This window comes from Nannobrachium achirus, assembly GCF_963921795.1.
Source record: "Nannobrachium achirus genome assembly, chromosome: 14".
NCBI classification, from domain to species: Eukaryota; Metazoa; Chordata; class Actinopteri; order Myctophiformes; family Myctophidae; genus Nannobrachium; species Nannobrachium achirus.
Window position 1 is genome coordinate 59,648,099 of NC_137821.1, and position 288,358 is coordinate 59,936,456.

Genomic DNA, 288,358 nt, shown 5'->3' on the forward strand with positions numbered 1-288,358 from the left:
GAATTGGATAACAAGGACCCCAACGGTGTTCCTTTTAGACTAAGTAAGTGGATGTGATCGTTCCCTAGCAGCCATGATGGATCACATACTGTAGTCACTGTACTTTATCATTATTTTAGTCAGTGTGGGTTACCATGATGACAACCTTAATCACACTCTTCAAATAAAGTCTCACCACAGTATTCATGTAATCACATAATAAATAGTCAAACTAAACTAATACAAATAATGGTGGTAAATTAGTCTGACCTTAGGACCTGCAGTCTACAATGTGGACTCTTTAGTCCAGCAAAGATCAGCTCCATGGATGAATGGTCCAGTTTGGTCCCACTGAGGTCCAGTTCTGTTAGATGTGAAGGATTAGAGCAGAGAGCTGAAGCCACACCTTCACAGTCTGTCTTGTTGAGGTCACAGCCAGCAAGTCTGTAAAGATGAAATGTAAAATCAAACAGATCATTCACATCCACTGTCAATGAAGTTAACTAAGAGATCAGTTAGACATTGTTTAAGGTGGAGTGCCACCATAAGGCCTATGACCCTATCCAGCGCTGAACATTCAGCCAAACTAGCAGATCTACAAGCTCACAATATGTCGCACATTGAGAGCTTACATAAACATCATAAACAACAACTTATGTTGAAAAGAATAATATAAATAAAAACTGTGAACCATCATGATTGGGATGACCCCAACTGATTTTAGTGTTCAAATAGTCTTTCTTCCAACGCCACCTTAGGTCTAAATGTTCACTGTCACAACATTTCTAAATGTACTGGTCAGATTGTCATGAAACTTGTTGATCACATTTATTCTCCCCACAGGATTAAACTTACTGCTTTACTGACCTCATGACCTCCACTTTAGCACCACCTTTAGGCTAAAATGTCCACTTGCACACATGATGTGTGAAAATCTAATGCGAGTCCTGCAACGGGCCGGGTAGTGGGTACCCATGAATACCCGGTGGGGGTCTGTGTTTGACAGGCAAAAACAGTCGGAAAACACACTTTTATAAGTTTGCGGGTTCGGGAACAGGTGGTACGGGACTAAACACGGGGGGTGACATTTTATTGTGAAAAGAGAGGACTGTTTCATCCCAAATAACATCACCTCACAGTAGCGCACACAGTGAGCAGCAGACACACACACACACACACACACACACACACACACACACACACACACACACACACACACACACACACACACACACACACACACACACACACACACACACACACGCATGCATATAAACAAAGTATAACAGATGTTCTTCACTGCTGCATGAATTGCATTTGCCCATGTTCTGGTGGAGGTAGTTATCACTTTTTCCTGAGACAGGCAAGAATTTCGAATATTTTTACTTCTACTCCACTACATCTTGGATCCAAATACTGTACTTTTACTCCACTGCATTTATTTGAACACTTTAGTTACTTGTTACTTTGCAGATATACATTATAATATTATAAAACATACATTGTAAACCACTTTAGCCCTATTTTATAACTTGGATAATTGCTCACAACGCATCGCAACACGTTGTGAGCTTGTAGATCTGCTATGTTCAAACACTTTTTACTTTTACTTTTGGTACTTTAAGTACATTTTGATGCCAATACTTTCGTACTTTTACTCAAGTAAATTTTGAATTCCAGACGATCCCCAGTTCACTTCCTTACTAGGGACAAGGTATTTAATGAAGAAGGTATAGTTAGCTTAGTGGCCAGGCAGACGCCACTCAGACACCATTGACTATAATGAACAGATGTCAGTCATTTTGTGCATTGTGAATTGTGTCCCAAATACAGAAGAAAAGCCTGCTGTTGTTTCTATTGCTGAACATTTCACTGTATTTATTCAATGTGAGTTCACTGGGAAAAACTGGGTCTCGACATCAGTGAGTGACTGACTGCAGGGGCCAAAGTTATGATAACAGGACTAACATGAAAGCCAAGAATCAGGGAGTGCAAAAATGATTCTGGGCTGACTGTAAAAGCCCTCTCAGACACCCGCTGGGAATCACATATAGAGAGCGTAAAGGTGTTGCGTTACCACCTAGAAGAGGTTGGTAAAATCGCGCTCTTTCGAACGACCATCATTTCGACCGGAGGGTTAGCGACGGAGGTTAGGTGAGGGTTAGAGTCGGGTGTCGAAAAGATGACATGTAGTAACAGCGACACGCTCCCGAAGAGGTTCACATAGCACTGGGAGCGCTGGAGGACTATGCACTCCAGCACAAAGATGGTGTAACGGCAACAGAGGCCAAAAGCCTATCAAAATAAATAATAACGGGGCCATTTATCGTGAGCGTTGTGGTGTGTCATGACATTTTGTTTCAAATAAATAAAGTGAGCAAACAACTACAAAGTCCCACAGTCAGCATGGAAGCCCTTCTAAACAAAATCCATGCTGTCATACTATTTCTCCAGGACTTCAGAGAGAACGGGTTCATGGATGCGCGCACAGATGATTGCTGAAAAGGCCACAGTGGGGAAAAAAGGGCTCTATTTGATTATTAGGGTAAAGATGATCGCCCACCAATTACACCTGAAGAAAAGTACAAGCTTGATATATTTCTCCCCCTGATTGAAAAGGCTCTCTCCAGCATCAGAGAGCGATTTTCAGAGCTAGATAGTTTCAATGATTTATATGGATTCCTCTTCAGCACCGCGGACATGTGGACAGCGATTGAAGACGGTACACTACCTGAGAGGTGTAAACATTTTGCTGAGGAAATGGGGGACATCGATGCTCAGGACATGTGCCTTGAGATAAGACTAATTGTCAACAGCTATCCCCAAAACAAGCCTAAATCTCCATTTGGCATGTTGCGTTACATTTACGAGAAAAGCGTCTTGGACATGTATCCAAACCTTAGTGTTGTCCTGCGCATACTGTTGACTGTGCCAGTAACCGTGGCCTCTGCTGAGAGAAACCTTTCCAAATTGAAGCTCCTGAAGAACTACATGAGATCAAGCATGTCTCAAGACCATCTCAGTTGACTAGGAGAAATAGCTATCGAGCACGAAATAGCTCGCGATTTGGAATGTGTGTGTGTGTGTGTGTGTGTGTGTGTGTGTGTGTGTGTGTGTGTGTGTGTGTGTGTGTGTGTGTGGCGGGGTGCTGTCCCCGGTGCTGAATGGAGCAGAGGAGAAATAGTCACTGCCTTGCTTGCTTTTTGTGGTCCATGGTCCATTCACCAAATGGACCATGACCGCTATTCTGGCCTGAACATTCAGGCCAGATCCGCCCGCCCATCAAAAAATGGACCTGTCACCCACCCCGCTACCCGTGTTTACATGCAGTTAAGTAAATAGCCTACAGTCGTGTGTGCTTCCAAATTGCATCGCACTCGATCGTCCCTGCACGCCATCCTCAGTGTTTGCGACGCAATATACAGTGTATTTACATAAACGCCAGGTCGGCTGTCACTCTTAATTCTTTTAGATAGCCTTTTAAACAACCTGTATGATGAGAACTTGGGCTATGGTGCTAGTGCATGCTGTGGGTGTGTCTCTGTGTGTTGTGTGTGTCCTGACTCCTGCTGCCCACTGACTGTGTGCTCCACGTTGTTTAGGCAGAAACAGTGCTGTATGCATGCCGTGGTTCTGTCCTGCTGCTCAATGTGTGCGCTCCAGTGACGCTGTTTAGGCAGAAACAGTTGTCTGATTTTCACAATAAAATGTCACCCGCCCGTGTTTAGTCGTTCACAGCCCGTCCCTGCGAATTTATAATATTATATATTCCGCCCGTTTTCACCCGTCAATACCAGGCCCGTTGCAGGACTCTGCCGCCTAGTGGTGGACAGACGCCACTGACACCAAAACTGGAAACGGAAGTTCTGTGAAATACATTGGAGTCTATGGTGCAGATACAGAGACTCCAGTGTTGCCAGATTCTAGAAGTGAAACAAGCCATCAAACACTAAACACTGAAAAGGAAAATCACATCTCATCTTGATTCAAGGTGTACGTGTTATGAGGGCTGTTAACAACAACCCAGTAACAATTTTGTCCTGTCAACAAACATCACACATACACGTCTTATGTTTTAATCAGATAATAAATAATCAAACTAAACTAATACAAATAATGGTGGTACATTAGTCTGACCTTAGGATCTGCAGTCTACAATGTGGACTCTTTAATCCAGCAGAGATCAGCTCCATGGATGAATGGTCCAATTTGGTCCCACTGAGGTCCAGCTCTGTTAGGTGTGAAGGATTAGAGCTGAGAGCTGAAGCCACACCTTGACAGTCTGCCTTTTCGAGGTCACAGCCAGCAAGTCTGTAAAGATTAAATGTACAATCAAACAGATTAGACCACATTCACTGTCAGTGAAGTTAACTAAAAGATATTTTATCTAGTTAGAAATGTTGTAAGGTAGAGCACCACCAAATGGACAATGAACCTATTCTGGGCTGAACATGTCAAAAACTGTAATTTCGGGTGCTTTAAGAACTCCCATTACTTGTCAGGTGGAAACCTATACAACAATTAGTTTTTGAGAAGATGTTTTTTTTTAAACAGCAAAATGTGTTAATTAATTAAGAAATATTTTCATTTTCCTTGAACATCACTGAAAAAAATCTATTATTCATTGATTCCTTCTTCTAACATAAAACGTCTGTATCTCTGAATACGGTGAAAATAACGCCAAGGAGGGCGAAATACGCTCTTTTTCAACCATACACTGGGCCGGGATGGTCGGCCGCGGTTAGGATTTTAGTTTTGCGACCGTTTGTAAACAAACTGAACTCCTTCCTGAAATCGTCAGGGTACACACACGTGCACACGCACGAAGCTTCCGGTGCTCTTCAAAATAAAGTGTAAATGAATGGTGACACTGCATATCCATAATAATTTGAGTTAGATGGTGTCCAATGTGTTAACAATGACCAGGCTTGTTGTTAATGCGAGGCGTTGTGAGCTTGTAGATCAGCCAGTTTTGGCACGGAACACACTGTGACAACAAAGTATAAACAGATTTACTTCGGTGATGTGTGTGTGTGCGTGTGCGTGTGAAGCTTGTCAAGCACACTAAACCTGCACACAACCGCCACGAAATAAACTTCCAATCCAAGGGACAGTAGTGGGGAACGCGGCACCAACAAAATGTTAAATGGTGCATTTACAGTATATAGCGCCTTCATCCAAGGCGCTTTACAGAGATTGCGCATTACATTCAGACACACACCCATGTGTCAGTAGTGTCAGGAGGGAAGACAAGTAGACAACAACAAAAGAAAATGAACAGAAAGAAAGCAAGTGGGGCGCAAAACAAGAGGAAGAAAGGGCAAAAAAATGGAATCATATCCAAAATTGACATCTTGTTTTACGGGTATCGCGGCCATGCGCGCCAGCCCCGAGTCTTCTAATGTTACCGGTACCAGTGACGGTCTGCGATCCGGGGATGTTGATTCAGATCATGGGGAAATGGAGCAGGATCCACAGCCACCTGCCGAGCCTGCCCAGGACAACGTGGTGGTGGCTGGCTCTTCTGGTGCGCAAGCTGCTGTAACGCAGCCCAACGCCGTGAGTGAAAATGATGATGATGATGATGATGATGATGATGATGAAGATGATGAAGATATTGAGCCCATGGAGGGCGAGGGTGAAAAAGAGAGTGACAGTGAGACAGAGACTGCAGCAGCAGCACTGGGTGGGTCAGAGTCAGACTCTGATGACCCTGTCATTTTATCTCTATCTGATGACCCCGCATTGTGGCCAAAACAAATCACTGACTCTGTCAGGACAGAGCTCGTTAAAAGAGGCCCAGTGCAAATTATTATGGACTGTAGTTTCCCACAAAATACTGAGTCCCCTCCTCGCTGCAGAAAGAGCCAATACACTTTCCGGCACCTGCACCTGCCGCGGCGCCGCCAGAAGTGTAATTATTCTTAATCCGTGGCATCTGCCGCTGTTGCGGAGGCGTCTGCCACCGTTGTGGAACCTACCCCCCCCCCCAACACCACGACCACCAGACCACCGAACACATCACATTTGCTTCCTCTCTGCCGGCACCTATGTGGGATATCTTGCTCTTTCGAATGACCGTCATTTCGACAAAGGAGCGTCGGGAGGGTTAGCGACTCACCCCACGGAGGTTAGGTTTAGGGTAAGGGTTAGAGTTAGAGTTGGGTGTCGAACAGATGACACGTAGTAACGGCAGGTGCCGGCGGATCCGGAAGATGCCGGCAGGTGCCGACGGATCCGGCAGGTGCCGGTGGTCCCCGGCGGCTCCGGCAGTAACGCGGCTATGCCACGGATTAGGTATAATTGCCGGAAAGTGTATTCGCTGTCCCTCCCTTGCTGATTTAACAAAAGTTAAATCAGTTTCATTACAATCAAGAATGGAGAAAAAATAAAGAGAACATGGCTAATGTACTCAAAATCTGAGGATAGGGTTTTCTGTTTTTGTTGCTTGCTCTTCGGGAAACGTGACATCAGTCAAATGAGGGATATGATGGATGGAAACATGTTGGGGATATTCTAAAAGCTCACAAGCAATCAAAAGCACACACCCGTTGTATGGAAGCGTGGCACACGCTCATGATTGGCATGGCTTCTATGAAGACTGTGGACTGGCAACACATGGATCAAAGAGAGAGAAAAGAAAAATACTGGAGAGAAGTGCTGTGCAGAATTATCTCCATGATCTGCCATTTAGCTGAACGCAACATGGCCTTCCGTGGGACAAACTGAGACAAACTGTACAAGCACTCCAATGGTCATTCTTTAGGACAGGTGGAGCTGATGGCTAAACACGACCCAGTAATGAGCGAGCATTGAGAGACGTGACATAACCACTCATTACCTCAGCAAGCACATACAGAATGAGCTGATTGTGAGGATAGGAGCGATGGTTCTCCAGTCTATCTGTGAAAAGGTGCACAACGCTAAATATTATTCACCCGACACCAGCCATATTGTACAGATGCCAGTCATTTTGTGCATTGTGAATTGTGTCCCAAATACAGAAGAAAAGCCTGCTGTTGATTCTATTGCTGAACATTTCACTGTATTTATTCAATGTGAGTTCACTGGGAAAAACTGGGTCTCGACATCAGTGAGTGACTGCAGGGGCCAAAGTTATGATAACGGGAGTAACATGAAAGCCACGAATCAGTGAGTGCAAAAATGATTCTGGGCTGACTGTAAAAGCCCTCTCAGACACCCGCTGGGAATCACATATAGAGAGCGTAAAGGTGTTGAGTTACCACCTAGAAGATGTTCACATAGCACTGGGAGCGCTGGAGGACTATGCACTCCAGCACAAAGATGGTGTAACGGCAACAGAGGCCAAAAGCCTATCAAAATAAATAATAACGGGGCCATTTATCGTGAGCGTTGTGGTGTGTCATGACATTTTGTTTCAAATAAATAAAGTGAGCAAACAACTACAAAGTCCCACAAGTGGCGTTTCCATAAAGCCACTTTTTGCGCATTAATGGCTTAATCGCTAAATGTTTTTATGGAAACACTTCAAAATGCGAATAAACTTTCTTTATCCGCAAAAAAAGTTATCCGCTTGGAGGAGGAGGATTTTGAGCCTTTATCGAATAAACTAAATGCGCGAAAGTGAATAGAAACGGGTCAGACAATAAATGCGAATAGATTATGACGTTCTAGGTCCATTTCCCCTGCTGCTTTACGTCCATGGTATAGTGTTAGCCCACAAACAAACCGGTTGTTTGTTACACACGGAGTGACACAGACTGTGTAAATTCCTCCCGTTTTCACCTCCCGGAGTCAAGCCATCGGTGGCGAACCCTTCCTCATCACACGGTGTTGCGTGCCTGAAGTGCCCAATCTACAAGCTCACAGCAGCTCGCATCCACGTCTCCGCGCCGCGTTGTGAGCTTGCAGATTGGCCACCTGACTTTCCAGAGGACGCTGAAACTGGATGAGCACTGTGCAACGACGCGACCGCGGTTTTCCCGGTGAACCGGTAGCTTTATGTATTGAGAGGAACTCTTGCCAATTTCGTAAGAGACTAGTCGCCAATTGTAATATATTTAAAAGTTATTTGGGGCCATGATGATGACTGATAATCCCTTCTTCCCACTACTAGACAGCGACCAAGTCACAGCAGTCAGATGTGCAGACGGTGCAGTGCTCAGGTTCGGTCTGAAAAAGATCAGCCCGATCAACTCATGCGACCGTCGCTAATTCGAATGACACCCGCAAATGGAAACATGCTAAATTCGCTTTGTCTTAATGCGTATTTCTGATAATTCGCTTCCCTAATGCGCTTAAGTTTATGGAAACGCCACTACAGTCAGCGTGGAAGCCCTTCTAAACGAAATCCGTGCTGTCATACTATTTCTCCAGGACTTCAGAGAGAACGGGTTCATGGATGCGCGCACAGACGCACAAACGATTGCGGAAAAGGCCACAGTGGGAAAAAAGGGCTCTATTTGATTATTAGGGTAAAGATGATCGCCCACCAATTACACCTGAAGAAAACTACAAGCTTGATATATTTCTCCCCCTGATTGACAATGCTCTCTCCAGCATCAGAGAGCGATTTTCTAACCTGTGTGTGTGTGTGTGCGTGCGTGCGTGCGTGCGTGCGTGCGTGCGTGGCTGGGCGCTGTCCCCGGTGCTAAATGGAGCAGAGAGAGATAGTCACTGCTTTGCTTGCTTGTTTTAATACTGTAAATAGAACTGTAGCCAGCCTTGTTTAGCCTTTCAGAGGCATCATAGGTACATTGCCCAGGGCTTCAGATGTCCTTCAACCGGGCCTGGTCCCGAGCCCAAACCCACGGGTACCGATCAGTCCCACAGGTTTTTGGTCAGGTATCCCAGCTCTAATACACATCAAATTCAGGGTGAGCTTGTAGATCTGCTATTTAAAAATATATAATTATATATCTTGCAAAAATGTAAAAATATTTGAATATTTTTTTTTAAACATTTGAATACAAATAGGCCTGGTACAAATAGTGGAAATGGCAGATCTACAAGCTCACAAAATACGTCCTCATGACTTGTGCATCAGCAGAGAAGCAATTATTAACTCCCAACATATGGCAAAATGAACAGTCAGTCTAGAAAAGTAGCACCTGTTTTGCACTTGTTTAACATAGGTAAAAAATAAACCATAGAAACACATTAAAACAACAGGTGCATGAGGAATCCAGCCTGTCTTGCAGCCCCTGCTAACATCTTATCTTACCTTATCATTATTCTGGTCAGTGTGGGTTACTATGATGTCAACCTTATTCACACTCTTCAAATAAAGTCTCACCACAGTATTCATGTTATAATCACATAATAAATAGTAAAACTAAACTAATACAAATAATGGTGGTAAATTAGTCTGACCTTAAGACCTGCAGTCTACAATGTGGACTCTTTAGTCCAGCAGAGATCATCTCCATGGATGAATGGTCCAGTTTTGTCCCACTGAGGTCCAGTTCTCTTAGATGCGAAGAATTAGAGCTGAGAGCTGAAGCCACAACTTTACAGTGTGTCTGTTTGAGGTCACAGCCAGTAAGTCTGTAAAGATTAAATGTAAAACAGATTAGACCACATTTACTGTCAATGAAGTTAACTAAGAGATCTTCTAGCTAGCTAGAAATGGTGTTTACTGACCATATGGCCAATGACCCTATTCTGGGCTGAACATTCAAACAAAATAGAAGATCTACTGCCCACATTTTTGTGACTTGAGATCTACTTTTAAAATGACCAACTCAACATGATCTAGCCACCCAAAAAACTTTACCTGAGCGGGCTTTGGAATAGAAGCACTGGCGTAACATATAAGTCAAACGAATTTAAATAGCAGGGTAAAAAATATGGAAATAGTGGGGGAAAAAATTATTCTACCCATTCTGTATGGAAGTGGTAGTTTTTCGACTTCTTTGTAATGCTATTGACTCTCGAAAACAAAGCATTGCATTGGGGGTTTGCCTATTTTAGAAGCCACAGGCCCTTCTTGATGTCAATAAATCAAGTTGAATTATAGCCTATATAGTTTTAGGGCATATCATGTGGTCTACCTGCATAGCCTTTGTGATCTACTGGTAGATCACAATCTACCTTTTGGTCACCCCTGATCTACCGGTACAAGCTCAGAATATGTCGCACTTTGATAGCTTACATAAACATCATAAACATCAACATATATTGAAAAGAATAATATAAATAAACAATGTGAACCTTCATGCTCCCCAGAGGATGACCCCTACTGATTTTAGTGTTCAAATAGCAACACCATTAGGTCAAAATGTTCACTGTCACAACATCTCTAAATGTACTGGTCAGATTGTCATAAAACTTGTTGATCACATTTATTCTCCCTACAGGATTAAACCTACTGCTTTTACTGACCTCATGACCTCTTCTCTTGTGCCACCTTTAGGCCAAAATGTCCACTTGCACACATGATGTGTGAAAATCTAATGTGAGGATTGTCATGAAACTTACGGAGCACATTGATGCTCCCTGGAGAATTAACCCTACTGATGAAGTGACCCCACAATCTTCTTTCATCTAACGCCACCCTTAAGCCCCGAAAATATTTTTTTGCTATTGTCCCACATAATAGAAGATAATATGTTGTTAAACATGTCAAAGTTATTCAAGAAGATATCCAGATATACAAGCTCACAACTCGAGCTTGTAGATCAGCCATTTTAATAACTGTCAATGAAAATCACACATGTTAATGTATTGTTATATTTTAGTCATCAAAGAGCTGTGTTTAGCGTAAATTAGTCTGACCTTAGGACCTGCAGTCGACAATGTGGACTCTTTAGTCCAGCAGAAATCAGCTCCATGGATGAATGGTCCAGTTTGGTCCCACTGAGGTCCAGTTCTGTTAAATGTGAAGGATTAGAGCTGAGAGCTGAAGCCACAACTTCACAGTGTGTCTGTTGGAGGTCACAGCCAGTAAATCTGTAAAGATTACATGTAAAATCAAACAGATTAGACCACATTCACTGTCAATGAAGTTAACTAAGAGATCTTCTGGCTAGCTAGAAATGGTTTACGGTAAAATGTGCCACCATATGGCCACCCTATTCTGGGCTGAACATTCAGCCAAAATAGAAGATCTACCGCAGGGGTGCCCTTATTTCTTTTGACTTGAGATCTACTTTTAAAATGACCAGCTCATCATGATCTACCCACCCAAAAAAACGTTACCTGAGGGGGCTTTGGAATAGAGGCACTGGCGTTACATAACGGTATAAGTCAAACACATTTAAATAGCAGGGGGAAAAATATGGAAATAGTGGGGAAAAAATGTATTCTACCCGTTCTGTATGGAAGTGGCAGGTTTTCGGGTTCTTTGTAATGCTACTGACTCTCGAAAACAAAGCATTGCATTGGGGGTTTGCCTATTTTAGAAGCCACGAAGGGAGTTGACAGGCCCTTCTTGATGTCAATAAATCAAGTTCCATTATAGCCTATATATATTTTAGGGCATATCATGTGGTCTACCTGCATAGCCTTTGTGATCTACTGGTAGATCACAATCTACCTTTTGGGCACCCCTGATCTACCGGTACAAGCTCACAATATGTCGTACATTGAGAGCTTACATAAACAACAACATATATTGAAAAGAATGATATAAATAAAGAATGTGAACCTTCATGCTCCCCGGAGGATGACCCCTACTGACTTTAGTGTTCAAATAGCACCACCATTAGGTCTAAATGTTCACTGTCACAACATTTCTAAATGTACTGGTCAGATTCTCATGAAACTTGTCGATCACATTTATTCCCCCTACACGATTAAAACTACTGCTTTTACTGACCTCATGACCTCTACTCTAGTGCCACCTTTAGGCCAAAATGTCCACTTGCTCACATGATGTGTGAAAGTCTGATTGTCATGAAACTTATGGAGCACATTGATGCTCCCTAGAGAATTAACCCTACCCTAAGATACCATTGTTCCCTATTGAGATTGGCACATTTCCTGGGGAAAGCTGCCCAGATCACACATGGCACACGTGTCTTCTTATTTTTCCACTCTCAAAAAGGGCCTGCAATGTAGTGCATTTGAAACTACATTGCAGTGCACATCATGGGGTGATCACTGCTTGCCTCCTGTGAATTGTTTTATTTTTGTTTATCTTCTGTTTATTTTGTTGCTGAGTGAGGTCAGCAGACAAAGTGACGTGAGTGAGATGAAAAAACCTGGGTGAAATGTGCCAATCTCAACAGGAAACACCGGTAATATGTTGTTAAACACGTCAAAGTTATTCAAGAAAAACATCCAGATATACAAGCTCACAACACAAGCTTGTAGATCAGCTGTTTTAACTGTCAATGAAAATCACACATAGGCCTATACATGTATCATTATATTTTAGTCATCAAAGAGCTTTGTTTAGCGTAAATTAGTCTGACCTTAGGACCTGCAGTCTACAATGTGGACTCTTTATTCCAGCAGAGATCAGCTCCATGGATGAATGGTCCAGTTTGGTCCCACTGAGGTCCAGTTCTGTTAGATGTGAAGGATTAGAGCTGAGAGCTGAAGCCAAACCTTCACAGTCTGTCTTTTTGAGGTCACAGCCAGCAAGTCTGTAAAGATTAAATGTAAAATCAAAGCAATTAGACCACAATCACTGTCATTGAAGTTAACTAAGAGATCTTCTATCCAATTTGAAATGGTGTACGGTAGAGCGCCACCATATGGCTGATGAACCTATTCTGGGACATTTATTCTTGCCACCGGATTAAACCTACTGACACATGGGGCAACGGCGTCCCCTCTCTTCTAAAACTAGGATTTGGGTTTTGGTCAATTGATTTAGTTTGTTTTCATATTACATTGACACAAAGCTGTCAGCGGATGAGGCTAGACAGCTTCGTCCACGGATTGGTTGTAATATCGCCCTGACAACCAACAACAACCAATAAAACGCGGACTCTGCTCACTGTCCCTTCGGGCTATAGCATCTAGCTCTAAAACTCGAGTGAGGCTGTTTACCTCCATGCTGTGCGCACTATAAAACTACAAAACATGTCCATTTACAAAGTTGTACGAGGAATCCTCTCATTTGACTACTTGACGATCTTGTCAGCATCATAGCCTAGGGCAAGTAAATTATATTTGCTCTGGTAAAACCCTGTTCAGCAATGAATTCATTCTGCAGTGTAAAATATAGCCAACAGAATAAACATGCTATATTCTGTCTTACCGTTAGTTAGTACTAGAGTTGCTGCTTAATTCCATACACTAATTGCATTTATTAGATACATAGTAACACAACCACAGAACATGTTTTCATATTGTCTAGTTATAGTGTTGCCACTCTGTGCGTGTCCATGCGTTTTGCGCACACGCATGTGAATGCGCATGCACATGGATGTGCGTGCTTGTGCGCATGCACGTGTATTATGAGGCGTCCCCCACTTCTAAAAGTAGCACTACAACACTGGACAGACAGACAGATGGATAAATAAATGTACAATACTAAAACTAATGGTTTACATGAAGAAAATGTAATGTTAATTCATTCATCAAATTAAAAATATGTTTTTCTAAATCAAATATGTAGCAGTTTTACTTTTCATGAATTTTACTAAATACATGTGGAAGATCTGTATTGTTATAATATGAAATAAATAACTCATAGGAAACAGACAGGAGACAGTTTTATCAGAAACATTTCAGAGTAATGGACTGTTTTACTCTGAAACTCTTAGAGACACAACAATTACAATTACAGATCATAGTTGATCAGACTTCTAGTGCTGGTGGGCTGAGGAACCAGCAAACCTTCCAGCCAGTTTGACAGTCAAATGATTACATAACTGGATGTGATCATTCCCAAGCAGCCATGATGGATCACATACTGTAGTCACTGTACCTTATCATTATTCTAGTCACTGTGGGTTACCATGATGATGTCAACCTTATTCACTCTATTCAAATACAGTCTTGTATTCTTTTTATAATCCCATAATAAATAGTAAAACAAAAGTAATACAATATAATGATGGTCTGACCTTAGGGTCTTCAGTCTACAATGTGGACACTTTAGTCCAGCAGAGATCAGCTCCATGGATGAATGGTCCAGTTTGGTCCCACTGAGGTCCAGTTCTGTTAGATGTGAAGGATTAGAGCTGAGAGCTGAAGCCACACCTTCACAGTGTGTCTGTTTGAGGATACGGCCAGCAAGTCTGTAAAGATTACATGTAAAATCAGAAATGACCAACAGATTAAACCACATTCACTTTCATTGAAGTTAAAGACGTAGTGAAATAAAAATATGTTTTTCACACTTTTAGAGCATATCTGTAGTGATAATATGCAGGGGTTAACATAACTGGTGCGCAAGTGCGCATATGGTCAAAATAAATGTTGCGTCGCAAATCAGACAAAATGAAGCACTCTTGCGCGCACTACCTCCTGTACCCTTTCTCCTTTTTAATAGCATCAGTTTACCAACTCTGGTGTCCTGTACTGCACGAACTGCATGTACTTCCTGTAAGTAGACTTAAGAAATAAAACTAGCGTTCACTAATCATTATGAGTGGATCTTATTTTCCGCCGGGTTTAGAGGATGTCCGTATAACCCAGCTGCCATGACGCATGTTTACTGACGGCATCTCGCCAAGCATGACAAGTTGTAATGATGACGAAAACGCTTGTCTAACTAAAGAACCCACATGGATTAAACACAAGCTTTTAGCCAACACCATGCATCTGTGACTTGAAAACAACGTGCAGCATAATGTGAGTAGCCTAGTTCAATTAATCTCTCTGTCTAACTCTCATGCTTGCTGGAGTAACGTTGTGGGATCAGAGCTGTAGCTCCAACAAAACGCTTAGTGTGCAATAATCAGGCCATTGCCGGAGACTTTTCTCTATTCTCTAAACTGTTATTTATTTATTGTTTCTTGCTGCCACGAGCGACTGCTGGATATTTTACTATATCTATTTTGATGCAGTAGCGCTGGTCTCAGTCTCAGAACAGTCTGATGGGGAAAAAAAACAATCATAGTTCTTCATCTATTCATTGTGTTTAAATGTGCCAAAGTGCACATCAGCACTGAAACGCTTGCATTGTAGCCTTCTATTAGGTCATGACCTATATATTTGTATAGAGACACATAGCGCCTACACATTCACGCCACAATTGAGACAGCGGACCCACTTCGGCTAAGGGAGAGCGGTGTACTGCAAGCCAACCCATAGAAAGTCATAGCAATTCAACTGTGGTTAGCCTAATATTAAAATAATCCTACATGAACTGAAGACTATATTGATTTAAATAAAAATATATAAAAATATGTTGTATGGACTGACTCTGACAACATATCTTCTAGTTTTCTAAATAAATTATGTGTGTCTCGTTTAATATGCCACTTGAATGGATTACCCCATAATGTTAACAGAGCAGAGGGGAGACGGCAGACAAAGAACCTGTCGCTTTTCAGTGACATCACTGGCTTTCCTGCTATGCATTTATGAGCGCCGACTTTAAAGATCCCGACATTTTCAACTACAGAGTGAATTCTCCAGGTTAGTATTAATCAAAAAATAACTTGCAAGACTCCGTTTGGAAGAAGCAAGATGCGATAATTTCCCAAAATAAATAGCCTAAATATACATGAGAGACAAGTGTATCTGGGTATTGAAAACCATAAGGGATGCGTCCATGACGTGTGGACCATTCGGCCACTTAAACGTAACATTTCCAATACTAGCACTTTTGATTCACTGATGAAGTATATTAAAGTATATTATAGGTAGTGTATCAAGATGACAGATATTCCACATTAAAAAGGCCAAATTAAACACATGGGACACTTTATTAGAACACAAAGGAAATCGCTACGGCCTCAGTAGTAAACCACTGAAAAAAAAAGAAAAAAACACTCAACTCACGATACGATTCAAATCACGATTCAGGGTTCATGATTCACGATGTCAAGATTTTTTCAACACACATTTTCCAGAAAAAATCCCCCCCAAAAAATCCACAATTCTTACAATTCCAGTATTTTCTTTTCTTTTAACAATATTGTTTTCTCTTATGCCCTTTTCAATAAATTAGAACTATCAAATGACAAAAAAACAACAATTAAATTTCAGTTCTCTTGTCTTCTCTTACAAGGAATCCTGAGATTTTTGAGATGTTCTCTTATCCTCTATACAGTAGCAAATAGCAAATGACGGAAAAGTGTAAACTTATCAATTCTTAAAGCTATACTGTGTAAGTTGCTCAACTAGTGGTCAGTAGCAGTAGAGCAAACCGCGGTCGCGTCTGCTTTTTTCGGCCGTTTTTCGCCGTGGACCGGGCATTCAGACCACCGCGTCCGCCTCGCCGAGCCGAGACCTATCCATAGAGGTCTTTCGTGTCCCTCCCCGGTTGGGGAGTTACATGCTAGACTCCTAGCCCAGTGTAAACACTGCAGTGAACTTCCTGAAGAGCTCAGCAGTGTATGATCTGGGCTTTGATTGGCCGGTAGGGAGACACGTGTACAGAATGATGCATATGACATCATTTTGCCGGGAAAAACAGCCCCGGTCACGGCCACCAGGGCTCAGTAGAACACATATAAAGAAAAGGCTTTGGGAGCTGAAATTAACAGAGTGGGGGTTCTAAAACTTTAGCGATTTAATAGTTAGGACAATTTTAAGATATGTTTTATAAAAAAAGTTACATAGTATAACTTTAAATGTCAAATCCTGTTCTTTTTTTTAAACAATATTCTTACCCTCTTTTCAATACTGTATCAAAGAATGCCTTTTTCCTGTCGTACATAGCAAGCCAAGATAAGTTGGCCAACTGTAAATCAGGCATATTTATGTTCCTTTATCTTAACACTAGACCTTACCTGTTTGAATATATATGCTCCAAAATATGGAGCATATAAGTGTGGGTTATGGGGAAAGTAACTGTAACTGGTGCGTGCATGACAATATATAGGAGCATAATAATGTAAAGAGCAGCCCATTGAGGAGTGCATATTATTGAGACAGACAAACAATGTGTAGAAGGATTGCTTTGCTATAATTGTGAATATAGTTGATCAGTAAAAAAATGAAAAATGAAATAACAATAGACCCATACTTTGAAATGAAAGTAGTAGCCTATATTTATGATGAATGAAAATAATTTAACATCAAAATTAGGTGAATAGAAGTATGGGGAATGGGATTATGTATGTGATAATCTGTATTTGTGTACAACATTTGGGTGCGTTTGGTGTTGAACTCTTTCTCTCTGGGGGTCTCAACACACATGTTGACAACAACAACCCGTGCAAGAGGGAGATGCCTTACCAACAGTAACTGGGGGGAAAACAAATTACCTTACGACCACAGCCAGGAAGTTTGTCATGACACAAGCTTTCTTTTTACAGAATTACTCTGTATTTTACAATGCAGTTATCATCCTATTCGATAGTTTAGACGCGAAATAGACAACGATTTCACCCCCACGCACACACACACACACACACACACACACACACACACACACACACACACACACACACACACACAGAGCCGAGAGCCCTGCTGCAGCAGCAGCCAACAAGCCCAACAACAACAGAGACAGACAACACACTGAACTCAGTCCACTCTCCTTCCCTCCTACCTAGGATATCCTCTTGTTCCAAATAAATAAGTCCTTAAGGTAGTAAACAACTTCCAAACACAAGGCGTTGTGATCATGTTTAATCCACCCGCACCACTGGATTAAGAATTGACGTTTTGTTGTCTTCTCAGCTGTAGCCTATAACTCGTTAAGCAAGCCTTGTCCTAAAGTTTAACAAATGCACTGATCAACAGTTAGAGAGAAGGTGACATTTAAAGTCCATAAAGAGAGGTTAAAAGAACCAAAACAACTGAAGCCTGAAGCAGTGACATAGGGTATTTTTTGTTGTTGTATATAATTGAAAGGCATGAGACTATAATGACATACATTTCTCACCTTGAACATTCAAATTCAGACAGGCATGTACTGCTATGTGTTTGAATGGGGAAACCTTATTTATTTATTTTAGCTTTTAGTCAAAATAAAATGTTTCTTCATTAAAATAAGACTTTGATAAGATACGTTTTGCTATAATCATGCAGCTCTATTACAATGACACAGCTATAACAGCAATGTTTAAACATTTTATAGACTACAGTAGGCCTAGTATAATTCTTTTTAAATTAATATTATTTTTGTAATCACTTTGTCTTTCGGTGCATGGGCATCAATATTATATCCATATCATGATATTAGACTGGATAATTATCGTCTGTGATTTGGGATATTGTACTACAGTATGGCATACGTCTTATTTGTACTTATTTGTCTTAAATGTGTATGTGTATACATTCTTAGATAGAAAAGTGGTATGGGGAAAAAACAGTACTGGGACACTTAATTAAAATAATAATAATAATAATAATATATATATATATATATATATATATATATATATATATTTGCTTAAAAGTAATCCAAAAGTAACTGAAAGTAACTAGTAGTTAATACTTTTAAGTAAGGAATACTTTTTAAAAGTAACCTTCCCAACCCTGGTGCTAATTTAGAGAGAGACTGAACAAAAATGAATCCATTGTTCACCTTATGTGACTGCTTGATGTCATGAGCAGACATTTACAATTGCATTTTGGTTTACAACATCATATTCAGCAATGGAGTAGCCTACTACTACTGATTTATGTAGTGTAAAACTCCCTCAAACCTAAACCACAGCAACCAAAGGTAATTTGGGGAGACCTATTGTTTTAATTTGAAGACGAGCCATTAATTTGGCCTAAAAAAAAAAAGAAGAAAAAAGACTCTGCTCAGTCTCGACCCCCTTTCATCTCGGACTCGACTCGGTCTCGATCCCCGTTGGTCTCGGACTCGACTCTGACTCGACCCCCTCCCAAGGGCTCTTGACTCGGACTCAACTCGGACTCGTACCCCATATGACTTGGACTTGACTTGGACTCGCTTTAGGTGGACTCGACTACAACACTAATAACTAGTGTATCACCCGCGTTTGGTTAAAAGTTATATCGAGTGGCGTTCGAACAAACATTGCAAACTTTGCAAATAACTTGAGTTTCATCGTGTCGGTTTTGACATATTCCATAGACCAAGGGAGAATACGCAGCCCCTCTGTGTGTGTCTGTCAGTCGCTCGAAGCCTGCCTATCCCTGAATATTACATGACGGTCATGTCAGGGCTAGTAGCCTGCCTAGTGACTGCATGCTTCCCAAAGCAAGGGGGAGGGACCGTGGAAGCAAGGGGACAGAAGATCCTCAAGCTATTGATACGTTGAGACGTGACACGTCGTTAGCTTGTAGATCTGTTCTTTTTGGCGAATTACACCACCGTACTATAGAAGTATAAATTAAGCAATAGAGCTGCTCTGTTGGTCGAATCGTCGAAGCCCTGAGTACTATCCCCAAAAGGTTATGTGCACCCCTGATAATAAGATGGCAAAGAAGTGAAAATGAATCCTGTATTGTGTATTATAACAAGAGAATTACAGTCCTAAGTACAGCGCCTAAAAAAAAACGTAATGCAATGCGTAGTCTATGTTAACTCTACTTAATAATTTGTGGTCAGAATGATTGACAGGTGCCTGTGTCAACTTCAACTACTTCTACTACTACCTTCCCCCACCTCCCTGTTCGTCTTCCCCGCACAGTGGAGCCAGTGTGTTGCGCTTGCTTGCCTATGGTTCAGCCAATCACAAGTCATGGCCGACTTCTTATCTCCTATGAACACAAAATTGATTCCGTATCCGCTGCCTTGTTAGTCTATGGGAGCGACGCTGTGAGACTCGATTTTGAAACTCGCCTTGAGCACACAAATCGGCCACCCATCATATGCGTTATTGCTATTATAAAATGCGCGCTGAATGTAATCAGCGTGCTGAACGTTACGTTTTAGTGTCATATTTATCGGAGATTATGTAAATCGGGGGGCGAAGTGCAGCACAATGCGTCAATATGCTGTTAAGAAGCTTGCCTTTATAAAAATTAAAGCATAGCGTTTAGACGTGGTTGAACCTGCTTTTATGCGCTAAAAGCCATTTTGGCCAAATGAGAAGGCGCTGCCGCACCGCAATAGGCCTGCTGTCGGCCTATAAAGAACAAACAGCTAGATTAATTCACATCTCTGTCAGTTATGGTCAAATTTTACAAATGTAAATGTCTAAATAATCCTTGGGATGTGTGCATTATTATTGTTATCCGTATCAAACAAAATCAGGGGGGATATGTTTTATTTTATTTATTTAATTATGCTGGTTCCATCAGAAGATCTTTATTTTCTGCATGCTGTCTTTTGAGTGATGTCGGCATGGTAAGCACATTCACAGAAGCATGGATGGATCCCTTAAAATTGTTAAAATCATTCATAATTGACCGATCTATGAGGAATCAATCTGCTGTGTTTTTCTTTGCTTTTAGTCCGAGGTATATAGATGCGTGATCGCGATGTGTCGTGCAAAAAGAAAGCTCTCAAAGCACTGACTACATCATGGCATGTTGACAACTTTTAGGTCTAAATATGTTTTTTAGGTCTAACATTGTTAGGTCTAATAGGCCTATGTGCATGTGGAGCGCACGGCCGAGGACAGCAGCTACAGACGGTTTTACTTCATGCGTGCATACATTCTGTATACAGGAATCTCCAGCGCTGCTCCATAAATTTGTCCAAAAAAACAGATGTATACACACACACACACACACACACACACACACACACACACACACACACACACACACACACACACACACACACACACACACACACACACACACACACACACACCAGAGTGACTTTCAAGTGATATCACTGATATGTGAATAAGCAAAGAAAACACGGACTACACTTAATAAGGTGCTAGAGAGAATAATAAGCCTACATTGCTGTCTGTGACTGTCCATTTGTCTATGCAAAGATGAGAGCACCGTCGCCCCTTCATCCATTTCAAAGCTGTTCAAGAAGGCTTATGCAGAGTTTTATGCCAGTTCTGACGCTCTTAAAGGTGATGACAGCTGCAAACTTGATTGGTGAATTAAAGTACCGGCCGAAACACGCCCATGAATAATTCTTCAACCGCTGAGTGGACATTGGTATGCGTTGTTTTCTTTAGCCGGTGGTTCTGCTACAGGCGGCTCGTTTGCGTTTGCTCAGCAACAGATGGCTACGCCTACGCAGCACCGTTGCCTCCTGCCCAGAAAAAAGTCTGCAGTGTGCGTGTTTGCGTGCACACTGCATGCGCATGCTCAAAGCGGCCGCAGCGCAGTGCATTATGGGGCGGTAGGGCTTGAATAGCGACCATTGAATGCACCCTACAAATCCAGACGCATTGTGGGATATTTGAGTCCACTATATTAGGGTACAAAAAAGCTCACTATACATTCGGACACTACTTCAAAATGGTGGAACGCCCCTTTAGTACACTAAAGTAGGGAATAGGGTGGATTTCGGACGCAGCCACGGTGTCTACAAAACGCAACCTTATGGTTGGCGCTAGAAGAGGGGCATTTGAGAAATCAGGGGCGGAGGATGTGGTTTGGGAGTCAAGGAGTGTGTGTGCAAAGTTTGGCAAGGATAGGTAGCCTGATCTCAGACTCAGCTCACGCAGTATGCTGAAACTGTCCCTGAAACTATTCTGAGCGATTTACGGGGGAGGGACTTTTTTGCGAGCGTGCGCGCGTGAGTGATTGCAACTCACGGTGATCAAGACCCACGGTGGACGCGACGCACGGTCGCGGAGTGTGTGTGTGATTGTGTGGTCTCTGTCTGTGCCAGTGACTGCTTCCACACAGAACTGCGACCAGAAACATGTAATCAACATTAACAGCTTGGTGAAATCAGCGCGCGCGCGTGTGTGTGTGCCTTCCTCAGCCTGCGTGTGTGTGTGTGAACTTCGTTTGAATCGTTTCAACTGCTGCGCGGATTGGATATTCGTTAGACCCACCCCCACCCCCACCCCCATTGGAGGAGCCGAAAATAAATGCCGATTCATGTACTCAGCTCCAGACCAGAGAAAGAGTCCACTCTGAGAGTGGGCGGGGTAAATGGTCTGGAAGCAGGCTAAAGGATAGGGGCAACGGTGCCGGAGATAAGAGTAGAGCCAAAAGTGTGATGTGATGGACAGACAGCCGGTGGAGCTTTTCATAGTAACTTGTGAACTGACAGTCGCAACTAATGATTTATATGAAGAAAATTAATTGAATATTAATTATTTTATCAAATAAAAAATACATTTCACTACATCACATATATAGCAGTTTTTATTTACATTACTTTTACTAAATAATGTGGAAGATCTGTGTTGTTATAACTATAACTATAACTAATACAAATAATGGTGGTAAATTATTACCTTAGGGTCTGCAGTCCACAACGTGGACTCTTTAGAACAGCAGAGATCAGCTCCATGGTTGAATCGTCCAGTTTTGTCCCACTGAGGTCCATAAAAGAACAAATAATAATAATACCAATGAAGAAAGTGAAACAAATCACAGAATTGTGTAGCAGTTTTGCTTTCCATTACCTTTACAAAATACATGTGAAATATCTGTGTTGTTATAATTATGAAATAAATAACTCATAGGAAACAGACAGGACACAGTTTTATCAGCAACATTTCAGAATAATGGACTGTTTTACTCTGAAACTCTTAAAAACACACCAGTGATCATAATTGATCAAACTGCTGGTGCTGGTAGGCTGAGGAACCAGCAAACCTTCCAGTCTGTGTTTACACCAGTTTGACAGTCAAATGATTACATAACTGGATGTGATCATTCCCTAGCAGCCATGATGGATCACATACTGTAGTCACTGTACCTTATCATTATTCTAGTCAGTGTGGGTAACATGATGTCAATCTTATTCACACTCTTCAAATACACTCTCACCACTGTATTAATGTTATAATCACATAATAAATAGTAAAACTAAACTAATACAAATAATGGTGGTAAATTAGTCTGACCTTAGGATCTGCAGTCTACAATGTGGACTCTTTAGTCCAGCAAAGATCAGCTCCACAGATGAAAGGTCCAGTTTGGTCCCACTGAGGTCCAGTTCTGTTAGATGTGAAGGATTAGAGCTGAGAGCTGAAGCCACACCGTCACAGTCTGTCTTTTTGAGATCACAGCCAGCAAGTCTGTAAAGATTAAATGTAAAATTAAACCGATTAAACCACATTCACTGCCAGTGAAGTCAACTAAGAGATCTTCTATCTAGTTAGAAATTGTTTAAGGTAGAGTGCCACCATATGGCCTATGACCCTATTCTGGGCTGAACATTCAGCCAAAATAGCAGATCTAGAAGCTCACAATAAGTCGCTCATTGAGAGCTTACATAAACATCATAAACAACAACCTATGTTGAAAAGAATAATATAAATAAAGACTGTGAACCTTCATGCTCCCCAGAGGATGACCCCAACTGATTTCAGTGTTCAAATAGTCTTTCTTCTAGCACCACCATTAGGTCAAAATGTTCACTGTCACAACATTTCTAAATGTACAGTAGTGGTCAGATTGTCATGAAACTTGTTGATCACATTTATTCTCCCCACAGGATTAAATTTACTGCTTCACTGACCTCATGACCTCCACTTTAGCACCACATTTAGGCTAAATTGTCCACTTGCACACATGATGTGTGAACATCTTATTTGAGTCCTGCAACGGGCCGGGTAGTGGGTACCCCTGAATACCCGGCGGGGGTCCGTGTTTGACAGGCAGGCAAAAACTGATGGAAAACATACTTGTATAAGTTTGCGGGTTCGGGAACGGGCAGTACGGGACTAAACACGGGCGGGTGACATTTTATTGTGAAAAGAGAGCACCGTTTCAGCCCAAACAACATCACCTCACAGTAGCGCACACAGTGAGCAGCAGGACACACAAACACACACACACACACACACACACACACACACACACACACACACACACACACACACACACACACACACACACACACACACACACACACACACACACACACACACACACACACACACACACACAACCACAGCATGCATATAAACAAAGTATAATAGATGTTCTTCACTGCTGCATGAATTGCATTAGCCCATGTTCTGGTGGAGGTAGTTATCACTTTTTCCCGAGACAGGCCAGAATTTCTAATATTTTTACTTCTACTCCACTACATCTTGGATCCAAATACTGTACTTTTACTCCACTGCATTTATTTGAACACGTTAGTTACTTGTTACTTTGCAGATATACATTATAATATTATAAAACATACATTGTAAACCACTTTAGCCCTATTTTATACCTTCGATAATTGCTCACAGCGCATCGCAACACGTTGTGAGCTTGTAGATCTGCTATGTTCAAACACTTTGTACTTTTACTTTTGGTACTTTAAGTACATTTTGATGCCAATACTTTTCGTACTTTTTTTGAATTCCAGACTTTTACTTGTAACAGAGTATTTCTATAATTCAGTAACTATTGATACTTTTACTTAAGTAAAAAAGTCTACTTGTTCCACCACATTTTTCTGTGAAAGAAAATACCCATTACATTTACTCCAAAAATATGTATTTGTCGCAGACCCCCATTTGGAAATATGTGGTGCCAGGGACCCCCATACAAGATCAGGTCAAGATTAGGTTTTAAAATATTTAAAAAATATTGTACTTTTTTACCCAATATTTTTGAAAATAGCATATCTACAAGCTCACAACGTATTGTGATGTCACACATTGTGAGCTTGCTGATCTGCTATTTTCAAATAGCCAATGTAAAGTATTAACACTGAGCCTAGTTGCTTCTTTTGGGCTTATTTTTCATAGACCTGGCTGCTTGTTTCTTTGAAAAAATCTGGCAACACAACAATCCCCAGTTCACTTACTTACTAGGGACAAGGTTAATGAAGAAGGTATAGTCAGTCTAGTGGCCAGGCAGACGCCACTGTCAATAATGAAGAAGGTTAAGTCAGACACCATTGACTATAAGGAAAAAGGTATAGTCAGACACCATTGACTATAATGAAGAAGGTATAGTCAGACACCATTGACTATAATGAAGAAGGTATAGTCAGACACCATTGATTATAAATTTGAGGATAGGGTTTTCTGTTTTTGTTCGGGAAACGTGGCATCAGTCTGTCAAATGAGGGATATGATGGATGGAAACATGTTGGAGATATTCTAAAAGCTCACAAGCAATCAAAAGCACACACCCATTGTATGGAAGCGTGGCACACGCTCATGGCATGGCTACTATGAAGACTGTGGACTGGCAACACATGGATCAAAGAGAAAAACAAATATTGGAGAGAAGTGCTGTGCAGAATTATCTCCATCATCTGCCCTTTAGCTGAATGTAACATGGCCTTTCGTGGTACATCAGACAAACTGTACAAGCACTCCAATGGTCATTCTTTAGGACAGGTGGAGCCGATGGCTAAACACGACCCAGTAATGAGCGAGCACTTGCGAAGAATCGAGAGACGTGACATAACCACTCATTACCTCAGCAAGCACATACAGAATGAGCTGATTGTGAGGATAGGAGCGATGGTTCTCCAGTCCATCTGTGAAAAGGTGCACAACGCTAAATATTATTCACCCGACGCCAGCCATATTGAACAGATGGCAGTCATTTTGTGCATTGTGAATTGTGTCCCAAAAACAGAAGAAAAGCCTGCTGTTGTTTCTATTGCTGAACATTTCACTGTATTTATTCAATGTGAGTTCACTGGAAAAAACTGGGTCTCGACATCAGTGAGTGACTGACTGCAGGGGCCAAAGTTATGATAACGGGAGTAACATGAAAGCCAAGAATCAGGGAGTGCAAAAATGATTCTGGGCTGACTGTAAAAGCCCTCTCAGACACCCGCTGGTAATCACATATAGAGAGCGTAAAGGTGTTGCGTTACCACCTAGAAGAGGTTCACATAGCACTGGGAGCGCTGGAGGACTCCAGCACAAAGATGGTGTAACGGCAACAGAGGCCAAAAGCCACGGTTAGGATTTTAGTTTTGCGACCGTTTGTAAACAAACTAAACTCCTTCCTGAAATCGTAAGGGTACACACACGTGCACACGCACGAAGCTTCCGGGGCTCTTCAAAATAAAGTTTAAATGAGTGGTGACACTGCATATCCATAATAATTTGAGTTAGATGGTGTCCAATGTGTTAACAATGACCAGGCTTGTTGTTAATGCGAGGCGCTGTGAGCTTGTAGATCAGCCAGTTTTGGCACGGAACACACCGTGACAACAAAGTATAAACAGATTTACTTCGGTGATGTGTGTGTGTGTGTGCGTGTGAAGCTTGCCCAGCACACTAAACCTGCACACAACCGCCGCGAAATAAACTTCCAATCCAAGGGACAGTAGTGGGGAACACGGCACCAACAAAATGTTAAATGGTGCATTTACAGTATATAGCGCCTTCATCCAAGGCGCTTTACAGAGATTGTGCATTACATTCACACACACACACACACACACACACATTCATTTCATTCAGCCAATTTCACACACACATTCATTACATTCACCCATTCACACACACATATTCATTACATTCACCCATTCACACACACATTCATTACATTCACGCATTCACACACATTCATACACCGATGGCAGAGGAAACAATGCAAGGCACCAACTTGCTCATCAGGAGCAACTATGGGTTCAGAGTCTTGCTCAAGGACTCTTCAACACTAACTCTGGTGGAGCCCTGGATCGAACTGGGAACCCTTCGAGAACTACAAGCTATGAGCTCGCTTCAGCACAACAACATGTTTACCTCAGCGTTTGGGACATGCTCCGTGCTTAGAGTTATGTCTCCGTGCCAGCAGAATTAACACAATGTGAGCCAAGGTTTCTAACATTTCTGTCGGTGGTCCACTGGTAGTCGTCGTGTGTGTGTGTGTGGGGGGGTGATAGGTTCCGAAACAGCGGCAGACGCAAGCTCCATGCCGGCTCTGTCCGGCTATGCCACGGACATAGGCGCAAATGGCGGGGGGGACAAGGTGTTTTTGTCACCTTCCAGGTTCAATTTCGTCCCCTCCATTCACTTCCAGAAGTCCCCCCCGTCACCCCCAGTCAGGGACCCCCAAGCCAAACTTTTAGGGGTCTGAATTCTGAAAATCACGCACTAAACGTGAGCGATTATTTTTAAGCCCCCCCCACCCCATCTAAAATCCCCAAATGGTTTGGTCCAGACCGTCCAGTGCCCTCAGTATAGCAACGCCCATTTCTCTCAAGTCAGAAGTTAACTCCACACAGCTGTAGCCTGTTAAGGAAGCCAGTTACAGCCAGTTCTTAATGTCCACACAGCTCCGGACACCACTCGACTCGAGCGGTTACACCCCGCCATTCCGAAACACCGCCATTCCGAACATTGACTTCTAACCCTAACCCTAACCCTAACCCTTACCCTAACCCTAACCCTAACTAACCCTAACCCTACCCCTAACCCTACCCCTAACCCTAACCCTAACCCTAGTCAATGTTCGGAATGGCGGTGTTTCGGAATGGCGGTCTGACACCGACTCGAGCACGGCCTGGGAAATGCTTTCATTGCTTTCTAAGTACTAATAAAGAATTAATTGTGGTCATTATGTGGACAAAAGCTACTGTAAAGCCCTCTGTGTGTGTTAATTTAATTTGGTGTGTTTCTGTCTGTCTGACTGTCTCTGAGGCAACGGTATGTATGTAACAGTAACATACATTGGTTAGCATTTAGCTAAGCATGCTACAAACACAATTAATGGTAGACTAGTGTTCTTCCAAAGCAGCTCAATTTAGCTTAGTTTACCAATTCTGTTCACTATAACCTATAGGCTATGTGTACTACTCAATCTCATAGATAGCTCATCATCGTAGCATCGATTGATTGATTGATTGATTGAAGACTTTATTAGAAGTTTGCATAGGAAAAGGTACAGTTTCATGACGGTACAGTTCACTGGTACAAGGTCTACTAAAAGGAGATCCATGAAAAGACTAAGCTTATTTCCACTGGAAACCATTGAAGTATCTCATATAACATTGAATGACAGACAAATAGAACACAGTACTATGCAGTAGATATGTAAAGAAAAAGAAAACAGTAAGACTAGCAGTAGCGTGTATTTTTGTAGTAGGCCTATATTGAGTCAGTCTCACTTTCCCTCTATCTCTCTCAATTCAATTCAAAGGGCTTTATTGGCATGAGTATATATGTTTACCTCTCTCTCTCTCTCTCTCTCTCTCTCTCTCTCTCAGACGTTCACACGTTCACAAACAGTCAGAAACATGAAAAAGCGGAATAATATGGACATACGTTTTTTTTTTATTGCCCCCAAAAAACTCTGTGTAAGTAGGAATATATATAAATAATATCCCAAATATCATTTTTTAATGTATCATGTTTTAATGTCTGCATAGAAAATGAATAGAGCGTGATGTTAATGTAGATAATCTTGTGTCATATAGACAACAACAACAGCAGCTGTGGAAAGTGGCAGCCATGGTGGTGGGGAGTCTCTGGTATTTTTTTATTTTTTCAGTTGTAGAAATGCTTAAATAAAATAAGTACATTTTAAATGTCACTGTTTTGAGTGTTTTGGTTACTTACAAACTGTAGCCTATTTCTTAGGAGACAGAAAGCCAGTCAGGGGGACCGGTGAGGAGAGCCACTGCTCAAGATGCTACTGATGCAAGTAGGGATAATTTGAATTATCTGCAATATAATTATTGTGAGCATTTGTATTGCTATAAACAATAATGTTGTACTTGTCCCATTCCTAGATGAAAACCCTGTCGAGGACATGCCTGATGCCACTGCAGGTCCTAACAGGAGAAGCACAGACTCCATGGAGTCAGAAGCTAGAGATGAAAGTAGGGATAATTTTTATTCTCTGTAATACCATTTTTCATTTTTATAGCTAACAAAAAATGCATTGTCCCATCCATGGATGCAAATACCATCTACACTTCAGGTCCAGAGGAGGCAAGTCCCAGCTGGAGCAGAGACTCCACAGAGAGTTCAGAAGCTACAGATGAGAGTAGGGATAATGTTTATTCTGACTAATATAAATGTTGAGCATTTTTATAGCTACAACAACCAATAATCCTATACGTTGTCCCATCCTTAGATGCAAATATTATCTACATTAAGGATGACGAGAGACCAGCAGACAGCAGTGGGGAGACAGCAGAGGTCCAAGACACCAGCGTTCCCATTGCTTTGCAGACCAGCAGGGGAGCTCGGAGTCGAGTCATGCAGGTAGTCAGATATCAATGTAATTGTGTATTGATGTTGGAGGTTATTTTTTTTCTATTGATCTGCTTTACCATTCAACCATGCAGCAGATGCCAGTGAGAGGGCAGAGATCAGAGGTCTCCAGCCCCAAACACCGTGGAAAGACCAGCCAAAGGAGAGCCGATGAAAGGCCACGTCATCGTACTACAAATACAGGTAAGCATAATTATTTGCACTACTCATCTGCCGTCTGTGAATGTAATGCACAATCTCTGTACAGTGCGCCTTGGAGAACGGCCCCATATATAAATGCACCATTTACTTTATATCACAAAAAATACTTTGCATTATCTGTTTATATACTGTTGCACCAGACACGACCAGAGATTCACCGGAGTCCTCAGAGACCAGCTGCAATCCCTCGTCTTTGCAGACCAGCAACAGGGGAGCTGAGAGTCGTCAACCCATTCAGGTAGGTATCGATGCAATTGTGTATTGATTTTGAAGGTTATTTTTTCTATTTTTTTCTATTGATTATAGACAATATGTTTATGTCCCTTTCATCCATGCAGCAGATGCCAGTGAGAGAGCAGAGATCACAGATCCCCAGCCCCCGATACCGTGGAAAGGCCAGCCAAAGGAGAGCAGCCGATGAACGGCCACATCGTACTACAGGTAAACAGCATTATTTGCATTACTCATCTGCGGTCTGTGAATACAGTGCCTTGGAGAACGGCCCCATATATAAATGCACAATTTACTTTATATCACTAAAAATACTTTTTTATCTGTTTATACTATACGACCAGACACGACCAGAGATTCACCGGAGTCCCCAGAGACCAGCTGCAGTCCCTCGTCTTTGCAGACCAGCAGCATGGGAGCTCAGAGTTGTCGACCCATTCAGGTAGGTATCAATGCAATTGTGTATTGTTTTTGGAGGTTATTTTTTCGTTCTATTGATGATAGACAATATGTGTGTCCCTTTCATCCATGCAGCAGATGCCAGTGAGAGAGCAGAGATCACAGATCCCCAGCCCCAGATATCGTGGAAGGACCAGCCATAGGAGAGCAGCCGATGAACGGCCACATCGTACTACAGGTAAGCATCATTATTTGCGTTATGATCTGCTGTCTGTGAATGTAATGTCTGTGAATGTAATGCACAATCTCTGTACAGTGCCTTGGAGAACGGCCCTATATATAAATGCACCATTTACTTTATATCACTAAAAATATTAAAAACATGTTATCTGTTTATGCTGTATGACCAGACACGACCAGCAGAGATTCACCGGAGTCCTCAGAGACCAGCTGCAGTCCCTCGTCTTTGCAGACCAGCAGCATGGGAGCTGAGAGTCGTACCATTCAGGTAGGTGTCAGTGCAATTGTGTATTGATTTTGGAGGTTCTTTTTCATTTTTTTTCCCTATTTATTCTATTTATGATAGACTATGCTTTTGTCCCTTTAATCCATGCAGCAGACCCCAGTGAGAGACCAGATCCTCCCAAGATCCAGAATCCCTGTGCTGGCCAGACCCCATCGAGAGACCGGATTCCAGAGGAGGTCCCAGGTCCCAGATATGACTGATACTGATATCAATGATGGCACTGAGCCATATCATCCACATCCCAAATACATAGAAAAACAAACTCTGTCTAACAAGGTGTTATCATTCCAGCAGAGGTGGTTTAATGATTTCAAATGGTTACATTACCGACCATCTGTTAAAGGTGTTGTTTGTTTTTATTGCAGTAAATTGTATTCTGGGAACAGGTCATCTGCTGTCAAAAAAACAGAACCTGCCTTTGTAACAACAGGTTTTAGAAATTGGAGAAAAGCCACTGAAAAATGTAGATGTCACGAGAAAACCCAGAGTCATACTCATGCTGTATTAGCACACAAGTCTAATCCTGTAACTGTCCAATTATCCAGTGCTTGGGCACGACAACAATCTGAGGCAAGGCATTGCTTACAGAAAATTATTACCTCAGTACAGCTATATGCCAGGCAAGGTCAAGCCTTAAGAGGCCACACTTCTGACTCTGGGAATCTCTTTCAGCTGTTAAAGCTCAGAGGAGACGATGATCCGTTGTTAAAAACGTGGCTGACGCGTACCACTAACTACATCAGTGGTCCTGCCCAGAATGAATTTTTAAATATAATGGGAAATACTGTAATTAGGAAGATAAGGGACACGATTAGGGGTCTACCTATTCTGCAGTTCTCAGTTATAGTAGATGGAACACAAGATATTTCTGGTGCAGAACAAGAATCGCTCTGCCTGCGTTACATAGATGAGAACTTGGTCCCTCATGAAGACTTCATTGGGCTTTATAAGGTGTCTGAGACGACTGGGGAGGCAATTGCTGACATGATTACCGATGTTCTGCTAAGGCTCAATCTACCTATCTCTGGTTTACGTGGCCAAAGTTACGATGGTGCTTCCAATATGGCTGGGAAATACAATGGTACACAGGCCATCTTAATGAGGCAACAGCCTTTAGCTCTCTTCGTCCACTGTGGAGCACATTGTGTGAACTTGATTGCACAGGCTGCCTGCTCTGAATCACCACTTATTCGGGATGCCCTTTCTTGGGTCCACCAGTTAGGAGTTCTCTTTAGCCAGTCTGGCAAGTTTAAGGCCATATTTGAGAAAATTGCCACATCAGATTCAGATCAGCCAGTGACCACCCTGAAACCCCTTTGCCCTACTAGATGGACAGTGAGGCATTCAGCAGTTAAGGCTGTGTTTCGTCAATATGCCAGTGTACTCAGCAGCTTGGAGGAAATGGGTCAAAGTAAATCAAACTCGGCATCAACTGCTAGTGGGTTATTTCAACATTTCAATAGGGGCAAAACTGTTTTAGGTCTTAAACTTGCTGCATCTGTAATAGGTGAATTGGAAACCCTCAACAAATCTCTGCAGAGCAGAAATGCAACTGTGTCTGGCATGAGCGATTCTGTTCGCATATTGATTGATTGATTGAAGAATTTATTAGAAGTTTGCAATAGAAAAAAGTACAGTTTCATGACAGTACAAATCACTGGTACAAGGTCAACTAAAAGGAGATCCTAGAAAGCCGAGGCTTATTTCCACAGGAACCACACTTTAAGTATCTCATATAACATTGAAAGACAGAGGGATAGAACATAGTACTTTATCTAGGATAATATCAGTTTCAAAAGCATAACATCAAATACAAAAGGCAGAATACAAAGAAAAAGGGGGGGGGGGAGCATGGGGGCTTAGTCTATTTACAAGTCACTGGTAGCTGCTGTCTGAAGGTGACTTTTCATACCAATTTTGAAGGAGGCTAGGGATTTGCTCTCCTTTAGGGCTTGTGGAAGGGCGTTCCACATGTTGATGGTATAGCAGGAGAACGAGTTAGCGCCTTGTTTAGTGTTAAATCTACGCTGATGATGATTAGTGGAGCTGCCTCTGGTGTTATGATCGTGAACATCCTTGACCTTTAAGAAGTAGTTTGTCAGGTACATGGGAATCTTGGAGGTGTAGTGTATCTTGTACACCAGGCCCATTGCAAGATGCTGTACTCTGTCAGCTACTTTGAGCCACCCCACGCTTTCGTGGTGATGCTCGGTAAGGTGGGTCAGAGGAGGGAGACCAAGCACAACCCTAATTAGTTTGTTTTGGGCTGTTTGGAGCTTTAGCTTTAAGGCAGCTGGGGCGTCGCGTAGTGCGTTCTGCTTTTCAACAGAAACGAAGCGACCAATCCTATGCTTCCCTGTTTGTAGAGGCAACTGAACTCGTTAAAAGTCTAGATTTGCAAGCCATTGAGGTGCCAAACACCGATGTGGTAGATCAGTACCCTGAGCTGAATAGGGAGGCTCTTGCTGTTCAGTTGCCTTTATTTTGCCATCAATATGTGTTCAAGAGCAGTGGGGAGGCAGCTGAGTTGCTCGCTGGGCTGAAACCAGCGGTACGGGACCTATTTAAGCAAGTGGAGGCTGTGGTTAGACTGTTGTTTGTGGTGCCAGCCTCCAGCTGTGAGGCAGAGAGGAGTTTTAGTGCCTTGAGAAGACTCAAAACTTGGCTGAGATCCACCATGAATCAGGACAGACTGAACAATGTGGTTGTGTGTCATGTGCATAAAGACAAACTTGATAAGCTGCAACCAAACGAAATCGCCCAACAATTTATTGCAAACAACGACACCCGTAAACACACCTTTGGCTCATTTTCAGCTACTCGAGTGTGAACCGCTCAATTTTTTAAGGCATTTGACAAGTGCATTTGCTGCTAGGTTACATTTTCTGCTACTAGAGTGTGAGCCGCTCAATTTTTAAGGCATTTGCCAAGTGCATTTGCTGCTAGGTTGGTTTACTTGGGGAGTGTGAAACGCTCAATTTTTAAGGCATTTGCAATTGCGTTTGCTGCTATACGAGGACAATTTACATTTTACATACTTGAAGAGTGTGAACACTCAATTTTTTTTAGCTGGTTAAGAAGTACTTTAATCAGTGGATTTGCCTAAGTTGTACATAGTTTTATAATGCATTATGTAAGAGTAAACATAAGTAAAGTTATGACTTTTGTTTTCAAATGCATTTTGTTTTTTTTTCTGTTTTTTGACTATCAAAGGATTGTTGCAGTTGCTGCTGAGTGTAACTCACATTCTGCTTATCAAATGTACTAAGTAATTGCTGCCTCTGCCTGTATTTGTTTTCACTGTGTAACATTACATGGTGTGCTGCTGGTCGCAGTGCAGTGCAGTCTTATTACACTGACTACCTCAGTCTCTAGACTGTAAAAGGCTTTGGAAAGTCAATAAATGTGTTCAAGTAGCTTAATATTTTGGTTTGACTTTTCTTTGTGCTCATTATACTGACCCACCTCAAGAATTGTTGATGTACTAACATTATCTTGCTTATTATAGTGATATATAATTAACCTGCTTATTGTAAGTCACATTGGATTAAAAGCATCTGCTAAATAATGCCTTTTATGCATAAACTCTAAGAATCATTAACCAAAACAACCACCGGTCGGCGCCAAAGACCTTATTTTTTCCTAGTGCCTTTCTAGCCATAGAATAGCTTTCAGTTGACTCAGTGATGACGTCATAATATGGCGACTTGTTATGGCTGTGTGTCCTTATTATAACTCTGTGTGTCTGTGACTAGAGTCTAGAGCACTGACTGGTTCACTGGTTTCAATGGATGACTAGCGGTAGCTCCGCCCCACCTTTCCCTCGACGGTAGTTTTGATATGTCCGACACGCTTTGCAGCACCTGTCGTCAGTCATTCATTCACTGTCAGTATGGAGGAAAATGTCAACACGCTGCCCGTCGCTGTTAGCCAAAGTTTTTGGAACAACAGTTCCTTAATATCATCTAGGTCGAGGGAAAAGGGGCTACAGTATGCCTTTGAAGCATATATCCATAATATTAAAATTAAAAAAGAAGGAAACACAACAGTCATAGAAGGAAATGCATACCGTTCTCAAGCCAAAAATGAGAAGCCCCACAATCTCTTTCTCAAATTTGACCAAGAGAGACTTTTGGACCAGTCATGTTCTTGTACTGCTGGGTAAGTTTTATATTTAAGTATCTTATGTCAATAATCTCAATGTGCAATATCTTCCCATCAACTTCCAAATGGATTTGTCCAGGTATAGTGACTATAGTCTAGCCATAAATTATAACTACCAGGAGAGAGTGCTAATATGCGGAGGTTAACCTCCGCATATTAGCACCCTCTCCTGGTAGTTATAATTTATGGCTAACTATAGTCAGTGGTGCAATGTTGATTCATGTTTGGGGGTCGCAATATGTCCCGTGATCGCCACTCAACACATACCATACATGTCTATTGATATGCACATAGACTCATTTCTTAGTTAAAACAGTTGTCGAGGTGTGAACTTGTGGGGGTGCGAGACCCCGGTTCTGAAAAGGGGGTCGTCGGGGGCTCACGGCTGAGCTTCGCCAAGTATGATGTAGAAAGTGTTGGCAGCGAAATCAACTCTAACTACCAAAAGTAAAAGTAGCCAACAAATGAAAATAGCCGACCTACAAGCTCATGTGTCATTCACATATACTTTATGATGGACAATGCATTATCTCAGTCAGACCATGCCCAGGGTTAGACTAGTATACTTATAGTAAATACTGAATGTACTGTATACTCACCTAATAGCAAAGTGGTTAAAACAAACATAGCCCAGCTCTACCCTCCCCTGACCCTTCTTTGTATTGTCCTACTGCATTAAAAAAAATATATATATATATCTACTGCATAGTAGGCCTACTGTGTTCTATCCATCTGTCATTCAATGTTATGAGATACTTCAATGGTTTCCTATTGAAATAAGCTTAGTCTTTTCTAGGATCTCCTTTCAGTAGACCTTGTACCAGTGAACTGTACCGTCATGAAACTGTACCCTTTCCTATGCAAACTTCTTCAGTCTTCAATCAATCAAACCTATCCTGTTTCATGCTTATTGCTATTAACACCAATCCACAAAGGAATCAAAAAGGCTTATCCTTCTATATCAATGAATAGTGGTCATCTTAGCACAAATAATGTCAACCCTACAAAATGTTATTGTCCAAGGAATAGGCATACTGATGTATCAATGTTGACAAAAATATGTTTCAACCCAAGATACTGTAAGTCATTGTGGTAATGATGCTGTTTTTCTTCTTTCTTTTATCAGGGCACCAGGCTATTGTTCTCATGTTGTGGGCCTGATGTTTACTCTAGACTATGGCCGGGCAACAAAAGAGAACATCCCCATCCCTTTTCATGGAAATGAAGAACCCATCTCATGCACAAGCTTACCTCAACAGTGGCACAAACCCAGGGGTAAAAAAATCTTAAATGAACCAGTGATTAATCTGGTGGTAGCGAAAGCCTTAGTCAACCGGAAGCGGAAACCGATTATGTCCAGTTACACCCACAACAAGTAAGTTTTTGCTTTCTGTGTACGGTGTAATAAATTACCTGCCATCCATCAGTATTGTAATGTTCTTAGGAATGTACTCTATGTGCTTTTTTTTAGGAAAGTGCTGGGATCTGAAACCTTCAATCTATTGAGAGAGATGACTGACTCCCCAATAAGTTACATCTCAACAGAAACACATCATCATGTAGATGTTGGAGGCACAAAGTATCCTCTGGGATGTGGTCTAAGCCACCAGGTAAGTTAGACACGAGAATAAGATGAGAACAAATTAAAAAACATTCCCCACTGGTTTATTAACATGTTTCAAAAAACATAATGCAAGACTCAAAACATGAAGGGACTAATGTGTGTGGCTGTGTAGATGTTTTTTTGTCTGCATTCTGAAATCCATATTTATTTTCACTCTACATTTTATTCACATGCTTAATGTAGTAATCAAAGTACAATACACCAAATTTGTTCTTCATCTGTTCCAATTTTACTGCATCAAAGTATATCCTCTCTAGGTGATGGTCTTCAGCACATTTAAGAAATAAAATCACACCATGACATACCAGTGAGCCCAAGCCATCTGATAGTAATATTCGTGACTCTTAGCTTATAGCAGCGGTCTGCCTGATTGAAAAAAGGTATAGGGACACAGTGGATACACTGGAATAGCAGTGAACTTCTTTAACCCCTGCCTTAATTTTTAAGAATGTGAGGCTGGAAGTTTGACAACATACTCACAACATACCAGATTTGATTTATGTTACCCATCCTAGTATTGGGAATTCTTTGTGACACAATTTTGAACCTCTTTATTTTACCAATGGCCCGCTCTACATGCACCCGGTGCTTTGCGATGCGTTTTGTTTTGAGCACATCTCCAGCTGGCATTTGCCTCTTAGATCTTGCAAAGGGTGGGATATTTAAGTGCAGTCCTAATGCGGTCAGTTCTTCCTCGATTAGAAACCCCTTATCAGTCATTATGCCATCCCCTCTTTGCAAATAACCAGCCTCAATCAAATTCTTGAGGAGTGGGATGATACCACACTGTCTGAATATCTCCTTGTCGGACAAACTGCCGGTAAAAAGTGAGGATGAAAAAATCACAGCACCACGGGGATCACAAGCAACAAGAGATTTGGCTGTGTTGGTGTTTTTGTAATTTGAGTAAGTTTTGCTCTGAATCGCCAATGAGGTTGGTCTTTCATGTTTCAGTTCTGTGCAATCTAATATCGCAAACGTTGTTGGGTAGTCTTTTTTGTATTCTGGGGGCATGTTTTCTGCAATGACATCTCTGTGAGGCCAAACTGGTAATTCACCTAATATGTCAAACATATAGTCAATCCAGGAATTGAAAATATTACCAGCGATGTGTTCGCTGATATTAAAACTAAAGGCAAGTTTTTTCAGATCTTCGTTGTTGCGAAGTTTGATTAAAACTAATAGCAACTGCCGACGGAGGGGCATATCCAATATTTTCCAATCATGGCGCTTGTATTTAATTGGGACATTCAGTTGAGTAGTGTCTGGATCATTTGGAATTCCAAATAGTGTGCACAGTTCGTTAAATCGTTTATAAGTGAACCCAGTACTGTATTCAATCATATGGGGGAGTTCACTAAGAACTTCAGGTGTAAGCGTCTTATCTCTAAGTGTATTAATAGTTGTTTTCAGCCTTTCTACCTCTGTTTCTTTTAAAGCCAATTTCAATTTCAAGTTCTTGTTTTCTTCCTTTAATTTCTTCACTTTTTCTGTGTCGTGACCCTCTGTGTCATGATCCTCTCCTGCATGTATCGTCTCCCCCCGATCCAGCTCCTCTGGTTCCTTCTCCATCTGATCCAGGTCTTCCACAGGTGGACTCTCTGAAAAGAGAAATTATTACATATTAATGATTTTAATATATATTATTTTGTCTTGTTTTTCTTTTACAGCTTCCCCTTATTACTGTACCTACTGCTGATGGAGGAGCGCCTCAACACCGTGACGAAGAAGACTTCCCCAAATTTACATTGACTCCCCAACCCACAAATGTGTGCACCGTTCTCAATGAAAACGCCATGCAGATCTACACCAAAATGACAATTTCATTACAAGATTCAATAAAACTTGAACAGAACACTAGAAAACAGAACTCAACTAATTTGTGGTTTGATGAAAGGTCTAACCGACTAACTTCCAGCACTTTTAAGAGAATATGTTGTAGGAAAGCTGACCATGACATCCTTGCTGTACAATTAAAATCTAAAGAATCTGTGAAAACCAAAGCAATGACAAGAGGAATAGAACAAGAGCCTGTAGCAGCAGCAGAGTACACTACGTTAACTGGTAATCCAGTGTATCCATGTGGCTTGGTTGTCAATCCCCATGCCCCACACCTGGGAACGTCACCTGACCGCAAAGTCAAAGAGATAAAGGGTGAAAGCACCAGCTATGGGCTTCTAGAAATTAAATGTCCATCTAAGGATAGCATCACACTGTGTCCCTATCTTCTCAAGAAGGCAGATGGCAGCTATAAGCTGAAAGAGTCTCACGAATATTATTATCAGATAATGGGACAGCTTGGGCTGACTGGTATGTTTTGGTGTGATTTATTTGTTAAAAGTCTTGAAGACCATCACCTAGAGAGGATATACTTTGATGCAGTAAAATGGGAACAGATGAAGAACAAACTTGATGCGTTTTATTTTGATTACTACATTAACCAACCATGTCAATAAATATAGAGCATTTTTGGACTGGGAAAGAAAATGCCCCAAATACTGTATGTATGGTTGCAGAATGCAGACAGAAAAAACACATCTATATCGCACACATCACAAACAGGCATGGATTGAAAATCAGCTTTGATCTGAAATCATTTTAATGTGCAAAAGATTAGGGGAAAGAACTGAATTTGAATTAAAATGTGAACACTAGGGGGTGCCATACACAGACCCAAGGTCATGTTAAAAACATGTGTTTTCAACCAGTGGTGGTTCTAGGTGGTCTAAATGTTGGATAGTTGGGAAACAAATGGACCGTTAAAGATCTAACTCTTGAGAGTGTAAAATGAAACCAAATGGATCCATATGGGTCCATTTGATTTAAAGAGTTATTGTAAACAACTGCATTACCTAATTTACCAGAAGTGTACACATTTTGAGAATGTAGAAGAATTGTTATTTTGATCAAATGGGACAAGATCATATCCAACGATAACAAAACAGATCTAGGTTTTGGGTCTCAGAGGATACAGTAAATGCTGACTAAATAGTGGTCCTTAATATGAAAGCGTTTGAAAACTGACGTCATAAAAAGGTCAACATTTTGGCAAAGATAGCCAAGTCCATGTTCATACACCCTGAGGACTAGCTGGAGCTCAACCAGGGTTATATTGACTATATTGTTACATACTGTCTTTTCAAAAAATGTTAATAAACTATCAAAACAAACAATAATGCATTGTGATTGTGACAATTTGTGAGCTAGTAGATCACCAATTTTTTGCTATCAACAGTCATCGCTCACCTGTGCATGTGGCAACAATACTAGCCTGTTGGTTGTCTTCTGGGGTTTTCTCCAGGTTACTAGACGTGGAGCCCTCATTGCATGCATCTGCCTCAAAGTCACATCTGCGTCTGTAAAAGCATAATTTATGTTATTTTAATTTGTTTATGAATAATAGTACCTGCTGGGGCAAAAATGCATGTTACATCACAAAGGTATATTTAGAGATCACAAAATATATTTAGGGATGAATGAAATATTACTGTTCCTTGTGTACCGTTTCTTTGGAGCCTTTCGACAGCCACCTTGCTGTTCCCTTGTAGGATTAGACGCCTGCACAGCAGCTACTGGGTTGGGATACTCATCTGTAGGCTTTCCATTCACAAAATGCTGTAGCAAAATAAGTTTGCATTAGCTTGATATCACTACAAAACATTATAATACATATATTCAAGATTCATGTGGTTTTATTTGTCCCACATGCTCATGTTTTGCATATATTATTGGTGTGACAGACTAGACTGTGCTAACAATAAACACCATATAAGACAAGTTCTATTTGTTTTGAAATATATAATAGGCCTACTCCAGCACTGAAGTAAATGTATACACAGGACCACAATGGCAGTGGTGTAAAGTAACAGTACGTTTACCTGTACTTAAGTACATGTTTTAGGTATCAGTACTTGAGTATTTACAATTTCCAATACTTTTATCTCTATTCCACTACAGTTCTGAGATCCAAATATTGTACTTTTACTCCACTACATTTATTTGAAAACTTGAGGTACTAGTTACTACAGATATAAATTATATTATAAAGCATAAATGAACCATTATACATTGTGTACCTTCTGTAGTAGATATTTTGTATGTAGATAAACCTTACAGCTAGTAATGATAACATTTAAAAACAGTTTTGCGATTACCTCTCAGGTACTTTATGCCTACCTTGGAGCAGACGTATTTGTGTTTGTTTATTGTGGTGGGGTTTAGCTGGTCATGCAGTCTCCCACATTGTTTTATCCACTGCCTGCATTTGTCTGGCTGGGTTTTGGGTTTTGGAAAGGGATAAAAGAGGACTCCCCCCTCCAAACGATCAGGGTACCGGGTGTCCGAGTTACACGTCCCAAAGGCACACCGTTTCACCATTGTTGTTGTTCCTCCACCCCAAAATATTCTGAAACAAAGACAAGCTCGTTTTAACTAAATATACCCATTGCCAAGCTTGATGACATTGGTTAACGTGCTGGCTAGAAGCTACGTAAATGATCACATTAGTCAAACTTTACATTACTCTCAAACTGGCCATGTTAGCTACGTTAGCGTAGCCGTAGGCTAGCTGTCCTGTCTAGCCACCATTAGCTAATAACCACCTAACATCTGCTAGTAAAAATATAACATGGGCATGGCAGTCATCATTTTACGTTTAGATAATGTAATGCCTTGCCTTGTGGATCTTTAAGAAGATTAGAAAGCCAGCCGGCCGGGTGACCACACATTAACAGCAAGCCAGTAACTTTACGTCTATTTTCTGTTTAAAAAGGGTATCAATAAACACAAATATATTAGCAGTCTATCCCATAACAACTACAGTAACCACACAAAGAACAGTAACAACGAAATCAATGAAACGTGTAAGAAAATACCTTTTGAGTTAATGCGACTCCATGTAGTCCCACCGAGTCCCACTGTAGGCATGTGAGGAATGCGGAAATAATGTCGGACGCAGCTTCTGGAGGGGGCGGAGCCGCTAGTCGTCCATTAAATTACTTTCTGGATCTGGACAATGACATTTGACGCTTGTACGTTTATTGGAATTAAATGGATACCAACCTCACGACCTGGCTGTCCCAAGTTGCTACAGAACTAGAAGTTAGAACTATGTACATTTCGGAAGGACCAAGTTGACCACAACAAGCAACAATGGTAAGTTTCTGATGAAGTGTGTGTGTTTTCGTGTAAGCTTTGGTTGTGTTGGTTATTGCAGTACTAGTGATAACTTCATAAGTAAATAAATAATACATCATAAAACCGTTAATGCCCGTATCTGAAGGAAAATGGGGGGGGGGAAACCGCCCGAAAACCGATCTTTGCACGCAAAAAAAACGACTTCGCTTCGCGCGCGCAGGTCCCCCCCTATGCATTTATTGGATCTGCGCTGCTGGCCACGGATTAGGTATAATTGCCGCGGCAAAGGAATCATTGCCACGGCTGTTGTCGGCACTTTTGGCGATGCCGCGGCAGGTGCCGGTGCCGGAAAGTGTATTCGCTGTCCCTCCCTCGCTGATTTAACAAAAGTTACTATTTCATTACACTCAAGAATGGAGAAAAAATAAAGAGAACATAGCTAATGTACTCAAAATTTGAGGATAGGGTTTTCTGTTTTTGTTGCTTGCTCTTCGGGAAACGTGACATCAGTCTGTCAAATGAGGGATATGATGGATGGAAACATGTTGGGGATATTCTGATATCAATGGAAGTTGTCTATGAGGCATCCATGTCAGACCATGTTCCTGTCATGATGGTGCTTGATGTGGACAGTCTTCCTGAGATGTCCCAAGAGGTGAATAGTGCCTGCAAGGCAAAATTAGATTGGTCCAAACTCCCAAAGGATGACATTCTGACTTATTATGGGAGAACTGACGATCTTCTGAGTGATGTATATCTGCCATATGACGCTGTCCTATGTTCTGATGTGAATTGTAATGTACATTCTCACAGCAAAGACCTATGTACTTTCTATGATTGTATTGTGGGGGCTATGTGTGAGGCCAGTAGACCTTTTTATATTTATTCTACTAAGATAAAGAAAGTAAAGCCAGGGTGGAATAAGCATGTGGCAGCTCACCATGCAGAGGCTAAGCTGGTCCATAAGGCTTGGATTCTAGCAGGTCGGCCCAGACAGGGACCTGTCTTGGAACATAAAAAGCTCACTAACAGTAGATATAAATATGCTGTACGATACGTTAGTAAGCAAGAAGCAACAATGAGAGCAGACTCTATGGCTGATAAGCTCCTTAACCATAATGTTACTGGGTTCTGGAAGGAGGTGAGAGCAATGAGCAGGAGCAGGAATTCTACATTACCCTGCAACATAGATGGTGTCTCTGGGGAGGGCAATATAGCAGAGCTGTGGAGGGAGCATTACTCTACTACATTTAACTGTGTGAAGAGTGACCCCTGTAATATGGGCAACATTAGTTGTGATGCTGTTGGTGTTACAGCTAGTGAGGTCCACAAAGCAATAGAACAGCTAGCTGGTAACAAGGCTAGCGGCTCTGATAAAATCACTGCGGAGCACCTTAAACATGCCAGTCCTAAGGTTGCTGTTCTGCTTGCCATATGTTTTACTGGGCTCATGACCCATGGCCTGCTGCCACACTCCATGTTGTCTGTCACTCTGATACCTGTCATTAAAGACAAAGCGGGCAAGGTGGGGAGCTTGGACAACTATAGACCAATAGTTCTAGCCAGTGTTATGTCCAAGGTACTAGAAAGAGTCCTATTAGATCGACTGGGTTCATACTTTGGCTCCACAGATAATCAGTTTGGGTTTAAGGCCAAGCATGGGACTGATTTATGTATTTATGCTCTGAAAGAAGCTGTTGAAAAATATAGAAGCCAGAATTCCTCTGTTCTAGTGGGTTTTATAGATGCTTCCCGGGCCTTTGACCGGGTGAATCATCAGAAACTGTTTTTAAAGTTAAGAGAAAGGGGTGTGCCTAGCAGCATTATCCGCATCCTGGCATATTGGTATGCTAACCAGAGTATGCAGGTCAGATGGGGAAATGGGGTCTCGGCTCCCTTTTCTGTTGGCAATGGGGTTCGCCAGGGGGGGCTATTATCACCAGCCCTATTTAATTTATATATGAATGACCTCTCTGTTCAGTTAAATAACTGCAAGACTGGCTGTATGATTGGGAACACCCTAGTGAACCATCTCATGTATGCAGATGATCTAGCGATACTTTCTCCCAGCAGTGCTGGGTTTCAGCAGCTACTAAATGTTTGTTCTGAATATGGAGTAGCTTTTGATGTAAAGTATAATGCCAAAAAGAGTGTTGTAATGACCTGCAGAACGAGGGGGGATAAGGACCTTTCCTTTCCTTCTTTTTATCTATCAGGGCAAGTGCTATCGGTGTGTAGCAAAGCAAAGTACTTGGGACATGTCATAACAGACCAATTGACTGATGATGACGATCTATATAGACAACGTCGTATCTTATATGCTCAAGCTAACATGCTGGGGAGGAAATTTCACTCTTGTTCAAATGAAGTGAAGGCAAACCTATTCAGGGCATACTGTACACCTCTGTATACTGCACCCCTGTGGGTCAAGTTCAGGAAGGCTAGCATGTATAAACTGCAGGTTGCTTATAATGACTGCATGCGAATATTAATGAGAAAACCTAGGTGGAGCAGTGCAAGTGAGCTGTTCTGTAATATGGGTGTCAATACGTTTCATGCACTTCTGAGAAACCTGATGTACAAATTTATGGTCCGTCTGGATGAGTCTCAAAACTCTATTATCATGCTGCTGACTAACCCTTGCCTCAGTGCTACCAGGTATCAGTCTCCGTTTTGGAAACACTGGTATGAGTGCCTTTTGTTATAGCTGTGTTGTTTATGTACTAGGGGTGTTATTTTTGCACTTTGTGTATGTATTTTGTTTTTATGTGGTTGTTTGTTTTTAATGGACCTTGAAGTCTGTACATAAAAGTTGATTGATTGATTGATTCTAAAAGCTCACAAGCAATCAAAAGCACACACCCGTTGTATGATTGGCATGGCTACTATGAAGACTGTGGACTGGCAACACATGGATCTTATAGAGAGAGAAAAAAATACTGGAGAGAAGTGCTGTGCAGAATTATCTCCATCATCTGCCATTTAGCTGAACGCAACATGGCCTTTCGTGGGACATCAGACAAACTGTACGAGCCCTCCAATGGTCATTCTTTAGGACAGGTGGAGCTGATGGCTAAACACGATCCAGTAATGAGCAAGCCAGTAAAAGAGACGTGACATAACCACTCATTACCTCAGCAAGCACATACAGAATGAGATGATTGTGAGGATAGGAGGGATGGTTCTCCAGTCCATCTGTGAAAAGGTGCACAACGCTAAATATTATTCAGTGATTCTGGAATGTACACCCGACACCAGCCATATTGAACAGATGTCAGTCATTTTGCATATTGTGAATTGTGTCTCGACATCAGTGACTGCAGGGGCCAAAGTTATGACAGTAACATGAAAGGCAAGAATCAGGGAGTGCAAAAACGAATCCTCAATCTCAACAAAAAAACACACTACATGCCTTGTGGCAGCCACACATTAAACTTAGTTGTTTGTGATGCTGCCAAGTCCTCTGTGCAGTCTGTTACTTTTTTTCGAATCCTTCAAAGAATATACAACCTCTTTATCTTTTCCCCACCTCGCTGTGCAATACTGAAGGAAAACGTGACTGATTCTGGCCTGACTGTAAAACCCCTCTCAGACACCCGCTGGGAATCAAATTAGAGAGCGTAAAGGTGTTGCGTTAACACCTAGAAGAGTGACAGAGAAGAAAAAAAACTGCTCTATTTGATTATGAGGGTAAAGATGATCGCCCACCAATTACACCTGAAGAAAACTACAAGCTTGATATATTTCTCCCCCTGATTGACAGCATCAGCGAGCGATTTTCACAGCTAGACAGATTCAATGATTTATATGGATTCCTCTTCAGCACCGCAGACATTTGGACAGCGACGGCACACTGCCTGAGAGGTGTAAATGTTTTGCTGAGGAAATGGGGGACATCGATGCTCAGGACATGTGCCTTAAGATAAGACTAATTGCCAACAGCTATCCCCAAAACACGCCTAAATCTCCATTTGGCATGTTGTGTTACATTTACGAGAAAAGCGACTTGGACATGTATCCAAACCTTAGTGTTGCCCTGCGCATACTGTTGACTGTGCCAGTAACCGTGGCCTCTGCCGAGAGAAGCTATTCCAAATTGAAGCTCCTGAAGAACTATATGAGGTCAAGCATGTCTCAAGACCATCTCAATGGACTTGCAGAAAGACAGTATAGTCTCTCTGTGTTGTTATTTAGCCTTTCAGAGGCATCATAGGTACATTGCCCAGGGCTTCAGATGTCCTTCAACCGGGCCCAAACCCACGGGTACCGATCAGTCCCACGGGTTTTTGGTCAGGTATCCCAGCTCTAATACACATCAAATTCAGGGTGAGCTTGTAGATCTGCTATTTACAACAAATCTTTAATATCTTTATAATTTAAAAATATTTGAATATATTTTTTAAACATTTGAATACAAATAGGCCTGGTACAAATAGTGGAAATGGCAGATCTACAAGCTCACAAAATAAGTCCTCATGGCTCGTGCGTCAGCAGAGAAGCAATTATTAACTCCCAACATATGGCAAAATTAACAGTCAGTCTAGAAAAGCAGCACCTGTTTTGCACTTGTTTAACATTTAGGTAAAACATAAACCGTAGAAACCCATTAAAACAACAGGACTGCACACGTGCATGAGGAATCCAGCCTGTCTTGCAGTCCCTGCTAACATCTTATCTTACTTTATCATTATTCTGGTCAGTGTGGGTTACTATGATGTCAACCTTATTCACACTCTTCAAATAAAGTCTCACCACAGTATTCGTGTTATATAATAAATAGTAAAACTAAACTAATACAAATAATGGTGGTAAATTAGGCTTCTTTGTAATGCTACTGACTCTCGAAAACAATGCATTGCATTGGGGGTTTGCCTATTTTAGAAGCCACAAAGGGAGTTGACAGGCCCTTCTTGATGTCAATAAATCAAGTTTAATTATAGCCTATATATTTTTAGGGCATATCATGTGTCTACCTGCATAGCCTTTGTGATGTACTGGTAGATCCCAATCTACTTTTTAGGCACCCCTGATCTACCGGTACAAGCTCAGAATATGTCGCACATTGAGAGCTTACATAAAAATCATAAACAACAACATATATTGAAAAGAATAATATAAATAAAGAATGTGAACCTTCATGCTCCCCAGAGGATGACCCCTACTGAACAATGAAACTTATTGATCACATTTATTCTCCCTACAGGATTAAACCTACTACTTTTACTGACCTCATGGCCTCTACTCTAGTGCCACCTTTAGGCCAAAATGTCCACTTGCTCAGATGATGTGTGAAAATCTAATGTGAGCATTGTCATGAAACTTATGGAGCACATTGATGCTCCATAAGATGAAGTGACCCCACAAACTTCTGTATAGCGCCACCCTTTAGACCCCACATAATTGGCTGTGGACCTCCATCTGAAAATATGTTTTGCCATTGTCCCACATAAGAGAAGACAATATGTTGTTAAACATGTCAAAGTTATTCAAGAACAAATCCAGATATACAAGCTCACAACACAAGCTTGTAGATCAGCTGTGAAGGATTAGAGCTGAGAGCTGAAGCCAAAACGTCACAGTCTGTCTTTTTGAGGTCACAGCCAGCAAGTCTTTAAAGATAAAATGTAAAATCAAAGTGATTAGCTACATTCACTGTCATTGAAGTTAACTAAGAGGTATTCTATCTAATTTGAAATGGTGTACGGTAGAGCGCCACCATATGGTTGATGACCCTATTCTGGGCTATTCTGGGACATTTATTCTCGCCACCGGAATAAACCTACTGCTTTTACTGACCTCATGACCTCTACTCTAGCGCCACCTTTAGGCCAAAATGTCCACTTGCACACATGATGTTTGAAAATCTAATGTGAGGATTTTCATGAAACTTATGGAGAACATTGATGCTCACTGGAGAATTAACCCTACTGATGAAGTGACCCCACCACATTTCATATAGCGCCACCCTTTGGACGCCACATAATTGGCTGCGGACCTCCAACAGTTTTATTTTATTTTTTTTTATTTTTTTGCCATTGTCCCACAAGAGAGAAGATAATAAATCATTAAAAAAAAAACTTGCAGATCTACAAGTTAAGGCTGGGCAATATATCAAAAATATATCGATATCGAGGTATCAACATGCAAGGTTATGTGTGAAATTAATGAATAGACACTGCATGCACGTAGCACGTGCAAAGAAGCAGTCCATCTGTACCAGTTGTTGTTATTTCAATAAAACCATTGTTGGAAAATGGAAATAAGGCATTTAATTTTAATTATCATGAGTAATATCGATATTGAAGGTTTTCCTAATATCGCCCAGCCTTACTACAAGCTCACAACACGTCCCAACACATTATGAGCTTGTAGAGCACCCGTTTTAATAGCTGTCTTTGCCATGAAAAAATGGACGTCAACAAAAACAACACAAACAGACAAACAGACAGACAGAGGGACAGACAGACAGCCACAGGGGTGTAGTGGGGGGGGGGGGGGTCCCCTCACTTCTAAAACTAGGCTTTGGGTTTTGGTCAATTGATATAGTTTTTTGTCATATTACATCATCGTATGAGGCCAGACAGCTCCCGTCCACAGATTGGTTGTGATATCGCCCTGACAACCAACAACAACCAATAAAATGCAGACTCTGCTCATTGTCCCTTCGGGCTATAGGATCCATCTCTAAAATGTGTTTACCTCTGTCATCCATGCTGTGTGCACTATAAAACGATATGTCCATGTACAAAGTTGTAAGAGGAATCCTCTCATTTGACTACTTGACGATCTTGTCAGCATCATAGCCTAGGGTAAGTAAATGATATTTGCTCTGGTCAAACCCGTGTAGTGTAAAATAAAGCCAACAGAATAAACATGCTACATAGCTTAACTACATTTCTCAGTAGCGTCACGGTAGCACAGCTCCTTTTGAACCAGCGTAGCTGTAGCATAGCGCAGCTATTTTCAGACCCCAGTAGTGACGTAGCGTCCAACAAACGCTACACGTTACTATCCCGGCGAAATTTGACTGCTAAATAAAGTTTGTGAGGAAAATAATTCCCAACAGATCCCCAAACATGTTGTTCTGCACAGCGCTGCTTTCAATTTATTCAACGAACGCTTCTCCTCTGTGTAGAGCGAGCGAGTCACTTCACCCCGCAACAACGCGGAAGTGTACAGAGAACGTCTGAGCGAGAACAACTGACATACAAGCTCACATCGCGTTGCAAATGCCAACATTGTGAGCTTGTAGATCTCCGGGGGCGGAGCATAAATCAGGCTTCAGCCAGAGATGGACAGTAATCGACCCGAGTACTTGAGTAAGAGTACAGAGTACTCCTGGTCATATTTACTCCAATCCACAGTAAACTCAGTCAAAATGTTACAAGTAAGAGTAAACAAAGTACTTGCTTTTAAATAAACGTATGTATTCAAGAGTGCATACCGGTACATGCTTTTAAAAATAAGCTACTTGAAGTACAAATAAAAGTAAAAGTACTCAAGTACATTTACTCAGTTACTGTCCAACGCTGGCTGCAGCTTATCAGCTGTTTCGACAGCACACAAGTCAGTGCACTCTTTGGTCCACAGCTAACTAATGACAGTGAAGTGGCAATTTAAGGACCTTTTAGACATTTTTAATACCTAAAAATATATAAATAAAAGACCAAAACTGCATCAAAAGTTATCAACTATAAAAACTGGTCAAACATTGGCCAAATTGACAATAGGCCTATAGTAAAAGAGGCACAACTTGTGAAAATGGCAGATCTACAAGCTCGAAACGCCTTGTGTAATGTAATGCCTCAACTCCTAATTCCCAATTGCTTGTCAGGGTGGGGTCCCCGGTTCAAATAGGATTTTTCTTTTTTTTTTGGGGGGGGGGGGGGGTCACAGCCTGAAAAGGTACAGATTTAATTTAAAAAGTAAATGAAAGGATGACACAAAAAGCCAGACATGAGGGCTTGTTTACAGTTTTATAATAATCAATCGAACTGAGCATTTTTTGCCTGCCTATTTGTTTGGTGGAAAGTTGTACTTGATCATGAAGTTGACCAAAAAAAAAGTAGCTTTGTTGTAGTAAGCTACTTTTGCCGTGTAGCTTGTAGCTTGCTTTGCTAAATTTTCTGTGGGTAGCTTCGTTGTAGCTTAAGCTATATTTCATCAAGAGTAGCTTGTAGCTTAGCTTACTACATTTTCCAAGTAGCTTGCCCATCACTGCATGCTATATTCTGTCTTACCGTTAGTTAGTAGAGTTACTGCTTAATTCCATAAACTAATTGCATTTATTAGATACATAGTAACACAAGCACAGAAAATATTTTCATATCGTCTCGTTATAGTGTGTGCCACTGTGTGTGCGTGTCCATGCCTTTTGCGCACACGCATGTGAATGCACATTCAGGTGGATGCGCATGCTTGTGCGCATGCACGTGCATTATGAGGCGTCCCCCCACTTCTAAAAGTAGCACTACAACACTGGACAGACAACCAGACAGATGGATAAATAAATGTACAATACTAAAAATAATGATTTACATGAAGAAAATGTAATATTAATTAATTTATCAAATTAAAAATATATAAATATGTGTTGCTTTTCATGAATTTTACTAAATACATGGGGAAGATCTGTGTTGTTATAATTATGAAATAAATAACTCATAGGAAACAGACAGGAGAGTTTTATCAGCAACATTTCAGAACAATGGACTGTTTTACTCTGAAACTCTTACAGACACAACAGTGACCATAATTGATCAGACTGCTGGAGCTGGTGGGCTGAGGAACCAGCAAAGCTTCCAGTCTGTGTGATCATTCCATAGCAGCCATGATGGATCACATACAGTAGTCACTGTACCTTATCATTATTCTAGTCAGTGTGGGTTACCATGATGTCAACCTTATTTACACTCTTCAAATACAGTCTCACCACAGTATTCATGTTATAATCATATAATAAATAGTCAAACTAAACTAATACAAATAATGGTGGTAAATTAGTCTGACCTTAGGACCTGGAGTCTACAATGTGGACTCTTTAGTCCAGCAGAGATCAGCTCCATGGATGAATCGTCTAGTTTGGTTCCACTGAGGTCCAGTTCTGTTAGATGCGAAGGATTAGAGCTGAGAGCTGAAGCCACACCTTCCCAGTCTGTCTTTTTGAGGTCACAGCCAGCAAGTCTGTAAAGATTAAATGTAAAATCAAACAGATTAGACCAAATTCACTGTCAATGAAGTTAACTAGGGGATCTTCTATCTAGTTAGAAATACTGTAAGGTAGAACGCCACCATATGGTCAATGACCCTATTCTGGGCTGAACATTCAGCCAAAATAGCAGATCTACAAGCTGAGAATATGTCCCACATTGAGAGCTTACATAAACATCATAAACAACATATATTGAAAAGAACCTTTATGCTCCCCAGACGAGCATTAAGCCCAAATAATCTTTCTTCTAGCACCACTATTAGGCCAAAATGTCCACTTGCATACATAATGTGAAGATTCTCATGAAACTTATGGAGCACATTGATAATCACTGGAAATGTAACCCTACTGATAAATTGACCCCACGACCGTTCATATACCATACGCCACCCTTTGGACATAAAACACACTGTTTTATGATGTTGCTGTTAGGTACACTACAGTGAATATTTCGCTGAATATACAATATAAAATCTAGTGCTAAAACATAACATTTATTTATATCTTATTTTCCATAGAGAGCTGGGTTGTAAAGACTGATTTATAATTGTTTGCAAGGCAGCAATGAACATCTCTCAACTGTGAGCTTGGAGATCAGCTACCTTACATAATGCTACTTATTTTACTTGGAACTGGACCTCGGACCACACTTTGAGAACCAATGTTTTATGTTAACCATCATTTCTAGTTACAGTGCAGTGGTGTGAAGGTGGATTGACTATTCTAGTATGTTTTCTATACACATGAATACTAACCGAGCCTTTCTGCAGTTCCTCACAGCTGGGATCAGTCTCCGTCGCCCCTCCTCTGATGTGTTGTATGTGTCCAGGCACAACTCATCCTGAACCTCCTCTGACATCTGCAGCATGAAGGCCAGAGCTGAACACTGGGATGGAGACAGTTGGGTCTTTGATTTGTCCCCTGACTTCAGGTACCGTTGGATTTCCTGAAATACTGAGTGGTCGTTCATCTCCATCAAACAGTGGAAGATGTTGACCATTCTCTCAGGAGAGTGATTTTCATCAGTCATCTTCTTCAGGTTGTTGATGACTCTCTTTATGGTCTTTGGACTGTTCTCTGTCTGACCCAGCAGGCCTCCTAACAGACTCTGGTTGGACTCCAGTAAGAGGCCATGAAGGAAGCGGACAAAGAGGTCCAGGTGGCCATTTTTACTCTCCTGGGATTTTTTCATGACTTTCTTCAGGAAGAGTATGAGGGTCATTTCTTTTACTCTTCCTCCCAGGAATGTCTTCAGTACCTTTATGTTCTTCTGTGTGAAACAGTGGAACAGGTAGACTGCAGCCAGGAACTCCTGGATGCTCAGATGAACAAAGCTGTAGACTGTTCTCTGGAAGCTCACACTCTCTCTCTTGAAGATCTCTGTGCACAGTCCTGAGTACAGCGAGGCGTCTTTCACATCAAGGCCACACTCTTCCAGGTCTTCTTGGTAGAACATGATGCTGCCTTTCTCCAGATGTTCAAACGCCAGCCTGCCCAGCTTCAGAAGAACCTCCCTGTCCTTCTCCATGAGCTGCTTCTCTCTCTGCTGTTGTTTCTTTCTCTGTCTCTTGTTTGGCTTCTCCATGGGCTGCTGTTGATTCACATCATGACTCTCAGCATACTTCAGATTCTTCCTCTTTGTCTGGACCGACAGGAAGTGGCTGTACATCTGAGTCTGGGTCTTGGGCAGCTGTTCTGTCTCGTCTGTCAACATGTCCTCCAGAACGGTAGCGGTGATTGAACAGAAGACAGGGACATGACACATGATGTGTAGGCTCCTTGATGTCTTCATGTGTGAGATGATTTTGCTGGCCAGCTTCTCATCACTGAATCTCTTCCTGAAGAACTCCTCCTTCTGGGGGTCTGTGAACCCTCGTACTTCTGTCATCAGGTCAACACAATCAGGAGGGATCTGATTGGCTGCTGCAGGTCTGGTAGTTATCCAGAGGAGGGCGTTGGGGAGCAGATTCCCCTTGATGAGGTTTGTCAACAGGAAGTCCACTGATGATGTCACTGTGACATCATAAACAATGGCATTCTCTTGGAAGACATGAGAACCAATGCAAATTTTCTCGAATTTCAGCGGAAATCTGCTTTCATCCAGACCATCAAAGATTAAGCCAACCTTCCAGACAGCGAGCTGCTCTGCTGTGACCTTCTTTAATTCTGGGTGGAAACGATGGATCAGTGAGAGAAGACTGTGCTGCTCATCTCTGACCAGGTTCAGCTCCCGGAATGAGAATGGAACCAGGAGAATGACATCTTGATTTTCCAAACCCCTTGCCCAGTCCAGAGTTAACTTACGCACAGAGAATGTTTTTCCAATGCCAGCGATGCCCTTGGTCAGGACTCTTCTGATTGGTTTCTCTCTGCCAAGGAGGAGGGGCTTAAATATGTCACTGCATTTGATTGGGTCATCATGGAGGGTCTTCTTCTTGGAAGCTGTCTCCAGCTGCCAGACCTCATGTTGGGTATTAACCCCTTCACTCTCTCCCGCTGAGATGTGGATCTCTGTGTAGATGCTGGTGAGCGAGGGCACTTCAGTGACGTATGTCACACGATCAAGACGGTTCAAAGCAACCTTATAAACCTTTAAATCCTCCTGCGGACTGACACCTGCTATGAGAAGACAATGAAGACATTTTAAACATTCAGCTTCATTAATAACTTTACATTCTTACAGCTGTGTATGAACATTATTAATGAAATGCCCAGCAGACTATGTCTTCTGTCATTTAAGCATTAAGAAGTCAAAATAATATTTTTTTAAAAACGCTGTACAAAGTCTTACTTTGTCCACTTGTGGTTTGACGGGACGTCTTCAGTCCAGGTGTGATCAGAACACAAGTCCTCTCTCTGTGGACGAGAAGGATATATGACTATCATACACTTATATGATGTAAGTGCAGTGTTGGGTTAGAAGGAGACTATATCATACACTTATATGATGTATGTGCAGTGTTGGGTTAGAAGATATGACTATATCATACACTTATATGATGTATGTGCACATTGTGCAGTGTTAGGTTAAAAGAGATATGACTATATCATACACTTATATGATGTAGGTGCAGTGTTGGGCAGCAACAAGTTACTTAATAATGTTATTTATTACTTTACCCAGTAACGAGTAGTGTAACTTTTTACTCTGCCAATACATATTAATATTATTACATATCGATGGCCAAAACAAAAAGCTCCTATCGGCAAATGTGATGATTTCTGGATTTCACTTGAAATGAGGACAACAGGCTATGCTGCACATGGTCAGTCTGTCTGCAAGATCGTTCGAACATGACATTTGACAGGTTTGCAAAAGTGGCAAAATGATGAAGCTCAAAACCTCCTATCTGCATTGCCTTGTTGATTGCTAATGATTGGTGTCAGGTGGTGAAACTTTTGATTAAAAATGTTTTTAATGGTAATGTCTTGTAACAGACCTGTAGAATGTCTTGATCTCAATTAAGTGCTGTAAAAAGTGTTATTTAACAAAAACATTGCCTAACTATTTCTAGGTAAAAAACCTATCTGCATGTTGTTGACTGCAGACTTTTACCTAGAAATAGTAAAAATAGTAGATAGTAGATGTGTCTGTGTCTCTTCACTGTATGGGTCTATGAGCCTGCACTGTGGTGTGTCTGTGTCCAGCAGACATGCTACAGATCTTTGGAGCAGCGCATTTTAACCCTTAAGTTCTGTTCAGATTCACTACACCTTCGTTCTGTTCGGGTCATTTTGACCCGGGGGCAGAGTTCGAGTTATGTGGGAGCCAGTGGGGTCTTAGCTCCCATAGTTAAAGTCTGGGACCCCATAGTCAACAACCCCCTTTGGGGTCTCTTTTTTTCTAAGTGTGTTTTTTTTTTTTTTTTTTTCGTTTTTTTTTTTTTTTTATGTTCCATTCGAAGAATTTATATTATTTATGTTAACTAGATATACTAAATAAACATGTTAGACAGTAAGACTGAACAATGACATCACACCGTTTAATCCTACTATTAATTTTATTATTATAAATCAGGCGCATTTAATGTGGGGTGTGAGTCTTCCTTTACCGTCCGGGTTATAACACACTCGCTGCAATGGTTCCTACCTTTCTGGATGCAGACCTACCCAGCTGCGTGGTCTCGCCATGGCCTGGGCATAGGCTAAGCTAGGAACCACTGCATCGAGTCTTTGCACTTCTAGCCACGGCCCGGACGGCAAAGGAAGGCGGACACGCCGGAGAGCAACAAAACAACCAAACAAAACAACGCTGTCTTAGCAAGACCATACCCGAGGGAAGTAGGGGTGCTGGGGGTGCGGCCGCACCCCCTCCCCCACGTCCCACCGCACCCCCTAAAGGGGGGTTGGGGGGAAAATATTGCCGATCGGCAAGTAGAGGCTCTGACATCAGTGGCGTGAAGTAGGAGCTATTGGCTACTTCTATTTCCAGTACAATTTCAAAATAAACATGTGTTGAATGATCGATTGTATAGACAAAAAAAAAAAAGAAAGGCTCTTGTTTTGAAATGTGCTTCTGGGCACTGTTCAGAGAGGAAATGGCTTTCAAAGGACTTCCCTTTTAACTTGTCTGAACGTCTGTCTCTCCGTGCGTAACTGATGCGTCATGGACTCGGTGGATTATAACAATACGGCCATAAAGGAATATACAGAACACCAAGACAACACAACCTAGGCTATGAAGGCCCTGGCGTCCTCACTGGTGAGTCGTGGGCTCGTGGCTATAGACTTGTAATGATGAATGAATGCTATGTTATGCTGCTGTGCTGCCTGGCTAGGCTAACGTTTGGGCTAGCTAGTGGCTAATGGCTATGGTGTACCAGAACCATCGCCAATGAAGCCTGGGTTTCCGAGGCTAGCTGTTTCCTAACACTGGGGTCTGGACCGATGTGGCGGACACGTTGTATGGGTCACAACGCACTGAACACAGTGCGAAGCAACTCGTTGTGAGCTTGTACATCTGCTATTTTCACTACTTGTTTGGTACAAGGTAGTAATGTCTCTTGGTTCACGGGCTAAAAAGTTTGGGAACCATCATACTTGCTGTTGTAGACAGGTTCACGGGCTAAAATGTTTGCTTGCTGTTGTAGACAGTGGTGTAAAGTAACTAAGTAGATTAACTGAAAAGCTCTGGGAACTGAATGATTTTATGAAACTGGCACTTGTTGTCTGACTGTTGGTACCAAGAAATCCAGACTATATACCGAAAAATACCTGATTTAATATGATTTAATATAGGAAAATACTCGTTTTAGCCGACTTTATACCCGAAAAATAGGGCCCCCATAACTATGGGGGCCACCCCCATAACTATGGGGGCCCTATTTTTCGGCGGCACCTTCGGCGCCGCTAGAGGGACCCCATAGCTCTCGGAGTATAACTCGAACTCTGCCCGGGGGATATTTGGTTTAAAAAAAAACAACACTAATATAAATTTTAACTTAACAAATCATCATGATACATTGACTTTGACTCAATACCAAACAATTCATATGATATATATGGTAAATGTTTGCATTTCTGCTTTGCTATATCACATTAAACACTGAAAGAGCTAGGCGTTTTTACTGATTTAGCTGAAATTCATGTAAAAAAACTACTTTATTTAATACTGGGAAATATATCTCATGCTTATAGGAAAAAATGAAAATCAGACAATGTTTTTATGAACTTTTTTTTCTTTCTCCCCAACATGCCCATTAATTGAATACTTGCGGTTCAAGAACAGGACATCATTCTCACATAGAGCTGAACACACATGTGAACACACATGAACTTCACATATGAATATACACTTGAACGTATACACTAGGACAGAGGTTTTCAAACACTTTGGTCTCAGGGCACCCCTGTAAACATCATTTTCATCCACAGCACCCCTGAATTACAGTGTTACTTTACAGCACCTTGTGTTTATGTAAAATAATGTAAAACTTCCCCTAAGATACAGTACAGTCACAAGGAAAACTTCAGATAAGTGAGTGGTGAGGAGGGGAGGGGTGAGGAGGAGAGGGGGTGAAGGGTGTGGGGGGAGGGCGATAGGAGGGGGGAGGGGGAGGTGACTGTGTGTCTGTGTTAGTATACATGCTTTATTTTAATTTTAGTGCATCTGGGGTGCTGTGTATTTCTGTGCATCTGTGCATCTGTGCTTCCGGGTCAAAATGACCCGAACAGCACTAAAGGTTCAAAAAATATGAGGGGGGTGTAGCATGGGTGTAGTGCAAAAATATTTGTTTTACATGTTCATCTCAGAAGAATCTTTAAGGCCAGTGAGTTTCAGGTGGAAAAAATGTAAACTTCTACCTTTTTTTTTCCAAATGAAAATGTAAAACGGGTCAAAATGACCCGAACAGCACTTAACTCTCCTACTGCCAGATTATTTATTTATTTATTGGGTCTGGCGCCATCAAAAAGCGGCTTACCTTTGCGACGTTATAGTAGATAGACAGACAGACATTTATTTATTTATTTTTATTTGTTTTGGTTGTGCAATAGTGCACTTTGGTCTGCCAGGCAGCAGAGGGCGGCGTCATGCGAGAATGAATGTGAATTGTCCTGCTATGTGTTGCCGTACATTCAGAGCAGTCACTGGCTACAGAGCCTCCGGGCCAGAGGAAATCAACAAGGAAGTGAATTGTTCTCCGTTGATCTAACGCATAATGGATTTTTTACACCATCACAGCGGAAAATGTGTTTACAGTAAACGGCCGCGCGACCCCTCATCAGCTTACAGTCATCAGACGAACGAACCGAACGAGCGCCGTATTGGCATCGAGGTTCTGTAAAAAATGGGGCGAGCGTTATCGTTCAAAGCGTGGGGAGAGTTAAGGGTTAACCAGTAGAGAAGGTTCTCACATGCGCAAAAAGAACAGATTTACAACCTATCAACACTGTGCAATGGCTCATCACGTAAAGTTATGATGTACGTGCAAGTCTGGGGTCTGACGCAGATTTGTGTTCCTCTGTGCGGGGGCGGGGCTCACAAACAAAGCCATGCACATAGTTTCAACTGTGTGGTCACGTGATCATAATCTATCTGTCACCTCTTTCACAGTCCCTTCTGATCGGCAACGTTTGGCTTTCAAAGTTTGTGGGAGGGGAAATTTTTGCCCAAAATGCCACAATTCGTGAATGCAGCGTCTGATTGCCATGCAACTTGGCTACAACAGCCTCATGGTGGCGATACAACAGCCAGCTTCATGTTTTAATTGGCCTATAACTCTTGAACCATGGGTCATAAAATAAACCTTTTTATGTTATGCTGACTCTACATTCGATTATGTTTTCCACAATTTAGAAGGATTGACATACTGTGTGTGTGAAGGTCCAGGTTCATTAGTGTCTGAAGGAGGTGCATCTTTAGAGCAGTCAATCTTCACTGTTGGAGACTCTGGTCTGTGGTGAAGACTTCTGGAATCATACAAATGTTTAAATCATTTTCATGTTATTGAAAGTTTGTTGACCATTAGGCTATTTATTGTTAAATCTCATTATGAAAGTATAACATACTTTTATATATAGCATAAATATGTTTGGAGGTTTCAACTCCTGGACGTTGCAGCAACAACAAAAAAACAGTCAGTCAGCCTGTATAGTGCAGCTTCACCACTGAACAGTACATAGTGATTTATAATCTATACATAAACATTGAACAGCACATAGTGATTTGCAGCACTTCATTCACAAACTACCCATATCTTAACTTATACTCTATAGATAAACATTGGACAGGGAGGACACACTGTTATTAGACTATGTATAGCTTTGTTTTTACTATACAATATACACAAAACATGACAAAGTGATCTCATGCTAAGTTAAATGTGCAAATTAAAGTCCATATTGTTTTGTGTAATACTTTGTGTGTGGAGGTCCAAGTTCATTACTGAAGGTAGGAGGGTTAGGGTAAGTTGTAAGACAAACTGTTCAAAGGTTATGGCAAAATATATAAATTATGAGATATCAAGAATCAGAATAAAGGCATTAGGGGCGTGGCATTAGGGTTCTGTCAGCATCCCTGTGTTAGCTGATCTGAGTGAATGGGTGGGGTTGTAGGGGTCGATCAGGTTTTGGAGGTATGAGGTTCCATACCTTTGGCTGCTTTGAATACCAGCATCAGTGTTTTGTGCGGGCAGCAATCGGGTGCCAGTGGAGAATAGTCGCCCAAGTTGGACCAGTGAATTATGAGGTAGTATTGGAGGATTCAGGAGAGGACAGGAAAATCATGCATGCCTGTTGGCTGGGAGTAATTTCAATACATGGCATTGAATGGATATTTTCTGTGCTTGTGTGTTTTCTTGGTTCTTGAGTTGAAGGTTGTTTTTTGTTGGGTAATCTGTCCCTGGCTATTGGTTTGTATGGGTCATATGGTTATTTATGTGTTCTTTAAAAACCCTCTGTAAGGTTGACTATAAAATGTAAAGAAAAAAGTGGTTGCGGTTCCATTTGGACACAATCGTGATAGGCTCAGTCCTAACTGGCACCCCAAAACGTCAAACCGTTACAGCCTTTACTGTGCAGCAACCCATCTCAGATGCCTTCGAGTTCCAGAGCTTTGGGTGAGAACAGAGCAAAATGCATACCTTCCTGTCCATCAAATGGTATCAGCACTGGGGCTTGCACAGTGTCGTGCCCTGCCCTTTATCCATAGTTTAAGTGGCAGAGATACCACCAGCTATCAAGGTCAGCATATGTCTGGATCTCCCTGCACTTAAGGAGTTTGGTAAAAACTATTTTGATTCCTTCTCAGATGACATCATCAATCAGGCACAAGACCGCACAATTGCTGTATATACATCCAAAGATGACCACCCAGATGATTTTGACCTGGGTAAGCTTATAGGCCAGGGGTCGGCAATAGGCGGCCCGCGGGCCAAAACTGGCCCCTCGGAAATTATTTCTGGCCCCTCAGATTATTTTGAGATTTATTCTTTTTTATTTTACTTTTTATTTAAACAATACTGACAGTCCCACTAGATTGGTAGCACTACGAGCGAGCGAACGCTGCTGCGGATCGTCTCTCTCTCTCTCTCACTCACTCACTCACTCACTCACTCACTCACTCACTCACTCACTCACTCACTCACTCACTCACTCACACACACACACACACACACACACACACACACACACACACACACACACACACACACACACACACACACACACACACACACACACACACACACACACACACACACACACTCCGCAGAGGCACACGCAGCAGTGGAGTGGTGCTGCTGCTGAGAGCTTGTACCGTTGTAGGCTACCTGTGGTCAAACTGCTTCTGTCTTGGGTGAAAACTAACTGGTGCCATATCCATGCTTCATCTTTGGTGCTGTGTCTAAAATCCTTGCAAGCAACCAAAACTGTCACAGCAAAGCTGTGGTGCTTCTCAAATGGCTTTGCGTAGATGAGACCAGTTAGGTAGGATAAACACAAAGTTTGCTGTCCATATTCCTCTTTAAACGCCCCTTTTCACTGTTTACTCCTCTTTCTTAATGCCTTTTGATTGTGTCCATTTGTCATATCTCTTGACAACTAGAAGCAGATAAGGCTGAATGTTTCACGTTGTCTAGCTGTATGTCTTTCTGCACAAGCTTGCAGCTGCACTCAATTCACACTAACGACCAATGTTTGATCCAACGTGCAGCGGTGTCGCGCAGAATGCGCACATTATTCAATCTACAAATTCACAAGGCGTCGTGCTGCACAGCGTTGTGAGATGTGCAAAGTGATTTATTATGAATCATGCATATGTGTATGTAATGTTGTAGCCTACTGGCAGCAGAGAAGAGCGGAATAATAGTTATGAACATGAATAAAAGTATGTAATCATTATAATTATTATAGGTTCCACTAATCAGTCCTATTTGCAAATAGAAAGAGGGAAAAACAGCTTGCTTTTCCACATATAGGTCTATATATTTTTATTTTTATTTTTTAATCACAGATGCCTATGTCTTGTAAGGCAGTCTGTCTTGGAGTTACAGTATTGTTTAACTATGACTTTCTTAAAATAGCCTTTCATTTCTGGCCCACCATCTTATTGGCCCGAAAAAAATTGGCCAAATCTAATTGCCGACCCCTGTTATAGGCCTTTCTCACCCAAAATCTGCTTAGAAGGTCCGGATCAGGGACCAAATGTTTACATTGTTGCATTTTGAATTTGGTCCGGTTAGCGTTCACATGGGACTTTTGTTAAAAGAAACAAATACGTAAACAAATGACAAGTGGTCATAAAGGCGGCTGTTGATCTATTGACAGAATAGGCGATTCCTGTGAAAAATTACTTCACTGCCTAACTATCCCAATTCATTTTGTGATATTAACCACAGCCGCTTCCTATATATATATATATATATATATATATATATATTTTTTTTTAAAGAAACTCACATTTCAGGCAGCAATTAGCGATGGATGGATGGAGGAATCTCTCTCTCTCTTTCTCTTTCTCAAAAAATATAGGCTAGTAAGCCTATTGATTCATTTAACAATAAATAGCCCAAGAACGCGTGGCCAAATAAAAACATAATAAGCGTCACCGTTTCCACATCAAATCTGTCTCTTTCTTTCTTTACAAGCAACGGGTCCATAAGGATATTTCTTATCCCTATCAGGTTGGAAATGAAGGAACAGTATAGTTGGAAATGTGAAGCTAACTGACCGGTGTGAACGGAGCCGGACTTTATAGAGGACCAAACGTAGGTCTGATCAGCCTACAGTACATTCCTCATTGTGTTTGTGTGTTCATTGAAAAACAATATGGAAAAAAGAATAAACGACTACTACTCGTGAAAGCAATTCTAACTTCGGCTGCAAGAGACTAGGCCTACACTCATCCCAGCCAACCCAGCCAGCCTGGTCCGTGTCAATGAACAGGGCAATATCATGCAGCTGTACAAACGGCTGACAGAAGAACTGTTCCTGTACAAAGAAGGCAATTCCATGCTACTTAGGATGCCATTGCCAGGGACTAGAGACACAATGCAGCAGGATCAGCACAACAAATGGCAACAGTGACAGTGAATAGTATCGTACCATAGTATCATTGGCTTTAGAAGCAGGCAAGACATCACCATAGAGGTCAAAATGAACTGAATAGTAGGCCACCCTAACTCCGCTTCACTCTGTCACTAAGTAGTCTATCTTTTCTTCTTGAATGCATACCACTATGTTAATTGTTATAGACCTAAAGCTGAAATTGTTGGCAAGGCTGGGTGTGTTTGTATTGTAGTTTGTTTATTAAAATGTCATCTTTAAGATACATTGTGGGCATTTTCTCAGATGTTTCTCTACAATCATCCCCACAACTCTAGATAGAATCTGAGGGAAAATGTAATACCCTACATTATTTATGCCCACAGCTATATTGACAACATAGAAATTAAAGCTCAAACTGACCAAATTAGTTCATAATGTTTAAAAAGCAGATTTTTTTTGCCAGCTGTCAAAACTCATTTTCGGGTGGCATCCATCTTGGAAATACTGGGTCATAGATAATATTTCTGATGGCCTACCTTTTACAACAGGGCAAATGCAGGTCACTTCCCTTTGCCCCCTGGCTAACTGTGATAACGGAGTCAAGTCCATTCTCACTGTGATAACTGAGTCGCTGAAGGGGACAATATACAGTATAGTGGTTGTAGACCAGACTCACCCTCTGGAGGGAACAGTATAGCCTGGTTGTAGACCAGACTCACCCTCTGGAGGGAACAGTATAGACTGGTTGTAGACCAGACTCACCCTCTGGAGGGAACAGTATAGACTGGTTGTATACCAGACTCACCCTCTCAAGGGAACAGTATAGACTGGTTGTACACCATGTAGACTCACCCTCTGAAGGGAACAGAGGCTAGTGTATAGAAGGATTGACATACTGTGTGTGTGAAGGTCCAGGTTCATTCGTGTCTGAAGGAGGATCATCTTTAGAGCGGTCACTCTTCACCTCCAGCTCTGTCTCCATGTTGATCTTTATTCAACCTGTCAGGATTCATAAAATACATCAGAAAACAGTAAATACTGAATGCATGTACACACACACACACACACACACACACACTAGGGTGACCATATTCTGAAAATCCAAAAAGAGGACACTCTACCCGGCATGCATATATATATATATATATATATATATATATATATATATATATATATATATATATATATATATATATATATAATTATTTGTTTCCCAAAAAAAATATTTATATTACTAGTTTACAGCTCAATTATGTTATTAGTTATGTATTCATTTTTGAGGGGGTTCCAATTGGACCCTTTACAAATCTATTAATAGGCTAGATAGATCCACTGATAAAGTATGCCTTTTGACTCCTGAATGAATGTTCAGCTTTGTAACGAAATAAAAGAGAGGTAGCCCATTATTCAAACCGCCGTTCTGCTTTACAAGGTTGTACAAAAGATTCTGTCAATTGAGTTAGCAGAAGAGCTCTCACCTCGCACAGACTGTCTTGTAGGTTACTTTGCAGTGTTGTTATGGGCTTGAAGCAGAATAACTTTTATTTGTAAATGCCTAAATAGACACAGAAGAGTACCAGCTTTGCTGACAGAACGCTCTGCTTCTCATTGTTGGTCACTGGCACTTTTTGTGCATTTCATCAGTGAAACAGCATTAATTGCGTTTGCAGTTTGTTCGTTTGGCTTGAGCAGCGCGAGCTGCTGCCGGCTCTGCTCTGCCTCAGATCTGAAAGCGAGACAGGCTGAGGGAGGGAGGGATCGCAGCGCAGGCAGAGAGTAGTATGAATAATACACGTTCCGGGGTTAGGGGTGGAAACCCGCCTCTCACAGTGTGATTCCAAACGAACCATTGAACGTGCATTGTAAATGCCCGTGCTTTAACTGTGATATGCGCGAAACCCCGGACATTTGAAGGAATTTATAAAACCATGTAGCATGATGGAGGACCTGAAGATGGAAGGGATATATTTTGATATCAAATCCACTATTCTGTCATGCCTACTTATGTAGAATGCCCTGTACACATGCCACCCATTTAAGATGTGGGGCATGGTTTCAACTATTTGTTCGTGACCGTGATGTACACAGTAAGTAGAATGATTGCCTGGAAACCAGATGGAAAGATTAAGTTTAGATGGTAAAACGGCAACCTCCCTTTCAGAGTAAAGACAACAATGCATTCGTCTTCGTCTATGGCATTTTTTTTTTAACACAGAGTGAGATATAGAATGGTCCACAGCAAGGAGACATGCAGTCTTCCCTTGCAGTCTCAGCTCAGTCCAATGCTGCCACTGCCTTTGCTGTTGTGCCCATAGGAGACAACCTCAGGCATTAGTCACTGGAAGTTGGTGTTCTGTTCCACACACTGTCATAGTTGCTCTGACAGAGATACTGGGGTCAGATATAAAGTCCTCTCAGACAGCCATCAACTCAGAGTTAGGCCCTACCCACTCCAAGGTAACATCAGCCCAGCAGCACAGATCGTTAAGTCTGGCCAATCTGACCACACACTAGGGCACTCACAAATAGTGATTTTTAGTATTCAAATTATTCGACCTCAAAGTATTCGAGTAGCCGAATATTCGATAAAAACGAGCTATTCTCTGCCTCTCATTGACACGCTGTTGCAAGTCTTGATCAAAACAGGCGAGTGAAGGGTTAACCACTGACAGACCTGAGTGAAATACGATTGGCTCTTGACCGTGGCATTTACAAATGAGCCGCGACCTGATTGGACTAAGCGACCAGCATGTTTATGTGCGCTCAGTGCGTCATTGGGATTTCCCCTGGAACGGTGAATTTGACAGCTGTATAGTTTGCCTGAAACACAGCGCAACAGTTTCTTGTCAGTTTCTCTTTCATGCTCTAAAATGGTGGTTCCCATTCCCAAACATTTTAGCCTGTGACCCAAAAGAGAAATTAGACAATCGTCGAGGACTCAAACTAGTGAAAACAGCTGATCTACAAGTCAGTAAACCAGTCAGTCAGCCACCATCATAGACTGTCTGTCAATAGTCTGTGTAGGTGATTACTGGTCGACTTTCTGTCAATTCATTCCATGCAGGTGATTATGTTGGTGTTTGGAAGCGCTGGTTATAAATCACTCAACGGACCTGTGTACCACCTGGTTCTAAATATCACATAATGCTGGAGGCAGCAGGACACTGTGTTGTTGAGGACCAGCGCTTCCAAACTCAACACTTAATAGTGTTGAGTTTGTTGACAGTAAGCATAAAATGTCTATGATGGATTTTAATGAAACAAACATTTTGCATTTTCCGTACAGCTGCAATGTTGATGAGTTTGACATTGTTCAATTCAATCAGAGACTTTTCTGTTTTAGTCTAGCGGAAAGTTGACATGATAGTTCAGTTGGTGATAGAAGCATGACATTTGGCACAGATGACCTTCATATGACCCTAATTGATAATCAACCTCTGGCCACGCAAAATTCCAACATTTTTCAAGATGGCCGCCAGTCTTCTTCAGAATGGCTGCAACTGGACCTACGTTTTGGACTATATAACTTTGCTGGGGCTGTAAATCTTTGATTCTCAGCTCATTTTGATCTAGTTATAATGTTCTAGAGGTATTTCAATCAAACAAGATAAAAAATTACATTAGGTTTCAATATGGCGGCATATTTTCCAATATGGCAGCAGATACATTACAGAAATGTACATCTGCTCATGGTTAATCCACAGTTGGTGATCACCTTTAGACTACCCTAATTGATAATCAACCTCTGGCCACACGTAATTCCTCCATTTTCAAGATGGCCACCAGTTTGTATAATGGCTGCATTGCAACTGGGCCTACGCTTTGGACTAGATCACTTTGCTGGTGCTGTAAATCTTTGATTTCCCCCTCATTTTGATATAAGACAATATGTTCTGGAGGTATTTCTACCAAAAGAATACTTCTATAAAAATACCATTAGGTTCCAATATGGCGGCACATTTTCTAATATGGTTGCCAATAAATTGCAGAATGTACATTTACTGCTTATGGTTAATCCATATGAGCTTGTGACACATATTTGTATAAATTACCATTCACAGAATCCCTTTATGGCACATTTTAAAGTGAGCTTTAGAATGATCTATAGGTTCAAATAGGTTGACATGTTTTTAAATATGGTCACCATACACAAACTTAGATCTTATAAAATGTAGCATTCATTTTGTTTTTTTATTGTATTAATTATTTATTTATTTATTTTTGCTTTTTTATCAGGCAAATCATTATAAACACATTCTCATTTATAATGGTGGCTGGGAAAGTGAAAGGCCTGTGTGCTAGCAACTGCAACCACAGAGGGGTGTGTAGATTAGTCCAGAAGTTTTTGTAGCGTCCAGAACATTCCTTTTTACATTGACATCACGTCAGCTCCTGGCATGATTTGGCCATTGCTGGAAGATCCATCCATTGTGGAAGCCAGGTTCTGTCCCTCTGGTGCTATCCCAAGTGAATTGGACTTGGCAAAACAGGACTACATAAGTGTGACAGGCCCCATATATGTCCTGCTTGGAATGCCAGATCAGAGCTGATTCGCTGCCCACAAGGAGCGCGTGAGCAATTAGGGGTTAAGAGTCTTGTTCAGGGACACAGATCGACATTGTTGGCCTGGCCTGGAATCGAACCTGGGACAACCAGGGACTCTGGTTCCCCAGGCGGGCTCCCTAACCATTCAGCTATGGCTGAAACTGAACATTAGTATCTGAGCTTCAGATGATGGCAGCTGACACTCCATGATTCGCAGCATAGGCTGCATAAAGGTACATCCTTGTGTCAGCTTCCTTGTGAGTGCAACCTAGAAAATGTATTCACTAATAGCTAACATCGTACCTAAACCTGTCGAATTTAGCGCGCTATTATCTAGTTAACTAGAAATCCTTTTAATGCCGAGAATTTTTTTAACGTGCGATTAACGCAGCTGATGTTTGAGCCTCGGTGCGCTCCGTAGTATAGAGTGAGGAAGCGAATGCGCTGACAACAGTCAGTCAGTGTGTGATGCGGCTAGCAGCAGGGCTAGTCATGGTATGAGACCCCATAACTCTATGTATGAGACAGACAAAACGGCGGAGATTTTTGCAGCAGACAACCACAATATCACCGCTCACGGCGTCGCGCGCATCAAATACCGAAGAGTTGAAACGGCACATCTGCAGACAGGGCGAGCCCCAGACACACACACGCTCCCAAGAACAGGAGCGCTCCAACTTGTACACGAGCACATAGTAGCCTACGACGTCCTTTATTATACAGTGCTCTGCCTCCCCAGACCCCCGCACCAACATGCTAACAGTGACCACCAAATGCTTGCAACAACGGCCAGAGAACCCACATACAGTGGTTAGCAGTTAAGATTGTCACCAGTTGGCTGCCTCAGTGGCAAACAGGTTTGGGCCCTGTTATGGCCCAAATCCGGCTGAAATCCGGCAAGTCTGGCTGACTATGGCTTGTGTGCCACACATCTCCAAGCCATCAGTGTCTCTAGTACACTCTACATCATAACAGCTGGGTTTCTCATAGTGAACTAGGGTGCCCAATAATACCAGTCCAGGGTGCCTCAGAATACTTTGATAATATTTAGAATGTATCAATATTACTTCAGTTAAAACAATTCAGACCCTCTAATGCCTCATGCTTGCTTTGTAAAACACCCCTGAGTTTCACTGTACTTGAGTTATATTTATAAACCAACTCTCTTCACCAAAAATAGCCGATCTACAAGCTCTTGTAGCATCTTGTAATGAGCTTTTAAATCTGCTACTTTTGGTGAATATCCCCTTAGAATAGGGATGCTGAGGTTTAGTGATTGAATGCCAAGTTTATTTTAAATCTGTCCTAATGAAAGATTTAAGGGAGCCTCCGCACTGCAAAATCATGTTCTTTATTTTCAGTTAATAAAGTGCAAGCTTTTGGTCATAGACCTTCAGGCATGTAGCACCTCGATGAGCAGTGGTCCTTTCACTATTAATCTGTCCTAATGGAAGCAGATATTTTCTCAAGTTGTTATATGTTTGTTAGGCCTATTATGGACAGTATTTGTTATTATTCCAAATAATAATAAATATGCTGTATTTGCATAAAGCAAGTAGGCTATTTGTCTACTCCCATGTTGATATGAGTATTAATATCTGTTTAAGGTAGATTTAAAACAAGTACAAAATATGCGATTAATTGCGATTAATCGTGCGATTAACTATGGACAATCATGCGATTAATGGGATTAAAATTTTTAATCGACTGACAGCCCTAATCGTACCCCATGCGACTAGTGTGCTATAGTGTCAACCAGTGTGCCCTGGTAGTGCAGTGACACTACACAATATAAAAATCAATTAGGCTGGGCAGCGATTTTGAAAACTGGTGGCCATCTTGAAAATTATGGAATTTTGCGTGGCCAGAGGTTGGTTATCAATTAGGGTAGTATAAAGGTGAGCTGTGCCAAATTTCATGGTTTTATCACCAACTGTGGACTAACTATGAGCAGATGTACATTTATGCAATTTATCGGCAGCCATATTGGAAAATATGCCGCCATATTGGAACCTAATATTATTTCTGAACTTGCCTGGATGTAATACCTCCAGAACATATTCTCTTATATCAAAATGAGAGGAAAATCAAAGATTTACAGCCCAAGCAAAGTGATATTGTCCAAAACCTACGTCCAGTTGCAGCAAACTGTCTGGCCATCTTGGCAAATGTTAACATTTTGCGTGGCCAGAGGTTGATTATCAATTAGGGTAGTATAAACGTGATCTGTGCCAGATTTAATGGTTGTATCACCAACTGTGGATTAACCATGAGCAGATGTACATTTATGCAATTTATAGGCAGCCATATTGGAAAATATGCCGCCATATTGGAACCTAATATTATTTCTGAACTTGCCTGGTTGTAATACCTCCAGAACATTCTCTTATATCAAAATGAGAGGAAAATCAAAGATTTACAGCCCAAGCAAAGTGATATTGTCCAAAACGTAGGTCCAGTTGCAGCCATTTTTCAAACTGGCTGGCCATCTTGAAAATGTTGGAATTTTGCGTGGCCAGAGGTTGATTATCAATTAGGGTCATATGAAGGTCATTTGTGCCAAATTTCATGCTTCTATCACCAACTGAACTATCATGCATTGAAATCAGTATCTTTCCGCTAGACTATTTGGATATGGGCTGTTAATAGTTGATGTTACCAACCAACTACACAGGATAAAACATTAGTTATCCAGAGTGCTGATAAGGGGGGGGCCATAGTGATTCTAAAGAGGGATGACTATGAGGGGGAAATACTGAGACAACTGGCTAATAATAAATTCTATAAGAAATTGGAGAATAACCCGATTACAGACACTAAGAAATATATCCATGATGGTCTGAATAACTTATTAGAACAAGGGATCATCACCAAAGCAGAACATGAATTCATGAAGGTGGATTTTCCCATTACGCCGGTTTTCTATACCCTTCCCAAGGTACATAAACAATTCACAGAGATTCCTCCAGGCAGACCCATCATTTCGGCCATAGGCTCCCTGACTGAAAATATGTCAGCATTTGTGGACTTTTTCCTCCAACCGTTAGTAACAACTTTGCCCTTGTATACCGGACTCCCCATGGATTTTATCAATATGATTAAATCAATCCAACAGGTGGAGGAAACAGAAATTTTGGTAACGATGGACATTGAGTCCCTTTATACAAATGTACCCTTTGAATGGGACCTACAGGCTACAAAGACTTTTTTAGATCTGAGAGCTGACTGCAACCCAAGCACGGACTGCTTAGTGGGTCTCATTAAAGATGTCCTAATATCCAACTATGTCTTATTTGGCTATTCCTTTTATTTGCAGACGTCAGGCGTGGCTATGGGATCCAGGATGTCCCCAAGCTTTGCCTCCCTATGGGACTCTATGAGCAGGACATCATCTTTAATCACCAGGTAAATCCATATTTAAGATACATCTCCAACTGGAGGAGATACCTGGACGATATATTCTTTATTTGGTCAGGAACAGAGCCCCTGCTAAAGGAATTCCATGAATTTATGAACGCTCAAAACAGACATCTACATATGCAAGTATCAAGGAAATGAATTTTTCTGACATTCTAATAATCAAGGAAAATAATGGCCTCAAAACTGATTTATACAGTAATCCCACAGACAGGAACTCTCTTTTACATGGTGACTCATATCATCCTCTCCCTCTCAAAAGGAATCTCCCCATCTCCCAGTTCAACCGCATCAGACGGATCTGCAGTTCCAACGAAGACTACAATATCCAGGCCAAGGATTTGGAAGAACGTTTCTGGAAGAGAGGTTACAAAGAAGCCTGGATAAAGAATGCAACATCACGGTTCTCGGGCACTACACAAGCTGAGTGTCTCATCAGTAAGCGGCCCAAGCAGACCGAACCCAGAGTGTTCTGTGCGCTTGACTATTCACCTGTATCCAACAATATAGAAAAAGCCATAAAAAAAACATTGGCATATTATCGACACAGATCCCGTGCTAAAAAAATGTTTACCCCAACCCCCCCGGGTGGTACATAAGAGGGCCCCCAATCTGCGTAACAGCACCTTCACATTTTCTTAGTGACATCCCATCTGGAAATTACCCGTGGCCGATGTCAACAGTGTAACTTTCCACGCAAATCTAACTTGTTTAATCATCCCCATACAGGGAAGAAATTCAAAATCAAAGGCATAATTACATGCTCCACAGCCAATGTGATACATATGTTGAAGTGTCCATGCGGGCTGGCGTATATTGGGAAGACCTCACGACCATTGAAAACCCGCATCGCAGAACACCGTAGTACAATCAGAAACAATGTTATCACTAGCCCTGTGGCTGTTCACTTCTCTAAAGCAGGACACAATTGTCTCTATGCTTAGATACACAGGTATCGAATCAGTACAACTTCCACGCAGAGGGGGAAACATTAAAAATATGCTGTTAAAAAGGGAACTTTTTTGGATACACACATTGCAGACTCTGGCTCCTAAGGGCCTTAATGAGGACTATGATATTAGACCCTTCCTATAGGGTATCTCTGCTACCAGTCTGGGTACTGACAGACACATGGGTTGTGTGTATGTTGTCTGTATCAGATGTTGATATACATTTGGTGTTTCCTTTTCTTTTTCAATTGAGGTACTGCCCTGTTTCTCTCCTCTTATAACAGTCTCTCCTCTGTATATTTTGATATATCAAGGTGTTTTTGTCCCATATTTACTATCTCTACAATAGACAAGGCGCCTCTTTTTAGGTAGCATTATGATGGCCTAAGGGCCTGAGTCCTGTTGTATTTGTATATGTGTAATTATTGGGAACAGAATTGATTATGTGTATGTATATAATGTATACTACTGTATGTATGAGGTACAAATACAGACATGTAATATGTATTGGTGACATGGAACATGTGACACGAATTGGGGACTGATTGGTCTATGGCCCACAGGTGTGGGATGACACACTGACTATATAAATGCATGTCTATACTGCTATTGTGAAGGTCTGGTGAAGAGCCGTTAGGCTCGAAACGTTACCACAAGTAAAACTTTATCATTGGGAGCATAAATCGGTGTGCAGACTTTTATTCTTCTACCTGTATGCACTGTTTTAGTCTAGCACCCAGCCAACTGTGGCTTTAGATGTGCGTGCCTTTTGGCTGCTTTGCGGTCACCTTGCTTACCAACCAACTACACAACATCAACACAACAAAGCAGCGGTTCTACAAGCTCACTACGTGTCTGCAGACTCAGAGTGACATGTTGTGAGCTTGTAGATCTGCTTCCCTCCCCATAAATATATTAAACTAGTGTAAACTCACCCTACACATGTTGTGTGTTGTTTGTAAAATATTCCGAACGAACTGTAACTTCCTGTTCCTCTCTCTGACTCACTCCTGTTTCTGCCTGACCGCAACTATGAATCAGACGTCTTGTTGCAACAGCAGCAAAGGCAGTGATCAAGCCAGGAAGTGGTGTGCCAAGCCTCGCTGACATAAGTATAACTATTCTCACCTAGCTAGATAAAACCAATCCACTGTCACAAGTAGGACCACGAGTGCACCTTGACAAAGTTGGCACCTCGACAGAGTGCAGTCTAGTTTTGGTCAAAGTTGATTCCATGCCAAAACGTCAGCACTCGCCTGCCACCCAGCTGGCTGCATGCGCCCATGTGTAGGAGGACACCTCCAAAGAGCGTGCCAGGGACTGACTGACTGGCAGTGCCAGCACGAGAGTCTAATGCAGTGATACTAAACTCCGGCCTGTGTCCTCAAAGTCACGCATCCAACAAGCAGAGTGGACCTTCCGTTCCAGAGATAATGGCCCCATTTACCACCTAAACCTAACCTTAACCCTAACCCTAACCTCAGTAAAACTATGCCTAAACCTAACCCTAACCCTAAACCTAACCTTACCCCTAACCCAAACCCCAGTAAAACTAACGCTGGTGAATGCTAACCTGGTGCATTTTAACCTGTGGGGATTTTCACATTTATTTCTTTTTTTGTGGCTCTTCCCATCTAATTAGCATACCCAAAAAGGCATTGTAGGCCTAATGCAAATCAAACGAAAGAGAGATGGTTTACCATAGCTCTGTGTACAACTGCATCATTAGCCATTTGCTAGCTAAACAGTCTGGTAATTAAAGTAGATTGTTTGATTTGATTTGATTTGATTTTCCTTAACCATAACTATCTATTTTCACAACCTTATTTTTTTTTTTTCTGTAAAAAGACATTTGTGTTGAATGTGGGCCAGGTCATAAATAACATTGTGAAGCAATTGACAGAGAGATGTGCTCATGTTAATGTTATCCCACTTGATAGCAGGGAGACAAATAGACAACAACCCAGACAAATAGCAGACAAATGTACGTTAGTTTGTTTTAGTGTTTGTGTGGAATTAAGCAATATTACACAAGAGGGTGTGGGATAACTGAATTATTTGCACGACTGTGATGCGGTCAGGAACGAGCCGTAGGCGAGTTCCGCCGAGCATCACAGGAGTACAACCACCAACAAACAAAACGCATCAAAGTATAGGCTATTCACACTGTGGGGCAATTCACAATTTAAACAATCGCTAATCTGATTCCTTGGAAGAGTTTGACTGACATTAAATAGTCCCTGTTGTTGATTAAAGAGCTGCGCTCTGAGCGCAGTCACCGAGGCAGCAATCACCACAGCTGAGCTATCAGTTCCAATAGGCTATGCTCCGCCGTACGACCGTATCGCGCAGCGAAAATAGCCGATCTACAACAACGCGCTGTGTCGCGCCGCGTTGTTACTTGTAGATCGGCTATTTTCGCTGCACGATACCATTGTATGACAACAACAAGTCCCGGAAACATTTCACAGCCCAAGTAGTTGTCCTGGCTGTATTGAGTTCAAACCTTGACTTCTCTAACTTGTCAAGCTCTTCCTTTGACAAAGCACAATGTCTGGTTGGTTTCGCGTTCTCCTTATCATCCTCATCTAACCATTCATCTAAAGTAAGTCCACCAAATATATCGAAATTAACAGTGAAATCCATTTCCAACGGGATAGTAGTGTAACAAGTTGTTCTCCAGTCCGAGTGGCTAGTTTGCACTGCAAGCTGCTACTGTGTTTTCCCTCCAGAGGGCGCAGCTGTGCCATATATGGGATAATCAGCCAATAGAGTGCAGTGGCGGAGTGATACATTCTTCATGTGATTAGGCCCAGGTCGAGCAGTGCATCTGTGCTCGTTTGATGCACGGTTGGAGAGCCTGTTTTCCATTGAGAGCCGGACTACTTGTTGTATAATATTCCTTTGATTACAAATTGTATCATTGATAATATAAATGGAATTCCAAGCCATAAAATAATGCACATTGCAATTGTCTTTTCATATGTTATGTGGAGATAAAGCAAATAAAATAAAGAAGTTATCAAGTAATGTCTTTTTATCAACTGGCTCGTGGCCCCTTGACATTTTTCGAATGTGGCCCACAAGTTCAGAAGTTTGAGTATCCCTGCTCTAATGGAGGACATCGCCACCAAGCAGCGCCGTGTGAACACAGAGCAGCACCAGCGCACGCCCAGTGGCGGCGGGGAGACCCCCGCAACCCCCGCAGCCCACTGGGCTGCCACTGGGCAGCCCCCTAGCCTAGCGGCCCACTGCAACAGTTGTTTAGAATGGACATATCAAACACAATGTCCAACAGATTGCTTTGTGTTTACAGCTGTGTTTCTAGTGTCAAGCTCCCTCTGGTAGAGTTGGCACTAATCATGTTCATACTCCGCTTGTTGGTGGTGTAAAAGTTGTGGTATTAAAAGCTTAATTGTGTATTTATATGTGCTCCCCTCGACCCGACGAGTCGGTAGAGTATCTGCGCATCATTTGCAAAAGGGCCCCCACCCACCTCCTCGCAGGGGGGCCCCACAATTTTCAGAAACGCCACTGCGCACGCCAGCGCCACCCACGCCCATGTCTGCACGGCCCATGTGCCCAGAGGAGACTGACGACGAGTGGCACCGCAGTCTTACTAGTTTAGATGGTGCATCAGGACTTACCTGGGAAGGAGAGAAGGTTCAGCTGGAGGTGATGAGAAGACATTCAGTGTCAGATGTCATCCAGACATGAAGTGATGAACTCTTCTACCTGAGTGACAGAGGAGGGGGGGGGGGGGGGGGGGGGGTCATATTATTAACCCTTTACCACACACATCATACTGAGATTCATTAAAGGAAGTTTGTCTCGTCTTCAGTTGTGTTGAAACAGGCACACACGCACACATCCATCATAGACATGTTCTGATCTACTTTCTGTCAATCAATTCTGTGCAGGTGATTATTTTTCTAAGTGTTGGAGTTTGGAAGCGCTGGTTATAAATCACTCAACGGTCCTGTGTAGCACCTGGATCTAAATGTCACATAATGTAGGAGGCAGCAGGACCCTGTGTTGTTGAAAACCAGCGCTTCCAAACTCAATCAACACAAGCTTTCCGTACAGCTGTAATGTTGATGAGTTTAACGTTGTTTAATACAATCAGAGACTTTTCTGTTTGGATGTATGGGCTGTCAATGGTTGGTGTTACCAACCAACTACACAACATCAACACAACTACACAACAACGCAGCAGATCTGCAAGCTCATGAAGCGTCTGCAGAGTGACATGTTGTGAGCTTGTAGATCTGCTTCCCTCCCCATAAACATATGAAACTAGTGTAAACTCAGCCTACATGTTGTTCTGTGTTGTTGGTAAAATACAGCCTCAACAATCTGTGTTACTTCCTGTTCTGCTCCCTGACACTGGTGTGTGTGTGTGTGTGTGTGTGTGTGTGTGTGTGTGTGTGTGTGTGTGTGCGTGTGCGTGTGCGTGTGCGTGTGCGTGCACACACACACACACACACACACACACACACACACACACACTCGCCAGTTTGGCCTGTCTTGTCCCGCAACAAAGTTCAATACCTGACACTCTTTTTTTTTTTAACCAGCACCAAGAATGAAAGCCATTTTACACCTTAAAATGATCATTCTCAAGGTTTCAAATCATTCTTGTAATCTGCAACATTCCATGAGACAATGACAAATAGTTTGTGTCTCATCACAGAAAGGGCACTTAATGGACACTGAGGGGTTAATCCTGGAAACAGAACTGTTAACATCCAGCCAGGGACGCGCAAAGGATGTTTGAGGGGCAGGGGCTGAAATGTCCTAAAAGGGCTCTTTTGGCAAAGAATGCAAAAATAGCAGATCTACAAGCTCTCAATGTGTTGTGCTTTCTAGACGGAGGACACATGCTGTCAACATAAAATGTTGCATTCAAGTTCAGGAGAGTCGGAAAAGACAAGTCTCCTGAATGCTGTAGGACAGGGGTCTTCAACAGGGGGTCCAGGACCCCTAGGGGGTCCTCAGAGTTACTTCAAGGGGGCCACCAAATCTTTGTGTGATAGGATCATTATTTTCAATGAACAACTTGAACCATTGCATCCCTATTCTAAGGAGAACTTTAGCCAACAAATAGGTTTGGTGTAGAGTGAAAAGGTCAAATGTATTAAGTATAGCCATTTAAGTGGTTAAATGGCATAGACTGATGACAGTGCTTTCATAAAATCGATGAAAATTTGCAACACAATTTTATACAGTATGTAGTGGGGGGTCCCTGCATTATCTCCCTCTCAGTTAAATAGGCCTGTGACTCTGGGTCCAGAAAATTTAGATACCCCTACCGGAGGTAGAACCAGACACAAGATAGTTTTTCCTCATCTCTAAGGTCTCCCATACATTTGTTCCTCATCTCTAAGGTCTCCCATACATGAAATGGATTCTTGTATAAAAATACTTTACTGCAAAAGTGGTGAAATTGATATATAAAGTTATACACCCCAAACAAAAAATAATGAATGTCCGTCTGGGGGTTGAGGCATATAAAGTCATGTAGATTCACAATGGAAGCTATGAGAGGTTTAAAACTTACTTGAAGCCAGGACATCCCTCTACATCCTAGAAAAGACCAAATGTGAATATCTGAATTGAAATGGAATATATAGTCATTTGAACACATACCTACAATAGGCGGAAATGTAAATCTATGTAGAACACTTTCTTTACTTTCTAGTGAGTTATATCACTAAACGTATATGATGTCCCAAATGAGGGGTAAATGAAATTGTCCATATACAATGTACAATATCACACTGATTAGTTTTATTTTCAATTCACTTATCAAGGGTAGAAAATGTTTACAAATTACCTTGAGTAGAAATGTATCAAATGTCCCAAAGTTGAGAAAAGTTGACATTTTATGCAACAATAGTGCAGGGAGAAATGGAGTTCTACTCAAACTATTTAGCAAACCTGGCTGAAGGAAACCAAGCTCCATCCATTTGATGCTCAAGATTATCTTCATTAAAGCAAGTAATTCACTTCTGGAGAGTTTATATCATTTAACTTATTTGGTTAGAGTCGAGTTATACTGCAGCATTTGTCTCCTTCTGTTCTATCTGAATATTATTGCCTATGTGGGCTTTTTCATAAACTGTAAAAAAGTAAATCATTGCAAATATTTTGGAATGTGAAAAGATGAGAAGGACCTCACCAAATCTGTTGAAAAGCTGAAGAGTGACCTAGCAAATAAAGTTAAATTTGGTCAAATCACTTTTTATCACTTTTTTTATTTGGAAAAAGGAAAGAAACTAGATCCATAATGTCAGAAAGCCCATAGCAGAAGGCCTTCAGATGATGAAAATACAAACAGTAAGATGCCCTAAGGGCGAGAAGTGACCTCACCCTAAAGGGCAAGGTCACGCATATGGGTGCGTGCACATGGGCGCGTGTGCATGGCTGCTTTGGCATGTATACCCTTCTGCTGAGCTGGTCAAGTCATCACTGTGATGTCAGCACAAGTCAGCTATATCCATGGAGTCCGTAATGTCAGATGTAGAGGTATTGACCAGCTCCATATATGGAGATCTAGTTGATGATCCAGTCGTCTCCATGTATGGATATCCAGAGTTTGATGAGGTCAGTGTCGTGATCTTCTTAATGTATATGGAGATCCAGGTGATGATAGTCAGCAGTCTTGATCTGCAAATGAATTCTGTCTTGGCCATATACTGTATGGGCATTGCCAGATATGGGCTTTCCCAGATATGCGCTTAATATTGATGACATCAGGGACAGGGAACTCCATATATGGGCATAAAAGGGACAAGGACGGAATTAATGAGCAAGTGTGACTCGTGTCGCATCAACCACACTAGTTAGACTGACACAATAAGTCCAATGGGCATTCCCAGATATGGGTTTAATATTGATGGGCATAAAAGGGATTCTATTGTACTGTATGGGTATTCCCAGATATTTGGCATCATCTGGGATTCAGATGTAGAGGCTCCATACATGGAGATCTAAGTGATGATCCAGTCGTCTCCATGTATGGATATCCAGAGTTTGATGAGGTCAGTGTCGTGATCTTCTTACTGTATATGGAGATCCAGCTGATGGGTCTTGATTTGCAAATGAATTCTGTCTTGGCCATATATGGAGTGTCCATATACTGTCATTGCCATATCTGGCATTGCCAGATATGGGCATTCCCAGATATGCGCTTAATATTGATGACATCAGGACAGGGATCTCCAATTCTCCATATATGGGCATAAAAGGGACAAGGAGTCAAAGACGGAATTAATTTGCAAGTGTGACTTGTGTTGCATCAATCACACTAGTTAGACTGACACAATGGGCCTCATTCATCAATCTGGTCGTAAATAGAGTGTATTTTTTTCCTTAAATTTCATCTTAAATTTCAGTAAGTCCAAACGTCAGTCAAATTCATCAAGCAGTGTGTATATCCCATTTTGTGCTTATCCACAGGTGTATGTCATGATGAATTTGGACGTAAATTTAAGTGCAAAAACAAGGGTAAAAACGAGAGAGCAGCTTCCATAGTACTTATGGCAGGACCATATATGGTAGAGAGCATGACTAAGCACTTTATGATCTGGGAACCTATTCACACCATAGGCTACTAGAAATGAATCACAACTTAAACTTGGCTATGCTGTTGAACTTAATTGTCTTGTCAAAAAAATAATAAAATTAAATAATTTTGGATTAATATTTCAACACTGTCCTGCAAAGCCACATGTATCCTTATCAGACCGAAGGTAAGACTTATTTTGCTTTTGTGTGTAGCGTTATGTGTTGATGTGATCAATAGGCCTACAGTAGCCTATAGTCTATTATAAATTGAAGCCTAATCAGTGGAGGGTCGCGACGCCCCCCACCTTCTCGCCGGCAGAACTTGGCTGCATATAAAAACTTGTCTCGTCAAAAAACAGAGGAAAAAAAGGAAAGAAAAACATATCGGCGACACATTGACAACATAGGATATGAAATACAACTGTTCTGATCCCGCAGATTGCAAAATGGATGCTGAACGTAATGCTCTAATGTATAGAATGTAACAGAATAAAGTGGTTTACAAGGTTCAATCCATCACGGAATAATACACAAAACAATTATGTGGAAATATCCACGAAGTGAAACGTTGCTTCATCAGAGGTAAGAATATAGGCTAGTGGCAAATACAGTAGGCCTAGGTAGTGCAGTGGGTCTCAACCAGTGGTCCAGGGACCACAGTGATGTGCTGGGGTTTTCTGGTGGTCTCTTGCCAAACAGACCCTTGGGCCTTTATAGATCCTTAACTCTTTAAAATGAAACCAAATGGACGAGTGCGGGCAGTCATCATGCCATGCGGTGCGTGAGTGGTCCCCCATCGGCGGGTCAATATGGATATCCAGGTGATGATAGTCAGCAGTCTTGATTTGCAAATGTCTTGGCCATATGGAGCATCCATATATGGGCATTGCCAAATATGGGCTTAATATTGATGACATCAGGGATCTCCATATACTGTATGGTTGCCAGAACAGGCTGTCTTGGTCATTGAGTCAACAATGTGATGTCAAAACAACGGCAGATCAGTATCTATGGCAAAGCTTCTAGGTTCATTGAAGTCATTGACAAAACTTTTTTCTCTAAAGAAATTGAAGTGAAGTCTTCCGTCTCTTCTGTCTTTTCTTGGAGATGTGCAGATTCTTTCATTGCATATCCCAAGTGCACACTTTGGACTTTCCGTGTCATTCTACAAATTGTAATGCTGCATGAGCTTTTCCAGGACTTTATTTAGTGTGTTGGAATTTCCTCAGACCTCAGTGTCTTCAGTATGTCACCATAACTCTTAGTTTATTGTCATCGCTTTAATTTATATAGAGAATTATCTTTGCCAATATTCTCTTACCTATACCAGTCATAATGGCTGTCAATGTTCTGGTCTTGTACTGGCCTTCCCACAAATGAAACTATCGTTTGTATGTTAAACAATGTTGTATAAACCCTACCCAGTCTTCTTGTGACTGGTGAATTTACAGTATACTCTCTCTATCAGCATTTGCAACTTGTTTCTCACTATTGCTGTTCTTAGTGGAATAGTTTTCTCAATGGTACATGAAACATTATAAGATACACTTAATTTTGAAAGAAAGTATATCATCTGTATTAAGGCTTAAGGCTCTGTTCCATTCTGGTTAAACAGAGTCAGGGTGCTGCTAATGTCAAGCCAAGTGAAGTCAAGTCAAGCCAATTTTATTTCTAGAGCACATTTAAAAACCACAAGGGTCGACCAAAGTGCTGCACAACATACAAAATACAATGTCAATGTAGGCCACTGGAAAGGCTCTATTACACTAAATGGAAATTTAATCTAGGTAATTCTTTGATTTGGCTGGTACCTTCTTTTTTCACTTTCCAAAATATTTGCAATGATTGACCTGTTTATGAAGAAGCCCATGTAGTGTAGGCAATACGATACAGAGAGAATAGGTGCAGCTTCAAATGGATGGAGCTTGGTTTCCCTCAGCCAGGTTTGCTAAATAATTGTTAGTATTTCTACTCTTTGCCTACACGTCAATTTGGGGCATTTCATACATTTCAGTGACTTCTACTCAAGGTAATTTGTTTAAAAATGTCAACCCTTGATAAGTGAATTGAAAATAAAATTAATCAGTGTGATATTGTACTTTGTATTAGGACAGTTTTGTTTACCATTCATTTGGGACACCATATACGTTTAGTGATATAACTCCATGAGTATACAAGCTACCTTTACACAATTGGTACTGTTGAATTTGGTAGAGCCACACCTTTCCAACAAGCCATCATGTGTGTTGATATGGCAATCCATGTCAGAGTCACTAGAAAGTATAGAGAGTATTCTACATTGATTTACATTTCCGCCTATTGTAGGTATGTGTTCAAATGACTATATCTCCCATTTCATTTCAGATATTGACATTTGGTCTTTTCTAGGATGTAGAGGGATGTCCTGGCCTAAAGTATGGCAGTATTTAAACCTCTCAGAGCTTCCATTGTGAATCTAAATGACTTTATATGCCTCAACCCCCAGACGGACAGGCCTTATTTTTTGTTTGGGGTGTATAACTTTAAATATCAATTTCACCACTTTAGCAGTCAAATATTTGTATACAAGAATCCATTTCATGTATGGGAGACCTTAGAGATGAGGAAAAACTATCTTGTGTCTGGTTCTACCTCCGGTAGGGGTATCTCGAAAACTAAAGCACTTTTTCACTAATTGACACAGGCCTAAAAGGGTCCTTGGCCTGAAAACATTGAAGACCCCTGCTGTAGGACCTGGAAAGGGGGTAATTTGCATTTATTTCTCCATAGTAAAAGCATGCATTCACGGTCTGGAGGGGGCACTTTTTTTACAGCAAGGTAAAAGGGCAGGGGCTCAAGCCCCCTTTGATGTATATGTGTACACGTGCCTGCAGCCAGTGCTCCCTTCAATATCCTCCACTGTAGATTTGGCACAAAACATGTTCAAATGTGTTCTCCTGTTATGCTGCTACAATGTGGAACGCCCTACCGAGGGCCTTAAAGGAATGTAAATCCCTTTCCTTTAAAACAGCACTGAAAAGCCACCGTTCTAGTGTAAATGCCATTTATTTTGCATTGTGTTTTTACAACTATTTTTCTGATGATGTCTTTCTTAGTAATGTGTTCTATATCTGTCTGTCATTCAATGTTATGAGTTAAATATCTATCATAGTACTGTGTTCTATCTGTCTGTCATTCAATGTTATATGAGTTAAATCATAGTACTGTGTTCTGTCTGTGTCAGGGCCAGATCTAAGCATAGGCAAGGGGAGCAATGCCCCCCTAAATGCCCCGTCTTCCCCACAAAACATGATGGCATGCAAAAACTAAAATTTCAAAAATATTAAACTATTTGAAATGTTATGCTACGACTAGGTGGATGGATAGATAAACTGATAAGATATTAGAGAGAGAGAGAGATAGATAGATATATAGCAGGGGTGGGTGGACTGGGCATCTGGCATACCGACTACACTATGGGCCAATGGGCCGCCCAAAACAAGAGAGGAAAAAAAGGATGGGGGTTGATGCTGTAGCCTGATGCAGGTGTAAGACATGTTGTTTACATTGTGTGTTATAGGTATAAGTGTGCCAAAATGCTTAGTTTTCTATGCAATTCGGGTGTTTTAGGGGGTTTGTCCCCCCCAATTCTTTTCCGCCCGCGCCACAAAGCAGCATGGGCTGGAGGTAACCCCCTTATATGAGTTAAATATCTATCATATTATTGTGCTCTGTCATTCTGTCATTCGATGTTATGAGGTACAAAATATCTGCTCTGCAAATAGTAACAGTATCAATCACATCTGACACTCTCTACTACTCTCTGTGCAAAACCAACAAGATAAATGCCTACATTCTCAAATGTAAAGATAAAATATGTATTTGGGTTTAATTCCTTTTAGTCTTAGACTTAACTTTAGTCTTAGACTTTTTAATAACACACATTTTGTCTTAGTCTTCTGAAATTGTTTTAGTCTAGTCTAGTCTTAGTCGGCAAGGGGGTAATTCAAGGGGCTTGAAAATATAATGGTCACATGACCACAAATGTGTTCCATTGCCTAGATACACGGGGTGTCTCAGTTTACCCCACTCTCCCCCTATGTTTTTTTTTCTGTGTGGGTGAGGACAAGCAGCAAAGCGCTTGTGGTCCACATCCCCAAATAGTGCAGGGCCTTGAGGGGAGACAATGCTCATTTTGTGCAAATCAGTCTAAAAGCGCCACATTTTGCACAGATCTAATGATTTAGCTAGGGCGCCCGAGCCGACGACCTTCGTGGTCGCCACAGCAGCCAAATCAACTTGGGCTCCCATCGACTTTCTATACAGGAGGAAAATACCCAGAAAAAATCTGCTTTATGTTGGATGTGAGGGGTCTAACTAGGGGTTTGTCATGATTCTGAATCCATTGCAAGCATTTGTTTTGCACAAAAGACTTTCCTTGGGCTATAAATGGCCCCAGAAAACAATGGTTTAGTGATGAAAAGCGATGAGTCATCACTTTTCACAGTTTTGTGGGCTAGCTAAATCATTAGAGCAAGCCCTGGGCTACATCTGTGCAAAATGTGGCGCTTTTAGACTGATTTGCACGAAATGAGCATTTTCTCCCCTTAAGGCCCCACACTAAAACTCAAGCACTTCATATTGCCAGGGCTAGCATACACTGTGTAGTAGCCATCTCCAATTCTCCATGCTTAACTTTGAAAGACACCTCTAGTGTTTGTGACGGCCGACGGGCAATCGAGGAACATGAAACCCTGTCTCCAGTGGCGAAACTAGCGCGATGCAGCCAACGCATGCGCATTGGGGCCCGTGGCGTTCAGGGGCACACGCAAGTCAGAGGAGAAAAGAAAAAAAAAAACTAATTCTAACAATGTATACAGACGGAGCCGCTGTGCTATCCAATGTGACAGTGAGTGTCTGCTGCTTCTATTTCCTGTTGTAGGCTGCTATCATTTCAAAATAAAACATGTGGTGAATGATCACATTACAAATATCCAATACAATGACTCTTGTTTTGAAATGCCCGCTGGTATGACAGGAAGCAGCTTCCTGGAAGCTCTATAGGGCCCCTTAGTGCTGCTGACGGAACACAGGCTGAAGAGACGTTCTGACTTCTGAGTAAAAACAACACTCGGGCATTATGGAATATAAAGTTTCAACAAGACTTTGAGGCAACAGTTAATACTTGCCATGCTCTCTGAAACCAAGACACTGTGGAATATGGAACAAAACGTGCCCAACTGCTCTTGTTGTTGTCATCCTCCTATTCTCTCCTTACTTTAGCAGGTGAGTTAAGTAATTAATATAAATAATGCTGGTTTTGCAGTGATGCTTCGCTGTCAGTTAAACTGTGCTGTCATTAATGTAGGCCTAGTTTTCTTAATGGATGATATTTATAATGCTGTTTTGGAAAAACGGCGTGGTGATGTTTGTAGTGTGTAGAATAGACTAATGTCAGGAGTTGTGATCTTCGAGTGCCTCAATTTCAAAGCTGGGGAAGAGGAGTTCATGAGCAACCTCTTCCAGAGAGAGATGGAGACACTAGAAACCTGGTTGGGCTACATTTTGTAATGAAAACATTAGACGGCGAGCGTGTAGATTCAGATGTCTTGTTTTGTAGTCCCGCATTTGCGCAAATTAATTGGCCGTGCGGGGCGGGGGGGGGGGGGGGGGGGGGGGTTGTTGTTGTTGAGGGGCACTTTGTGAAAATCTCGCATCGGGGCACACCGGGGGCTAGTTTCGCCACTGCCTGTCTCCCAAGAGACTGTACATGGACTAAATTGGGATTTCTGCATCCCAGCTTCAGTGTTCTAAACAGACTTGCACATTTCCCAAACAGTGGGAGCTCTTGCTCTAACGCAGCGTTAGGGATAAACGGTATGGTACATACACCCAGGGACAGATCCAACTGTAGATGGACCTTGTGCGACAACATCGCAAAGCACCCGCTGCCGCAACCCGCCGTCATTAAATACACATGCCGATCCCGACGGCGCAAAAACAGAATCGCATCGGCAGCTACAATTCCAAGTGTTTCAGAAACTTTCAGTTTTGATTTCCCAAACAGTGGGTCGGGACCCATTTGTGGGTCGCAGACACATTTCTATGGGTCCCTTCATTTTCAGTTTCCTACATTTCGTTTTTAGTTATTCAGCCAGCCAGCCAGCCAGTCAGTAAACCAGTCAGTCAGTCAGTCAGTCAGTCAGTCAGTCAGATACAAATCCATCATAGACATGTTCTGATCTACGTTCTGTCAATACATACTGTGCAGGTGATTATTTGGAGTTGGAGTTGGAGTTTGTTAGCGCTGGTGAAACAAACACTTTGCAGATAGAAAGCGGATAATTCAAGTTTAACGTTGTTTAATACAATCAGAGACTTTTCTGTTTGGATATATGGGCTGTCAATGGTTGGTGTTACCAACCAAGTACACAACATCAACACAACTACACAACAAAGCAGCAGATCTACAAGCTCACAACACGTCTGCAGAGTGACATGCTGTGAGCTTGTAGATCTGATTCCCTCCCCATAAACATATGAAACTAGTGTAAACTCACCCTACACATGTTGTTCTGTGTTGTCGGTAAAATACAGCCTCAACAAACTGTGTTACTTCCTGTTCTACTCCCTGACACTGGTGTGTGTGTGTGTGTGTGTGTGTGTGTGTGTGTGTGTGTGTGTGTGTGTGTGTGTGTGTGTGCGTGCGTGCGTGCGTGTGTGTGTGTGTTTGTGGTGTGTCATTACTAAGCCCCTCCCCTCATCCCACAGCCACACCTTAGTACTTTTCCTCCACCTCTCCTTCAGGCACAAGCACGCACACACACACATACACGCACGGAGGACACATGCTGTCAACATAAAATGTTGCATTCAAGTTCAGGAGAGTTCAGAAAAGACAAGTCTCCTGAATGCTGTAGGACAGGGGTCTTCAACAGGGGGTCCGGGACCCCTAGGGGGTCCTCAGAGTTACTTCAAGGGGGCCACCAAATCTTTGTGTGATAGGATCATTATTTTCAATAAACAACTTGAACCATTCCATCCCTATTCTAAGGAGAACTTTAGCCAACAACAGCTAAGGCGTTGAGTGCTTGTAGCACGAGGCGTTGAGAGCTTGTAGAGCTGCTATTGTTGGCAAATAGGTTTGGTGTAGAGTGAAAAGGTCAAATGTATTAACACATGGGCTGCTCAGGTTTATAACATTTCTAGCTGTTGCTGCTGCCGCCGTTCACTCACGCTTTATTTTGAAGAGCCTCGGAAGCTTCGTGCGTGTGCACGTGGGTGTCCACTGACGATTGAGGAAGATAATCCTTTTGTTTACAAAAGCTCGCGAAACTAAAATCCAAACGGGAGCCGACCATCGCATTATAGTGTCGCCGTGAAAACAATCAGATCTCTGCTTCCCTGGCGTTCTTTTCACCTCATTCAGAGATAAAGCCCTTTTTATGTTTCAGAGTAGAATGGAAATCAATGTAACCAGCCTCCGCTATTTTCTCTCTCTCCCTCTCTCTCTCTCTGCTACGGGGTGACGTATGGACTCGGGTCATTCAGAGGGCAGGCAGCAGCACGTACAGTTAACCGTTCGTTGTCTCGTTCAGGGACGAGTTTGGCGTGGTGACACCTAGTGGCCTTAACTCGTCCCTGAATGAGTTTGGCCTCCCAAGTGTTAAGTATCCCTGATTTAAGTGGTTAAATGGCATAGACTGATGACAGTGCTTTCATAAAATCGATGAAAATCTGCAACACAATTTTATATAGTAGTGGGGGGTCCCTGCATTATCTCCCTCTCAGTTAAAGGGTCCTTGGCCTGAAAACGCTGAAGACCCCTGCTGTAGGACCTGGAAAGGGGGGCATTTATTTCTCCATAGTAAAAGCATGCATTCATGCGGTCTGGAGAGGGCACTTTTTTACAGCAAGGTAAAAGTGCAGGGCCTCAAGCCCCCTTTGATGTCTATGTGTGCACGTGCCTGCAGCCACCGCTCCCTTCAATATCCTCCCCTGTAGATTTGGCAAAAAAAATTGTCAAATGTGTTCTCCTGCTATGCTGCTAAAATGTGGAACATCCTACCGAAGGCCTTAAAGGAATGTAAATCCTTTTTTCTTTTTACAACTGTTTTTCTGATGATATCTTAGTAATGTGTTCTATATCTGTCTGTCATTCAATGTTATGAGTTAAATATCTATCATAGTACTGTGTTCTGTCTGTGTCAGGGCCAGATCTAAGCATAGGCAAGGGGAGCAATGCCCCCCTAAATACCCTGTCTTCCCCACCAAACATGATGGCATGCAAAAACTAAAAATTCAAAAATGTTAAACTATTTGAAATGTTATGCTACGAGTAGGTAGATGGATATAGATTAACTGATAAGAAATTAGAGAGAGAGAGAGAGAGAGAGAGAGAGAGAGAGAGAGAGAGAGAGAGAGAGAGAGAGAGAGAGAGATACAGTATAGCAGGGGTGGGTGGACTGGGCATCTGGCATACCGACTACACTAGTGGGCCAATGGGCCGCCCAAAAAAAGAGAGTGCCAAAATGCTTAGTTTACTATGCATTTTGGTTTACTATTTGGTTTACTATCCAATTATTTTCCGCCCGCGCCACAAAGCAGCATGGGCTGGAGGTAACCCCCTGTCATGTCGTCCTGCCCCACCTAGGCTAAATCCGGCCCTGCTGTCATGCAATGTTATATGAGTTAAATATCTATCATAGTATTGTGTTCTGTCTGTCTGTCATGCAATGTTATGAGTTAAATATCTATCATAGTAATGTGTTCTGTCTGTCATTCAATGTTATGTGAGTTAAATATCTATCATAGTACTGTGTTCTGTCTGTCATTAAATGTTATATGAGTTAAATATCTATCATAGTACTGTGTTCTGTCTGTCATTCAATGTTATATGAGTTAAATAGTACTGTGTTCTGTCTGTCTGTCATGCAATGTTAGATGAGTTAAATATCTATCATAGTACTGTGTTCTGTCTGTCTGTCATGCAATGTTAGATGAGTTAAATATCTATCATAGTACTGTGTTCTGTCTGTCATTAAATGTTATATGAGTTAAATATCTATCATAGTACTGTGTTCTGTCTGTCATGCAATGTTATATGAGTTAAATATCTATCATAGTACTGTGTTCTGTCTGTCATTCAATGTTATATGAGTTAAATATCTATCATAGTACTGTGTTCTGTCTGTCATTCAATGTTATATGAGTTAAATATCTATCATAGTACTGTGTTCTGTCTGTCATTCAATGTTATATGAGTTAAATATCTATCATATTACTGTGTTCTGTCTGTCATTCAATGTTATATGAGTTAAATATCTATCATAGTACTGTGTTCTGTCTGTCTGTCATGCAATGTTATATGAGTTAAATATCTATCATAGTACTGTGTTCTGTCTGTCTGTCATGCAATGTTATGAGTTAAATATCTATCATAGTACTGTGTTCTGTCTGCCATTCAATGTTATATGAGTTAAATATCTATCATATTACTGTGTTCTGTCTGTCATGCAATGTTATATGAGTTACATATCTATCATAGTCGTGTGTTCTGTCTGTCATTCAATGTTATAAGAGTTAAATATCTATCATAGTACTGTGTTCTGTCTGTCATGCAATGTTATATGAGTTAAATATCTATCATAGTATTGTGTTCTGTCTGTCATGCAATGTTATATGAGTTAAATATCTATCATAGTATTGTGTTCTGTCTGTCTGTCATGCAATGTTATGAGTTAAATATCTATCATAGTACTGTGTTCTGTCTGTCATTCAATGTTATGTGAGTTAAATATCTATCATAGTACTGTGTTCTGTCTGTCATTAAATGTTATATGAGTTAAATATCTATCATAGTACTGTGTTCTGTCTGTCATTCAATGTTATATGAGTTAAATATCTATCATAGTACTGTGTTCTGTCTGTCTGTCATGCAATGTTAGATGAGTTAAATATCTATCATAGTACTGTGTTCTGTCTGTCTGTCATGCAATGTTAGATGAGTTAAATATCTATCATAGTACTGTGTTCTGTCTGTCATTCAATGTTATATGAGTTAAATATCTATCATAGTACTGTGTTCTGTCTGTCATTCAATGTTATATGAGTTAAATATCTATCATAGTACTGTGTTCTGTCTGTCATGCAATGTTATATGAGTTAAATATCTATCATAGTACTGTGTTCTGTCTGTCATTCAATGTTATATGAGTTAAATATCTATCATAGTACTGTGTTCTGTCTGTCATTCAATGTTATATGAGTTAAATATCTATCATAGTACTGTGTTCTGTCTGCCATTCAATGTTATATGAGTTAAATATCTATCATATTACTGTGTTCTGTCTGTCATTCAATGTTATATGAGTTAAATATCTATCATAGTACTGTGTTCTGTCTGTCATGCAATGTTATATGAGTTAAATATCTATCATAGTACTGTGTTCTGTCTGTCATTCAATGTTATATGAGTTAAATATCTATCATAGTACTGTGTTCTGTCTGTCTGCCATGCAATGTTATATGAGTTAAATATCTATCATAGTACTGTGTTCTGTCTGTCTGTCATGCAATGTTATGAGTTAAATATCTATCATAGTACTGTGTTCTGTCTGCCATTCAATGTTATATGAGTTAAATATCTATCATATTACTGTGTTCTGTCTGTCATGCAATGTTATATGAGTTACATATCTATCATAGTCGTGTGTTCTGTCTGTCATTCAATGTTATAAGAGTTAAATATCTATCATAGTACTGTGTTCTGTCTGTCATGCAATGTTATATGAGTTAAATATCTATCATAGTATTGTGTTCTGTCTGTCATGCAATGTTATATGAGTTAAATATCTATCATAGTATTGTGTTCTGTCTGTCTGTCATTCGATGTTATATGATGTACAAAATCTCTGCTCTGCAAATAGTAACAGTATCAATCACATCTGACACTGTCTACTACTCTCTGTGCAAAACCAACGAGATTTGAAAAGAACAGATAAGTGCCTACATTCTCAAATGTAAAGATAGAATTTGTATTTGGGTTTAATTCCTTTTAGTCTTAGACATTTTAATAACACACATGTAGTCTTAGTCTTCTGAAATTGTTTTAGTCTAGTCTAGTCTTAGTCGACTAAATATCAAAATCTAATCCGACTTAGTCTTTAGTCTTAGTCTTGGTCAACAAAAATTAACACTGCACTTTACCCCACAGCCACATTTTGGGAAAAAGGACATCTCTTATCAATTCAGGGTAATCTTCATCTATCGCATGGATTTATATGTTGGTAGTTCATCAACATGTATGATACAAAATGTTCTCCCTGAATCAATTTCCTTTGACACAAGCTGATTATGTTGACAGCAAGAACATTTACTTTTACACGCAAGAACAAACGTGTTTTCCACAGCATTATCAGGTCCTCTCCTTCATGGCAAGGGGACAATTCAAGAGGCTTGAAAATATAATGGTCACATGCCCACAAATGTGTTCAATTGCCTAGATACAGGGGGTGTCTCAGTTTACCCCACTCTCCCCCTATGTTTTTTCTGTGTGGGTGAGGACAAGCAGCAAAGCGCTTGTGGCCCACATCTCCAAATAGTGCGGGGCCTTAAGGGGAGACAATGCTCATTTCGTGCAAATCAGTCTAGGCCATGGCTACACAGAGCTGGATTTTTCATATATCCCGGTTTTTCAGATACCCACATAGAAAAATATCTAGGTCCACACGACAAAGATATCTAGGTCTAAAATAATCTGATTCCCCAGACCTCCACTAGGGGGTTTATTCCCCCCCCCCCCAACCTGCCGTCATTAAATACACATGCCGATCCCGATGGTGCCAAAAACAGAATCGCATTGGCGGCTACAATTCCAAGTGTTTCAGAAACTCAGTGTTGATTTAGAGCACTGTTTCCCAAACAGTGGGTCGGGACCCATTTTTGGGTCGCAGACACATTTCTGTGTCCCTTCATTTTCGGTTTCCTACATTTAGTTTTATTCAAAAAACATTCCCCCAAAAAACTAAATGTTTCATGAATTAAAAGACAAATTCAAGAAACACAGTAGGCTACACAGTTTATAAATATTATGATGCAATTATGCCAGCATAAACTCCTAGCCTTGGATCAAGAATATCATAGATGTATTTTATTTAAATTTCATCTATAAAATACAGCTTTGATAGTCTTGATCATAGGCTGGGAAGGCAGACTGGGCTGGGGCCCTCGCCAGTTAAACAGGCTACAGCTGGTGTTAGGAGTAGGCCTACATTTTATTGAATCAAGTGAGTTATTTTTATGGGGAATGATACGTGACCTTGTCCTGGGCCAGTGGTTACAGTGGTGGGGGCCATGGTGGTCATTTGCAAAAGGGGACAGGACAGTACAGTTCACTGATACAACTTCTACTGAAAGGATTTAAACCACAGAAAAGTCAATGGCTGGTTTGCATTGGGGTCCTTTTGTATTAAAAAATATGTAAAAAAGACGCTGGTATCGTGGATGAACGAGGACGAGGGCGCGTGCACATGGGTGTCGTGGCCAGTGATCATCAAAATCCACTGGCACAGAGTGCCAGGAGTAAATTTCGCCTTGTCTACCCCTGCCTAAAATCACGCAAAGCGGTACACAGTATGTCTAGACTCATGTCATCAACATGGATCTGTCCCATTTAGTGCCACCATCAGGCCCTTTTTACAAACACATTTTTGGACACTGCTCCTACAGATTTTGCTCTAAAATCACACAATGCGGTACACGATGGCCCTCATTTATCAATGGAGTGTAAAAAATGGTCTATTTTTTTCACCAAATTTTGCGTAGGGCAAAAATGCACGGCATTTATCAATGCTTCCTAAACAGACACACCTGGCGTACATTTGATCCCAGCGTTGATAAATTCGCAGGCTGAAATTTAAATATCACGCCCTTAATTATTCTCGAAACGCCCCGATTTTGCGACCAGAACAACCCGAATACGACCTAACAACCAAAGAAAAGCCATGTCCGCGTCCCACACAGACCACGCACACATGCACGCACGTCGCACGCACACATCTACACACGCAACTAGGCTACTTGGAACAGCAGCATTTTGGTTTACACAGCAGTCTTTGACAGTGGAAACGTGGGATTAACCAACGGTACAATCTTTGACAAGGAGGCTATAGCACCGCAGCCGACATGAATGACACAAGTCACTGGTCACTGCCATGAATACTTTTGGTTATTAATTTAAGCCATTGCCTACCCGTGCCGTGCGCAGACAGAGCGCGCTCATTTGGTTACAAGCAATCCCCATGGCCATGATCTCAAGGCTCGCCACGTCGGGTTTCATCATTAACTCCAGCATAGTATACAGTATCTAGCCTACTGTATAAATTGAGAGACCCCACGGTTACGTTTTGGATATTCATTTAACCCAATTTCGGCGGCGAGCGCAATGCACGTTTGAGTGCGAACTGATCATGTACCGTTCCTGCACGGGCTGGTCTTTTCCCAGGTGGGCCGTGGACCCCCAAATAAATCATCCGCAGCGTGCGTGCGCGGGGCTGGGCACAGCCAGGTTTGGAGCTTCGGGTTTTATCCATATTTAAAAGGACTCGCGTCACTGTATAAATTGGAGGCTCACGCCTCACGGTAGATCACAGCGGCGCCGCGCTGGTCCCGAAAATGCTCTCGCATGCGTTCGTAGGCTATAATGTGCTTGTTCTGAGCCAGATCTGCAATCTTAAAATATAGACTGTTAAAGCACTTAACAGTAGATTGCTTCCATGTTGCTAGATTTTGATTGCTTGTCATTGTAACTTGGAAATAAAATCGGCGTGCATGTCCATGATGTAGCTGGCTATAATATACTTTTATAAAATGTTATATTTTCACAGGATTATTTATTATTGTGTTGGATATACATTTTCGAGTGGATACATGTGTCCATTGCCTGTCAAGTAGTTACACAATGCTGCTCCGCACGTCTACAAAGGAACAAAGTGGTGTAAGATGAATCCTACACCACCTCTGGACTTGACGTGAGATTTGATCCTACCCTACGCCAACGTCAAAGTCAAGTTGAAATGATACATGTCGAGACTTCCCTAAATTTCGGTGTACACCCAAATTTTGATCTGCACCACGTTGATAAATGAGGGCCAGTATGTCTAGAGTCATGGCAGCAACATGGATCTGTCCTATTTAGCGCCACCATCAGGCCCTTTTTTCAAACACATTTTTGGACACTGCTCCTACAGATTTTGCCCTAAAATCAAGCAAAGTGGTACGCCTCCTGCTATGTTGCTAAAATGTGGAACGCCATACTGAAGGCCTTAAAGGAATGTAAATCCCTTTCCTTTAAAACGGCACTGAAAAGCCACCTTTCTATTGCAAATACAATTTATTTTGCACTGTGTTTTTTCTGATGATATCTTCTACATAGTACTGTGTTCTGTCTGTCTATAATTCAATGTTATATGAGTTAAATATCTATCATAGTACAGTACATCCCCACACCTCTAGTGTTTGTTTCAGGCAATCGAGGAACATGAAACCCTGTCACCGAAGAGACTGCATTTACATGGACTAAATTGGGATTTTTGCATCCCAGCTTTATTGTTCTAAATGGACTTGCAAATTTCCCAAAGCGTGGGAGCTCTTGCTCTAACGCAGCGTTAGGGATAAACGGTGGTACACCTGAACCAGTGGTGAGATGCCGCGGGAGCGCACAGGAATAACGTTCCCATTCTTTTCAAGCTGCACACAAATCCACTATTCTGTCATGCCTACTTATGTAGAGTCCCCTGTATACATGGCACCCATTTAAGATGTGGGACATGGTTTCAGCTATTTGTTCGTGACCATGATGTATACAGTAAGGAGAATGATTGCCTGGAAACCAGATGTAACGCCGGCTTTCAATTCTAAGTTCCCTCTCCCTTTTATTTTTGAATGCCTTTTCCCCTTTTCTTATTGATGATATCCTATGCAAAGTACTGCGTTCTATCCGTCTGTCTTTCAATGTTTTATGAGATACATGAAGTGGTTCCTGTGTAAACTAGTAAGACGCCTAAGGGCGACAAGCGACCTCATCCTAAAGGGCGAGGTTGCGCCATGTCTTGGCCATCTAGCCAGTGATGTATATCGGACCAGTTACCCATATATGGAGACCCCTGGTACCCATATAAGGAGATCCATGTTCTGTATATGGATATATGCTTTGAGATCCCAAACATGCTTACTCGTTAATTGTTATGTGAAAGTCCTATGACATATATGACATCTGACATCATACATGCAATCCCTTTTATGCTCATATATGGAGATCCCTGTCTGTAGAACTAGCCACACAGATATGGGCTGTCTTCCTTCATATATGGGAATTCCCATGAAGTCCATGAAGTTAGATATGGGCTTACTATTACTCCATATATGGGCATGAAACGGATTATGTTAGTGTGGTTCCCCTGACATCACAGTGATGTCAGAGCGTCATGTCAGAGCAGCAAACCCATAGACCGTAAAAAAGCGTACATGGACAGACGTCCTTCCGGACGGACAGAGACATGATGTGCCGTTTCTCATCCTAAACTGCGACCTTCGGTCGCAATATTTTATTAGACAAAAATGTAGTACAGTAGGCTACAGTTAAACACCACTTATTTGAGCATCCCAAATAAGTCCTTTTACGGTCTTGTTAAGTTGGAAGTCCTTGGTATTTAATTCATGGACTTAACAAATAGCAAGCAAAAAAAGATTCAAAAATCATCGCAGATATAAAAACACTATATGTACAGGATAGGGGAAACAAGGGGGTGGGCTAATGTAAGGGGGGGGGGGTGCTCACTTCTGGCCTGTCTATGGGAGAAGTGATAACTACCTCCTACTCTGGCCTCCTGAAAGGTGAGTTTTCGGGGCAGTTTTGAAGGATTCCAGCGAGCTAAATGTTTTAAGGGAAGTAGTCAAGGAATTCCACACCTGGGTGACAGTGTTGGAAAGGGAGAATTTACCCATATTTGTCTTATGGGTTTGTGTTATCAGATCGTTGTGTGCACTCCCTCTGGTGTTGCGGCTGTGGGTGTCGCTAAGTTGACCTTGTACCAGTGATTTGTACTGTCATGAAACTTCTAATAAATTATTCAATCAATCAATCAATCAATCAATCAATCAATCAGGACTTACCTGGGAAGAAGAGAAGGTTCAGCTGGAGGTGATGAGAAGACATTCATCCAGACATGTAGTGGTGAGCTCTTCTACCTGGGGGGGGGGGGCATATTATTATTAACCCTTTACCACACACATCATACTGGGGTATGGGTATCTTTGAGGTGTAGTGTATCTTGTAGACCAGTATTTAGTCAGGTACATGGGTATCTTAGTGGTGTAGTGTATCTTGTAGATCAATATTTAGTCAGGTACATGGGTATCTTAGTGGTGTAGTGTATCTTGTAGACCAGTATTTAGTCAGGTACATGGGTATCTTAGTGGTGTAGTGTATCTTGTAGACCAGTATTTAGTCAGGTACATGGGTATCTTAGTGGTGTAGTGTATCTTGTAGACCAGTATTTAGTCAGGTACATGGGTATCTTAGTGGTGTAGTGTATCTTGTACACCAGGCCCATTGCAACATGCTGTACTCTGCCACCCCACACTTATGTGGTGATAATCGGTAAGGTGGGCCCCGAGGAGGAAGACCAAGCACAACGCGAATCAGTTTGTTCTGGGCTGTTTGGAGCTTTAACTTTAAAGCAATTGGGGTATCGTCTGCCCAGAGTACTTGATTGGATGCCGGATCTGTCAGTCAGCTCCTTGACACCTCCCCATCTGTCAGCGTCATTAACTTGCAAACCCAAAACAGCAGATCTACAAGCTCACAACGTGATGCAGAGTGACATGTAATTCTAGGATTTTTACGAGATATCTAGTTATGTTTAACTAGATCTAAGCTTCAATGACATGAGATTACCAAAAAGGTGAACTCATCATACTAGTAAGACGCCTAAGCGACCTCACCCTAAAGGGCAAAGTCAATCAATCAATCAATCAATCAATCAATCAATCAATCAATCAATCAATCAAGACTTACCTGGGAAGAAGTGAATGTTCAGCTGGAGCTGTTGACAAGACATTCATCCAGACATGTAGTGATGAGCTCTTCTACCTGAGTGGCAGAGGGGGGAGGGTTGGGGGGGGGGGGGGGGGGGGGGGGGGGTCATATTATTAACCCTTTACCACACACATCATACTGAGATTCATCAAAGGAAGTTTGTCTAATCTTTACTTCCGTTGTGTTGAAACAGACACACACACACACACACACACACACACACACACACACACACACACACACACACACACACACACACACACGTTACTTCTTGCTGTCAGGGAAACCTTTTGAAAAAGTTAAAAATAGCAGATCTACAAGATCACAACATGTTGAACTTGTAGATCTGCTATTTTCACGCCTGTTTCTGCCTGATTTGTTGCAACAGGTCCTAGTGCCCCCGCCTTCACCACATCCCCAGGCAGAAACGGAGTGAGACAGAGAAACAGCCAGCCAGCCAGCCAGCCAGATACAAATCCATTAGGGATGCGGAGATATACCGATACGGATCGTAATCGCGATACAAACGTGCGCGACACGAGTGAATCGTTCATTCAGGGTGGATCGGTACAATTGACGGCTGGAATCGTGATTGTATCGTATCGTGAGTGTCTGGATCGGTACACTCCACGGTTGGATCGTTTTTTGCATAATAGTATTTCATTCTATCCTGTGTTTCCGAGGCGCATTGAATACCCCATCAGCCCTCCCCCAAAAAGCACTTGTAGCGACTCTACAGACATGCGTCTTTTACAGCAGCACTGAGCTGCTCAGCGGAGCACAGGGAACACCCGACCCGACCGAATGCAGACAGACAGCACTCGTGAGCCCACTGGTTAAACATGCAAGATTAGTACCACGTTTAGCTTTATAACATCCCTGTCCAATGTTCGCTGATGTGATCCGTTGTTGTGTCACTGGACTGGAGCACGCTGCGTGATATTATGATCCACATTCCACACCCGTTTGTTCTTCATGTCGAGTCTGCGACGGAATTGATTTAAACAAAGCAGAAGCTTCCACGCTTTAACTACACACACGTATGAACTACAACAACGATACTGGGCGTGCAACTAGCGATTAAAACAAAGTATTTTACACTGTTTCACAACTTGTTACTGTAGCTGCAGGCTGCACAGCACACTCTTCTGCTGCTGCTGTTCCCTCTGCAAAGATTGGCTCAGGCTGGAGCCTGATTTATACTTGGCAGCTCGACGGTGTCGCACACGCACCTAAATAGCAGACCTACAAGCACCTAAATAGCAGACCTTACCACACACATCATACTGGGGTATGGGTATCTTTGAGGTGTAGTGTATCTTGTAGACCAGTATTTAGTCAGGTACATGGGTATCTTAGTGGTGTAGTGTATCTTGTAGACCAGTATTTAGTCAGGTACATGGGTATCTTAGTGGTGTAGTGTATCTTGTAGACCAGTATTTAGTCAGGTACATGGGTATCTTAGTGGTGTAGTGTATCTTGTAGACCAGTATTTAGTCAGGTACATGGGTATCTTAGTGGTGTAGTGTATCTTGTACACCAGGCCCATTGCAACATGCTGTACTCTGCCACCCCACACTTATGTGGTGATAATCGGTAAGGTGGGCCCCGAGGAGGAAGACCAAGCACAACGCTAATCAGTTTGTTCTGGGCTGTTTGAAGCTTTAACTTTAAGGCAATTGGGGTATCGTCTGCCCAGAGTACTTGATTGGATGTCGGATCTGTCAGTCAGCTCCTTGACACCTCCCCATCTGTCAGCGTCATTAACTTGCAAACCCAAAACAGCAGATCTACAAGCTCACAACGTGATGCAGAGTGACATGTAATTCTAGGATTTTTACGAGATATCTAGTTATGTTTAACTAGATCTAAGCTTCAATGACATGAGATTACCAAAAAGGTGAACTCATCATACTAGTAAGACGCCTAAGCGACCTCACCCTAAAGGGCAAAGTCAATCAATCAATCAATCAATCAATCAATCAATCAATCAATCAATCAATCAAGACTTACCTGGGAAGAAGTGAATGTTCAGCTGGAGCTGTTGACAAGACATTCATCCAGACATGTAGTGATGAGCTCTTCTACCTGAGTGGCAGAGGGGGGGAGGGGGGGGGGGGGGTCATATTATTAACCCTTTACCACACACATCATACTGAGATTCATCAAAGGAAGTTTGTCTAATCTTTACTTCCGTTGTGTTGAAACAGACACACACACACACACACACACACACACACACACACACACACACACACACACACACACACACACACACACACACACACACACACACACACACACACACACACACACACACACACACACACACGTTACTTCTTGCTGTCAGGGAAACCTTTTGAAAAAGTTAAAAATAGCAGATCTACAAGATCACAACATGTTGAACTTGTAGATCTGCTATTTTCACGCCTGTTTCTGCCTGATTTGTTGCAACAGGTCCTAGTGCCCCCGCCTTCACCACATCCCCAGGCAGAAACGGAGTGAGACAGAGAGACAGCCAGTCAGTCAGTCAGTCAGCCAGCCAGATACAAATCCATCATAGACATGTTCTGAGCTACTTTCTGTCAATACATTGTGTGCAGGAGATTATTTGGCAGCTGGAGTTGGGAGTTTGTAAGCGCTGGTGAAACAAACACTTTGCAGATGGAAAGAGGATAATTCAAGCTTTCCATACAGCTGTAATGTTGATGAGTTTAACATTGTTTAATACAATCAGAGACTTTTCTGTTTGGATGAATGGGCTGTCAATGGTTGGTGTTACCAACCAACTACACAACATCAACACAACTATACAACAAAGCAGCAGATCTACAAACTCACAACGCGTCTGCAGAGTGACATGTTGTGAGCTTGTAGATCTGCTTCCCTCCCCATAAACATATTAAACTAGTGTAAACTCACCCTACACATGTTGTTCTGTGTTGTTTGTAAAATACAGCCTCAACAAACTGTGTTACTTCCTGTTCTGCTCCCTGACACTGGTGTGTGTGTGTGTGTGTGTGTGTGTGTGTGTGTGTGTGTGTGTGTGTGTGTGTGTGTGTGTGTGTGTGTGTGTGTGTGTGTGTGTGTGGTGTGTCATTACTAAGCCCCTCCCCTCATCCCACGGCCAAACCTTAGTACTTTTCCTCCACCTCTCCCCTCAGGCACAAGCACACACACACACACACACACACACACACACACACACACACACACACACACACACACACACACACACACACACACACACACACACACACACACACACACACACACACCTGAGTACATTTTCTAAACTCCCCTCAGGCAGACATTTAAACATTACACCATATAATAAATAACTCCTCATTTAAAACCTAGAACAACATCATTAAAAACCAGCTGTCCTCAACAGAACACGGAGCCTCAATGAAGCACAGCTGAAACATAGAAATAAACCATCATCATTCATGAGTGAATGAACCACCAATAAAAGTCTGATTAAGGCTTTTACTAATGACTGAGAAACCCACCAATACAAGTCTAATTCTGGCTTTTACCAAAGCCTTAAACATGGGCACAAGCCCCTCCCCTGAAACATCCAACCAGTTTGGCCTGTCTTGTCCTGCAACAAAGTTCAATACCTGACACTCTTTTTTTTTTTTTTTTTTTGTAACCAGCACCAAGAATGAAAGCCATTTTACACCATTAAAACTTAAAATGATCATTCTCAAGGTTTCAAATCATTCTTGTAACCTGCAACATTCCATGAGACAATGACAAATAGTTTGTGTCTCATCACAGAAAGGGCACTTAATGGACACTGAGGGGTTAATCCTGGAAACAGAACTGTTAACAGCCATCCAGGGATGCGCAGAGGATGTTTGAGGGGCAGGGGCTGAAATTTCCTAAAAGGGCTCTTTTGGCAAAGAATGCAAAAATAGCAGATCTACAAGCTCTCAATGTGTTGTGCTTTCTAGACGGAGGACACATGCTGTCAACATAAAATGTTGCATTCAAGTTCAGGAGAAACGGAAAAGACAAGTCTCCTGAATGCTGTAGGACAGGGGTCTTCAACAGGGGGTCCGGGTCCCCTAGGGGTCCTCAGAGTTACTTCAAGGGGGCCACCAAATCTTTGTGTGATAGGATCATTATTTTCAATGAACAACTTGAACCATCGCATCCCTATTCTAAGGAGAACTTTAGCCAACAACAGCTAAGGCGTTGAGAGCTTGTAGCACGAGGCATTGAGAGCTTGTAGAGCTGCTATTGTTGGCAAATAGGTTTGGTGTAGAGTGAAAAGGTCAAATGTATTAAGTATCCATGATTTAAGTGGTTAAATGTCATAGAATGATGACAGTGCTTTCATAAAATCGATGAAAATCTGCAATACGATTTTATACAATATGTAGTGGGGGTCCCTGCATTATCTCCCTCTCAGTTAAGGGGTCTTTGGCCTGAAAACGTTGAAGACCCCTGCTGTAGGACCTGGAAAGGGGGGCATTTGCATTTATTTCTCCATAGTAAAAGCATGCATTCACGGTCTGGAGAGGGCACTTTTTTTCAGCAGGGTAAAAGGGCAGGGCATCAAGCCCCCTTTGATGTCTATGTGTACACGTGCCTGCAGCCAGCGCTCCCTTCAATATCCTCCACTGTAGATTTGGCACAAAAAATTGTCAAATGTGTTCACCTGCTATGCTGATACAATGTGGAACGCCCTAACGAAGGCCTTAAAGGAATGTAAATCCTTTTTTATTTTTACAACTGTTTTTCTGATGATATCTTAGTAATGTGTTCTATATCATCGTCATTCAATGTTATGAGTTAAATATCTATCATAGTACTGTGTTCTGTCTGTCTGTCATTCAATGTTATATGAGTTAAATATCTATCATATTACTGTGTTCTATCTGTCTGTCATTCAATGTTATATGAGTTAAATATCTATCATAGTACTGTGTTCTATCTGTTTGTCATTCAATGTTATATGAGTTAAATATCTATCATAGTACTGTGTTCTGTCTGTCTGTCATTCAATGCTGAGTTAAATATCTATCATATTACTGTGTTCTATCTGTCTGTCATTCAATGTTAGATGAGTTAAATCATAGTACTGTGTTCTGTCTGTGTCAGGGCCAGATCTAAGCATAGGCAAGGGGAGCAATGCCCCCCTAAATGCCCTGTCTTCCCCACCAAACATAATGGCATGCAAAAACTAAAAATTCAAAAATGTTAAACTATTTGAAATGTTATGCTACGACTAGGTGGATGGATAGATACACTGATAAGATATTAGAGAGAGAGAGAGAGATATATAGATATATAGCAGGGGTGGGTGGACTGTCTGGCATACCGACTACACTAGTGGGCCAATGGGCCGCCCAAAAAAAGAGAGGAAAAAAAGGATGGGGGTTGATGCTGTAGCCTGAGGCAGGTGTAAGACCTGTTGTTTACATTGTGTGTTATAGGTATAAGTGTGCCAAAATGCTTAGTTTTCTATGCATTTCGGGTGTTTCAGGGGGTTTGTCCCACCCAATTATTTTCCGCCCGCGCCACAAAGCAGCATGGGCTGGAGGTAACCCCCTGTCATGTCGTCCTGCCCCACCTAGTGCTGAAGGCTAAATCCGGCCCTGCTGTCATTCAATGTTATATGAGTTAAATATCTATCATAGTACTGTGTTCTGTCTGTCATTCAATGTTATATGAGTTAAATATCTATCATAGTACTGTGTTCTGTCTGGCATTCAATGTTATATGAGTTAAATATCTATCATAGTACTGTGTTCTGTCTGTCATTCAATGTTATATGAGTTAAATATCTATCATAGTACTGTGTTCTGTCTGGCATTCAATGTTATATGAGTTAAATATCTATCATAGTACTGTGTTCTGTCTGTCATGCAATGTTATATGAGTTAAATATCTATCATATTACTGTGTTCTGTCTGTCATTAAATGTTATACGAGTTAAATATCTATCATAGTACTGTGTTCTGTCTGTCATTCAATGTTATATGAGTTAAATATCTATCATAGTACTGTGTTCTGTCTGTCATGCAATGTTATATGAGTTAAATATCTATCATAGTACTGTGTTCTGTCTGTCTGTCATTCAATGTTATATGAGTTAAATATCTATCATGGTACTGTGTTCTGTCTGTCATTCAATGTTATATGAGTTAAATATCTATCATAGTACTGTGTTCTGTCTGTCATTCATTCGATGTTATATGAGTTAAATATCTATCATAGTACTGTGTTCTGTCTGCCATTCAATGTTTTTTGAGTTAAATATCTATCGTAGTATTGTGTTCTGTCTGTCTGTCATTCGATGTTATATGAGGTACAAAATCTCTGCTCTGCAAATAGTAACAGTATCAATCACAGCTGACACTGTCTACTACTCTCTGTGCAAAACCAACGAGATTTGAAAAGAACAGATAAGTGCCTACATTCTCAAATGTAAAGATAGAATTTGTATTTGGGTTTAATTCCTTTTAGTCTTAGACATTTTAATAACACACATTTAGTCTTAGTCTTCTGAAATTGTTTTAGTCTAGTCTAGTCTTAGTCGACTAAATATCAAAATCTAAGCCGACTTAGTCTTTAGTCTTAGTTTTGGTCAACAAAAATTAACACTGCACTTTACCCCACAGCCACATTTTGGGAAAAAGGACATCTCTTATCAATTCAGGGTAATCTTCATCTATCACATGGATTTGTATGTTGGTAGTTCATCAACATATATGATACAAAATGTTCTCCCTGAATCAATTTCCTTTGACACAAGCTGATTATGTTGACAGCAAGAACATTTACTTTTACACGCAAACAAATGTGTTTTCCACAGCATTATCAGGTCCTCTCCTTCATGGCAAGGGGACAATTCAAGGATCTTGAAAATATAATGGTCACATGACCACAAATGTGTTCAATTGCCTAGATACAGGGGGTGTCTCAGTTTACCCCACTCTCCCCTATGTTTTTTTCTGTGTGGGTGAGGACAAGCAGCAAAGCACTTGTGGCCCACATCTCCAAATAGTGCGGGGCCTTAAGAGGAGACAATGCTCATTTCGTGCAAATCAGTCTAGGCCATGGCTACACAGAGCTGGATTTTTCATATATCCCGGTTTTTCAAATATCCACATAGAAAAATATCTAGGTCCACACGACAAAGATATCTAGGTCTAAAATAATCTGATTCCCCAGACCTCTACTAGGGGGTTTATCCCCCCCCCCCCCCCCCCCCCAACCTGCCGTCATTAAATACACATGCCGATCCCGACGGTGCAGAAACAGAATCGCCCACAGAAAACAGTGGGTCAGGACCCATTTTTGGGTCGCAGACACATTTCTATGGGTCCCTTCATTTTCGGTTTCCTACATTTAGTTTTTAGTTATTCAAAAAACATTCCCCCAAAAAACTAAATGTTTCATGAATTAAAAGACAAATTCAAGAAACACAGTAGGCTACACAGTTTATATATATTATGATGCAATTATGCCAGCATAAACTCCTAGCCTTGGATCAAGAATATCATAGATGTATTTTATTTAAATTTCATCTATAAAATACAGCTTTGATAGTCTTGATCATAGGCTAATTAACCCCTGGGAAGGCAGACAGACAGCTGTCAATCTGGGCTGGGGCCCTCGCCAGTTAAACAGGCTACAGCTGGTGTTAGGAGTAGGTCTACATTTTATTGAATAAAGTGAGTTATTTTTATGGGGAATGATACGTGACATTGTCCTGGGCCAGTGGTTACAGTGGTGCCAATCATGGTCATTTTCAAAAGGGGACAGGACAGTACAGTTCACTGATACAACTTCTACTGAAAGGATTTAAACCACAGAAAAGTCAATGGCTGGTTTGCATTGGGGTCCTTTTGTAAAAAAAAAAAAATGTAAAAAAGACGCTGGTATCGAGGATGAACGAGGACGAGGACGCGTGCACATGGGTGTCGGGGCCAGTGATCATCAAAATCACTGGCCCAGCGTGCCAGGAGTAAATTTCCCCTTCTACCACTTTTTCGAGTCACGTGTTCAAATACTGGATTCTGATTGGCTAAATTCCGGAGGTTATGAGAGAACTACTGCCGCAAAGTTGTGTGAGGACTTGTCCGAGATCAATGAGCCTCAGTGTACATCCGGGGACTTCAGGAGGTAGTCGGAACACCTTTCCCCCAACCAACAAATGACCGTGGCAACGGTCCTATGTTCACTAACGTGCATGCTATAGTCGCCGATTTATTTGGATCCAATGCAATCCGCCAACTTTAAAGCCCCTTTTCTCTGAACCTATGCCTTTCTGGAAGCGAACAGCCTCTATTTACGGCCGGAACGGTACTTCTAACTGACGTTAGCTTAGCTGTAAGCTAGACGCATGGATTAGTATGGAGTTGGCGCCATCTGTTGGTGAGTAGAAGATGTTGTTGGTGGAACTATCTGCTGTCTCGCGGAAGTTTCATAGGCAATAATGATTGTAACTTAAGATCCTTGCAAGTTACAACTATGTGTTTTCTTTCATGTATAAGGGAAAAAGTGGTAGAAAAGCTATTTACCACTCGGGGTCGGACATTATGCTCTGATAATGTCCTGTGTTAGGGTGTTATCGGACTCGGCTTCGCCTCGTCCGATAACACCCTAACACAGGACATTATCAGAGCATAATGTCCTCTCACTCGGGGTAAATTGCTTACTTGTCTACCCCTGCCTAAAATCACACAAAGCGGTACACAGTATGTCTAGACTCATGTCATCAACATAGATCTGTCCCATTTAGTGCCACCATCAGGCCCTTTTTACAAACACATTTTTGGACACTGCTCCTACAGATTTTGCTCTAAAATCACACAAAGCGGTACACAGTATGTCTAGAGTCATGGCAGCAACATGGATCTGTCCTATTTAGCGCCACCATCAGGCCCTTTTTTCAAACACATTTTTGGACACTGCTCCTACAGATTTTGCTCTAAAATCACACAAAGCGGTACACAGTATGTCTAGAGTCATGGCAGCAACATGGATCTGTCCTATTTAGCGCCACCATCAGGCCCTTTTTTCAAACACATTTTTGGACACTGCTCCTACAGATTTTGCCCTAAAATCAAGCAAAGTGGTACGCCTCCTGCTATGTTGCTAAAATGTGGGACGCCCTACCGAAGGCCTTAAAGGAATGTAAATCCCTTTCCTTTAAAACGGCACTGAAAAGCCACCTTTTTATTGCAAATACAATTTATTTTGCACTGTGTTTTTTCTGATGATATCTTCTACATAGTACTGTGTTCTGTCTGTCTATAATTCAATGTTATATGAGTTAAATATCTATCATAGTACAGTACATCCCCACACCTCTAGTGTTTGTTTCAGGCAATCGAGGAACATGAAACCCTGTCACCGAAGAGACTGCATTTACATGGACTAAATTGGGATTTTTGCATCCCAGCTTTAGTGTTCTAAATGGACTTGCAAATTTCCCAAAGCGTGTGAGCTCTTGCTCTAACGCAGCGTTAGGGATAAACGGTGGTACACCTGAACCAGTGGTGAGATGCCGCGGGAGCGCACAGGAATAACGTTCCCATTCTTTTCAAGCTGCACACAAATCCACTATTCTGTCATGCCTACTTATGTAGAGTCCCCTGTATACATGGCACCCATTTAAGATGTGGGACATGGTTTCAGCTATTTGTTCGTGACCATGATGTATACAGTAAGGAGAATGATTGCCTGGAAACCAGATGTAACGCCGGCTTTCAATTCTAAGTTCCCTCTCCCTTTTATTTTTGAATGCCTTTTCCCCTTTTCTTATTGATGATATCCTATGCAAAGTACTGCGTTCTATCCGTCTGTCTTTCAATGTTTTATGAGATACATGAAGTGGTTCCTGTGTAAACTAGTAAGACGCCTAAGGGCGACAAGCGACCTCATCCCAAAGGGCGAGGTTGCGCCATGTCTTGGCCATCTGGCCAGTGATGTATATCGGACCAGTTACCCATATATGGAGACCCCTGGTACCCATATAAGGAGATCCATGTTCTGTATATGGATATATGCTTTGAGATCCCAAACATGCTTACTCGTTAATTGTTATGTGAAAGTCCTATGACATATATGACATCTGACATCATACATGCAATCCCTTTTATGCTCATATATGGAGATCCCTGTCTGTAGAACTAGCCACACAGATATGGGCTGTCTTCCTTCATATATGGGAATTCCCATATGAAGTCCATGAAGTTAGATATGGGCTTACTATTACTCCATATATGGGCATGAAACGGATTATGTTAGTGTGGTTCCCCTGACATCACAGTGATGTCAGAGCGTCATGTCAGAGCAGCAAACCCATAGACCGTAAAAAAGCGTACATGGACAGACGTCCTTCCGGACGGACAGAGACATGATGTGCCGTTTCTCATCCTAAACTGCGACCTTCGGTCGCAATATTTTATTAGACAAAAATGTAGTACAGTAGGCTACAGTTAAACACCACTTATTTGAGCATCCCAAATAAGTCCTTTTACGGTCTTGTTAAGTTGGAAGTCCTTGGTATTTAATTCATGGACTTAACAAATAGCAAGCAAAAAAAGATTCAAAAATCATCGCAGATATAAAAACACTATATGTACAGGATAGGGGAAACAAGGGGGTGGGCTAATGTAAGGGGGGGGGGGGGGGGGGGTGCTCACTTCTGGCCTGTCTATGGGAGAAGTGATAACTACCTCCTACTCTGGCCTCCTGAAAGGTGAGTTTTCGGGGCAGTTTTGAAGGATTCCAGCGAGCTAAATGTTTTAAGGGAAGTAGTCAAGGAATTCCACACCTGGGTGACAGTGTTGGAAAGGGAGCATTTACCCATATTTGTCTTATGGGTTTGTGTTATCAGATCGTTGTGTGCACTCCCTCTGGTGTTGCGGCTGTGGGTGTCGCTAAGTTGACCTTGTACCAGTGATTTGTACTGTCATGAAACTTCTAATAAATTATTCAATCAATCAATCAATCAATCAATCAATCAATCAGGACTTACCTGGGAAGAAGAGAAGGTTCAGCTGGAGGTGATGAGAAGACATTCATCCAGACATGTAGTGGTAAGCTCTTCTACCTGGGGGGGGGGGGGCATATTATTATTAACCCTTTACCACACACATAATACTGGGGTATGGGTATCTTTGAGGTGTAGTGTATCTTGTAGACCAGTATTTAGTCAGGTACATGGGTATCTTAGTGGTGGTGTAGTGTATCTTGTAGACCAGTATTTAGTCAGGTACATGGGTATCTTAGTGGTGTAGTGTATCTTGTAGACCAGTATTTAGTCAGGTACAAGGGTATCTTAGTGGTGTAGTGTATCTTGTAGACCAGTATTTAGTCAGGTACATGGGTATCTTAGTGGTGTAGTGTATCTTGTAGACCAGTATTTAGTCAGGTACATGGGTATCTTAGTGGTGTAGTGTATCTTGTAGACCAGTATTTAGTCAGGTACATGGGTATCTTAGTGGTGTAGTGTATCTTGTACACCAGGCCCATTGCAACATGCTGTACTCTGCCACCCCACACTTATGTGGTGATAATCGGTAAGGTGGGCCCCGAGGAGGAAGACCAAGCACAACGCTAATCAGTTTGTTCTGGGCTGTTTGGAGCTTTAACTTTAAGGCAATTGGGGTATCGTCTGCCCAGAGTACCTGATTGGATGTCGGATCTGTCAGTCAGCTCCTTGACACCTCCCCATCTGTCAGCGTCATTAACTTGCAAACCCAAAACAGCAGATCTACAAGCTCACAACGTGATGCAGAGTGACATGTAATTCTAGGATTTTTACGAGATATCTAGTTATGTTTAACTAGATCTAAGCTTCAATGACATGAGATTACCAAAAAGGTGAACTCATCATACTAGTAAGACGCCTAAGCGACCTCACCCTAAAGGGCAAAGTCAATCAATCAATCAATCAATCAATCAATCAAGACTTACCTGGGAAGAAGTGAATGTTCAGCTGGAGCTGTTGACAAGACATTCATCCAGACATGTAGTGATGAGCTCTTCTACCTGAGTGGCAGAGGGGGGAGGGGGGGGGGGGGGGGGGTCATATTATTAACCCTTTACCACACACATCATACTGAGATTCATCAAAGGAAGTTTGTCAAATTTTTACTTCCGTTGTGTTGAAACAGACACACACACACACACACACACACACACACACACACACACACACACACACACACACACACACACACACACACACACACACACACACACACACACACACACACACACACACATACACACACACACACACACACACACACACACACACACACACACACACACGTACGTTACTTCTTGCTGTCAGGGAAACCTTTTGAAAAAGTTAAAAATAGCAGATCTACAAGATCACAACATGTTGAACTTGTAGATCTGCTATTTTCACGCCTGTTTCTGCCTGATTTGTTGCAACAGGTCCTAGTGCCCCCGCCTTCACCACATCCCCAGGCAGAAACGGAGTGAGACAGAGAAACAGCCAGCCAGCCAGCCAGCCAGCCAGCCAGATACAAATCCATTAGGGATGCGGAGATATACCGATACGGATCGTAATCGCGATACAAACGTGCGCGACACGAGTGAATCGTTCATTCAGGGTGGATCGGTACAATTGACGGCTGGAATCGTGATTGTATCGTATCGTGAGTGTCTGGATCGGTACACTCCACGGTTGGATCGTTTTTTGCATAATAGTATTTCATTCTATCCTGTGTTTCCGAGGCGCATTGAATACCCCATCAGCCCTCCCCAAAAAGCACTTGTAGCGACTCTACAGACATGCGTCTTTTACAGCAGCACTGAGCTGCTCAGCGGAGCACAGGGAACACCCGACCCGACCGAATGCAGACAGACAGCACTCGTGAGTCGTGAGCCCACTGGTTAAACATGCAAGATTAGTACCACGTTTAGCTTTATAACATCCCTGTCCAATGTTCGCTGATGTGATCCGTTGTTGTGTCACTGGACTGGAGCACGCTGCGTGATATTATGATCCACATTCCACACCCGTTTGTTCTTCATGTCGAGTCTGCGACGGAATTGATTTAAACAAAGCAGAAGCTTCCACGCTTTAACTACACACACGTATGAACTACAACAACGATACTGGGCGTGCAACTAGCGATTAAAACAAAGTATTTTACACTGTTTCACAACTTGTTACTGTAGCTGCAGGCTGCACAGCACACTCTTCTGCTGCTGCTGTTCCCTCTGCAAAGATTGGCTCAGGCTGGAGCCTGATTTATACTTGGCAGCTCGACGGTGTCGCGCACGCACCTAAATAGCAGACCTACAAGCACCTAAATAGCAGACCTTACCACACACATCATACTGGGGTATGGGTATCTTTGAGGTGTAGTGTATCTTGTAGACCAGTATTTAGTCAGGTACATGGGTATCTTAGTGGTGTAGTGTATCTTGTAGACCAGTATTTAGTCAGGTACATGGGTATCTTAGTGGTGTAGTGTATCTTGTAGACCAGTATTTAGTCAGGTACATGGGTATCTTAGTGGTGTAGTGTATCTTGTACACCAGGCCCATTGCAACATGCTGTACTCTGCCACCCCACACTTATGTGGTGATAATCGGTAAGGTGGGCCCCGAGGAGGAAGACCAAGCACAACGCTAATCAGTTTGTTCTGGGCTGTTTGAAGCTTTAACTTTAAGGCAATTGGGGTATCGTCTGCCCAGAGTACTTGATTGGATGCCGGATCTGTCAGTCAGCTCCTTGACACCTCCCCATCTGTCAGCGTCATTAACTTGCAAACCCAAAACAGCAGATCTACAAGCTCACAACGTGATGCAGAGTGACATGTAATTCTAGGATTTTTACTAGATATCTAGTTATGTTTAACTAGATCTAAGCTTCAATGACATGAGATTACCAAAAAGGTGAACTCATCATACTAGTAAGACACCTAAGCGACCTCACCCTAAAGGGCAAAGTCAATCAATCAATCAATCAATCAATCAATCAATCAATCAATCAATCAATCAATCAATCAATCAATCAACCAATCAATCAATCAATCAAGACTTACCTGGGAAGAAGTGAATGTTCAGCTGGAGCTGTTGACAAGACATTCATCCAGACATGTAGTGATGAGCTCTTCTACCTGAGTGGCAGAGGGGGGAGGGTGGGGGGGGGGGGGGTCATATTATTAACCCTTTACCACACACATCATACTGAGATTCATCAAAGGAAGTTTGTCTAATCTTTACTTCCGTTGTGTTGAAACACACACACACACACACACACACACACACACACACACACACACACACACACACACACACACACACACACACACACACACACACACACACACACACACACACACACACACACACGTTACTTCTTGCTGTCAGGGAAACCTTTTGAAAAAGTTAAAAATAGCAGATCTACAAGATCACAACATGTTGAACTTGTAGATCTGCTATTTTCACGCCTGTTTCTGCCTGATTTGTTGCAACAGGTCCTAGTGCCCCCTTCTTCACCACATCCCCAGGCAGAAACGGAGTGAGACAGAGAAACAGCCAGCCAGTCAGTCAGCCAGTCAGCCAGCCAGCCAGATACAAATCCATCATAGACATGTTCTGATCTACTTTCTGTCAATAAATTGTGTGCAGAGATTATTTGGCAGTTGGAGTTGGGAGTTTGTAAGCGCTGGTGAAACAAACACTTTGCAGATGGAAAGAGGATAATTCAAGCTTTCCGTACAGCTGTAATGTTGATGAGTTTAACATTGTTTAATACAATCAGAGACTTTTCTGTTTGGATGTATGGGCTGTCAATGGTTGGTTTTACCAACCAACTACACAACATCAACACAACTACACAACAAAGCAGCAGATCTACAAGCTCACAACGCGTCTGCAGAGTGACATGTTGTGAGCTTGTAGATCTGCTTCCCTCCCCATAAACATATGAAACTAGTGTAAACTCACCCTACACATGTTGTTCTGTGTTGGTAAAATACAGCCTCAACAAACTGTGTTACTTCCTGTTCTGCTCCCTGACACTGGTGTGTGTGTGTGTGTGTGTGTGTGTGTGTGTGTGTGTGTGTGTGTGTGTGTGTGTGTGTGTGTGTTTGTGTGTGTGTGTGTGTGTGTGTGTGTGTGTGTGTGTGGTGTGTCATTACTAAGCCCCTCCCCTCATCCCACGGCCAAACCTTAGTACTTTTCCTCCACCTCTCCCCTCAGGCACAAGCACACAAGCACACACACACACACACACACACACACACACACACACACACACACACACACACACACACACACACACACACACACACAGAGTGAAAAGGTCAAATGTATTAACTATCCGTGATTTAAGTGGTTAAATGTCATAGAATGATGCTTTCATAAAAAGGATGAAAATCTGCAACACAATTTTATACATGTAGTGGGGGTCCTTGCATTACCTCCATCTCAGTTAAGGGGTCCTTGGCCTGAAAACGTTGAAGACCCCTGCTGTAGGACCTGGAAAGGGGGCATTTGCATTTATTTCTCCATAGTAAAAGCATGCATTCATGGTCTGGAGAGGGCACTTTTTTACAGCAGGGTAAAAAGGGCAGGGGCTCAAGCCCCCTTTGATGTCTATGTGCGAACGTGCCTGCAGCCAGCGTAGATTTGGCTCAAAAAAAGGGTCAAATGTGTTCTCCTGTTATGCTGCTACAATGTGGAACGCCCTACCGAGGGCCTTAAAGGAATGTAAATCCCTTTCCTTTAAAACAGCACTGAAAAGCCACCGTTCTAGTGTAAATGCCATTTATTTTGCATTGTGGTTTTTTTCTGATGATATCTTCTGCATAGTACTGTGTTCTGTCTGGACGGATTCACTAACAGAACGGATTCTGTTAGTGTGGTTCCCCTGACATCACAGTGATGTCAGAGCGTCATGTCAGAGCAGCAAACCCATAGACCGTAAAAAAGCGTACATGGACAGACGTCCTTCCGGACGGACAGAGACATGATGTGCCGTTTCTCATCCTAAACTGCGACCTTCGGTCGCAATATTTTATTAGACAAAAATGTAGTACAGTAGGCTACAGTTAAACACCACTTATTTGAGCATCCCAAATAAGTCCTTTTACGGTCTTGTTAAGTTGGAAGTCCTTGGTATTTAATTCATGGACTTAACAAATAGCAAGCAAAAAAAGATTCAAAAATCATCGCAGATATAAAAACACTATATGTACAGGATAGGGGAAACAAGGGGGTGGGCTAATGTAAGTGGGGGGGGTGCTCACTTCTGGCCTGTCTATGGGAGAAGTGATAACTACCTCCTACTCTGGCCTCCTGAAAGGTGAGTTTTCGGGGCAGTTTTGAAGGATTCCAGCGAGGTAAATGTTTTAAGGGAAGTAGTCAAGGAATTCCACACCTGGGTGACAGTGTTGGAAAGGGAGCATTTACCCATATTTGTCTTATGGGTTTGTGTTATCAGATCGTTGTGTGCACTCCCTCTGGTGTTGCGGCTGTGGGTGTCGCTAAGTTGACCTTGTACCAGTGATTTGTACTGTCATGAAACTTCTAATAAATTATTCAATCAATCAATCAATCAATCAATCAATCAATCAATCAATCAATCAATCAATCAATCAGGACTTACCTGGGAAGAAGAGAAGGTTCAGCTGGAGGTGATGAGAAGACATTCATCCAGACATGTAGTGGTGAGCTCTTCTACCTGGGGGGGGGGGGGGGGGGGGGGGGCATATTATTATTAACCCTTTACCACACACATCATACTGGGGTATGGGTATCTTTGAGGTGTAGTGTATCTTGTAGACCAGTATTTAGTCAGGTACATGGGTATCTTAGTGGTGTAGTGTATCTTGTAGACCAGTATTTAGTCAGGTACATGGGTATCTTAGTGGTGTAGTGTATCTTGTACACCAGTATTTAGTCAGGTACATGGGTATCTTTGAGGTGTAGTGTATCTTGTAGACCAGTATTTAGTCAGGTACATGGGTATCTTAGTGGTGTAGTGTATCTTGTAGACCAGTATTTAGTCAGGTACATGGGTATCTTAGTGGTGTAGTGTATCTTGTAGACCAGTATTTAGTCAGGTACATGGGTATCTTTGAGGTGTAGTGTATCTTGTAGACCAGTATTTAGTCAGGTACATGGGTATCTTAGTGGTGTAGTGTATCTTGTAGACCAGTATTTAGTCAGGTACATGGGTATCTTTGAGGTGTAGTGTATCTTGTAGACCAGTATTTAGTCAGGTACATGGGTATCTTAGTGGTGTAGTGTATCTTGTAGACCAGTATTTAGTCAGGTACATGGGTATCTTTGAGGTGTAGTGTATCTTGTAGACCAGTATTTAGTCAGGTACATGGGTATCTTAGTGGTGTAGTGTATCTTGTACACCAGGCCCATTGCAACATGCTGTACTCTGCCACCCCACACTTATGTGGTGATAATCGGTAAGGTGGGCCCCGAGGAGGAAGACCAAGCACAACGCTAATCAGTTTGTTCTGGGCTGTTTGGAGCTTTAACTTTAAGGCAATTGGGTTGTCTGCCCAGAGTACCTGATTGGATGCCGGATCTGTCAGTCAGCTCCTTGACACCTCCCCATCTGTCAGTGTCATTAACTTGCAAACCCAAAACAGCAGATCTACAAGCTCACAACGTGATGCAGAGTGACATGTAATTCTAGGATTTTTACTAGATATCTAGTTATATTTAACTAGATCTAAGCTTCAATGACATGAGATTACCAAAAAGGTGAACTCATCATACTAGTAAGACGCCTAAGCGACCTCACCCTAAAGGGCAAAGTCAATCAATGAATCAATCAATCAATCAAGACTTACCTGGGAAGAAGTGAATGTTCAGCTGGAGCTGTTGACAAGACATTCATCCAGACATGTAGTGATGAGCTCTTCTACCTGAGTGGCAGAGGGGGGGAGGGGGGAGGGGGGGTCATATTATTAACCCTTTACCAAACACATCATACTGAGATTCATCAAAGGAAGTTTGTCTAATCTTTACTTCCGTTGTGTTGAAACAGACCATCTACAAGATCACAACATGTTGAACTTGTAGATCTGCGCCTGTTTCTGCCTGATTTGTTGCAACAGGTCCTAGTGCCCCCGCCTTCACCACATCCCCAGGCAGAAACGGAGTGAGACAGAGAAACAGCCAGCCAGTCAGTCAGCCAGTCAGCCAGCCAGATACAAATCCATCATAGACATGTTCTGATCTACTTTCTGTCAATAAATTGTGTGCAGGCCAAACCTTAGTACTTTTCCTCCACCTCTCCCCTCAGGCACAAGCACGCACACACACACACACACACACACACACACACACACACACACACACACACACGCACGCACGCACGCACGCACGCACGCACGCACGCACGCACGCACGCACGCACGCACACACACACACACACACACACACACACACACACCTGAGTACATTTTCTAAACTCCCCTAAGGCAGACATTTAAACATTACACCATATAATAAATAACTCCTCATTTAAAACCTAGAACAACATCATTAAAAACCAGCTGTCCTCAACAGAACACGGAGCCTCAATGAAGCACAGCTGAAACATAGAAATAAACCATCATCATTCATGAGTGAATGAACCACCAATAAAAGTCTGATTAAGGCTTTTACTAATGACTGAGAAACCCACCAATACAAGTCTAATTCTGGCTTTTACCAAAGCCTTAAACATGGGCACAAGCCCCTCCCCTGAAACATCCAACCAGTTTGGCCTGTCTTGTCCTGCAACAAAGTTCAATACCTGACACTCTTTTTTTTTTTTTTTTTTTTTGTAACCAGCACCAAGAATGAAAGCCATTTTACACCATTAAAACTTAAAATGATCATTCTCAAGGTTTCAAATCATTCTTGTAATCTGCAACATTCCATGAGACAATGACAAATAGTTTGTGTCTCATCACAGAAAGGGCACTTAATGGACACTGAGGGGTTAATCCTGGAAACAGAACTGTTAACAGCCATCCAGGGATGCGCAGAGGATGTTTGAGGGGCAGGGGCTGAAATTTCCTAAAAGGGATCTTTTGGCAAAGAATGCAAAAATAGCAGATCTACAAGCTCTCAATGTGTTGTGCTTTCTAGGCAGAGGACACATGCTGTCAACATAAAATGTTGCATTCAAGTTCAGGAGAGTCGGAAAAGACAAGTCTCCTGAATGCTGTAGGACAGAGGTCTTCAACAGGGGGTCCGGGTCCCCTAGGGGTCCTCAGAGTTACTTCAAGGGGGCCACCAAATCTTTGTGTGATAGGATCATTATTTTCAATGAACAACTTGAACCATCGCATCCCTATTCTAAGGAGAACTTTAGCCAACAACAGCTAAGGCGTTGAGTGCTTGTAGCACGAGGCGTTGAGAGCTTGTAGAGCTGCTATTGTTGGCAAATAGGTTTGGTGTAGAGTGAAAAGGTCAAATGTATTAAGTATCCGTGATTTAAGTGGTTAAATGGCATAGACTGATGACAGTGCTTTCATAAAATCTATGAAAATTTGCAACACAATTTTATACATGTAGTGGGGGTCCCTGCATTATCTCCCTCTCAGTTAAAGGGTCCTTGGCCTGAAAACGTTGAAGACCCCTGCTGTAGGACCTGGAAAGGGGGGCATTTGCATTTATTTCTCCATAGTAAAAGCATGCATTCATGGTCTGGAGAGGGCACTTTTTTACAGCAAGGTAAAAGGGCAGGGGCTCAAGCCCCCTTTGATGTCTATATTTGCACGTGCCTGCAGCCACCGCTCCCTTCAATATCCTCCACTGTAGATTTGGCACAAAAAATCGTCAAATGTGTTCTCCTGCTATGCTGCTAAAATGTGGAACATCCTACCGAAGGAATGTAAATCCTTTTTTCTTTTTACAACTGTTTTTCTGATGATATCTTAGTAATGTGTTCTATATCTGTCTGTCATTCAATGTTATGAGTTAAATATCTATCATAGTACTGTGTTCTATATCTGTCTGTCATTCAATGTGATATGAGTTAAATATCTATCATAGTACTGTGTTCTGTCTGTGTCAGGGCCAGATCTAAGCATAGGCAAGGGGAGCAATGCCCCCCTAAATGCCCTGTCTTCCCCACCAAACATGATGGCATGCAAAAACTAAAAATTCAAAAATGTTAAACTATTTGAAATGTTATGCTACGACTAGGTAGATGGATAGATTAACTGATAAGAAATTAAAGAGACAGAGAGAGAGAGAGAGAGAGAGAGAGAGAGAGAGAGAGAGAGAGAGAGAGAGAGAGAGAGATACAGTATAGCAGGGGTGGGTGGACTGGGCATCTGGCATACCGACTACACTAGTGGGCCAATGGGCCGCCCAAAAAAAGAGAGGAAAAAAAGGATGGGGGTTGATGCTGTAGACTGATGCAGGTGTAAGACCTGTTGTTTACATTGTGTGTTATAGGAATAAGTGTGCCAAAATGCTCAGTTTTCTATGCATTTTGGGTGTTTTAGGGGGTTTGTCCCCCCCAATTCCGCGCCACAAAGCAGCATGGGCTGGAGGTAACCCCCTGTCATGTCGTCCTGCCCCACCTAGTGCTGAAGGCTAAATCCGGCCCTGCTGTCATGCAATGTTATATGAGTTAAATATCTATCATAGTACTTTGTTCTGTCTGTCATTCAATGTTATATGAGTTAAATATCTATCATAGTACTGTGTTCTGTCTGTCATGCAATGTTATACGAGTTAAATATCTATCATAGTACTGTGTTCTGTCTGTCATTCAATGTTATATGAGTTAAATATCTATCATAGTACTGTGTTCTGTCTGCCATTCAATGTTATATGAGTTAAATATCTATCATAGTACTGTGTTCTGTCTGTCATTCAATGTTATATGAGTTAAATATCTATCATAGTACTGTGTTCTGTATGTCATTCAATGTTATATGAGTTAAATATCTATCATAGTACTGTGTTCTGTCTGTCATGCAATGTTATACGAGTTAAATATCAATCATAGTACTGTGTTCTGTCTGTCATTCAATGTTATATGAGTTAAATATCTATCATAGTACTGTGTTCTGTCTGTCATTCAATGTTATATGAGTTAAATATCTATCATAGTATTGTGTTCTGTCTGCCATTCAATGTTAGATGAGTTAAATATCTATCATAGTACTGTGTTCTGTCTGTCATTCAATGTTATATGAGTTAAATATCTATCATAGTACTGTGTTCTGTCTGTCTGCCATCCAATGTTATATGAGTTAAATATCTATCATAGTACTGTGTTCGGTCTGCCATTCAATGTTAGATGAGTTAAATATCCATCATAGTACTGTGTTCTGTCTGCCATTCAATGTTATATGAGTTAAATATCTATCATAGTACTGTGTTCTGTCTGGCATTCAATGTTATATGAGTTAAATATCTATCATAGTACTGTGTTCTGTCTGTCATTCAATGTTATATTCAATGTTACAGTATATGAGGTACAACATCTCTGCTCTGCAAATAGTAACAGTATCAATCACATCTGACACTGTCTACAACTCTCTGAGCAAAACCAACAAGATTTGAAAACAACAGATAAGTGCCTACATTCTCAAATGAAAGATAAAATATGTATTTGGGTTTAATTCCTTTTAGTCTTAGACTTAGCTTTAGTCTTAGTCTTAGACGTTTTAATAACACACATTTAGTCTTAGTCTTCTGAAATTGTTTTGGTCTAGTCTAGTCTTAGTTGACTAAATATCAAAATCTTAGCCGACTTAGTCTTTAGTCTTAGTCTTGGTCAACAAAATGACAAAATAACACTGCACTTTACCTACTACTTTTACATACAAAAAAAAAAAAAGGTTTTCCACAGCACTATCAGGTCCTCCCATTCATGGCAAGGGGACAATTCAAGGGGCTTGAAAATATAATGGTCACATGACCACAAATGTGTTCCATTGCCTAGATACACGGGGTGGCTCAGTTTACCCCACTCTCCCCTATGATTTTTTCTGTGTGGGTGAGGACAAGCAGCAAAGCGCTTGTGGCCCACATCCCAGGCCTTAAGCGGAGACAATGCTCATTTCGTGCAAATCCGTCTAAAAGCGCCACATTTTGCACAGATGTAGCCCAGGCCTTGCTCTAATGATTTAGCTAGGGCGCCCGAGCCGACGATCTTCGTGGTCGCCACAGCGGCCAAATCAAGTTGGGCTCCCATCGACTTTCTATACAGGAGGAAAATACCCAGAAGAAAATCTGCTTTAAGTTGGATGTGAGAAGTCTAACTAGGGGTTTGTCAAGGGTTTGTCATGATTCTGAATCCATTGCAAGCATTTGTTTTGCCTTTGGATTGCCTGTTTAGACTTGGATCAAGAATATTATAGATGTATTTTATTTACATTTCATCTATTAAAATACAGCTTTGATAGCAGCATGGTGGCAATCATGGTAATTTGCAAAAGGGGACAGGACAGTACAGTTCACTGATACAACTTCTACTGAAAGGATTTAAACCACAGAAAGCTTTTTACAAACACATTTTTGGACACTGCTCCTACAGATTTTGCTCTAAGATCACACAAAGCAGTACACAGTATGTCTAGAGTCATGGCAGCAACATGGATCTGTCCTATTTAGCGCCACCATCAGGCCCTGTTTTCAAACACATTTTTGGACACTGCTCCTACAGATTTTGCCCTAAAATCAAGCAAAGCGGTACACAGTATGTCTAGAGTCATGGCAGCAACATGGATCTGTCCTATTTAGCGCCACCATCTCTCACCATCAGGCCCATTTTTTCAAACACATTTGTTGACACGTACTGCTCCTGGTTTGGAGCTTCGGGTTTTATCCATATTTAAAAGGACTCGCGTCACTGTATAAATTGGAGGCTCACGCCTCACGGTAGATCACAGCGGCGCCGCGCTGGTCCCGAAAATGCTCTCGCATGCGTTCGTAGGCTATAATGTGCTTGTTCTGAGCCAGATCTGCAATCTTAAAATATAGACTGTTAAAGCACTTAACAGTAGATTGCTTCCATGTTGCTAGATTTTGATTGCTTGTCATTGTAACTTGGAAATAAAATCGGCGTGCATGTCCATGATGTAGCTGGCTATAATATACTTTTATAAAATGTTATATTTTCACAGGATTATTTATTATTGTGTTGGATATACATTTTCGAGTGGATACATGTGTCCATTGCCTGTCAAGTAGTTACACAATGCTGCTCCGCACGTCTACAAAGGAACAAAGTGGTGTAAGATGAATCCTACACCACCTCTGGACTTGACGTGAGATTTGATCCTACCCTACGCCAACGTCAAAGTCAAGTTGAAATGATACATGTCGAGACTTCCCTAAATTTCGGTGTACACCCAAATTTTGATCTGCACCACGTTGATAAATGAGGGCCAGTATGTCTAGAGTCATGGCAGCAACATGGATCTGTCCTATTTAGCGCCACCATCAGGCCCTTTTTTCAAACACATTTTTGGACACTGCTCCTACAGATTTTGCCCTAAAATCAAGCAAAGTGGTACGCCTCCTGCTATGTTACTAAAATGTGGAACGCCCTAAAGGCCTTAAAGGAATGTAAATCCCTTTCCTTAAAAACGGCACTGAAAAGCCACCTTTCTATTGTAAATACAATTTTTTTTGCACTGTGTTTTTACAACTGTTTTTCTGATGATATCTTCTACATAGTACCGTCTGTCTGGAATGCAATGTTATATGAGTTGAATATCTATCATAGTACATCTCCATGCTTAACTTTGAAAGACACCTCTAGTGTTTGTTTCGGGCAATCGAGGAACATGAAACCCTGTCAACGAAGAGACTGTACATGGACTAGATTGGGAGTTCTGCATCCCAGAACATGTCTCCATTCAGACATATCTCCATTCCGACAGTGACTTCTTATTGTCGGAGTGGCGACACTCCCATGGGCCTAAGGTTTAGGGTTAGGGTTAGTGTCTGAATGGAGACATGTCGGAAAGGAGACAAACCCAGCTTTAGTGTTCTAAATGGACTTGCAAATTTCCCAAAGCGTCTGAGCTCTAGTTTGCTCTAACGCAGGGTTAGGGATAAACGGTACACCTGAACCAGCGGTGAGATGCCGTGGGAGTGCACAGGAACGACGTTCCCATTCTTTTCAAGCTGCATGCGCGCGTGCCACATATGCACACGCGTGCACAGTGCACACACGCCGTCAAGATGTGTGATGGCGTGGTCAATGTTTCAATTCCCCTACCTGGCCGCTTTGCATAAGAATACTCTGCCAAAGCAGGCCTCGCTGATGTCCTCATTTACACTGTATAAACTTTGTAGCCTGATTTCAGACTCAGCTCACGCTTTAGTCTGAAACTGTGCCCTATTTTGAGCGATTTACTTTTTGGCGAGCGTGCACGCGTGGAGTGATCGCGACGCACGGTGAACGCGACGCTCGGTGAAATCAGTGTGTGTGCGCGTGTGTGTGTGTGTGTGTGTGTGTGTGCCTCCCTCAGCCTGCCTGTGTGTGTGAACTTTGTTTGAATCGTTTCAACTGCTGCACGGATTGGATATTTGTTAAACCCACCCCCACCCCCTGCGCTCATTGGATCAGATGCAGTTTTTGGCTGCTAAACTGCCGATTCATGTACTCAGCTCCAGACCAGAAAAACAGTCCACTCTGAGAGTGGGCGGGGTCTATGGTCTGGAACCAGGCAATAAACTTTGCACAACAATCCTCGGGCAACGCAGGCCTCACCTACGTCCCCATTTACACTGTATAAACGGTCAGCAGGACGTTCGTCCATCATTCTTTACAGTCTACTGCCTGCCTGGTATCTACTGTCTTGCCCGTGGGACATACACCGAAGAAGAAGACCAAGAAGCCCGCTAAGCGTCCAGTACATCCACAGCACTGGGGTCCAAAGGAAACTCTGTTTTACGTCTACCGCCACCTGCCTGCCTGCCGTGCCTGTGGATTCCAGCTGTTGGGAAAGAAAGCAGCTGCTGTTGTAGAAGAAGAGCCTAAAACAGCATCACAGTCAGTTATTTAGGCCTATTATCAGATGGGCTACTATTTTTAGGCATAATCTTTATTAATGCGAGTTTACGTTTAAGTCCATATCTATATGAGTCCTACAAAGATGCATATTATATTCTGATTCTACTTCTATTATATTTATTATTATTTATAAATATCAGCTCCTCATGGCTATCATTTAAACTAGTGTTGCGTGTCTGTGAATTCTAAAACAATTAAGTGAAATAAACGTTGAATGAATTGTTTGTTTTTGCTTTTCATTTAACCTAGTCCTAGTGTGTTCATGTTCTAAGTAGACTATTTGGCTCAAAACCTGTTCCCCCCATATTAACATAAGCCATGGAATGTGGTGGAATGTGTAGGCTACATGATAGCTCCCAAGGGGAACTTTTGTCAGACCATTGGGGTAGCTACAACATTGCACCATACGGAAAGGACAAACAACAAATGCTGACTTATCTTAAGAAGAAAATATGAATACACATAAATTCACATGTTCACAAGGCGGCAGAACAGATCCAAGCAACTGCAAAAACCCAGCCAATTGAGAAAGCCAAATAGCCAATGACAAACGTCATGTATCATCCCTGAAGGCTACTACTGCTGTTTTCACCGCTGCATACCACATGGCACAAAACAACAGGCCTTTCACAGATCATTACCAAGGTCTGAGGTTACTGAAAAAGAATGGGTTTGATATTGGCCTTAACCTGCACTCAAGATTCAGCGCAGGAAATATGAAGCATCTGTTGCAATGCTTCTCTGGACATGGCTTTAATCATGCATATTTGAAGAACTACTTAGTTGCATTTGCAAGCGATGGTGCCAGTGTCATGTTGGGGCGCATCTGGAGTAGCTAAACAGTTGTCTGATCTTATCGTACTATATTGACCTGGCATTGTTTAAACCACCGTCTGGAGCTGGCTGCGGGTGACACTGCAAAAGTGTGTCAAGGTATTTTATGGATAAATTGTATTCTGTTTACAGTAAATCACCTCAAAACCAAATTGAACTGAGAGAGTGTGCTGCCAATCTTGACACCAAAGTGCGAAAAATTGACCGGGTCTTGAGCACAAGATGGGTAGAAAGTTCTTTTCGCACAGTGTCTGCTGTGTGGAATAATTTGGAGTCACTATGTGCTCTGCTCACTTCAGTAAAGCAAAAAAAGATGCAACCAAATCAGACTTGGATATGCAGGTGTGTTAAGGCAACTAACTTCAAAGCAGTTGTTGTTAGACATAGCACTCATGCATGACACACAATCACTGTTAACTCATTCTGAGCCCAGGACATTAACGGATTAGGGGGTCCAGAGTGCCCCCTCCCGGCCCCATTAACGGCCGCTGTCTTATTTTGAAGGCCAGAAGTCTAGACCGGAAGTACTTCCGGTCTGACGTCATCGGATCGTGCGCCGGAACCGATGCGTGTCCACGTGGAGTTGTGTAATGGCCGACCGGGAGCTTTTATAACTGTGTAAAATAAGCGAGCATCTGCCTCCATCCTAGCTTCTAAAGTGTAGTTTTGAGATAATGGACATTAAAGATGAGATCGGCCGTCCACCTCAATGTTATGGGATGACTATTGTGTGCTCGTGGAGCCGTGATGATGACAAATCAGCGCGGATTTCGTCTCCGGAGCGTCGGCCATTGTACTAGGTATTTTTACTCGCCGTTACAGTAATATATTACTTTTCCCGCGACATCGCGTGGATGGCACTATAGATACTCTATTACTTTTCCCGCGACATCGCGGGGTTGGCTTTTAATGAGTTAAAAACACTATCAGAATCTTTACAGAATCACAAAACTACTAGCCCTCGCAGACAGATTTATCAAGGAGAATGTGGACCTCCTTGAGGAAATGCTAGAACATCCAGGTGCTAAAGTACGCAATGCCAATATTGCAATATCAGCAGGCAGATTTAAAACAGTTGAGCTGAGTGACCACCCAAAGATTGTGTCTATGAACCACAAACAATTCATCAGAGGTCTTTGTGATAATCTAAGCAATGGTATGTTGGCTCTGCATTACAGGATCAGTGTGCAACACAGTATGCTGACTTGGTTAGACTGCTCCAAGTTCTGGAACCTAGCAGCTGGCCCCCAGCAGAGTATAGTCTCCTCAGATTTGGAGAGGAGGAAATAATTGAACTGTGCGAAAGATTCAGGCTACCAGCATTTAGTTAAATTATTGCATTCAGGGCCTTCAAACATAGCAACGGAGAACCTATACCTGGTGGCCTAATGTCTTTGTTAAATTGTGCAAAAATCATTCCATGCAGCACTGCAGAGTGCGAAAGGGTATTCAGCCAGATGAATTTAATCATTACTCAAATCCGTACAAAGTTAATGGTTGAACGGGTATCAGCTTTGATGTTCATCAAGTTACATGGGCCATCTTTAGATGACTGGGACCCTACAAACTGTGTAATTTCTTGGAATAGACACCATCGCTTAGCAGAGGACCAAAGAACGAGAGCCCTACCAGAAACTCACAAGGTTATCCCTGACCGTTGTGGGTCAAGTCATTCAAGTAAAGACAAATTGAGTGATCTTAGCCAGCCAAATCGCCAAAAATCGCCATTTTGGGGGGGGGGCTGAGGCAGCCAGATCGCCAAACGTCGCCTTGCTGATGATTTTCTGATTTTTTTGGTATTTTTTTGTCATTTTTATTGCAAAAACTGACCTTTCTAGCTTCATTTCATTCTAAAGAATGATTCTGCGATGGAAATGACATCATCGATGACGTAACCCGGAAATCGTTTGCCCATAACATAGCATAGGCCTTTTTTTAGCATGGAAAGCTAACGTTTCTTTATCAAACTTTACCATATTTAGACGGATTTTCATTCGGAAAAAAGTGGCTGGGCTGACAGAGTGGTCACCCAGGAGCAAAAACGATTGTACACGGCGTGCGCAGGACGCGCACGGCGTCCAGGATCGCTCCCTTTCGTCCGGACCGGCCCCTAATGGCGGCGCCCATAGGCGGCCATTATGGTCCCGGCTCGTCCAGCCCATGGTCCAGCCTGGAAGACCTAATCGTTGGGCACTCTCTAGTGGTATAGTACGTGTACTACAGTCTGCAATCATACTTATGCCTGCTGGGTTTCTGTACTCATAACTTGGAAATTAATAATATTCCTGGCAGTATAGGCGCACAAGCATATTGTAAATGGCTGTGTATGTGTTAAAGGGCAAGTTCACCTCAGACTCAGAGTTATTTTTTGTGTTCAATCTGTGTTTTGAGATATTTTAGAATTTCAGCATGAATGATGATGCATTTTGCATCATGTGAGTCATCATGCTGAAATACTAAAATATCTCAAAACACAGACTGAACACAAAAAATTACTCTGGATTGTGTTGATCTTGTCCCAAACAACAATAAAATAAGATCTGGTTGTCCCAGAGGTGAACTTGCCCTTTAAGTAAGCTACTTATGTGTGTGGGTGATTCTATGTAAAGTTATAAGTTATATGTTTATATAAAACTTAAATGGAAAATAAAGGAATTGAAACTAAAATAAAAACAAATTAACAATGTAACTAAATAATAAGAAATATAATTACATAAAAAAATAGAAAAAATCCATCACGTGTGTTGAATACATATTTCAACTAGCACCGAGTGGCATGCCGCGTGCACGTGAAGTGCACGTGACGTCATGAATTTAGAGTTCCTATATAGAGCATCGCAGTGGGCGTGGTTTACTGGTCCCTCATAGACTTTCACGAAAATATTTATAACAATTATGTTAAGCCTAGAACCAAGCCATCCAGGATTGCAGTGAATCATGAACATGAAACCTTTGTTTCTATTAAAAGAACATTTTGAACATGGCTAAACAAAGGGAAGTTATTAAATGTAGTATATAAAATAATTTAATATTAAAATATGTTATAAATATTTGTGTAAAAGTCTATGGGGAAAATGAATGGGAGATTTTTTAGTGGAACCAGTAAACCACTTCTACTCTATACTTCCATATCACACCATTGACCTGAACCTACATTCACACCAAAGAAACATGCACGTAGTCTAAGCGCATACGAACACAACACATTCTGTGCGCCTCCAGTCCGCAACAGCCGTGATTGACAGTCACTCTGTCGGATCACGCCCCTGTCATTCCCCACAGCCACACCTACACACAGAGCAGCACTGCTTTCATTGGCTTCAAGAGCTCACACACGCACAAGATTTTAATAAAGTCGGTTGAGATGAACGTCAATCAAATTAGATCTGTCCTTGTCAGCGTGCGTTCAGCAGACGGACTGCACGCAAGCCTCCATTGGAAATTAATAGGATGCGTGTGCTCTCCCACACAACACACGAACGGTCTGAATGAAGCTTGACACACAGTCACTCTGGTTCACGGAACAGCCAAGGGTGAAACTTGTACAAATTGGATTATAAACACTCCGTTTTCCACCAGCTGACTGACTAAAGCCACGTCTTTCAAAAAAAGACAACCACAGTTTATTCATTCGGGAGGCATGAGAGATATATAGCTCTGCAGCAGCTGTCACAACCTGCTCTACAGTAATACCTGGTAATAGGCCTACCTACAGCGGTAGCACTGAATACATGACGGTCCTGTCATGTCATATAATTTATATACATGACAGTCCTGTATTCAGGCAGGGCTAGTGTTGTAAGGACAACGGTAGTCCTGTTTACATGACCGTCATGTCTCATGTATTCAGGGCTAGGACAACGGGGGTGATAGCGTCTCGGCGGACGCCATCCCCGCTCCTAACGTGACCAACTCTTAAACTGGCCGTTTACACCTTTACATGAAAACAAAAACGGTAGCCTTACCTGGTCGTGGAGAAAACAAGGGAAACAAAGCAGCAGTAAAGTTTGATAGAAAATCCACCGAACACCGAACTCAAACGCTCCGTGCGCTCACACCAGAGAGAGCGAGAGAGAGAGAGAGAGAGAGAGAGAGAGAGAGAGAGAGAGATTGAGATTCATGTTTTTACCAAAGCCTTAAACATGGTCACAAGCCGCTCCCCTGAAACATCCAAAACTTGTTTGTCCAGTTTGGCCTGTCTTGTCCTACAACAAAGTTCAATCCCTGACACTCTCGTAGATCAGCTATTTTCAGTGTGCGGCCTATGACGTGGATTTCTAAACAGAGGACAAATTCTTTCAACATAAAATGTTGCATTCAAGTTCAGGAGAGTTCGGAATGCTGTAGGACAGAGGTCTTCAACAGGAGGTCCGGGACCCCTAGGGGGTCCTCAGAGTTATTATAGGGGCCACCAAATCTTTGTGTGATAGGATCATTATTTTCAATGAACAACTTGAACCATTGCATCCCTAATCTAAGGAGAACTTTAGCCAACAATAGCAGCTCTACAAAATCTCAACGCCTCGCAGCACGAGAGCTTGTAGAGCTGCTATTGTTGGCAAATAGGTTTGGTGTAGAGTGAAAAGGTCAAATTTATTAAGTATCCGTGATTTTGAAACACAATTTGATACAGTATATGTAGTGGGGGTCCCTGCATTATCTCTGTCTCAGTTAAAGGGTCCTTGGCCTCAAAACGTTGAAGACCCCTGCTGTAGGACCTGGAAAGGGGGGCTTTTGCATTTCTTTCTCCATAGTAAAAGCATGCATTCATTGTCTGGAGAGGGCACCTTTTTACAGCAGGGTAAAAGGGCAGGGGCTCAAGCCCCCTTTGATGTCAATGTGTGCACGTGCCAGCAGCCAGCGCTCCCTTCAATATCCTCCAGACCCGTGGCCAGCCTAATCAGTGCCAACAAAATTGCCACAGTTCTCAATACTGTTGAGTCCTACCAGATTCAAAGAATGGGAAGCACATGATTGATTATTTTTTAGGTGCGCCTGCAATCCATTGTATTTACCAGACATATTACTGGCATTGCTAACAACCGTTCCAGGCTGCCATATCCAGCCCAAGAAACCATAGAAACCTGGGGAAAAAACGGACAAAACCTGCGGGCATGCGCATGAGGACTCCATGTCCCATATTTGCCATACCCTAGCTTTTGCTGAACTGACGCCACTGGTCCATAGTCTCAAGTTTCAGTCTACTGTCATCCCAAACGGGCTGATAGCAAACCCTTATGGTCCAGTTGGTAAGCATACATAACCATTCATGTTCTCAGTATATTTACATATTCACATATTTACAGTTGGCTATAGGCCAATATGGATAGCCTGGCCAGCCAGCCCCTCCTAAGTCACCAAATTTGAATCTCATACACAGTCACATACCACAATTCACAAATAGGTATTATGTAACCTAGGCACTGAATAGGTCACTATAATGCAGGGTTCTTCAACGTTTTCAGGCCAAGGACCCCTTAGCTAAGAAAGAGAGGAAGCAGGGACCCCCTCTACATGTTGTATAAAACTGTGTTACAGATTTCCATAGATTCATAGTGTTGTTTGACAGCGTCGTCAGTCTATGTTTGATACATGTTGATGTGTTTTTAATGTGACATTTAACCACTTAAATCATCAATACTTAAATTTGACCTTTCACATTGTACTTTTTTTTTTTACCTCTACACCAAACCTATTTGCCCAAAATAGCCGATCTACAAGCTCTCAACGCCTCGCAGTTGAGAGCTTATACTGTAGATATGCTATTGTTGGCTATAAAGTTCTCCTCAGAATAGAGATGCGAGGGTTCAAGTTGTTAATTTAAAATAATGTTCCAATCACACAAAGATTTGGCAGCCCCATGTAGTAACTCTGAGGACCCCCTTGGGGTCCCAGACCCCCTGTTGAAGACCCCTGCTATAATGTGATATAGGACATTTCTGTTAAGGACAATAGGCTAACTGTAACCTTTGAGTTCCATTCAGCAGGTCAGAGGATGTGCATTTACGGGGACGCGGCCTACCCTCTGCGCACCAATCTCCAAGGCCCTTTCCGCATCGTGAATCTCACTCATGAGTGAAGTCAGAGTGGCGGTGGAGTGGATGTTCGGGGACATCTCTGACTATTTTAAGTTCATCGATTATAAAAAGGACATGAACATTGGAATGAGTAGCGTAGGGAAGCAGTGCTGTGCATGCTCTCCTGAGGAAGGCACACATCCAAGTATGGGAACCAGACCTCCCAGGTTTTTTGACCTGCAACCCCCATGTGTTCAGGATTAGTTTGCATAAGCTATAGGCTGTTATTTCTTTTAATTACACTGAACAATTCTGCTCAGTAAACACTCAAAAGTATTGATTTCATATTTACAAAATGTCTCAGATGGTAGAACAAAAACAAGACTTGGCTTCTATGACTGTTTTTTTTATTGGCCATATGCCACAGAATAAATAAAACATTTAAATAAGACATTACACATCTTGAAGAAAAAAAGAATGTCCACAATTACGTCATAATGGTAAAATAAAGATAAATCAAACCTAGGAACCTTCTGTAGTAAAAGTAACATAAATAAGGTTAATTCTAACTAAAATCACACAGTCATGGGAAAACAAAAACATAACAATATAACAGCTGTCTCTTTTGGAGGAGCTGACCCCTGAGGGCAAGCATAGCCTGCTGCTGCTGCTGGACGACCAGGCTGAGCATCTCCTGCTGCTGTTGGCAGGGGCATCACAAGGGGGGGGGGGTCATTATTTTATACTATTGAAGCTTGTAGATCTTCTATTTTTGAAAAGTCGTGAAAATGTGTGGAAATCTTTGAATATATGTATTTTTTAAGCGAACATTTGTAACAAAAATTTGCTTGGGGGGGGGGGGGGGGGGGGGGGTCCGTGGCCAAATACATATAATTTTGGGGGTCCTTCACATGAAAAAGTTATAAACCGTATAAGAATTTGAAATATTCAAAGACTTGGACAAATGTTCACGATTTTTCAAGAATAGCAGATCTACAAGCTCGCAGCGCTGTGATGGGTTAAACGGTTACCCCCTACCCCTATTAAGAACATTCATGGGGGGCCCGAAGTGAATCCTTATACCCAGGGCCCAGAATTTGGTGCAACACCCCTGGCTGTTGGACAGTCAGGCTGAGCATCTCCTGCTGCATCCAGGGACGTGCTGGCCATTGGGAAAAGCAGGACAACTCCCGAAAGGACGGTTCATTACCGGCCGGTCCAGGCCTGCCATTAAAAAAATGGCCGGCCCACAAAGTAAATATAACTCATGTAATTGGCCCACTGTCTTGTCTCTCATGATCTGAAATGGCCATCTCTCTATAGTGCTGAGTAGCAGCAGCCCACAGAGCCTCACATTGGCCCCACTGGCTTGTCTATCATCTGAATACCGGCCCACTACTCCCTAGCTTCCTTGACTACTCCTGGATGGTCTACATACAACACCACTAGACTCTCTTTATACCAGAAATTTGACCTTTCACATTGTACTCTTTTTTTTTACCTCTACACCAAACCTATTCGCCTAAAATAGCCGATCTACAAGCTCTCAACGCCTCGCAGTTGAGAGCTTATACTGTAGATCTGCTATTTTTGGCTATAAAGTTCTCCTCAGAATAGAGATGCGAGGGTTCAAGTTGTTAATTTAAAATAATGTTCCTATCACACAAAGATTTGGCAGCCCCATGTAGTAACTCTGAGGACCCCCTTGGGGTCCCAGACCCCCTGTTGAAGACCCCTGCTATAATGTGATATAGGACATTTCTGTTAAGGACAATAGGCTAACTGTAACCTTTGAGTTCCATTCAGCAGGTCAGAGGATGTACATTTACGGGGACGCGGCCTACCCTCTGCGCACCAATCTCCAAGGCCCTTTCCGCATCGTGAATCTCACTCATGAGTGAAGTCAGAGTGGCGGTGGAGTGGATGTTCGGGGACATCTCTGACTATTTTAAGTTCATCGATTGTAAAAAGGACATGAAAATTGGAATGAGTAGCGTAAGGAAGCAGTACTGTGCATGCTCTCCTGAGGAAGGCACACATCCAAGTATGGGAACCAGACCTCCCAGTTTTTTGACCTGCAACCCCCATGTGTTCAGGATTATTTTCATAAGCTATAGGCTGTTATTTATTTTAATTACACTGAACAATTCTGCTCAGTAAACACTCAAAAGTATTAATTTCATATTTACAAAATGTCTCAGATGGTAGAACAAAAACAAGACTTGGCTTCTATGACTGTTTTTTTTATTGGCCATATGCCACAGACTAAATAAAACATTTAAATAAGACATTACACATCTTGAAGAAGAAAAAGAATGTCCACAATTACGTGATAATGGTAAAATAAAGATAAATCAAACCTAGGAACCTTCTGTAGTAAAAGTAACATAAATAAGGTTAATTCTAACTAAAATCACACAGTCATGGGAAAACAAAAACATAACAATATAACAGCTGTCTCTTTTGGAGGAGCTGACCCCTGAGGGCAAGCATAGCCTGCTGCTGCTGCTGGACGACCAGGCTGAGCATCTGCTGCTGCTGTTGGCAGGGGCATCACAAGGGGGGTCATTATTTTATACTATTGAAGCTTGTAGATCTTCTATTTTTGAAAAGTCGTGAAAATGTGTGGAAATCTTTGAATATATGTATTTTTTAAGCGAACATTTGTAACAAAAATGTGCTTGGGGGGGGGGTGGGTTAAATATTTTGAGATGGGGGTCCGTGGCCAAATACATATAATTTTGGGGGTCCTTCACATGAAAAAGTTATAAACCGTATAAGAATTTGAAATATTCAAAGACTTGGACAAATGTTCACGATTTTTCAAGAATAGCAGATCTACAAGCTCGCAGCGCTGTGAGCTTGTATACTGTATCTGATATAGTTAAAGCACAAAATAATGCGTAATAATGTGTTTCCAATCTAAATGGGTTAAACGGTTACCCCCATACGGCCCCATAACATTCATGGGGGGCCCGAAGTGAATCCTTATACCCAGGGCCCAGAATTTGGTGCAACACCCCTGGCTGTTGGACAGTCAGGCTGAGCATCTCCTGCTGCTGCTGCATCCAGGGACGTGCTGGCCATTGGGAAAAGCAGGACAACTCCCGAAAGGACGGTTCATTACCGGCCGGTCCAGGCCTGCCATTAAAAAAATGGCCGTCCCACAAAGTAAATATAACTCATGTAATTGGCCCACTGTCTTGTCTCTCTATAGTGCTGAGTAGCAGCAGCCCACAGAGCCTCACTTTGGCCCCACTGGCTTGTCTTTCATCTGATTACCGGCCCACTACTCCCTAGCTTCCTTGACTACTCCTGGATGGTCTACATACAACACCACTAGACTCTCTTTATACCAGAAAAAACAATGAGACCTAAAATCACAATAACCGTTCATCGGTTAGTATTTGGGGCCTTACGGCGCATCCGGAATGCAAAATGTCCGCGCGCAATGAGGGCCTCTCTAACTCCTTTTTCCGGGCTGAATCAGGGGCCCAGCACATCCCTCGCTGCATCCCTCTCATCATTTCTGCCATCTGGCCCTGCTCCACCCTCTTTAACTCAACCTCTGCCCTCTTCAGCTCAATCTCCTGCCTTTTTAACTTTTTTCACCCCCTCATTTTGTCATCTCAAATATTCTATGGTGTCATTCCCATTCCTTCTTCTTTTCATACCCTCACCCTCACTCTCCTCATCTGAACCTGCCCTTTTCTCTGTCTGCCCCATTCTTTCCCATGGCCCTCTTCCGCTGTGGAATAATAAGATGTAAAGGGACATTATTTAATACATAAATATTGTACATGCTATTTTAGTGTTTGTTTGTGTGTGTGTGTGTGTGTGTGTGTGTGTGTGTGTGTGTGTGTGTGTGTGTGTGTGTGTATGCTGTGTACACATTCTGGAGTACAATGTGTAAACCAGTCTACTAGCAGTGATGCAGCGTCCCCCCCCTAGCAGTGATGCAGCGTTTGGTATGAATCGACCCTAATTGCGTGCGTGCGTGCGTGCGTGCGTGCATGCGTGCGTGCGTGTGTGTGCGCGCGCTCTATGAGATGACATAATGAGCAACGTAGTCAATTCAAACTATGCTGGGAACAAACCAGAGCTAACAGTTGATGGACTGATGTCGACGAATGAGTGGCTACTGGAAAGGCAAAAGCTTGCGACAAGTTCTGCTTCTCTGAAGGGGCACAGCTCGCGGCAGAGCTTATTCAACCTGCTGTGTGGAAGAGTGCAGCCTATCTTACTTTGGCACAGTTTGTGAGCCCCAGATGAGGCCTCATCTGTGGGAAGAACAACAGAGGGGACTCAGTGTTTGGTTCTGGAGGTCCCCCAGCAGTGGATCCTGGGACAATGATGAGAAAATAAGATAAATATGGGGCAGGAAGCCTATTTGTGAGGGAAAGTTGATAATAATTAGAAGATAGAGTTCAAATAAAACTGGAATGATTCAAGACAAGATAATGAACCAGGATTTGATGGGAAAATCGCACTCTTTCGAACGACCATAATTTCGGCCGGAGGGTTAGCGACTCACTCCACGGAGGTTGCGGTTAGGGTGAGGTTTAGAATCGGGTGTCGAAAAGATGACATGTAGTAACAGCAACACGCTCCCGATTTGATTCATTTAGAGAGTTACATAAATCAGTAGGCTAATTGTTTAATAAAAACATGTAGGCATGTATAGATATATAAATTATTTCTTTTTTGCAGCAAACGCAAAAAGCTGAGATTGTCGGCGTGTGTCAGTGCGCATTGAAGTGAATGAAATATATTATTTCTTGTTGATTGCTATTTGCTGACCCTGAGACCAAGCTGCGAGACTAGGGAAGAGGGGAGGATAGGTAGAGGAGGTCAGGGTGCCACATAGTGGGTCTTTGTTTTATGACTGTGAAAGAGATAAGGTTCTTGGCGTTTTAATGAGCTAGGGAAAGAGAGAAGGAATAGATGTTTTTGTTTTAGGAGATGAAAATAATGAACTGTGAGAGGGAGGGGGCAGTCCATCTTTTTGCCTCGCTGAAGCAACATGTCTAATGTGTGAATGTTACAGCGCTGTAAATAAACCTTTTTGTATCATTTTATATTGCATCTGAGTCAAAGTGAACTGATTCTTTTGAGAGTCTTCAATTCCGCTGGGCTTTAATCATAAGGCCATGAATTAAGTAAGATTTCCACGTCAGCATTTATTTGCCATAATCTATGAGGCTATTTCTCTGTGTCTTATAAACCTTCAGGGGTTGTGTTTTAATAATACAAATTGTAAGAAGGCAGCTCAGTCTGTCTGAATGGTTGTCCATGTTTCTGTCTGTGTCCACAATAAAACTTTCATTAGCTGCCAGCTACCAGTGTGCCGCTATAGTATGTAGTATTAGTAGCCTATTTATTTAACAAAACTGCTGGTGTGTCCGATGGGACATGAAATACATTGAAAGATGGTGTTATTTGTCAATAGATATAGTGTTCTTTCAAATGTATGTGAATAATCCCGTAATGGGCTGTATGGAAAATAAAAAGATTGGTTCATTCAGCATTCATATTTGGTATAAAAGCATTGTGCCACCGTGTACACAATATTATCATGTGAAGCACATCCTTACTCACCAACAAGATGTTTTCCACTTTAATTACATATCCAGATGTACGTTCCTGATACAAGTTCCTTCAAGCTGACTGGATCAATGGGCCATGCATCTATTCTAATATGAATTCAATCAAGGTTTCTTCCATAGGCAACTGTTGACAATGAATAACCAGTCACAGTCTGTGCATATTCTGCAGTTTCCTTGCTGATTCAAATCTTATAGGTGACCATTTTCAGCTTCCAACAATTTTTTTTCACACGTTTGAACAGCTAAAATGTTTAATTAGGCCTATGCCAAATAGGTTATGTCAATGTATATTATTCAGAATAGGCCTACTATAGGCCTAACTGTAGTCTACTCTCATCATAATACTTTGAATGATAGATTGCCACTATTGTCATTCCAGCTGCAGCAATAGGTTCCCAGTTTTACGCACACTGATATACAAGCTGGTAAGCTTACAGATTTGATATTTTCGGTAAGTGTCACAACTGAGCGACCGCGATAACTACCTGTAGCTGTAGGTAGAAAGTCAGGTGACGCGAGGTTAACCTGTACATTAACAGTTTGAACAAGTCGGACAGTGAGAGCGATCATAGTGTGGAGGCTGCCTCTGCAGGTTCAAATTAGGACGATGACGATGATGTGGAGATTGCGTCTGCTTCAGCCTTACAACCGTTTAAGTTTGAACCTGTTGCATCTCAGCGTCAGCCATCAGGAGCAGGACCTCCCCTTCCACAGTCATCTCCACGAGTGGGCAACACCAAATGTTAAAAAAAAAAAAAAATTGATTGTCTTAAACTTTAAGATCGATTAAGTTGGCCTAATAGTACAGAGGACCCCATTGGAAACAAGCCAAAGTGTTCTCTTGGGTTTAAATAATCTTAGAAGACCTTGTATTGAACTGTACTTTGATGTGCTTTTTCATCCTGCAAACTGCTAATGAAGTATTCAATCAATCAAAACTATATTTCTGCTGTACAGTAGGTTTTAAGGTCATTGCACACTGCTGCGTTTTTCGGGCCAAATATCGGAGTGAATTTCGGAGCGCATAAAAAAAATCAACCTCACGTTATGTCTCATTTGCACACTGCCGCCCGTTTCGTATTTATTTTCAGACCAGGGTTGATTTTTTCCGATTTTCGCAACTGTCACCACTGGGTCCCTTGCTCTCTCTCTCTTCTCTCTGATTTCAGATTTCCAAAACGCAACAAAAAAACGCAGTGCAGTGTGCAACCAGCTTAACTGTGGGAAGTGTGTTCCGATGCCAACCCATGTAGAGAGTATCTGCTGTCATAGTTACACAGGCTCCACAGCAGTGCAGATGCATCACAGACCACCCTGGTTTCCCATCTGTCTGTCTGGATGTCCATGTTCTGAGGACAGCATACCATCAATGGTTTGAGGAGTACAGAGATGATGCTGATGACCTTTCCACTCAGCAACAGCATGAGTGAGTATTATAATATACACAAGCAAACTTTACCGCATGGAGAGCTCAACCTCCTATACTTATTTTGCTAGCAAATGTGTAGTATAAGTTTATAACTCAGCATGTATACCTTGTAAAAGTGATGATACATCTCTCAAGTAGGCCTACCCCACTAACCTAATCATAATGGCAGTTACTGTACACTTTAATTTAACAAAATGTAAGGCACAAATTGACACCTAGTGCAGTATTGCTACCAACAAATTACTTTTTATTAGTGCTACAACATAACAGTATGTCAAAAACAAAATATTTCACCAAAAACATACAAGCTTTAATTCTCGTATTTCTTCCTCTGTTACATTGCCTACCAACAGTTTGTATGGTGGAACTGACTTGGCAGGTAGAACAGGATTCCTCTTCCAGCGCGTTCTGTAAATGTTGCTCGACAGACTTTTCCAAATACTCCTGGAATTCCTTAAACTGGTTTCAAGCTACCATAAAATCAATGTAACCTGTACAAAAGCCCTCATGGATTTGTGTTATCCTTTAAGGAATAATGTCAAACTGTACCTCTGTACCTTTGGCAAACTGTTAATAAAGTATTCAATCAAAGCTTATGGATTTGCCATATATTTATGTTTCTGTACCATGTTCCATAAGACAGTGTTTCTCAAATGGGGTTAAGTGTATCCCTAAGGGTACGTGAGAAAAAAAGTAGAAAATGGGATTTGACTGTTAATGATAGAACAGAGTTTGTGTGAACCTGCTCATCTGTACATTTCTAAACCAATTTACATCAATTACTTGATTAGTAACTGTTATTGAATAGAAATGTTCAATAATGTTTATTTGCCATTATGCTGTTTTATTTTGAACCTATCGGCATTGGAACTGGACTTTTGATGGGAGCTTTGCTGAAGTCAGTCGAAGAGGGTACTTGGCTTCGGAAATCAGTGTAAGGTGGTACTGCAGTATAGATTGAGAACCACTGCCATGAGAGAGCTCACACCAATGCACAGTAGCTCTCCTCATTTTCACTTGGTTACTGGTTCACAGGGTTTGATTGATTGATTGAAGAATTTTGTATTAGAAGTTTGCAATAGAAAAAGTACAGTTTCATGACAGTACAAATCACTGGTACAAGGTCAACTAAAAGGAGATCCTAGAAAGCCGAGGCTTACCGGTATTTCCACAGGAACCACACTTTAAGTATCTCATATAACATTGAAAGACAGACGGATAGAACAGTACTTTATCCAGGATAATATCAATTTCAAAAGCAGAAAAAAAGCATAACATCAAATACAAAGGCAGAAAAAAAGGGTGGGGGGAGCATGGGGCTTTGTCTATTTACAAGTCACGGGTAGCACCCGCCTGAAGGTGACTTTTCATACCGATTTTGAAGGGTAGCAGCCTCCCGACCATCACCACCATATTCTGTTACAAACAAACCAAATAAAAGATGCAGTATTACAACTTTGACAAAGTGTGCAATTATAAAGGACCTTTATCCAAGCTACCGTACACTTTGAATTCACCCATAAACATAGTCATGCTGAAGGAATCCAAGAAAGGCTCAGTGTCTTGTTCAACAACTTTTTAAAACTAAGCCAGAGGAGCCAGGAATAGAATCACTAACCTCCTGAGCCGCTGCTGACCCACTATCAACTGAGGGACACTTGTCTCCAATCCCATAACCCTCATGAACAAAGGCTTCCAACAGAGCAAAACTCACAGATCTACAAGGTCACAGCGCAACATGTTTTAAGCTTGTAGATCGGTCATTTTCGAGTAAAATATTTTATGTTGATGGAATAATGCACAGGGCTTAGTAATATTGTATGTAGATGGAATAATGCACAGGGCCTAGTAAAGACCGCTGGCGAACTCTTGTCAACTAGGGCCTTGTGTCCACCAATATCTTTCCTTGGTGAAAAACGTAATGCGCACATGTGTGTGCAAGGTGCATAAATACATGTTTACATTGAGCAAATTCCAAACTTACACTGTGCTCAGCAAAGAATACTGAGACAACAACTTAGTGAGACAGCAAGAAACTCACCCAAGATGTTCTTGAAGCGACTGACATGGGCCGCTGCTGCATGGCTCAGCTCAGGGCGATTTGCCTTGTTGCACAACGGTGCAAACGGGCATCACAATCGCGGTGCTGTCTCTGTCTCCCGACAACCAGACAACCGTCTCCAACATTTTTTTTCTGTATAGCTGCTTGTGACTGCAATCTGTTTCTGTTCGCGGATGACTCGGCTCTCCTAGTCTCAGGCAGAGACATATTGCAGGTTGAAAAGGCCCTTAACTGTGAACTTAACAAGATCTGCACCTGGCTCAATGACAACAGACTCTCAATTCACCTAGGCAAAACTGAATGTATCCTCTTTGGATCTAGTCAGAAACTTAGCCTAGTTGAGAACTTCACAATTAAAGTAGGTGACACTGTGATAGAAAGAAAAAAACACATCTGCTACCTGGGTTGCATCCTGGAGGCTAACCTATCCAGTGAAAAAATGACCACCAAGGTAATCAATAAAGTCAATCACCGAATTCGCTTCTTGCAAGGAGTTGCCCCGCTGATCAATATTAAATCCCGAAAGACACTAGGAGGTGCTCTTATTGGGCCCCTCATTGATTACGGAGTCCTTGTCTGGTATCGCGACGCCCCAGCTGCCTTAAAGCTAAAGCTCCAAACAGCCCAAAACAAACTAATTAGGGTTGTGCTTGGTCTCCCTCCTCTGACCCACCTTACCGAGCATCACCACGAAAGCGTGGGGTGGCTCAAAGTAGCTGACAGAGTACAGCATCTTGCAATGGGCCTGGTGTACAAGATACACTACACCTCCAAGATTCCCATGTACCTGACAAACTACTTCTTAAAGGTCAAGGATGGTCACAATCATAACACCAGAGGCAGCTCCACTAATCATCATCAGCGTAGATTTAACACTAAACAAGGCGCTAACTCGTTCTCCTGCTATACCATCAACATGTGGAACGCCCTTCCACAAGCCCTAAAGGAGAGCAAATCCCTAGCCTCCTTCAAAATTGGTATGAAAAGTCACCTTCAGACAGCAGCTACCCGTGACTTGTAAATAGACTAAGCCCCCATGCTCCCCCCCCCCCTTTTCTTTGTATTCTGCCTTTTGTATTTGATGTTATGCTTTTGAAACTGATATTATCCTAGATAAAGTACTTTGTTCTATCCGTCTGTCTTTCAATGTTATATGAGATACTTAAAGTGTGGTTCCTGTGGAAATAAGCCTCGGCTTTCTAGGATCTCCTTTTAGTTGACCTTGTACCATGAAACTGTACTTTTTTCTATTGCAAACTTCTAATAAATTCTTCAATCAATCAATCAAAGCCTATTCTGTAAACAAATGGCAAGATGTTGTATTACTGTTATATCTTGTTTACATTTATACAAGATTACAATTATTGCGGGCTTGTCTGAAAGGCGAGAACACTACGTTATCTCCATTATTTATAGAGTTCCGTCGCGTGAGCTCCGTCGCAGAAAGTACAGCCAATGAGGTGCGGAAAACCTGGGAGTGGTGTTAGCTGGAGTATTGGTTAGCACGCTGCAGAATATAGTCACGAGCGAGCCCACACTGTTTCGTAGGAACAGTATTTCTAGTTTGTTATTAGTAACTCAACTCAGCCTTGCGACTAATAGTTGTTACAAGGCTATATATACTGTAGGTACAACATACTACTACATACTGTCTGTACAGTGTACAATACGACTGATTCTCACCATAAGTGGTTGAGTTTTCACTGGGCGAAGTGAATAGTCCCCCTTCTTTGCCTTCGGGAACACAATTGCCCATCTCAGCATACCATCTTTACTCACTGCCTGCATGCGTCCACTGTTCTCACTGTAGTGCATGGCAACAAGATATGTTATAATGCAAACATAGAGCATGTCTCTGAATAGTAATGCAACACCTTTCATAGGCCCCTTGTCCACTGACATGTCCCAACACCACACCACTCCATACCGCCCACTTGTGCCAGGTTTTCCACTACAAGGACCTGGGTAGTGAAAGTGGTACTAAACGTGGTACTAAAAAGTATCCACTCACTCCAGAGTAGGTCTGAGCACTCAGTCACTTCATAATGACTGATCACTCACTGACTTTTCATTTAGACCACCAGGATATAGTTTGAAATACATGATAATAGATTCTATTGTGTAACAACCACTATTATAATCTAAATTATTATTGTGTATTATAGTTATCATAGTAATACATTAATCTTTATAGTGTATTATAATCACAGTTATAATCCAGTATAATGTATTATACTTAAGATAGGTGTAATACAAATGTATATTGTATTATAATCACAGTTAAAAGGGTCAATTTGTTTCTTAGATACATTTCTTCGTACTTTTGTGTAATGGAAAATGTAGATATTTTTATGTGGTGTGGAGTGGTGTGGTGTGGTGTGGTGTGGTGTGGTGTAGTGTTGTGTACAGCTAAAGCTGCAGTCAAACATGGGCCTAATATACTAATCTTTTTACCATACCATGTTCTAAATGTACTGCCTACCTGGCATGCAGTCCTGTGTAAAAGAAGCATGAGTGTTTTGGAAGGAAGTGCAGGATCAGTGAATGATACGCCCAGGGAAGTGCTGGCCATTGGGAAAAGCGGGACAACTCCCGAACGGCCGGTTCATTCCCGGCCGGTCCAGGCCGGCCATTAGGAAAACATTAAACTGCACAAAAGTAAAAATTAAACTGTTTACACAAAAGTAGTGAAAACAGCTGATCTACAAGCACACAATGCCTCGCACCGCGAGGCGTTGTGTGCTTGTAGATCTGCTGTTTTTTTTAGTTTAAATCATTTTTAAAATGATAAATACAAAACAAACGGTTTTGGACATACAAGGTTTCCACCCGACAACGACAAAATATAAATAGTGCGACGATTCGTAAGGATCAAAGCGAGTTCAGGAGGCGGTCCCAAGGGAGCGCACGCGCGGAGGGGGGTGGGTCACTAGGTCCTGCCCCCCCCCTTACCCATAGTTCTTAGGGAAGTCAGATGGTGGGACTCAGTCTTGTTGCATAGCACTGCTGCTGCTACCACGCTGCAGTACACACACAAGTGCCACACTTGTTGCTTGCAGGTAGCTGTGCTGCTGCCCACCGCTTGGACAGGGTGTCTAACTTGGCTGAGTATTTCTGGCTGTTTCTGCTATTTTACTATCGCTCAATTCATGTTCTTAGCTGCCAAACTAAGAAGCTGTGTTCTTGGCCAGGTGTATGGGAAGTTTGAGATTGTTATTCTGGTAATCGCTGAATTCTAAACTGCTGTTTCAAGGTTCAGATTTCTTGCTATCGTTGCTGGTGCCTAGCTGATTTCTGTACTTTCAGTTGTTTGTTGCTAAAGCTATTTCAAAGGTGCTACAGGCTTGCTAAAGTTGCAAAGGTAAACTCAGTATCATAGAAGTTGGCTGTGGCTACGGGCTAAATGCTAACTTATTTCGTGCCCTGGTGGGCCTTTACTGGGCTACCATGAGTTAAAGTAATCTCAGTCGTTGGGTTTGTCGATAACAATGTCAGTACTTTGCAACGGCGCGGGCCGTATCGGCTAGCGCGGAACAACAGGTTTAATGTACAGTCAGCTAGGAGCTAGCTGGTGGCTATTGCTAGCCGGCTATTTCGGTAAGGATGCTGTTAGCTGGTAAATCAGTAGCAGGTAATGAATCACGCTAGGAGGATTCAGTTTGTAGGTTGCAGGTGTCTGTAAACGGCAGCGTTCACCTAGCTCCTGAGCTAGCCGAGTCACGTCAAGCGGTGATTTACGGCATGACGTTCGGCAGCAAATACTAAGCGCTGCGTGTGGGAAATGTAGTTCTCTATCATGCCAAGCCTCGGCGTCGTGCTAGTAGCAAGCTTCGCCCGCAGCGTGCTTAATCTAGTTAGTATGGGGCCTATATATTGCTTCTGCCTCGCCTCGGGTTATGTGTATGTTTTCCTCTTTTTGCACTGTCTGGCCGTCTTAACAGCTGCTGCTTATGAGGTGCTAGTTGCTATAACATAGCAGCTAAATGGTTTCTGTCGCTTCTTGGACCACAGTAGGGCTGCTGCCAGTTACCGTGGCGTAGAAGCCCTCGCGGGATGAATTATTAAATACAGTAATCGCCTCTTTTTGAGAAGCCTATAAGGATGTCTGTCTGCATGGGCTCCTGAGAGGAGGAAACCAGCAAGCTCATAGGTGCCACAGTTTACGTGCAAACAATGTTTTGCTTCCGCTAACGCAGGTCGTGCCTGTCTGTCCTGACGTCACCAGTTGAACTCGCTAGTGCATGCAGGGAATCGTAGTCTTCTCTAAATGCTCGGTAGCTCCAGCTAAATATTCTCTTCAGTTTCAGCATCCATCAGCTGCAGCTCATCAGCTTTCTTCGCACCGCAAGCTTTTAAGTTAGGGTTTGATAAGTTCTAAGTTGTCAGTTGTTCTGCTTATTAAATGCTAAGTAAAATAGGCAAATTGTTGCCGCTGCCGCAGTTGGATAATGTCATGTCTCCGTGGTTTCGTCTGAGGCTAGCTCTACCCAAGCTGCTAATGCTGCGGTAATTGCTGCTCATAAATTAAAACTGATGCTACCGCTTGTAGGATGCTGACACCATGCTTATCTGGGCAGTGCATGCTCAGCTCCCACGCGTCTGTTACTAAACTAGAAATGTGCAATTTGGGAAATTGCGAGTGTGCTGCTACACCATCAAGCTATCGGTACTGCTGTATGTTAAAGCTGCTACCAGTGTATCAGAAGTAAAAGGGATGGTTATAGTATTGGGTCACATAGCACACTGTATTTCTAGTAGTGTTTCCTTAGCCGCCGCACTTGGCTTCAGTGCTGGTTACAGCTCACGCTTAAGCTGCTACATGTCCGTTTGTAACATCATGTTCATATCCAGGATTTCTCCTTATCCGTTGTGCTGCTATCTTGGAGGCAAAAATGGTCACATTATGGTGCTAGTGGCTCTTGTTGCCGCTGCTACAGTCAGATACCACAATGTCTCCTATAGTTTCAGCTATTGTTAGCTCCACTCAACCTGCGGCTGCGTGCTAGCATAACTGCTAATAATTACAGCTAAGGCTGATGCTTGTAAAAATGCTGCATCATGTTTTCTTTCAGCTCATGCTAAAACTAATACTTGTTGGTTGCTAACATCTGTTTATTATTTCAGCTCCAGGCCGGAGTGGCTGCAGGCCCACATGCTCCACTAATCGTGTTTTACCCTATAGCTTCTTGCTGCGGCTGCTACATGTCTAACTGCTAACACAATTTCTATCCTTTCAGCTCGTGCTGGAGATGCTGCATAGCTGCTACCAGACTGCTACTACAGCAGGTCGCCATAGCAGCATGGCGCTGCAGCTGCTGAGGTTTTCTGCTAACATATTTATCATTACAGCTCCAGGCCGGAGCTGCGGCATGCCCCCTGCCACGGCATCAGGTTAGCACTGCAGCTTCATGATAAAGCTGCTTCATGTTCCACTACATCGCGTTTTTCTTTATAGCTCGGGCCACGGCTGCTACATGTTGCTGCTAACATCATGTTTGTCCTTTCAGCTTCTTGCCGGAGCCGCTGCATAGCGGCTGCTACAGCATGCCATCATTGCAGCGTCGCGCTGCAGCGGCTGAGTGTTTTCTGCTAACATGTTTCTCTTTATAGTTTCGTCCACTACTGCATAATTCCATGAGACCAGTCAGGAGTCGGTTAGCACTGGAGAGGGCATTGCTACTACAGCTTCCGCTACCTCTGCCGCTACCATGAGCTGCCAGCCTGCCAGCCTGCCCGCCCGCCCTCCCGCCCGCCTGCACGCGCCATATTCAGCAGACGGAAGTGGCCTACCGCCAGCCCGCCGCCTGCCTTCCCGCCCGCCTGCCTTCCCACCTGCCTGTCGGCCCTCCCGTCCGGCTGCCCGCCCGCCCGCTACAGCATCAGTTAATGCTATTACTGCTGCTACCATGAGCATGAACCAGCGCTGCGTCGTGCTGGAAGCCTGTGGTGCCGGCCCATCTTCCGGAGGCGCTGTCAGGCTGCGACCGTCGTCGCCACCGCCAGGTCGCAAGGGAACATGGGAAGCTGCAGTTCCAGCACCAGCGGTGGGAACTCCATTCCTCGCGCCAGCTGCAGCTTTCCCAGATGCCCTGAGGAGCCTCACTCTAGCAGGTAAATAGCAACGCATTTGCTTGTTCGATTCTGTGAGCGTTCAGCCGCTCTCTAAGCTTGCTAATAATAGGCAACCATAGTTACATAGCAGCGACTTACTTGTACCGAATGTTGGGCTTAGCCGCTCTCTAGGCTTGCATAGCTTGCCTTTAAAGGTCAAGACGGGTATCTCGTGGAGATTCTCATATGTGCAGCAGCAGACTCTGCAGCAGAGCGCTCCGTGGGCTGCGAAAATTTCTCTGTGATCTTAAAAGTCAGCGACCTTAGGCGTGGTTTCATTGTTATGGTCAGCTAAAGCTAAGATTGTAATTTCTGCGGCAAGCACATGCGGTCACCAAGGCCAGGCTTAAGATGCGACTAGCACATGGCCTCTGAAGATTGCAGCTCGCAGTTTAAGCAGGGAAGGTACACCAGTGTCAGTCGCAGAACTAACTCTCCCTTCTGTCCTTTCATGTCCATGCTGAACACCGGGCTGTCTGCCCGACGTCCTCGTCACACGACCCCCGGAGAGAGCTGCCAGATTTGCGGCCCGCCCCTCTTCACTCTGCATTCTCTCCGGATCGGAGCAGCCACACCACCAGCACTTCTGGTGCCCTCAGCTAACTCAAGATCCTGCACGCCAAGCTATCAAGCACACACAACACAGGACTGACCGAAGCGTAATGGTTCCAAGCTGGAGTTGGACGCGTTTCAGTTAACGCTCTGCTGCTGATGCTAATAGTGCTGCAGGCACTATTAACAGGGTTGTTCCATAGGGTTCATTTTGCTGCTTCTGCTGCGTTACTCGGGGCACGCGCCCCTGATAGGTTGCATGTTTTATTTGCTGCTTCTGTTGCGTTACTCGGGGCACGCGCCCCTATCATGCAAAAGCTAGGTGGTTGCTGGGGTGTTAGTTAGGTAGGATGTGAAGCTGTATGGCGCTGTAGTTATATGAATTAAAGGTTTCATCGCTGCTTCTGGTTCTGCTGTCTATATATATATACGTCCATGTTGCTGCTCCCGCTTTTCTCTAGGGTGTTTTAGTATGGCTTCAGTCAGATTGCAGTATATCGTTATAGTCAGCAGTACCACCTTCCTCACCGTTGGTTCGGTCTGCCAGCTGCTAACATTCTTAATTATTAAATTGCTTTAGCAGTACTTATAGCGTTTTTGGCAAGCTGCCAATATCATTGCTTAGTATTTTGCCTTAGTAATATTCGCTCTGCCAGATGCTAATATGCTTAATTATTATTTTTGCGTTAGCAGGAAAGGCAGTTCATAGTTTGCCCCGCAGTAATGATAACTTAATCGCTAGAGTCACAGCAGAGCTGCCTTCCTCGCAGTTGGCTAGCACTGGCATGGGATTCTGAGATTTTGGCGTGCTTTGGGGGTTTGTAGTTTTGGGGGGTATCGGGCCAGGGCTCGCTGTAATTAGATTATGCCCTCGATGCTCATGGTAACATGAGGATCGTGGGTTCAGCGAGCCATGGCCCGAGGCAGAACCCCATGCCAAACCATGCTAACTTAGGCTATAGATTCTATGCTGTCTTATAGTAGAGCTAAGGTAGGCTGCCAATACTATGCGCTTAGATATAGGCTTAGATTCTATGCTGTCTCTATAGTAGGGTGCTCAATATGCCATGCTGTGTGATGCTTGCTTTCTGCTTCATTCTGGTCAATAAAGTATATCTGGTAGCACTTTACAATAATGACCTGTTATAAATCATTTATAAACATTTATAAGCAGTTTATAGATGAGTAATAAACATGAACAAACTGTTTATTGACATTTGTAAATGTTTAACTAAACATTTATAACTGTTTTAAACATCATTTACATGTTATTAGTAAGGTATTAGTAAGTAGTAAACTAATCATGAATAAACCATTTATATACATTTGTAAATGCTTACTAAATCATTTATAACCAATGCTAAAATTCACATAATGTGTAGGTAGGAATGCATTTACAAATGTATGTTAAGGTGACCTCCATGTGTTGTTCATGTTTAATATACGCTTTGTAGATGTTATCAAGAGCCCTAATGTAAAGTGAAGACTATTCATTGCGACCATCAGGTTGCAAGTTACTATGAAAACCTCCCCCGGCTGTCTGTCAGTCCCTCCGTCAGTCTGTCCGTCACGTGACGTCACGTCACATCACACTTTTGGCCCTACTCTTATCTCCGGCACCGTTTCCCCTATCCATGCCAAACTTGCCAAACTGCTAAACATGAACAAACATGGAGGCCACATTAACAGACAGTTGTAAATAATGAATAGTCTTCACTTTACATTAGGGCTCTTGATAACATCTACTAAGGATTTATAGATATTTAAGGAATGTTTTACAAAGCATAACCATGAACAAACAAGGAGGCCACATTAACAGACAGATATAAATAACCACTAAGGAGATAAGCAACCTCATGGTGGCGCTAGAAGAGGGGCATGTGAGAAATCAGGGGTGGAGGTTGTGGTTTGGCAGCCAAGGAGTGTGTGCAAAGTTTGGCATGGATAGGGGCAACGGTGCCAGAGATAAGAGTAGGGCCAAAAGTGTGGCGTGACGTGACGTGACGTGACGGACATCCGGTGGAGGTTTGTATAGTAACTTGCGACCTCACGGTCGCAATGAATAGCCTTCACTTTACATTAGGGCTCTTGATAACATCTACAAAGCGTATATTAAACATGAACAACACATGGAGGTCACCTTAACAGACATTTGTAAATGCATTCCTACCTACACATTATGTGAATTTTAGCATTGGTTATAAATGATTTAGTAAGCATTTACAAATGTATATAAATGGTTTATTCATGATTAGTTTACTACTTACTAATACCTTACTAATAACATGTAAATGATGTTTAAAACAGTGATAAATGTTTAGTTAAACATTTACAAATGTCAATAAACAGTTTGTTCATGTTTATTACTCATCTATAAACTGCTTATAAATGTTTATAAATGATTTATAACAGGTCATTATTGTAAAGTGCTACCGTATATCTTAACCCAAGTGATCGTCTCCTGAAATAGTGCGACGATTCGTAAGGATCAAAGCGAGTTCAGGAGGCGGTCCCAAGGGAGCGCGCGCGCGGAGGGGGGTGGGTCACTAGGTCCTGCCCCCCCCCTTACCCATAGTTCTTAGGGAAGTCAGATGGTGGGACTCAGTCTTGTTGCATAGCACTGCCCCGCCACCACCCCAGCGCCACCTTCAGGTTCTGCCTTAGATCCCCCTCGGGGGGTATCGGGCCAGGGCTCGCTGTAATTAGATTATGCCCTCGATGCTCATGGTAACATGAGGATCGTGGGTTCAGCGAGCCATGGCCCGAGGCAGAACCCCATGCCAAACCATGCTAACTTAGGCTATAGATTATATGCTGTCTTATAGTAGAGCTAAGGTAGGCTGCCAATACTATGCGCTTAGATATAGGCTTAGATTCTATGCTGTCTCTATAGTAGGGTGCTCAATATGCCATGCTGTGTGATGCTTGCTTTCTGCTTCATTCTGGTCAATAAAGTATATCTTAACCCAAGTGATCGTCTCCTGAACTCATGTAATTGGCCCACTGGCTAGTCACTTGTCATGATCTGAAATGGCAAATCTTTGAGTAGCAGCAATGAGGGCCTCTCCAACTCTTTTTCCCGGGCTGAATCAGGGGCACAGCACATCCCTGGATACGCCTCTAAACTGTCTGGTGGTGGGAAATGTCCTTAGAAATCAAAGTGCCCTGGAGAATCTTCTCTACACCAACTGAGCTGGCAGAGTCTGAGGGAGCAGGGTTCAAACACAATAACTTTTCACACACCAGGGATGCACTATTAACATGAAGGCACCAGTGGAACTGGCAGGTCTGTGTGTTGCTCCTGAAGATGATGAAGCACAATCTGCCATTTGGCCAAAATCATGTACCGGTCTTCTTGCACTGACTAGCTTTGACTGTTATGGACACTTATGTTTGACACTGTATTGATAAGATGTGCTTTAAGTTTTGCTTTTTGCTTTTTTAAGTATGGCTATTACAATTATGAGCGTTGACTGTTTTGACACTTTATGCATTTATTCTCTTTTTTGTGTACCTTGCTCTTTTACTGTACACTGTACAATATTTTTTCTTTTCATAATTCTCTGTAACTTTGTATATAACCTTAAACTGCTGTGCTGCCTCCAGGCGACTGATTTCCCCCCTTGGGATAATAAAGGTATCTATCTTCTTCTGTGCTTGATCCAGCAGACCAGTACAGATGGTTGATGATGGATATTTATATTAGATCTAACAGACCAGTATGATGGTTGATGATGGATTTTGTCCAAAGCCCAACATCTATGCTTTCCCTCCTCATGGCCAGCGCCATTCTTTCCTACACAAAGTACATGTGATTTTCATTAGTCTAAAATCCAAAGATTCTTCTACAATTTGTTTAGATGGTGAGTGGTAGCCTACAGTTGTTTTTTTTGTGTGTTGATTCACTAATTAAACCACCCATTTTCAACTATGTCATTAATATACCTTTGAGTTGTTATGTGGAAATAAGAAGAAAAAAAAGTCCCCCCCTTCTGTGTTGCCTAGAACTAGTGGAATGATTTGGGGGTTTGTATTGCAAAGTACAGTGGTGTGATGTCATCACTGTGTACTTTCAATACAAACTCAAAGGTATATTAATGACAGTTCAATGTTGAAAATGGGTGGTTCTCCCCTTTAACACAAGCACTGCAAATGCCCATTACATCAAACCTTTTGTAATATGCCATATTATGTCAAAACCATGGTGGACTCCTTGCCACTTCTCCCCGACCCACTTTGCAACCTGACGGTTTGTGTCAGTGATGAGGGTCCCGACACGTCCAGGAACTCCTTGATCCTCTGCAGTCCACTTCACACCATGATGAGTTCTTCACCTCATTTCTAGGGAGCTCGTTCATTTTGATTTATTTGATTTATCCTGCCCAATATTGAGTGTTTTCTAATATTTTGTGGGAAGTTGTTGTGACTGTGAGTTTGTGGCAGACAACCATCTATGAAGATGACAATTAACACAAGTAAAACATATTTTGCCCATCATCATTCATGCATTCATTTATTCATGTGCAATACTTGAGTGCCTCTTGATTGTTTAGACATGATGTCATGGGATGCTATATGATTGATAACAAGCTTGATAAGCCCAGAGCTTATTGATCAATCAAGCTCCATCCCTACTCCTTACTCTAGGAGAGAACAAACAAAACAAAACACAACACATTGACTTATGAACTGAATCTAAATGAGAGACCAGATGGATCAGTCATCACAGGTCGCTGAGCAATTTACAACTTGAAAATAACATAATTACGTATCTGTACAATGTGGACATCAATAATTGGGTTGATTCTCTGCTCAATAACATTGACCGTTCCAGACTTTGCACAGTGACCAGGGCTGTCCTCCTTCCATCTCCTGACAACACCAGTGCCATCTCTTTAAGGGACGCGATGATGTGACTTTGCTCATCCCTCCAGAGATTGACAATGGCAGACGCAAGATGTGCTTTCTGGTGCCTAAAGAATGTGTTGTGAAGGATGGTAATCACTTCCATAATGTTGAGCATTTGTAGGGCTTTGGTCGGCATGCTTCCTGAGACAAGAATGGCAGCAGAGAGCAGCAAATTCCCAGCTGCAATCTTCCCAATCTTCGGCTGGCTCGTCCACTCTTTCACATGGCTACAAGAATTGCAGCACTGTGTGATGCAGACCTCTGTTCAATTTACTCTGACTTTGCCAGGTGTCTCCTCAAAACCACCCGATCCCCAAGTTATCATCCCATACATTGGGGGTGCACCAACACACCACACAGGTTTGGAAAAGGATCATTAGCTGTGATTCAAAGACTTTATACTTCTTGTCCTTCACAGGACCTGGATCAGCGGTTTCAGGCTCTATGGAAAAGAAACACTTCAAAATTAACCACTGGGATAAACAGTAAAAAATAGCAAATGTACAACTTCAAAACACTTTAACAACGCATGAAGAGCTTGTAGATTTGCGTGGAGATTTAGTGTTCAATGGAAACAGAAGGATGTCGAATAATAGACTCCCATACTGCATACGTAATTAGAATAAACTGGATTGGGTAAACTATATAAAGTAGGGTATGTCCTTTTGTACTGCAGATCAGGCACATAGATTTGTAACATCTTAGATGGATAAATGCACTCCCCCACAAGAGGTTCCTATATAAATTTTGGCTTAGGTTACCCATGTAAATAATGTTTTAATCTACAGCATCCCAGAATTACTGTTGACAGTGCGATAATCCAATGTAAACCTTTGCCATAGTTGTATAGATTTGTCTTTATTTTACGTTAATAAGGTGCTTGAATTTCACACTGTCTTGTAAAAATGCAGAGTTTTCTGCATGTCTGTCATGCTGGGATATCCTCCGAGGTCAAAACCAGCAGTGACTCCCCACTCGTTTAGACACTGACGAAGTGACTTTTGCCGCTGACCGAGTCGCTTCTTACGAGGTCAAGAATAGCAGCGATTTTTGGACACGGATGAGATGAAGGCTTTGTTGCTTTTCCACCTTGGCATAGGATCCGCTCCCACTCTGTTTCTCTGCCGGTGACGTGTTTCCTTTGACATTCTAATAGAGGCGATTCCCCTCCATTTCCATGTAAACTCACTAGAATGACACTGGGAAAAGAGCACGCGACAAGTTCTTAAGGTCCAATAATTCCAGAATGGTTTATTAAAAACCCTTTGAAATAATAAAAGTCACAAAAATTATTAAAACAAAATATACATTTCCAAAAGCTTGAAACTGAAGTCCATCAGCCAAATATCCTTAGGCTAAATGGTTCACAAAGTTAAAATGTCCAATATTGTCCAATATTGTCCATGAAACTGAAGTCCATAAAATAAGGATATTTCCCGAGTCCATGCCACCTAGGCTAAAACGGTTCACAAGGTTCTAACTTTTCCAAAGTTAAAATGTCCAATCTTGTCCTGGCTGGCTGGAGTCCTCCAGCCAGCCATCACGCCAAGCGCGTCCAGACCCTAATGCCCCAACTCCTGTCTTTGTTGGCGCTACTTATACTACACTTCGCACGCTATCTTTTGATTTATCTATATTTGGCACGCCCAGTTACGTTTCCACGTCAACTTGTGGCTGGCGCCTAATCACTCAATATATAGACCTTTTAGTTTCTATCACGTGGACAGCCTAGTTTGTATAGGTTAAATGTTATGTTTTCTTTCACATTCTTCTCTCCTGATGCAATACCTGAACTCTACCAGTGTTATCGCAGACTAAAGGAATCAAAAGTTTGTTACAACAAAGCCAAAACACTTAAATCACCCAAGTCTTCTATGATCCCTAAACGATACAATTATTATATAAAACATTAAAAAAACATACATTTCATTTATAATATTCCACATTTATCAAAATATTGGGGAGGCAAAAATCATCCCGACAACACATTCTTGTATTTCAATTGGATTAAACAAAACAAAATCACATGATATAACATAACCAAGCCTACTTCATTAGGACGTGCAATTATGACTTAGTGGTTCTATTTATTAGCAATCTTTTCCTACTAATCATCATTCATTTTCCCGATGATCCCCACAACGAGGTACTGTAACATCAACATTCTCATCATGTCAGTGTAAATAATCATCAGTAAATCAATGCCCTTTTTTTTAAAGTCCTTTTAGGGTCCCTTGTGAGGGAGGGGGGGGGCAAGGGGGCGATAGTGTTCCAGGGAAGGGTGGGCTGGGGGACTATAAATCTTCAGTCCAACTGAGAAGAGACCCGTTTTAACTGGGGAAAGTCAATGTCACTTTGCGTTTGGCCAGGATTCTTTGGCATCCCATGAATTAATTCATGATGACGGTGAGAAGTCCATGGGCAGTTTGATAGCCCAATATTATTGTCTGATTCTGTTCTGGTCAGATCATCTTAGCAGTTCCGGTTCAAAGGTCACTTGTAATCCATTTCAAAAGCTGCTCCGGCTCTGACGTTTTCCAGACCCTTGTCCATAGCGGCCTTGCACTAGGGCTTCTGCGTGTCCCTAGTTGTTCTGATGCTGGTAATGGGGAGAGAGAGATCTGGAGGGGAGAGGATTTCGAGGGAATCTCCCCGCTTCTCGTTGCCTCGGATTGTGGTGATTTATACCCTGTCCTCCATATTTGTGTATTGTGGAGGGCTTCAAATGTTGGTGTTCCATCCGATACGATTTATGGCTCTGTCCAGGCCCTTGGTCTTGCGCAGTATTCACCTTAAGTTGAAATCCAGGAAATTAATTATCACTAGTGAGGGAAAATTGTCTGACAGAGGGAGAAGGCCTATAGTGTCTTGGGGGAAGGGGCTATGGGGTGGTTGAGTAGGCCTCGGCGCAACTGCCCTCTGACCTCTCCCCTCCCCTTCCCTAATCGTCGAAAGCACAGAGAACTTCACCTACATCCGGATTGTTAACACCGCCTGATGAAGTTGATGTGCTTCTCCTCTCTTTCCTTCCGTCCTCTCCTGTAGCCTCAACACTGCCTGTTCGTGTCCCCAGATCGACTTCCTGTATGACCTGGTAAACTCCTTCATTCACGGTCATGGCTTTTACCTCAGCCCAACCCCTGGTTGTTTGGGATTGCATTGAGTACAGAGTGACCATAGTAGAATACCGACCATGGTGGCAATCCAGATCTGTTATATCCTGTACATTCCATATAGGTTGATGCATACATTACTCTCACTCAGTGGGATAACGACCAGTTCATATAGCCATCTTCTGCGGAAATGGGGACAGGGCCTGGTTTCATCATGACCATTTTCCTGCCAGTTGCCAGGGCCCCCGAGTTCCTGTCCTCTGATATAGGTTAGAGTCTGTTTGACACTGTTCATGAACAGGTTGAAACATAATCCAAGGAGGCGGAGAAATACGCAAAAAAGGCGAAAAATCATGCAAAAAAATGGAAAGATGCTTCTTGACATCCTTGAAGTTGCCAGTCCATGCTATCGTGCACTACAGTACGTCTGACTAATTGGACATGGCCGTTACACATCAAGCACACGCGGCGGTGGGCTTGATATGCAGGTCATTACCAACAGTAGCAGCACAGAGTGTCACCTGCCAGAGCGGGCTTCACAGAAACTCACTATCAGTCACTTGGACGGCTGGTAGCGGGCACTTTCTTTGATCATTGTTCCTCTACTGGTAGAAGAACCACCAACCTCCTAATATCCCTATGGAGGATGGTGGTGCGGCAATTCCACGCGTGCTTATGACGGGAACATAGAACTTGACACATCCTGGTGTGGATGCGCTAAGGACTGCGGCCAGCATTTGTCTTTCAGCGACTGTGTATTCTTGGTGGCCCCCACAACTGAAGATCGCTGTGGGTCCTGTATAGTTTTTGTATGTCCCCTCAAGGACATTTGCGGGTTCCACAACTTTTTTCTCGGTGGTGCAGTAGGCATCGTAAGTTCTGATGGGTCTGATCTGTCAGCTGTGACGTCGTCTTCCTCTGTGAGGTTGTCATGATGGGCAGTGCCTACTGCATTTCTGTCCTTAGGCGGTCTATGAGGCTCACGAGGGGGCGATGGCTCCCCGCTCTCCTCTTCAAGATCACCGAGAGCTCCCCTCTATCTGCAGATGATGAGGGGGAATTCAGTGTCTCTCTGTGACTGTTTTTCTTGTCCTGGCTCCTCTTCCCTGACTTGCGTGGAGTTGCTTCCCCTCTTCACCCCAGGGGGGATTATCAGTGTCATTGTCTTAATCAGCAACAGCTACTCCTGGCGGCTGTTCTTTTTTGTGGGACTGAGCACGGTCGCTTTGAGAATTACGACCCCCTTTTGTCTCCCATCTTGCTGCTTTGGATCCCACCTGGAATGCAGCAGAACTGGTGACCGCCTGATCGCCCTCCTCCGATGATGATGAAGAGCTGATCCTGTTTCTTTTCCTCTGCTTTCTCTCCTCCTTGCGTTGTCCTCCCATGTGTTCACCCATGTTGTTGCTTGACACCATATCCCGATGCCGCTTGTTCTCTGAAGCCAGCAGGACAATCCTTGTCCTTTCTGTCCTAGCTGTCTTTCTTTCAGGGTTGCATGCTTAATGCCTTCCTCCTTTTCTGCCGTCGCCTCACCTTTAAAGGCCATTCTTGGCGTTTTATATTGCATTACATTTTACATTAAATGCATTGGAATTTGTTGGTCACCAGCAAAGCAATGCTCATGAAGATCTGCAGAGGAGTCTTTAAAGACGTTCCAGTCAGTTGCAAGAGAGCACCCCTGCAACTTGACCCCTGCACTGTCCGCACAATCCAGCGCTGGACAGTGCGGATGGTGGGTTGTGCGCTCTTAATGCGCTGTGTGTAGACAGACAACAGGATGACTGAATCATGGTCAGACTTGCCGAAGTGTGATCTGGCCAGAGAACGATATCTCAAGTAGCAGTGATCCAGGGTTTTGCCCTTCCGTGTGGCACACGGCACACGCTGGTAATGTTTCGGCAGTACTTTGTTCAGCTTACAGTGGTTAAAAGCTCCAGCCACCACTGATACAACATCACGATAGTCGTTCTTGTGCTTTGTGATCACAATATACAACTCATTCCCAGCAACTGGCTCACTTGCATGTGGATGAATGTAAACTGCCTTCATGATCACGGAGGTGAAGTTGCGTGGCAGATAGAAAGGGCAACATTTAATAGTTAGTTGCTCCATGTCCTGTGAGCAGCTAGTAGAAAGCGCCCCAACATTGGGGCACCATGCATTGTTTATTAAAAACATACTCCTCTGCCTTTTGATTTGCCGGTGTCCTCGCGTGTCCTGTCTTGACGAAAAACAGTGAAACCCGTTGGTTGCACCGCTGAGTCGGGAATGTTGGAGTGTAGATGTGTCTCTAAGAAGCATAAAATGCAGCAGTCTGTCATATCCGATTAGGGGAGAAGCGACATAAAGGATCATTCATCCTATTACGTAAGGATTGCACATTTGCCATTTGGTCAAGGTGTTCGGTGGTGTCTGTCCAATGGTGGGAGAGCATGATCACTTGCCTCCACACACGTGGTTGCACGTCGCTTTAGGATCAGCTTTATTCTGTTGACTTCCCCCTGACAGCAAGTAGCATCAGAGTCCATTTGATTCATGAACTCGGCATCTTCAATGAATGACTGGGGTGAATGGGGGGGAGATGTAATCCGGTGACGGTGGAGAGGGGGGCTACTGTCCGTTTCCTGAGCTGGTGCTGAGGAGAGGAGACGAGACGAGGCGAGACGAGACATGTGTTTATTTCCGGGGAGGGAGGCAGTAACTTGTCCATTTCTTTAGAAGGTGAACAGGGCTCATCCATTAAGAGCCGCTCTCTTGACCTGCCCTCCTGACCTCCGGTCTGTTGCTGCTGAAAGAACACATTGGCGTCATTCACCCCCTCTCCCCTCCACCTTTTTTTCTCCTGTTCTTTTGTGTCAGATGTGTCTCTCACAACTGACCCACCAATCTTGGCCCTTTGTCAAGCCTCCATGATGTTTTTCAGTGCCACATCAAGCACTTCTTGCTCTGTAGAGGGACAGCATGCACTCTCCACTGCTTTTCCTGTGTGAAACCCTGCATTCCGGGTTTCCTTTGCTGGCATTTGTAATGGGAGAACAGCTTCCATGAGAATGTAGCGATGCCAACCAGTTACCAAAGGCCAGCATCGGGGAGAGTATTTCCCCTCCCCTCATCCTCCATGGATAAGCATTTTTCGTACGCCTGTGGGCCGGAGGGTGGCATTACCTCAATCAGGGTATTCCCCGATCAAGGCCACATATCATGTCTTATGAGCAATCAAACAGATGTAGGTGGATCTGTGGCTTACCGACTGTTAAACCATAAGCTCATCTCATCCAAGAGTATCCGCCTGTCTTCCCCAGACTGTCATTTGGGACCCCTGACTATTCTCAGGCCAGGGGTCACTTGTCCTCTCTGTAGGGCTCAGCTCACACATTAGAGCAGCAGCGCAGTGATCCCGTAACCACTTTTGATTGTAGGGGTCAAGTCAGCATGGAAGGTCTTTTCCTTCCTTCTTCTGTCCTTTTCTTTTGTGTCTCCTACTTGTCCAAACGATTTCATCGCTGTGACAATAGCAAAACAAAATAAGGTGCAGTAGTCCAGTACAGTAGTACAGTAGTACAGTATGTCCAATACAATGTCTTTTGTGGTTTCGTCCCATATAGTCAGGGGATACCGGTCATTCCCCCCGGCCTCCCCTGCTACTTCAGCCTGGGCCGTGAATTATTCCCAGATGCATGGTATAGGGGTATTCACACCTATAACTGTGCTTGTAGATCTGAGCATTAATGTGATCCTTACCACCAGGTAAGGATCACACTATCTCCATTCCTTCCTCCCCTTGTACATTCAACACTGCAAGGGGAGGAAAATGCACTGGACCTGTTATACAGTATGTCCAGCATTGACCCCGATAGGGTGTGGGTTCAGTGATGTTTCACTATCCAACAGGTTGCTGACCGCATACCAGCCTGTCGACTTCCACAGGCCGGCACTTCTAGTGCGAGAGGGCTGAGTCAAGCCTTAGGACCTCCCAGCCTCCTCCTTTCTCCAATGACCATACTGATTTCTTCATTGTTTGCACTTAATTTGCTCCTTTTGCAAGGGACGTTTCATCGCAGAGCGTTCGTTTGCAGACTTTCCTTTACTGCTCCCGCAACGCTCCTTCTTCTCACATTGAATTTAAAGTTCCAAACTGTCTCTTTCTGAGTGAAACTCCTAGCAGAGCCAGGGGGGTCGTGTCCCCCATCAAGGGAGCACCCCCCTGACATCAGCACAGGACCTTTAACTTTTCTTCTTAGCCATAGGTCCATCCCTGTTAACTATTTTGTTGTATCTCCTAGAACAACTTGATGAAGAGCTGATCCTGGTCTTTGCATGCAGGTCTGCAGCTCTCAGCGACGATCTTTTTCCCTTGATCATGGTGTGGATTATAGTACTTCTCATGACTATTTATCACCCTTGTACTTCACAGGTTTCCAACAGTGACCTCTTTTCCGGGTCACTGTTCTCGTGGATGCCCCCTGCGCGTGGGAGCCCTGCTTCACAACATTACGGAAGGATCTAGTTATCTGTTGCAACATCCGATTAGGTGATTTAGTTACTTAAAACCTCTATTTAAGTAACTCAAGTAAATAATAACAATTAACATCATTACTATTGATTTTCTCTTTTACACAAAATAACTTCAATGAAGTATATATTGTACTTTGGTAATCACACCTCCTCATTGTTAGTAAAAAGTCAGTTAGTAAGTCATCTGGTCAGTTAGTCAGGTAATTAGTTAGAGTTTTCCATGCTAGAGAGGGAAAAAGGAGGTGGATCCAAACTACAATCGATACCTATATGAAGTTGCCCTACTATCTCTGCTTTGGAAAAATACATTAGATTATTAGAAGGATTTGGTTCACTTTTCTCCTCGCTGCCTTGTAGGTCCCTGGGAGAAAAGCACCAGTCCCTGCTAACAACTGTTCTATAAAACATTCATCTGGGTTAGGGTGATATGCAGGCTACACATGTCACCCTTCAAACCCTTTAAATCACTATAACGACACTTCGTGACAGCTGAGGTAAACATCTATTACTCGTCATACATTTTTTCTTATATATATATTATTTAATATAAATATAGGCCCTACCGTAAATATAAAAGTGGATCATTTGTTTCTGTTCCTTCGATGTTCATGTTTGATTCACTCATCAAAATGTCCATCGTTTCAGACATGTCCATGTACACATGCTCCTCCTCTGACGAGCAGCAGGCCTCTTGCCGCTTGACCCCTCTCCACTTTGCCGTGCACGGGGCTCCTCTGCTGTCCAGCTGCTCCCGAAAGAATAGTGCTCCGTCTTGAGATAGCGTGCGCAACACGCCCGCCACACTCAATAAAAAGAACAGGGACGCCATGTTGACAGTGCGATAATCCAATGTAAACCTTTGCCATAGTTGTATAGATTTGTCTTTATTTTACGTTAATAAGGTGCTTGAATTTCACACTGTCTTGTAAAAATGCAGAGTTTTCTGCATGTCTGTCATGCTGGGATATCCTCCGAGGTCAAAACCAGCAGTGACTCCCCACTCGTTTAGACACTGACGAAGTGACTTTTGCCGCTGACCGAGTCTCTTCTTACGAGGTCAAGAATAGCAGCGATTTTTGGACACGGATGAGATGAAGGCTTTGTTGCTTTTCCACCTTGGCATAGGATCCGCTCCCACTCTGTTTCTCTGCCGGTGACGTGTTTCCTTTGACATTCTAATAGAGGCGATTCCCCTCCATTTCCATGTAAACTCACTAGAATGACACTGGGAAAAGAGCACGCGACAAGTTCTTAAGGTCCAATAATTCCAGAATGGTTTATTAAAAACCCTTTGAAATAATAAAAGTCACAAAAATTATTAAAACAAAATATACATTTCCAAAAGCTTGAAACTGAAGTCCATCAGCCAAATATCCTTAGGCTAAATGGTTCACAAAGTTAAAATGTCCAATATTGTCCAATATTGTCCATGAAACTGAAGTCCATAAAATAAGGATATTTCCCGAGTCCATGCCACCTAGGCTAAAACGGTTCACAAGGTTCTAACTTTTCCAAAGTTAAAATGTCCAATCTTGTCCTGGCTGGCTGGAGTCCTCCAGCCAGCCATCACGCCAAGCGCGTCCAGACCCTAATGCCCCAACTCCTGTCTTTGTTGGCGCTACTTATACTACACTTCGCACGCTATCTTTTGATTTATCTATATTTGGCACGCCCAGTTACGTTTCCACGTCAACTTGTGGCTGGCGCCTAATCACTCAATATATAGACCTTTTAGTTTCTATCACGTGGACAGCCTAGTTTGTATAGGTTAAATGTTATGTTTTCTTTCACATTCTTCTCTCCTGATGCAATACCTGAACTCTACCAGTGTTATCGCAGACTAAAGGAATCAAAAGTTTGTTACAACAAAGCCAAAACACTTAAATCACCCAAGTCTTCTATGATCCCTAAACGATACAATTATTATATAAAACATTAAAAAAACATACATTTCATTTATAATATTCCACATTTATCAAAATATTGGGGAGGCAAAAATCATCCCGACAACACATTCTTGTATTTCAATTGGATTAAACAAAACAAAATCACATGATATAACATAACCAAGCCTACTTCATTAGGACGTGCAATTATGACTTAGTGGTTCTATTTATTAGCAATCTTTTCCTACTAATCATCATTCATTTTCCCGATGATCCCCACAACGAGGTACTGTAACATCAACATTCTCATCATGTCAGTGTAAATAATCATCAGTAAATCAATGCCCTTTTTTTTTAAGTCCTTTTAGGGTCCCTTGTGAGGGAGGGGGGGGGGGGCAAGGGGGCGATAGTGTTCCAGGGAAGGGTGGGCTGGGGGTCTATAAATCTTCAGTCCAACTGAGAAGAGACCCGTTTTAACTGGGGAAAGTCAATGTCACTTTGCGTTTGGCCAGGATTCTTTGGCATCCCATGAATTAATTCATGATGACGGTGAGAAGTCCATGGGCAGTTTGATAGCCCAATATTATTGTCTGATTCTGTTCTGGTCAGATCATCTTAGCAGTTCCGGTTCAAAGGTCACTTGTAATCCATTTCAAAAGCTGCTCCGGCTCTGACGTTTTCCAGACCCTTGTCCATAGCGGCCTTGCACTAGGGCTTCTGCGTGTCCCTAGTTGTTCTGATGCTGGTAATGGGGAGAGAGAGATCTGGAGGGGAGAGGATTTCGAGGGAATCTCCCCGCTTCTCGTTGCCTCGGATTGTGGTGATTTATACCCTGTCCTCCATATTTGTGTATTGTGGAGGGCTTCAAATGTTGGTGTTCCATCCGATACGATTTATGGCTCTGTCCAGGCCCTTGGTCTTGCGCAGTATTCACCTTAAGTTGAAATCCAGGAAATTAATTATCACTAGTGAGGGAAAATTGTCTGACAGAGGGAGAAGGCCTATAGTGTCTTGGGGGAAGGGGCTATGGGGTGGTTGAGTAGGCCTCGGCGCAACTGCCCTCTGACCTCTCCCCTCCCCTTCCCTAATCGTCGAAAGCACAGAGAACTTCACCTACATCCGGATTGTTAACAATTACATTTACTGAAATATGTAAATATGTCCCCCTAAAATACATGTCTTGAAAAATATCTGTTTCCATTATGACAACTTTATACTTGATGTTTAACCATGTGAACCCCAGTACTCTCATATATATATATATATATATATATACTCTATGAGCGGAGCTCTATATATACTCTATGAGCGGAGCTGGCCGTTTTTGACGTGAGCGTGAGCGAGCGACTTTTCAAATGGGTTATGGGTCTGAGCGCCGACCTCCTCCGCTCCTAGCCGATCCTGTTGGGGCCGCGCGCCACATGTTGCCAACAAACAGTTTGTCTCGGCTAGTCCGTGGCAGTGCTGCGCAGCCATCATGTCGGCACCGTGAAGAGGAGAGGAGACAGAGAATTCCCTTTATAAAGATTTCACAAAATGTATCTATCATCCACACAAGTAGGCTAGGCTATGTAATAAGTAGCCTACCTTGTGTCAGTTAAGCCAGTCAAAGGATACAATTTGAAATGCAAGTGATTTGGCTGAATGAAAAGCACACAACACGAGTCGCCTCCCTCTCTCGGTTGTGGTAATCAACAATAACCAACAGGGTTGTCTCGCTTTTCAACCGAGACAAAAGTCGCGTTTAAGTGACTTTTCAGTGCCTTTTTCTGTAATTGAACATTGCAATCATTACACTATACAGGGATTGTTGCTACAGTAATAAGATCGCACAGTTTTGGGTCTTACCTGCAGGTTGATCTGCTATCGCTGTTGTGTGTCACCAAACAGCTGTTCATCTGACAGCTGCCAGGCTCTCCAGCCTGGTTAAATAGCGATTTTTGGTTTGCCTGTTTTCCTGTGTTTTTCGGCTGTGGAACACCTCGTCTGCCTCTGTGCTTGGATCGTTTGGATTACGAGTCTGCTGTATTCCTTGGGAAAGTTGGATTCCAGCCCGGGACAGTCTTCCATCCAGCTAGCGTTAGCCACCGTTAGATGGCTAAGATGGGGATATGGCAATACTCCTCTGCGAAACTTCTCGACCTGGTCAGCTACTCTATTCCAAACTCCATCGCAGTCATTAAATCCCTTGGACTCTTGCGCCGCCCTCGTTACATCCATAGGGGCTCCCAACGTAAGTTTATTTACTCGGATTCATCCATTCCCTCCATATCGTCTGTGTCAAGCTCTGTCTCTGGTGCATTACGTCATCACAACAAAGCTCCCCTCACCTCCCTCCTCTGGTGCCCCGGATCTCTGCTCCAGATTCCTGGATTTTTTCCAGGAAAAAGTGGACAACATCCACCAGCAGCTGCAGACACCCTCCACCCCTCTGCAGGCACCTCAGTCGCAGGACGTGGCCCCCCCGGCTGCATGTCCCCCTTTTGCCTTCTTCGCTCCAGTGGAAGCTAGCGGGATCGCTGAATTGGTCACCAAGGCCAAGGCCTCCACCTGCTCACTGGACCCCATGCCCACAACATTGGTGAAGGCCTGTCTACCCACCGTCTGTCCCATCATAACAGACATCATCAACTCCTCTCTCCAATCAGGCACTGTACCCACCAGTCTCAAAATTGCCTCCGTTACCTCCATCTTGAAGAAGCCTGGTTTGGACCCTGATGACTTTGCTAACTACCGGCCAATCTCCAACCTACCTTTCCTCAGTTGCCTCTGTGCTTGGATCGTTTGGATTACGAGTCTGCTGTATTCCTTGGGAAAGTTGGATTCCAGCCCGGGACAGTCTTCCATCCAGCTAGCGTTAGCCACCGTTAGATGGCTAAGATGGGGATATGGCAATACTCCTCTGCGAAACTTCTCGACCTGGTCAGCTACTCTATTCCAAACTCCATCGCAGTCATTAAATCCCTTGGACTCTTGCGCCGCCCTCGTTACATCCATAGGGGCTCCCAACGTAAGTTTATTTACTCGGATTCATCCATTCCCTCCATATCGTCTGTGTCAAGCTCTGTCTCTGGTGCATTACGTCATCACAACAAAGCTCCCCTCACCTCCCTCCTCTGGTGCCCCGGATCTCTGCTCCAGATTCCTGGATTTTTTCCAGGAAAAAGTGGACAACATCCACCAGCAGCTGCAGACACCCTCCACCCCTCTGCAGGCACCTCAGTCGCAGGACGTGGCCCCCCCGGCTGCATGTCCCCCTTTTGCCTTCTTCGCTCCAGTGGAAGCTAGCGGGATCGCTGAATTGGTCACCAAGGCCAAGGCCTCCACCTGCTCACTGGACCCCATGCCCACAACATTGGTGAAGGCCTGTCTACCCACCGTCTGTCCCATCATAACAGACATCATCAACTCCTCTCTCCAATCAGGCACTGTACCCACCAGTCTCAAAATTGCCTCCGTTACCTCCATCTTGAAGAAGCCTGGTTTGGACCCTGATGACTTTGCTAACTACCGGCCAATCTCCAACCTACCTTTCCTCAGTAAGACTCTGGAAAGAGCAGGAGCTGCACAGCTCCATCAGCACATGTCCAACCATAACCTCTTCGAACCCCTCCAGTCTGGCTACAGAGCACATCACAGCACAGAGACCGCACTGCTCAAGATCACCAACGATCTCCTCATGGCTGCTGATGTACAGTAGATCAGTATCCTGATTCTGCTGGATCTCTCTGCAGCTTTTGACACCATCTCCCACTCCATCCTCCTCAACCGCCTTTCCACTCACCTCAACATCACCGGTTCTGTTCTCTCCTGGTTCCACTCATACCTGTCCAACAGGCAACAGTTTGTCTCCATAAATGGATCCAGCTCCCATCTAGCCCCAGTAAACCATGGTGTGCCACAAGGTTCGGTACTTGGTCCCATCCTTTTTACCATCTATATGATCCCACTCGGTCAGATCATCCGCCACCATGGTCTACAGTATCACTGCTACGCCGATGACACCCAGCTCTATCTCACCACTACACCAACCACTCTGCTCCCTCCACAGTCCATTGTCAACTGCCTGCATGCAATAAAAACCTGGATGACCACCAACCTACTCAAACTCAACAGCAAGGAAACAGAGCTCATGGTCGTGGGTCCCAAGGTGCAACTTCAAAAGGTTGGAGATTTTCTCCTCCAGGTGGATGGCTGCTCCATCTCTCCATCCACCGAGGTTCGCAACCTGGGTGTCATCCTGGACTCTACCCTCTCCTATCAATCCCACATCAAATCCGTTACCAGATCCGCCTTCTTCCACCTGAAAAGCATCTCCCGACTCCGCCCATCACTCACAGACTCTGTTGCTGAAACACTTATCCACTCCTTCATCTCCTCCCGTCTCGACTACTGCAACGGTGTGTTGTTTGGTCTCCCCAACACAATCGTGGACAGACTGCAGTACGTTCAGAATTCAGCTGCCAGAGTGCTCACCCGTACCAGACGCTGGCAGCACATCACTCCCACCCTCAAACACCTCCACTGGCTTCCGGTCAAGTTCCGTATCACATACAAACTGCTCCTCCTCACCTATAAAGCCCTCCATGCCCTAGCCCCACAGTACCTGTCGGACCTCCTCAAGGACTACTCCCCGGAGCGGAATTTGAGATCGGCTGACCTAGGGCTCCTCACTGTCCCTCCCAGCAAAAAGCGGACCCTTGGGGATAGAGCCTTCAGTGTGGCGGCCCCAACCCTCTGGAACTCCCTCCCCACAGCGATTCGCCAGTTGCCAACACTGAACTCTTTTAAGTCCGCACTGAAGAGACACTTATTCATTCAGGCTTTTGGACAATAATGTGTTTTGTATCTGTTTTGTTAAGCGCCTTGGGTTTTTTGAAAGGCGCTATGTAAATTCAATTTATTATTATTATTATTATTATTATTGCTTTTTGCTTTTTTAAGTATGGCTATTACAATTATAAGCGTTGACTGTTTTGACACTTTATGCATTTATTCTCTTTTTTGTGTACCTTGCTCTTTTACTGTACACTGTACAATATTTTTCTTTTCATAATTCTCTGTAACTTTGTAAATAACCTTAAACTGCTGTGCTGCCTCCAGGAGACTGATTTCCCCCCTTGGGATAATAAAGGTATCTATCTTCTTCTGTGCTTGATCCAGCAGACCAGTACAGATGGTTGATGATGGATATTTATATTTGATCTAACAGACCAGTACAGATGGTTGATGATGGATTTTGTCCAAAGCCCAACATCTATGCTTTCCCTCCTCATGGCCAGCGCCTCCATCTTATGTGATTTTCATTAGTCTAAAATCCAAAGATTCTTCTACAATTTGTTTAGATGGTGAGTGGTAGCCTACAGTTGTTTTTTTGTGTGTTGATTCACTAATTAAACCACCCATTTTCAACTATGTCATTAATATACCTTTGAGTTGTTATGTGGAAATAAGAAGAAAAAAAAAGTCCCCCCCTGCTGTGTTGCCTAGAACTAGTGGAATGATTTGGGGGTTTGTATTGCAAAGTACAGCGGTGTGATGTCATCACTGTGTATTTTCAATACAAACTCAAAGGTATATTAATGACAGTTCAATGTTGAAAACGGGTGGTTCTCCCCTTTAACACAAGCACTGCAAATGCCCATTACATCAAACCTTTTGCAATATGCCATATTATGTCAAAACCATGGTGGACTCCTTGCCACTTCTCCCCGACCCACTTTGCAACCTGACGGTTTGTGTCAGTGATGAGGGTCCCGACACGTCCGGGAACTCCTTGGTCCTCTGCAGTCCCACCACTTCACACCATGATGAGTTCTTCACCTCATTTCTAGGAATGGAGCTCGTTCATTTGTATTGATAATGAGGACCTTATCAACCCTGCTTATTGAGCCGGGCTTTTATCCTGCCCAATATTGAGCGTTTTCTAATATTTTGTGGAAAGTTGTTGTGACTGTGAGTTTGTGGCAGACAACCATCTATGAAGATGACAATTAACACAAGTAAAACATATGTTGCCTATCATTCATTCATTCATTCATTCATTCATTCATTCATTCATGTGCAATAAGTGCTATGTGCTAATAATGTCTTGATTGTTTAGACATGATGTCATGGGATGCTATATGATTGATAACAAGCTTGATAAGCTCAGAGCTTATTGATACCGGGTACTCAATACATTTGCTATCGAGTATGTGACAAGCTCCATCCCTACTCCTTACTCTAGGAGAGAACAAACAAAACAAAACACGACAATTGACTTATGAACTGAATCTAAAGGAGAGACTAGATGGATCAGTCATCACACTATTCCACAATCTCTGAATGCTATATAGAGTCTGGAACAGCAGCTCCCTAACGGCGAGTATCGGAAACGGGCATTACCGTTCAATAAAATATATTTTAAAATGTCATTTCTGCTAAGCAGCAAGCTAAACATGCTTATATGATTTGTATTTATATAATGATAAATATGTGTAATGTGAGACTGAAACGGAAGTGACGTGGGGGCTTCACTTCCGCTTCATCTCGCACTCATCGTTTCTTCCCCGGTTTGCCAGACTGTATGCCGGGAGCATTTGACCAAATCGCGGAGGCAACAGTCTGGCCACGCGAGACTAGTCATCACAGGTCGCTGAGCAATTTACAACTTGAAAATAACATAATTATGTATCTGTACAATGTGGACATCAATAATTGGGTTGATTCTCTGCTCAATAACATTGACCGTTCCAGACTTTCCACAGTGACCAGGGCTGTCCTCCTTCCATCTCCTGACAACACCAGTGCTCTAGCCATCTCTTTAAGGGACGCGATGATGTGACTTTGCTCATCCCTCCAGAGATTGACAATGGCAGACACAAGGTGTGCTTTCTGGTGCCTAAAGAATGTGCTGTGATGGATGGTCATCACTCCCATAATCTTGAGCATTCATAGGGCTTTGGCAGGCATGCTTCCTGAGACAAGAATGGCAGCAGAGAGCAGCAAATTCCCAGCTGCAATCTTCCCAATCTTCGGCTGGCTCGTCCACTCTTTCACATGGCTACAAGAATTTGCAGCACTATGTGATGTAGACCGCTGCTCCATTTACTCTGACTTTGCCAGGTGTCTCCTCAAAACCACCCGATCCCCAAGTTATCATCCCATACATTGGGGGTGCACCAACACACCACACAGGTTTGGAAAAGGATCATTAGCTGTGATTCAAAGACTTTATACTTCTTGTCCTTCACAGGACCTGGATCAGCGGTTTCAGGCTCTCTGGAAAAGAAACGTCTTCAAAATTAACCACTGGGATAAACAGTAAAAAATAGCAAATGTACAACTTCAAAACACTTTAACAACGCATGAAGAGCTTGTAGATTTGCGTGGAGATTTAGTGTTCAATGGAAACAGAAGGATGTCGAATAATAGACTCCCATACTGCATACGTAATTAGAATAAACTGGATTGGGTAAACTATATAAGGTAGGTGTGTCCGACCAGGCATATAGATTTGTAACATCTTAGATGGATAAATGCACTCCCCCACAAGAGGTTCTTATATAAATTTTGGCTTAGGTCACCCCTGTAAATAATGTTTTAATCTACAGCATCCCAGAATTACATTTACTGAAATATGTAAATATGTCCCCCTAAAATACATGTCTTGAAGAATATCTGTTTCCATTATGACAACTTTATACTTGATGTTTAACCGTGTGAACCCCAGTACTCTCATTCTGGAGGGAACATTGACCCAAAATAGCTGATCTACAAGCTCACAATGTGTTGCTGTGAGCTTGTTGTAGATCATCTATTTTTGGCAAAGAGATTTGGTGTGGATTGAAAAAGAACGGACTGTCTAAGACAGGTTAAACTGAAGAGATATGGATTCATTCAATTTAATATCAAAGTAGCCATTTCATTTCCCCCATATTGCCTAGGACGAAAACAGAAAGCATGTCACGATGGTGTTCATTAACACAACTATTTAACATATAGAAATGTGGGATTTCATATTCACTTACCGCCCGCATGCCCATTGTATTCATCCCAGCACTAACTGTGGGAGAGCGAGTAGGTGGCTTTTATTGTCCTTCCTCTTCTGGCTGGCACATGTGCAGGGTGATCAGTCTGATGAAGCAGGTAAGTGGGGAAGTACCGCCCTTCAATCTCCTGTCCCAGCCTCCTCGTTGTCACTCCTGGCCTCGCTCTCCCGTCCAGGGTGCGTTTCACCGAGGTGCAGGGCCTACCTGCGGGGCGGTGTCCCTGTCCCACAGCATGTATTCATCTTAATGATGTGTGTAAGCTCAAAGGAGCTGACCCCTCTTCAATTTTAAAAGACCTTTCCCTGTAATTAATCTTTTTTTAAGGGAAGCCGTTTGTGTTCCTGTTATGGTTAAAGGTGTATTCTATGATAATGAAAGTGGCCGGGGGTCATCTTGTCCCTTACTGGCCTTATAGCGTGGAAATGTTTAGTTTTTTATAGATTTTTACACCATTATGATGTTGATCATTAGACCCAATCACTGAATATCAGTAGGCCTACGTCTCCAGCTTCAGGATATGTATGATACTGATTTACTACGAGACTGTGTGTTTGAGTTCAGTAGTTTACAAGGCATTTAGCAGACGTTCTTAATTCAGAGCGACTGTGGTTCTCAAAACTTTTATTTTGACCATCATAACTAAACATCATAACATAACTACGGCCATACATACTCTACCCTGATTGGTCGAGGACTGGCTGGCCACCTCTGAAAACCAAATATAGCTATGCTCGCAATGGTGGAAGTCCTTATATGGTCAGCACACATTCTAGTGAGGAGAATGAATGGAAAATGTACCAATTATATTTGTATTTGAATGAAATACAGGTGTGCCAATGTGTGCCCTAACACCAACTCATTATTAATAGCTAGCACTGCGTAGCCTACATCAGAAGATGTATGCAGACTGCTATTGTTGTTACCACACAGTAGTTTTTTTCTTCTTTTTTTATATAATAAATAATTACACAATGTGTCTGTTTTCAAGCCCCTTACATAAAGTGTGTTACTGTACACCAGGGGTATTCAACAAAATTGTCCAGGGGGCCACATTGACAGAAACCCAAGGGGCCGGGGGCCGCACTAACGTATTCCCCCCCCCCCCCCCCCCCCCCACACACACACACACCACCACCACATTTTCACACTACATTTTCACAAACAAGCACATTTTCATCTAACTACATTGCAAAGCAGAATACTTTTCAAGTAGAATACTTTTCATGTTAATGTGCTTAATTTCTGTTCAACAAGTTGACAACTGTACACATGCTTTCTTGTTTAAAACCTAGTGCTAACTACATCACACTAGTGATGGCCAACCTGGCTTTGATGCTATCTTAGAGTAGATGTCGACCTTATTGACAGTGCACACACAATTGCCTTCTTTGATGCTTTAACGATGCTCAACGAGGATCAGGTGGGTCGCAGACACACACACACAACACTCTGCTGCAGTGCTCTGACTGGAGTCTCTTCACTTGAATATGATGGAATATGATTAGGGATTACTGTGATTATGGTAAGATGAAGCTCACGTTTCATATCGCGCAAACCATATCTATAACGTTCATTAGTCTCCACAAAAAAAAAAGATTTTGGATTTTTTTTTTTTTTTCAAAAATCTTTTTTCTTTTTTTTTTCAAAATTGCTCCAGGGGCCACAAGGAAGGTCCCCGCGGGCCGCATTTGGCCCGCGGGCCGCCAGTTGAATACCCATGCTGTACACCATTATCTTGCACTCCTTTTGATTGTGGTATATTTAATTGTGTTTAAGGTCACTGTGAAGTATGCAACATCTACATCAATAAGACACATCACTGGGCCATATGAAAAAGTAACTGATATAGGCTGGTTCATCTACATCAATAAGACACATCACTTGGCCATATGAAAAAGTAGTTGATAGGCTGTTTTCGGGGCCAGTACCACCTGCTCTAATGAAGATCCCTGAAATAAAAGAAGGATGATTGCTGAAGTGCTGAAAGAAGTAAAGGAGGAAGTAAAAAGACCAGTCGGTTGCAGATTTGGGTTCATTTTGCGATAAACCAGCCGGGAAGACTTGAAAAACTTGAAATGGACAACGGCTGAGTGGAGAGATCACACGCCAACCTTTCTCAAATTCCTGCAGCAAGCAAGTCAAGTGACATTCGATGAACTCTCATCTTCAGACACCCCAAACGCAACAATCAAGAAGTGTGCTATGGCCATGGCTGGAGCAACCCTTATCCGTGCACGTGTACAAACCATGAATGCACCACAGTATATCAATTCATTGATCCTGTGTGAAAGAAGTGGAAGTGGAATTGATCAGTGGAAAGAAGAGGTCATTCAAGTGGAGAATGCCAGGAAATTGAATGGACACTCAATGAGTTGTGTCCTACTGGTGAAGAGACTTGTACATTTAATTAGTAAAATAGTAAAGAGCCCCCTTTATTTGTATTAAACCCTTCAAAGATGATGTTAACATTTCCAAGTTTTAAATAAAATGAAATTATATTACATTTAATGCCACACAACATTCTAGAAGTGAACTGCTACAGTATTTGCTCAGCACCTTTTTTAACCATGTTCAATTATGTGTTTTGTTCTAAAGGGCCATGCTGCTTCAGGTCTAACTGAAGAATCTCTCTTGGGGCCACACAGTGATTCAGTGGAGAAGGTAATTGCCTAACCTCGATGTCTTTTCCGCAATGTTCAATAACCATGGCTTGGATGCCACGATACATAGTATAGCTTGGGAGCGTGTTGCTGTTACATTAACAGGTGAGTCAGTAGGATACAAAAGTGCAGAATAAAAACTCAAAAGGCCTTCGTGTCATGCAATATTTATATAGGTTGTTTTTACATCATACTTATACAGATGGTCTAAATGGTAAATGATGCATTTACTGTATGTAGTGCATTTATGTAGTGCCTTTATCAAAGGCAATTTAACATGATTGTAGTCACCCATTCACACACACATTCATACCCAATGTCAGAGGAAACCATGCAAGGCACAGACCTGCACATCAGGATTGATTGAAGACTTTATTAGAAGTTTGCATAGGAAAAGGTAGTTTCATGACGGTACAGTTCACTGGTACAAGGTCTACTAAAAGGAGATCCTAGAAAAGACTATGCTTATTTCCATAGGAAACCATTGAAGTATCTCATATAACATTGAAAGACAGACGGATAGAAGACAGTACTAAGCAGTAGATAGTCAGGAAAAAAAAGGGAAAACATAAAAAAAACAATTAACGAAAAAGTAAAATTAAAAACACAGTTAGGGGTTCAGAGTCTTGCTCGAAGACAGTAACTCCGGGGGAGCCCAGGATCGAAATGGCCAGGGTGCCAATATTAGGTTCTATTGACCAGCAGCCTTTTATATAAGTCATTGCCATTTCCTCTATTATAAGAGGAAATGGCAAGATGTGGAATAATGTAATGTCTATAAGGCTTCTATTCTACCCATTTTCATAATGCAGTATGGGTTAAGTACAATACACTACTGTGCCATTCTTATTGTATGATCAACAATCAGAAGCTTATTCTCAAGTTCTAATATGTTTTTAATTTTTATGGGTCACTTAATATTTTGTTTCCTACAATTTGTCTAAACATTTTCAGAAAACATTCCCACAAAATAGGATTTTCAGGAATAACTATATCATGATTTAAGTCATTAATAAATAAATCAATTAAAAGTCTTCATGTATATTCATGAAGTAGTTAGTACTGTAGACATAAATCAGTTCATTGTACACATTTAAAAATAACATTTGGCTAAAATGTTGGCTCATTTATTTCCCAGGGTATCCCACGTTTTGCTCCATTCCAAGTGACGATGGACAACCTGGACCGTGCTGTTACACCTCACATTGGTTACTTATGGTTGCGAACCAGGAACAGGTCAACGCTGTTCATCTGTAGGGCTGGCTATCGAGAAGCGGTTCTTGTTGAGAGCCGGTTCCCTGTGGATCGATTCCTTGGAATCATTACCCAAAGTGCTTAACAATTCCGTTATCGATGCCTGCATATGCGCGATGACGTCACGCACGCTGCCTTGTTTTGTTAGAGCGCAGTCAACATGTCATCCAAGCAGAAGTGTTCTAAAGTCTGGCTCTATATTTGGCAAGAATGTACATGTTAATGTCACACTGGTATTGGCTGCAACTGTGTGCTATGCTAGTTTTGATAATGAGACGTCAGCTTTCCTAGTTCAGTTGTTACTCAAGCTCACTGCATGAACGGATAAGTCTCCCCGTTCTGCGTCCGAGTTAGAGGTGCCCTAAAAGGTTTGTTTTGCAAGCCACCACCTCCCACGTTCTTACAACAAAACTGGCTGCATGTCCAATGTGCTCAGTGTTGCTATTATGCTCCCCTATACATCACATGTGCAAGAAAGAAAAGCGTGTAAATCCGTTGATCCAAACTGTAGAAGACAGTGATTCTGCTTTAGCTGTGTACAGCAGCAGCTCCGCAAGCTTCGCAGCCGTGTTATAGAGTACACTTTAAAAAGAATTACGTTGTGCCTTCACATTCTGAGCACTGCAAAATCAGGACGTTGGATTGAGCACACTGTAAAAAATAAACTTTTTTGGTGATAAATTAAAATAAAAACTACAAAAAGAAGAAAATGACAGGAGGAGCATAGGGGAGGAGGTAGAAAAGACCATTGGCCACTATTTCTGACCAGGCCCCAGCATGGCTGCAAGCACTATACTAATAGCACAATACATGACCACTGTGTATGCTGTGCATCATCTATTCAGAGAATATCATATAAAAGAGAATGTATGTTAAATGAACCCATTAGTAGCCTACTCTTTCTACCACCCCCCTGCCCAATGAGAATCGATAAGGAATCGGATCAATAAGCAGAACTGGAACCGGAATTGTTAAAATCTTAACAATACCCATCCCTACACATCTGTCACAAGATGTCAGATCATCATCTCTTGTCAATGTACCATAATTGCCTGCAAATTGAGTTTCAGGAACTGATTGGTAGAGATAGTCTCCCACTTCACGTCATTAGAGAACTTCAGAGAAAATGTCCAGTGGCACCTATCTCATGAATATTCACGTGAAATGGCCCTAAAATTCAGATAATACCGCTGGGTTTACTGGATGTGGATACAAAATAAATCCATTGACATGATCCAAGCTATGCGCCATATCAATGACAGGTATGTCTCATATGTGCCTGTTGACAATGACAACACCAAATTGAAGCCAGTTGTGAAGGTCATTGTCACAGGAGACAAAGCAGAACTCTGATCGTGCTCTAAAAGATCTTGATAACAGCAAGACAGCGTATGAGAGAAACATTGGCATTGTTAATTCTGTTGCTGACTTTCATTGCAGCATGTTTCCTCCAAATCAGAGATTGGCACGTTGTAACTGACAGGCGAAATGTATCAGCACTGGGAGACAATTTTAGAGCAAATGATGCATTCATCAAGGATGTCACAGATGCCCTCCAAACCACGGCTACTTTGGACTGCTTTGTGTGATAAGTGGGACGGGTGTGTGCAATGGCAGTTCCACATTAATCAGTGGGCACCACCCTTTTAAAAATGGCATAGTAGGTGTTTGTACAGGCAGAGAGAGACTGCGTTTGTCCAGGTTGCCTGCTTCACGCTGCTGGCGGTGTGTTGCCTTGTGTTTGCTCTCGTGGCATAATGACATTCATTTTGGAGCTCGGGACTAGAAGGCATAGCTGTCAGTGACGTGTGTTTGCACACAAGCTCAGAGAAGCAAAGATGTTTGTCTTCAATAGCCTAGATGGGTCAACAAGCCACAAACTAGAGCCGTCCCTGTGTATGAGACACATGGGTGTAGAGTTTGTCCACTGTTCTTTTTACCCTTTTTTGTTTGTACAGTCTATGCTGCTACTTAATTTGTGTTGCCCCAGTGGCTTTAAACTAACTTCACCCTATTAGTTTTAAACCGCTGTCCCTGACTTTGTCATTGATGGGTTGTTTTGGCTACGACAGAGATATTCTTGGTTAATGGTTATTCCCCAGATGGGGTCCACCCTATGTTCCCCAGGTGCCCAGATGTCTCCACCCCTAAGTGCCCACTCGTCTATGTGCCCACTCATCCAAATGCCCACGATGTGGGCAAATTGCCCAGATGTCCAGGTGCCCACTCGTCCAGATGCCCAGACATAACAAAAGTATGATGTCCAGATGTCCCTAGTGCCCCCTGTCCCACTAGTATTCGTAATCTCTCCCCATTATTGGGTGTTTTGAGTTGTTATTAATTATTATAAAGGAATGTTTCCTGCATTGTTGGATAAGTGGGGAACATAGAACCTATTGTAAGTTGAGCGGGGAACATAGAACCTTTTTTGTGGAGGTAAGTGGGGAACATAGGACCTTTTTTGGATAAGCTGGGAAAATATAACCTTTTTAAATGGGGAACATAGAACCTGGGGAACATACCGGTAGTTACGGTCCCCAGTGATCTTTTGCCGTGGCTTTAATGCCAAGTTTAATGTGTGTGCATGGGCCTAACACAATGAGTCCATCTGAGTGCAACTGCCAAGCTTAATATCTGTCCCTTAGCTTTAAGTAACCTATTTGGTATAGTTTTTATCAGTAAAAATGTTAATACTTTGTACTTTTCTCCATGAATGTAAATAAAGTGGATGTTTGCATTTGAAGCCAACCTCTTATTGTTCACTAAAACTGAACACTTATCTCGGGTCTCTCACCCTGTAATTGAGAGGCGTCATCTAAACTGTGTATAGGAGTACTAGGTGACTCCATCTGGTTACATTTCCGGCTTTACACTGCCACTGAAATCTAGCCTGAATCAGATCTGAGTCACTTCAAAAGTGGAATCCGATTTTTTTAAAATAGTCTAAATCCAAACATGTCACATTCAGGTCACATGAAATCCGATTTTGAAAAACCACATCCAGAGGTAGTTTCAAATCCGATCTGAGGACATCTGACACAGTCTGAAAGCAGCAACCACATCCACCCCATTGAGTTATATGCAGGTCACATGCAAGCCACATCAAACTGGCCAACTTGGCCAAGCGTCACTTGCTGCGCGAGCAGCGAGACCCGAGCGCGGCTGTAAATTACATCATTACAGAGCGCGAGTATTTACTATTTGATTACAGCGCACTGAGCACATGAGAAAAACAAAAGAGAAGAGAGAAAACACGTGAGCTAAACAGTGAAAACGAGAGAGAAGAGCGAAACACAAGAGTAAAGAAAAGAAGAGAGAAAAACAATATTAACATGTGTTTACAAAGGTCTATTATGTCGCATTTCCTGAACGTAATCAGAACGTAATCAACCAGCGTCGACGTAGTGACGTAACGTCATGACGCCTACGTCGTTACCACGGTAACCAAAGCATACATGTCGCCACAGGGCAGCTTTGGGCTGACGCTGTTTGAATGCACAGATCAGATCTGTGTCACTTGCAAATGCAGTGTGAAAAGTCGGGCCAAAAGATCAGATTTGAGAACAAATCGGATTTGGGCTGGATTTGACTGCAGTGTAAAGCCGGCCCGGACTAGACACGTGCAGGATTCAGCATCCTTCACATCTAGATTTTGAACGACACTGGTATCTAGCTTTCAGTCCTTGTTCCTTATGGAGGTCACTGATTTATTGCTTTATCTAATATCTATTTATCTTTCTCTACAAACCTACACAGTGCTTGTAGCTTACTGATCAGGCATCTTGGGATGTGGGAGGAGTCGGACCAGTGCAGTGGCTCCAGTTCACACTCTGGGATTAGCGCAACAAGGCACTGAGGGGGAGACTTGGTCAGTGTGATCTCTTCACAGCTCGGCGAAACTAGTGTAATGATCATAAGGATCATAAGGATACCATTCACAAGGATAATTCACACGATGAAGAATGCAAAATAATATGGTTCGTGGTTGTGCTTATCCGAACTGTGCAAATAAAATGGAACCAACATCCACACATTTCTACATATTACCATTACAATGTCCACAGACATTGAAACTGTGGCTCATTTTGTTTTGTCTACAGTACTCGTTATAGAAGTCTATGCATGATTCTAATCCCCCTCCACCCCAGTGATTGATACTGAAGGGTATGTGAGGAGACAATTCTAATGAGGGTCCAACGCATAGTAGGCCTAGCCATGAATAATAAGGGTCATTGAAAACAAACATTGATCATGACTGCTTTGTTGTACAGTTTAGATCGTTATGCAAAACTCCCAGTGCCATTGTTTGATTCTGGTAATGACAAATACATCTAGTGACTAGGCCTATCTGCAATCCCTTTAGATTCAAATTGAAAGACCTGTGTGTGAAACACACAAATGAATGATTGATGGGTTTGTCAAAGTCTATAAATATGGAAATGGTGGCATACAGTATGTTGTATAGACAGTGGTTTAGGTGTATTATTTTACATAGGCCTACATACTAAACAAAAGTATGATTTTGCAACACAGGGAGTATGTGTATATCTGGAAATTATGGGTAACATTTTTACAGTAGGCCCAATCATGAAACATTAGTGATACATGTTCAGATGTATAATGTAATAATTTACACTCAAAGAGGAAAAGAAAACATTTTTTTAAAATATTGACACAGATTATGAGACAAAGTAGTAGGCCTATTGCTGTAATTGTAAATGCTTGATAGTTGCATTATTTCGAACCATTATTATTCACATCAAACACAAGTTGAACTTGTCCAAAGAAATTTGTATTTACATTGAAAATAAAAAAGGTATAGGATAAAAAATCAACAAAAAACAAAAGTATACATATCCAGGGTTATTAGCCTACAGACTACCCTCAGATTTCTGCCAGGCCTACATATATGGGATCTGGAAATTATTGATGATGGATGTTATGAGCAGGTAAGTGATACAATAATAGCCTATCATAGTATCATTTCAAATGCCTCTTCGACTTCTTTGAAGCCAACATAAATGCCATCTGGAGATGGATTTATTCCTAACAGCTTGGAAGAGCCCTTCTGTTAAAGAGTATCTCCGTGAAGAACCCATGCACACGGTAGGCGACAAGTCGATATTGACTGAGGAGGGTCAATATCGTGAAGGCACCAGTGGAACTGGCAGGTCTGAGTGTTGCTCCTGAAGATGATGAAGCACAATCTGCCATTTGGCCAAAATCATGTCCCGGTCTTCTTGCACTGACTAGCTTTGACTGTTATGGACACTTATGTTTGACACTGTATTGATAAGATGTGCTTTAAGTATTGCTTTTTTAAGTATGGCTATTACAATTATGAGCGTTGACTGTTTTGACACTTTATGCATTTATTCTCTTTTTTGTGTACCTTGCTCTTTTACTGTACACAGTACAATATTTTTTCTTTTCATAATTCTCTGTAACTTTGTATATAACCTTAAACTGCTGTGCTGCCTCCAGGCGACTGATTTCCCCCCTTGGGATAATAAAGGTATCTATCTTCTTCTGTGCTTGATCCAGCAGACCAGTACAGATGGTTGATGATGGATATTTATTGCGACCGTAGGTCGCATTTACTACCAAAACCTCCACCGGCTGTCTGTGAGTGAGTGAGTGAGTCACACGTCACACGTCACACTTTTGCCCTGCTCATATCTCCACAACCATTGCCCCCATCCATGCCAAATTTTGCACACACACTCCTTGACTGCCAAACTACAACCCCCAAGGACCCCCGGAGCCCCAGGGACCCCCAGGTCCCTGGGGGACCCCCAGATGTAAAAAATGACCAAATGTGCTCACACGTCACACGTCACACTTTTTCCCTGCTTATATCTCCGCACCCGTTGACCCGATCCATGCCAGATTTTACACACACACACACACTCCTTGCCTGCCAAACTACAACCTCCAAGGACCCCCGGAGCCCCCCCCCCAGATGTAAAAAATGACCAAATGTGCAAAAATGACCAAATGACCACCCCAACGGGGCTGCTCACGGGGAATTCCCGGGGACCACCCACTCCTGGTGCTCCAGAACGGATGCAAATGTGGTGGCGCCCCCAGTGGAGGACCCCCTGCCACTGCAGCGCACATAAAATGCCGTAACTCGGCCTAGGAGCATCCGGGAGAGCCGGGGCCGGTACCTATTCGTCCGCCAAGGCAACGCGGAGACCCCACCCCTCATTTCTCACATGGCCCTATTCTAGCGCCACCTTCAGGCCGATTTTTAAAACACATTTTTGGACACTGCTCCTACAGTTTTTGCCCTAAAATCACAAATATCACTACACAGCATGTCTACACTCATGTTATCAACATGGATCAGGAAGATTTGGGAAAAACACATTTTTGCCCTATTTGTGGAGATAAGCCACCTACGGTCGCTTATCTTCCGATTAGGGAGTCTTACTGGTATTAGATCTAACAGACCAGTATGATGGTTGATGATGGATTTTGTCCAAAGCCCAACATCTATGCTTTCCCTCCTCATGGCCAGCACCTCCATCTTCTTTCCTACACAAAGTACATGTGATTTTCATTAGTCTAAAATCCAAAGATTCTTCTACAATTTGTTTAGATGGTGAGTGGTAGCCTACAGTTGTTTTTTTGTGTGTTGATTCACTAATTAAACCACCCATTTTCAACTATGTCATTAATATACCTTTGAGTTGTTATGTGGAAATAAGAAGACAAAAAAAAGTCCCCCCCTTCTGTGTTGCCTAGAACTAGTGGAATGATTTGGGGGTTCGTATTGCAAAGTACAGCGGTGTGATGTCATCACTGTGTACTTTCAATACAAACCTGAAGGTGACTTTTAATACCGATTTTGAAGGGTAGCAGCCTCCAGACCATCACCACCATATTCTGTTACAAACAAACCAAATAAAAGATGCAGTATTACAACTTTGACAAAGTGTGCAATTATAAAGGACCTTTATCCAAGCTACCGTACACTTTGAATTCACCCATAAACATAGTCATGCTGAAGGAATCCAAGAAAGGCTCAGTGTCTTGTTCAACAACTTTTTAACACTAAGCCAGGAGGAGCCAGGAATGGAATCACTAACCTCCTGAGCCGCTGCTGACCCACTATCAACTGAGGGACACCAGCTAGTCTCCAATCCCATAACCCTCATGAACAAAGGCTTCCAACAGAGCAAAACTCACAGATCTACAAGGTCACAGCGCAACATGTTTTAAGCTTGTAGATCGGTCTTTTTCGAGTAAAATATTTTATGTCGATGGAATAATGCACAGGGCTTAGTAATATTGTATGTAGATGGAATAATGCACAGGGCCTAGTAAAGACCGCTGGCGAACTCTTGTCAACTAGGGCCTTGTGTCCAAAATTCAAATTCCAAACTTACACTGTGCTCAGCAAAGAATACTGAGACAACAACTTAGTGAGACAGCAAGAAACTCACCCAAGATGTTCTTGAAGCGACTGACATGGGCCGCTGCTGCATGGCTCAGCTCAGGGCGATTTGCCTTGTTGCACAACGGTGCAAACGGGCATCACAATCGCGGTGCTGTCTCTGTCTCCCGACAACCAGACAACCATCTCCAACATTTTGTTTCTGTATAGCCTATTCTGTAAACAAATGGCAAGATGTTGTATTCAGTGATGGGCAGTAGCGAGCTACAAGTAGCGGCGCTACATAGCTTAACTACATTTCTCAGTAGCGTCACGGTAGCGCAGCTCCTTTTGAACCAGCGTAGCTGTAGCGTAGCGGAGCTATTTTTAGACTCCAGTAGTGACGTAGCGTGCAACAAACGCTACACGTTACTATCCCGGCGAAATTTGACTGCTAAATAACGTTTGTGAGGAAAATAATTCCCAACAGATCCCCAAACATGTTGTTCTGCACAGCGCTGCATGCTTTCACTTCACTGTGTTGAGTATGACAGCGACTGACACTTCAGCCCGCATCTAGAGGGATGTATGGCTCTTTGAAGTGAGACCGAGCCAACGATCTGTCTCACTATATGCGCTCTCTACTACGCACTCTCTACTGCGCGAACCGGATCCCATCGTTCACTTCAAAGAGCCGTTCAAAAGATTCAATTCGTTCGCGAACGTCCCACCTCTGCATGCCCGCACCATGTTCAGGGAACGTGTGAGAAGTGAGACTGAGAACAACTGACATACAAGCTCACATCGCGTTGCAAATGCCAACATTGTGAGCTTGTAGATCTCCGGGGGCGGAGCATAAATCAGGCTTCAGCCAGAGATGGACAGTACTCGAAGTACTTGAGTAAGAGTACAGAGTACTCCTGGTCACACTCCAATCCACAGTAAACTCAGTCAAAATGTTACAAGTAAGAGTAAAAAAAGTACTTGCTTTTAAATAAACGTATGTATTCAAGAGTGCATACCGGTACATGCTTTTAAAAATAAGCTACTTGAAGTACAAATAAAAGTAAAAGTACTCAAGTACATTTCCACCGCTGGCTGCAGCTAATCAACTGTTTCGACAAAACAGTGAGCACACAAGTCACTGCAGTGCACTCTTTTGTCCACGGCTAACTAATGACAGTGAAGTGGCAATTTAAGGACCTTTTAGACATTTTTAATACCTAAAGTGGGGTCTTCAACAGGGGGTCCGCGACCCCTAGGGGGTCCGCGGAGGTACTGCAGGGGGTCCGCGAAATTATTGCTTAAAAAAAAAAGATTTCAAAAAATGTTTTTGTTTTTTTACATTTATGTTAAAAAAATAATCATGATTCTATCCATTTTGAATAGCTTGAATACATGATTACTATGCAATTGACAGATTGTTGATATTATTGACATTGGTTCTCAGTTAATAAGTAGTATGTTTAGAAATGGTAGTGGTACGGCCCACCCTGCTCGCTGTAACTTGTACATATTTAAAATAAAAAATATGTCGTAGCCCCGACCCCCCCACCCTACGAGGTGGTAGGGTAGGGGGTCCCTGCTCCATCTTCCCATCAGTTTGGGGGTCCCCGGCCTGAAAACGTTGAAGACCCCTAAACAAATATAAATAAAAGACCAAAACTACATCAAAAGTTATCGTCAAATTGACTATAGTAAAAGAGGCACACATTGTGAAAATGGCAGATCTACAAGCTCCAAACGTGAGCTTGTAGATCTGCTATTTTCACAACATTTATCGGTGGAACAGAGTGAAACTAAATGTAATGCCTCAACTCCTAATTCCAATTGATTGTCAGGGTGGGGTCCCCAGTTCAAAAAGGATTTTTGGGGGGGTCACAGCCTGAAAAGGTACACATTTAATGTGTACGTAAAGTAAATTAAAAAAAGTAAATTAAAGGATGACACAAAAAGCCAGACATAAGGGCTTGTTTCCAGTTTTATAATAATCAACCGAACTGAGCATTTTTTGCCTGCCTATTTGTTTGGTGGAAAGTTGTACTTGATCATGAAGTTGATTAAAAAAAAAAAAAAAAGTAGCTTTGTAGTAGTTAGCTACTTTTTCCGTGTAGCTTGTAGCTTGCTTTGCTACATTTTCTGTGGGTAGCTTCGTTGTAGCTTAAGCTATATTTCATCAAGGGTAGCTTGTAGCTTAGCTTACTACATTTTCCAAGTAGCTTGCCCATCACTGGTTGTATTACTGTTGTATCTTGTTTACATTTATACAAGATTACAATTATTGCGGGCTTGTCTGAAAGGCGAGAACACAACGTTATCTTCATTATTTATAGAGTTCCGTCGCGTGAGCTCCGTCGCAGAAAGTACAGCCAATGAGGTGCGGAAAACCTGGGAGTGGTGTTAGCTGGAGTATTGGTTGCACGCTGCAGAATATAGTCACGAGCGAGCCCACACTGTTTCGTAGGAACAGTATTTCTAGTTTGTTATTAGTAACTCAACTCAGCCTTGCGACTAATAGTTGTTACAAGGCTATATATACTGTAGGTACAACATACTACTGTCTGTACAGTGTACAGTACGACTGATTCTCACCATAAGTGGTTGAGTTCTCACTGGGCGAAGTGAATAGTCCCCCTTCTTTGCCTTCGCGAACACAAGTGCCCATCTCAGCATACCATCTTTACTCACTGCCTGCATGCGTCCACTGTTCTCACTGTAGTGCATGGCAGCAAGATATGTTCTAATGCAAACATAGAGCATGTCTCTGAATAGTAATGCAACACCTTTCATAGGCCCCTTGTCCACTGACATGTCCCAACACCACACCACTCCATACCGCCCACTTGTGCCAGGTTTTCCACTACAAGGACCTGGGTAGTGAAAGTGGTACTAAACGTGGTACTAAAAAGTATCCACTCACTCCAGAGTAGGTCTGAGCTAGGCCAAACAGGGCCAAACACTTCATAATGACTGATCACTCACTGACTTTTCATTTAGACCACCAGGATATAGTTTGAAATACATGATAATATATTCTATTGTGTAACAACCACTATTATAATCTAAATTATTATAGTGTATTATAGTTATCATTGCGACCGTCAGGGAGCAGTTTACTATGAAAACCTCCACCGGCCGTCCGTCCGTCGGTCGGTCACACGTCACACGTCACACCTTTGCCCTGCTCATATCTCCGCATCAGTATATAGGGCTTGTTTGTTTATTGTATGACATCACGCCACATCATCAGCTGTGGACTCTGTGATGTCATCGTATCTCCATATATGGCCATCTCCGTATATGGAGATATAAGTCGTCCATGCCCAAGTATGGGCTGGTGAGGTCAGACTTTGTGTGATGCGTAGGTTATCTCCATATATGGAGATTCAACATTCCAGGCAATGCTCTCTTCCCTGGTGAGAATTGCCCCTTTATATAGGGCTTGTTTGTGTATTGTATGACATCACGCCACATCATCAGCTGTGGACTCTGTGATGTCATCGTATCTCCATATATGGCCATCTCCGTATATGGAGATATAAGTCGTCCATGCCCAAGTATGGGCTGGTGAGGTCAGACTTTGTGTGATGCGTAGGTTATCTCCATATATGGAGATTCAACATTCCAGGTGTAACTATGGCTACCCGTATGACGTGAGAGGTGGAGGTTGTGATATTTGTGGAGATAAGCGACCAACGGTCGCTTATCTCCCGATTAGGAGTCTTACTGGTAGTAATACATTAATCTTTATAGTGTATTATAATCACAGTTATAATCCAGTATAATTGCGACCGTTAGGGAGCAGTTTACTATGAAAACCTACACCGGCCGTCCCTCCGTCCGTCCGTCCGTCCGTCCGTCCGTCGGTCACACGTCACACGTCACACCTTTGCCCTGCTCATATCTCCGCATCAGTATGACATCACACCACATGTGTACACAAACCTTTGTGTACGTTGCTGTGGCAACAGTCTGTTGTTGCTGGTCTGTTAGTGTACGTTAGCAACCACCTTAGCAACCATGGTTTTACCCTAGCAACCAACTGTTTACCCTAGCAACCAACTGTTTACCATAGCAACCATGTTTTTTTACCCTAGCAACCAACTGTTTACCATAGCAACCAGATACGCAGAGCAGGGATCTCCATATATGGGCATAAACAGGTGACATCACACTGATGTCAGATACTCAGAGCAGGGATTTCTCCATAATATATGGGCATAAAAGGGATTCTGTTAGGGATCTCCATATATGGGCATAAAAGGGATTCTGTTAGGGATCTCCATATATGGGCATACAAGGGATTCTGTTAGGGATCTCCATATATGGGCATAAAAGGGATTCTGTTAGGGATCTCCATATATGGGCATAAAAGGGATTCTGTTAGGGATCTCCATATATGGGCATAAAAGGGATTCTGTTAGGGATCTCCATATATGGGCATAAAAGGGATTCTGTTAGGGATCTCCATATATGGGCATAAAAGGGATTCTGTTAGGGATCTCCATATATGGGCATAAAAGGGATTCTGTTAGCTGTTAGTGATCTCCATATATGGGCATAAAAGGGATGCTGTTAGGGATCTCCATAAATGGGCATAAAAGGGATTCTGTTAGGGATCTCCATATATGGGCATAAAAGGGATTCTGTTAGGGATCTCCATATATGGGCATAAAAGGGATTATGTTAGCTGTTAGTGATCTCCATATATGGGCATAAAAGGGATGCTGTTAGGGATCTCCATATATGGGCATAAAAGGGATTCTGTTAGGGATCTCCATATATGGGCATGAAAGGGATTCTGTTAGGGATCTCCATATATGGGCATAAAAGGGATTGTATCCCAGATGATGCCCTGTTAGGAGATCCACACTAACAGAATCCATATATGGTCCTACCGACAGCTGCTATAAGCCAACCCTGGCGATAAGGTCTGAGTCGAAGAAATGCTTCTTTCCTGGCAAGAATTGCCCCTTTATACTGTAGGGCTCGTTTGTGTATTGTATGACATCACGCCACATCATCGGCTGAGGACTGTGTGATGTCATCATATCTCCATATATGGAGACATAAGTTGCTCATGCCCAAATATGGGCTGGTGAGGTCAGACTTAGTGTGATGCGTAGGTTATCTCCATATATGGAGATTCAACTTCAATGAGTAACCATGGCAAACTGTCAACTGCCCGTATGTCTTGATAATTGGTAAAACAAACTTTTGGCCTATTTATGGAGATAAGCGACCAACGGTCGCTTATCTCCCGATTAGGGAGTCTTACTGGTGTATTATACTTAAGATAGGTGTAATACAAATGTATATTGTATTATAATCACAGTTAAAAGGGTCAATTTGTTTCTTAGATACATTTCTTCGAACTTTTGTGTAATGGAAAATGTAGATATTTTTATGTGGTGTGGAGTGGTGTGGTGTAGTGTAGTGTTGTGTGCAGCTAAAGCTGCAGTCAAACATGGGCCTAATATACTAGTAAGACACCTGAGGGTGGAATGCGACCTCAGGGTGACATGCGACCTCGCCCTAAAGGGAGAGGTCGCGCCAATTCTTGACTATCTGGCCAACCACAGCGTTTCTCTGACGATTCTAGTTGTTATCATTCTGGGGGGAGTTTGTTCATGTTTTTGTGAGGGTATCAACCCTAGGAGACACGGGGAGAACATGCAAACTCCACACAGAAAGGCCCTATCGCCAACCCCACCTAGGGTGTGAGCGATAGGGCCTAAACATGGAGATGTGGAGAACACTATATATGGAGATAGTCCAGTCCATCATGTCATATGGGACTACCTTCATAGACAGTAGCCATTGTTAGGCCGGAGTCAATGGCTGTCTGTCTGACTGTCTGTACAGGAAGTGATGTCACATGACATACTTTTTATGCCCATATATGAGTCATTCTGTACCACATCTCCATGTTTAGGCCAAACAGGTTCACTCCATTTCTCCATGTATAGGTCCAAATGACCAACGTTGAGCTTGACAAGGAGGATACCGCACATTGTACCTCATCCACCCTTTCTTCTCTCTCCTTTTGGTATCTTTATCATCCTCCTCCTTTTTTTCTTTTTTATTCTTCTCTTTTTTTCACAGCCGCCCCCATATTTACTTTAGAAAATATATATTAAATTCTAAGAACGTTTCGAGTACCAGTTTGATACAAGAGCGAATAAGCGCTACACTTCTGGAATCCTGTGCGTCGACTTAAAGTCGGATCCAGGCCTAATAACTTTATCTAGCCGCCCCCGTTGCCACCTCCTTTTCTTTTCTGAGACACATTGTACCTCATCCACCCTTTCTTCTCTCTCCTTTTGGTATCTTTATCCTCCTCCTCCTTTTTTTTGTCTTTCTTAGTCTTGTGTATCCTTCTCTTTTGGCTACTGTCTATGACGGTAGTCCCATATGACATGATGGACTGGACTAGCCCTGAATACAGGACGGTCATATACATGACCGTCCTGGTGCCGGCTCAACTTGAGGATCAGTCGGCTATCGAGCCCTTAACGGTTTGAGCTAGGAACGTCAGATTTCAAAAATAAAGTGCTTACCCATGCCAACTTTGCTAACGATTTGACGCCGCACAACGTTCATTACACGCCGCTCCCCGGTTGTTGAATAAAAAGCATTTTTGTCCGAAATTATTTTGCTTAACATTGGACTTCCGGCTCATTTCCTCGCTTACGCCCAAAGTGTGAAACTGCACCCTCTATCGGCTGTAACTGAATCTAAACACATTGTCTTGTAGTGCACGCCCGGCGGCCGACCATCTTCACTTGTTGACTTGACTACTTGAGAGAGACACATGAGCGCAAACACCGGAGGAGAAGGGAAAAGATTCAAGAAGCTAAGAATTATAACAATCTATCCACTGTACATTTATTCGTTTATTAATAGAAATGTATTATTTTATAGTTGTAGTGTAGTTTTTTCTCTGTTTTTAGCTACTTTCCTTGAATTTGTTTGATGATAGTTGTTTTTTCTATTTTTTTACGTGTGGCCTCGGGTGGGCATTTTTTTCCTGTTGTCTTTTGTAGTGTTATATTTATTTTGTGTAGCCTATTTGCCATAGTGTAGGCATACTCTATCTTTTTTTTTTAAATAAGCCCACCTTTATACAGTAAACATTTGTGTTTAATTCCATAACTTTTTTTTGTAGTCTTTAGTTCAAAATAGTTTATTACTTGTAGTATTTTTTTTTAATTATATTGCTAATGTAATTGTAATGTAGGCCTATTTGCTGTTAAGATGCCACAGCCAAAGACAGAGCATTGTATTGGCTGTAACGCAGCCTTTATAAAGGGTGCTAAAGGCTACAGTAGAAAAAAGTTGCTTACTATAACAACCCCCAAAACAGCCAAAGCAGTTTTTCCAGAAGCCCCCTCCCCCGAATTGCAACATGGATTCCTTTGTTCGCAGTGTATGTCTTTTCTGAGAACCAAAACAAGAATAAAAGGCAAGGGCAAGAAACATAGACTTTTAACTCCAGGTTCTGCTAGGAAGCGTACATCTTCAGTGCTCTCACGGGATACATCACCACAACGCAAGAAGCAAGCAACATCTACATCCACTCCATCACATTCAGCAGAACAGAGCACTTCTGCAATACCATGCATCTCAACAAGCTCAAGACAACCACCGAAAAGGCCTGGATGTGGACCATTGGACCGGGCAAAATCATACCTCAAAACTGGACACTATTATCTTGCTTTTCGTACCTTTATAAGGTCACCTGTCAGGCATCATGATAAAAGTCTGCAGTCAAGCTGTTTCTAAGGAGGTAAGTTATGGCTGACATTTATTGGATGCTGATTTAAATGTGCATTTCTATTTGTGTTTTTACTAATCAATATTACTACACACAGAGAAAGATTCTGGCTCAGGATAAGAATAGCCCCTTCCAAAAAAAGGCAGACCCAAAGGAAATGTCTACTTTCACATGGGATGCTGCATTAGACTGGGCAGACAGAGAGGCACCACTCCTGATGGCATGTCTGAGGGCCACATTCCCACCAACCCAAGAACCTGTGGAAAAACCCAAGTAATAAAAGTGTAATATTAAGTGTCTGTCTGTGTGTGTGTGTGTGTGTGTGTGTGTGTGTGTGTGTGTGTGTGTGTGTGTGTGTGTGTGTGTGTGTGTGTGTGTGTGTGTTTGTGTGTGTGTGTGTGTTATACAGCGTCCCCAAACAAGCCTAAGCATTAATAGCAAACATGTCATTATCTCTCAAGGAGAGCTGTTTCAAGGAGACTATTAGTAAGAGTGAAGCGAACAAGGTATCATTCACGTCTTATTACGAAGAGCAGATCCAGGCTTACAGTGGCAACAAGAGCACGTCCCAGGACTAAAGGAAGATACATCAAGTATGTTTGTTTCCTAAATTCATTTGATTTTCCTGTGTGTGTGTGTGTGTGTGTGTGTGTGTGTGTGTGTGTGTGTGTGTGTGTGTGTGTGTGTGTGTGTGTGTGTGTGTGTGCATATGGGAGGGCTTTTGTTACAAGAAGATGAGCTCTAATGATAACAGCCTGGAGACGACAACCTTTATTTCCTTTGTGAGAGAGAGAGAGATTGTGTGTGTTCTCTCTCGCTTTTATCCACACTTTGAGAACTAATTTTCACCTAATTTTAAATATTAACTGCTTTTCAGAGAGGATAAAGCAATGGTGGATAAAAGGACAGGAATGGCGCTGTCGATGGCACTATACACAGCACGCAGACTAACCAACAATTTCATTCAGACTTGCATGGGAATAGAAATGTGGAAGGAGGGCTGCAGCCAGAAGGTGATCAAAACCCTCAACCATATGGGTTTATCCCTTGGAGTCAAAGGTGCAAGGACTACCGTAGATAGGCTACGACTAGGCCATGCTGATAAGATGAAGGAATGGAAAGAAATGGCAGAGTTACCTATTAGTCTAACTTACATTAACAAAATATCATTCAAATCTGGGCTTTAAATAAAGAAACAGACATATTAAACAGTCTCCTAGTTTTGAAAATAGCCACAAACTGTAAGACAGCATTTCTATTATTTTTAATAATAGTTTTTTAAAGTTCACATTGCTATGGGGTTTGTTTGCCATATTACGTTTTACAACAGAGTGTACATTTTCAGACAGTACCACTCAGAAGGAGGCTATCGTTGACTGGCTCACCTCCCAAGAACATCTGTACATACTCTGTGACATGGGACAATGTGCAGGTATGATTTTAATAAATATATATATATATTTTTTTATTGACAACTCCCTTTTTTAGGTTGTTACAGTTACAGGGCAGTTATTAGAAAGTTCACATTATGTTGTTTTGTGACAAGAATAATAAAATGCAGTATGCAGTAATCAGAGTACATGCAGACAATGAGTGTGTCTTTTAAAGTGCATACACTTTGCTTAAGCGGCACACTCTATTTAGTCCTGATATTCCAAAAAAATGTCAAAACAATGATCATTAATTTAGATTTGTCATTTTTTGTTTGTTTTTTGTTGGTTCCCTAGATGTTTGTTCATGGGAAACATCACTCAAAAGAACATGCAAACAAGTTCTTGCTGTTTGCATTAGCCTTCGGGCATCAGAATAAGGTGAACTTCAGCCATCTCCAAGAACCCGGTTGCCGTGCCATTGAAGTTCCACCAAGCAGTTTGCTGCCAACACCTGAGGTAAAAGAATTAAATAACGACCGACTTATGCTGCTAATGAACACATTTTCTATAGTTGCAATGCTTATTATATTTGAATATACTGTCCCCTCTTCATTTAAGGTCTACAATAGATTGCGTGAGCGAATGGTCATACTCGTGATGCGGATTTTAGTAGACAACCTGACATCTTTGTCCAAAATCCGCTACGAGGTGAACCCTCACATAGCACATGAGCACACAGACGAGATGAACAGCAAAATTCTTTCTCCATAGTAAAAGCATGCATTCATGGTGAGGGCACCTTTTTACAGCAGGGTAAAAGGGCAGGGGCTCAAGCCCCCTTTGATGTCAATCTGTGCACGTGTCAGCAGCCAGCGCTCCCTTCAATATGCTCCAGACCTGTGGCCAGCCTAATCAGCGCTCTCTGCCAGCTCTCAAATGTGCCTCTCTCCACTCGTGCGCACGCGATTTTTGCGGGTTTTGGGGTGTTTTTAGTCGGTTTTGGGTCGGTTTGGGTGGCTCATTAACTGTCGGCGGCGCCCCCCTTGAGATTGCGCTCTAGGCGGTTGCCTATACCGCCTATACCTAGCCACTGCACTGATATACTTCACTGTAGATTTGGCACAAAAAAAGGGTCAAATGTGTTCTCCTGCTATGCTGCTAAAATGTGGAAGCTCCTACCGTAGGCCTTAAAGGAATGTAAATACCTTTCCTTTAAAACGGCACTGAAAAGCCACCTTTCTATTGTAAATACCATTTATTTTGCATTGTGGTTTTTTTCTGATGATATCTTCTGCATAGTACTGTGTTCTGTCTGTCTGTCATTCAATGTTATAATAGTTAAATATCTATCATAGTTGCGACCGTCAGGGAGCAGTTTACTATGAAAACCTCCACCGGCCGTCCGTCCGTCCGTCCGTCGGTCACACGTCACACGTCACACGTCACACCTTTGCCCTGCTCATATCTCCGCATCAGTATATAGGGCTTGTTTGTTTATTGTATGACATCACGCCACATCATCAGCTGTGGACTCTGTGATGTCATCGTATCGCATCAGTATATAGGGCTTGTTTGTTTATTGTATGACATCACGCCACATCATCAGCTGTGGACTCTGTGATGTCATCGTATCTCCATATATGGCCATCTCCGTATATGGAGATATAAGTCGTCCATGCCCAAGTATGGGCTGGTGAGGTCAGACTTTGTGTGATGCGTAGGTTATCTCCATATATGGAGATTCAACATTCCAGGCAATGCTCTCTTCCCTGGTGAGAATTGCCCCTTTATATAGGGCTTGTTTGTGTATTGTATGACATCACGCCACATCATCAGCTGTGGACTCTGTGATGTCATCGTATCTCCATATATGGCCATCTCCGTATATGGAGATATAAGTCGTCCATGCCCAAGTATGGGCTGGTGAGGTCAGACTTTGTGTGATGCGTAGGTTATCTCCATATACAGAGATTCAACATTCCAGGTGTAACTATGGCTACCCGTATGACGTGAGAGGTGGAGGTTGTGATATTTGTGCTTATCTCCCGATTAGGGAGTCTTACTGGTACTGTGTTCTGTCTGTCTGTCATTCAATGTTATATGAGTTAAATATATATCATAGTACTGTGTTCTGTCTGTCTGTCATTCAATGTTATATGAGTTAAATATCTATCATAGTACTGTGTTCTCTCTGTCTGTCATTCAATGATATATGAGTCCCCTGATCTCTTGTTAGTCACTGGGAGAGCCCCAAACTGAGCTCAGTGCATGAGGAGAAAAAATAAGAGCCACATATAAGAGCCACCAAAAAAGCTCAAACATAAACTTTTCTCTTTTTTTCCTATTGTGATTTGCAGAATAAGGGTCCTGCAATAGGGCTGGTCAATTAGTGGGATGGTAATTTTAAAAATTCCGGACAGACACTTTATGACTTCTTCCAAAATAATTGCATCTTAGGACACTTTCCCCTTGCTCTTCATTGTGGCGAGTACTGCCTCTGACTCCACGGGTGGAGGTTGTGGTACCCATGATCATGAAGGGCACAGCTTGAGAAGCAGTACTCACCACAACCTTCACATGCATTTTTCCGTGGTTCGGCGAACACTGCCTACTCTGAGAAAGATGCAACTGGAAATTGCAAGTGTGGTTGCTGTGACTACTTCTGCAGCAAGCTACCTATCAATATGAAGCCAGACCAATCCTTGAGCTAGCACCACTCCGCCATTGACTTCCAATTGCACTTTTCCCCCATTGACTTCCAATTGCACTTTCCCCCATTGAATTCCAATCGCACTTTCCCCCATTGAATTCCAATTGCACTTTTCCCCCATTGACTTCCAATTGCACTTTTCCCCCATTGAATTCCAATCCCACTTTTCCCCCATTGACTTCCAATTGCACTTTTCCCCCATTGACTTCCAATTGCAATTCTCTCCCACTGATTTCCAATTGCACTTTTCCCCCATTGAATTCCAATTGCACTTTTTCCCCCATTGACTTCCAATTGCACTTTTCCCCCATTGAATTCCAATTGCACTTTTCCCCCATTGACTTCCCCCATTGAATTACAACTCTAATAAATCTGGTTTCCATCAATTTCCAAAGGCAGCAGAAAAGTTTAACCAGTGAAAAGTTTATCCAGAATAAATAAAGTTTTCCCAGAACTACAGTGTGTTGCCCTTTGGGCAACCACACTAATAAGGACCTGCCTGTTGCCATAGGCGGACCATGAGAAAACGGGACCCTGGACCAGCGACAGGCAGTGTGCGCAACACATACGTGCATAGGCCTGCATTTCTACAGGATTTACTGCAAGGGATTCCCACGAGGGAAGAAAAGGAAAGCCCAGCAATAACTACATATAAATGCACCTGTATTTCCACTACACAGGATTTACAGCTATTAAAGCCAACAGCACACATTTAACCAAATACACCACACTCAACCAACCAGTAGGCCTAAAACCACAAATACTTTCAAGCCACTTCTATTAGGAGATCTGACTAGAAGACAGACTGACCCGCACACTGCCGCTTGTCCGTTTCAGAAAATGTATTAATGTAGCAACGTTTCGGTCACCAGACCTTTCTCAAGCTGATTTACAAGTGGCACATTCACTTTAAACATTTCCACTGGTGCCAACAACCAATCAGAAACAATGATCAATCATTTAGAGCAGCTGTGTTAACAGTCATGTGTGCGGGTCAGTCTGTCTTCTAGTCAGATCTCCTAATGTTTTGTAACCTACGCACCTGCTAAGAGAGGAACTGGGTGTGCGTAAGCCTTCCCTTCAAGCCACTTCTATTAAAATAATAACTAAAACAATTACATCAAGTTATGGTGTCACACAGAAAAGCCTAATAATCATGAAAATAGTCTTACCTTATGAATTTGTTTCTGGTTTTGCTCCGTGCGAAGTCATCCACAATGTCATCAAAGTCCAATTGATTGGTCATCTCACTCTCTATGGCCATCAGTGAAAGTGATGCGGGACAAGAGGGAGAAGGAGCGCTCCCCTTCGCAGTTAGTGACGGGTTAGAGTCAGGAACAGTCGCAGCACCACATACAAATTTGGAAACGTTGATTGAGGGGCTACCATCTAGGATAATTTGAAGCATTGCATTAGGGCCGCTGTCACTGTCACCACTTCACAAAAGATCGGAACAAAATTAGTTCACTGCCTAATTCCTCATTTAGGTCAGACGGATATGCAGATGCAAGAGTGTCAGCGTTCTCCATGTCAGTTTTCTCGTCTTCCGCACAGAAAAGCGCACTGTATAAACTGAATAGGTGCTCGTAGGGCTGAAGGCGGTGTCTCAGGCTCTGGACAAGTGTGTCGATAGCAACATTGAAGGTCTCTATCTAAAACTTGCATCTTCCATCAAGCTCCGACATCCTGCTCCCTCCCCACTCTCGTCAGCCAAGGTTGTAAGTCTCTTCTTTTCTCATGTGGCTGACGCCAGGTGCACCCAGAGCCATCGTCTCAAAACAGTCAAAAAGATCCCTCTGTGCAGCCACAAAATTACGTTTTACGTTAAGCATCAAGGGTGATATCACTTCGCTGCAAATAAGCATTAGTTGCATTAATTCGAGAGAATACAGTGTCCCAAAATGCAGCAATGAAGCCCATCTCCAGCGTTTCCATACTAGAGCGCACAAGCTTCCTTAATTGCGCGTCCCCCTGGTTTCTTCTTCAATCTCCGACAAAATCCTCAGCCCCTCTTGAATCTTTTGATCATTTTTCCACAGTGCTTTTGCTGATTCAGCGCGGCAGCTCCAGCGTGTATTTGATAATGCCAAATAATTGCCACAGTTTTCAATACTGTTGAGTCCTACCAGATTCAAAGAATGGGAAGCACATGGAACATGCACAGGGTGCGCCTGCAATTCATTGTATTTACCAGACATAATTACTGGCATTGCTAACACCGTTCCAGGCTGCCATATCCAGCCCAAGAATCCTGGGGAAAAAACTGACAAAACCTGTGGGCATGCGCATGAGGACTCCATGTCCCATATTTGCCATACCCTAGCTTTTGCTGAACTGACGCCACTGGTCCATAGTCTCATGTTTCAGTCTACTGTCATCCCAAACGGGCTGATAGCAAACCTATATGGTCCAGTTAAGCATACATAACCATTCATGTTCTCAGTATATTTACATATTTGCTGCAAATTCACATATTTACAGTTGGCTATAGGCCAATATGGATATAGCCTGGCCGGCCAGCCCCTCCTAAGTCACCAAACTTTCCCCTGCGGTCAGGTTGGTGACCTATAGGAGGGGTTGGCCGGCCAGGCTACAATAGGAACATCTTGGAGCAAATGTTCATTAGTGTCATCACCATACTTTGCTAACGTTATTCCTTTGCATCTTTTCAGAGGGAAGGAAGCATTGATGCCGGGATGCTGGCAGATTCCGACTGGCTACCTGTCCTGGAGCAGCATGCAGTCTCCCCTAGTAAGAAACAAACAAAAGCCTAAACAATTCATTATTGAATCTCATACACAGTCACATAGCTACAATTCACAAATAGGTATTACGTAACCTAGGCACTGAATAGGTCACTATAATGCAGGGTTCTTCAACGTTTTCAGGCCAAGGACCCCTTAGCTGAGAGAGAGAGAAGCAGGGACCCCCTCTACATGTTGTATAAAACTGTGTTACAGATTTCCATAGATTCATAGAGTTGTTTGACAGCGTCGTCAGTCTATGTTTGATACATGTAGATGTGTTTTAATGTGACATGTAACCACTTAAATCATCAATGCTTAGTAAATTTGACCTTTCACATTGTACTATTTTTTTTTTTACCTCTACACCAAACCTATTTGCCCAAAATAGCCGATCTACAAGCTCTCAACGCCTCGCAGTTGAGAGCTTATACTGTAGATATGCTATTGTTGGCTATAAAGTTCTCCTCAGAATAGGGATGTGAGGGTTCAAGTTGTTAATTTAAAAGAATGCTCCCATCGCACTAACATTTGGCAGCCCCCCTGTAGTAACTCTGAGGACCCCTTAGGGGACCCGGCCTACCCTCTGCGCACCAATCTCCAAGCCCCTTTCCGCAACGTGAATCTCACTCCCCAGATGATGGCATTCAACAGGTCCATGAGTGAAGTCAGAGTGGTGGTGGAGTGGATGTTCGGGGACATCTCTAAATATTTTAAGTTCATCGATTATAAAAAGGACATGAAAATTGGAATGAGTAGCGTAAGGAAGCAGTACTGTGCATGCTCTCCTGAGGAACGCACTCACATGTATGTATGGGAACCAGACCTCCCAGTTGTTCAACCTGCAACCCCCATGTGTTCAGGATTATGTTCATAAGCTATAGGCTGTTATTTATTTTAATTACACTAAACAATTCTGCTCAAGAAACACTCAAAAGTATTGATTTCATATTTACAAAACGTCTCAGATGGTAGAAAAAAAAACTAAAAAACAAGACTTGGCTTGTTTGTTAAGTAAAAGTCATGAAAGGGCACATTTCTGAGAGTTGCTGTGTCATCTGCTTTTCTGATGATCCCTTTTTAAAAGGTGTAAAGTGGTTTTGCCCATCAAATGTAAAGGAATCCTAAACTTAATTCAATGTGGCAACATTTCTCAAAATGAATTTGTCCTATTTGGGATAGGACCTGGTCCTCACATTGTAGGCTATGATTTCCTTGACTGGAATGGTTCAACAGGTTATATTCCATCAATGACTTGTTTGGCCATATGCCACAGAATAAATAAAACATTTAAATAAGACATTACCCATCTTGAAGAAGAAGAAAAAAGAATGTCCACAATTACGTGATAATGGTAAAATAAAGATAAATCAAACCTAGGAACCTTCTGTAGTAAAAGTAACATAAACAGGTAATTCTAACTAAAATGGGAAAACATAGTCCCTGGAACTAAATATTTTTAGATGGGGGTCCGTGGCCAAATACATATCATTTTGGGGGTCCTTCACATGAAAAAGTTAAAAACCTTAGAAGAATTTGAAATATTCAAAGCCTTGGACAAATTGTATATTGTATCTGCTAGTTAAAGCACAAAATAATGCGTAATAATGTGTTCACATTCAAAATGGGTTAAACGGTTACCCCCTATACCCGTATGAAGAACATTCATGGGGGGCCTGCAGTGAATCCTTGTACGCAGGGCCCAGAATTTGGTGCGACACCCCTGGCTGTTAGACAGTCAGGCTGAGCATCTCCTGTTGCTGCTGCTGCTGCTGCTGCTGCATCCCTCTCATCATGTCTGCCATCTGGCCCTGCTCCATCCTCCTTAACTCAACTTCTGCCCTCTTCAGCTCCATCTCCTGCCTTTTCAACTCCTTCTCCCCCTCACTTTGTCATCTCAAATATTCTATTGTGTCATTCCCATTCCTTCTTCTTTTCTTACCCTCACCCTCACTCTCCTCATCCGAACCTGTCCTTTTCTTTGTCTCCCCCATCCTTTCCCATGGCCCTCTTCCTCATTTCCTCAGCTGTGGAATGAGAAGATGTAAAGGGACATTAATACATGAATATTGTACTTGCTATTTTAGTGTGTGTGTGTCCGTGTGTCCGTGTGTGTCCGCGCGTGTGTGTGTGTGTGTGTGTGTGTGTGTGTGTGACTTTAAAGTCGTGATGAAGTCTGCAATGTCTGACCACGATTTTCCCCTCTCTGAACTTACTTTTTTATAGAGGTAATTAAGGCTCACAGAACCTCACCTCCCTGCACAGGAGGATGTCATGGGCCTGGGTCCACTCCATATAGGCTTCTGCAAGAAGATGGAGTAACATGAATGAACCGCGATATTAAAGTGGCCTAACATGCAACTGTGCAGGGGAAACAGTCAACACAGGTATCAAGGTCTGTAGGCTAGTTAGTAGCTCAATATCAGGCAGTAACGGTTACAGTAACATATACTGAACTGTTATAATAATTATAATAATAAAGTGTAATTGTATAGCACCTTTCATGACATGTAATGCAGCTCAAAGTGCTTTACAGAGGAAGTACAAATGGTAAGTCAGCGAAACAAGGAAAGCAGGGCCATGAGAGGAAGTGGGGTATTTGTTTTCTCTAGTCCATGGGGTATTACAGATTGGCTGGGGGCGTGTGTGTGTGTGTGTGTGTGTGTGTGTGTGTGTGTGTGTGTGTGTGTGTGTGTGTGTGTGTTTGTGTGTGTGTGTGTGTGTGTGTGTGTGTGTGTGTGTGTGTGTGTGTAAGGGTCGATTCATACTCCACTTTTAGCCTAATTTATTTCGGTTCGGCTCCATCTAAACTGTGATATGGCGTCATTCAGAGCCGAATTAATGACGTTAACCCCCCCCCCCCCCCCCCCCCCCGATCCTCTGAAGGACGCCATATCATAGTTTAGACAGAGCCGAACCGAAATAGATTTGGCTCTAAAAGTGGAGTATGAATCGACCCTAAGTGCGTGTGCGTGCGTGCGTGCGTGCGTGCGTGCTCTATGAGATGCCTGTGTCAGGGCAAACATAACGTAGTCAATTCAAACTATGCCGGGAACAAACCAGAGCTAACAGTTGATGGACTGATGTCGACGAATGAGTGGCTACTGGAAAGGCAAAAGCTAGCGACAAGTTCTGCTTCTCTGAAGGGGCACAGCTCGCGGCAGAGCTTATTCAACCTGCTGTGTGTAAGAGTGCAGCCTATCTTACTTTGGCACAGTTTGTGGACTGTTCACTGAATTCATTTAGCTTAGAGTATTGATTATAAGCCGAGTTCATGCAAACAACGCGTCCACAGTAGTAAAATCACTCACCTGATCACAACGTTGTGTGCGCTACATCAAGAGGTGCGTTCTGCCATTGTAGAACGGACGGCTACGGCTAAGAAAGTTTATTATGTAGAGCACCGATCAATTTCCGGTCGACGTCTATGCTTAAAGTGCCTGTTGTGTGAGCTGTAGTGCGGGCTTTCCCTCAGAAACAGGCAGCTTTCCTGATTGACGTGAGGAGGGTGGGACTGTATAGGCCTACCTGTATGTGTGTGGGGGATTGGGAGTGCATGATGACCGACTGACCGGCTGGGAACAAACAGAAAGAGGAGTATGTTCATTCTCAGTCTGAACCAAATGCTGAGACTAGTGAACAGAATGTAGGCTACTGAATACAACTTAGTTAGTTACTTTTTACATTGTGATTATTATTACAAAACATGCATTAACCACTTCAGCCTTATATACATGTTGGCCATTTGAACATTTTTGTACAAGATCTGCTATTTTCAAAAGATCAAATTAAATCAATTTGAAGCATGGCTGTGGGAATTAACGACCATAACTAACGATATGTATTCTGTCCCACGTTATGTTTCTTTTAATAATTTACCTGACTGATGTTGCTATATTCATATTGAAACAGAGCTTACGTGTGTGGCTATAGTCTGCAGTCGTGAGGGGCACGTCTTGACTTGCTTCAGGCTTGTTACAGCGGTTACTGAGGCTCTGCAAGCCCCAGATGAGGCCTCATCTGTGGGAAGAACAACAGAGGGGACTCAGTGTTTGGTTCTGGAGGTCCCCCAGCAGGAGGTCCTGGGACAATGATGAGCAAATAAGATAAATATGGGGCAGGAAGCCTATTTGTGAGGGAAAGTTGATAATAATTAGAAGATAGAGTTAAAATAAAACATTTAAAGCCATACTGTGTAAGTTGCCCAACTAGTGGTCATTAGCCCTATAGCAAACCGCGGTCGCGTCCGCGTCTTTCGTCCGTTTTTCGTACCTTCAGACCCCCGCGTCTGCCTCCACCTCGCTGAGATCTATCTTTTAAGGGGTCCCTTGTTCCTGTGCGTTCAGTAATTCCAGAGATACGGACTCCTTCACCCTGCCTGGTAGGCGAAATTACCTAGAGAAGGGATGGTACAAACGGGCGACAACAAATATGGCTGCCATAGCGACCCCACTTCAAGATGCGCTGTGATTGGCCGGCAGTTGTATAACCCTCGCTGTGATTGGCCGGTAGTGTGATGACGCAATTTTGGCGCGAGATCCGGTCCACGGCAAGGATCTCAGTTTACATATAGAGAAGGCTTTACAGGCTGAAATTCACGGCGCGGATCTTCTAAAACTTTTGTGATTTAATAGTTAGGAGAATTTTAAGATTTGTTTTATAAAAAAAGTTACATAGTACAACTTTAAACCAATCACTTTGCCCGGGACTGGAATGATTCAAGACAAGATAATGAACCAGGATTTGATGGGAAAATCGCACTCTTTCGAACAACCATAATTTCGGCCGGAGGGTTAGCGACTCACTCCACGGAGGTTACGGTTAGGTTGAGGTTTAGAATCGGGTGTCGAAAAGATGACATGTAGTAACAGCAACACGCTCCCGATTTGATTCATTTAGAGAGTTACATAAATCAGTAGGCTATTGTTTAATAAAAACATAAATTATTTATTTTTTGCAGCAAACGCAAAAAGCTGAGATTGTCGGCGTGTGTCAGTGCGCATTGAAGTGAATGAAATATATTATTTCTTGTTGATTGCTATTTGCTGACCCTGAGACCAAGCTGCGAGACTAGGGAAGAGGGGAGGATAGGTAAAGGAGGTCAGGGTGCCACATAGTGGGTATTTGTTTTATGACTGTGAAAGAGATAAGGTTCTTGGCGTTTTAATGAGCTAGGGAAAGAGAGAAGGAATAGATGTTTTTGTTTTAGGAGATGAAAATAATGAACTGTGAGAGGGAGGGGGCAGTCCATCTTTTTGCCTGGCTGAAGCAACATGTCTAATGTGTGAATGTTACAGCGCTGTAAATAAACCTTTTTGTATCATTTTATATTGCATCTGAGTCAAAGTGAACTGATTCTTTTGAGAGTCTTCAATTCCGCTGGGCTTTAATCATAAGGCCATAAATTAAGTAAGATTTCCACGTCAGCATTTATTTACCATAATCTATTAGGCTATTTCTCTGTGTCTTATAAACCTTCAGGGGTCGTGTTTTAATAATACAAATTGTAAGAAGGCAGCTCAGTCTGTCTGAATGGTTGTCCATGTTTCTGTCTGTGTCCACAATAAAACTTTCATTAGCTGCCAGCTACCAGTGTGCCGCTATAGTATGTAGTATTAGTAGCCTATTTATTTAACAAAACTGCTGGTGTGTCCGATTGGACATGAAACACATTGAAAGATGGTGTTATTTGTCAATAGATATAGTGTTCTTTAAAATGTATGTGAATAATCCCGTAATGGGCTGTATGGAAAATAAAAAGATTGGTTCATTCAGCATTCATATTTGGTATAAAAGCATTGTGCCACCGTGTACACAATATTATCATGTGAAGCACATCCTTACTCACCAACAAGATGTTTTCCACTTTAATTATATCCAGATGTACGTTCCTGATACAAGTTCCTTCAAGCTGACTGGATCAATGGGCCATGCATCTATTCTAATATGAATTCAATCAAAGTTTCTTCCATAGGCAACTGTTGACAATGAATAACCAGTCACAGTCTGTGCATATTCTGCAGTTTCCTTGCTGATTCAAATCTTATAGGTGACCATTTTCAGCTTCCAACTCCTTTTTTCCACACGTTTGAACAGCTAAAATGTTTAATTAGGCCTATGCCAAATAGGTTATGTCAATGTATATTATTCAGAATAGGCCTACTATAGGCCTAACTGCTACTCTCATCATAATACATTGAGTGATAGATTGCCACTATTGTCATTCCCGCTGCAGCAATAGGTTCCCAGTTTTATGCACACTGATATACAAGCTGGTAAGCTTACAGATTTGATGTTTTCGGTAAGTGTCACAACTGAGCGACCGCGATAACTACCTGTAGCTGTAGGTAGAAAGTCAGGTGACGCGAGGTTAACCTGTACATTAACAGTTTGAACAAGGCGGACAGTGAGAGCGATCATAGTGTGGAGGCTGCCTCTGCAGGTTCAAATTAGGACGATGACGATGATGATGTGGAGTAGGGCTGTCACGATATGACATTTTACATGACGATTAATTGTCACTCAAATAATTGGCGATTAACGATTTAATTGTGTTTTTGTCGTTGATAATTACATTTCTGTTTGGCTTTTAGGCTTTGAAGTTGTACATGGTAGATATGACACATAACCTAAATATACAAATAAATTACTGACATATTTGACAACTTACTACTTAAAAAATAACTTTGATAGTGGAAATAGACTATCTACAAGCTCACAACGCGTCGCATCGCGACGCGTTGTGAGCGTGTAGATCTGTGAGCTTGTAGATCTGCTATTTCCACTATTTTGACTAAAATATATGAACATTTTTCAACATGGAAAGATTATGACGATTATGAAAAATAATCATGATTATTTCAAAAAAATCACGATTAGACGATTATGTAATAATTGTGACAGCCCTAATGTGGAGATTGCGTCTGCTTCAGCCTTACAACCGTTTAAGTTTGAACCTGTTGCATCTCAGCGTCAGCCATCAGGAGCAGGACCTCCCCTTCCACAGCCATCTCCACGAGTGGGCAACACCAATTGTAAAAAAAAAAAAGATTGATTGTCTTAAACTTTAAGATCGATTAAGTTGGCCTAATAGTACAGAGGACCCCATTGGAAACAAGCCAAAGTATTCTCTTGGGTTTAAATCATCTTAGAAGACCTTGCATTGAACTGTACTTTGATGTGCTTTTTCATCCTGCAAACTGCTAATGAAGTATTCAATCAATCAAAACTATATTTCTGCTGTAGGTGTTAAGGTCATTGCACACTGCTGCGTTTTTCGGGCCAAATATCGTGAATGAGTGAATTTCGGAGCGCATAAAAAAAAAAATCAACCTCACGTTATGTCAATCTCATTTGCACACTGCCGCCCGTTTCGTATTTATTTTCAGACCAGGGTTTATTTTTTCCAATTTTCACAACTGTCACCACTGGGTCCCTTGCTCTCTCTCTCTTCTCTCTGATTTCAGATTTCCAAAACGCAACAAAAAAACGCAGTGCAGTGTGCAACCAGCTTAACTGTGGGAAGTGTGTTCCGATGCCAACCCATGTAGAGAGTATCTGCTGTCATAGTTACACAGGCTCCACAGCAGTGCAGATGCATCACAGACCACCCTGGTTTCCCATCTGTCTGTCTGGATGTCCATGTTCTGAGGACAGCATACCATCAATGGTTTGAGGAGTACAGAGATGATGCTGATGACCTTTCCACTCAGCAACAGCATGAGTGAATATTATAATATACACAAGCAAACACTTTACCGCATGGAGAGCTCAACCTCCTATACTTATTTTGCTAGCAAATGTGTAGTATAAGTTTATAACTCAGCATGTATACCTTGTAAAAGTGATGATACATCTCTCAAGTAGGCCTACCCCACTAACCTAATCATAATGGCAGTTACTGTACACTTTAATTTAACAAAATTTAAGGCACAAATTGACACATAGTGCAGTATTGCTACCAACACATTACTTTTTATTAGTGCCACAACATAACATAAATGTCAAAAACAAAATATTTCACCAAAAACATACAAGCTTTAATTCTCGTATTTCTTCCTCACATTCCTTACATTGCCTACCGACAGTTTGTATGGTGGAACTGACTTGGCAGGTAGAACAGGATTCCTCTTCCAGCGCGTTCTGTAAATGTTGTTCGACAGTCTTTTCCAAATAATCCTGGAATTCCTTAAACTGGTTTCAAGCTACCATAAAATCAATGTAACCTGTACAAAAGCCCTCATGGATTTGTGTTATCCTTTAAGGAATAATGTCAAACTGTACCTCTGTACCTTTGGCAAACTGTTAATAAAGTATGCAATCAAAGCTTATGGATTTGCCATATAGGTATGTTTTGTTAAGGTTCCATAAGACAGTGTTTCTCAAATGGGGTTAAGTGTATCCCTAAGGGTACGTGAGAAAAAAAAGTAAAATGGGAATATGTATTTGACTGTTATGGTTAATGATAAAACAGAGTTTGTGTGAACCTGTTCATCTGTATTTCATTTCTAAACCAAATTACATCACTAACTTGATTAGTAACTGTTATCGAATAGAAAGCAATGTTTATTTGCCATTATGCTGTTTTATTTTGAACTGCCTATTGGCATGGGAACTGGACTTATGATGGGAACTTTGCTGAAGTCAGTCGAAGAGGGTACTTGGCTTCGGAAACAAGTGTAAGGTTGTACTGCAGTATAGATTGAGAACCACTGTCATAAGAGAGATCACACCAATAATGCACAGTAGCTCTCCTCCTTTTCACTTGGTTACTGGTTCACTGGGTTTGATTGATTGGTTGAAGAATTTATTAGAAGTTGTCAATAGAAAAAAGTACAGTTTCATGGCAGTACAAATCACTGGTACAAGGTCAACTAAAAGGAGATCCTAGAAAGCCGAGGCTTATTTCCACAGGAACCACACTTAGTATCTGATATAACATTGAAAGACAGACGGATAGAACCATAGACTGTAGAAAAATATGGACGAAGCGACGCCATTGGTTTCTATGCAGCGCAAATGGTCCTTTTCCACCCCTTGAAATGGGTGTCGCCATCATAGAAATAAATCGAATTGTAAAAGCACCAGAGATGCTATTGGCTGCCAACGGTCACGTGCAACGCAAGGATACTCTGGAGAATGTGTTGAGCTCTGCCGAAAATACAGCAGACGAAGAAGAAAACGTGGACCGCCCACAAGCCAGCCGGCGAAAAACAAATCCAGTATGGCTGACACAGACGGACCGCAGTGACAGTAAATGTCCGAAAAACTTTTTCATTTTACCACGGAGATTTGTGCACCGAACGTTTGGACTGCAGCCGCCGCTAACCTGACCGGGCCGTCTAGGACTTTGTACCCCGCATTGGAAGCCTTGTTGAGGACTCTACTTTTGAAAGTGCCCGGGCCGTGCAGTTCCGCAGGGTCTTATAATAATCCAGTTGTCCACTAGACTTAAGGCCTGTCTATACTTCGACCGAAACCGCCGTTTTCGGTCAAAAGGTCCTTTTCTACCATAAAATTATATCCCTCGGGACTTCTGAAAAGCATTGGACCGAACGAGAGTTCGGAAATTTGCACGTCGGAAAACACAACTCACCGAACATTTCGGTCGAAGTATGGAGAGGCCTTTAGTTTTCACAAAGCAAAGAGGCATTCGTCCAGAGAAATGTGCATGGGTTTATTCATATTTATTAACAGGGATTTGTGATGTTTATAGGACTGAAGTTGCACTAATAGTTTTCATTCACACCTCTTAACAAAAGCTGTCAACAATAGTCAATGTGATACCTATGTTAACAATGCGATTAATGTAGGAATGGATGCAATATGCATATGAATTGTTCATTGTGACTACAGTCTATGATTGTGACATGATGCAATTAGGCTACAGTAGCGAGAAGCTGGATTAATGAATTGATTCGTGAACTAATTATTGAGCTGACATTATGCAGTATCGTGGGTTAATTATTCCTACATATTAAAGAGGTTATTTCATGTCATTTTTGTTTGATTGAGGTATTTACAGTAGTAGCCTACATAATTCAGCCTATTCCTCCTCTTTGATTCAGTCAATTTCATTCTGGTTTATATTTTGGAAATAAAATGTGAGATCAACCAATGCCTGTTTGTGTGCGTTCCTATGCTATAAATTTGTGTGAAATTTGTATGTGTGAATGTAAGTGCTAACTTTGTTTGACGTGCAAACTGTTCTATTGACAATTATACTGTAGCCTCAGTGTTCAAATGTTTTAATTAATACCATTTGGCGAGGCGCTAAATGTTGAGTGTTTCTTTTGTAATAGTTTTATATTCTATTATATGCTATACCACTCTATATATACGAGTGGAAATACATTATTATACTAGCCGTTCTAAACCTACAAAAAGCCAGATAATTGCCTTAACATCACGTCGCCGAAGCCTGCCTATGACAAACTTCAAATTCCAAAAGAGCTCCCGACCAAGATCTCCCATACTCAGCTGGCTCCAACAACAGGTATGAGGTATGCCAAGGGATACAGGATAGCAGGACATGCAATTATGTAAAAAGTGCTGTTTTCAGTTTCCAAAATGTTACATGAAATATTTGATAAATGGTCTGAAGTAGGCCTAATGTAAAGTAAGTCTGTGGTAGGCATACATGACAAATTATCAAGAATGCCATATGCCAATGTTAAAGACGAGTTCATAAAATAATATAGGCTTCCATTGGCTTAAAACAAAGGCTATTTTGGCTGTGAGTGGCGGGCAGTGGCCACTGATAATCTGTAGGCTCATGTCGATCACGGATTGATGTGGCATGCCATACTTGCACAAATCATGACGAGAAAAAAATAAAATAAAGACGCATTAAGTTGTTACACAATCGGGCAGGTATAGCCTTCATAATAAATAAATACCAAGTCGTGTGGTTGATATGCCTATAAGAGTAAATAAATTATAGGCGTATTAACAAAAACGATGTTTTAACATTTATAGCCTATAATTATACAGAATAGCCTATATGTGTGTTTATTATTTTAATAGCTCTGGATTAAGAGCGTCTGCCTATATTGTACAGTGTAACCTGGGTTTGTATAATAGTTTTATATTGTAACAATGTTTATACTCCGTTGTACAAAGAAAACCGACCTACAAGCTAACAGTGCGTCGCATTACGACCCGCTGATGAGCTGATGTGGGCAAAGACTGATCTGGGATCAGCCGCGCCCCTGCAACTTTATCATCTATTTTAAAATAAATGGACCAAATTTCGACAAAACGCATATGATGGTGATTGAAACGCATTTTTTAACTAGCGATAGGAACCATACAGTATTCATGAAAATGTTAATTAAGGTTAGAAAACGAAAGGGGAAAAGGAATGGGATCCAATGGTGGGAAATTCTTTTTGCGACCGGCCGGGGGGGAAAACAGCGCAACTAGCGGCCAATCATAGGAAGTTTTACTTCCGTATTGGAGTCATTTTAAATCGGCAGAACTATGCCCCTGGATAGAACAGTACTTTATCTAGGATAATATCAATTTCAACATCAAATACAAAGGCAGAAAGAAAGGGTGGGGCTTAGTCTATTTACAAGTCACGGGTAGCAGCCGCCTGAAGGTGACTTTTCATACCGATTTTGAAGGAGGTTTTCCTCTCCAGAGAGGGTTGCAGCCTCCCGACCATCACCACCATATTCTGTTACAAACAAACCAAATAAAAGATGCAGTATTACAACATTGACAAAGTGTGCAATAATAAAGGACCTTTATCCAAGCTACCGTCCACTTTGAATTCACCCATAAACATAGTCATGCTGAAGGAATCCAAGAAAGGCTCAGTGTCTTGTTCAACAACTTTTTAACACTAAGCCAGGAGGAGCCAGGAATTGAACCACTAACCTCCTGAGCCGCTGCTGACCCACTATCAACTGAGGGACACCAGCTAGTCTCCAATCCCATAACCCTCATGAACAAAGGCTTCCAACAGAGCAAAACTCACAGATCTACAAGGTCACAGAGCAACATGTTTTAAGCTTGTAGATCGGTCATTTTCGAGTAGAATATTTTATGTTGATGGAATAATGCACAGGGCTTAGTAATATTGTATGTAGATGGAATAATGCACAGGGCCTAGTAAAGACCGCTGGCGAACTCTTGTCAACTAGGGCCTTGTGTCCACCAATATTTTTCCCTGGTGAAAAACGTCATGCGCACATGTGTGTGCAAGGTGCATAAATACATGTTTACATTGAACAAATTCCAAACTTACACTGTGCTCAGCAAAGAATACTGAGACAACAACTTAGTGAGACAGCAAGAAACTCATCCAAGATGTTCTTGAAGCGACTGACATGGGCCGCTGCTGCATGGCTCAGCTCAGGGCGATTTGCCTTGTTGCACAACGGTGCAAACGGGCATCACAATCGCGGTGCTGTCTCTGTCTCCCGACAACCAGACAACCATCTCCAACATTTTTTTTTCTGTATAGCCTATTCTGTAAACAAATGGCAAGATGTTGTATTACTGTTATATCTTGTTTACATTTATACAAGATTACAATTATTGCGGGCTTGTCTGAAAGGCGAGAACACAACGTTATCTTCATTATTTATAGAGTTCCGTTGCGTGAGCTCCGTCGCAGAAAGTACAGCCAATGAGGTGCGGAAAACCTGGGAGTGGTGTTAGCTGGAGTATTGGTTAGCACGCTGCAGAATATAGTCACGAGCGAGCCCACACTGTTTCGTAGGAACAGTATTTATAGTTTGTTATTAGTAACTCAACTCAGCCTTGCGACTAATAGTTGTTACAAGGCTATATATACTGTAGGTACAACATACTACTACATACTGTCTGTACAGTGTACAATACGACTGATTCTCACCATAAGTGGTTGAGTTTTCACTGGGCGAAGAGAATTGTCCCCCTTCTTTGCCTTCGGGAACACAAGTGCCCATCTCAGCATACCATCTTTACTCACTGCCTGCATGCGTCCACTGTTCTCACTGTAGTGCATGGCAGCAAGATATGTTCTAATGCAAACATAGAGCATGTCCCTGAATAGTAATGCAACACCTTTCATAGGCCCCTTGTCCACTGACATGTCCCAACACCACACCACTCCATACCGCCCACTTGTGCCAGGTTTTCCACTACAAGGACCTGGGTAGTGAAAGTGGTACTAAACGTGGTACTAAAAAGTATCCACTCACTCCAGAGTAGGTCTGAGCTAGGCCAAACAGGGCCAAACACTTCATAATGACTGATCACTCACTGACTTTTCATTTAGACCACCAGGATATAGTTTGACATACATGATAATAGATTCTATTGTGTAACAACCACTATTATAATCTAAATTATTATAGTGTATTATAGTTATCATAGTAATACATTAATCTTTATAGTGTATTATAATCACAGTTATAATCCAGTATAATGTATTATACTTAAGATAGGTGTAATACAAATGTATATTGTATTATAATCACAGTTAAAAGGGTCAATGTGTTTCTTAGATACATTTCTTCGTACTTTTGTGTAATGGAAAATGTAGATATTTTTATGTGGTGTGGAGTGGTGTGGTGTAGTGTAGTGTTGTGTGCAGCTAAAGCTGCAGTCAAACATGGGTCTTATATACTAATCTTTTTGCCATAGGCCTACCATGTTCTAAATGTACTGCCTACCTGGCATGCAGTCCTGTGTAAGAGAAGCATGAGTGTTTTGGAAGGAAGTGCAGGATCAGTGAATGATACGCCCAGGGAAGTGCTGGCCATTGGGAAAAGCGGGACAACTCCCGAACGGCCGGTTCATTCCCGGCCGGTCCAGGCCGGCCATTAGGAAAACATTAAACTGTTTGCACAAAAGTAAAAATGAAACTGTTTACACAAAAGTAGTGAAAACAGCTGATCTACAAGCACACAATGCCTCGCACCGCGAGGCGTTGTGTGCTTGTAGATCTGCTGTTTTTTTTAGTTTAAATCATTTTTAAAATGATAAATACAAAACAAACGGTTTTGGACATACAAGGTTTCCACCCGACAACGACAAAATATAACTCATGTAATTGGCCCACTGGCTAGTTACTTGTCATGATCTGAAATGGCAAATCTTTGAGTAGCAGCAGCGCTATAGAGAGAGATCTCTCTCTATAGCGCGCAATGAGGGCCTCTCCAACTCTTTTTCCCGGGCTGAATCAGGGGCACAGCACATCCCTGGATACGCCTCTAAACTTGATGTCTGGTGGTGGGAAATGTCCTTAGAAATCAAAGTGCCCTGGAGAATCTTCTCTACACCAACTGAGCTGGCAGAGTCTGAGGGAGCAGGGTTCAAACACAATAACTTTTCACACACCAGGGATGCACTATTAACATGAAGGCACCAGTGGAACTGGCAGGTCTGTGTGTTGCTCCTGAAGATGATGAAGCACAATCTGCCATTTGGCCAAAATCATGTCCCGGTCTTCTTGCACTGACTAGCTTTGACTGTTATGGACACTTATGTTTGACACTGCAGTTGATAAGATGTGCTTTAAGTATTGCTTTTTGCTTTTTTAAGTATGGCTATTACAATTATGAGCGTTGACTGTTTTGACACTTTATGCATTTATTCTCTTTTTTGTGTACCTTGCTCTTTTACTGTACACTGTACAATATTTTTTCTTTTCATAATTCTCTGTAACTTTGTATATAACCTTAAACTGCTGCGCTGCCTCCAGGCGACTGATTTCCCCCCTTGGGATAATAAAGGTATCTATCTTCTTCTGTGCTTGATCCAGCAGACCAGTACAGATGGTTGATGATGGATATTTATATTAGATCTAACAGACCAGTATGATGGTTGATTATGGATTTTGTCCAAAGCCCAACATTATGCTTTCCCTCCTCATGGCCAGCGCCATTCTTTCCTACACAAAGTACATGTGATTTTCATTAGTCTAAAATCCAAAGATTCTTCTACAATTTGTTTAGATGGTGAGTGGTAGCCTACAGTTGTTTTTTTGTGTGTTGATTCACTAATTAAACCACCCATTTTCAACTATGTCATTAATATACCTTTGAGTTGTTATGTGGAAATTAAAAAAAAAAAAAAGTCCCCCCTTCTGTGTTGCCTAGAACTAGAGGAATGATTTGGGGGTTTGTATTGCAAAGTACAGCGGTGTGATGTCATCACTGTGTACTTTCAATACAAACTCAAAGGTATTAATGACAGTTCAATGTTGAAAATGTTCTCCCCTTTAACACAAGCACTGTAAATGCCCATTACATCAAACCTTTTGCAATATGCCATATTATGCCAAAACCATGGTCGACTCCTTGCCACTTCTCCCCGAACCACTTTGCAACTCCTTGGTCCTCTGCAGTCCCACCACTTCACACCATGATGAGTTCTTGACCTCATTTCTAGGGATGGAGCTCGTTCATTTTGTTTGATAATGAGGACCTTATCAACCCTGCTTATTGAGCCGGGCTTTTATCCTGCCCAATATTGAGCGTTTTCTAATATTTCGTGGAAAGTTGTTGTGACTGAGTTTGTGGCAGACAACCATCTATGAAGATGACAATTAACACAAGTAAAACATATTTTGCCTATCATTCATTCATTCATTCATTCATGTGCAATAAGTGTTAAGTGCTAATAATGTCTTGAGTGCCTCTTATCTTGATTGTTTAGACATGATGTCATGGGATGCTATATGATTGATAACAAGCTTGATAAGCCCAGAGCTTATTGATACCGGGTACTCAATCAATACATTTGCTATTGAGTACCGGTATGTAACAGGCGGGTGTTTCAAGCTCCATCCCTATTCCTTACTCTAGGAGAGAACAAACAAAACAAAACACAACACATTGACTTATGAACTGAATCTAAAGGAGAGACCAGATGGATCAGTCATCACAGGAAAAAAAGTTGAACATAACATAATTGCGTATCTGTACAATGTGGACATCAATAATTGGGTTGATCCTCTGCTCAATAACATTGACCGTTCCAGACTTTGCACAGTGACCAGGGCTGTCCTCCTTCCATCTCCTGACAACACCAGTGCTCTAGCCATCTCTTTAAGGGACGCGATGATGTGACTTTGCTCATCCCTCCAGAGATTGACAATGGCAGACGCAAGGTGTGCTTTCTGGTGCCTAAAGAATGTGTTGTGATGGATGGTCATCACTTCCATAATGTTGAGCATTCATAGGGCTTTGGCAGGCATGCTTCCTGAGACAAGAATGGCAGCAGAGAGCAGCAAATTCCCAGCTGCAATCTTCGGCTGGCTCGTCCACTCTTTCACATGGCCACAAGAATTGCAGCACTGTGTGATGTAGACCGCTGTACCATTTACTCTGACTTTGCCACACAGGTTTCGAAATGGGTCATTAGCTGTGATTCAAAGACTTTATACTTCTTGTCCTTCACAGGACCTGGGTCAGCGGTTTCAGGCTTTCTGGAAAAGAAACACTTCAAAATTAACCACTGGGATAAACAGTAAAAATAGCAAATGTACAACTTCAAAACACTTTAACAACGCATGAAGAGCGTGTAGATTTGTGTAGAGATTTAGTGTTCAATGGAAACAGAAGGATGTCGAATAATAGACTCCCATACTGCATACGTAATTAGAATAAACTGGATTGGGTAAACTATAAGGTAGGGAATGTCCTTTTGTTCTGCAGACCAGGCATATAGATTTGTAACATCTTAGATGGATAAATGCACTCCCCCACAAGAGGTTCTTATATAAATGTTGGCTTAGGTCACCCCTGTAAATAATGTTTTAATCTACAGCATCCCAGAATTACATTTACTGAAATATGTAAATATTTCCCCCTAAAATACAACATGTCTTGAAGAATATCTGTTTCCATCATGACAACTTTATACTTGATGTTTAACCATGTGAACCCCAGTACTCTCATTCTGGAGGGAACATTCACCCAAAATAGCTGATCTACAAGCTCACAATGTGTTGCTGTGAGCTTGTTGTAGATCATCTATTTTTGGCAAAGAGATCTGGTGTGGATTGAAAAAGAACAGACTGTCTAAGACAGGTTAAACTGAAGAGATATTAGAGATGGGATTTATGGCTCTTTGAAGTGAGCCGGATCTCTTGCATCCGTTCCTTTCAAAGAGCCGTTCAAATGACTGGCTCATTTTAGTTAATAGTTTTACTTTGTAGATTTTGATTCTAATTACAAATCAATTCAACCCTATAGGCCTATACATTTAGGCCATATATACATTTCCGCCATTTGAAAATAGCTGATCTACAAACTCACAAAGTGTCGCGGACCCCGGTGTGACGCATTGTGAGTTTGTAGATCGGCTATTTTCAAATGATTTTTCTAAATTTTATTCATTGGAAAACCTGTGAATGAGACATTCTGCATAATGAGTACTTTCTTAGGTACATTTGATACCAATACACTTGAACTTTTACTCAAGTACATTCTAATTTCAAACTTCTACTTGTTGCAGAGTATTTCTACATTGCAGCATTGATAGCTACTTTAACTCAAGTAAAGAATTGGAGTACTTTTTACACCACTGTTGAGTGTTCATTTAGAAAGGAATGGCTCCCTCCTCCCTATACTGCGAACTGGATCCCATCGTTCATTCCAAAGAGCCGTTCAAAAGACTCGATTCGTCCACGAACGTCCCATCTCTAAGAGATATGGATTCATTCAATTTAATATCAAAGTAGCCATTTCCCCCATATGGCCTAGGACGAAAACAGAAAGCATGTCACGATGGTGTTCACTATTTAACATATAGAAATGTGGGATTTCATATTCACTTACCGCCCGCATGCCCATTGTATTCATCCCAGCACTAACTGTGGGAGAGCGAGTAGGTGGCTTTTATTGTCCTTCCTCTTCTGGCTGGCACAGGTGCGGGGTGATCAGTCTGATGAAGCAGGTAAGTGGGGAAGTACCGCCCTTCAATCACCTGTCCCAGCCTCCTCGTTGTCACTCCTGGCCTCGCTCTCCCGTCCAGGGTGCGTTTCACCGAGGTGCACCTCGCCACAGTATGTATTCATCTTAATGATGTGTGTAAGCTCAAAGGAGCTGACCCTCTTCAATTTTAAAAGACCTTTCCCTGTAATTAATCTTTTTTTAAGGGAAGCCGTTTGTGTTCCTGTTATGGTCAAATACAAGCCAGTAACATATTTGCAGCTAAATACATCAATGGGTGTTACACTTAGGTGCGCCAATGTGTGCCAACCTATTATTAATAGCAAGCACTGCGTAGCCTACATCAGAAGATTTATGCAGACTGCTATTGTTGTTACCACACTGTAGTTTATTTTTTATTTTTTTATATATAATAAAAAATACACAATGCATCTGTTTTCAAGCCCCTTACATAACGTTTGTTACTGTACATCATTATCTTGCACTCCTTTTGATTGCGGTATATTTAATTGTGTTTAAGGTCACTGTGAAGTATGCAACATCTACATCAATAAGACACATCACTGGGCCATATGAAAAAGTAACTGATAGGTGGTTCATCTACATCAATAAGACACATCACTGGGCCATAATGAAAAAGTAACTGATATAGGCTGGTTCATCTACATCAATAAGACACATCACTTGGCCATATGAAAAAGTAGTTGATAGGCTGTTTTCGGGGCCAGTACCACAGACTCCCACCTGCTCTAATGAAGTTCCTGCAGCAAGCAAGTCAAGTGACATTCGATGAACTCTCATCTTCAGACACCCCAAATGCAACAATCAAGAAGTGTGCTATGGCCATGGCTGGAGCAACCCTTATCCGTGCACGTGTACAAACCATGAATGCACCACAGTATATCAATTCATTGATCCTGTGTGAAAGAAGTGGAAGTGGAATTGATCAGTGGAAAGAAGAGGTCATTCAAGTGGAGAATGCCAGGAAATGGAATGGACACTCAATGTGTTGTGTCCTACTGGTGAAGAGGTTTGTACATTTAATTAGTAAAATAGTAAAGATCCCCCTTTATTTGTATTAAACCCTTCAAAGATGATGTTAACATTTCCAAGTTTTGCGGTTCTTTGGCGGATTTGGGTGATTTCTATAGCGGTTTTGGGGGACTTTTATTACGGTTTCGGTCGGTGATTTCCCCCCACAGACAGGCAACACACACACACACACACACACACACACACACACACACACACACACACACACACACACACACACAAAATATAAACCCCCCAGCCATGCAGAATAATAATCAACAGCGCAAAGCGCACAATAGCCTGAAAAAAACAACAACTGCACACTTAAGCTTAACAACAATAATTATTTTTTTATTACAGGCCAGCCACTACAGACTGAACTGCACAGTGGTATACTAGAGAAAGTAGCCGATCAGAAAACAAACTGAGTCTGTACTGGATCTACATCCACACAATCCACTGGTCTATTTTTACAATAGAACTTTACTGAAACAAACAAATATACTGGAAACAAGGCTCGAAATGTATACAGCAATTTTTAACAGCCTAGTGTGACGTTAACCAATCAAGAGAAATCTAAAGTATACAGGCTTTTCTTTTTTTTCTTTTGTGACATAACAGCCAGTGCATGTAGGCAGCTCAGACAGTAACAGAGAGAGGGAGGGGGAGAGAGAGAAAGAGAATGGGAGAGAGAGACACTCCGACTGTCCCAGGCAGCATCTGTGTAGGAGAGAGATAGGGGGAAAGGAAAGATGCTGTCGGTCTGATGTACTAACTGGACAAACAAATAAATGATACAAAGATGAAACAAATATAAAACAGCACAGCATAAAATAAAGTTCTCTTACCTTTACCAAATGGCACCAAACGTAGCCTTGCGTTCCGGTGTGTTTCTAATGAAACTCCTAACAAGGCTCGGTATGTCCAACATGTCCAGCCTCTCCTGGTGCGCATGCATCACAGCTAGATGTGTGAGCCTCTCCTGGCTCATGGTGCTTCTAAGCCAGGTTTTAAGTCGTCGTAGACTGGAGAATGATCTTTCTGATGAGGCAGCTGACACAGGAAGGCACAAACAAAGTTCCACAAGCATCTCATTCTCTTTAAACAGTGTCCTCGTCTGTGGTTTAAGTGCAGCTATAAATCCGGCAAGGTCCAGGGTAGATTCAATTTTTTTCCCCACGGTCAGTTCGCCCATCATGTACAGCTGTCGCTCCAGGCGTACTCGATCAATCTCTTTTGGGATTTGAACTTCAACTTGATCCAGTCCTGAAAAGGTTTGTTTGGCTGCAGCAATGAGGATTTCTTCTCTCTGGGCAGCGAGTGTCATCCCCTCTTGGTCGAATCGTCGCTCCACCTGATTGATTGTTTGATTGAATACTTTATTAGCAGTTCGCATAGGAAAAGCACAGCACAGCACAATACAGTACAGTACAGTTCAGATACAAGGTCTACTAATATAGGCTTTAAACCCAAGAAAGCAATATGGCTTGTTTACATAGAGGGTATTCAATTAATATATTCATATATAATATTAATATATTAATACCCCCTATGTAAACAAGCCATATTGCTTACAGTATATGGTGTACTGCGTATAATTATGTACATTATTAGTCTTGTATTGTATATTTACAATATATATATTACTGTAAAACATATTTACAATTAACATTAATACCTCGGCATTGATCAGGTCCAGGGCTTCATAAAACTGACGTCTCCATGGTCCTAATCCATCCTCTGGCGACGTAGACACAGCTTCAGGTTCAGAGGTGTCATGAAAACGGGAAGGGGTTATGATTGCCCTGGTTGGTGTGGGCATCTTAAGCGTGTTGCTCTGGGCGAAGGTCTCGACTTTGCTCATGAGATCATTTACTGAAGCATCTTCCCTCAGTCTTTGCATCTTTTGCTTAAGGACCTTAATGCATTCCAGGGCTGCACCAGCAGTGATCTTTGGGCACTGGAGGCTTCTGGCCACTGCCTCAGATGGCTCGAAAAGAGCTTCACTGATCACCAATCCGAAATATGTTTTTGCTTTCTTTGCTTGTTTGTACAGTCCAGCCACTTTAGCGCGAGTCTCACCCCTCATTGACTTATCTTGCTCAAATGTTTTTAGAGTCTCGAGAAGTACTGGATAGGCAGTGATAACTCGTGAGATGGCATTGGCCCGAATGCACCACCGAGTGGGACATAGTCCCAAAATATTACACACCACCTCTTCTGTTCCAAAAAGGGATTGAAACAGGGTTTTGCGTTTGGATGATTCTCGGATAATAACAGAAACAGCTTGAACAAAGTTTAATGAGTCAGCGACCAGTGTCACTTCCCTCGAGACCTCCTGCAGAGCCAGGTCCAACGCATGATTATTGCAATGAACATATAAGGATCCTGGGCACGCTATTTTCAGTTTTGCCTGGACACCATCGCCCAGACATGTTAGCTTCCCCCATCAAAACAGTATCCTTGTAAACGTTCAAGAGGCAAATTGAAACGTAGAAAGATGTCTTTGATGCATAAAAACAGTGTTTCTGCTGTTGAGTCACGAGCATTGTAGAATCCGAGAAACATGTTGTGTGCTGTTAACGTTGAATCCACAAACTGTAAACAACATGAGAATTGCTCACTTGTGCTGATGTCTGTCGTTCCATCCGCTGTAAGTCCAAAGAAATGACACTTCTCAGCTTCCGCTGCAATATCACGTTGTATTGCATGTGCAAATTAATCACCTCATTTTGTATCGTGTCTGACATCCAATTATCTCTACGTAAAAGCCATGCTCTTTCTTTATGTAAATCATGTGTTCTCTCTATCATAAGCTGCCACAGTGCACCATCGCGGTGTTCGTGTCCTCGGAGTGGCATCCCCATACGCCCCAGGTATTTAATGGATCTGAATAAAAGTTGCAACACTGCCCTGGCAGTCTGTTGATCTCTGGCTGCAGCATTCGAAATCAATGCATTGATTGGGGTTTGTTTGAGCAAAGCTATTGCACGGCTAGAATCCGAATGCAAATCTGACAACTCGTGATGATGGAACTTTTCTGTGGCCCTTTTCCAGTTTGTAAAGCCTCCTTTGGCGAATGTACTGTCAGTGTCATCACGCAATAAACGTTTTTTTCACAGCTGTAGTACAAATAAAGCAAAGCACCGAATCGGTTTCTTTAACATAATGGAGCCACGGCCATTTCTCAAACCAGCTTTGTTGAAATGATCGCTCAAATGTCTCCTTTCCACACTTTCTCCCAGGAAACTTCATACGTGGCTGAAAGGGCTCATCTGCCTCCATACAGTCCGAAGTAGTAGGCCTAGTTAGTGGTTGTTTATGCCCAATAGATGCCTCTAGCTCTGCTGAACTTTCTGGCTGTGGCTCAGGTTCATTTTCCGTTGTGTCGTTGTTGCTAGCTGTTGATATGTTGTTGTTTTCATCCTCCTCCTCCTCCACGTCAATTATGTTATCGGTTGTGTTGTTTGGTTTAGTTTTCTTTTGAGCCGGTTGAAAAGAAATCTGCTATGGTTTTTCTGCGTTTCTGCTGCTGGTTATTCTCCATGTTAATTGTTAAAACAAAGGTTGTGAGATGCTGATGCTGCTATCCTATCCGTCACTGTCTTGTCTTGTGATTCATTAACCTTGCCTGCGTGCAGCCTGTGTTTACCGGCATTATGCGTCGCGCCTTCCTTGTTCCGGGAGCAGGTGACCACCCATGTGATTGTGATCATAACACCCTTTTCGACTTCTATTTTATTTCCAAAGGTTAAATACATTGTTTTATATTTATATAGGCCTATACTGTATAAAAAATATAATATTAATAATAATAATAAAAAAAAATGGCTACCAGGGTGGGCGCCAGCCCCCATAGCCCCCCCCCCCCCTTCCCGCGCTAATGGCCTTTTATATAAGTCTTTATTATAAGAGGAAATGGTAAGACGTGGACTTAATGTAATGTCTATAAGGCTTCTATTCTACCCATTTTCATAATGCAGTATGGGTTAAGTACAATACACTACTGTGTCATTCTTATTGTATGATCAACAATCAGAAGCTTATTCTCAAGTTCATATATTCATTTAGTTTTTTTGAGCAGTGTGGGAGGAACTGACTTATTGGTTGCCAAATCTGTTTTTCATTTTTATGGGTCACTTAATATTTTGTTTCCTAAACAAGTAGGTCGGGAGTGGCTTATTGTCGGTATCAGCCGGTAACATGCGGGAGTCTGTCCCCGTTACAATGCGCTAGACCCCTGGGAGATGGACTGCTGAGGTGGAGCGCCACACCTACCATCAGCTCCCAGTACTTGCCACACAGCTTGCCAAGCCGTGCTACTCATACGCTGAGTTGGCGGTGCCCGGAATCGAATCCATGACATTGTGGTCCAAAGGCGAGAGCTCTACCGACTGAGCTACCCGGGCACAAAACCTACATTTTGTCTAAACATTTTCAGAAAATATTCCCCCAAAATAGGATTTTCAGGAATAACTATATCATGATTTAAGTAATTAATAAATAAAAGTAATTTATTTCATGTATGCTCATGATGTAGTTAGTACTGTAGACATAAATCAGTTCATTGTACAAATTTAAAAATAACATTTGGCTAAAATTTGGCCTCATTTATTTCCCAGGGTATCCAACGTTTTGCTCCATTCCAAGTGACGATGGACAACCTGGACCGTGCTGTTACACCTCACATTGGTTACTTATGGTTGCGAACCAGGAACGGGTCAACGCTGTTCATCTGTAGGGCTGGGTATCGAGAAGCGGTTCCTGTTGAGAACCGGTTCCCTGTGGATTGATTCCTTGGAATCGTTAGCCAAAGTCCTTAGCGATGATGTCACGCACGCTGCCTTGTTTTGTTAGAGCGCAGTCAACATGTCATCCAAGCAGAAGCCTTCTAAAGTCTGGCTATTTCACAAGAATGTACATGTTAATGTCACACTGGCATTGGCAGCACCTGTGTGCTATGCTAGTTTTGATAATGAGACATCAGCTTTCCTAGTTCAGTTGTTGCTCAATCCAACGTCCTGTTTTTGTTGTGCTCAGAATGTGAAGGCACAACATCATTTATTTTTACAGTGTACTCTATAACACGGCTGCGAAGCTTGCGGAGCTGCTGCTGTACACAGCTAAAGCAGAATCACTGTCTTCTACAGTTTGATTAACGGATTTACACGCTTTTCTTTCTTGCACATGTGATGTATAGGGGAGCATTTAGCAACATTGAGCACATGCAGCCAGTTTTGTTGTAAGAACGTGGGAGGCGGTGGCTTGCAAAACAAACCTTTTAGGGCACCTCTAACCCGGACGCAGAACGGGGAGACTTGTCCGTTCATGCAGTGCACTGTAAAAAATAAACTTTTTGGGTGATAAATTAAACAAAAAACTACAAAAAGAAGAAAATGACAGGAGGAGCATAAGGAGGGGAGGAGGTAGAAAAGACTATTGGCCACTATTTCTGACCAGCCCCCAGCATGGCTGCAAGCACTGTACTATAGCACAATACATGACCACTGTGTATGCTGTGCATCATCTATTCAGAGAATATCATATAAAAGAGAATGTATGTTAAATTAACCCATTAGTACTCTTTCTCCCACCCCCTGCCCAATGAGAATCGATAAGAGAATCGATAAGGAATCGGATCAATAAGCAGAACTCATCATCATCATCATCATCATCATCTGTTTTAAGTCCGCTTTCCAGGCACTGGGAGACCATTTTAGAGAAAATGATGCATTCTTCAAGGATGTCACAGATGCCCTCCAAACCACTGCTACTTTGGACTGCTTTGTGTGATAAGTGGGACAGGTGTGTGCAATGGCAGTTCCACAGTAATCAGTTGGACCGGTACCTGGTGTGTGCAATGGCACCACCCTTTTCAAAATGGCATATTAGGTGTCGATCTGTACAGGCAGTGGCTGCGTCCGAAATCCACCCTATTCTCTAATGTAGTGTACTAAAAGGGGGCTCCGCCATTTTGAACTAGTGTCCGAATGTATAGTGAGCATTTTTGTACCCTAATATAGTGTACTGAAGTATCCCACAATGCATTTGGATTTGTAGTGAGCATTCGATGGTCACTATTCAAGCGCTATTCAAGCCCTGCCGCCCCACAATGCACTGCGCTGCGGCCGCTGTCTCGCGCTTTGAGCACGCACATGCGGTGTGCACGCGCACACGCACACGCACACTGCAGGCTCGTCTCTGCGTCTCTGGGCAGGAGGAGTAGCCACCTGTTGCTGAGCAAACGCAACAGAGCCGTCCGTAGCAGAACCACCGGCTAAAGAAAACAACTCATACAAATGTCCACAGCATTGTCACCAGAACAAAATTTGTTTTCCATCATTTAATGATGAAAACAGCTCTAAAGTTGAGTTGTTTATGAAGAGAATATACGAGAATAGACGCTGGAGGCTTTTGTTTTTCGATCTTTTCTTCCCAACCTTCCACAGCTGATAATAATCATGATAAAATAATGTTATTTAAATTAGCAAGAATAACCTATTTTATCACAAACATGGGTGTATATCTGCATGTGAGACAAATGAATGTGGCATAAACATTATTCATTCATTGATTCACCAATGAATGAATACAATTTAAAAAAAATATATAGGTCTGTATATTTTTTAACATTATTTAATTGAATTGTGATGAATAAAAACATAATTATATTTGGCCTATTTCTCATAATAACACCGCAACATGTTGGTATGTTATTTACAATCCACAACACAAGCATTGGGGAGTTGATGTACAAGCTCACAGCGCGTCGCTTCGCCCCCTGTTGAGAGCTTGTAGATCGGCTATTATTTTTTTTATTTTATTATTATTATTTTTTAGATCGGCTATTAGTCCGGGAAAAAAACGGTGATTTTTGGCTGAACGTGGTTTCGTCGGTAAAAGTTTTTTTCTCAACTGATTCTTGTAGCTTGGGGTCACCTCTTAAGGATTCAAGAGGATGACCAGTGATATCCATTGAGCATTTTTTATTATTAACCCCTTAATGCCTGAAACATGGGCTCCCATTGACTTTCTATACAGGAGGAAAATACCCAGAAAAAGATTATTTTTCGGGGTATTTAAGGAGGATCTGAGGGGTCTAACTAGGGGTTTGTCATGATGCTGAATCCATTGCAGGCATTTGTTTTGCACAAAAAACATTCCGTGGGCTAGAAATAGCCTCAGAAAACAATACACGTATGGGTGAGTATTCATGTTAGTCGGAGGCCTTAGGGTTTTTTTTCTCGTGCTAATCAGTCTAAAAGTGCAAAATTTTGCACAGATGTAGCTCAGGGCTTGCTCTAATGATTTAGCTAGGGCGCCCGAGTCTGCGACATTCGGGGTCGCCACAGCGGCCAAATCAAGTTGGGCTCCCATCGACTTTAGTGATGAAAAGTGATGAGTCATCACTTTTCAGAGTTTTGTGGGTGTTGTGGTGACCCCGAAGGTCGCCGACCTAGCTAAATCATTAGAGCATGCCCTGAGCTACATCTGTGCAAAATTTTGCACTTTTAGACTGATTAGCACGAGAAAAAAAACCCTAAGGCCTCCGACTAACATGAATACTCACCCATACGTGTATTGTTTTCTGAGGCTATTTCTAGCCCACGGAATGTTTTTTGTGCAAAACAAATGCCTGCAATGGAATCAGCATCATGACAAACCCCTAGTTAGACCCCTCAGATCCTCCTTAAATACTATGAAAAATAATATTTTTCTGTGTATTTTCCTCCTGTATAGAAAGTCAATGGGAGCCCATGTTTCAGGCATTAAGGGGTTAATAATAAAAAATGCTCAATGGATATCACTGGTCATCCTCTTGAATCCTTAAGAGGTGACCCCAAGCTACAAGAATCAGTTGAGAAAAAAACTTTTACAGGCAAATCCACGTTCACCCCCATTTTTCCCGGACTATATTATTTATTGCTCCAAAAGCCAGCGCTAGAGCGTTTTAACTGTGCGACAGCGATGACGCAACCAGATGGCGACGGAGTAGTGTCCGAAATGCGCTGATTTGTTCACTACTGTAGTACACTACATCTGGATCCCTCATTTAGGGTTAGGGAGTAGGGAACGTGTTCCGCATTTCGGACACAGCCAGAGTTTGACTGTGTTTGTCCAGGTTTGTCCTGCTTCACGCTGCTGGTGGTGTGTTGCCCTGTGTTTGTGCTCGTGGCATAATGACATTCATTTTGGAGCTCGGGACTAGAAGACAGAGCTGTCAGTGATGTGTGTTTGCACACAAGCTCAGAAAAGCAAAGATAGGTCATGTTTGTCTTCAATAGCCTAGATGGGTCAACAAGTCACAAACTAGAGCCGTCCCTGTGTATGAGACACATGGGTCTAGAGATTGTGCCTGTTAGACGGTGAACCGCTGTTCTTGTTACCCTTTTTTGTTTGTACAGTCTATGCTGCTACTTAATTTGTGTTGCCCCAGTGGCTTTAAACTAACTTCACCCTATTAGTTTTAAACCGCTGTCCCTGACTTTGTCATTGATGGGTTGTTGTGGCTACGACAGAGATATTCTTGGTTAATGGTTATTCCCCAGATGGGGTCCACCCTATGTTCCCCAGGTTCTATGTTCCCCACTTACCCTCCCCACAAAAAGGTTCTATATTCCCCAGGTTCTATGTTCCCCACCCACCCTCCCCACAAAAAGGTTCTATATTCCCCAGGTGCCCAGATGTCTCCACCCCTAAGTGCCCACTCGTCTATGTGCCCACTCATCCAAATGCCCACGTCCCTATTGCCCAGATGTCCAGGTTTGATTGATTGATTGAAGACTTTATTAGAAGTTTGCATAGGAAAAGGTACAGGTGCCCACTCGTCCAGATGCCCAGACATAACAAAAGTATGTTGTCCAGATGTCCCTAGTGCCCCCTGTCCCACTAGTATTCGTAATCTCTCCCCATTATTGGGTGTTTTGAGTTGTTATTAATTATTATAAAGGAATGTTTCCTGCATTTTTGGATAAGGGGAACATAGAACCTATTGTAAGTTGAGCGGGGAACATAGAACCTTTTTTGTGGAGGTAAGTGGGGAACATAGGACCTTTTTTGGATAAGCTGGGAACATAGAACCTTTTTTGGGGGCTTACATGGGGAACAGAACCTGGGGAACATACCGGTAGTTACAGTCCCCAGTGATCTTTTGCTGTGTCTTTAATGCCAAGTTTAATGTGTGTGCATGTGCCTATCACAATGAGTGCAACTGCCAAGCTTAATATCTGTCCCTTAGCTTTAAGTAACCTATTTGGCATAGTTTTAATCAGTAAAAATCTAAATGTTAATACTTTGTACTTTTCTCCATGAATGTAAATAAAGTGGATTTTTGCATTTGAAGCCAACCTCTTATTGTTCACTAAAACTGAACACTTACCTCGGGTCTCTCACCCTGTAATTGAGAGGCGTCATCTAAACTGTGTATAGGAGTACTAGGTGACTCCATCTGGTTACATTTGGACTAGACACGTGCAGGATTTGCCCAAACAAAACACCCCACCAAGTCATTTCAGCTCTCCATTAGAGAAACAGCAATGGTTTGACACTCAACTTGGCATCATTGTGGAGAGCTATATTTTGAATGACCACATAGCAACAATTTTCCCAGCACCATGCTCCAAGACCAAAGAGACAGCCTGAAACAAAACACAAATGCCATTTAGATGAGTATCTATCCACCATTCGCTAATGCAAAATATCTAAAAAAACAGGAAGCACATGATTTCCAACTTTCCCATCACACTCCTCCAACCACAGCAACCACATCTCAGAGTGGTTTTATAACTGATGGTGTTTATAATTACCACACTCATTTACTGAAGATGGCCATGCTAGAGAGAAATGTCCAGGATTCGGTGAAGGAGGGGGATGCCGGCTATGGAAATTTAAAATGCTTCATTTTAGACAGGCCGGTTGACATCGGTACAGCTTGGAGGCACTGAAACTCCAGTTAGATCTCCATGCTTTGCTTAGCCCGAGTGAGGCCAATAGACTGCGATGGAATAGGGCTGCGAATGTCAACGTGGCAGGGAACAACACATCTCTGGACATGAATTGTGAGCACTAGATCAGCAGATTGCCGCTAACATCAATTTTGGCATTGCACAGTCCATGAGCCAAAGTTTGGGAGAGACGAGGCTCATTCTGGACAACTTTAACCAAGCCTGTAAAGTTCTGTGTGTCAGGGAGACACACAGCTGCCAACCGTCCGTGTGCTGCACAAACTCCAGGTGTTCAAGCAGAAGCCGAGCAGGATATAACACCACTTTAAGGAACCAAATGCAATTCCTTTGAACAAAGGGTGGGGCTTGGGAAATGGATCAGTGAACATATTCTGAAGATTGACAGGCAGCTCAAGGCAAACAAATAATTTCAGCATCCTTCACATCTAGATTTTGAACGACACTGGTATCTAGCTTTCAGTCCTTGTTCCTTATGGAGGTCACTGATTTATTGCTTTATCTAATATCTATTTATCTTTCTCTACAAACCTACACAGTGCTTGTAGCTTACTGATCAGGCATCTTGGGATGTGGGAGGAGTCGGACCAGTGCAGTGGCTCCAGTTCATACTCTGGGATTAGCGCAACAAGGCACTGAGGGGGAGACTTGGTCAGTGTGATCTCTTCACAGCTCGGCGAAACTAGTGTAATGATCATAAGGATCATAAGGATACCATTCACAAGGATAATTCACACGATAAAGAATGCAAAATAATATGGTTCGTGGTTGTGCTTATCCGAACTGTGCAAATAAAATGGAACCAACATCCACACATTTCTACATATTACCATTACAATGTCCACAGACATTGAAACTGTGGCTCATTTTGTTTTGTCTACAGTACTCGTTATAGAAGTCTATGCATGATTCTAATCCCCCTCCACCCCAGTGATTGATACTGAAGGGTATGTGAGGAGACAATTCTAATGAGGGTCCAACGCATAGTAGGCCTAGCCATGAATAATAAGGGTCATTGAAAACAAACATTGATCATGACTGCTTTGTTGTACAGTTTAGATCGTTATGCAAAACTCCCAGTGGCATTGTTTGATTCTGGTAATGACAAATACATCTAGTGACTAGGCCTATCTGCAATCCCTTTAGATTCAAATTGAAAGACCTGTGTGTGAAACACACAAATGAATGATTGATGGGTTTGTCAAAGTCTATAAATATGGAAATGGTGGCATACAGTATGTTGTATAGACAGTGTTTTAGGTGTATTATTTTACATAGGCCTACATACTAAACAAAAGTATGATTTTGCAACACAGGGAGTATGTGTATATCTGGAAATTATGGGTAACATTTTTACAGTAGGCCCAATCATGAAACATTATTGATACATGTTCAGATGTATAATGTAATAATTTACACTCAAAGAGGAAAAGAAAACATTTTTTTTTAAATATTGACACAGATTATGAGACAAAGTAGTAGGCCTATTGCTGTAATTGTAAATGCTTGATAGTTGCATTATTTCGAACCATTATTATTCACATCAAACACAAGTTGAACTTGTCCAAAGAAATTTGTATTTACATTGAAAATAAAAAAGGTATAGGATAAAAAATCAACAAAAAACAAAAGTATACATATCCAGGGTTATTAGCCTACAGACTACCCTCAGATTTCTGCCAGGCCTACATATATGGGATCTGGAAATTATTGATGATGGATGTTATGAGCAGGTAAGTGATACAATAATAGCCTATCATAGTATCATTTCAAATGCCTCTTCGACTTCTTTGAAGCCAACATAAATGCCATCTGGAGATGGATTTATTCCTAACAGCTTGGAAGAGCCCTTCTGTTAAAGAGTATCTCCGTGAAGAACCCATGCACACGGTAGGCGACAAGTCGATATTGACTGAGGAGGGTCAATATCGTGAAGGCACCAGTGGAACTGGCAGGTCTGAGTGTTGCTCCTGAAGATGATGAAGCACAATCTGCCATTTGGCCAAAATCATGTCCCGGTCTTCTTGCACTGACTAGCTTTGACTGTTATGGACACTTATGTTTGACACTGTATTGATAAGATGTGCTTTAAGTATTGCTTTTTTAAGTATGGCTATTACAATTATGAGCGTTGACTGTTTTGACACTTTATGCATTTATTCTCTTTTTTGTGTACCTTGCTCTTTTACTGTACACAGTACAATATTTTTTCTTTTCATAATTCTCTGTAACTTTGTATATAACCTTAAACTGCTGTGCTGCCTCCAGGCGACTGATTTCCCCCCTTGGGATAATAAAGGTATCTATCTTCTTCTGTGCTTGATCCAGCAGACCAGTACAGATGGTTGATGATGGATATTTATTGCGACCGTAGGTCGCATTTACTACCAAAACCTCCACCGGCTGTCTGTGAGTGAGTGAGTGAGTCACACGTCACACGTCACACTTTTGCCCTGCTCATATCTCCACAACCATTGCCCCCATCCATGCCAAATTTTGCACACACACTCCTTGACTGCCAAACTACAACCTCCAAGGACCCCCGGAGCCCCAGGGACCCCCAGGTCCCTGGGGGACCCCCAGATGTAAAAAATGACCAAATGTGCTCACACGTCACACGTCACACTTTTTCCCTGCTTATATCTCCGCACCCGTTGACCCGATCCATGCCAGATTTTACACACACACTCCTTGCCTGCCAAACTACAACCTCCAAGGACCCCCGGAGCCCCCCCCCAGATGTAAAAAATGACCAAATGTGCAAAAATGACCAAATGACCACCCCAACGGGGCTGCTCACGGGGAATTCCCGGGGACCACCCACTCCTGGTGCTCCAGAACGGATGCAAAAGTGGTGGCGCCCCCAGTGGAGGACCCCCTGCCACTGCAGCGCACATAAAATGCTGTAACTCGGCCTAGGAGCGTCCGGGAGAGCCGGGGCCGGTACCTATTCGTCCGCCAAGGCAACGCGGAGACCCCACCCCTCATTTCTCACATGGCCCTATTCTAGCGCCACCTTCAGGCCGATTTTTAAAACACATTTTTGGACACTGCTCCTACAGTTTTTGCCCTAAAATCACAAATATCACTACACAGCATGTCTACACTCATGTTATCAACATGGATCAGGAAGATTTTGGAAAAACACATTTTTGCCCTATTTGTGGAGATAAGCCACCTACGGTCGCTTATCTCCCGATTAGGGAGTCTTACTGGTATTAGATCTAACAGACCAGTATGATGGTTGATGATGGATTTTGTCCAAAGCCCAACATCTATGCTTTCCCTCCTCATGGCCAGCGCCTCCATCTTCTTTCCTACACAAAGTACATGTGATTTTCATTAGTCTAAAATCCAAAGATTCTTCTACAATTTGTTTAGATGGTGAGTGGTAGCCTACAGTTGTTTTTGTGTGTGTTGATTCACTAATTAAACCACCCATTTTCAACTATGTCATTAATATACCTTTGAGTTGTTATGTGGAAATAAGAAGAAGAAAAAAAGTCCCCCCCTTCTGTGTTGCCTAGAACTAGTGGAATGATTTGGGGGTTTGTATTGCAAAGTACAGCGGTGTGATGTCATCACTGTGTACTTTCAATACAAACTCAAAGGTATATTAATGACAGTTCAACGTTAAAAATGGGTGGTTCTCCCCTTTAACACAAGCACTGCAAATGCCCATTACACCAAACCTTTTGCAATATGCCATATTATGTCAAAACCATGGTCGACTCCTTGCCACTTCTCCCCGACCCACTTTGCAATCTGACGGTTTGTGTCAGTGATGAGGGTCCCGACACGTCCAGGAACTCCTTGAACCTCTGCAGTCCCACCACTTCACACCATGATGTGTTCTTGACCTCATTTCTAGGGAGCTCGTTCATTTTGATTTATTTGATTTATCCTGCCTAATATTGAGTGTTTTCTAATATTTTGTGGGAAGTTGTTGTGACTGTGAGTTTTTGGCAGACAACCATCTATGAAGATGACAATTAACACAAGTAAAACATATTTTGCCTATCATCATTCATGCATTCATTTATTCATGTGCAATACTTGAGTGCCTCTTGATTGTTTAGACATGATGTCATGGGATGCTATTATGATTGATAACAAGCTTGATAAGCCCAGAGCTTATTGATACCGGGTACTCAATCAATACATTTGCTATCGAGTATGTAACAGGCTGGTGTTTCAAGCTCCATCCCTACTCCTTACTCTAGGAGAGAACAAAAAAACAAAACACGACACATTGACTTATGAACTGAATCTAAAGGAGAGACTAGATGGATCAGTCATCACATAGTCTCGCGTAGCCAGACAACTATTCCACAATCTCTGTATGCTATATAGAGTCTGGAACAGCAGCTCCCTAACGGCGAGTATCGGAAACGGGCATTACCGTTCAATAAAATATATTTTAAAATGCCATTTCTGCTAAGCAGCAAGCTAAACATGCTTATATGATTTGTATTTATATAATGATAAATATGTGTAATGTGAGACTGAAACGGAAGTGACGTGGGGGCTTCACTTCCGCTTCATCTCGCACTCATCGTTTCTTCCCCGGTTTGCCAGACTGTATGCCGGGAGCATTTGACCAAATCGCGGAGGCAACAGTCTGGCCACGCGAGACTAGTCATCACAGGTCGCTGAGCAATTTACAACTTGAAAATAACATAATTACGTATCTGTACAATGAGGACATCACATCAATAATTGGGTTGATTCTCTGCTCAATAACATTGACCGTTCCAGACTTTGCACAGTGACCAGGGCTGTCCTCCTTCCATCTCCTGACAACACCAGTGCTCTAGCCATCTACAGTGTACTCTATAACACGGCTGCGAAGCTTGCGGAGCTGCTGCTGTACACAGCTAAAGCAGAATCACTGTCTTCTACAGTTTGATCAACGGATTTACATGCTTTTCTTTCTTGCACATGTGATGTATAGGGGAGCATTTAGCAACACTGAGCACATGCAGCCAGTTTTGTTGTAAGAACGTGGGAGGCGGTGGCTTGCAAAACAAACCTTTTAGGGCACCTCTAACCCGGACGCAGAACGGGGAGACTTGTCCGTTCATGCAGTGCACTGTAAAAAATAAACGTTTTGGGTGATAAATTAAACTAAAAACTACAAAAAGAAGAAAAGGAAGTAGAAAAGATTGGGAGGCTCTCTCCATTCCGACATGTCGCCACTCCGAAATTGACTTCTTATTGTCGGAGTGGCGACACTCCCATGGGCCTAAGGTTTAGGGTTAGGGTTAGAGATAGGGTTAGTGTCGGAATGGAGACATGTCGGAAAGGAGACATGTCGGAGTGGAGAGATGCACTCGAAAAGACTATTGGCCACTATTTCTGACCAGCCCCCAGCATGGCTGCAAGCACTGTACTATAGCACAATACATGACCACATGTGTATGCTGTGCATCATCTATTCAGAGAATATCATATAAAAGAGAATGTATGTTAAATGAACCCATTAGTACTCTTTCTCCCACCCCCCTGCCCAATGAGAATCGATAAGGAATCGGATCAATAAGCAGAACTCATCATCATCATCTCTTTTAAGTCCGCTTTCCAGGCACCGCTGGGTTGGACTGGCTTCTCACTATGGCTTTCTTCCACCTCATGGTCGATGCCGAGTGCCCTCATGTCAGCCACCACGGTCGTCTGCCAGGTCTTCTTAGGCCGGCCACTGGGTCTTGTCCCCGCTACGTTAAAGAACATAACTTTCTTCACCCAATCAGAACTGGAACCAGAATTGCTAAAATCTTAGTAATACCCATCCCTGTCACAAGACATCTGTCACAAGATGTCAGATCATCATCTCTCGTCAATGTACCGTTCAAGGAAGACCGTAATTGCCTGCAAATTGAGTTAGTCTCCCACTTCACGTCATTATAGAACTTCAGAGAAAATGTCCAGTGACACCTACCACATTAATATTCGCATGAAATGGCCCTAAAATTCAGATAATACCGCTGGGTTTACTGGATGTGGATACAAAAATAAATCCATTGACATGATCCAAGCTATGCGCCATATCAATGACAGGTATGTCTCATATGTGCCTGTTGACAATGACAACACCAAATTGAAGCCAGTTGTGAAGGTCATTGTCACAGGAGACAAAGCAGAACTCTGATCGTGCTCTAAAAGATCTTGATAACAGCAAGACAGTGTATGAGAGAAACATTGCCATTGTTAATTCTGTTGCTGACTTTCATTGCAGCATGGACTTCAATGAAGTTATTTTCAAAGAGTTCTATAATGTTTCCTCCAAATCAGTGATTGGCACGTTGTTTCACTTGAGGAATGTAACTGACAGGTGAAATGTAAACGTATCAGCACTGGGAGACCATTTTAGAGCAAATGATGCATTCATCAAGGATGTCACAGATGCCCTCCAAACCACGGCTACTTTGGACTGCTTTGTGTGATAAGTGGGACAGGTGTGTGCAATGGCAGTTCCACAGTAATCAGTGGGACCGGTACCTGGTGTGTGCAATGGCACCACCCTTTTCAAAATGGCATATTAGGTGTCTGTACAGGCAGATTGACTGTGTTTGTCCAGGTTGCCTCCTTCACGCTGCTGGCGGTGTGTTGCCCTGTGTTTGTGCTCGTGGCATAATGACATTCATTTTGGAGCTCGGGACTAGAAGACAGAGCTGTCAGTGACGTGTGTTTGCACACAAGCTCAGAGAAGCAAAGATGGGTCACAGGGACGCCTCTAGTTTGTGGCTTGTTGACCCATCTAGGCTACTGAAGACAAACATGACCCATCTTTGCTTCTCTGAGCTTGTGTGCAAACACACGTCACTGACAGCTCTGTCTTCTAGTCCCGAGCTCCAAAATGAATGTCATTATGCCACGAGCACAAACACAGGGCAACACGGTTACACCCCGCCATTCCGAAACACCGCTATTCCGAACGTTGACTTCTAACCCTAACCCTACCCCTAACCCTAACCCTAACCCTAACCCTTACCCTAACCCTAACCCTAACCCTAACTAACCCTAACCCTACCCCTACCCCTAACCCTAACCCTAAACCTAACCCTAACCCTGCTTCGGAATAGCGGTGTTTCGGAATGGCGGACTGTTGCCGTCCCTGTGTATGAAACACATGGGTCTAGAGATTGTGCCTGTTAGACGGTGAACCGCTGTTCTTTTTACCCTTTTTTGTTTGTACAGTCTATGCTGCTACTTAATTTGTGTTGCCCCAGTGGCTTTAAACTAACTTCACCCTATTAGTTTTAAACCGCTGTCCCTGACTTTGTCATTGATGGGTTGTTGTGGCTACGACAGAGATATTCTTGGTTAATGGTTATTCCCCAGATGGGGTCCACCTAGGGTTGCCAACCGTCCCGTATTAGCCGGGACGCCCCGTATTCTGACCAAAAGAGGCGTGTCCCGTAAGGGACGTCGCTTGTCCCGGTAAAGGGACTATATGCACATAAAATATATGTTTTTCTGTGCGTGCGCCAGGCATCATCTGCCTGCCTTTGTGTTTGTGTGCTGTATGTGAAGGGCTCTAGGACCCTGGGGGTGCCTCCTCGCGTCTATGTATGTGTGTGCTGCGTGCGTGCTTCCTTGTGTATAGCAGCCCTGTACTGGGCAGGTTTCGTCCGTGGAAATGAACGCTGGTGCTGTTGCGTTGTGCGTTGTTGAATGGGAGAGCCAGCGCGGGCGACACAAAACAAAGTTACAAGTGCAACTAACATTTCTCTACCGAAAATTAAGTACCTGCATGTGAGGTTTGTTAGCCAAAGCTCTTTTGGCATCAAAACTGTGGGATATTCTGAAAGAATGAGTCTCATCTGCAGCAGGTGAGCTGTGTGTGTCTGTATGTGCAAAATGCTATTATAATACTATGGGTTCTTGATGTTGAAAAGCTCCAAGCAGATTACTTGTTCCCCCCCTTCTCTGCAGCAGTATGTCGTAGACCAATGGTTCCAAAACATTTTAGCCCAAGACCCAAAAGAGAAATGAGACATTTGCTCACTACCCAAACTAGTGAAAATAGCAGATCTACAAGCTCACAATGCGTCGCTATGTGCAGTGTTGTGAGCTTGTAGATCGGCTATTTTCACTACTTCTTAAATATTTGTTTTCTAATTTATTGGATTTCTTACATTTTTATTTGATTTATTCATAAAATTACTAAATCATGAAACAAAATGTAGGAAACAAACAATTAAAGGACCCATAAAAATAATTATGTGACTCACAAATGGGACAGTGTTTGGGAACCAGTGTTGTAGACAGTATGTACAGTAGCCTCCTAGGCCCTGTGCCTCAATTGAGGTGTACATACATAGGCCTACATGGTTTATTATAGATATATCTGGTGTATGGTTGAAGCATTCCATGTCCTTATATGCGATGTTACAGTAAGTGTAACCTGATGCAGATGTAAGACCTGTTGTGTTTGTAATGTAATGTGTGTTATAACTGTCTGTCTGTGACTCTGTGCCAAAATGCAGTTTTCTATGCATTTCAGGGGTTTTGACCCCCCTCAAAACCCTCTTTTTTTTCAGAAGGTGTCCCTTATTTGAATCTCTGGGAGTTGGCAACCCTAGGTCCCTATGTTCCCCAGGTTCTATGTTCCCCACTTACCCTCCCCACAAAACGGTTCTATATTCCCCAGGTTCTATGTTCCCCACCCACCCACCCTCCCCACAAAAAGGTTCTATATTCCCCAGGTGCCCAGATGTCTCCACCCCTAAGTGCCCACTTGTCTATGTGCCCACTCATCCAAATGCCCACGTCCCTATTGCCCAGATGTCCAGGTTTGATTGATTGATTGAAGACTTTATTAGAAGTTTGCATAGGAAAAGGTACAGGTGCCCACTCGTCCAGATGCCCAGACATAACAAAAGTATGTTGTCCAGATGTCCCTAGTGCCCCCTGTCCCACTAGTATTCGTAATCTCTCCCCATTATTGGGTGTTTTGAGTTGTTATTAATTATTATAAAGGAATGTTTCCTGCATTGTTGGAGAAGTGGGGAACATAGAACCTATTGTAAGTTGAGCGGGGAACATAGAACCTTTTTTGTGGAGGTAAGTGGGGAACATAGGACCTTTTTTGGATAAGCTGGGAACATAGAACCTTTTTTGGGGGCTTAAATGGGGAACATAGAACCTGGGGAACATACCGGTAGTTACAGTCCCCAGTGATCTTTTGCTGTGTCTTTAATGCCAAGTTTAATGTGTGTGCATGGGCCTAACACAATGAGTCCATCTGAGTGCAACTGCCAAGCTTAATATCTGTCCCTTAGCTTTAAGTAACCTATTTGGCATAGTTTTAATCAGTAAAAATCTAAATGTTAATACTTTGTACTTTTCTCCATGAATGTAAATAAAGTGGATTTTTGCATTTGAAGCCAACCTCTTATTGTTCACTAAAACTGAACACTCTCACCCTGTAATTGAGAGGCGTCATCTAAACTGTGTATAGGAGTACTAGGTGACTCCATCTGGTTACATTTGGACTAGACACGTGCAGGATTTGCCCAAACAAAACACCCCACCAAGTCATTTCATCTCTCCATTAGAGAAACAGCAATGGTTGACACTCAACTTGGCATCATTGTGGAGAGCTATATTTTGAATGACCACATAGCAACAATTTTCCCAGCACCATGCTCCAAGACCAAAGAGACAGCCTGAAACAAAACACAAATGCCATTTAGATGAGTATCTATCCACCATTCGCTAATGCAAAATATCTAAAAAAACAGGAAGCACATGATTTCCAACTTTCCCATCACACTCCTCCAACCACAGCAACCACATCTCAGAGTGGTTTTATAACTGATGGTGTTTATAATTACCACACTCATTTACTGAAGATGGCCATGCTAGAGAGAAATGTCCAGGATTCGGTGAAGGAGGGGGATGCCGGCTATGGAAATTTAAAATGCTTCATTTTAGACAGGCCGGTTGACATCGGTACAGCTTGGAGGCACTGAAACTCCAGTTAGATCTCCATGCTTTGCTTAGCCCGAGTGAGGCCAATAGACTGCGATGGAATAGGGCTGCGAATGTCAACGTGGCAGGGAACAACACATCTCTGGACATGAATTGTGAGCACTAGATCAGCAGATTGCCGCTAACATCAATTTTGGCATTGCACAGTCCATGAGCCAAAGTTTGGGAGAGACGAGGCTCATTCTGGACAACTTTAACCAAGCCTGTAAAGTTCTGTGTGTCAGGGAGACACACAGCTGCCAACCGTCCGTGTGCTGCACAAACTCCAGGTGTTCAAGCAGAAGCCGGGCAGGATATAACACCACTTTAAGGAACCAAATGCAATTCCTTTGAACAAAGGGTGGGGCTTGGGAAATGGATCAGTGAACATATTCTGAAGATTGACAGGCAGCTCAAGGCAAACAAATAATTTCAGCATCCTTCACATCTAGATTTTGAACGACACTGGTATCTAGCTTTCAGTCCTTGTTCCTTATGGAGGTCACTGATTTATTGCTTTATCTAATATCTATTTATCTTTCTCTACAAACCTACACAGTGCTTGTAGCTTACTGATCAGGCATCTTGGGATGTGGGAGGAGTCGGACCAGTGCAGTGGCTCCAGTTCATACTCTGGGATTAGCGCAACAAGGCACTGAGGGGGAGACTTGGTCAGTGTGATCTCTTCACAGCTCGGCGAAACTAGTGTAATGATCATAAGGATCATAAGGATACCATTCACAAGGATAATTCACACGATGAAGAATGCAAAATAATATGGTTCGTGGTTGTGCTTATCCGAACTGTGCAAATAAAATGGAACCAACATCCACACATTTCTACATATTACCATTACAATGTCCACAGACATTGAAACTGTGGCTCATTTTGTTTTGTCTACAGTACTCGTTATAGAAGTCGATGCATGATTCTAATCCCCCTCCACCCCAGTGATTGATACTGAAGGGTATGTGAGGAGACAATTCTAATGAGGGTCCAACGCATAGTAGGCCTAGCCATGAATAATAAGGGTCATTGAAAACAAACATTGATCATGACTGCTTTGTTGTACAGTTTAGATCGTTATGCAAAACTCCCAGTGCCATTGTTTGATTCTGGTAATGACAAATACATCTAGTGACTAGGCCTATCTGCAATCCCTTTAGATTCAAATTGAAAGACCTGTGTGTGAAACACACAAATGAATGATTGATGGGTTTGTCAAAGTCTATAAATATGTAAATGGTGGCATACAGTATGTTGTATAGACAGTGTTTTAGGTGTATTATTTTACATAGGCCTACATACTAAACAAAAGTATGATTTTGCAACACAGGGAGTATGTGTATATCTGGAAATTATGGGTAACATTTTTACAGTAGGCCCAATCATGAAACATTATTGATACATGTTCAGATGTATAATGTAATAATTTACACTCAAAGAGGAAAAGAAAACATTTTTTTTTAAATATTGACACAGATTATGAGACAAAGTAGTAGGCCTATTGCTGTAATTGTAAATGCTTGATAGTTGCATTATTTCGAACCATTATTATTCACATCAAACACAAGTTGAACTTGTCCAAAGAAATTTGTATTTACATTGAAAATAAAAAAGGTATAGGATAAAAAATCAACAAAAAACAAAAGTATACATATCCAGGGTTATTAGCCTACAGACTACCCTCAGATTTCTGCCAGGCCTACATATATGGGATCTGGAAATTATTGATGATGGATGTTATGAGCAGGTAAGTGATACAATAATAGCCTATCATAGTATCATTTCAAATGCCTCTTCGACTTCTTTGAAGCCAACATAAATGCCATCTGGAGATGGATTTATTCCTAACAGCTTGGAAGAGCCCTTCTGTTAAAGAGTATCTCCGTGAAGAACCCATGCACACGGTAGGCGACAAGTCGATATTGACTGAGGAGGGTCAATATCGTGAAGGCACCAGTGGAACTGGCAGGTCTGAGTGTTGCTCCTGAAGATGATGAAGCACAATCTGCCATTTGGCCAAAATCATGTCCCGGTCTTCTTGCACTGACTAGCTTTGACTGTTATGGACACTTATGTTTGACACTGTATTGTAGAGGTCTTCACGGGTCCAATTTGAACTACCCGAACCCAAAAGGACCCGGGGGAAACGGACCCGGACCCATATGGCCCCGTCTATCATTTGGAATTTGAGAACCGTTACCCGATCAGCCCCGAGACGTGATGGATCCGATCCGAACGGCCCCACCTGTTATTAGAAAAATTGGATCCGATACCCGAGCAGAACGAGAGATCCGAGACCCGAACCTGTCGCCCCGAAATGAAAGAATGCCAACGTTATTATATTAAGAGTTGTATCAGACATATTTCTTACCTAACGTCGCCACGGTGCTGCTGTTGCTGTCAGCGGCGCTGTGCCTCTCGCCAAAAGATGATCTTTTCCCAGACCAGTAAGTCAATGCGGACAGTTTGTAAATACAAATAAATCCATGTTTGTATTCCTTCTACTTTGGCTAGCCAATGCTAATGCTATCGTTTTCTGTCGCATGTGTTGTTCATTATATCTTTCTGCTTTGAGTGTCCATTTTGCTCTGCAGAGCATGACAACACGCAATGACAACTCCATTGTAAACCGTTAACCAAAACGTTACGTTAATATCTTTGATAATAATAACAATCCAACTGATACAGTCAGTGTTGTTGTGACTGAGTGAGTTCTACTTCTCAGTTCTCACAACCAATGCAACAGATTACATGCTGCATCTTTAGTGCCATCGTGTGGCGTTATCTATTTGGTGCAGTTGTTGCGTTCACTTTCACTTCAATCTCGGCCTGTCTCGGCTCCACTCGGGTAACAGGAGATACCCGGGGAACCGGGGCAGACGGCCCCGGCCCCGGCCCGCCCCGCGGTAAAAGCTAGAAAACGGCCCCGTTACCCGGCTCGGTTCGGTTCGGATCGCGGGTAATTTCGGATCTCGGGCAGGTCCGAAGACCTCTACTGTATTGATAAGATGTGCTTTAAGTATTGCTTTTTTAAGTATGGCTATTACAATTATGAGCGTTGACTGTTTTGACACTTTATGCATTTATTCTCTTTTTTGTGTACCTTGCTCTTTTACTGTACACAGTACAATATTTTTTCTTTTCATAATTCTCTGTAACTTTGTATATAACCTTAAACTGCTGTGCTGCCTCCAGGCGACTGATTTCCCCCCTTGGGATAATAAAGGTATCTATCTTCTTCTGTGCTTGATCCAGCAGACCAGTACAGATGGTTGATGATGGATATTTATTGCGACCGTAGGTCGCATTTACTACCAAAACCTCCACCGGCTGTCTGTGAGTGAGTGAGTGAGTCACACGTCACACGTCACACTTTTGCCCTGCTCATATCTCCACAACCATTGCCCCCATCCATGCCAAATTTTGCACACACACTCCTTGACTGCCAAACTACAACCTCCAAGGACCCCCGGAGCCCCAGGGACCCCCAGGTCCCTGGGGGACCCCCAGATGTAAAAAATGACCAAATGTGCTCACACGTCACACGTCACACTTTTTCCCTGCTTATATCTCCGCACCCGTTGACCCGATCCATGCCAGATTTTACACACACACTCCTTGCCTGCCAAACTACAACCTCCAAGGACCCCCGGAGCCCCCCCCCCCAGATGTAAAAAATGACCAAATGTGCAAAAATGACCAAATGACCACCCCAACGGGGCTGCTCACGGGGAATTCCCGGGGACCACCCACTCCTGGTGCTCCAGAACGGATGCAAAAGTGGTGGCGCCCCCAGTGGAGGACCCCCTGCCACTGCAGCGCACATAAAATGCCGTAACTCGGCCTAGGAGCGTCCGGGAGAGCCGGGGCCGGTACCTATTTGTCCGCCAAGGCAACGCGGAGACCCCACCCCTCATTTCTCACATGGCCCTATTCTAGCGCCACCTTCAGGCCGATTTTTAAAACACATTTTTGGACACTGCTCCTACAGTTTTTGCCCTAAAATCACAAATATCACTACACAGCAGGTATTAGATCTAACAGACCAGTATGATGGTTGATGATGGATTTTGTCCAAAGCCCAACATCTATGCTTTCCCTCCTCATGGCCAACGCCTCCATCTTCTTTCATGTGATGTGATTTTCATTAGTCTAAAATCCAAAGATTCTTCTACAATTTGTTTAGATGGTGAGTGGTAGCCTACAGTTGTTTTTGTGTGTGTTGATTCACTAATTAAACCACCCATTTTCAACTATGTCATTAATATACCTTTGAGTTGTTATGTGGAAATAAGAAGAAGAAAAAAAGTCCCCCCCTTCTGTGTTGCCTAGAACTAGTGGAATGATTTGGGGGTTTGTATTGCAAAGTACAGCGGTGTGATGTCATCACTGTGTACTTTCAATACAAACTCAAAGGTATATTAATGACAGTTCAACGTTAAAAACGGGTGGTTCTCCCCTTTAACACAAGCACTGCAAATGCCCATTACATCAAACCTTTTGCAATATGCCATATTATGTTAAAACCATGGTGGACTCCTTGCCACTTCTCCCCGACCCACTTTGCAACCTGACGGTTTGTGTCAGTGATGAGGGTCCCGACACGTCCAGGAACTCCTTGATCCTCTGCAGTCCCACCACTTCACACCATGATGAGTTCTTGACCTAATTTCTAGGGAGCTCGTTCATTTTGATTTATTTGATTTATCCTGCCCAATATTGAGTGTTTTCTAATATTTTGTGGGAAGTTGTTGTGACTGTGAGTTTGTGGCAGACAACCATCTATGAAGATGACAATTAACACAAGTAAAACATATTTTGCCTATCATCATTCATGCATTCATTTATTCATGTGCAATACTTAAGTGCCTCTTGATTGTTTAGACATGATGTCATGGGATGCTATATGATTGATAACAAGCTTGATAAGCTCAGAGCTTATTGATACCGGGTACTCAATACATTTGCTATCGAGTATGTAACAGGCTGCTGTTTCAAGCTCCATCCCTACTCCTTACTCTAGGAGAGAATAAACAAAACAAAACACAACAATTGACTTATGAACTGAATCTAAAGGAGAGACCAGATGGATCAATCATCACATAGTCTCGCGTAGCCAGACAACTATTCCACAACGGCGAGTATCGGAAACGGGCATTACCGTTCAATAAAATATATTTTAAAAAGTCATTTCTGCTAAGCAGCAAGCTAAACATGCTTATATGATTTTTATTTATATAATGATAAATATGTGTAATGTGAGACTGAAACGGAAGTGACGTGGGGGCTTCACTTCCGCTTCATCTCGCACTCATCGTTTCTTCCCCGGTTTGCCAGACTGTATGCCGGGAGTATTTGACCAAATCGCGGAGGCAACAGTCTGGCCACGCGAGACTAGTCATCACAGGTCGCTGAGCAATTTACAACTTGAAAATAACATAATTACGTATCTGTACAATGTGGACATCAATAATTGGGTTGATTCTCTGCTCAATAACATTGACCGTTCCAGACTTTGCACAGTGACCAGGGCTGTCCTCCTTCCATCTCCTGACAACACCAGTGCTCTAGCCATCTCTTTAAGGGACGCGATGATGTGACTTTGCTCATCCCTCCAGAGATTGACAATGGCAGACGCAAGGTGTGCTTTCTGGTGCCTAAAGAATGTGTTGTGATGGATGGTCATCACTCCCATAATGTTGAGCATTCATAGGGCTTTGGCAGGCATGCTTCCTGAGACAAGAATGGCAGCAGAGAGCAGCAAATTCCCAGCTGCAATCTTCCCAATCTTCGGCTGGCTCGTCCACTCTTTCACATGGCTACAAGAATTGCAGCACTGTGTGATGTAGACCGCTGTTCAATTTACTCTGACTTTGCCAGGTGTCTCCTCAAAACCACCCGATCCCCAAGTTATCATCCCATACATTGGGGGTGCACCAACACACCACACAGGTTTGGAAAAGGATCATTAGCTGTCATTCAAAGACTTTATACTTCTTGTCCTCCACAGGACCTGGATCAGCGGTTTCAGGCTCTATGGAAAAGAAACACTTCAAAATTAACCACTGGGATAAACAGTAAAAATAGCAAATGTACAACTTCAAAACACTTTAACAACGCATGAAGAGCTTGACGATTTGTGTAGAGATTTGGTGTTCAATGGAAACAGAAGGATCTATGCTTTCCCTCCTCATGGCCAGCGCTTTCCTACACAAAGTACATGTGATTTTCATTAGTCTAAAATCCAAAGATTCTTCTACAATTTGTTTAGATGGTGAGTGGTAGCCTACAGTTGTTTTTTTGTGTGTGTTGATTCACTAATTAAACCACCCATTTTCAACTATGTCATTAATATACCTTTGAGTTGTTATGTGGAAATAAGAAGAAAAAAAAAGTCTCCCCTTCTGTGTTGCCTAGAACTAGTGGAATGATTTGGGGGTTTGTATTGCAAAGTACAGCGGTGTGATGTCATCACTGTGTACTTTCAATACAAACTCAAAGGTATATTAATGACAGTTCAACGTTGAAAATGGGTGGTTCTCCCCTTTAACACAAGCACTGCAAATGCCCATTACACCAAACCTTTTGCAATATGCCATATTATGTCAAAACCATGGTCGACTCCTTGCCACTTCTCCCCGACCCACTTTGCAATCTGACGGTTTGTGTCAGTGATGAGGGTCCCGACACGTCCAGGAACTCCTTGAACCTCTGCAGTCCCACCACTTCACACCATGATGAGTTCTTCACCTCATTTCTAGGGAGCTCGTTCATTTTGATTTATTTGATTTATCCTGCCTAATATTGAGTGTTTTCTAATATTTTGTGGGAAGTTGTTGTGACTGTGAGTTTTTGGCAGACAACCATCTATGAAGATGACAATTAACACAAGTAAAACATATTTTGCCTATCATCATTCATGCATTCATTTATTCATGTGCAATACTTGAGTGCCTCTTGATTGTTTAGACATGATGTCATGGGATGCTATTATGATTGATAACAAGCTTGTTAAGCCCAGAGCTTATTGATACCGGGTACTCAATCAATACATTTGCTATCGAGTATGTAACAGGCTGGTGTTTCAAGCTCCATCCCTACTCCTTACTCTAGGAGAGAACAAACAAAACAAAACACGACACATTGACTTATGAACTGAATCTAAAGGAGAGACTAGATGGATTAGTCATCACATAGTCTCGCGTAGCCAGACAACTATTCCACAATCTCTGTATGCTATATAGAGTCTGGAACAGCAGCTCCCTAACGGCGAGTATCGGAAACGGGCATTACCGTTCAATAAAATATATTTTAAAATGCCATTTCTGCTAAGCAGCAAGCTAAACATGCTTATATGATTTGTATTTATATAATGATAAATATGTGTAATGTGAGACTGAAACGGAAGTGACGTGGGGGCTTCACTTCCGCTTCATCTCGCACTCATCGTTTCTTCCCCGGTTTGCCAGACTGTATGCCGGGAGCATTTGACCAAATCGCGGAGGCAACAGTCTGGCCACGCGAGACTAGTCATCACAGGTCGCTGAGCAATTTACAACTTGAAAATAACATAATTACGTATCTGTACAATGAGGACATCACATCAATAATTGGGTTGATTCTCTGCTCAATAACATTGACCGTTCCAGACTTTGCACAGTGACCAGGGCTGTCCTCCTTCCATCTCCTGACAACACCAGTGCTCTAGCCATCTCTTTAAGGGACGCGATGATGTGACTTTGCTCATCCCTCCAGAGATTGACAATGGCAGACGCAAGGTGTGCTTTCTGGTGCCTAAAGAATGTGTTGTGATGGATGGTCATCACTCCCATAATGTTGAGCATTCATAGGGCTTTGGCAGGCATGCTTCCTGAGACAAGAATGGCAGCAGAGAGCAGCAAATTCCCAGTTGCAATCTTCCCAATCTTCGGCTGGCTCGTCCACTCTTTCACATGGCTACAAGAATTGCAGCACTGTGTGATGTAGACCGCTGTTCCATTTACTCTGACTTTGCCAGGTGTCTCCTCAAAACCCTTTTCCAGGTTTGGAAAAGGGACATTTGCTGTGATTCAAAGACTTTATACTTCTTGTCCTCCACAGGATCTGGATCAGTGATTTCAGGCTCTATGGAAAAGAAACACTTCAAAATTAACCACTGGGATAAACAGTAAAAATAGCAAATGTACAACTTCAAAACACTTTAACAACGCATGAAGAGCTTGACGATTTGTGTAGAGATTTAGTGTTCAATGGAAACAGAAGGATCTATGCTTTCCCTCCTCATGGCCAGCGCCTCCATCTGCTTTCCCACACAAAGTACATGTGATTTTCATTAGTCTAAAATCCAAAGATTCTTCTACAATTTGTTTAGATGGTGAGTGGTAGCCTACAGTTGTTTTTTTGTGTGTTGATTCACTAATTAAACCACCCATTTTCAACTATGTCATTAATATACCTTTGAGTTGTTATGTGGAAATAAGAAGAAAAAAAAAGTCCCCCCTTCTGTGTTGCCTAGAACTAAGGCATGTTTTAACTACAGTTCCGGAATTTTTCCTGCAAAATAATTAGCATAATAATTTTCAACCTGCCGGGAGTTTTGTTTTTTGGGTGTTTTCACATGAGCAAAAATGCAGGCATTGCCATAAAATACATAGTTTTCACTAAAACCATTGTCACGGTATAAGTCCGTGTTGCCAGACTTTGCGAGAGAAATAAACAACCAGGTGTACGAAAATAAGCCCAAAAAGTGATATTATCTAGGCCACAAGAGCACTTTAAAACTAAACGCATCGCCGCATCAGCTACTTGAAAAGTGATCTAGAAGCTTACAACAAATAAAACGCAACCAGAAACTATCAAATTATATATAAGCAACTTTACGGAAATCAAGCCCATAGTCGCTTATAAGTAGCAGGCATGGCAACACGCCATACAGTCTCACTGCTTGTTGAGCAGCCGTAACGGGTGCTTCGAGTCTTCGCTTCTGTCTTTCTTTTTCTCTCTCACCCGGCCTGAACGGTTCCTGAACCCTTCAAATGGATTTAACAAGTTACAAGACATATTCTTCATGCAAAAACACATAAGGTTCAGAAAGGATCACTGCATGATGCAACGTGTTGCACTTGTGGGCTTGTAGATTATTAGCTGTGTTTTTTTTTTCTTCACGCGGCACCATAAACGATGGATGACCAGAGAAAGAAAGAGACTTCTGCTGTGTTTGTCAATGCGATTCTAGCCTAAATAATTAATCCCCTATACAAGGTGAAGCTGTAGACCTACTTTATTTCTATATATTCCTTTACATTCAGGTCGTTTTCAATCCCAGATACAATGTTTTAAACTGTTAACTGGCTCCTTTCATGCACCTGGTTGTAAAAAAAACGGCAAATTCGCAGCATGCGTTTTCACTGGAGGGAAATGTGTATTGTCACGGTACTTTCAGCGAAAATTACTAGGTATTTTCACGTCACGTTTGGGGCACCAAAACTTCCGGCACACAAAATAGGTGGCCGTTTTCACATGGCGTGAATTTCAAAATTGCCGTAATTTTGGAAAAAACTTCCATAAGTTTTGCTCTATGAAAACGGGGCTCTAGTGGAATGATTTGGGGGTTTTTATTGCAAAGTACAGCGGTGTGATGTCATCACTGTGTACTTTCAATACAAACTCAAAGGTATATTAATGACAGTTCAATGTTGAAAATGGGTGGTTCTCCCCTTTAACACAAGCACTGCAAATGCCCATTACATCAAACCTTTTGCAATATGCCATATTATGTCCAAACAAACCATGGTGGACTCCTTGCCACTTCTCCCCGACCCACTTTGCAACCTGACGGTTTGTGTCAGTGATGAGGGTCCCGACACGTCCAGGAACTCCTTGATCCTCTGCAGTCCCACCACTTCACACCATGATGAGTTCTTCACCTCATTTCTAGGGAGCTCGTTCATTTTTATTGATAAAGAGGACCTTATCAACCCTGCCTATTGAGCCGGGCTTTTATCCTACCCAATATTGAGCGTTTTCTAATATTTTGTGGGAAGTTGTTGTGACTGTGAGTTTGTGGCAGACAACCATCTATGAAGATGACAATTAACACAAGTAAAACATATTTTGCCTATCATCATTCATGCATTCATTTATTCATGTGCAATACTTGAGTGCCTCTTGATTGTTTAGACATGATGTCATGGGATGCTGTATGATTGATAACAAGCTTGATAAGCCCAGAGCTTATTGATACCGGGTACTCAATCAATACATTTGCTATCGAGTATGTAACAGGCTGGTGTTTCAAGCTTCATCCCTACTCCTTACTCTAGGAGAACAAACAAAACAAAACACGACACATTGACTTATGAACTGAATCTAAATGAGAGACCAGATGGATCAGTCATCACAGGTTGCTGAGCAATTTACAACTTGAAAATAACATAATTACGTATCTGTACAATGTGGACATCAATAATTGGGTTGATTCTCTGCTCAATAACATTGACCGTTCCAGACTTTGCACAGTGACCAGGGCTGTCCTCCTTCCATCTCCTGACAACACCAGTGCTCTAGCCATCTCTTTAAGCGACGTGATGATGTGACTTTGCTCATCCCTCCAGAGATTGACAATGGCAGACGCAAGGTGTGCTTTCTGGTGCCTAAAGAATGATTGTGATGGATGGTCGTCACTTCCATAATGTTGAGCATTCATAGGGCTTTGGCAGGCATGCTTCCTGAGACAAGAATGGCAGCAGAGAGCAGCAAATTCCCAGCTGCAATCTTCCCAATCTTCGGCTGGCTCGTCCACTCTTTCACATGGCTACAAGAATTGCAGCACTGTGTTGTGCTGCACTGAGCTGTCAGTGACGTGTGTTTGCACACAAGCTCAGAGAAGCAAAGATGGGTCATGTTTGTCTTCAATAGCCTAGATGGGTCAACAAGCCACAAACTAGAGCCGTCCCTGTGTATGAGACACATGGGCAGTGTGCAACCAGCTTAACTGTGGGAAGTGTGTTCCGATGCCAACCCATGTAGAGAGTATCTGCTGTCATAGTTACACAGGCTCCACAGCAGTGCAGATGCATCACAGACCACCCTGGTTTCCCATCTGTCTGTCTGGATGTCCATGTTCTGAGGACAGCATACCATCAATGGTTTGAGGAGTACAGAGATGATGCTGATGACCTTTCCACTCAGCAACAGCATGAGTGAATATTATAATATACACAAGCAAACACTTTACCGCATGGAGAGCTCAACCTCCTATACTTATTTTGCATGCCAATGTGTTGTATAAGTTTATAAATCAGCATGTATACCTTGTAAAAGTGATGATACATCTCTCAAGTACCCCACTAACCTAATCATAATGGCAGTTACTGTACACTTTAATTTAACAAAATGTAAGGCACAAATTGACACCTAGTGCAGTATTGCTACCAACACATTACTTTTTATTAGTGCTACAACATAACAGTATGTCAAAAACAAAATATTTCACCAAAAACATACAAGCTTTAATTCTTGTATTTCTTCCTCTGTTACATTGCCTACTGTTACGGCCAGCCGTATTATTATTTATAGTTATGGTGGGTTGGAATATGTGTATGATTTGAGGCTTGTATTATATTGTATTCTTTTCTGTCCTTATAAAGGTGGTGAATGGAGGATGAGTGCTGGGTGAATGCAGAGAGTGGAGAGTTGGGTGTGGTGCCGGTGAGATTGAGGTGGCTGGTTGAATGAGTACCACAGATTGCAAAGTCCTGCCCATGCCAGTCCTACCTGTCAACGCCCAGGCCAGGATTGGCTGTCCCTCTGAGGCTGTTTCTACAAAAGTGCCATTCTGAGCTAACAACAGTGAAGGACAGACGGCTTGTTTGCAGCAGAGGCTCGATTCCTCTCTCCTTCGAACCCATGTAGCCTTTATTTGCTTTAGTTTGCCTTCGTTTGTTTTCCTTGGCCTGTGTTGTTTAAGTTCTCCTCAGTAAGTTTTTGCCTACATTTGTTATTTGGTCTTCTTAGCTCATTTTCAGTTTTGGCCTCAGTATTACCTTAGTTTTTTCCAACCCTCTCAACCTCAGTTGTTGTTATTGTATTGATATTATTGTTATCCATCCCTTATTGTTCATTCCTTTTGTCACTATGTAGGGGTGTTTGGTCATTTTGTTTGGTTCCCTTTATTCTTTTTTTGTAATTATTTAGATAGGTAAGTAAGGTTAAGTATTTGTATTCTTATTTTTGTTAGGGGTTTAGGTTAGGGATGTAAGCAATTTACCCCGAGTGAGAGGACATTATGCTCTGATAATGTCCTGTGTGAGGGGGTGATCGGACGAGGCGAAGCCGAGTCCGATAACACCCTCACACAGGACATTATCAGAGCATAATGTCCGACCCCGAGTGGTAAATAGCTTTTCTACCACTTTTTTCCGTATACATGAAAGAAAACACATAGTTGTAACTTGCAAGGATATTAAGTTACAATCATTATTGCCTATAAAACTTCCGCGACGACAGCAAATAGTTCCACAAACAACATCTTCTACTCACCACCAGATGACGCCAACTCCATGCAGAGAAAGATGTCTAGCATACAGCTAAGCTAACGTCAGTTAGAAGGACCGTTCCGGCCGTAAATAGAGGCTGTTCGCTTCCAGAAAGGCATAGGTTCAGAGAAAAGGGGCTTTAAAGTTGGCGGATTGCATTGGATCCAAATAAATCGGCGACGTCGTACGCACGTTAGTAAACATAGGACCGCTACGACCGTCATATGTTGGTTGGGGGAAAGGTGTTCCGATTACCTCCTGAAGTCCCCGGATGTACACTGAGGCGCATTGATCTCGTCCTCACACAACTGCGGCGGTTGTTCTGCCATAACCTCCGGAATTTAGCCAATCAGAATTCAAGCTACCATAAAATCAATGTAACCTGTACAAAAGCCCTCATGGATTTGTGTTATCCTTTAAGGAATAATGTCAAACTGTACCTCTGTACCTTTGGCAAACTGTTAATAAAGTATTCAATCAAAGCTTATGGATTTGCCATATATTTATGTTTCTGTACCATGTTCCATAAGACAGTGTTTCTCAAATGGGGTTAAGTGTATCCCTAAGGGTACGTGAGAAAAAAAGTAGAAAATGGGATTTGACTGTTATGGTTAATGATAGAACAGAGTTTGTGTGAACATGCTCATCTGTACATTTCTAAACCAATTTACATCAATTACTTGATTAGTAACTGTTATTGAATAGAAATGTTCAATAATGTTTATTTGCCATTATGCTGTTTTATTTTGAACCTATCGGCATTGGAACTGGACTTTTGATGGGAGCTTTGCTGAAGTCAGTCGAAGAGGGTACTTGGCTTCGGAAATCAGTGTAAGGTGGTACTGCAGTATAGATTGAGAACCACTGCCATGAGAGAGCTCACACCAATGCACAGTAGCTCTCCTCATTTTCACTTGGTTACTGGTTCACAGGGTTTGATTGATTGAAGAATTTTGTATTAGAAGTTTGCAATAGAAAAAGTACAGTTTCATGACAGTACAAATCACTGGTACAAGGTCAACTAAAAGGAGATCCTAGAAAGCCGAGGCTTACCGGTATTTCCACAGGAACCACACTTTAAGTATCTCATATAACATTGAAAGACAGACGGATAGAACAGTACTTTATCCAGGATAATATCAATTTCAAAAGCAGAAAAAAAGCATAACATCAAATACAAAGGCAGAAAAAAAGGGTGGGGGGAGCATGGGGCTTTGTCTATTTACAAGTCACGGGTAGCACCCGCCTGAAGGTGACTTTTCATACCGATTTTGAAGGGTAGCAGCCTCCCGACCATCACCACCATATTCTGTTACAAACAAACCAAATAAAAGATGCAGTATTACAACTTTGACAAAGTGTGCAATTATAAAGGACCTTTATCCAAGCTACCGTACACTTTGAATTCACCCATAAACATAGTCATGCTGAAGGAATCCAAGAAAGGCTCAGTGTCTTGTTCAACAACTTTTTAAAACTAAGCCAGAGGAGCCAGGAATAGAATCACTAACCTCCTGAGCCGCTGCTGACCCACTATCAACTGAGGGACACTTGTCTCCAATCCCATAACCCTCATGAACAAAGGCTTCCAACAGAGCAAAACTCACAGATCTACAAGGTCACAGCGCAACATGTTTTAAGCTTGTAGATCGGTCATTTTCGAGTAAAATATTTTATGTTGATGGAATAATGTACAGGGCTTAGTAATATTGTATGTAGATGGAATAATGCACAGGGCCTAGTAAAGACCGCTGGCGAACTCTTGTCAACTAGGGCCTTGTGTCCACCAATATTTTTCCTTGGTGAAAAACGTAATGCGCACATGTGTGTGCAAGGTGCATAAATACATGTTTACATTGAGCAAATTCCAAACTTACACTGTGCTCAGCAAAGAATACTGAGACAGCAACTTAGTGAGACAGCAAGAAACTCACCTAAGATGTTCTTGAAGCGACTGACATGGGCCGCTGCTGCATGGCTCAGCTCAGGGCGATTTGCCTTGTTGCACAACGGTGCAAACGGGCATCACAATCGCGGTGCTGTCTCTGTCTCCCGACAACCAGACAACCGTCTCCAACATTTTGTTTCTGTATAGCTGCTTGTGACTGCAATCTGTTTCTGTTTGCGGATGACTCGGCTCTCCTAGTCTCAGGCAGAGACATATTGCAGGTTGAAAAGGCCCTTAACTGTGAACTTAACAAGATCTGCACCTGGCTCAATGACAACAGACTCTCAATTCACCTAGGCAAAACTGAATGTATCCTCTTTGGATCTAGTCAGAAACTTAGCCTAGTTGAGAACTTCACAATTAAAGTAGGTGACACTGTGATAGAAAGAAAAAAACACATCTGCTACCTGGGTTGCATCCTGGAGGCTAACCTATCCAGTGAAAAAATGACCACCAAGGTAATCAATAAAGTCAATCAACGAATTCGCTTCTTGCAAAGAGTTGCCCCGCTGATCAATATTAAATCCCGAAAGACACTAGGAGGTGCTCTTATTGGGCCCCTCATTGATTACGGAGTCCTTGTCTGGTATCGCGACGCCCCAGCTGCCTTAAAGCTAAAGCTCCAAACAGCCCAAAACAAACTAATTAGGGTTGTGCTTGGTCTCCCTCCTCTGACCCACCTTACCGAGCATCACCACGAAAGCGTGGGGTGGCTCAAAGTAGCTGACAGAGTACAGCATCTTGCAATGGGCCTGGTGTACAAGATACACTACACCTCCAAGATTCCCATGTACCTGACAAACTACTTCTTAAAGGTCAAGGATGGTCACAATCATAACACCAGAGGCAGCTCCACTAATCATCATCAGCGTAGATTTAACACTAAACAAGGCGCTAACTCGTTCTCCTGCTATACCATCAACATGTGGAACGCCCTTCCACAAGCCCTAAAGGAGAGCAAATCCCTAGCCTCCTTCAAAATTGGTATGAAAAGTCACCTTCAGACAGCAGCTACCCGTGACTTGTAAATAGACTAAGCCCCCATGCTCCCCCCCCCCCCCCCTTTTCTTTGTATTCTGCCTTTTGTATTTGATGTTATGCTTTTGAAACTGATATTATCCTAGATAAAGTACTTTGTTCTATCCGTCTGTCTTTCAATGTTATATGAGATACTTAAAGTGTGGTTCCTGTGGAAATAAGCCTCGGCTTTCTAGGATCTCCTTTTAGTTGACCTTGTACCATGAAACTGTACTTTTTTCTATTGCAAACTTCTAATAAATTCTTCAATCAATCAATCAAAGCCTATTCTGTAAACAAATGGCAAGATGTTGTATTACTGTTATATCTTGTTTACATTTATACAAGATTACAATTATTGCGGGCTTGTCTGAAAGGCGAGAACACTACGTTATCTCCATTATTTATAGAGTTCCGTCGCGTGAGCTCCGTCGCAGAAAGTACAGCCAATGAGGTGCGGAAAACCTGGGAGTGGTGTTAGCTGGAGTATTGGTTAGCACGCTGCAGAATATAGTCACGAGCGAGCCCACACTGTTTCGTAGGAACAGTATTTCTAGTTTGTTATTAGTAACTCAACTCAGCCTTGCGACTAATAGTTGTTACAAGGCTATATATACTGTAGGTACAACATACTACTACATACTGTCTGTACAGTGTACAATACGACTGATTCTCACCATAAGTGGTTGAGTTTTCACTGGGCGAAGTGAATAGTCCCCCTTCTTTGCCTTCGGGAACACAAGTGCCCATCTCAGCATACCATCTTTACTCACTGCCTGCATGCGTCCACTGTTCTCACTGTAGTGCATGGCAACAAGATATGTTATAATGCAAACATAGAGCATGTCTCTGAATAGTAATGCAACACCTTTCATAGGCCCCTTGTCCACTGACATGTCCCAACACCACACCACTCCATACCGCCCACTTGTGCCAGGTTTTCCACTACAAGGACCTGGGTAGTGAAAGTGGTACTAAACGTGGTACTAAAAAGTATCCACTCACTCCAGAGTAGGTCTGAGCTAGGCCAAACAGGGCCAAACACTTCATAATGACTGATCACTCACTGACTTTTCATTTAGACCACCAGGATATAGTTTGAAATACATGATAATAGATTCTATTGTGTAACAACCACTATTATAATCTAAATTATTATAGTGTATTGTAGTTATCATAGTAATACATTAATCTTTATAGTGTATTATAATCACAGTTATATAGGTGTAATACAAATGTATATTGTATTATAATCACAGTTAAAAGGGTCAATTTGTTTCTTAGATACATTTCTTCGTACTTTTGTGTGATGGAAAATGTAGATATTTTTATGTGGTGTGGAGTGGTGTGGTGTAGTGTAGTGTTGTGTGCAGCTAAAGCTGCAGTCAAACATGGGCCTAATATACTAATCTTTTTACCATAACATGTTCTAAATGTACTGCCTACCTGGCATGCAGTCCTGTGTAAGAGAAGCATGAGTGTTTTGGAAGGATGTGCAGGATCAGTGAATGATACGCCCAGGGAAGTGCTGGCCATTGGGAAAAGCGGGACAACTCCCGAACGGCCGGTTCATTCCCGGCCGATCCAGGCCGGCCATTAGGAAAACATTAAACTGTTTGCACAAAAGTAAAAATTAAACTGTTTACACAAAAGTAGTGAAAACAGCTGATCTACAAGCACACAATGCCTCGCACCGCGAGGCGTTGTGTGCTTGTAGATCTGCTGTTTTTTTTTGTTTAAATCATTTTTAAAATGATAAATACAAAACAAACGGTTTTGGACATACAAGGTTTCCACCCGACAACGTCAAAATATAACTCATGTAATTGGCCCACTGGCTAGTCACTTGTCATGATCTGAAATGGCAAATCTTTGAGTAGCAGCTCTATAGCGCGCAATGAGGGCCTCTCCAACTCTTTTTCCCGGGCTGAATCAGGGGCACAGCACATCCCTGGATACGCCTCTAAACTTGATGTCTGGTGGTGGGAAATGTCCTTAGAAATCAAAGTGCCCTGGAGAATCTTCTCTACACCAACTGAGCTGGCAGAGTCTGAGGGAGCAGGGTTCAAACACAATAACTTTTCACACACCAGGGATGCACTATTAACATGAAGGCACCAGTGGAACTGGCAGGTCTGTGTGTTGCTCCTGAAGATGATGAAGCACAATCTGCCATTTGGCCAAAATCATGTCCCGGTCTTCTTGCACTGACTAGCTTTGACTGTTATGGACACTTATGTTTGACACTGTATTGATAAGATGTGCTTTAAGTATTGCTTTTTGCTTTTTTAAGTATGGCTATTACAATTATGAGCGTTGACTGTTTTGACACTTTATGCATTTATTCTCTTTTTTGTGTACCTTGCTCTTACTGTACACTGTACAATATTTTTTCTTTTTCATAATTCTCTGTAACTTTGTATATAACCTTAAACTGCTGTGCTGCCTCCAGGCGACTGATTTCCCCCCTTGGGATAATAAAGGTATCTATCTTCTTCTGTGCTTGATCAGCACACCAGTACAGATGGTTGATGATGGATATTTATATTTGATCTAACAGACCAGTATGATGGTTGATGATGGATTTGATCCAACAGACCAGTATGATGGTTGATGATGGATTTTGTCCAAAGCCCAACATCTATGCTTTCCCTCCTCATGGCCAGCGCCTCCATCTTCTTTCCTACACAAAGTACATGTGATTTTCATTAGTCTAAAATCCAAAGATTCTTCTACAATTAGTTTAGATGGTGAGTGGTAGCCTACAGTTGTTTTTTTGTGTGTTGATTCACTAATTAAACCACCCATTTTCAACTATGTCATTAATATACCTTTGAGTTGTTATGTGGAAATAAGAAGAAAAAAAAAAAGTCCCCCCCTTCTGTGTTGCCTAGAACTAGTGGAATGATTTGGGGGTTTGTATTGCAAAGTACAGCGGTGTGATGTCATCACTGTGTACTTTCAATACAAACTCAAAGGTATATTAATGACAGTTCAATGTTGAAAATGGGTGGTTCTCCCCTTTAACACAAGCACTGCAAATGCCCATTACATCAAACCTTTTGCAATATGTCATATTATGTCAAAACCATGGTGGACTCCTTGCCACTTCTCCCCGACCCACTTTGCAACCTGACGGTTTCTGTCAGTGATGAGGGTCCCGACACGTCCTAGAACTCCTTGATCCTCTGCAGTCCCACCACTTCACACCATGATGAGTTCTTGACCTCATTTCTAGGAATGGAGCTCGTTCATTTTTATTGATAATGAGGACCTTAACAACCCTGCTTATTGAGCCGGGCTTTTATCCTGCCCAATAATGAGCGTTTTCTAATATTTCGTGGAAAGTTGTTGTGACTGTGAGTTTGTGGCAGACAACCATCTATGAAGATGACAATTAACACAAGTAAAACATATTTTGCCTATCTATCATTCATTCATTCATTCATTCATTCATCCATTCATTCATTCATTCATGTGCAATAAGTGTTATGTGCTAATAATGTCTTGATTGTTTAGACATGATGTCATGGGATGCTATATGATTGATAACAAGCTTGATAAGCTCAGAGCTTATTGATACCGGGTACTCAATCAATACATTTGCTATCGAGTATGTGACGTACAGGCTGTTGTTTCAAGCTCCATCCCTACTCCTTACTCTAGGAGAGAATAAACAAAACAAAACACGACAATTGACTTATGAACTGAATCTAAAGGAGAGACCAGATGGATCAGTCATCACATAGTCTCGCGTAGCCAGACAACTATTCCACAATCTCTGAATGCTATATAGAGTCTGGAACAGCAGCTCCCTAACGGCGAGTATCGGAAACGGGCATTACCGTTCAATAAAATATATTTTAAAATGTCATTTCTGCTAAGCAGCAAGCTAAACATGCTTATATGATTTGTATTTATATAATGATAAATATGTGTAATGTGAGACTGAAACGGAAGTGACGTGGGGGCTTCACTTCCGCTTCATCTCGCACTCATCGTTTCTTCCCCGGTTTGCCAGACTGTATGCCGGGAGCATTTGACCAAATCGCGGAGGCAACAGTCTGGCCACGCGAGACTAGTCATCACAGGTCGCTGAGCAATTTACAACTTGAAAATAACATAATTACGTATCTGTACAATGTGGACATCAATAACTGGGTTGATTCTCTGCTCAATCACACTGACCGTTCCAGACTTTGCACAGTGACCAGGGCTGTCCTCCTTCCATCTCCTGACAACACCAGTGCTCTAGCCATCTCTTTAAGGGACGCGGTGATGTGACTTTGCTCATCCCTCCAGAGATTGACAATGGCAGACGCAAGGTGTGCTTTCTGGTGCCTAAAGAATGTGTTGTGATGGATGGTAATCACTCCCATATTGTTGAGCATTCATAGGGCTTTGGTCGGCATTCTTCCTGAGACAAGAATGGCAGCAGAGAGCAGCAAATTCCCAGCTGCAATCTTCCCAATCTTCAGCTGGCTCGTCCACTCTTTCACATGGCCACAAGAATTGCAGCACTGTGTGATGTAGACCGCTGTTCCATTTACTCTGACTTTGCCAGGTGTCTCCTCAAAACCATTTTCCAGGTTTGGAAAAGGGTCATTAGCTGTGATTCAAAGACTATACATACTTCTTGTCCTTCACAGGACCTGGGTCAGCGGTTTCAGGCTCTCTGGAAAAGAAACACTTCAAAATTAACCACTGGGATAAACAGTAAAAATAGCAAATGTACAACTTCAAAACACTTTAACAACGCATGACGAGCTTGTAGATTTGCGTGGAGATTTAGTGTTCAATGGAAACAGAAGGATGTCGAATAATAGACTCCCATACTGCATACGTAATTAGAATAAACTGGATTGGGTAAACTATATCAAGTAGGGTATGTCCTTTTGTACTGCAGACCAGGCACATAGATGTGTAACATCTTAGATGGATAAATGCTCTCCCCCAGGCCAGAGGTTCTAAAATACATTTTGGCTTAGGTCACCCCTGTAAATAATGTTTTAATCTACAGCATCCCAGAATTACATTTACTGAAATATGTAAATATTTTCCCCTAAAATACAACATGTCTTGAAGAATATCTGTTTCCATTATGACAACTTTATACTTGATGTTTAACCATGTGAACCCCAGTACTCTCATTCTGGAGGGAACATTCACCCAAAATAGCTGATCTACAAGCTCACAATGTGTTGCTGTGAGCTTGTTGTAGATCATCTATTTTTGGCAAAGAGATTTGGTGTGGATTGAAAAAGAACGGACTGTCTAAGACAGGTTAAACTGAAGAGATATGGATTCATTCAATTTAATATCAAAGTAGCCATTTCATTTCCCCCATATTGCCTAGGACGAAAACAGAAAGCATGTCACGATGGTGTTCATTAACACAACTATTTAACATATAGAAATGTGGGATTTCATATTCACTTACCGCCCGCATGCCCATTGTATTCATCCCAGCACTAACTGTGGGAGAGCGAGTAGGTGGCTTTTATTGTCCTTCCTCTTCTGGCTGGCACATGTGCAGGGTGATCAGTCTGATGAAGCAGGTAAGTGGGAAGTACCGCCCTTCAATCACCTGTCCCAGCCTCCTCGTTGTCACTCCTGGCCTCGCTCTCCCGTCCAGGGTGCGTTTCACCGAGGTGCAGGGCCTACCTGCGGGGCGGTGTCCCTGTGAATCGCCACAGCATGTATTCATCTTAATGATGTGTGTAAGCTCAAAGGAGCTGACCCCTCTTCAATTTTAAAAGACCTTTCCCTGTAATTAATCTTTTTTTAAGGGAAGCCGTTTGTGTTCCTGTTATGGTTAAAGGTGTATTCAATGATAATGAAAGTGGCCGGGGGTCATCTTGTCCCTTACTGGCCTTATAGCGTGGAAATGTTTAGTTTTTTATAGATTTTTACACCATTATGATGTTGATCATTAGACCCAATCACTGAATATCAGTAGGCCTACGTCTCCAGCTTCAGGATATGTATGATACTGATTTACTACGAGACTGTGTGTTTGAGTTCAGTAGTTTACAAGGCATTTAGCAGACGTTCTTAATTCAGAGCGACTGTGGTTCTCAAAACTTGTATTTTGACCATCATAACTAAACATCATAACATAACTACGGCCATACTCTACCCTTATTGGTCGAGGACTGGCTGGCCACCTCTGAAAACCAAATATAGCTATGCTCGCAATGGTGGAAGTCCTTATATGGTCAGCACACATTCTAGTGAGGAGAATGAATGGAAAATGTACCAATTATATTTGTATTTGAATGAAATACAATCACTGAATATACCTTTAAATGCATGGTCAAATACAAGCCAGTAACATATTTGCAGCTAAATACATTATCAATGGGTGTTACACTTAGGTGTGCCAATGTGTGCCCTAACACCAACCTATTATTAATAGCTAGCACTGCGTAGCCTACATCAGAAGATTTATGCAGACTGCTATTGTTGTTACCACACTGTAGTTTTTTTTCTTCTTTTTTATATAATAAATAATTACACAATGCATCTGTTTTCAAGCCCCTTACATAAAGTGTGTTACTGTACATCATTATCTTGCACTCCTTTTGATTGTGGTATAATTAATTGTGTTTAAGGTCACTGTGAAGTATGCAACATCTACATCAATAAGACAGATCACTGGGCCATATGAAAAAGTAACTGATAGGCTGGTTCATCTATTCTACATCAATAAGACACATTACTGGGCCATATGAAAAAGTTGCAGATAGGCTGTTTCGGGGCCAGTACCACAGACTCCCACATGCTCTAATGAAGATCCCTGAAATAAAAGAAGGATGATTGCTGAAGTGCTGAAAGAAGTAAAGGAGGAAGTAAAAAGACTAGTCAGTTGCAGATTTGGGTTCATCTTGCGATAAACCAGCCGGGAAGACTTGAAAAACTTGAAATGGACAACGGTTGAGTGGAGAGATCATGCGCCAACCTTTCTCAAATTCCTGCAGCAAGCAAGTCAAGTGACATTTGATGAACTCTCAAAGTGGAATTGATCAGTGGAAAGAAGAGGTCATTCAAGTGGAGAATGCCAGGAAATGGAATGGACACTCAATGTGCCGTGTCCTACTGGTGAATAAATAATAAAGATCCCCCTTTATTTGTATTAAACCCTTCAAAGATAAAATGAAATTATATTACATTTAATGCCACACATCTTTACCCTCATTCTAGAAGTGAACTGCTACAGTATTTGCTCAGCACCTTTTTTAACCATGTTCAATTATGTGTTTTGTTCAAAAGGGCCATGCTGCTTCAGGTCTAACTGAAGAATCTCTCTTGGGGCCACACAGCGATTCAGTGGAGAAGGTAATTGCCTAACCTCGATGTCTTTTCCACAATGTTCAATAACCATGGCTTGGATGCCACGATACATGTATAGCTTGGGAGCGTGTCGCTGTTACATTAACAGGTGAGTCAGTAGGATACAAAAGTGCAGAATCAAAACTCAAAGGGCCTTCGTGTCATGCAATATTTATATAGGTTGTTTTTACATCATACTTATACATCTAAATGGTAAATGATGCATTTATGTAGTGCATTTATGTAGTGCCTTTATCAAAGGATTTATGTAGTGCCTTTATCAAAGGCGATTTAACATGATTGTAGTCAACCATTCACACACACATTCATACCCCGATGTCAGAGGAAACCATGCAAGGCACCAACCTGCACATCAGGAGCAGTTTTGATTGATTGATTGAAGACTTCATTAGAAGTTTGCATAGGAAAAGGTACAGTCCATGTCAGCTCCATGTCAGGAGCGTCACCGTCACTGCTAGCATTAGCCGCATTGTTTTAGCTGGTGGTGGTGTTGATTCCCGGCTCTTTAATCAACAGCAAGTCACTGTCACTATCTCCATCATCTGCTTCTGGGGCTGCTGCTGCAGCTGTGGCAATCTTTTTGCAGAAAAAAATTAACAGGGAGGTCTGCTTTCTTTCCATTTTAACTCTGCTGCAAACTCAAACTGTATTAGCATCTCGAAAAGAAGCGCCACAATTAACAACAATGCTTTGCACCTGTGCACCTGACCTGCGCTGCGTGCAGAACCTGGGTGGGAATATACAATTTTGTCAAGATGGGGAAAATACAAGTGTGGAGAATATAATTATAATACCTTGTTGAAGCGACATTTTGTTAATTTTTGCATTTGTAGTTATTTTACTGTAATTTAACAACATATTAACGAGCACAGATAGACAAAGAGACATTCATGGATTTATTTTCAAAAGTAATTTTATTTCCCCCCCTGGACCCAGGGTATGGCAGCTGCATACCCCTGCCATACCCAATTGACGCCTCTGCTGGAGAATCTTCTCTAGACCAACTGAGCTGGCAGAGTCTGAGGGAGCAGGGTTCAAACACAATAAAATGTCAAACACCAGGGATGCACTATTAACATTAAAGCCATTTCACGTTCACATTGAAATAATTACATTATGGTCCAATTGAAACTAGAAATGTGCAATTCTGGAAAATTGCAAGTCTGGTTGTACTGACGTGAGTAGAGAGGAATCCACTGATGGCCTACATTAATTCTGTCTTAAAATGTATATTAGCATGACCAATCCTGTCTGATTGGTCATTTTAAATCCAAGATATCTGGCCTACAACCCAGATAAATTCAGTTCAAAGGTTAACAAAAAAGAACATTCACTTTAGCTGGCATAAAGATTCTCTGACCTAGAACAATAGTGTGTTGCCTATAGCAACCACACTAATGATAACTTATTTGGTTCCAGCCACACTTTGGGTCTTTCGAGCTCTTGCAATGGAGGGTGGGGGGCGGGGCCATGAAGGCATCAGTGGAACTGGCAGGTCTGTGTGTTGCTTCTGAAGATAATGAAGCACAATCTGCCATTTGGCCAAAATCATGTCCCGGTCTTCTTGCACTGACTAGCTTTGACTGTTATGGACACTTTTGTTTGGCACTGTATTGATAAGTTGTGCTTCAAGTATTGCCTTTTGCTTTTTTAAGTATGGCTATTACACTTATGAGCGTTGACTGTTTTGACACTTTATGCATTTATTCTCTTTTTTGTGTACCTTGCTCTTTTACTGTACACTGTACAATATTTTTCGTTTCATACTTCTCTGTAACTTTGTAAATAACCTTTAACTGCTGTGCTGCCTCCAGGCGACTGATTTCCCCCATTGTGATAATAAAGGTATCTGTCTTCTTCTGTGCTTGATCCAGCAGACCAGTACAGATGGTTGATGATGGATTTGATCCAGGGACGTGCTGGCCATTGGGAAACGCGGGACAACTCCCGAACGGCCGGTTCATTCCCGGGCCATTAGGAAAAACATTTAAATAAAATGTCGGCCTTTGTTCCATTTTGAGGGCTGGGCGGCCAACAAAGTAAATCGTCACTGTCGGGCAGAAACCTCGTATCTCCAAGATTCAAATGTATACATTTTAAAGCCCTGCTTCATCATACAAGGCCGTCGCACAAAAGTAGTGAAAACAGCAGATCTACAAGCACAGTTGTGTGCTTGTAGATCGGCTGTTTTCACTAGTTTAATTCATTTTTTTCATAACTTTTTAAATGATCTGAAATGGCAAATCTTTGAGTAGCTGCATTACATTACATCAAACATTTTGCAATATGCCATATTATGTCAAAACCATGGTCGACTCCTTGCCACTTCTCCCCGACCCACTTTGCAACCTGGAACTCCTTGATCCTCTGCAGTCCCACCACTTCACACCATGATGAGTTCTTGACCTCATTTCTAGGAATGGAGCTTGTTTTTCTTTATTGATAATGAGGACCTTATCAACCCTGCTTATTGAGCCGGGCTTTTATCCTGCCCAATATTGAGCGTTTTCTAATATTTAGTGGAAAGTTGTTGTGACTGTGAGTTTGTGGCAGACAACCATCTATGAAGATGACAATTAACACAAGTAAAATATATTTTGCCTATCTATCATTCATTCATTCATTCATTCATTCATTCATTCATTCATTCATTCATGTGCAATAAGTGTTAAGTGCTAATAATGTCTTGAGTGCCTCTTATCTTGATTGTTTAGACATGATGTCATGGGATGCTATATGATTGATAACAAGCTTGATAAGCCCAGAGCTTATTGATACCGGGTACTCAATCAATACATTTGCTATCGAGTATGTAACAGGCTGGTGTTTCAAGCTCCATCCCTACTCCTTACTCTAGGAGAGAACAAAACAAAACACGACATATTGACTTATGAACTGAATCTAAAGGAGAGACCAGATGGATCAGTCATCACAGGTCGCTGAGCAATTTACAACTTGAAAATAACATAATTACGTATCTGTACAATGTGGACATCAATAATTGGGTTGATTCTCTGCTCAATAACATTGACCGTTCCAGACTTTGCACAGTGACCAGGGCTGTCCTCCTTCCATCTCCTGACAACACCAGTGCTCTAGCCATCTCTTTAAGGGACGTGATGATGTGACTTTGCTCATCCCTCCAGAGATTGACAATGGCAGACACAAGGTGTGCTTTCTGGTGCCTATACAGAATGTGTTGTGATGGATGGTCATCACTTCCATAATGTTGAGCATTTGTAGGGCTTTGGTCGGCATGCTTCCTGAGACAAGAATGGCAGCAGAGAGCAGCAAATTCCCAGCTGCAATCTTCCCAATCTTCTGCTGGCGCGTCCACTCTTTCACATGGCTACAAGAATTGCAGCACTGTGTGATGCAGACCTCTGTTCCATTTACTCTGACTTTGCCAGGTGTCTCCTCAAAACACACCACACAGGTTTGGAAAAGGGTCATTAGCTGTGATTCAAAGACTTTATACTTCTTGTCCTCCACAGGACCTGGATCAGCGGTTTCAGGCTCTCTGGAAAAGAAACACTTCAAAATTAACCACTGGGATAAACAGTAAAAAATAGCAAATGTACAACTTCAAAACACTTTAACAACGCATGAAGAGCTTGTAGATTTGCGTGGAGATTTAGTGTTCAATGGAAACAGAAGGATGTCGAATAATTGACTCCCAGCATATGTAATTAGAATAAACTGGATTGGGTAAACTATATAAAGTAGGGTATGTCCTTTTGTACTGCAGACCAGGCATATAGATTTATAACATCGTAGATGGATAAATGCTCTCCCCCAGGCCAAGAGGTTCTTATGTAAATTTTGGCTTAGGTCACTCCTGTAAATATTGTTTTAATCTACAGCATCCCAGAATTACATTTACTGAAATATGTAAATATTTCCCCCTAAAACACATGTCTTGAAGAATATCTGTTTCCATTATGACAACTTTATACTTGATGTTTAACCATGTGAACCCCAGTACTCTCATTCTGGAGGGAACATTCACCAAAAATAGCTGATCTACATGCTCACAATGTGTTGCTGTGAGCTTGTTGTAGATCATCTATTTTTGGCAAAGAGATTTGGTGTGGATTGAAAAAGAACGGACTGTCTAAGACAGGTTAAACTGAAGAGATATGGATTCATTCAATTTAATATCAAAGTAGCCATTTCATTTCCCCCATATGGCCTAGGACGAAAACAGAAAGCATGTCACGATGGTGTTCACTATTTAACATATATAAATGTGGGATTTCATATTTACTTACCGCCCGCATGCCCATTGTTCATTGTATTCATCCCAGCACTAACTGTGGGAGAGCGAGTAGGTGGCTTTTATTGTCCTTCCTCTTCTGGCTGGCACATGTGCAGGGTGATCAGTCTGATGAAGCAGGTAAGTGGGGAAGTACCGCCCTTCAATCTCCTGTCCCAGCCTCCTCGTTGTCACTCCTGGCCTCGCTCTCCCGTCCAGGGTGCGTTTCACCGAGGTGCAGAGCCTACCTGCGGGGCGGTGTCCCTGTGAATCGCCACAGCATGTATTCATCTTAATGATGTGTGTAAGCTCAAAGGAGCTGACCCCTCTTCAATTTTAAAAGACCTTTCCCTGTAATTAATCTTTTTTTAAGGGAAGCCGTTTGTGTTCCTGTTATGGTTAAAGGTGTATTCAATGATAAAGAAAGTGGCCGGGGGTCATCTTGTCCCTTACTGGCCTTATAGCGTGGAAATGTTTAGTTTTTTATAGATTTTTACACCATTATAATGTTGATCATTAGACCCAATCACTGAATATCAGTAGGCCTACGTCTCCAGCTTCAGGATATGTATGATACTGATTTACTACGAGACTGTGTGTTTGAGTTCAGTAGTTTACAAGGCATTTAGCAGACGTTCTTAATTCAGAGCGACTGTGGTTCTCAAAACTTTTATTTTGACCATCATAACTAAACATCATAACATAACTACGGCCATACTCTACCCTGATCTACCCTGCGTCTGTTTTCAAGCCCCTTACATAAAGTGTGTTACTGTACACCATTATCTTGCACTCCTTTTAATTGTGGTATATTTAATTGTGTTTAAGGTCACTGTGAAGTATGCAACATCTACATCAATAAGACAGATCACTGGGCCATATGAAAAAGTAACTGATATAGGCTGGTTCATCTACATCAATAAGACACATCACTTGGCCATATGAAAAAGTAGTTGATAGGCTGTTTTCGGGGCCAGTACCACCTGCTCTAATGAAGATCCCTGAAATAAAAGAAGGATGATTGCTGAAGTGCTGAAAGAAGTAAAGGAGGAAGTAAAAAGACTAGTCGGTTGCAGATTTGGGTTCATCTTGGGATAAACCAGCCGGGAAGACTTGAAAAACTTGAAATGGACAACGGCTGAGTGGAGAGATCACGCGCCAACCTTTCTCAAATTCCTGCAGCAAGCAAGTCAAGTGACATTTGATGAACTCTCATCTTCAGACACCCCAAACGCAACAATCAAGAAGTGTGCTATGGCCATGGCTGGAGCAACCCTTATCCGTGCACGTGTACAAACCATGAATGCACCACAGTATATCAATACATTGATCCTGTGTGAAAGAAGTGGAAGTGGAATTGATCAGTGGAAAGAAGAGGTCATTCAAGTGGAGAATGCCAGGAAATTGAATGGACACTCAATGAGTTGTGTCCTACTGGTGAAGAGGCTTGTACATTTAATTAGTAAAATAGTAAAGATCCCCCTTTATTTGTATTAAACCCTTCAAAGATGATGTTAACATTTCCAAGTTTTAAATAAAATGAAATTATATTACATTTAATGCCACACAACATTCTAGAAGTGAACTGCTACAGTATTTGCTCAGCACCTTTTTTAACCATGTTCAATTACGTGTTTTGTTCTAAAGGGCCATGCTGCTTCAGGTCTAACTGAAGAATCTCTCTTGGGGCCACACAGTGATTCAGTGGAGAAGGTAATTGCCTAACCTCGATGTCTTTTCCGCAATGTTCAATAACCATGGCTTAGATGCCACGATACATAGTATAGCTTGGGAGCGTGTTGCTGTTACATTAACAGGTGAGTCAGTAGGATACAAAAGTGCAGAATAAAAACTCAAAAGGCCTTCGTGTCATGCAATATTTATATAGGTTGTTTTTACATCATACTTATACAGATGGTCTAAATGGTAAATGATGCATTTACTGTATGTAGTGCATTTATGTAGTGCCTTTATCAAAGGCAATTTAACATGATTGTAGTCACCCATTCACACACACATTCATACCCAATGTCAGAGGAAACCATGCAAGGCACAGACCTGCACATCAGGATTGATTGAAGACTTCATTAGAAGTTTGCATAGGAAAAGGTACAGTTTCATGACGGTACAGTTCACTGGTACAAGGTACTAAAAGGAGATCCTAGAAAAGACTATGCTTATTTCCATAGGAAACCATTGAAGTATCTCATATAACATTGAAAGACAGACGGATAGAAGACAGTACTAAGCAGTAGATAGTCAGGAAAAAAAAGGGAAAACATTAAAAAAACAATTAACGAAAAAGTAAAATTAAAAACACAGTTAGGGGTTCAGAGTCTTGCTCGAAGACAGTAACTCCGGGGGAGCCCAGGATCGAAATGGCCAGGGTGCCAATATTAGGTTCTATTGACCAGCAGCCTTTTATATAAGTCATTGCCATTTCCTCTATTATAAGAGGAAATGGCAAGTTGTGGACTTAATGTAATGTCTATAAGGCTTCTATTCTACCCATTTTCATAATGCAGTATGGGTTAAGTAAATACACTACTGTGCCATTCTTATTGTATGATCAACAATCAGAAGCTTATTCTCAAGTTCAAATATGTTTTTAATTTTTATGGGTCACTTAATATTTTGTTTCCTACAATTTGTCTAAACATTTTCAGAAAACATTCCCACAAAATAGGATTTTCAGGAATAACTATATCATGATTTAAGTAATTAATAAATAAATAAATTAAAATTCTTCATGTATATTCATGATGTAGTTAGTACTGTAGACACAAATCAGTTCATTGTACACATTTAAAAATAACATTTGGCTAAAATGTTGCCTCATTTGTTTCCCAGGGTGTCCCACGTTTTGCTCCATTCCAAGTGACGATGGACAACCTGGACCGTGCTGTTACACCTCACATTGGTTACTTATGGTTGCGAACCAGGAACAGGTCAACGCTGTTCATCTGTAGGGATGGGTATCGAGAAGCGGTTCTTGTTGAGAGCCGGTTCACTGTGGATCGATTCCTTGGAATCATTACCCAAAGTCCTTAACAATTCCGTTATCGATGCCTGCATATGCGCGATGACGTCACGCACGCTGCCTTGTTTTGTTAGAGCGCAGTCAACATGTCATCCAAGCAGAAGTGTTCTAAAGTCTGGCTCTATATTTGGCAAGAATGTACATGTTAATGTCACACTGGCATTGGCTGCAACTGTGTGCTATGCTAGTTTTGATAATGAGACGTCAGCTTTCCTAGTTCAGTTGTTACTCAAGCTCACTGCATGAACGGATAAGTCTCCCCGTTCTGCGTCCGAGTTAGAGGTGCCCTAAAAGGTTTGTTTTGCAAGCTACCACCTCCCACGTTCTTACAACAAAACTGGCTGCATGTCCAATGTGCTCAGTGTTGCTATTATGCTCCCCTATACATCACATGTGCAAGAAAGAAAAGCGTGTAAATCCGTTGATCCAATCTGTAGAAGACAGTGATTCTGCTTGTAGCTGTGTACAGCAGCAGCTCCGCAAGCTTCACAGCCGTGTTATAGAGTACACAGTAAAAAAAATTACGTTGTGCCTTCACATTCTGAGCACTGCAAAAACAGGACGTTGGATTGAGCACACTGTATTAAAATAAAAACTACAAAAAGAAGAAAATGACAGGAGGAGCATAGGGGAGGAGGTAGAAAAGACCATTGGCCACTATTTCTGACCAGCCCCCAGCATGGCTGCAAGCACTGTACTATAGCACAATACATGACCACTGTGTATGCTGTGCATCATCTATTCAGAGAATATCATATAAAAGAGAATGTATCTTAAATGAACCCATTAGTACTCTTTCTCCCACCCCCTTGCCCAAAGAGAATCAATAAAATAATTGATAAGGAATCGGATCAATAAGCATAACTGGAACCGGAATTGCTCAAATCTTAACAATACCCATCCCTACACATCTGTCACAAGATGTCAGATCATTATCTCTCGTCAATGTACCGTTCAAGTATACCGTAATTGCCTGCAAATTGAGTTTCAGGAACTGATTGGTAGAGTTAGTCTCCCACTTCACGTCATTAGAGAACTTCAGAGAAAATGCCTAGTGGCACCTACCTCATGAATATTCATGTGAAATGGCCCTAAAATTCAGATAATACCGCTGGGTTTACTGGATGTGGATACAAAATAAATCCATTGACATGATCCGAGCTACAGCATGTGCTACATCAATGACGCATATGTCTCATATGTGCCTGTTGACAATGACAACACCAAATTGAAGCCAGCTGTGAAGGTTATTGTCACAGGAGACAAAGCAGAACTCTGATCGTGCTCTAAAAGATCTTGATAACAGCAAGACAGTGTATGAGAGAAACATTGGCATTGTTAATTCTGTTGCTGACTTTCATTGCAGCATGTTTCCTCCAAATCAGAGATTGGCATGTTGTAACTGACAGGCGAAATGTAAACGCATCAGCACTGGGAGACCATTTTAGAGCAAATTATGCATTCATCAAGGATGTCACAGATGCCCTCCAAACCACGGCTACTTTGGACTGCTTTGTGTGATAAGTGGGACAGGTGTGTGCAATGGCAGTTCCACATTAATCAGTGGGCACCACCCTTTTAAAAATGGCATAGTAGGTGTTTGTACAGGCAGAGAGAGACTGCGTTTGTCCAGGTTGCCTGCTTCACGCTGCTGGCGGTGTGTTGCCTTGTGTTTGCTCTCGAGGCATAATGACATTCATTTTGGATGGCTGTTCTTGTTACCCTTTTTTGTTTGTACAGTCTATGCTGCTACTTAATTTGTGTTGCCCCAGTGGCTTTAAACTAACTTCACCCTATTAGTTTTAAACCGCTGTCCCTGACTTTGTCATTGATGGGTTGTTGTGGCTACGACAGAGATATTCTTGGTTAATGGTTATTCCCCAGATGGGGTCCACCCTATGTTCCCCAGGTTCTATGTTCCCCACTTACCCCCCCCCCACCCCCCCAAAAAAAGTTCCATATATCAGTGGGACTGGTTCAAAATGGCTTATTAGGTGTCTGTACAGGTGTCTGTAAAAAGGTTCTATGTTCCCCAGGTTCTATGTTCCCCACCCACCCTCCCCACAAAAGGGTTCTATATTCCCCTCTCAAGCAAAAACAGGATCTACTGTATGTTCCATAGGTGCCCAGATGTATCCACCCCTAAGTGCCCACTCGTCTATGTGCCCACTCATCCAAATGCCCACGTCCCTATTGCCCAGATGTCCAGGTGCCCACTCGTCCAGAATGATGCCCAGACATAACAAAAGTATGTTGTCCAGATGTCCCTAGTGCCCCCTGTCCCACTAGTATTTGTAATCTCTCCCCATTATTGGGTGTTTTGAGTTGTTATTAATTATTATAAAGGAATGTTTCCTGCATTTTTGGATAAGTAGGGAACATAGAACCTATTTTAAGTTGAGCGGGGAACATGGAACCTTTTTTGTGGAGGTAAGTGGGGAACAAGCTGGATAAGCTGGGAACATAGAACCTTTTTTGGCGCTTAAATGGGGAACATAGAACCTGGGGAACATACCGGTAGTTACGGTCCCCAGTGATCTTTTGCCGTGTCTTTAATGCCAAGTTTAATGTGTGTGCATGGGCCTAACACAATGAGTCCATCTGAGTGCAACTGCCAAGCTTAATATCTGTACCTTAGCTTTAAGTAACCTATTTGGTATAGTTTTAATCAGTAAAAATGTTAATACTTTGTACTTTTCTCCATGAATGTAAATAAAGTGGATTTTTGCATTTGAAGCCAACCTCTTATTGTTCACTAAAACTGAACACTTACCTCGGGTCTCTCACCCTGTAATTGAGAGGCGTCATCTAAACTGTGTATAGGAGTACTAGGTGACTCCATCTGGTTACATTTGGACTAGACACGTGCAGGATTTGCCCAAACAAAACACCCCACCAAGTCATTTCAGCTCTCCATTAGAGAAACAGCAATGGTTTGACACTCAACTTGGCATCATTGTGGAGAGCTATATTTTGAATGACCACATAGCAACAATTTTCCCAGCACCATGCTCCAAGACCAAAGAGACAGCCTGAAACAAAACACAAATGCCATTTAGATGAGTATCTATCCAAGATCGCTAATGCAAAATATCTAAAAAAACAGGAAGCACATGATTTCCAACTTTCCCATCACACTCCTCCAACCACAGCAACCACATCTCAGAGTGGTTTTATAACTGATGGTGTTTATAATTACCACACTCATTTATTGAAGATGGCCATGCTAGAGAGAAATGTCCAGGATTCGGTGAAGGAGGGGGATGCCGGCTATGGAATTAAAAATGCGTCATTTTAGACAGGCCGGTTGACATCGGTACAGCTTGGAGGCACTGAAACTCCAGTTAGATCTCCATGCTTTGCTTAGCCCGAGTGAGGCCAATATACTGCGATGGAATAGGGCTGCGAATGTCAACGTGGCAGGGAACAACACATCTCTGGACATGAATTGTGAGCACTAGATCAGCAGATTGCCGCTAACATCAATTTTGGCATTGCACAGTCCATGAGCCAAAGTTTGGGAGAGACGAGGCTCATTCTGGACAACTTTAACCAAGCAAAGTTCTGTGTGTCAGGGAGACACACAGCTGCCAACCGTCCGTGTGCTGCACAAACTCCAGGTGTTCAAGCAGAAGCCGAGCAGGATATAACACCACTTTAAGGAACCAAATGCAATTCCTTTGAACAAAGGGTGGGGCTTGGGAAATGGATCAGTGAACATATTCTGAAGATTGACAGGCAGCTCAAGGGTGGGGCTTGGGAAATGGATCAGTGAACATATTCTGAAGATTGACAGGCAGCTCAAGGCAAACAAATAATTTCAGCATCCTTCACATCTAGATTTTGAACGACACTGGTATCTAGCTTTCAGTCCTTGTTCCTTATGGAGGTCACTGATTTATTGCTTGATCTAATATCTATTTATCTTTCTCTACAAACCTACACAGTGCTTGTAGCTTACTGATCAGGCATCTTGGGATGTGGGAGGAGTCGGACCAGTGCAGTGGCTCCAGTTCACACTCTGGGATTAGCGCAACAAGGCACTGAGGGGGAGACTTGGTCAGTGTGATCTCTTCACAGCTCGGCGAAACTAGTGTAATGAATGAATGAATGAATGAATGAATGAATGAAACTTTATTTGTATAGCACCCTTCATACAAAAATGCAGCCCAGAGTGCTTCACACAACAAAATATAAAAAACAAAAACAGCAATAATTACAATACAGCAAAACAAAAGTAAATAAAACCTTAACATAGAAGATAATAGCAATAACAATAGAACAGTACCAGGCAAAGACAGTTAGGCTAGGGTACAATTATCTAAAAGCAATAGAAAATAAATAAGTCTTGAGTTGGGACTTGAAGCTGTCCACCGAGGTAGACTGCCTTAGATATAATGGGAGGCGGTTCCAGGCCGTCGGCCCATAGAAACAAAAAGCAGCTTCACCGTATTTCCTAATTTTCATATCCATGCTAGGAATTTCAAGTAGGTCAGCAGTAGCGGACCTAAGGGGACGGCCAGGAACATATCTATTCAGACAGTCATCTAGATAGGAAGGTGCCAAGCCATTAAGGGCTTTAAAAACAAGCAAAAGAATTTTAAAATCTATTCTAAAGGCAACCGGGAGCCAGTGTAGCGAAGCCAAAACTGGACTTATATGCTCCCTCATCTTAGTTCGTGTTAGTACTCGGGCAGCCGCATTCTGGATGACTTGTAGTCTGTCTGTTGTTTTTTTTGGCAAGCCAGAAAAAAGGGCGTTGCAGTAATCGAGTCTAGAAAAGACAAAGGCATGGATTAATGTTTTTGCGTCATCCAGTGACAGAAAAGCTCTAATTCGGGCGATATTCCTAAGATGGAAAAAAGCAGTCTTGGCTACGTGACTGATATGTGTATTAAAACTCAGTTCAGAATCAATGACAACCCCAAGGTTCTTTACTGTGTTTTTGCTGTTTACAGCCAGGTTTGTAAGTCTACCCATTATTGATTCCCTCTGACCACTAGATCCAACAATGAGAACCTCAGTCTTGTCCTCATTTAATTTGAGGAAGTTCGCAGACATCCAGCGTGTGATGCTGGACAGACAGGACAGCAAAGGTTCGAGGGCATTCGGGTCATCTGGGGCTACAGAGATGTACATCTGAGTGTCATCAGCATAAAAATGGTAATTAACGCCATGATTGGCAATAATTTCGCCCAGTGGCTGTACATATAAGGAGAACAATAAAGGTCCGAGGATTGAACCCTGCGGAATGCCGGAAGAGATGGTGTGTTTGTCGGAGACAAATTCATCTAATTTGACAAAATAAGATCTGTCATGAATATAGGATTGAAACCAGGACAAGGCCGTACCTGACAGACCTATGGAGTGTTCTAGACGTTTTAATAAAATATGGTGATCGAGAGTGTCAAAAGCAGCTGATTGGTCCAGCAATAAAAGAACCGATACATTTTTCTTGGCGGAGGCCAGCCTGAGGTCATTAACCACTTTCACTAGCGCTGTTTCGGTGCTGTGGCCCTTCCTGAAACCAGACTGAAATTTATTGTGAATCTTATTTAGCTGAAGATAGACTTCCAATTGATGGCAAATAACCTTTTCAATGATTTTGCCCAGAAAGGGCAAATTCGATATAGGTCGATAATTGTTTAACACAGAGGGATCGAGGTTGTGTTTCTTGATTAGGGGCCTGACTTCTGCTGTTTTTAGTGAGGTTGGGAAGACACCTGAGTCTAAGGAACTGTTGACAATTTCCAGGATGTCATTCATTACAGTATCCAGAACCTCTTTAAGGAAGGGGGTGGGAATGACGTCCAGTGAACAGGACGAAGAATTCATTTTTGAAATTATATTTCTGAGCTCTTGTTCGTTGACAGCAGAGAAAGAGTTGAGGCTTCCTCTAGAGTGAGCTACATTTGACACAATCGCTGTCGGAGTAATTGAGGTGGCAGTGTCACCTATAATACCAGCACGAATATTGGATATTTTGTCGTCAAAAAATGAGGCAAACTCGTCACATCTAGCTGTAGAAGCTGGGAGTGACAGCCTGTGGGACTGAGGCGGGTTTAATAGACGATCAACAGTGGAAAATAACACTCTGGGGTTTCTCTTGTTCTCATTTATAATGTTTGAGAAATAAGATTGTCTAGCCAAACGTAGGGCTCTGTTGTAGTCAGAAGTTGACTTCCTAAGGCTCTCTTGGTGGATAGTGAGGTTGCTCTTTCTAAATAGTCGCTCATTTCTGCGGCATTCTCTCTTTAGTGAGTGCACATGCTCATTGATCCAGGGTGTTTTTTTGGAGGTGTTTTTCTTTTTAACTTTAATAGGGGCTACTTTATCTAGGGCTGATTCTAGTTTGTCATTAAAAAGTTGTACCCGGTCGTTGACTGCTAGAGCAATAGGTAGGGAGGGTGCATTAGAGAGATGAGAAGTAAAATCATTAGCAGCGGATGGAGAGAAAAAGCGTTTTCTAATAATGGATTCTGTGTTGCGATTCTCCATTCCTGGGACAGTCATTGTAAAAAACACTACAAAATGGTCTGAGAGCTCGGGTCTGTCAACAACCCTGTTCAAGGCGACGTTAATACCTTTGGTGATTACTAAATCGAGGGTGTGGCCAAGTTTATGAGTAGGGCCGGTGACATGTTGATTGAGATCAAAAGAGTGTAGGATCTCTAAAAAGTCCATGGCCACTGTGTCTGAGCTATTGTCGATATGCAAATTTATGTCTCCTGAAATCACAATCATGTTGTAGTTGGTGGAGCAAATGGACAAAAGTTCAGAGATTTCTGTTAAAAATGATATTTTGCTATTCCTTGGAGGGCGATAAACAGTAACCATTATTAAAGATGGGAGATTCTCCAGAAGGGTGGCCTGGTATTCAAAAGATAAAAATGTTCCCAGAGAGAGAGGCTTGAAATTTAAAGTGTCTTTAAAAATCATCGCCAGACCACCTCCTGTCATACCCTCACGTCCTGAGCAAATAAATTTAAATTTTGGAGGGCAAGCTGGAGCCATGAGCATGGCTTCTTCAGAGCCCAACCAGGTCTCTGTTAATAGGATGATGTCCAGTTTCTCATCACAAATAATGTCACGAACAGAGGCAGGCTTGTTACGGACGGCACGGATGTTAAAAAGAGCCATGTTAATATTAATATTCATATTCACATTAATCTCTGGGCTAGGACAGGTTAAGGCACGCCTCAAGGGGCGGAGGTGATTCCTTACAGCATGCCTAGAGGATTGATAAAGTGCAGATGTCAATTTAAAATGCCTATTGGTGATTAAAATGGGAATAAAAGAACAGTCAACTGAGGAGAGAGGATTAGGGACATGGGTTATGGGAGGACTAATGTTTATTTGGCGTCAGATGTCAATGTTGGTGAGGTGGCTGGAGATTTTTCTGGCCAGGGTTTTTAATCCCTCATCATTGGGGTGTAGCTTGTCCCTATATAGGTTTGTTTTTTTCCAAAAACAGTCAAAGAGGTCAATGTACCCATAGCCACAGGCTTGACAGAAATTACATAGCCATTTATCTATGCTATAAAGGCGGCTGAAATTTTCTGAGCTATGGTAAAGGGTGGGAAACAAGCCTGAGAAAATGCAGTTTTTCCCGAGATCTTCAATTGAAACTGCTATTGCCTCATAATCTGCCCTCATTTTTGCTGATTGTTTACACCTGATGTCATTAATTCCTGCGTTGACGATCACAGTGTGGACGGAGGGGTGTTGCTGTAGTGTGTTTGGAATGTGGTGTAAAAGGTCCAGGATTTTCGCACCAGAAAATGAATATGTAACACAGTTTGGAACTGACAAAAATCTAACCCTGGAATCTCCTAACAACAGATATTGAGGCGGAGGAATGTGGAGAATGTGACTATTGTTTTGTGAGATGGGCGCTTCGGACCTCGTAAGGTATGCAGCCGAGATCATTGAGTGCAGTGGGGGAGGCGACGAGGGGTCAGGTACAGTCACTTCTCTCTGCACTGGACTTAGATTCGGGGCAGCGATTTCTTTGGATAACGGCGGCCTGGGTGCACTGGGCGAGAGACGGCGGCGCTTAACCCCGTTGTCATCACCCTTTCTGGGGGTCGAGGTGAGAGCCAGCTGCGTCGCGGATCCATTAGACGAATCGGGACCGGAGCGTTTCGTCGGACGGGATCGCGAGCTGGGGTGACGCTGGCTCTTGGGTATGGATCCAATCGTGTCCACTCGCTGTCCTTTGTGGGTCTCGTTGACGGATCCGATGGATGGGTCCGGACCGGAGGGTTTTGTTGGCCTGGGCCGAGAGCTAGGATTGCGCCGGCTCTTGGACACTGTCTTGGCCATATCCACTCGCTCTTGAAGTGGCGTGAATGGATTGGAACAGGGAAGAGCATCGGACTGATCACGCTCTCCTTACATGATGTAATGATCATGTAAGGATCATAAGGATACCATTCACAAGGATAATTCACACGATAAAGAATGCAAAATAATATGGTTCGTGGTTGTGCTTATCCGAACTGTGCTAATGAAATGGAACCAACATCCACAGATTTCTACATATTACCATTACAATGTCCACAGACATTGAAACTGTGGCTCATTTTGTTCTGTCTACAGTATTCGTTAGAGAAGTCTATGCATGATTCTAATCCCCCTCCACCCCAGTGATTGATACTGAAGGGTATGTGAGGAGACAATTCTAATGAGGGTCCAACGCATAGTAGCCATGAATAATAAGGGTCATTGAAAACAAACATTGATCATGACTGCTTTGTTGTACAGTTTAGATTGTTATGCAAAACTCCCAGTGCCATTGTTTGATTCTGGTAATGACAAATACATCTAGTGACTAGGCCTATCTGCAATCCCTTTAGATTCAAATTGAAAGACCTGTGTGTGAAACACACAAATTAATGATTGATGGGTTTGTCAAAGTCTATAAATATGGAAATGGTGGCATACAGTATGTTGTATAGACAGTGTTTTAGGTGTAGTATTTTACATAGGCCTACATACTAAACAAAAGTACGATTTTGCAACACAGGGAGTATGTGTATATCTGGAAATTATGGGTAACATTTTTACAGTAGGCCCAATCATGAAACATTATTGATACATGTTCAGATGTATAATGTAATAATTTACACTCAAAGATGTGGAAAAGAAAACTTTTTTTTTTTTAAATATTGACACATATTATGAGACAAATAATAGCCTATCATAGTATCATTTCAAATGCCTCTTCGACTTATTTGAAGCCAACATAAATGCCATCTGGAGACGGATTTATTCCTAACAGCTTGGAAGAGCCCTTCTGTTGTGTTTACCTAGAGTATCTCAGTGAAGAACCCATGCACACGGTAGGCGACAAGTCGATATTGACTGAGGAGGGAGGAAAACAGTATTTGCATTAGCCTATAATGGGGAAAATAAAGTTGTGCCAGCATAGTAGCATAACATGTCATAAACACAACACGACAGTCCTATATGTAGATTACATTTATTATAATAATTTAGTTAGACTCGCACTCCAAAGAAAGTTGTCCATCAGGTCCCTTTGGCTGCGGTTTCTTGTCCTAGTTTTTTTAGTACAGTCGCTAGATCAGCGGTGGAAACTATGGCTCAAACTAATAAGGACGACCGCCATGTTCAAACTCCCATATTCCTTGATGATGGTAGTCTTGTCTGTAGTTTGTTTGAGTGAAGTGAACGCTATCAACACACAACACAACTGAATCTCACTCGGTCACACTGGTGCTGGGGAAGAGTGGAGTGGGGACATGCATGCATGCATGGCCAGGGCATTTGCCACCTCCCACATTCCAGGAAGCTACAAGCACTGTGTAGGTTTGTAGAGGGACTAACTGCGTGCAAGAGTGAATGACAATACAGATTTCGCTGGGTTATAGTCTATAAAAATACAGTATTAGCAGCCTGCTCGCATGCCCCAAATGGCCTCCGGGTGTTCGGTAAAAACGCCAAAGACGATTGAAGCAGTAAATTGAAACAATTTAGCACTCGACTTGTAGCTTAACTAATTATAAACTAAAATATGAACCCTTGTAAAAAAAACAAAGTTGTCCTTTAAGGCACTGATGCAGCTTTATCCACTTTAAGCCAGTGTCCATATTTGGGGGACGTAACGGACGTTGGCTAGAGATAACCTATCTACAAGGGCCTCTTTATTTCCCCTTGCCCAGGGGCCTCATGTCATATAAATCCGGGCCTGCTTAACAATTTAGCACTCGACTTGTAGCTTAACTAATTATAAACTAAAATATGAACCCTTGTAAAAAAAACAAAGTTGTCCTTTAAGGCACTGATGCAGCTTTATCCACTTTAAGCCAGTGTCCATATTTGGGGGACGTAACGGACGTTGGCTAGAGATAACCTATCTACAAGGGCCTCTTTATTTCCCCTTGCCCAGGGGCCTCATGTCATATAAATCCGGGCCTGCCATTGTATTCATCCCAGCACTAACTGTGGGAGAGCGAGTAGGTGGCTTTTATTGTCGTTCCTCTTCTGGCTGGCACATGTGCAGGGTGATCAGTCTGATGAAGCAGGTAAGTGGGGAAGTACCGCCCTTCAATCTCCTGTCCCAGCCTCCTCGTTGTCACTCCTGGCCTCGCTCTCCCGTCCAGGGTGCGTTTCACCGAGGTGCAGGGCCTACCTGCGGGGCGGTGTCCCTGTGAATCGCCACAGCATGTATTCATCTTAATGATGTGTGTAAGCTCAAAGGAGCTGACCCCTCTTCAATTTTAAAAGACCTTTCCCTGTAATTAATCTTTTTTTAAGGGAAGCCGTTTGTGTTCCTGTTATGGTTAAAGGTGTATTCAATGATAATGAAAGTGGCCGGGGGTCATCTTGTCCCTTACTGGCCTTATAGCGTGGAAATGTTTAGTTTTTTATAGATTTTTACACCATTATAATGTTGATCATTAGACCCAATCACTGAATATCAGTAGGCCTACGTCTCCAGCTTCAGGATATGTATGATACTGATTTACTACGAGACTGTGTGTTTGAGTTCAGTAGTTTACAAGGAATTTAGCAGACGTTCTTAATTCAGAGCGACTGTGGTTCTCAAAACTTGTATTTTGACCATCATAACTAAACATCATAACATAACTACGGCCATACATACTCTACCCTGATTGGTCGAGGACTGGCTGGCCACCTCTGAAAACCAAATATAGCTATGCTCGCAATGGTGGAAGTCCTTATATGGTCAGCACACATTCTAGTGAGGAGAATGAATGGAAAATGTACCAATTATATTTGCATTTGAATGAAATACAGTCACTGAATATACCTTTAAATACATGGTCAAATACAAGCCAGTAACATATTTGGAGCTAAATACATCATCAATGGGTGTTACACTTAGGTGTGCCAATGTGTGCCCTAACACCAACTCATTATTAATAGCTAGCACTGCGTAGCCTACATCAGAAGATGTATGCAGACTGCTATTGTTGTTACCACACAGTAGTTTTTTTCTTCTTTTTTTATATAATAAATAATTACACAATGCGTCTGTTTTCAAGCCCCTTACATAAAGTGTGTTACTGTACACCATTATCTTGCACTCCTTTTGATTGTGGTATATTTAATTGTGTTTAAGGTCACTGTGAAGTATGCAACATCTACATCAATAAGACACATCACTGGGCCGTATGAAAAAGTAACTGATATAGGCTGGTTCATCTACATCAATAAGACACATCACTTGGCCATATGAAAAAGTAGTTGATAGGCTGTTTTCGGGGCCAGTACCACCTGCTCTAATGAAGATCCCTGAAATAAAAGAAGGATGATTGCTGAAGTGCTGAAAGAAGTAAAGGAGGAAGTAAAAAGACCGGTCGGTTGCAGATTTGGGTTCATTTTGCGATAAACCAGCCGGGAAGACTTGAAAAACTTGAAATGGACAACGGCTGAGTGGAGAGATCACGCGCCAACCTTTCTCAAATTCCTGCAGCAAGCAAGTCAAGTGACATTCGATGAACTCTCATCTTCAGACACCCCAAACGCAACAATCAAGAAGTGTGCTATGGCCATGGCTGGAGCAACCCTTATCCGTGCACGTGTACAAACCATGAATGCACCACAGTATATCAATACATTGATCCTGTGTGAAAGAAGTGGAAGTGGAATTGAGCAGTGGAAAGAAGAGGTCATTCAAGTGGAGAATGCCAGGAAATGGAATGGACACTCAATGTGTTGTGTCCTACTGGTGAAGAGGTTTGTACATTTAATTAGTAAAATAGTAAAGATCCCCCTTTATTTGTATTAAACCCTTCAAAGATGATGTTAACATTTCCAAGTTTTGCGGTTCTTTGGCGGATTTGGGTGATTTCTATAGCGGTTTTGGGGGACTTTTATTACGGTTTCGGTCGGTGATTTCCCCCCACAGACAGGCAACACACACACACACACACACACACACACACACACACACACACACACACACACACACACACACATATACACAAAATATAAACCCCCCAGCCATGCAGAATAATAATCAACAGCGCAAAGCGCACAATAGCCTGAAAAAAACAACAACTGCACACTTAAGCTTAACAACAATAATTATTTTTTTATTACAGGCCAGCCACTACAGACTGAACTGCACAGCGGTATACTAGAGAAAGTAGCCGATCAGAAAACAAACTGAGTCTGTACTTGATCTACATCCACACAATCCACTGGTCTATTTTTACAATAGAACTTTACTGAAACAAACAAATATACTGGAAACAAGGCTCGAAATGTATACAGCAATTTTTAACAGCCTAGTGTGACGTTAACCAATCAAGAGAAATCTAAAGTATACAGGCTTTTCTTTTTTTTCTTTTGTGACATAACAGCCAGTGCATGTAGGCAGCTCAGACAGTAACAGAGAGAGGGAGGGGGAGAGAGAGAAAGAGAATGGGAGAGAGAGACACTCCGACTGTCCCAGGCAGCATCAGTGTAGGAGAGAGATAGGGGGAAAGGAAAGATGCTGTCGGTCTGATGTACTAACTGGACAAACAAATAAATGATACAAAGATGAAACAGCACAGCATAAAATAAAGTTCTCTTACCTTTACCAAATGGCACCAAACATAGCCTTGCGTTCCGGTGTGTTTCTAATGAAACAAGCTCGGTATGTCCAACGTGTCCAGCCTCTCCTGGTGCGCATGCATCACAGCTAGATGTGTGAGCCTCTCCTGGCTCATGGTGCTTCTAAGCCAGGTTTTAAGTCGTCGTAGACTGGAGAATGATCTTTCTGATGAGGCAGCTGACACAGGAAGGCACAAACAAAGTTCCACAAGCATCTCATTCTCTTTAAACAGTGTCCTCGTCTGTGGTTTAAGTGCAGCTATAAATCCGGCAAGGTCCAGGGTAGATTCAATTTTTTTCCCCACGGTCAGTTCGCCCATCATGTAGAGCTGTCGCTCCAGGCGTACTCGATCAATCTCTTTTGGGATTTGAACTTCAACTTGATCCAGTCCTGAAAAGGTTTGTTTGGCTGCAGCAATGAGGATTTCTTCTCTCTGGGCAGCGAGTGTCATCCCCTCTTGGTCGAATCGTCGCTCCACCTGATTGATTGTTTGATTGAATACTTTATTAGCAGTTCGCATAGGAAAAGCACAGCACAATACAGTACAGTACAGTTCAGATACAAGGTCTACTAATATAGGCTTTAAACCCAAGAAAGCAATATGGCTTGTTTACATAGAGGGTATTCAATTAATATATTCATATATAATATTAATATATTAATACCCCCTATGTAAACAAGCCATATTGCTTACAGTATATGGTGTACTGCGTATAATTATGTACATTATTAGTCTTGTATTGTATATTTACAATATATATATTACTGTAAAACATATTTACAATTAACATTAATACCTCGGCATTGATCAGGTCCAGGGCTTCATAAAACTGACGTCTCCATGGTCCTAATCCATCCTCTGGCGACGTAGACACAGCTTCAGGTTCAGAGGTGTCATGAAAACGGGAAGGGGTTATGATTGCCCTGGTTGGTGTGGGCATCTTAAGCGTGTTGCTCTGGGCGAAGGTCTCGACTTTGGTCATGAGATCATTTACTGAAGCATCTTCCCTCAGTCTTTGCATCTTTTGCTTAAGGACCTTAATGCATTCCAGGGCTGCACCAGCAGTGATCTTTGGGCACTGGAGGCTTCTGGCCACTGCCTCAGATGGCTCGAAAAGAGCTTCACTGATCACCAATCCGAAATATGTTTTTGCTTTCTTTGCTTGTTTGTACAGTCCAGCCACTTTAGCGCAAGTCTCACCCCTCATTGACTTATCTTGCTCAAATGTTTTTAGAGTCTCGAGAAGTACTGGATAGGCAGTGATAACTCGTGAGATGGCATTGGCCCGAATGCACCACCGAATGGGACATAGTCCCAAAATATTACACACCACCTCTTCTGTTCCAAAAAGGGATTGAAACAGGGTTTTGCGTTTGGATGATTCTCGGATAATAACAGAAACAGCTTGAACGAAGTTTAATGAGTCAGCGACCAGTGTCACTTCCCTCGAGACCTCCTGCAGAGCCAGGTCCAACGCATGATTATTGCAATGAACATATAAGGATCCTGGGCACGCTATTTTCAGTTTTGCCTGGACACCATTGAATCGCCCAGACATGTTAGCTTCCCCCGTCAAAACAGTATCCTTGTAAACGTTCAAGAGGCAAATTGAAACGTAGAAAGATGTCTTTGATGCATAAAAACAGTGTTTCTGCTGTTGAGTCACGAGCATTGTAGAATCCGAGAAACATGTTGTGTGCTGTTAACGTTGAATCCACAAACTGTAAACAACATGAGAATTGCTCACTTGTGCTGATGTCTGTCGTTCCATCCGCTGTAAGTCCAAAGAAATGACACTTCTCAGCTTCCGTTGCAATATCACGTTGTATTGCATGTGCAAACATTTTAATCACCTCATTTTGTATCGTGTCTGACATCCAATTATCTCTACGTAAAAGCCATGCTCTTTCTTTAGGTAAATCATGTGTTCTCTCTATCATAAGCTGCCACAGTGCACCATCGCGGTGTTCGTGTCCTCGGAGTGGCATCCCCATACGCCCCAGGTATTTAATGGATCTGAATAAAAGTTGCAACACTGCCCTGGCAGTCTGTTGATCTCTGGCTGCAGCATTCGAAATCAATGCATTGATTGGGGTTTGTTTGAGCAAAGCTATTGCACGGCTAGAATCCGAATGCAAATCTGACAACTCGTGATGATGGAACTTTTCTGTGGCCCTTTTCCAGTTTGTAAAGCCTCCTTTGGCGAATGTACTGTCAGTGTCATCACGCAATAAACGTTTTTTTCACAGCTGTAGTACAAATAAAGCAAAGCACCGAATCGGTTTCTTTAACATAATGGAGCCACGGCCATTTCTCAAACCAGCTTTGTTGAAATGATCGCTCAAATGTCTCCTTTCCACACTTCCTCCCAGGAAACTTCATACGTGGCTGAAAGGGCTCATCTGCCTCCATACAGTCCGAAGTAGTAGGCCTAGTTAGTGGTTGTTTATGCCCAATAGATGCCTCTAGCTCTGCTGAACTTTCTGGCTGTGGCTCAGGTTCATTTTCCGTTGTGTCGTTGTTGCTAGCTGTTGATATGTTGTTGTTTTCATCCTCCTCCTCCTCCACGTCAATTATGTTATCGGTTGTGTTGTTTGGTTTAGTTTTCTTTTGAGCCGGTGAAAAGAAATCTGCTATGGTTTTTCTGCGTTTCTGCTGCTGGTTATTCTCCATGTTAATTGTTAAAACAAAGGTTGTGAGATGCTGATGCTGCTATCCTATCCGTCACTGTCTTGTCTTGTGATTCATTAACCTTGCCTGCGTGCAGCCTGTGTTTACCGGCATTATGCGTCGCGCCTTCCTTGTTCCGGGAGCAGGTGACCACCCATGTGATTGTGATCATAACACCTTTTTCGACTTCTATTTTATTTCCAAAAGTTAAATACATTGTTTTATATTTATATAGGCCTATGCTGTATAAAAATTATAATATTAATAATAATTAAAAAAAAAAAAAAAAAAAAAATCCCCCCCCCCCCCCGGCCCAGGGGGGGCTGGGCTGCTACCAGGGTGGGCGCCAGCCCCCATAGCCCCCCCTTCCCGCGCTATTGCTTTAAGTATTGCTTTTTGCTTTTTTAAGTATGGCTATTACAATTATGAGCGTTGACTGTTTTGACACTTTATGCATTTATTCTCTTTTTTGTGTACCTTGCTCTTTTACTGTACACTGTACAATATTTTTTCTTTTCATAATTCTCTGTAACTTTGTATATAACCTTAAACTGCTGTGCTGCCTCCAGGCGACTGATGTCCCCCCTTGGGATAATAAAGGTATCTATCTTCTTCTGTGCTTGATCCAGCAGACCAGTACAGATGGTTGATGATGGATATTTATATTTGATCTAACAGACCAGTATGATGGTTGATGATGGATTTGATCCAACAGACCAGTATGATGGTTGATGATGGATTTGATCCAACAGACCAGTACAGGTGATTGATGATGGATTTTGTCATCAATCTATGCTAGCCCAACATCTATGCTTTCTCTCCTCATGGCGAGCGCCTCCATCTTCTTTCCGACACAAAGTACATGTGATTTTCATTAGTCTAAAATCCAAAGATTCTTCTACAATTTTTTTTAGATGGTGAGTGGTAGCCTACAGTTTTTTTCTTTTTTTTTGTGTTGATTCACTATTAAACCACCATTTTCAATGTGGAAATAATACGAGAAAAAAAAGTCCCCCCTTCTGTGTTGCCTAGAAATAGAGGATTGATTGGGGGGTTTGTATTGCAAAGTACAGCGGTGTGATGTCATCACTGTGAGGGACGTGCTGGGCCCCTGATTCAGCCCGGGAAAAAGAGTTGGTGAGCCCTCATTACGCGCTATAGAGAGAGATCTCTCTCTATAGCGCTGCTGCTGCTACTCAAAGATTTGCCATTTCAGATCATGACAAGTGACAAGCCAGTGGGTCAATTACATGAGTTATATTTCGTCGTTGTCGGGTGGAAACCTTGTTTGTCCAAAACCGTTTGTTTTGTATTTATCATTTTAAAAATGATTTAAACTAGTGAAAACAGCCGATCTACAAGCACACAACGGGTGCGAGGCGTTGTGTGCTTGTAGATCGGCTGTTTTCACTACTTTTGTGCAAACAGTTTAATTTTTACTTTTGTGCAAACAGTTTATTTTTTTCCTAATGGCCGGCCTGGACCGGCCGGGAATGAACCGGCCGTTCGGAAGTTGTCCCCAATGGCCAGCACGTCCCTGATCACTGTGTACTTTCAATACAAACTCAAAGGTATATTAATGACAGTTCAATGTTAAAAACGGGTGGTTCTCCCCTTTAACACAAGCACTGCAAATGCCCATTACATCAAACCTTTTGCAATATGCCATATTATGTCAAAACCATGGTGGACTCCTTGCCACTTCTCCCCGACCCACTTTGCAACCTGACGGTTTGTGTCAGTGATGAGGGTCCCGACACGTCCAGGAACTCCTTGATCCTCTGCAGTCCCACCACTTCACACCATGATGAGTTCTTGACCTCATTTCTAGGGATGGAGCTCGTTCATTTTTATTGATAAAGATGACCTTATCAACCCTGCTTATTGAGCCGGGCTTTTATCCTGCCCAATATTGAGCGTTTTCTAATATTCTGTGGGAAGTTGTTGTGACTGTGAGTTTGTGGCAGACAACCATCTATGAAGATGACAATTAACACAAGTAAAACATATTTTGCCTATCATCATTCATGCATTCATTTATTCATGTGCAATACTTGAGTGCCTCTTGATTGTTTAGACATGATGTCATGGGATGCTATTATGATTGATAACAAGCTTGATAAGCCCAGAGCTTATTGATACCGGGTACTCAACCAATACATTTGCTATCGAGTATGTAACAGGCTGGTGTTTCAAGCTCCATCCCTACTCCTTACTCTAGGAGAGAACAAACAAAACAAAACACGACATATTGACTTATGAACTGAATCTAAAGGAGAGACCAGATGGATCAGTCATCACAGGTCGCTGAGCAATTTACAACTTGAAAATAACATAATTACGTATCTGTACAATGTGGACATCAATAATTGGGTTGATTCTCTGCTCAATAACATTGACCGTTCCAGACTTTGCACAGTGACCAGGGCTGTCCTCCTTCCATCTCCTGACAACACCAGTGCTCTAGCCATCTCTTTAAGGGACGCGATGATGTGACTTTGCTCATCCCTCCAGAGATTGACAATGGCAGACGCAAGGTGTGCTTTCTGGTGCCTAAAGAATGTGTTGTGATGGATGGTCATCACTCCCATAATGTTGAGCATTCATAGGGCTTTGGCAGGCATGCTTCCTGTGACAAGAATGGCAGCAGAGAGCAGCAAATTCCCAGCTGCAATCTTCCCAATCTTCGGCTGGCTCGTCCACTCTTTCACATGGCCACAAGAATTGCAGCACTGTGTGATGTAGACCGCTGCTCCATTTACTCTGACTTTGCCAGGTGTCTCCTCAAAACCACCCGATCCCCAAGTTATCATCCCATACATTGGGGGTGCACCAACACACCACACAGGTTTGGAAAAGGGTCACTAGCTGTGATTCAAAGACTTTATACTTCTTGTCCTCCACAGGACCTGGATCAGCGGTTTCAGGTTCTATGGAAAAGAAACACTTCAAAATTAACCACTGGGATAAGCAGTAAAAATAGCAAATGTACAACTTCAAAACACTTTAACAACGCATGAAGAGCTTGTAGATTTGTGTAGAGATTTAGTGTTCAATGGGAACAGAAGGATGTCGAATAATAGACTCCCATACTGCATACGTAATTAGAATAAACTGTCTTGGGTAAACTATATAAGGTAGGGTATGTCCTTTTGTACTGCAGACCAGGCATATAGATTTATAACATCTTAGAAGGATAAATGCTCTCCCCCAGGCCAAGAGGTTCTTATATAAATTTTGGCTTAGGTCACCCCTGTAAATAATGTTTTAATCTACAGCATCCCAGAATTACATTTACTGAAATATGTAAATATTTTCCCCTAAAATACAACATGTCTTGAAGAATATCTGTTTCCATTATGACAACTTTATACTTGATGTTTAACCATGTGAACCCCAGTACTCTCATTCTGGAGGGAACATTCACCCAAAATAGCTGATCTACAAGCTCACAATGTGTTGCTGTGAGCTTGTTGTAGATCATCTATTTTTGGCAAAGAGATTTGGTGTGGATTGAAAAAGAACGGACTGTCTAAGACAGGTTAAACTGAAGAGATATGGATTCATTTAATTTAATATCAAAGTAGCCATTTCCCCCATATGGCCTAGGACGAAAACAGAAAGCATGTCACGATGGTGTTCACTATTTAACAACCGATTTAGTGCCATTCCCGAGAATACTCGTGAAAAGTACTCGAGTACCCAGAGTGCCAATCCCGAGTATACTCGCGAAAAGTAATATATTACTGTAACGGCGGTTATCCTACCGGATACAATGGTGGATGGTCCCGAGCCGATCTCCCTCGCTGATTTATGATCATCACGGATCCACGAGCACAAAATAGTAATCCCATAACATTGAGGCAGACGGGGGATCTCATCTTTAATGTCCATTATCTCCAAACAACACTTTCAAGTGGGAGGATGGCAATAGATGCTCGCTAATAAAACACATGTTGAAAAGCTCCGTTCCGCCATTACACAACACCACGTGGACGACGAGCGTCATGACGTCATGACGTGATGACGTCAGACCGGAAGTGTTAACGCTATGGACTTCTGGCCTTCAAAATAAGATACTGGCCGTTAATGGAGCCAGCGAGAGGCACTCTGAATATTTTAATCCGTTAATTTCTGGGGCACAGAGTTAACATATAGAAATGTGGGATTTCATAGTGGCATTCACTTACCACCCGCATGCCCATTGTATTCATCCCAGCACTAACTGTGGGAGAGCGAGTAGGTGGCTTTTATTGTCCTTCCTCTTCTGGCTGGCACATGTGCGGGGTGATCAGTCTGATGAAGCAGGTAAGTGGGGAAGTACCGCCCTTCAATCACCTGTCCCAGCCTCCTCGTTGTCACTCATGGCCTCGCTCTCCCGTCCAGGGTGCGTTTCACCGAGGTGCAGAGCCTACCTGCACCTCGCCACAGCATGTATTCATCTTAAGGAGCTGACCCCTCTTCAACTTTAAAAGACCTTTCCCTGTAATTAATCTTTTCTTTTTAAGGGAAGCCGTTTGTGTTCCTGTTATGGTTAAATACATGGTCAAATACAAGCCAGTAACATATTTGCAGCTAAATACATTATCAATGGGTGTTACACTTAGGTGTGCCAATGTGTGCCAACCTATTAGGGTTTGGCTAGCACTGCGTAGCCTACATCAGAAGATTTATGCAGACTGCTATTGTTGTTACCACACTGTCATTTGTTTTCTTCTTTTTTTAATATAATAAATAATTACACAATGCGTCTGTTTTCAAGCCCCTTACATAAAGTGTGTTACTGTACATCATTATCTTGCACTCCTTTTGATTGTGGTATATTTAATTGTGTTTAAGGTCACTGTGCAGTATGCAACATCTACATCAATAAGACACAGCACTAGGCCATATGAAAAAGTAACTGATATAGGCTGGTTCATCTATTCTACATCAATAAGACACATCACTGGGCCATATGAAAAAGTAACTGATAGGCTGTTTTGGGGCCAGTACCACAGACTCCCACCTGCTCTAATGAAGATCCCTGAAATAAAAGAAGGATGATTGCTGAAGTGCTGAAAGAAGTAAAGCAGGAAGTAAAAAGACTAGTCAGTTGCTGATTTGGGTTCATCTTGCGACAAACCAGCCGGGAAGACTTGAACAACTTGAAATGGACAATTAACGGTTGAGTGGAGAGATCATGCGCCAACCTTTCTCAAATTCCTGCAGCAAGCAAGTCAAGTGACATTCGATGAACTCTCATCTTCAGACACCCCAAACGCAACAATCAAGAAGTGTGCTATGGCCATGGCTGGAGCAACCCTTATCTGTGCACGTGTACAAACCATGAATGCACCACAGTATATCAATTCATTGATCCTGTGTGAAAGAAGTGGAAGTGGAATTGATCAGTGGAAAGAAGAGGTCATTCAAGTGGAGAATGCCAGGAAATGTAATGGACACTCAATGTGTTGTGTCCTACTGGTGAAGAGGTTTGTACATTTAATTAGTAAAATAATAAAGATCCCCCTTTATTTGTATTAAACCCTTCAAAGATGATGTTAACATTTCCACGTTTTAAATAAAATGAAATGATATTACATTTAATGCCACACAACATCTTTACCCTCATTCTAGAAGTGAACTGCTACAGGATTTGCTCAGCATCCTTTTTAACCATGTTCAATTATGTGTTTTGTTCTAAAGGGCCATGCTGCTTCAGGTCTAACTGAAGAATCTCTCTTGGGGCCACACAGCGATTCAGTGGAGAAGGTAATTGCCTAACCTCGATGTCTTTTTTTCTGCAATGTTCAATAACCTTTAGGCCTGATTTACACTGCAGCCAAATCCAGCCTGAATCAGATCTGTGTCACCATAGACATAACAAGGTAGACGCCTCCTTCGGCTCTGGGGCATGCGTCTTGGAGGATAGGCACTTTGTACAAGACTGTATGGCTGCAGGCGTGGAGTCACTATTGAAGTGAAAACATGCGCTGCGATTGGCCAGTAGTCACTTTGAGTGGCAGCGTGCTTTTGGCACTTCCATACTTCTGCCTATCCAGTTTGACGCGTCGCTCCAATGAACTGCAGCGGCGGAAGAGGTATCTAGCTTTTTATATTCTGTGTGTGTCACATCCAGATTGGAATCTGATTGGTTTCATATGACCATGTGACCATTTAATCCAATCAGATTCCAATCTGGATGTGACACAGATCTGATTCGGGCTGGATTTGGCTGATGTGTAAATCAGGCTTGGATGCCACAATACATGTATAGCTTCATGGTTATGTTGTAAAAGAAAGTATTTTAGAAAGGTTTGCAAAAGTGTTAAAAATACAAAACTATGTGCATAATATTCCCACCCTTTACTTATTGCATTTATTACAGCACCTCTGGCAGCAATTAGAACCTCAGTTCTGCTTGACTGTGATGCTACAACTTGGCAACTATTTGGGGGCAGTTTCTCCCATTCTTCTTTTCAGATTTTCTCAAGCTGCATCAGGTGGCTTCGGTGCACAAGCTATTTTCGTATTTCTGCAGATATTGTGTTCTGAGTGGGCCTTCTCCAGAGTCCGGGTTCCAGGTGGGCCACTCCAGGACATTCAGACTTGTATTGAAGAAGTCCTGTCGGAAGTTGAACCACTGCCTCAGTCTGAGGTCCAGAGCACTCTGGATCAGGTTTTCATCATGAATCTCTCAGCATTCATTTTTCACTTGATCCTGACTAGTCCCACAGTTCCTGCTACTGAAAGATATTCCCATAGCATGATGCTGCGACCACTATGCGTTCCTGTAGGGATGGTGTTGGCCATGTGATGAGTGGTGCCTGTTAATGTTCAATAACCTTTAATGGCTTGGATGCCACGCTACATAGCTTCAAGGAATATACTAGCTGATACATTATTTTCTCTCTGTCTGTCCCAGGCCCGGCTGCAGGATGAAATTGTGAGGGGGCACATATTTTTTTATATTGGCTAGTACCAGGCCTAGTACCGTAGCGCCGGGCCTGGTCTGTCCTCTAAAAGAACAGCCTGGAAGTGGCCCAACGCAAGACCTCCACAAACTCTGTCTATCATCTCTCGAGTCTTAAGTAGGGATAGACGGTGAATCTGAGGGAGAGTACCAGGTATTCATTTCATTCAATTTGGTTTAACATACAAACTACATACTATATGAAGGCTAAATTGGTTAGATTAGGTCAATGTTATCCACAGGGCTAAAGATGTTGGGGTCATGGAATGGAGAAGAATGACGTGGTTTTAGATTTAGAACTGGGGGGGGGGGGGGGGGTGGCTCATTAACAGGTGAGTCAGTAGGATACAAAAGTGCAGAATCAAAACTCAAAGGGCCTTCGTGTCATGCAATATGTATATCGGTTGTTTTTACATCATACTTATACAGATGGTCTAAATGGTAAATGATGCATTTATGTAGTGCATTTATGTAGTGCCTTTATCAAAGGCGATTTAACATGATTGTGCATTATAGTCACCCATTCACACACACATTCATACCCCCGTCAGAGGAAACCATGCAAGGCACCAACCAGCTCATCAGGAGCAGTTAGGGGTTCAGAGTCTTGCTCAAGACAGTAGCTCCGGGGGAGCCCAGGATCGAAATGGCCAAGGTGCCAATATTAGGTTCTATTGACCAGCAGCCTTTTATATAAGTCTTTATTATAAGAGGAAATGGCAAGACGTGGACTTAATGTAATGTCTATAAGGCTTCTATTCTACCCATTTTCATAATGCAGTATGGGTTAAGTACAATACACTACTGTGTCATTGTTATTCATGATCAACAATCAGAAGCTTATTCTCAAGTTCATATATTCATTTAGTTTATTTGAGCAGTTTGGGGGGAACTGACTTACTGGTTGCCAAATTTGTTTTTAATTTTTATGGGTCACTTAATATTTTGTTTTCTACATTTTGTCTAAACATTTTCAGAAAACATTCCCCCAAAATAGGATTTTCATGAATAACTATATCATGATTTAAGTGATTAATAAATAAACGTAATTTATTTCATGTATACTCATGATGTAGTTAGTACTGTAGACATAAATCAGTTCATTGTACAAATTAAAAAATAACATTTGGCTAACATTTGGCCTCATTTGTTTCCCAGGGTATCCAACGTTTTGCTCCATTCCAAGTGACGATGGACAAGCTGGACCGTGCTGTTACACCTCACAATGTATCAATGGAATCATAAATTGTTGCGCAGGTTCTCCAAGATAGCGCCGCCCATGGCTGCTGTGGTGACTGCGTGTGTTGAGTTCTGTCGGTGTTGTTTTTGTGTTTGTTTGTTTTTGTTTTTATTTATGTTATATGTGAAAACATTGATTTGAATGCAAAAAATTAGTATGCCAAAGCAAATTCCTACGTGTATTACACAATGGTTAATAAAGTAATCTGAATCTGAAAATCATCGACTACCATTGGTTACTTATGGTAGCCAGTGGTGAAAGTGAGCCGGAACGGCCGGAACCCCCGTTCCGTTAAAACATTTGGGGCCGGAACGGCGTTCCGTTAAGAAGAGGAGAAGCCAGCTGTCAAAATCCCATGTTAAACAACCTGCCACAAACGCACGTCCAGGAAGAAAACAATAGCCTATACTAAAGTCAGATTAACATACAGTACACAAGTGTTACTAGTTATATTTTCTGATAAAGTGCTTCTAAATTATTCCCGTGGGTTTGTGTAGGTCAGTGTGATTCAGTCTGTTTGCGTTTCAGTGTTTGTTTGACACGGAGCGGGTAGAGGTGGGACGTTCGCGAACGAATCGAGTCATTTGAACGGCTCTTTGAAATGAACGATAGGATTCGGTTCACAGTATAGGGAGCCGTTCCTTTCTAATGAACAGTTGTGGGAAAAGTACTCAATTTCTTTACTTACTCAACTTACTCAATACTGCAATCAAGTAGAAGTTTGGAATGTTAATGTACTTGAGTAGAAGTAAAAAAAAAAAAAAAAAAAGTATTGATATAAAAATGTAGGCCTACGTCTTTTGAACGGCTCTTTGAAAGTAACGGATCCCAGAGATCCGGCTCACTTCAAAGAGCCATAAATCCCATCTCTAGGAGGACTCGTGTCTGTGCCTGCATGTGGCCATAAATGCAGAATAGACCAAAATGATTCAATTCTGCATCTGGGAGATGTAGTGGAGTAGAATTAAAAGTATTGGAAATACTCCAGTAAAGTAGGCTAGGATATACTTAAAACCTGTACTTAAATACAGTACTTTAGTAAATGTACTTAGTTACTTTAGATAACTGGTTATAATAATCTATCTATAAATGCGACAAATCTCTGTTTGTTTGTTTGTTTGTAATCCGCGTATCTCGAGAACCGTTCATCCCACCGGCTTCAGATTCGGCACGCGCGTTCCCCGCTGCCGCGCGGAGTGCAGTGCCGGGCCTCGACCCGACCCGACTCGCGGTTTTCCGAAACCGGCGCAAAACGTTCGGAATCTCCTTATGCGGAGCTGATTGTTGACATCAGGCTGTTCCGGAGGAAATCATGTCATTGTGACATCACTTCATAAAAGGCTCTGACATCACGTACACCACATGACCCCACACTCCTATGACAACACGGGCATATTTACATTGTTCCCGAGTTGGCCAGGGCGCCGACTAGACGCTCGGCCGCCCATCTCCATATATGGGCATAAATGGACGTATCGGCGCAAGCGCTGACTCATTGTGACATACAATGGACGCAATCTCCGTATATGGGCATAAAGGGGACACAGATACAGAGATCTCCATATATGGGCATATGGGCATTCTGACATCACTTCTGCTGACTCAAAGGCAAACAGATGGTCAAAACGGGTCCTACAGAGATCTCCATATATGGGCATATTTACATTGTTCCCGAGTTGGCTAGGGCGCCGACTAGACGCTCGGCCGCGCATCTCCATATATGGGCATAACGGGTCCTACAGAGATCTCCATAGGGTGGGGCATTCATGGGGTCCGCTCCAAAAAAGAAAATAAAAGAGACAAAGACAAACATAAGACAAGCAACAAAGCGTGGGACTGGGAGGATGACTTGAATGATGCAGATTTAAGCAGGCTGTGTATTCTGCTTAAAGAAGAAACAAACAAAAAGCGACAGAGATCTCATATATGGGCATAAAATGGACGCAGAATAGACAGATATCTCCATATATGGGCATATGGGCATAAATGGACACATGCAAACAGATTGTCAAAACGGGTCCTATGACAACAGGTATAATGGGGTTTGCATTAAAGGGCGGGGCATTCATTCCCTATTTACATCGTTCCCGAGTTGGCCAGGTCGCCGACTAGACGCTGGGCCGCCCGAAGGGCAGCCCAGCTTCTAGTATTAATAATAATATATAGCCTATAATAATATAATAAGGGTAATAATAATATATATATTATGCTTACCCTTCTGTATGGAACAATTAACAATATGAAGAGGCTTATTATAGAAGGGCAGCGTGGGCCTCCCAAAATGCAGTTTTCTATGCATTTCAGGGGTTTTGGGGGATTAGAGCCTCCCAAAAAAAATCGGCCGCGCAGCTTCGCCACGCAATTTATGACAGTTCCGGCAAGAATTTCAAACCACTTTCACCACTGATGGTAGCGAACCAGGAGCTGGTCAACGCTGCTCATCTTTAGGGATAGGTATCGAGAACCGGTTCTTGTTGAGAACTGGTTCCCTGTGGATCGATTCCTTGGAATCGTTAGCTAAAGTCCTTAACGATTCCGTTATCGATGCCTGCATATGCACGATGACGTCACACACACTGCCTTGTTTTTTTAGAGCGCAGTCAACTTGTCATCCAAGAAGAAGCGTTCTAAAGTCTGGCTCTATATTTCGCAAGAATGTACATGTTAATGTCACACACTCTTTTGAACAACCATCATTTCAACCGGAGGGTTAGCGACTCACTCCACGGAGGTTAGGGTTAGGGTGAGGGTTAGAGTCAGGTGTTGACAATGACATGTAGTAACAGCGACACGCTCCCAATGTCACACTGGCATTGGCTGCACCTGTGTGCTATCCTAGTTTTGATAATGGGAAAGCTTTCCTAGTTCAGTTGTTACTCAAGCTCACTGCATGAACAGACAAGTCTCCCCGTTCTGCGTCCGGGTTAGAGGTGCCCTAAAAGGTTTGTTTTGCAAGCCACCGCCTCCCACGTTCTTACAACAAAACTGGCTGCATGTGCTCAGTGTTGCTAAATGCTCCCCTATACATCACATGTGCAAGAAAGAAAAGCGTGTAAATCCGTTGATCAAACTGTAGAAGACAGTGATTCTGCTTTAGCTGTGTACAGCAGCAGCTCCGCAAGCTTCGCAGCCATGTTATAGAGTACACTAGAGTACACTGTAAAAAAAAACAGGACGTTGGATTGAGCACACTGTAAAAACAAAACTTTTTTGGTGATAAATTAAAATAAAAACTACAAAAAGAAGAAAATGACAGGAGGAGCATAAGGAGGGGAGGAGGTAGAAAAGACCATTGGCCACTATTTCTGACCAGCCCACAGCATGGCTGCAAGCACTGTACTATAGCACAATACATGACCACTGTGTATGCTGTGCATCATCTATTCAGAGAATATCATATAAAAGAGAATATGTTAAATGAACCCATTAGTACTCTTTCTCCCACCCCCCTGCCCAATGAGAATCGATAAGAGAATCGATAAGGAATCGGATCAATAAGCAGAACTCATCATCATCATCATCATCATCTGTTTTAAGTCCGCTTTCCAGGCACCGCTGGGTTGGACTGGCTTCTCACTATGGCTTTCTTCCACCTCATGGTCGATGCCGAGTGCCCTCATGTCAGCCACCACGGTCGTCTGCCAGGTCTTCTTAGGCCGGCCACTGGGTCTTGTCCCCTCTACGTTAGAGAACATAACTTTCTTCACCCAATCAGAACTGGAACCGGAATTGCTAAAATCTTAATAATACCCATCCCTACACATCTGTCACAAGATGTCAGATCATCATCTCTCGTCAATGTACCGTTCAAGGAAGACCGTAATTGCCTGCAAATTGAGTTAGTCTCCCACTTCACGTCATTATAGAACTTCAGAGAAAATGGCCAGTGACACCTACCACATTAATATTCACATGAAATGGCCCTAAAATTCAGATAATACCGCTGGGTTTACTGGATGTGGATACAAAAATAAATCCATTGACATGATCCAAGCTATGCGCCATTTCAATGACAGGTATGTCTCATATGTGCCTGTTGACAATGACAACACCAAATTGAAGCCAGTTGTGAAGGTCATTGTCACAGGAGACAAAGCAGAACTCTGATCGTGCTCT

General features: G+C 42.3%; 1 protein-coding gene across 1 annotated transcript; it reads right to left on the bottom strand.

The window, feature by feature from the left end:
• Nucleotides 1-4,213: 4,213 nt before the first annotated feature.
• LOC308298166 (protein NLRC3-like) lies at nt 4,214-152,332 on the bottom strand (the record flags this gene model as incomplete). Its single annotated transcript, XM_080741722.1, has 6 exons — nt 4,214-4,290; nt 10,820-10,911; nt 51,488-52,275; nt 52,306-53,270; nt 129,629-129,689; nt 152,210-152,332. 6 exons carry the CDS (start codon nt 152,330-152,332, stop codon nt 4,214-4,216), a joined length of 2,106 nt encoding a protein of 701 aa, XP_080597848.1.
• Between the last annotated feature and the right edge of the window lie 136,026 nt (nt 152,333-288,358).